Raw genomic sequence first — 244,829 nt, 5'->3', positions numbered from 1 at the left:
ACAAAAGTGTGCGGAGAGGACCACCCTGCCGCATCACATACCTCTTGAAGTGAAACGCCTGACAATAGGGCCATAGAAGCAGCCATACTCCTAGTCGAGTGGGCTCGGACCTTTAGTGGTGAAGGATGACCGGCCGACTCATATGCAAGCGAGATAGCCTCGACTATCCACTTACTTAAAGTCTGCTTAGATGCGGGCTTCCCTTTACTCGGGGACCCAAAACACACAAACAGTTGATCAGACTTGCGCCACAGGGCAGCTCTGTGGACATACGCATCTAAAGTAAGTTCACTAAAAAAGTAAGTTTAATTTCTCCTGGTCCTGGTCTTGAAACGGAGGCGGAGAAAAGGCCTGCAACATTATTGGACCTGCCACATTAGTGGGGACCTTAGGCACATAACCTTCCTTTGGAAACAGGAACGCTTTCACCATACCAGGCGCAAACTCAAGACACGAGGGAGCAACTGACAATACTTGTAAATCCCCGATCCTTTTAAGAGAAGAGATAAATAGAAGAAACAGAGTTTTTAATGTGAGAAACTTCTCTGGAACCTCTTCAATGGGCTCAAAGGGGGCTAGGGCTAGGCCTTCTAATACAATGGCCAAATCCCAAGTCGGCACCCTCGAGCGTGCCGCAGGCCTTAGCCTCAAAGTACCACGGAGGAAGCGAGTTACCCATGGGTGTCTCCCCACTGACGCACCCTCTAGAGGAACGTGATAGACAGATATAGCTGACACGTATACTTTCAAGGTGGAGGGGGACAACCCCGAAGAAAACTTTTCTTGAAGAACATCTCAAGCACTGAACCGACTGGGCAGTCAACTGGATTCACAGACTGGCCTGTACACCAGGCAACGAAAACTCTCCATTTTAGGGCATAGAGCCTCCTCGTGGAAGGAGCTCTGGATTGCAACATGGTCTCCACTACCTCAGTAGAAAGACCTGAGTCTATGAGCTGATCCCCCTCAGAGGCCAGGCCCACAGTCTCCATAGCTCCGGACGCGGGTGCAACACTGCCCGCCGCCTGGGAGAGAAGGTCCCTCCTTACCGTAATTTCCCACGGAGGACCCTCTAGGAGGGACACAATGTCTGACAGCCACACTCGGCCCGGCCAGAACGGGGCTATCAATAAGAGCCGAACCCCGTCCCGGCGAACTCTCTCCAGAACTCCTGGTAGTAATGCCAGGCGGGGAAAGGCATACAGACGTAGCCTCGGCCACGTCTGTACCATGGCATCCAACCCCAAGGGGGCTGGGTGCGTTAGGGAATAATATAGGGGACAGTGCATTGTCTCTCGAGACGCAAACAGATCCACCTGAGCTTGCCCGAATCAACTCCAAAGGAGCTCCACCACCTCGAGGTGGAGTCTCCATTCCCCCGGCACCACTCCCTGTCTCGACAGAGAGTCTGCCGTCTTGTTCATATAACCCGGAATATACAGTGCTCGAACTGATAGCAACTTCCCCTGGGCCCAAACCAGAACTCGATGTGCCAATTTCCAAAGTCTGCGAGATCGTAAACCCCCCCTGGCGATTTATATAGGAGACCACCGCTGTGTTGTCCGTGCGAACCAACACATGGTGGCCCCTGAGGTCTGGGAGAAAGTGTCTGAGTGCCAGAAACACGACCATCATCTCCAGCTGGTTTATGTGCCAGGAAAGCTGATGGTCGCTCCACAGACCCCGAGCCGAGCGACCACTCATGGTCGCCCCCCCAACCGGTGAGGGAAGCACCCACTTCGAACCCTCCTCAGAGGGTGCGAGCTTCCCCATGCCGCTACGTTTCCGGGCGGGCATGGAGATGAGTACTCGCTGAGGACCGCTGCGCCCTGAAACACCGGAGGTGGCAGAGTTGGCAACACGGCCCCCTGATGGCACCGAGAGGAAACGGGTGCCTCGACACACCGATTCCCCTCAGAGGGGACTGCCATCGAAATCCTGACACCCTTGGCGTCAGGACTTCTTCGCCGAGGTCTTCCTGGAGATAATCACAGTCCTCAGATCTGTTCTACCTCGAGAAGACCTTGGAGAACTTTTTTTCAGTAAGCTAGGCCCTGGCATGTGTTCAGTAAGCTTGTTTCAGTAAGCTATGTGTTTTCAAGGCTTTAAGGTTTTATTGAATGCTACCTCTGACTAAGAATGCATTACTATGCACTTGTATAGTCTTTTATTTTGGAATTTTAAGAGCAATAAACATATATGTTAAGAAATTCATGTTTTTTTTTTCATTCAGATATGTAAATTAACATGTATAAATTGCTATTAGTAAATTAATGGAGATAGGGGAGATAATCGATAATCGAATCGAATCGAATCGAAATTGAACCGGACTGGAAAAATGAATCGTTAGATTAATCGATGCATCGAAAAAATAATCGCTAGATTAATCGTTTAAAAAAGAATCGTTTATCCCAGCCCTACCCGTGTTGTTTTCTCCGAGGCAAGAGTAATGCAGCTGCTGCTTCTTCAAAAAACAACGATAAAACAGTCAACAGTAACTTAGCCTATAAGAAACCTCAGAGCAGCAATAATCACTATTAACTTAAGTGTCCAATAGCGACACCATTTGACAGCTTCAAAAGAGCTTCGTGCACAGTCCGTTTACATTAACCCATTACATTAACCCATACAATTTGTATTATGCATTTCCTGAACATGTAGCCTACTTGCTAAACAAACACTTTATATGAACAAACTACTACTCTATAAAACAAAATCAGTCTTACAACATTTTACTATTGTTTCAATTGATGTTGATATGCGCGAGGGAGAGAGCAATACAGCGCTCGGGTTGTTTGAAGGCGGTGAGAGTGCGCGCACGCGGCCGGGCCACATGCGCTCGTTCTTATATGCGCCCTGTCCACTGATCTAAATAATTCGTTGTTACGACGACTTATGTTCCCTCGTTTTAATAAATCGTGGACACGTTGAACTAATTCCTTCCCTCATTTTGATTTAACGAATTACAACGTAGCCACAATATAGTAAAACAAGGGACCAAACGTGCTGAGGTATTTTTAATTCGTGGCCACGAAACAATATTCACCTGAATATTCACCAATTCACAAAAATATTGGTCTATTTAATTTGGTCACTATTTAATTAATAGTATCAAACTGTTTTTCTTACCTGTGAAGCTCTTCAGTGAAGGCCGACTAGTGTTCTCGTACAGCTTTTTATTTCTTTTGCAAAGAAATTGTCGTTTTTTAATAAGCAGGAAAAATGTCCGACTTTAAACAAATACCCATTTAAATGTTTAGGATGTTTGCGTTGTGAGAATGTACAGGGAGAATTTAGATTTAAAAACTGTGTCTCGTTAGGCAATGTTTTTTCAGTCAAATCATACAATGTCCTATTGATTCAACAGAACGCGTGAGCTCACTAGGGAATACCAATATGGCGGCGCGGTGGCTTCCCTGTTTATGACGTCATGAGCTATCCAGTCATTCTATATAGATCAGTGATCACACCTCAGTCCAGTAGATGGCGGTAATGCACAATGATTGCAAGCTGCCAATAAAATTTACAGAAGAAGAAGAAGAAGAAGAAGAAGAAGAAGAACTACAGCAGCCGTCACATCAGCATTCTATCCAAGCTATATCATACTTCTTTTCAGGTAACTGAAACAAAATGCACATTACACACTTTGAGTATGAACACTGGTATACGTAATACTAATGGGCTGTATGTGTTGAAGGCAGTTCTTTTTACTTTATTAATAGTTTGTCATGAGTTCAGTGCGGCTGAGTAACGTTACTTGCATGCGTCCTCGCGGTTAGCGGTATTTGTAATAGATGGTCAAAATAGCGATGCAATTCGAATCAATAAAAGTTGATGTTGTTTCAGAGTTACGAATTATCTTCAACTTACATATTCGGTCATTTAACACCCCTGTGATGTCTGTTAACTGTGACGCTATACAACATAGTTCAAAACAAATCAATAATTAGTAATTTCTGAAAATTGACTCTCAGTCTTTATCCACCCTTTTCTCATGTTTTCTCAATAGAATTAATAAAAGTATAGAATATAATAGCATATGTCTAATAGGGGCTCTTTGTAACGCAGTGTGACAACCTGCCCCACTTGCACAACTGGGATTTAAATCCGGCTAGTGTCTTCTGCTGGTTAGTGAAGCATTAAAGAAATATATCAACTGTTAAATAACATATTGGAGATTAAAATAATATCAGATTTGTCTAATTTTAAATAAACACAAAAAAATGGAAATGAAAAATTAACTTAATAAATTTACTTTTGCTATCGTTTAATAAATATCTATGTATATCTTCCAATTTTTTTTTTTTATCATTTTGGCGCAATTTTTTCTCTATATGTGACCCTGGAACACAAAACCAGTCTTATGGGTAATTTTTTTTCAATTGAGATGTATAGTATACATTATCTGAAAGCTGAATACATAATCTTTCCATTGATGTATGGTTTGTTAGGATAGGACAATATTTGGCCGAGATACAACTATTTGAAAATCTGGAATCTGAGGGTGGAGAAAAATCGAAATATTGAGAAAATCGCCTTTAAAGTTGTTCATTTCTATTGGCGATAGTGCTGCATCCATTCACAAAAATAAATGTTTTATATATTTAAGGTGGGAAATTTACAAAATATCTTCATGGAACATGATCTTTACTTAATATCCTAATGATTTTTGGCATAAAAGAAAAATTAATAATTTTGACCCATACAATGTTTTGTTGGCTATTGACACAAATATACCCGTGCAACATAAGACTGGTTTTGTGATCCAGGGTCACATATAGTGTTGATATGGCAACTAGTAAATACACCAAGTTTCGCCATGCTAGCATGTGTGGAAGTATTTAAAACAAGTGTGTTACAACTAGCCCCTTGTTACGTTGTGCCCCGCACTCCCCTACAGCCGCGGATCAGTTGCGCACTGCAAACGCAGCATATAAAGCACTATAGCGCGTGCTGCTCCTGCACCGCATACGCACCGCAACACGTACCGCATACGCACTGCACATGGAGTATGTGTGAAACGGGCGTTAAGGCCTATTTATACTTCTGCGTCGAACTCACGCCGGAGCCTCTACGCTGTAGGCTACGCGTTGGTTTTCATTTATACTTCTGCGTCGTTGTCCGCATTGACGCGCAATTACACTTGCAGAGGGAGCATGTGAAACCCGAGGGAGTAGTCCTAGCAGACCAATCACAGCGTTTGCTTCCGCGTATAGTTGACGCGTTGTCACATTTTTGGAGAGGTGCACGTCAGGGTACGCCGAAGGGTACGCGCGCTACACACAGCCTACGACGTAGCTACACCGTGAGTTCGACGCAGAAGTATAAATAGGCCTTTAGAGTGATGCGTCTGTTAAAACAAGCATGCTTGACAATTTGTGAATGGATCACCTTGCAATTAAATTTTGATGAGGGATGTAGTTTTAAAAACATTTTCTTAGAAGAGTCCTCATACCCGTGTGTCAGTGATGTCGCAAGTGTTAGTCTATGTGGTGATGTCATTATGAATTTAGGCAAGGCAAATTAATTAGTTCCTAATATTAATTTAATAACAATACTAGCTTTATAATAAAAATAATGATAATTGAATACATTAATGGGAAAACGAGCCAATTATCGCATTGATATCGTCAAAGGCATCTGCCATCAGTGATATCTCTGACTATCGTTTATCAGCACAACCCAATGATGAATGCATTCATAAATTATGACAGAATTTTTATTTGTGGGTGAACTAACTAGGGGTGGGAATCTCTAGGCACCTCACGATTCGATTCGATTACGATTCAGAGGGTAACGATTAGGGTTGCAAAGGGGCGACATTTTTTTGGTAAATTTCCGGAAAGATTCCGGTAAATTTCCATGGGAATTTAAGCTGGGGAATTTTGGAAATTTTTCATTACCACGGCAACCGCTTGCGCGTCCACTCTGAAAGTAACTGTACACATAAGAGACGGATAGATACATTATTTAAGGTTATTTCTATTCGTTAGAATATTGATATATGAACTTGTTGTCAAGTAAGCCCCGTTGCGAGCATGTGCGTCTCTCTAGTCTAAACTTTCAGTGTGCTGCACTGCTCTAGTTGACTTCTGCGCCTTCTCCCCCCCGAAAATATCACGTTAATTTTGAAAACGTAATTCCTTTTGTGGATCCTCTTGGTCTTTCTTCATGTTTCTTTGACAAATATCAGTGTCTCAGTCTCACGCATGCTGCAAGTGAGTTAACCACGCCTACTTATTTACATGTCGCGGTATACACGGAATAAAAAAATCTGTTACGGTTTTCTGTTACGGAAAATGTTTGACATTTTCTTCCGCGGTAACGATATATACCGTCATACCGCCCAGCCCTACTTATGTGGTAAATAAAGTTATGCTAGCTTATTTAGCATCTAACTTATCAGCTTGCTATCTACTAGATGAATACATTTGTATGTGATATTTGCAATTTAAACATTTAATAAATATATTTCCCCATAATATCATCAACTTACTTCACTTTGTTTAGTCCACAGGCTCAAATGTGTGCACAGTGCCAGTAAGGGGTGTGGTCTCAATAGCCATGCAGTAAGCAGTGTGCTATGTGCATGTGATTTGAGGAATGGCATGGATATTCAAGTGTATTTGAATGGCATCTGTTTGTTTTAGTCAAGATTATGCTAAAATATACTTTCCTCAACTATATTTAAGTTCCCTATGAAGAGACAACCTTCAACTTTGAAAATTCCCAGTTTATTCCCGTTTATTCCCATAAATTCCCTTAAATTCCCATTAATTCCCATGGAAAGTTTCCATCTTTGAAAATTCCCAGAATTTTGCAACCCTAGTAACGATTATCAATGTATCTTTTTTTGTGTGTGTGACTGTGACTACTTGGTACTTTTAAAGCAGAGTATTTATGATGACCCATAACGAATTTACTTCCAATACTTCCTATATTCATTTTATTAATAAAACAAATGGAAGTGATTTGGCAAGTCAACTGTAAGGTTACATTTTCCAGCATATGCCCCAACATTGCAAAGAACCAACAGGAAAATAAATGTGTGCCTGTACTAGCAGCATACAGTAAATTAATACAAACTTCAGCATATTCTGAATCTCTAGCATTTAATAATAGACTTCTAACCAACATCCTCTTGTTATTTCCAATGAGCAAAATAATCCTTCAGACGAAAAAACATTTTGCTGTAGCAAAATCACAAACAGAAAATCGTTTTTTGACATTTGTGAATCAATTCAGAATCGTCCATGTCCTCATCGTGATGCATCTAAGAATCGATTTTTCCCCCACCCCTTAACAGCAGGCTCAAAGTACAGTAAAACTGCCTTATTGGAAACTTTAATTTTTTTGCAAGTAAAGGAGTTGGTCAACATGCTCTGGCAGAAGGCAACCACGTCAATTTTAAGTTTGCAACAGGGCAAGTTCAGTAGCATCTGTTTTTCTTTGTAATATTTGTTTGTGTTGTTAGTGCTCCTGTGAAAGAATGCCACTATAATGCGCTTTACTCAACCTAGCAACCAAGAGATGGCCGGAAGTTTCAGCGCAGCTTGCGATGTGTTTATTTAAAATGAGACAAATCTGAAATTATTTTAATATCCAATATGTTATTTAACAGTTGATCTGATTCTTTAATGCTTCGCTAACCAGCAGAAGACACTAGCCGAGTTTAAATCCCAGTTGTGCAGCTGGGGCATGTTGTCACACTACGTTACAATGAGCCCCTATTAGAACTATTTGATTCTGTCCTATACATTTATGAGTTCTAAACATTAGAAAATTTGAAATAAAGACTGAGAGTCAATGTTCCGAAATGATTAATTATTATTACTTTTTGAACTATGCTGTATTGCTGAGTTTTCCGGTGTGTTTGTTGTCAAACTCAAAAAAAAAATTATTTTTAATTATTAAAAAATTACATTTATTTTATATGAAAAAATGAATAATTGTATTTTATTGAGAAAATATTTTATTTTGTCTTTATATATATTTTTTATTAGATCAGATAACATTTTAAGCTGTCATATGGTTACAATTTGCTCCTCACATTTTACAACGGACCCCACACCTATGGGGCATGTTGTCACATTTCACTTCCATTCTTTCAGGGTATATCAAGAAAAAAGTATTAATAAAACATAACCACATAATTGTACTAGACATGTGGGAAATTAATGTGGGAAAAAATAAATACTCTAAACCCTCAGTAGAGCGTTACGTTGTCCACCGCTCTCGCTGGATTTTATTTCTGTTTCTAAATCATGAGTCTTTCTCCCGGGTGTCTGTTAGATCACACTGGAGTAGAGAGCACTGAATTGCTCTTCACGCACACAGTAACTGAATTTTAAAACTGTTAAAAGAAAAGGCTTAATAAACTGTTGCATAGATTTGATACACTAAGCATCAATATCTCTCTTCCCCTTGTTTTCTGAACTTTTCAATGCGAAAGTGCTGCGCGATGTGACTAGGGCTGTGACGGTATGGGATTTTTTCTTACCGCGGTGAAGAAGCAACAAATCTCGCGGTTTGGCGGTTAACCGACATGATAAAACGGACACGCCACGCAGCCAGTGTGTCGCCGACCTAAGGTAGGTGTGCTCCACTTAAGTCCAGCAAACGCCACAGGATGGTTAATTTTTCTAAGATGTGGTCTTTAGTGGTATTTCCTCGCGAGACGGATAGTTTTGTGCGACAAATACGGCATATTGCCTTGTCCAAATTCACCGGCTTCCCCTTAATTGTCACCTGCCTCAAAGGCGACACAGTATTCGGCTTAGACACTAGATTCGTGGCTATTTTTTTTTATCATTCGGCTAGCGCCGTCAACTGTTATTGCCTATACCACATAAGAGAGATCGCTACTTGCAATTAAAATCTAACTCCAACGGTTTACGTTATGCTTGTTTGTATTTAATTGAACATTATCTGTAAACATCACAAAACCTAGCAGTTAATTAATAATAATCAGAGTCAGACACACACAAAAAAATAAATCCCCCATATGTTTAACGGACTGTCCCTCCCTTGCGCAGGAAGCGTTTTTTTTTCTCCAGAAGCCCTTGAACATGGGACTTGCAGAATACAGTAAATTATAAGCAAATATTAATTTGTTTATAGTTCATATCACACACCATATGCACTCCTGTAACTTTCAGCAAAAAAAAAAAAAAAGTGCGGTGATGACCTCACACCGCGGTAGGCATCTCATTAACGCGATATTGCGGTGATGCGGTTATCGTCACACCCCTAGATGTGACTCAATGTTGCTTCGAGCGCATTACACACAGGATGCGCATTGGCGCTTTGCCGCTCTGTATTCAAGCAGAGCCCGTCTACGGAGAGCCTGCCCACTCCCTATTAAGTCCTATTGTACCGAATTTTGGTTGTAGTTCCACCAGAGTTCCACTGGGGGCGATCGCCCATGAGTACAAAATGAATGGGAGTCTATGGAGCTAGACGGCTAAATTTGTCGCTTTCACCCGATTGCCGTTGAGAAATCTCAGATTTGATTGTAGGTTTTGCAGGTTCAACATGGGTTATAGGTCGAAAGTTGAATGAACGAGTACTTATGACCTTTCGATTTCTTACAGGTTGAGTTGTTGTTGCCCATAACGCTAGCATTCTGCTAATGAACGCTGATTGGTCAGTGAAGGACTGATTACGACCAGAGATACCACTTGATGGCATCGTGGCATCCGAAGCAGGACCAGAAACAAACAAAACAAAAACTCTTCTAGCACGTGTATTTACCTGTGTCAGCTGTGTTGTCAATGCCTCTCGAGAAAAGAAAGTGCAGAGCGCGAAAGTACCAAAGTGACTGAAGGATTGCCGTAAAGCAGTATCTCTGGTCGTACGATGTGTATGACGTCATTGACACTTTAAAAGACTTTTTAAAGCAAATAAGTGACTCTAAAAAATCTAACACCCAGCAATGTGTAATTTCTTTGCATCTCCTTTCGAATACAACATTCAAATACTAGACAAAAAATTGTATCCTGAGAAAAGTGGATTTTGAGGGCCCGGGGTATAGCTGCATAGACCTCCATTCACCTGAGACCCGCAGTGACGGATTAATTGACAGCTGCTGTCAGACTCTAAAATGGAGAGTGACGCAAGTAGCTTTGCAACAGAGCTGTCATTTGAAGTCGAAGACTTTTCTCCCCCACCTTCACCTGAAGTGGAGGAGGGTGAATTGTTTGTGGACACAGGGACAGAGCCATATCAATTCGAGCCGCTGGCTCAAACTGCGCACTGGTCTTAACTCCCGCATCGCGATCAGCATCCGACGTTAAGTACATGCATCTGATGAGTTTTATCGAGTTGATGTCAATAGCGCTCACTCTCTGTAGGCATATTCATATTTTGCCGCTATGTGAAAAAATCCAGCAAAATGCACCGGCGCGTTTTGTCAACCCCAGAGGATTAACTTTAACCTAACCGTAAATTGTGATTTTTATATATATATATATATATATATATATATATATATATATATATATATATATATATATGATCACTCACATCAAGACGCTGCTGCGGTGGTGGAGTCCATGCAGGAGGAGCAGCGTTTGGTACTGCGTCGCTTTTCAGCGTGAGCTGTGTGGAGAAGCCCATTTCCACCTCTATTGCGTTACCATCCTGACCACTGTACTAAATGCTGAGAAATCTACGCTAACTTGAAGCTATCCTAACTGATGCAATACTATGCTACTAACTAACTATGCTTCTAACAATACTACACTAACAACTATGCTAATTTACTACCTAGGCTACACAAAATAATCTAAATAACTATATAAATGCTATGCTAAATAGTAGGGGTGTAAATCGGACAGTTCATCACGATACGATACGATATCGATTCTCTCAGCCAGCGATACGATATTTACCGATACTTCAAAAAATTCTACGATTCGATTCGATTCGATTCAGGGCTATATCGATCGATTAATCGATATTTAGATATTATGTTCACACAACCAGTTACGTTTTTATTAACTCACAAATACAACCAAAATATATAAGATGAATGTTTAATTAAACTCTTTTGAAAATTGCACACCCTCTCCCAATTGGGACATTTACAACAGAAGAGGTCATTTGCAAGTACTCCGTTCTTGTTCATTTTCATAAATCATGTTTTTTATTATTATTATTGTGCATTCCAAGTAATATCAATCAAACTGCAGCTGGGTTGTTTTGATTAATAATAATAATAACTTAAAAAATACAGGTAAATTACAAAATCAAAGTTAATTGAAAGTATGCTTTAATATGTTAATGTTTTTTTTTTTTTTTTTTTTGCTGAGCAGATTCACATTTCTCTGAGTCAAACAAAATCAAGTAATTGCTATGATAAATAATACAACACTCGGTTAATCTTCGTAACGTTAATCTCCTCAGCTGATATAGACGCCTGACAAACTTTGTTGTTGTGATAACGTACACGCAGTACAGAGAGCTTTTCTCTCACCACTAAACGAACTGCTTTAGTAAGGTTCTGTGAAAATGTTTCTGGTTTTATTTTCCTTTTACGCCCTGAAGAAGATATCACGAGTTCATTGAAATTATCCACCCTCGATCACTTAGTCAGCTTTGACGAAACTCCTCTTAGCCAGCGCGTCTTTTCAAAGTGACATCTGACCTGAATACTGTGCGTTGAGTAGCTAAAACTGACTTTTTGCGAGTGCTTGTCTCTGCTCTGTAAAACATGAACTCGCGATGCCTTGACAGCGGACAACCGGCTTTTGTGAAAAAACTTAGGGTTTAGTCAGTCTTGTCAGGCGATTTCAGATGAGGAGATTAACGTTATAAAGACACACCAGCAGGCGGTTGGTGAGTAAACGAAAATGTGCGCTTTGGCGGAAGGATATTACGTGAGAATGTGGAGTGTCAAAATAAAGGTTTATATCGATATTTTAAGAGTGGAATCGATGCATCGATATAACGTCTAACGATACGATGCATCGATCCATATCGATGTATCGTTACACCCCTACTAAATAGATGCTAAAATACTCTATCCTGCAATTCCAACTCCTGACTCGCTACAGTGGTTTTTGACGAAACAAGATGGTTTTTATACTGCCAAGGGCGTGGTAGCTCGTACCAAGGGCGTGGTGAGCTGGAACCTGCTTACCTCACGTGCCACCGCTTACATCACGTACCACGCAAACATCCAATAGGAAAATTCAACCTGAAGAGGGCAGCACATTTTTACACCATATATTGTAGAATTAAAACACTTAATACCCAAATGTCAAAAAAGTTACTTGAATCAATGAACAGCACTAATAAAGCCCCATTCTTACAGATCATTAACTAAAAAAAGTTGGTTTAGGGTTTAGTTACCCTTTAACATTTTACGTTTCATTTGTTCCAAACAAATTTTTTTCCCACTATAACAACATTTGCTGCTGAATTATCCACAAACCTCATTTATAATAGCATTTGAATTAAACGAGAGAGTGCGTCCAGGGCTGCGTCCAGAGTGCGTCCAATTGGTCGAATTTTGCAACCATTTTTCCTGCTGGTGCGACTAAATATTTATTTAGGTCGCACTGGCGCGACCACAATGTTGCCGAGCAGCGAATTCAAACAAAATGAAAGCGGAACGAAAATGCGCTACTCATTTATGCTTCACGGACCGTTTATTAGTTAGGACCAATAACAGTGCAGCGCCCCAAACTTGCCAGTCGCGGGCCGATCTCGATCACGCGACACTGTTACTAGGAGATCCAGTGAAGAAATCCATTGAATTCGCCTCAGAATTAATAACATCATCGCTGTGAGATCCAGTGAGAAACATTCCGATTCGACGCAGCGTTTCGTTATAAACCATAGATATCAGATCAAACAGCACTGATGTGGAAACCAGGAGAAACACTTATAGAAGACTATCAGTCCACAAATCAGCAACATTCACCATGGATTTAGGCTAATGAAATAACTCTAACCATAACTATGGTATTGTGACAGAAAAACGCTTACAGTACAAGTACACATCTTTTTCCAGCACTTCAAAACTATAATATCATATATAAATGTTATTTTTAATGTGATGACCAACACATTTTTGTTCATCCTTCAAAGATTGCCCTAAAACAAAAAAATTTAAGATGTAGGAAAACTTTTATTTAAACACTTATTTAAAAAAACAAAAAAACATTTGTAAACAGTAGGATGCTTATTGGCTATTTTCACTCCCTAATATCAATTTTTTCACTCGTTTTGCTTTTTAATTAATATTAAGACATTATGAATGATAATTAAAGTTAAATTCATCTACATCTTCATCTAATTTCATCTACACCTACATTAAGCTTAGTGCTTTATTGTCAGCCCCAGTGCTACCAGATATTTTCTGTAGAACTCAGTGGCTCCGGTGCCGCTACGTTCAGAGGTCAGTCTGAGCCTGTGAACTTAAAATAAAACTGTAACATCACTGTAATATCTGTACGTTAAGTCTATTTATTATTAAATAATTTGTGATAATTAAATAATTAAAAAAATAATTACAGATATTTGGGGGAAAATTTGAATAATTGCATTGCAAGCTGATTTAAGGTGTGCCCCTAAATTTTCTGCTTGCGCTCCTAAAATTTTCAGTCAGGGGCTACAGCGCTCCTAGTAAAAAAAGTTAGTCTGGACTGGAGCCCTGGCGTCCACGGTGATAGAAGAGATGTGCACTGTGTTATAATGCATTTTCATCTCATTTGAACAAAACCGTGATAATATTTATAATCGTGATAATTTTGGTCACTATAATCGCGATATGAAATTTTCATCACAGAAACATTACATCCCTAGTGTTAATCAATCCAGGGTGTTTTCCAGCCTATGGCGTATGACGAGTGGATAGTGCCTTTTCTAAGACTACACTGAAGAAGGCGAAGGAGCAGTCTACCCTTCCGTCGCCATCAGTCCGTGTCTATTTTTGAATGGGATTGATAGAGACGTCAAACGACAGACCGGCGGCGACGCCATGGCAACGTCACAGTAGTAACGTATACCTTATGGAGACGTGGCGACGGCGTACGTGAGAAATGTATAAAAATCATAACGTCTGAAACCGGCACGTCGCCTAATAAGACGCCTGATACACACGTCGTCCCTCAGTGCGTCGCCTAATAAGACGCCTGATACACACGTCGTCCCTCAGTACGTCGCCTAATAAGACGCCTGAGACACACGTCATCCCTCAGTACGTCGCCTAATAAGACGCCTGATACACACGTCGTCCCAATATTATAACGTTATTTTTCCCATGTTGATAATGAAAAGTGAATAGCATGAGTAAGATTGGATTTGCAATAGGCTATATCGGGAGACATGATTTTGACGACTTAAGTTTTGTTTTGCAGGAAGCCTTTCTTTAAAGTGAATTTTGTTTAATTGTATCTTAACTTTAAGCAATTTGTCATCAACCAATTGCATTGATTTAATAAAAAAGAAGCGAATATTCCATAAACAGGCTCTAACTTGTTGGTCTTTCTACAGCAGTGTTTCAATAAATGGTCTATCTTTTCTAGACAGAAAAGTTAACAATAAAAAATCTTTTATGTGCAAAATCTATCCCTGCCTCCAGATACAAATGGTTCCCCTTGTATGAAAATATTAATTGGAATAGAGCATGGAGTAACCCACATACATTTTTAATTACAAACAAAGTAAAATAAATATAATTTAAAATTCTTCACCATTATTACCCCTGTAACAAGATTATCTCTAAATTTATCCCGTAGACGAAAAATGCAGCTTTTGCTTTATGGAAACGGAAACGTTAGACCATTTATTCTATAGTTGTTCACATAGCTCTTCTCTGTGGAATGATATACAATGTTTCATTAATGGACAACTTGGCTCAAACATACATTTATCTAATTTTGATATCTTCTTTTACTTTTCTGACTCAAACTTCTCTGTACAGTATATAGTCAACTTAATAATTGTGCTTGGAAAATTCTTTATTCATAAATCGAAGTTTATGAAAAACCTACAGTGATGCATTGCTGCCACATACATATTTTTTTCCACTCAATTATGTCGTAATAGCGAGATCTTATGTCGTTTTAACTACATCTTTTTTCTCGTAATAACGAGATCTTATGTCGTTAAAACGACATATTTTCTTGGCCTTATAAGGACATGTGTAGTCATGTACAACATATGCCTTTATCCACATAAAAATGATAACCAATCATGTCTTTATCATACGTTCAAAAAGCTGAAGAAATAGCAGCCCCCAACGGACATTCATGTTTAAAGATCAAATTCTGTTCACACCTTATTAATAGCAGATGAGCCCAGAATACGAACATTGTGTTTAATTGCACATTAGGCTAAGCGTTTTCCTCCCATAGAAAACCCTTATAATAAAGAAAAAGCTTAATGTGGCTTAATAGGCTACTTCTGTGAATAATGATCAAATGCTGTACACACCTTATTAATAAACCATACTATCCTACAGAAAAGCAGATGAGCCCAGAATATGAACGCAATGCATTTAATTATACGTTAAGCGTTTTCCGATAGAAACCCTTTAAAGAAAATAAAGGTGGCTCTTAACGTGTCTTTCTATGGGAGGATGGCATTGTGGTGCACAGCAAATCCTTTAAATGGTATTCAATGCAAAACAAAAATGAAAAATAAAAGTAGCCAATAAAATAAACAAATTATTGTGGCATTAATTAGCCCACAAACAATATTTTATTTAAAGACTAAACGTATTTGTTTAAAGAAAAACACCAGCGTTGGGCGTTTATCTGTAGGCCTATAGGCGTTTCAGCCGCCCTTTTCAAACTGGCGCAATAAAATGCAACAGAATTAGATTTGTTAAACATGAAGAGGACCAATCAGTCTGGAATGGCCGCTCGCTCTAACGTTAACCTAGATAAATGTTCGCTATTATTAAGTGCATATCCGAGTGTTTGTGCGGAGTGTGGAGCGCGCACTGCATGACATGGACGCGCCGGTGCCATCACTCGCATTTTCCTATCAACAGTGGAAACAACTCAAAATACTCCATTTCTGGTCATACAGAAAAGAATAATACATCAGTCGCAACTACTTATTTGTGTAAACTCTCAACAACAAGAAAACGTTGTGCTTTTGTAAAATAAAAGAAAACGAACAGGGCGCGCTTTCATGAATTGGAGTGCGTCTCAAAAATGAACTGAAAAACAGTGTATATAGACAAGCCTCACAGACATGAGAAATATAACTATATAAAGTTTATTAAAAAAATGTCCACCAACGAAAAAAAAAATCCAATCGAAAGCAAATACGGTAGGCTACCATCTGATTATGTGATCAGTGATCCTGTCCGTATGAAAGGCGCATAGGCTACATTACAGCGGAGATGTATGGAGATATGTTTGCAGGCAGCCTACACTGATTTAGAAAAGACTATTCATTAATAAACAATTAAAATGCTTCATTATTTTTTTCAGACACATTTATTATATCATTGGCCTACTTTTGCCGGTGCTTTGCGGCAAGTTTTATGCATGCGCGGAATATAGGCTATAGCCATACACCCAGGATTGAATATAAACGTGTGATTAGTCCTAATTGCTGAAATGAATGACTACTAGTCTAGAAACATCCTTTAGTCTATGGCAACTCTAATCAATAGCCTACATTTAATATTTGACATTATTTAATTAGTAATTAGTATCCAGCTTTACATTAAATTAGTTGAGTTAGCATAATTAGTTAATGAACAAACAAAATAATAAAATAAAGTTTAAATTAAGATACTACCGGTAACCATATATTTCTATATAGCATTGCTTATTCCACCACACAAAGGACTGTTTATAAGGTAACACTCCGTTATACATGTGAAGATTGTATATGGCTGTATCTTGAAGATTTTTGTATTGTATCTTCTGTTATAAAGATGAAGATTGACATTTCGTTAATTAAACAAAATAAGAACACAATGTTGTAAAAAATAAACAACTTAGGCTATGTGTTCTGACTACTTTTTGTTTAATTATATCTCTAGGTAATGAAGATATAGTCTATTAACAAAAATAAATCTTAGGCTATATATAATATATTAGCCTATATATATATATAAAAAAAAAACTTATAGGCCTATATAAAATATATTTAAAAAAAGGGCCTCATTGATTAATTTAGCCTGATTGGGGGCTGCTACTATTTGCTTAAGCTTTTTGAACGTAGAAGTGTGATAAAGGCGCAATAGGCTGTCAATTTTATGTGGATAAATGACTACACATGTCCTTATAAAGGCAAAAAATGTCGTTTTAACGACATAGCATCTCGTTATTACGAGAAAAATATGTAGTTTTAACGACATAAGATCTCGTTATTACGGGAAAAGATGACGTTAAAACGACATAAGATCTCGTTATTACGACATAATTGAGGGTAAAAAAATATGTATGTGGCAGCAATGTGTCCCCGTACTGCTCTTGATGTAAAGTGTAACAATTATCGTCAACCCTCTTGCGCCCTCTGTTGGCATTTGTACATAATATACGTTCAGTGTTGTTAAATAAAATAAAATAATTACTTACTTTTAATAGCCTACTTTATTTGAACCAATTATATTGCCTCATTTGTAATATGTATTTATGTCATACTAAAGGCTATTGTTCACTTCAGATCTATCTTTATGACCAAAAAATATATAAATAAAATAGTCGACACTGACAGCCCTATTTTGAACATTTGAACATGAACCTACATTGTTTTGCATTTTGTGACTAAAAGACTATTTCCCTGTCTTATATTTTTTCATTGTTGATTTCTTGAAAATAATAGGCTATTAAAATACTTTCTTGTCACCTTCTCCTGTAAACAATATCGTAAATAGTTTCATATTGTGTATTCGCCCATTATGGTCAACTGTATTAATTAAAATTATTATTACCACCTTCAAAAGTAAAAACTCAGAATGACACATTCCAGAATATTATGTTTATAGATAATGAATTTATCTGTTCAACTTTAAAGTTGTTGTTAATAATTGTGCAAAAAGTTGTGACTTTGGTGGTGTATAATTTGCATAGTCCTCATATCCAGTATAAAATGAGTGAATTATAAAAAAAAAAAAATACTATGTTCGTAAACCATTCAGAGACGACATTAATGAGATACACAACTTTGTATACAATACAAAATTTGTATCAATGATATTTTCAATGTCATCAGAACACAAGAAAAGAATGATTGATTAGAAAGATAAAGGAAAGATAAGAAAAGCTAGGGGGGGAAATAGATATAAATTTATTGTGATACGACGTTGGAGTCACACGTTGGTGTCACGCGTCTGTGATGAGACGTGCCAACACTATCTCACGACCAATTCGTACGAATTCGTACGAATGATAAAAAGATGGCTAAATCGTACGAATTCGTACGACCTCACTCGTACGAATTTGTACGATTTGTCTAAACCCACGTGATGGGTAGGTTTAGGGGCGGGGTCAGGGATAGGTCATTCGTATGAATTCATACGAATTGGGCAATTCGTAAAATATGTACGATTTTGCAAAAATCGTACGAGTGAGGTCGTATGAATTCGTACAAATTAGCCACCTCGTAGAATTTGTACGTTTTCCCGTGAGATCGGGTTGGACGTGCTGTGGTGCGACGTTGGTGTCACGCGTCTGTGGTGCGCCGTACCCCTTCTGTCACGTAAAAGTACACGACTGTCGACTTCGGCAAGTTATCTGTGGCACTATCCACTCGTCATAATGGCGTGAGACGCTGATAGTCTCCAGGATCACTGTGACCCTACAAGCCATTTGGAGATGGATGTCAGATTAAGAAAAAAGCTTAAATAGTCCATCTGAAAAAAATATAAAATATTGATTATGGCATTTATTGGCCAAATGCATCAAAATAATAACTTTCTGATATTACATCATTGTTCACCTTTGTGTCTTTCCCTTTACATTTCTCTATTTTTTTTTATTTTTTTTTACTGAAAATGAACATTTCCTTACTTTAATTTTAGACCTGATGGAAGACAATGAAGAGAGGGAAGAACTGAGTGAAGCGGAGGAGAAACATCATCATGTCAAAACTGGTGAAAAGTCTTTGAGTCGCTCACAGACTGAAAGTAATTTATTGAAAAGAAGAGCCAAAAAATCTTTCACCTGTCCTCAGTGTGGAAAGAGTTACACATTAAAAGGAAACCTTAATGAACACATGAAAATCCACACTGGAGAGAAGCCGTACACATGTGATCAGTGTGGGAAGAGTTACACATTAAAAGGAAGCTTTAGGGATCACATGAAAATCCACACTGGAGAGAAGCCACACACATGTGATCAGTGTGGGAAGAGTTTCACATTTAAAGGAAGCCTTAATGTACACATGAAAATCCACACTGGAGAGAAGCCGCACACATGTGATCAGTGTGGGAAGAGTTACACATTAAAAGGAAGCCTTAGGGATCACATGAAAATCCACACTGGAGAGAAGCCACACACATGTGATCAGTGTGGGATTAGTTTCAGAATAAAAGGATCCCTTAATGATCACATGAAAATCCACACTGGAGAGAAGCCACACACCTGTGATCAGTGTGGGAAGAGTTTCAGAAAAGCATACACTTTTAAAAGACACATGCGTTGTCACTCTAGTGAAAGACTATTTACCTGTGATCAATGCAGTAAAAAATTCTCTAGGGCAGATACGCTGAAGGACCACATGAAAGTTCACACACAGGAGAAGCCTTACACATGCTCTTTGTGTGGAAATAGTTTTAGTCAGATGTCTGCTTTAAATTTACACCAGAAAAGACACAATGGTGTGAAGAATCACATGTGCTTTGATTGTGGGAAGACTTTTATTAGAGATGCTGAACTGAAGCTGCACCAAAGAACTCACACTGGAGAAAAACCTTACAAGTGTTCACACTGTGACGAGATTCAAAACTTCACAATATCTGAAAATACATGAGAGGATCCACACTGGAGAAAAACCTTACAAGTGTTCACACTGTGACAAGAGTTTCATTTACTCAGGATCTCTGAAATCACACGAGAGGATTCACACCGGAGAGAAACCGTATCACTGCCCTCCGTGTGGGAAGAGTTTCAGTCAATCATCATCTCTACTCAATCATACAAAAAAATGTTTGAAATCATGAAATCATTTCTGAATTAATCTTCGGATCCATCACATTCAAAATGCGACACTGTGTCCTCACCAAACAATAAAACTAAGCAATCAAATCTCTATCTCTTCTATATAAATCTGCCCAAACCAGACACAACAAGTGACAGGACAATGAAACATTCAAAGTTATTACAGTGAACAGAGGTAATCTTTCCGAGATCAACATGAGTTTCTCCTAAATCAACAATATCTAAGAAGTTCTTGTATAAATGTTTACTTTGTGATAAAATACCAAATCATGCTTTATTATGATTTTTGTATTTTGATTAATTTATATTTAAACATTTTATAATAGTGAACGGAGTGGATTCTTATGCTCTATCGCCTTCCTTTTGCCTTCTTATTATATCCTTTTACTCCATGTTTAATCAGCATTTATTCATCAGTATTATCTTTTATGCAGTGATTCAATGGAATGCAATGTTTGTAGAATGTGCTTCGCCGAGCTGTAAAATTGTTACGTGAATTGCTTGTTAACTGCAGATTACTGGTTACTACAGTGCACATAAAACCACGGTGGCGAGCAGGACGAGGCCGAGGGCCGTGATAGAGCAGCGCGAGGCCGGTGGCGGGATCACTGATGAGCGTCACCTGTGAGGCGCACCGGTCTCGTATCTCTCACGGAGGAGCGGAAGCTTAAAAGGAGGAGCGACGACAGTGAAGGATGAGAGAGGCCAGGCCTGGATTTTATTTGATGTTTTGTTTTTGTCTTTACTTTCGTTTTTGTATTTGTATTTTTTTTTTATTAAAATCATTGATTGTTCGCCGGTTCCCGCCTCCTTCTTGGCATAACATCTAATCTTGTTACAACCACATTTAAGATTAGATTTGGATCTTCATTTAAGACAGCTTTATTGGGTATACATAGCACTGATACAAGTTACTAAAAATGTAATTGTAATTTAATTGTAGAAATTTGGAAGCCATAGAAAGAGTACATTTATTACAAGCTTTATATTTTGTTTACTTTTGTTAATTTAAAAAGTGTTGTCATTATTAGGCATACACAGCAGTCATATATCATTAAAATTCAGGGCCCGTATCCCTAAAGAATTTTTGTGCAAAAAGTGGCTCCTAGCGGCCAAATTCTAAGAAAATTCTCAGAGTCATGACGTTTTCTTAGAATTTCCCCTAAAAGTGACACGAAAATCCCAGTTAATATAAAAGCTATTCCCCAAGATTCCTAGCGCTTAAAAGGGCTCCTAAGGCGAGATCTGCTAAGAGCAGGGAAGAGGACTTTTAGTGGCTTAGGAGTTCCCCTAAGCAGCTGCACAAAATGGCCAACAGAGGAGGCAGGAGAGATGTCCTGCAAACACTGGATGACAGGAAATTATTGAGACGCTACAGATTGGATCAGCCAGCAATCACAGACATTGATAAAAGCTGAGCCGTGTTACCCTCGTTAAGACCACACTGAGTTGTAACGTTGCAATTTCTACTTCATTAAGGACAGCCCCTTGAGATAGGCCATCTTGTTTTCAATGGGGTCCATATGGGAGTGAAAGTACAAAATATGCCAGCTAGGATATTAATATGAGCAAATAAGACATGAATCATTATTTGAACAGGGTGTAATGAGCTAAAGTTTTCACATATTTTAGATTCTAATGTTAGGCTTTAACCCCTACAGCTTACTATTCATTTTCCAGATATTTTCTTGAATGTGAAATATTATTTACAATTACAGTCTGCATAAGATTAGAGTGTATAATTATGTTTATTGATTTGAGGGTACATCCTTTGCTCATTATCACCAAAAGTTCATTTTCATCAAACTTGTAGGATCAACCAATCACGGCTTTTGAAATGATGACTCATACCTAGCAACGGGGTCAACCACACCTCCTCACTAAGATAGGATTTTCCATCCATTCCTTGCTCAGAGAGAGTTCACTGAAAATGTTCTGGAATCACTTCTAAGCTAAAACTCCTGGCAAGGAATTTTTATGTTAAGTTAGGAGCTCTCTGAGAGGATTCTCAGAATCTTTAGGGATACGGGCCCAGGTCTAATTTATTTGTTGAAACCTGGAAGCCACAGAGATCACACATCATTATTTTAAAAATGTTGTTATTAAATACTATATGTATATAATTAAATAATAAATTTTCTCTTTATTCATTAAGTTGCATTATATCAGCATAGTGCATGGCAGTCACAGTCATTCAAGTTTTATTATAATTGGTCAAACTTGAAAGCCAACATCAATATTGTTTATTTTCTTTACACAATATACAATATCACTCAATATTACACAAAGCCGCCTATTAAATACTATTACACATTTTCTGGTGGTAATTCTGTGGAGTACTACCTGTTGTGATATTCTCTACTCTGCCTTCTCTTAAAAATAGCGTTTTATCAAGGTAAAATCAACATATAGTTCCCAACGAAAGTTTTGCATCTCCTTCATTGATATCCATTAAAAAAAAAAAAAAAGCTTTTTTTGGCTAAAGGTTGCTGGCTTGCCTTCCAAGGGCTCTGGTATGGCTGTGTTCTCGTTGCATTTACAATTTTGACCAGCAGGTGTCGCTAGTGTACAGAAGATTTATCCTCTGCTTTACAGGGAAGGTGATTTATCCTCTGTGTATTCAGAGAAGTTTCCAGTGTTGGGGAGTAACGGAATACATGTACCGGCGTTACGTATTCAGAATACAAATTATGAGTAATTGTATTCCGTTACAGTTACCATTTAAATAGTTGGTATTTAGAATACAGTTACATTGTTGAAATCAATGGATTACATGACGATACTTCTCTGTTTCACGAGTTTATTCACTCTCTAAAAAAATTAAGGCAACTCCATGCATTTCCCAGAAGCCCCAATATGAAAAATAAAATAAAAAATGCGCGGTTTGCGTGATCAGTCACAATGGAGTCTGAAGAGGAGCAGCGGGAGCTAGAGGTAGAGATGGAGCCGGAACAACAGAGCAGGGCAAGAATGTGTTTTTATCTTGGAAATTCAAACAGCATTTCACATTAAAGAAAGAGAAGGGAGAACGAAATATAACTGTGCAGTGCAACCTCTGCTTGCCAGCAACCAACCTCCTTTCAGCGTCGTCCAAAGACTCCACCTCCAACCTGAAGAAGCATCTTAAAGTAGGCCTACGTTTTTTTTCCAAATACGTGCAGTCAAAACTTGAAATATAAATTCTCAGAAAATGCATTAATACCAATAGTGAAACGTCTGTATATATCCATACTCCCTGAATAAAGAAGTCCAGACATTAGAAAAATATCGGTCTACATGCGTTTTATATTTAATATGAGGGAAATAAAACATGCGTGACACAAAAAAATATTGAACTTTTAGGTGCCAATCTGTGAATTACACTGCGCAAACCAAAAGTAATACTAGGCCTATACTCACCGGATGAATAAGGGTTGGCTCTCCACAGAACATAAAATATTTATTTTATTTTATTTTATTTTTAGTATTCGCATTTATGAGGGAAAAAAAAAATGTTACGGTCGTGACAGTTCTCCGTTACTGACGTGAGCGCTCTGAAAGCGCGCGGCACTAAAAGACTGCTTTAAAACTTTCACAGAGACCTCAAACAGAAAGCACAAAGCCTTTCTTTAAAGTGAATTTCGTTTTGTATTAATTGTATCTTAATTTTAATCAATATTTCATCAACCAATTGCCTGGATTTAATAAGAAGTAAATATAGCAGACAATAATCACGGAGGCGCCAGCGCGTGAACTGCAGCTGGTCTCATAAATGAACGCCCGTTTCACACATAGCCTACTCTGTTTGCAGTGCGTATGCGGTGCGTATTTTTCTCTCCCGTACCCATGTTAACAGGTTAGAGCTTTCACACTGCACACGGATGCGGTCCGTTTATCCGTTCCTGGAGCGGTGCGTATATATACAGCAGTGCAGCGATCTTTCCGCACCGAGTCTACTTCTGCTGTGCTGCAAACGCTGAATTAAAATGGCAGCGCATGTTTCGTGGTCAAAATAAATACAGATTGAGCTGAAAATGTAGTAATTTCACCATAAATGCATTTAATTATATAAAATGTAGTGATACATAAATGAATTTAATTAAATAGCCCTACTGCTTTTTTTCCCTGGTCATCTTTTTATTTTTAGACCTGTGTAAAACAATGAAAACTAGGCCTACAGTTTACTTTAACAAGGCGAAATAATGAACAACACTCGTCTGATTCATGGAGGTTGAAAAACAAGTTATTTGTGGCATGCAAGATTTAGCCTATTGTATTAAAATTTAAATGCAAAAGAAAAAGCATGAGAGTCGGCTGTTTTTGTCAATTTTAAGTTTTAATTTAAAATGTTTGTGATTTTAATAGCCTACATGTTAAATATGTTACCACTTGCTTGAACAACTTAATCTATATAGAAGTAATGCATTGATTAATACGTTGTTTAAATTTGTTTAAATACGTCTATTAAATAGTGTATATGTGTAGGCTACAAAGAAAATTGCACCAGTGACAAAACTTTTTTGAAATAAAAGTTGCTGAAAACTTCTGGATTTGAAATACAAATATTGTGTATGTGTTTGTGGTATCAGTGGATCAGTTACGCACTGCAAACGCATCATATGTGAAAGCACTATAGCGCATGCTGCTCCTGTACCACATACGCACCGCAACACGCAGCGCATACGCACTGCACACGAGTATGTGTGAAACGGGCGCTCAGCGTATAAGGTAGTAGGCCCTGCTTGCCTCACAGACATGTCTACTTTTAAACAGAACAATTCAACACAAAGAACTGCTCTCTGCATATGCAATCCGGATGAAATGTGCATTTCTCTCTGGCGCGTTCACTAGGCTACTGCGAAGATCGCGAGTCAGCATCGTCAACTTCATCTTTGTAGCCGACACCGACAAAGAAAACACTTGTTTAATAAACAATTAAAATATCTCCTTTCTATTGACATATTCATAATTATTACTTTTGCCGGTTCTTTGTGACAGCTTTTAGGTGCTTTATTGGCATACGCGTCACCACCGCATCACCGCACCCCACCCCACAAGAATAGGCCTGTTTATTGGATGTGATGTCCGACACTTATAAAATGCAATTCAATGTGGAAGTAATCCAAGTATTCAGAATACGTTACTCAGATTGAGTAACGTAACGGAATACGTTACAAATGACATTTTTGGGCATGTATTCTGTATTCTGTAACGGAATACATTTTGAAAGTATCCTTCCCAACACTGAGTATGCATATACTCAATATATGCATACTCATATATATGCATTTTTCCCCTAGTCAATTGTATCTCTTAAAACTATTCTTTGATCATTAAAATTACATATATTTAAAGTTTTTTCATGTGAAGAGAGTATTTTCTTCATGCCTTAAATAGCTTGAATTACTCTGCACCCTTGCTTATTTTTGTAAATGAGGATTCATGAATATGCATATTAGTGCCTGCCTCCACTCAATCACACCAGTTCAGATTACTTAATCCACTGGGTCAACTAAACACTACACAATGGAGAGTGGAAATATTGGGTCTCATTCATGAAACATTCGTAAATATACGAGTAAATATGTGAGTGATTTGCGCGTAAAGAGACATTCCCGAAAATTCTTCTCCTGATTCACAAATACTTCGTAAACGTCATATTTGATAGTGAAATGTGTGTGTGGGTTGATGAATTCCAATCAGTCATAAATGGGACGCGCGCGTGCATGCTCATTCTCAATTACCATAAATCCCGCCCATTAAAACCGACTGACAACTATATATGGGCATCATGTTATGACACGAAACGAAAGATTTCAACGTCTTCTCAAAAGTACGGAAGCCCTAAGAGGCCATGGATTGTTATTTTTTTCTATCTTGTTTTCCCGTGATCACGACTTAATTTTCTCGTGATCTCGAGATAACAAAAGTGGTTTACTCGTGATCACGACTTAATTTTCTCGTGATCTCGAGATAACAAAAGTTGTTTTCTCGTGATCACGACTTAATTTCTAATGTATGATCTCGACATAAAACCGTTTTCTCAGTCACGAGTATCGCGATTCGCCTATGTGCGAGCTGGCGTCTTTGCCCGCAGAAGAGATGGATTTTATAACTGCTTTGAGAGAGAGAGGTGTCCCAGGGGAGAACCTGGCAAAAATGGAGGAAGATAAGGTAAGTTATGTCACTTGCTAAATGTGTGGTTTACTTGTGCTAAGTGGTCGCCTTGATAGCACCTGTTTTGAAAACGAATAGGCCATATGCCTTATAAGCGGGACGAATACACAACACGTATCCAGTAATGTCGGATTTGCAAATCAATAAGTTACTTCTTCATCTTTATTTATATGCAAGTCACGGCTGAGGGCGTTGTTAGATAACCCCTAGATAACCCTGCAATCCCTTCAGCCGTGACTTAGTTATTCACGATACAGCACTAGCCTAGTAGCCTACCTTATTTTTTTTTTAAAACGGTTATCTCACAATACAAATATTAAAGCTGAAAAAAATATGTATCTATGCAACTTTCATGAAGTAAAATCACTAAAAGCCTTCCTTCCGCTGGAACAAATAGTCCCTGACCGTAAACGGCAACAGAAGTTACATACATTATTTCTCGAATAGATGGCGGAAAAGTATGAGGCGCCACGTAGGATTTAAATCAAACTTCGCTTATCAATACATACATAACACACGTGCATATACACAAATCCGCCGCGATCTCTATGGGCGCCGCCATCTTGCCTGCCGCCATTACTGCGTGCCTGCGAAGTGACGGCGGTGTGACACTTGCCGGTGCCCTCTAATGACATTTCAATGAAAGCGGATCCTGGGGCTTAAATATTGTGATTGTCAAAACATTTTAGTAACTAAACTGAATTGTATTAGGTTAAGTGACAACAGGTTGCAATGTTTATAATATATGGTACAATTTCTGGTAAGCTACGTTTTTTTATTATTGCTTGAAACAAATTTCAGGATTTCAATTCAGTTCAATTCTTGTGATTTGATTTAATATTGACTAATTTGGATAAATATTAGGTACACAAGATGGGCGTTAATAAAAATAAAAAAAACACTGATTGATCGATATTATGTAGGCTATGATGAATATACATTTCGGTAAGTTGTACTGTTTCTTGGAACATTGTTCATTCATGTTTATTTACTATTAAGTTGAGATGATCGGTTCACGTGCCGCTAGGGATCCGTCACTCACATTTACAAACACCAAAACGGTATTTATTGTTTGAATTTCGTAATAAAATTGACAGAATCTGAGAGCTGAGCTTTTTTCCGTGTCCTTTCTGCCTCGCAATTTTTCTGTGCGTGAGAAAATGGATGTGTGGCGTGAGAGCGTGTGAAAAGCTGAAAAGTTGCGTGTGTCTCACGGTGAAGGCGTGAGAGTTGGCAGCTTACAGGTATTCAAGATTATTTTATTAATCATCTGGCATTCGAGCTTCAGAACCTAAACTACAGGGCACTGATTGAAGGTCAGAATTATATGAGCTCCGGATGGATTGGCCAGATACTGCATACCTTCGCAGATGAGCTCATCACATTAAAGGACAAGTTCGGTATTTTACACTTAAAGCCCTGTTTACAGATCGTTTCTGATGAAATAGAACGGTTAAGATTAAAATTCGGACACATGCTGATGGTGTCCCGAGAATTTCAGGTTTCTTTCGCTTCTCCCCCCCACCTACAGAATGGCTGCATATGGGCACTGGAACAATCCTTCCTAAAAACTTAAACATTAAACTTTCGTTTACAAAGACGTGAAACTCACCGTGTGGTCAGGGGTGTTCACTGATATGCTCACACAAAAATCGCTGCAAAAGATGCTTTCGAACAGGTTTTATAGTAGTTTTTGTAAAAAAAAAAAAAAAAAACTTGGGACAAAAACTACGATAAAACCTGTTCGAAAGCATCTTTTGCAGCGATTTTTGTGTGAGCATATCAGTGAACACCCCTGACCACACGGTGAGTTTCCCTATGTGAGTTTCACGTCTTTGTAAACGAAAGTTTAATGTTTAAGTTTTTAGGAAGGATTGTTCCAGTGCCTATATGCAGCCATTCTGTAGGTGGGGGGGAGAAGCGAAAGAAACCTGAAATTCTCGGGACACCAGCATGTGTCCGAATTTTAATCTTAACCGTTCTATTTCATCAGAAACGATCTGTAAACAGGGCTTTAAGTGTAAAATACCGAACTTGTCCTTTAAAAGGTGTCGTGAGGTTTTCACAGGCAGTGAACTCATACCATAATGTGTCAGTAACAATACACAGAGAAAACTGCAAAGTTCTCGAATTCAGTTTGTGACTGCATGGTCGACCGAGGGAAGTGTTGTAGCCATACAGCAGGGCTACTGTACAAAATTAAAGATGAATTGATAAAAATAACATTTATTCGTAAATCTGTACATTCGTATAGCTACATCTGCTACAGCCGCCTACGGGACCGACGCTACTTTCTTAGCAGCAAGGCACGCAGTAATGGCGGCGCTGCTTTACTTCCGTGTTTCACCGGATTTGTGTATACACCTATAAATCACTCGCATATACATGTATACTATTGGATGTTCAAAATACATGAAATACACGTGCACACTAATATGAAATCCATACCAATTATGTTAGTCATGAATGCATATACACTTGGGAATAACTCGCATACACATATAGGCCGCTGTCGGTAGCCTAAAAGAGGCCTAGAAATAGGGTTTCGTTCCGACAAACGGGGCACTAATTTTTCTTTTGCTCAATATGTTCAACGTTAATATCATCTGATAGCGGCGATCAAGCTCGATTAACACCCGTAAAGTGTATTCTTCATGTCGGAAAAGATGGTGGGAAAGGTCCGCACTCCGCAGCCCTTTACTGAAGTCCGATGGGAAAAAATCAAGCATAGGAATATCTCTCTCTCTCTCTCTCTCTCTCTCACACACACACACACACACACACACACACACACACACACACACACACACACACACACACACGACCCCTAAACCTACCCATCACACACAAGTCAAGCATCTATAAAACGCCGATAGCATGCCGGGTGAAACCCGTAGTTGTTGGGACATTAGAGACCGGTTTGTCCAGGAGGGCAACATGTTATAGCAATAGCTAACGTTAGCTCCGTAGTGTCCGACGTTTTGAGCCATTCCTATGCTTGATTTTTTTCCCATCGGACTTCAGTAAAGGGCTGCGGACCTTTCCCACCATCTTTTCCGACATGAAGAATACACTTTACGGGTGTTAATCGAGCTTGATCGCCGCTATCAGATGAAGATGCGCTGCTTACGTCCTCCTCCATGTTTACATGTGCGTAGTGATATTGGCTTGATTTCGGCTGTGACCTACTTACATTTTCGATGCTGATTGGTTGAAAATCTAGCTCAACAGTTTTACATGTCTCAATACGCAGTCAAGTGCGCCAATAAATTACAATTTCTCATTAACTGCAGGATAATGCATGGAGAACTTTTTGCTTGGATACCTTTTATTAACGTTGAACATATTGAGCAAAAGAAAAATTAGTGCCCCGTTTGTCGGAACGAAACTGAACGATACAGCTCACGCACAGCGGCCTAATAAACTTGACGCACGCATACACCTATAAATACTCGCACATACATATAAACTGAATGCATATACACCTATAAACACTCGCACATACATATAAACTTCCATGCATATACACCTATAAACACTCGCACATACACTCGCTGCACGCAGACACACCTATAAACACTCGCACATACTTATAAACTCGATGCGCGCATACACAAAATAAAACGTGGATGTGTGCTTTAGTTATGTATATGCGAGTGATTTCATATGTGGATGTGCGTGAACTTTTCAGTGCTACCGGAAGGCATTTCAGTGTAACCAGAAGACTTTTTAGTGTAAAAGTCATTTGTGTCATTTTGATAGTTTGTTTTCCAATTTGAAATGAAATAAGCATAAACGAGAAAACGGCCCCTTTATTCGTTTTTTCGGTTTTTTTTTCAAACGGATTTTTTTTTTTATTATGAATATAGGACTGACCTTCATTTATATCTTTTGCTGTAGTGTGTCAGCAAGAAATATTTCCAAACATTCCTTTTGCTATTAATTGTTATAATCCAGTGACATTTTTGTATGCACTAGGAGTGTTTTAAACACAAAGGCTGGTCACACCAAATATTTATTTCATTTAGTTAATAAGTTAATTGATAAATAAAATCGTACTCGGTTACTAACGTAACCTCTGTTCTCTCTAGAGAGGGAACGAGTATTGCGTAAGCTAGCTTACGCTGCGGGAAAGTCTCCTTTCTCGAGATACTGAAGCCAAAAATTATCCTTAATTTTTTTAAAACTTTGTCAACGCAGTGCGGCAGCCTGCAGACCTAGGGCAAGCGAATCGCGTGCCCATTGGCTGCTCTGCGGCAACTGCAGCAGCCTATGGCTGAGCCTTGCGCGTGACGTCACGTCCAATGAGCGCGCTTGGCGCGCTTAATGCGTCACAGCCCGTCATTAGGGGTGTGGCTTAGCGTATATAAGCAAGGAACAGAGGCTGCTTCACTGGTTTCTGTCGCATGAAGCGAAATGAGCTCGTGGCGAGAGCACGGCGGGTTACGCAATACTCGTTCCCTCTCTAGAGAGAACAGAGGTTACGTTGGTAACCGAGTACGTTCTCTTACGAGAGGTTCTCTCGTATTGCGTAAGCTAGCTTACGCTGCGGGAACACCCTTGTCAACGCCGTGCGCGCGCCCAGCATCCTGAATGAATCCCATGGGGGGGGGGGGCCCAGGGAACGCGAAGCGGAGCTGGGCGGCCAAGATACCACAGTACACAAGCACATAATATGGGGCAGGGAGCGGCACAGCCGGTCCAACTAACACTTCCCACATAGTGTAGCTCAACCAGTAGAGCTAAATCCGCAACATAGCCCGCGCACAGACAGTGGGCTGGCTTACGCGAGACTTAGACTGATAGCACTTTGGCCTGCAAAGCGGGGACTTCCAGGTTGTAAAACCTAACAAATGTGGAGGGGGAGGCCCAGCCTGCCGCCGCACAAATGTCATGAATGGGAATCCCACTGGACCACGCCCACGATGAGGCCATGCCTCTGGTGGAGTGTGCCCGAATGCCAAAAGGACACTGCAGGTTTTTTGATGCGTAAGCAGCTGCGATAGCATCAACTATCCATCTGGACAGGGTGTGTTTCGAGGCGGCGAGACCCTTGGTGCGCCCACCAAACGAAACAAAGAGCTGCTCTGAACGCCTGAAGGCGGCGGAGCGTGAAATATAGCTTTTTAGCGCTCTAACTGGGCAGAGGAGATTACTATCTGCCTCGCAGCCAGCATTTGGCAGGGCTGAAAGGGAAATGACCTGCGCTCTGAAGGGAGTGCCCAGAATTTTGGGGACGTACCCATGCCTCGGTCTGAGAATAACTTTAGAGTTATTGGGTCCGAACTCGAGGCACGCAGCGTTAGTGGATAACGCGTGAAGGTCTCCCACACGTTTTACTGAAGACAGAGCTATCAGAAAAACGGTTTTGAGCGTGAGGTATTTCATATCCACAGTTTCTAAAGGTTCAAAGGGATGTGCTTTCAGTGCGTCTAAGACCAGTGAAAGATCCCACATAGGAACCGAAGGGGGTCGCGGGGGGTTCATCCTCCTCGCTCCTCTAAGGAAGCGGATGACAAACTCGTTCCTTCCTAATGCGCGGCCCGGCTCTGAGACAGAGAGCGCTGAAATGGCCGCGACATAGACTTTGAGCGTGGAGGGGGACCTGCCCGCGTCCAGTAACTCTTGAAGGAAGCACAAAACGTGCGAGACCCCACATGTCTGTGGATTAAGCCCTCTGGTAGTGCATCATTTGTTAAACACCGACCATTTAGACGTGTAGAGCTGCCTCGTGGAGGGGGCTCTAGCTTGTATGATCGTGTTCATCACCCCTTCTGGTAGATCAGCATGTAATTGTTGAGGCTCCACGCATGCAGAGACCAGCGCTCTGGGTGGGGATGCCAAATCGAGCCGTGGGCTTGAGAGAGAAGGTCTCTCCGCACCGGAATCGGCCAGGGGGCTGAGTCTGCCAATTGTATGAGTTCCGGGAACCAAGCTTGGTTCTCCCAGAACGGGGCTATGAGGAGCACTGTGTGGCGCGCTTTCCTGACTCTCTCGATGACCTGAGGCAGCAGAGAGACCGGTGGAAACGCATATAGCGGGCCGCTGGGCCATGTCTGGGCCAGCGCGTCCTCGCTCTTTGAAAAGAACACTGGGCAGTGTGCGTTGTCTTTTGACGCAAAGAGGTCGACTTTCGCTCTGCCAAAGCGGCGCCACAGCGACTGGACTGTTTGGGGGTGTAGAGACCACTCCCCAGGGGGAACGTTGTCCCTGGACAGTCTGTCGGGGCCCTCGTTCAGATGGCCAGGCACATGCGATGCTCTCAGAGAGCGCAGAGAGTGCTGAGCCCATACGAGGAGGCGTTCCGTCAGGGCGCAGAGTTGCTTTGATCTGACACCGCCCTGGCGGTTCACATAGGCCACTACTGAAGTGTTGTCCGTGCGGACTAGAACATGGTGACCATGGAGGAATGGGAGGAAGTGCATGAGCGCTTTCTCGACCGCAAGCATCTCTAGACAGTTTATGTGTAGGAGATTCTCCTGGTCTGACCAGTGGCCATAGACCGGTCTGCCTTCGAAGAGCGCTCCCCAACCTAGGTTGGACGCGTCTGTTGAGACAACTTTCCGGTGTGAAACCACTCCCATAGTCACTCCAGTGTGATACCATTCGGCTGCTAGCCAGGGCTGCAGGGCTGAGACACAGACCTGAGTCACTCTGATTAGCGAGCCGCCGGTCGCCCAGGCTCGATGGGATACGCGCGCTTTCAGCCAGCGTTGAAGCGGGCGCATGCGCAGTAAACCCAGCTGAAGCACTGCTGCAGCTGAGGCCATATGCCCCAGAATGCGCTGAAATGCTTTCAGGGGAACCTGTGTGCCTTCTTTGAAGGATGCAGCGAGGCGCTGAATGCGGCGCGCGCGCTGCTCCGACAATCTGGCCGTCATTGCCACCGAGTCCAGTTCTATTCCGAGAAAGGAAATTGACTGCCGGGGCGAGAGCGAGCTCTTGGTCCAGTTGACCGCTAGACCCAGACCCTCCAGGTGGTCGAGTAGCGCTGTTCTGTGAGACACAAGTTCTGTCTCTGACTGCGCTAGAACGAGCCAATCGTCCAGATAGTTCAGAATTCGCATTCCCTGACTCCTCAGGGGAGCGAGAGCCGTGTCCATGCATTTCGTAAATGTACGGGGTGCTAAAGACAGGCCGAACGGCAGGACTGTGTATTGATAAGCTCGACCGTCGAAGGCGAATCTCAAGAATGGCCTGTGACGGGGAGTTATTTGGATCTGGAAATACGCGTCTTTCAGATCGAGAGAGATAAACCAGTCTCCTGGGCGAACTTGCGCAAGGATCTGTCTGGTTGTAATCATCCTGAACGGCCGTCTCATGAGAGCCTTGTTCAGATGTCTCAGATCTAAAATAGGTCTTAATGCTCCGTCCTTCTTGGGAACGAGGAAGTAACGGCTGTAAAAGCCTGACTCGCTCGAGGAAGGATGAACTTGTTCTATGGCCCCTTTTCGCAGCAGCTTTGCTATTTCTGCTTGAAGCAGATGCGCTGTTTCCAAACTCACTTTCGTTTCCGTCTGCGCTAGAAAGCGCGGAGGGCGACGAGCAAATTGGAGCGAATAGCCGTGTCTTATGGTGTTGAGCACCCATTCTGACGCGCCCTGAATAGCTTCCCATGCTTTTGCATGCATAGCTAGGGGTCGAATGGTCTCTGGGTTCAGATCGCCGCGTTGCGCGGGATGGGGAACCTGTACCAGAGAGGATGGAGCGGCGCGCGCGCCGCCGATGCTCGGACACGAGGGCAGAAGAACAGGGCTGGCCGACTGTGCAGATTTTAGAAGCTCGATCTCGGACGATGGAGCGTGAGCTGCTGCCAAATAACCCAGGCGCGAGAGCGGCGTGGGGATAATGGTGTCTGAAAGTGGGTGCGCGTGCTCGTGGGCTGGCGCGGGATTTGCACTTATGACACGGCCAGTGTTTGGGAGCTTTATGAGGTTTGCAACCTGTCTGGCAGAGCGGGTAGTGGGCAGGTGTGAGCACAATGCTGTGGGCACATTTTCTGCACTTGATGCTCGAGCGGAAAGTTTCCGCTTTAAGAGATAGCGCTCTGGACGCGTTGCCGTGGGAACCTGGTCTGTGTGAGGCAGTGAGCACACGGGCGTGGGCACTTTCCCTACACTTAATATCCCTGCGGCTTGAGCCGTAGCAACTTGAGGTAACTGAGTGACAGAGCGAGCAGCGAGTAGGTGTGGGCACGGAAGTGTGGGCACATTTCCTACATTTAGTACTCGAGCGGTGTGAGGCCGCTTTATGAGAGAGCGCTCTGGGCGCGTTACCATGGGGATTGTACATGTGTGAAGCAGTGAACACGTGGGTGTGGGCACATTTTCTACACTTAAAGGGACTGTGTGTAGGAATTTCTCCCATCTAGTGGTGAAATTGTATTTTGCATTCAAACGAATAATGCTCTCCAGCGCCTCACTTTTTCAAATGCGCGTTGCATCTACGGTTGCCGTTATGTACCAAAAAGCTATGACAGGATGTCTTATAATAGCACTTCGAGTTTTTCATTGGGTGAACAGGTTTGTTATTTAAAACAAACTGAAACTTGAAACAACGAAAAAAAGAATGTTACAGTTATCAATTACTGACTGTGAAAAACATTAACTATGGTAATTAGTAGTAATGCCGCCTTTACTCGTTATATTTTTTGAAGTAAAAAATCATTGTTAGATATCATTGTTAGATATCATCATCATCAGAGCCTTCTCTAACGTTCCTTTACTCAATAGCTGCTATTCATCAAAGAGCCTGTTTAACTTTTAACTATAAATGTTCGACTGTCTATATAATAAAGTACACAACCAAGCAATGAAAAAAAGCTTGTAATTAAGACCGTAACATTGACTTACCTGTCGAGAAGAAAGCAGGCAACTTCAGGGTCTCTTTTGAAAGCTTTTTCCTGCATTAGCTATCCCGACATTAACCCTTGTTTTTGTAATCTCCGGTCCCGTTTCCTTTTACGGTCTATTTTGGACTTTTTCGACGACAAGGACTCCTTATCCTGTGACTCAGCATATGTATGAATGAACGGTGTATAAATAATCGTGCAGTGCATCCTTTTAAACTTGCCGCGGCAGTGACAAGCGCCTCTCACTGCTCTGCGCCTCCGCTTCTGCTGGCTTCAGTCACGTGACGCTGGTTCTGAAAGAAAACGCGTTGTGGAAACGCCTTGGCCTAGTACTTTTTGTCCCTCTCTGTTATTATAGTTTTTCAAGATGATGGAACTACATGGAAGCCTCCGTGGACCTACCCGTCCTATGTATATAAAGATAATAAATTCTTCGTTTACGAGAATTAGTCTGATCATTGGCATAGGTATTTGTACACCATTGAGGGCATATTTATGAATAAAAATATTGATTTCAGATAATAAAATACCTAAAAAGCTACACATAGTCCCTTTAAAGCACTTATACTCTTTTTGAGATTTATCTGAGTCGCCGTGAAAACGGCGTTTGTGTGCAGGCGAGCGAGTGTCATTACTGGCTCGTTGGCTGTGGTGTGTGCTGCTGCAGTAGCCTGAACATAGGGGACTGACAGAGCTGTGCGTTTCGATGGCGGTCCGGCCGTAGCGGGACCCAACCATCTTTTCCTCCTTGCGGATGCTAGGAGGACTTCGCGGGCTCAGGCTTCAAAGCGATCTTGGGCCGCGGGCCCCGTGGGGGCGGCGGTCTGTGACGGCTGGTCGAGCGTGACCTGGGGCGACTGCCCTGGCGTCGCTGCGAAGCGCTGGGAGGCCTGGAAGAGCGCTGGTTAGAGCTGCGCACAGGAGGCTGAGTTTGAGGGCGGCCTGTGGCTGGGCTCGAACGGCGGGGCAGGAAGAGGTTCATCGCCTGTGACGCCTTCTGTACTTCGGAGAACCGATCCACAATTCCGCTGACCGCAGGGCCAAAGAGGCCGGTGGGCGAAAGTGGTGCGTTCAGGAAGACAGCGCGCTCTGAGTCACTCATGTCAGCGAGAGTCAGCCAGAGGTGTCTGTCGATGACGGTGAGCGCGGCCATGGATCTGCCGATGGCTTGAGCAGCGGTCTTGGTGGCGCGTAGCGCAAGATCCGTAGCGCTGCGCAGATCAGTTAAGGCGGACGGACCCGAGCCCTTCTCGTCCAGCTCACGGAGGAGGTCGGCTTGAAGGATCTGAAGGACGGCCATTGAGTGCAGGGCGGAAGCAGCCTGGCCGGAGGCGGCGAAAGCGCGGCCGGCGAGAGCTGAGGTGGGATAGCGTTATAGCCGTTCTCGGCGGCTCTGTCCACCTGGGAGAGAGCCGAGGAGACTGGCGAGCGGAGTCTGGTGGAGAACGGAGCGTTCCAGGATTTAGAGAGCTCGGTGTGGAGCTCAGGCAGGAAGGGTGCTGACCTAGAGGCAGGCGCAGGGCGGCGGCTAGGTAGAAAGCACCCGTAAAGGCGATTGGGCTCCGGCTCCTTAGGTGGGGACCAATCCAGTCCCATTCTCTCGACCGCTTGAGTGAGGAGGCGGAGAAGCTCCGCGTCAACACTGGCACGTGATCTGGTAGACTCCAAAGTCGAGGGGGCGGAGCGGTGAGAGCCCGACCAGTCCTCGCTGTCAGACGCGAGCAGAGAGCAGCTGTCAGCGGCATCATCTGCATCATCCCCCAGGACGACGGCAGTGCGGGCAGAGGCCGGCAGCTGCGCGTCGGTGAAGGGTGGGGGGGAAGGAGAGAGCGAGGCTCGCGGGAGAGGTTCCGGCGAGCGCTCAGCTGTAGCGTCCAGTTCCGGCGGCCTTTGGGAGCGACGTTTCTTCTTACGTGGCCCAGAAGAAGTGGCCGGAGAAGGTGGAGGTTCCTCGAATTTAGCGAGTCGAGCCCGTAGGGTCGACATCGGTAACTCCTCACACTGATCGCAGCCGCCCTCGGAGAGAGCGCGGGCTGCGTGGTCGAAGCCCAGGCAGAGAGTGCACAACACGTGGCAGTCTCCGTCGCTGAGCGCGGCTCTGCACGAGCCACAGGATGAGCGAGGCATTTGCAACAACGCCTCGCGCTCTTTTAGATGCAGGTGTGTCGCGGCGGACACACAAACACACAACACAGAGCAATGAAAGGATATATATGCCGGATGGCGTAGCAGGCAGGGAAGGCTGAAGGCGGCGAGCGGCTGGCGTCCTCAGGCTGAAATCCTCGGCGTGCTGGTCGCTTGATTCGACGGCGGCTTCCTCGAAGATCAGCGATGCGAAGAGCTTCGCTGAAGAGACAGAAATCAGTGAAGCAGCCTCTGTTCCTTGCTTATATACGCTAAGCCACACCCCTAATGACGGGCTGTGACGCATTAAGCGCGCCAAGCGCGCTCATTGGACGTGACGTCACGCGCAAGGCTCAGCCATAGGCTGCTGCAGTTGCCGCAGAGCAGCCAATGGGCACGCGATTCGCTTGCCCTAGGTCTGCAGGCTGCCGCACTGCGTTGACAAAGTTTTAAAAAAATTAAGGATAATTTTTGGCTTCAGTATCTCAAGAAAGGAGACTTTCCCGCAGCGTAAGCTAGCTTACGCAATACGAGAGAACCTCTCGTAAGAGAACTGTTTATGACATTATTTTTTAAAAGCATCCTCACTTTACAGCAGGTGTTAGAGCTCAATTGCTGAAAATGTTTCACTGTACTGTAGCTTCCTCTCAGTTTTTTCATGTAATCACAGACAGACTCGATGATGGTGAGATCAGATCATTACGGCTGCTGTCAGACTCCTTGTGCATACAACATTTTTGGGGGTCCAAATACAAATTTTATATATATATATATATATATATATATATATATATATATATAAAATATGAATATGCGGAATTGCGGCTCAGATAACTTCTTTAGTCCTTATTTTTGAAAACACTTTAACACCTAAAACTAAACGCATACTAAAAGCATATTATGATGATGTGTTTCAGATTGATCCTGCTGTTGCCAGACTTATGAATGAAGAGGAACTGTCTAAGTATATTCCTCGATATGGCGACAGGGTCTTTGCAAAGAACTGGATGCCGATAAATGCAGAGGATCATGGGAATGAAGACAGAAAACAGAAATTGATTAACCAAATAAGAGAAAAAATGAAACTTCCAGCAATTCAAAATCAGAAAAAAAAGTATGGAGTTGGCAATAAGAATGCTGAAAGCAAGACAAGGAAAATTGAGCTTGGCTGGATGAGCTACCAAGATGGCAGTTACAAACAAGTTAGAAGACCCAAAGGTGGTGGAACACGAGAAATTGTTGTTAAAAAAGAAGACACTGTGTCAAATGTTCTGGATATCGGGAGAAAACTTTTTTTCCCTGATGGTGAATCAGCAAAAGGGAATGCTGACGATTTCAACTTTATGGTTTGTGTCAGTGGGTCTGAAGAACCACTCAAAAAAGATCAGACAGTTGGCGGCTTGTACGAGGCAACACATTACAAAATTATTAGACTGTATGTGTGCACAAGACTGAAAGATCAGGATTCTGATCAGAGTGATGAAACTGACAGGAATCTGACTCTAAAGAGACCCCGGCTTACTTCCACGCCAGACGTAACTCCATGTACTTCAGGATGTAACAATCAGACCAGAATTCAAACTTTGCATTCCCCTCCTTCTATGCCTGTAAGCTCCAATGATGATGTACTCCCGTCTTCTGATGATGAAGTGGTGTTCCTGGGTAATGATGTGAACACATCTTTTGACATGGTTTCTGACACACTTGTGTATTCACCTGTACATGTTGATTATGTGGGGAACGAAATATTTGTTGAAACAATACTGGAAACAGTTCCATCTGAGTCAGATTCAGTCTTCATTCCAGGTAGCACATTCTATGAAGTTACAGATGCTGAAGGAATGGTGTCAGAAGTGCCACAAGATCCACCACAGACAATTGATTCCCAGGAGCCAACGAACAATGACTCGTTCTTTGAAAATCCGAGACATGTGACTGAAAGTGAAACAGTTATTATTCGCAGAGTTCACTGTGTAAGTGATATGATTCAAGCTTTCTCAGACAATAACATTCTGCTTGCAAATGTAAAATTTAAACGGGTACTCGAAAATGGGGAGGAGGAAGCTGGAATCGGCGATGGAGTGTTCCAGGACTGTCTTACTGAATTCTGGGACACATTTTTTGCAACAAGAACTTGTGGAACAACTTACAAGATACCTACTCTGCATCACAGTTACCAAGAAAGCGAGTGGGAAGCTGTTGCACGTATTTTTGCCATTGGATGGCTGCGCTTTGGTTACTTGCCCATTCAGCTGGCACCTCCTTTTCTAAAAGAAGCACTGTCCCTTCCTTCACCAGAAACCAGTCTAATGGAGGTGTTTTTCAATTACATTAGTCCAACAGAGAAGGATGTTTTAAGTGAAGCGCTCCAAGACTTCCAAAGTGCTGACATGGATGAAGTACTCAGTGTTCTCAGCAGTCACAGCTGCACAGTGCTACCTAATGAAAACAATCTCCAGAAAATACTGGAAGAAATTGCACATAAAGAGATGGTGCAACAACCAGCCTACATAATAAAATGCTGGAAACCCATTCTGCGATCTATTGGGGAAACCATGACTGCTGAAAATCTGGACAAGATAACTGAAAATCTCCAAATAAAGGCAAGAAATGTGGCAAAATCCATTAAGTTCCAACAATCAATGTCCCAGTCTGAAACAACCGTATCAAATCATCTCTTACGATTCATTAGGGAGAGAGACCAGAAGGAGCTTGGTCTTTTTCTCAGATACTGCACAGGGTCTGATTTATTTCTCTCTAAGACAATTGAAGTAACATTTAAAGAAATGAGTGAGTTTTCAAGAAGGCCCATTGCCCACACCTGTACACAGCACCTGGAACTGGCAAGCGACTACAGCACCTATGCAGAATTTAGGGCAGAGTTTTGCTCTGTGTTAAACAGTGGAGTGTGGGTAATGGATATGTCATAGACATATGAAGGTTAAAGTTGAAGTGCCTGCATAAAAGGAAAAGATGTCCATGAGTTGTTAAATTATCATTATAAACTCAAGGTAATGTTTACATGTTATATGCCATTCATGAAGTTGAAATAGGAGTACTTTTAAAAAGTACTGGGAATGAAAGAGTGGTTGTCAATTTAATATAAATTTAGTTAGTTTGAATGGGACAGTTTTATGTTCTCCTGTCAGGTTTTTATTCCATGTTTACACTTTTTCCCATTTATACATCCAACACTAAATCTAAATCTATGGTTGAAGCAATATTGTTGCACATGAATTGTTTTATTTGCATCAACTGATTCATATATTTTTGTAAACAATAGTGTACTACGTTATCATTATAAATTGAAAGTAATGTTTTCATATTATACATTATATCCAGTTCATGAAGTTAAAATGGGGGTCATTTTAAAAACTATTGTGAATAGAATAGAATGGTTGCCTATTGGTTTTACAATTTTACATTATTTTTTAATACAAGTTTAGTGGGCTGATTTATATGGGAGTTTTGTTTTCCCATTAGGTTTTTCTTCCATGATTATTTTATTTATAAATCCAACATTTAATCTAAATAATCTGTTGTTGAAGCAGGAGTTGCACTTAAATAGTTTTATTTGCATCAACTGATTCATTTATTTTTCTACACAGTTGTATGGATATTTCTATTGCTGTCATATTAAAACAAAGTTCTTTGACTCATCCTTTGATGTACTTCTGTTTCCATTAGGTGACAAAAAAAAACAAAAAAACAACAACATTAAATTCTGAAACTAAAGGGTATACAAATATAACCTGCAACCTAGAAAAAATGACATTTCATGTTTACGCACAATATTTTTTTACAATTATGGCATATTTTATAGATTGTGACATCTATAAACCTAAAAGTTCTCTAACCAGAGGCCGAATGTTTTTGTAGAGTCTTAGTGCCTCTGTGGCTGCTGCACTTGGCTGTAGATTATTCTCCTCCATAACAAGAATGCAGAGGTCATAGAAGTCATGATCACAGGGTATGTCTGATTTCCACAGGCAGACATTTTCATGGATAATCACATCCAATTTTTCAATATCTACAGGATTCAAGTAGTCTTTTGATTGATAAAGTTCTGGTAAGTTGTACATGAGGAAGGGTTTTCCATGTTGTAAGTCACGACCATTGCTACGTCGGATTCGGTGGTTATTCCACATGTTTACAACAGTGTCCAGTTCATCCTAAAAACAAACCATATTAGGGATTAATAAAAACTAATAATATTTGGGATTAATAAAATAATATTAGGGATTAATGAAGGGATATAATGACATGCAGTAAATTGAAAAGCAGCAGGGTTTACTGAAGCAGTAGAAAATGAACATCAACTGAACATAAAAAAAAAACTACAAATAAAGTCAGTATGTGAGGCTAAATAGATGTGTCTTAGTCTGAATTAGGTAAGATGTGTGCTTCCATTTCAGTTTCAGCAATCCCTTAACTCGATTGGGATGTTCTCTTTTGTTCTGGGCGGCAAGTGCAGTAACTGTAACATCGGGCATATTTTGTAGTATTAAACACAAATTTATACCGACTTCATCAGGCTCCGAAAATTCTTCACAAAATTCTTGTGCAACGCTTTGTCGGGGCTGAACGCAGCCCAGGATGCTGGCCACTCATGAGCCGGATTGAAAATCCTATTATTTACACATTTTATTAGCAAAGCAGTATCTGAGAATAATATATAATAACAACCAAATAACAATATGATAATAATATTATATAAGAATGATATGTAATTATGTGAATTCTGAAATGTGATCGCCGCAAATGTGATCACGAAATTCAGCACCACAGCAAACGAACAGCGACCGATCAACCGATTAATTCAACTCTCATATAGTAGGCTATATGGGTTACACAAAATCCTTTAGCATGTTTTACCTCAAAATATGTTATATGAACAAGCTAATACTATAGTCCTATCTATACTAAATAGTAATAGAAGATAATACCAACAGCAATAATAATAAAGGTCAACTGGACAGTTGGGCTATTGGCCTAAACTTGCCAAAAGATGTGCCCCGTTTAAATTGTTTTGGACAAATGGAAATGATCAAGATAAATTAATATCTTAGCAGATATTAATCTTATCTTAGCAGACTAAACAACAGTTACCTGAATTAATGAGAGAAAACAGAACCGTATGAGACATTTGTCAGTTGCATCGCCTGTGAAATCACCAGCTGACTGCAGTTCTTTGAACATATCCATCCAGTAATCTGCATTTTGTCGTCTGTAGATACCCCACCAGCTTTCTATTCTCTGATTTGCTGGGCTTGTTCCTTGAAAGACACACGGTCCATGCACAGTTCCTGTCGAGTCTTCACGAAGAAACTCTTGTAGCCTGTTGACGTGAACATTTTCGGTACCAAAATCGGATCTGATTATTTGAGGACAACCGACTCTTTCAGCAACAGCGCGGAAATAATAACCAGCAATTACTCTGGGATTATTATTGGTGAAGTAGGCTTGCATCCAGATGATGTGCCTCGAGAAACCATCAATGCAGCCGTTAACTGCTATGCCATACGGCTTCAATTTGTCGTAAGAATCCATATGCCATAGATAGTTAGGGCCTGGCACTCGGTAATGTCTTCTCCGCAACCTTCTCCCTCTTCTTTCCTCCACACCTGATGGATCCAGACTTAACTGAACCTCTCTGACCATTTCTCTGGTCAGCCGCAAACCATTTAATCTGCATCTTTCAAACATCATTCTGTAGCCATGCAGACGTCCCGGTCCCTGAAGTTGGCTGGCAATGAAACTGACTACACGTTCAGGGTCGCTATATTGTCTTCTACGATAAAGTTGCAGACCTGACAGCCTCCTTCTCAAGTGTCGAACACTAATGTGGAAGTCGTCAATCACTGACAGACATAGAGCTATTTCATTTTGAGTGAGCCCGTTATCAAAGTAAAAGCGAATGCGATCATCCATGATGCTTATTCTGCTTATGGTGCTTATACTGTTCTTGCCGACTACGCAGAAAAAACAAAATTAATTCGTGATCACGAGAAAACAACTTTTGTTATCTTGAGATCACGAGAAAATTAAGTCGTGATAACGAGAAAACAACTTTTGTTATCCCGAGATCACGAGAAAATTAAGTCGTGATAACGAGAAAAAAACTTTTGTTATCCCGAGATCACGAGAAAATTAAGTCGTGATAACGAGAAAAAAACTTTTGTTATCCCGAGATCACGAGAAAATTAAGTCGTGATAACGAGAAAACAACTTTTGTTATCCCGAGATCACAAGAAAATTAAGTCGTGATAACGAGAAAAAAACTTGTTATCTCGAGATCACGAGAAAATTAAGTCGTTATCACGAGAAAACAACATAGAAAAAAAATATAATCCATGGCCTCTTAGGGCTTCCGTACAAAAGCGAATGAAGAAGAGAAATTTCTCAGATGCAGAAATTGATTTATTTTCAGAAGTTCATTCAAAACGACACATTTTATTTTCAAGCGTACATAGTGGCGTATATCAGGTCCTAAAAAAAAGGATTTTTTAGATAATAATGCTTTTACCTAAATGCTTTAGGTAAAAATGCTTGGTAGCATATTACAGATATGCAGTTAATGGAGTTTCATCTGTTAATCGAACAGTCCCAGAAGTGAAAAGAAAATGGTTCGACATGAAGCTTGACTGCAACACTTGTGACTTGCGGAAAAAATAAATAAATGAATAAACAGCTTGAATATAAAAAAAATATAAAAAAATAAAAGACTTGCGGACGTGTGTTCCGTTTGCAGATGCTATTACTGGCTCTCGTAATAAAAGTAAAAAGAAAAAACGTATGTAATTACTATATATAATATTTTTTCAAAATGCTGTGTAAATATGTACCCGATTAAGCTGAATTAAAATGCAGCCTTATTAATGGGCAAAACGTTCGGATGTTAAACGCACTATTTACGCGTGGCTGGGAGCAGGTGTAGGTTTCTTTCGTACCAACTAACATTTGGAAAATACGAACATTTTAATGAATCCGAAAATTTACGCCAGAACCAATTTACACACGATTACACACATTGGGTTCTGGTAGCCCACTATTTCCTGTTGAGCAATGCACAAACACAAAGTGTTATCTGTGTTAATCAGAATTAACAGTGATGTGTGATTAATGCTGAAAAGCATTCAAATAAATGGTTTCCGGCCTGCCCATATTTCCATACAAACATGGATATCATCATAATGTACAGTTATGATATAAAAAGGAAACATATAAGGCCAAAATAAGAGGAAAGTGTGCTATTCTGACCCAGGATATCTGTACTCATACTGCCATCTGATGTTTTGGAGATCTAGGCTGAGAATGTAATGAATCTTTAACATCATTCATATATTTTGCATGAAGCATGAGGGCATTGATGCAACTGACATGTAAATCTTAAATTATGCAGAAAAAGAGAAAGAGGTTCAAAACTTTAAAATAAATAATTACATATACTGTAGTAACGTTTTCTACTCATACTTATTTGTAGGTCATGAGCCTGAGAACAGAAGTGGCCAAATGCCCAAATGCAGAAACACCAACCACATACATCCTATAATAGACAAGCTTTCATTTAACTGCTGTGCATTTACCAAAAACAAAACAAAACCACATGGGTTCAGTGCATGCGTAGACCCCTGTCCTAAATAAACCAGACCACAGAAGATTAGTGATGTGACATTTGAACAGAGGTGTCGGAGCTTGTGTCGAGACAAAATGGGCGTGCCAGATGAAGCCGCGATTCGAGGCTTGTGTTGTTAACGTGAAAATCACGTGACTAATGACAAACGAGGCCTCGGTTTGTGTGGATACGTCATCGGTTCGGTCTGAGTGTCGCTTTTGGAAAAAGGGGGTTCGAAACTCGCGCCACCTTGTGGGTGTTGTCAGCAGTGTTGGGCAAGTTACTTTTAAAAAGTAATTAGTTACAGTTACTAGTTACTTCTTCCAAAAAGTAACTAAATTAGTTACTCAGTTACAAATTTTAAAAGTAACTAGTTACTTAAGAAAGTAACTATTGCGTTACTTCCAAGTAAAATTAAATTTTAAATGCTCAATTGTGACCCCACCTCTACCCCTCTTTAACAGAACTTAAAATACATGTGCATGTTCAATTATTTATGATAAATCTGAATATTATAATGAAATGTACACTTAATACAATACATTATTAACAGAAACATGAAACATTGTACACACATCAAAAAAAAAAAAAAAATGTTGCTGTGGGACAAAGTGAGACTAGCCTTCAATCAAATGCCATGTATGTAGATATTATGTTTATATAGTGGATCAATGCAAATAACACAATAGATGTTTTGGAACGTTTGATACCTGTCTCTCGTTGACTGACTGGCTTGTGTTGTTCCTTGTGTGTCCTGTCCTGTCCGACTCTGCGTTATGATGGGTCGTTCGCAATTCATGAGCGTTAAGCCTGTTTTATGCTTCTGCGTCGAATCGACGGCGTACCCCCGCGGACCCCTCTGCGTCGACGCGAACCTCGACGCGACCCCTCCGCCGTAGCTCGACGTGCACCTCCAAAAAATTGTAACTACGCGTCGCGGTGACGCAGACCGCAGGGGCTGTGATTGGTCAGATTATACATCATTTCCGGAGTGTAGCTTTTCCGGTTTCCCCCTCCCGCTTTAAAGCCTCAAGTGTTCACAAGATGTTGTATGAGACTGAACATTTGCACCCTCATACTGATAATTATAATACACTTATAAAGACAGTAAATAAAGAATTAGTAAAACTAAAAATATGGATGGATATTAATAAATTATCTTTGAATTTAAATAAAACGAAGGTAATGATGTTTGGTAATTATAAAGAAAACGCAGAAATATTATTAAGTATTGATGGTGTTGCATTAGAAATAGTAGGGATACTCCACTTTAAAGTGAAAATTCTGTCATCATATACTCACCCTCATGTTGTTTCAAACCTGTATGAATTTCTTTCTTCTGCTGAACAGAAAGGAAGATATTTAGAAGAATGTCAGTAACCAGACAGTGTTTGGGTCCCATTGACTTCCATAGTAGGAAAAAATATAATATGGAAGTCAATGAGACCCAGAAACTGCCTGGTTACTGACATTCTTCTAAATATCTTCCTTTCTGTTCAGAAGAAGAAAGAAATTCATACAGGTTTGAAACAACATGAGGGTGAGAATATGATGACAGAATTTTCATTTTAAAGTGGAGTATCCCTTTAAGCTGGAAACCACACATCAGATACATACAAGGTAAAGTATCTAAAAGTATTTCTATAATTAATAAAGTGAAATGTCTTGGAATATAATATACTCATTGTATAGAAATGTGTGGCAATAATTATAAAAGTTCACTACATACCCTCTAAACATTTTTATACTGCTCAATTCTTGTATAAAGCCCACAAAAATATATGCATATGTATATGGGTGATAAACTGTTTTTTTTATTGTGTTATACACTACTGGTCAAAAGTTTTAGATCGGTAAGATTTTTAATGTTTTTAAAAGAAGTCTCTTCTGCTCACCAAGGCTGTGTTTAGTATATAAAAAACAATAAAACAAAACATATTTTATGACAATTTAAAATGACTGTTTTCTATTTTAATATATTTTAAAGTGTAATTTATTCCTGTGATCAAAGCTGAATTTTCAGCATCATTACTCCAGTCTTCAGTGTCACATGATCCTTCAGAAATCACTCTAATATGATGATTTGATGCTCAAGAAACATTTATGATTATTATCAATGTTGAAAACAGTTATTTACATTTCTATTTCATGATGCTATGATGAATAGAAAGTTTAAAAGAACAGCATTTATCTGAAACTGAAAGCTTTTGAAACATTAAACACTACCCTTCAAAAGTTTGGGGACAATAAGAATTTTAATTTTATTTAGGGGGGAAAGAAATAAATTAAATCAATACTTTTATTCATGAAGGATGAGTTAAACTGATCAAAAGTTACAGTAAAGACATTTATAATGTTAGAAAATATAGGAAAGAGATTCACGAACCACACCACCCCCCTAGCGTTCTGGCGGTGAAATGCACCGCGATGCAACGCAACCCGACGCAGAACCATAAAACAGTCACGACGCCGTTGGAGTGACGGCGTAGCTACGCCGTGGAGTTGACGCAGAAGCATAATGAGGCCTTTAGTGATGATGGATCGACTCGTTCGCGAATGAGCTTTTGATGGGTCGTTCGCGATTCGCGAATGAGCCGACTCTAAGAGCCGGCTCTTTTAGGTGAACGTCGGGAGCTGGCTCGCATATCTGAAGAGCCGACTCTATTTTTACAAATTTAGCCTATAGAAATTAAATAATTATGTAATAAAAATTTAAATATTATAGTCAAAGTCATTTAAAGAGCCATTGGTGAGCCAAAAGAGCCGGCTCTTTTCAGTGAGCTGAGTCAAAAGAGCCGAATGCCCATCATTACTATGCGTGCTTTCGAACACCCGCCCAACTCTACCTCTGATTGGCTTACAATGAAATTTTACTCTACCTTAGCCCAGAGCCATGGAGAGAGAGAGTTGCGACACTCTTTTACCCCTTTTCCACCAAGGCAGAGCTGGTGCTGGTTCGGAGCCAGAGCCTAGTTTCAAATCGGTTCTTTGGTTTTCCACCGCCAAAGCACCAGCTCCGAACCAGTAAAACTGGTTCTTAAGTAGCACCAAATCATTGCAGGGTCTAGAACGGAGCCAAGAAAGAACCGCTTGCGTCAGAGGCTGGGGGCGGGGTTACCGTGGCCAACAAGACTGAAGAGAAACTTGTGACCGCCATTTTTAAATAGCAGCTAGTCGAGCTAATAGCAGCTCGATTATAACATCCGTCTATGTAAGTTACGGCGAGCTGCACGAACGCGTTGGATTCGCCGTGTTTGGATGCCGATTTATTTTCGCAAACCCATGAGCATCCATAGTAACGCAACGTCTATTATTGTTGATGCCTTGTTCGAGATGCATCGGAGCAGCGTGGACCGATCAGAGCTGCGGGAGTGTTTGGAGATCATACGACTCCTTGTGCTTTTTGATCGCTTTCGCAGTGCTTTGATTTCATGTGCTGATCGTTCTGCGAGAAGCCGATGCAGATCACATCTCGAACAAGTCTGGTGTGTTTGTGTTTGGCGCTGCCGCATAGCGTTGCTGGGCAACATGATACGTATGCAGTGACGTAAGATATGGCTCTGTTGTGGCTCTCTGGCCGGTGGAAACGCAAACCGGTTCTTAGTAAGCTCGTCAGTCGAACCAACTCCGAACTGGCAATAGCTCTGGCTCTGAACCAGCACCCGGTTCTTGTTGGTGGAAAAGGGGTATTTTACCCCTTTTCCACCAAGGCAGAACTGGTGCTGGTTCGGAGCCAGAGCCTAGTTTCAAATCGGTTCTTTGTTTTTCCACCGCCAAAGCACCAGCTCCGAACCAGTAAAACTGGTTCTTAAGTAGCACCAAATCATTGCAGGGTCTAGATCGGAGCCAAGAAAGAACCGCTTGCGTCAGAGGCTGGGGGCGGGGTTACCGTGGCCAAACAAGACTGAAGAGAAACTTGTGACCGCCATTTTTAAATAGCAGCTAGTCGAGCTAATAGCAGCTCGATTATAATATCCGTCTATAAGTTACGGCGAGCTGCACGAACGCGTTGGATTCGCCGTGTTTGGATGCCGATTTATTTTCGCAAACCCATGAGCATCCATAGTAACGCAACGTCTATTATTGTTGATGCCTTGTTCGAGATGCATCGGAGCAGCGTGGACCGATCAGAGCTGCGGGAGTGTTTGGAGATCATACGACTCCTTGTGCTTTTTGATCGCTTTCGCAGTGCTTTGATTTCATGTGCTGATCGTTCTGCGAGATGCCGATGCATCTCGAACAAGTCTGGTGTGTTTGTGTTTGGCGCTGCCGGACTAGCGTTGCTGGGCAACATGATACGTATGCAGTGACGTAAGATATAGCTCTGTTGTGGCTCTCTGGCCGGTGGAAACGCAAACCGGTTCTTAGTCAGCTCGTCAGTCGAACCAACTCCGAACTGGCAATAGCTCTGGCTCTGAACCAGCACCCGGTTCTTGTTGGTGGAAAAGGGGTATTTGATGTCGCCGCTATGGCTGTCACGTGGTTCATGTAAGCCCCAATAGTTCCAAAACGTACGCTGGCTGTCATGTTCTTCTATGGGACAGACAGCAGCGATTGCATTATTGAACGGTAAATATAAAATAAAACACACACCCAAGTACTTTTTCAGCTGTTATTGCATTATTGCATTTTGTTAATGTCAGTTTTGCATTTGGAGATAAGTTTTAAGCTATATTTTTGGAGGGAAAAGCTTAGTGTTCATGTTCGCATGGGTAGTAGCACTGGCTTTAGCGGCTCTAACTTAACTTTTCCATATCATTCATCTGATGATGGACGTCTCATGATATTTATTTTAGCACAACTGGGCTGTATTAGGCTATTGATTCCCGTGATTTTGCTTATAAATTTAGATTCAGCCATTAGCCTACCTTTGTGATCACGCAAAGAGGTCTGCCGTGGCGGTCCGTTCAGAATTCGCTTAGAAGCTAGCTCACTTCTTCTGATGAAAGTGGCCACCCCCAGGACCACAACGTGAAACATGATCATGTTAAGACTAAGAATATTATTTTAAGATTAAGCCATACACATTATCAAAACTATAACAGATTAAAAACGAATTTAAGCATGGCTGATACAAATGAAGGTTTTCAAATAAAATATTTTTTATTAAACAATAACAGACAACAAAAATGTGTGCTTGTGTGTGTGAACAAGAAAAACAAAAACCAGGGGCAGGTGATCCATGAAACAGACAGGACTGGTGATGGCCATAACAATCCTAAAGGTCCAGCATTGTTCTCACAAGCCGCTTCACTCAAGACAATAATAACATAATGAAAAGTTAGTATATCCCAAAAAATTAAATTAAATAAAAGTTGCTATAAAGGTGGTAGCGATTCATTACCGAACTCTTAGCTGACGAAGTCGCGCTAGCTAACTAACGTTAGCTAGCAGGCAGTGCTTGAAAATTGGTTGAAACAACCAACATAAAATATAAATAATTACGCTGTGCATGTACAAATGAAGACCAGTATAAGCATCGCAAAGGGCCTCTGATACAATATAGACAGTTGACAATTCAAAAGAGGTCGACATTTCGGCAACTTAACTCTGGAACAACTCGACGCGCAGCAATGTAAGTGAATGGTGTCCAACGCCCAAATGACAGTGTTTGGAACTATTCCGATCTTCATATCCCGGAAGTAGGCGGTTAAAAGCGCCGCCATTATTTACAACGGAGGTCTATGGGAGTGTCGCAACTCTCTCTCTCTATGACTCTGCCTTAGCCAATCGTCAGCATTTATGCGCTTGTCTCGTGCTCTGTCCACTAACCAAGGAAGAACAGTAAGAAAAAGTATTTGCCTCTCGCTCAGAGATCTAGTTGGTCTAATGAAAAAAAAACAGCTTCATCAGTTGTTATAGTAACGCGCCGCATTTTTTGGCAGTAACGGTAACGGCGTTATTAAGATGAGAAGAGTAATCAATTAGATTACTCGTTACTGGAAAAAGTAATGCCGTTAGTAACGGCGTTATTTATAACGCCGTTATTCCCATCACTGGTTGTCAGGAGTGGTAGAAGCAGTTGTAGTAGTGTCAGAGTCAGAGAGTTAGATAACTATCATTGTCATTGTCGTTATTGTGTCATATATGTGTTAGGGCTGTATATTATTATTACATTATCAGGTTAGAATAGTTATAGTATATTGTTATTATTAATTAAAGTAGCTATATTATAGTCTTGTTGGATTGCTTTGGATTTTTGGATCTGGACTGGACTTCTTTTTTATTTGGATTGCCCTTTTGGATTTGTTTGCTTTTTGTGACCTCTTCCTTTTTCCTGGTAATGGAGCCAGCAAGAAAGAAGAAATCCTCCCCTGTCTGGGCTCAACAGAAGCATCAGTATAAAAATCGAGTGTCTGTAGTCCTCTCAGGGCTGCAATAAACACAGCTACTTATTTCCATTCGGAACGAATTAAATGATTGGCTGGGTGACTGTCACTCTCCCTCGCTACCATGGCTACCACCCCTGCTGCTACAGGAGCTCACCTCATCTCACCTCACCTCACCCCACCTCACCTCATCTCACCCCACCTCATCTCATCTCACCTCATCTCACCTCATCTCACCTCACCTCATCTCACCTCACCTCACCTCACCTCACCTCACCTCACCTCACCCCACCTCATCTCACCTCATCTCACCTCACCTCACCTCACCTCACCTCACCTCACCTCACCTCACCTCACCTCATCTCACCTCACCTCACCCCACCTCACCTCACCTCACCTCACCTCACCTCATCTCACCCCACCTCACCTCACCTCATCTCATCTCATCTCACCTCACCTCACCTCACCTCACCTCACCTCATCTCACATCACCTCACCTCACCTCATCTCACCCCCTCACCTCACCTCACCTCATCTCATCTCATCTCACCCCACCTCACCTCACCTCACCTCACCTCACCTCACCTCATCTCACATCACCTCACCTCATCTCACCCCCTAACCTCACCTCACCTCATCTCATCTCATCTCATCTCACCTCATCTCATCTCATCTCATCTCACCTCACCTCACCTCACCTCATCTCTCCTCATCTCACCTCATCTCATCTCACCTCACCTCACCTCACCGCACCTCACCGCACCTCACCTCATCTCTCCTCACCTCATCTCATCTCATCTCATCTCATCTCATCTCATCTCACCTCATCTCACCTCATCTCATCTCACCTCACCCCACCTCATCTCATCTCACTTCATCTCATCTCATCTCACCCCACCTCACCTCATCTCATCTCATCTCACATCACCTCACCTCACCTCACCTCATCTCACCTCATCTCATCTCATCTCATCTCACATCACCTCATCTCATCTCACCTCACCTCACCTCATCTCACCTCATCTCATCTCACCCCACCTCACCTCACCCCACCTCACCTCACCTCATCTCATCTCACCTCACCTCACCCCACCTCACCTCACATCACCTCATCTCATCTCACCTCACCTCACCTCACCTCACCTCACCTCACCTCACCTCACCTCACCTCACCTCACCTCATCTCATCTCATCTCACCCCACCTCACCTCACCTCACCTCACCTCACCTCACCTCACCTCACCTCACCTCACCTCACCTCACCTCACCTCATCTCATCTCATCCAGGGGCGGACTGGGACCAAAAAGTGGCCCTGGACTTTCTCCCACAGCAGCCCACCTCATCCCACATCATAATAACACATTGGCACATTAATGTGCAGAATAATTTTTAACACCACTTATAGCATAAAAATATAACACAATACAAAAATAAATGCTATTTAAACATGTATTTTAAGTAACAACATATATAAGGTCATATTTGTAAAACAAAACAAACAGAAGAACATTAAGACACACAACATTATTAATATAAAACTATCGAGACAGAATATCAGCTAGTCAGGGGGAGCTAGAGCCGTCAGAGCCTGCTGAACTGCTACTCTTCGCGCCAAATGCCTATAATATGTTAATTTGAAGCATTTCAGCATCTACCTCTAATGCTTTTTTTAACGCGTAACTTTTCAGCTCCACCTTTTCTTTTCTTCCCCTTTTCATCCATGGACAATTATAATAATTATATAAATTATTATAAAATAATTATCTGCTCAGAGAAATTCGATGTAACGGATCAATCTCTCTCTCATTTTAAGCCTGGAACACACCAAGCCGACGGTCGGTTGTTAGGTTCGGCCAAGGAGATGGAGTGTCAAAAAAATATATATATTTCACAGAAATGGGATGATTAAAGAAAATAAGCCAGCTGTTAGAAATTAAGAGTCCAACAAAAGTGCACTTCTCTCCGGTGTTTTATCCATTCTTTTGTCTAGCATATATAGGAAGAATATGAGGGAAGTCTTACAACTTCAACCAATAAGGCTATACATTATATCATGCGTATCATATACCATACGTTATACAACAAGTTAAACAACAAATCCATAAATGGGCAGTTTCCGGTTAGATCTCCACCTGTGCCTCTGCATCCAGAAAGCCCCTTCAATGTATAACATATGGCCCACATTAATGAATAACAGATGTGGCTAGTACATTCATACAGAACAAAGGAATCTCAGGTTACATGCTTACATGCTTTCAAACTTTATGCAGTGTTATGCTGAGACTTTAGGCTAGTAAAACTTCTAACACCGGCTTACTGACAAAACACAATAAACAACAAAATCAATCAACTTGCAGTTGTCAAAAGAGAGAATTACCACTTCCTTTAAGATAAATGTCCGCTAAAGTTGGTTATATTATCATTTTTTTCAGTCCTTTTGTTGTGTGTGGTATGTCTTTTAAGTCGTCTTTCCCTTTCCTTGAGGATAGCCTCTACACGTTTGTAAATTTCTTCTTCAAATTCATTATAAAATTGTTAAATGTTATTTTTCTAATACTACTAAATATAGTTTAATTTCTTATTTGTGCTTTATGTAAAAAAAAAAAAAAAGAATGTTAGTGAATTAGTTATTTTTATTCGGCATATCGGGGTCATGACGTCATTGCACTCCTCACTTGGGCGCGCGCGGCGCCTGTGTGTGCTTCTTCATACAGCAACGGGAATCGCCACATCAACATTCTATCCAAATATCATACTTCTTTTCAGGTAACTGAAACAAAATGCACATTACACACTTTGGGTATAAACACGGGTATACGTAATACTAATTGGCTGTATGTGTTGAAGGCAGTTCATTTTACTTTATAGTTTGTCATGAGTTCAGTGCGGCTGAGTAACGTTGTAGTGAGCATGGGTGCTCGCGGTTAGCGCGACAGACCGCTATATGTAATAGATGGTCAAAATAGCGATGCAATTCGAATCAATAAGAGTTGATGATATTGTTTCAGAGTTACGAATTATTTTCAACTTACACATTTGGTCATTTTACCCCCCTGATGTCTATTAACTGTGATAGGCACTGTGTTACATTTGGTTTAGTGAATTCTGTATGTGTCTTTAATGAATGAAATACATCCGACAGTGGACTGAGCATTATTCAACTGAATGTGTTTGGCGTATTGACTGCATTGTTACATCATCAATTTCATGTTACATCATCAATTTCATTTGGATTAAGGGTAGGCTACATATTAATGAAAATGTAATGTATTGTTTTATGTGTAGGCTACATTCTGGAAATCGTATTATTCTGTTCGTATAGAAAATGAGACTCGAGTGTCACTCTGCAAGTTGTAGTATAGCCTAAATGGTGCATATGTATTTTAGTTAACGGAACACATGAACTGTATAGAGATTGTTTGTTAAATAGGCTGTTGATTGTATATACCTATTGGTTATAAGACCTATAGGCAAACCAATCCAATCAAAAGGGGCTTTACATTTAAAGGCTCTCCTCCCACTTTCTTTGGATATATTTGGTACAGAAAAGAAAAGATGGTCAGTACTGGTACTTCTTTTCAGGAGTACTACACTATACCTATTTGTTAGATAAAATTGGATATCAGAATGAAGTCAATGATCAATGCAGAGCAGAGTAGAACACCAGATCTGGGGACCAAGAATGACACAAACACAGAAGTGCAGTTCACTCAAAGTCAGCTTTATTGTGCTCGTGCCATATTTGTATAGCAAGCCTAGGGTGTTGGCTGAAGCCAACATATAGAACAACAAGTCATCATAAAGAAAGGAGGCTGTCAGCAGAATCCAACTCAATTCATGATTATACCATATTCAACATTGCTCCTACTGGAAAGATCTGTTAATATGGCATTAATTGTTTTTGACATACAGAAATTATAAAGATTTAACTGTTTGTATTTGATTATTGGCAGTTAAAGGGTTAGGCCTAGTTCACCCAAAAAATTATTTTAACTCTTGCATGGAGATAGAGCAGTTATCGTTTTGTTTAATTACGGTTATACATTGTTATCTGTCTTTTCTGACATACTGTGGCATTTGTGTATCTTATTTCAATAAAGGTTAAAAGACAACTTCGAAAAAGTATATCACCTGACTATACAGTGCTTAAAAAATATACGTTTATGAATTATGCAGATGGTGAGCATTATCAGGATATAAATAACGACAAAACTTTGGTCTCTGGGACGTCAGAGATGAATTGTAACTTGAGCCACATTACATTAGCCGTTAGGGCTGGGTATCGATTCAAATGTTCTAATTCGGTTTCAACTATTTAGTTGATAGTTCACCCAAAAATAAAAATTCTGTTATTTATGAATGTATTCATCATATTACATTTTTCTGTTGAACACAAAAGTAGATATTTAGAAGAATATGGGTATCCAAACTGTTTTTGGTCTCCATTTACTTCCTTTTTTTCCCAATACAATGGAAGTCAATAGGGCCCATCAACTGTTTGGTTAACCGTATTCTTCAAAATATCTTCTTTTGTGTTCAGTAGAAGAAAGAAATTCATACATGATGAGTACATTCATAAATTATGACAGAATTTTTATTTTTGGGTGAGCTAACACTTTAACAGTAGGCTCAAAGTACAGTAACACTGTCTCATTGCTGTTATTTCTTTTGCAAGAAGAGCAGGTGGTCAACGTGCTCTGGCAGAAGGCAACTTCTTAGAGCTTTAATGATGTCTCTGGCTGTGGAGAAAATTCTTTCAGCTGGGACACTGGTCCCTAGAAAACAAAGGTAGCATTTTGCCTGGAGGGACAAAAGTGGGTACACTCCTTCATGCTTACACCACCACTCAAGTGGATCTTCTGAGAGAGGTATACTGCCCTACAAAGGCAAAACGCCGTAACATCATGTTTGGTCAAAAATGAGTTAGTGTCATTTTTGTGGTATTTGAGACCTCCTTTATCATGTGAATAAATATCGTGAGTCAATTTGATTGTTTTAACGAGAAAATAAAGGGCTATGACAACCGTAACTTCCAAAACCATACGAGAAACCACAGCAGAACGCCGTAACAGTTGTTACGGCTCTTTGCCTTTGTTCCAGCACGCTGAAGTTGAGTTAAGGTGTTCTGACTTTGTTTAGCCTGGCATCAAGAGAGATGTTACGGTGCCGCTGTGATGTTACTGTACTCTAGCTTTGTCATACTGTCAAAGTTTGCCGCTCTTTAATTGTCACCAAACCACGTAACATACACACAATACATCTTTGGCCAGACAAACTGCTCCAATTATGCAATCAGAAACAAAGCAAGGTGAACAAGCCATACTTAGATGGTATGCAAGCTAATAGGTTGTCATAAATGTTGTTATTTTCGTTCAGGGCAATGGTTCAGATCTGTCAATGTCAGTGACAGCCCGGAGCTAGCTAAATGTAATCTGTGTCACGTAAGTTAGCGCTAACGTTGACACTCACATCAGATGCCGAAAACCAATGATTAAATACACAGGCATCCTACCTTTCCATGCAATCCGATATAATCCATGGAAGATGCATAATCCATAATCCATAGCAATGCACGTCATCTGCTGTATCGGACCACAACAATCCATACGTGTTTGAGCCATATTTCCTTCTTGCAGGTGTTCATGTCAGATCTTACACAAATCCATATAGCACTAAGCTAGTTATCGCTAACGTCCGTAGGCTACAAAGTAGGCTAACCTAAATGGTAAAAGTAATTCCAAAGTTTTTTCGGTTGACTCTGTCTATATTATCTCAGAATTAAAAAGCAGTAATCCAAGTCGAGTTCGTTGACTGTGCATCTTGAGCAGTTTGGTGGCCCTTAACCCTTTAACTGTCACCGTCATTTTAATTCAACCTCTAATAAACGCATAAAAAGAGCGCATATGTGCGTTATAGCTGGCAGCCGCATCACAAATCGAGAATCCATAATATTTTTGTTTACATATTTTTTAAAAATCTGACTTTTTTTATTTTTTTAGATAATTTAATTGGTGTTATTTTTTGAACTCTTGGTATGAAAACAAACTGAGCTTTCTACCAATCTTTCATGATTTTTCATGTTTATTGCTATTTCAAAATAAAGTCCTAAAAACGCCTAATGAATATGAAATATTCTTGTTGCAGATTGATAAATTACTGCTCCTCTGTAATTTGTTTAAAAAACATTTCTATTCAATTATAATTAAATTATCTTTTTTTGTGGAAATATTTATTGCATGTATTCATACTGTACTGCAAAGTAACTTATCTGTTTACGTTTTACTTATCTGTTTATCTGTAACTGTCATACTGTTTAACTTTGTTAGTGCTGCTTGCCACCCTATCCTGATCATTATAGCACTAAATAGGAACAACCAAAGGTCTTCTATATAATTTAAAACACATACCATGATGACTAGATCTTGGTTAGGTGTTCTTATAATGGATGTAAGTATGGGGGACAGCAAGCAAATATTGATTATATGTCAGTTACTGCCTTTTGCCTTTGCACGACTCCTTATTTTTGGCATATTATACAAAGGCAGAGTACAGTAACAGCCAAACAAGGGTCAAAGGTCAAGTTTGAGCTCAAGATTTTTTGCATACAAACATTTCTTCATTATAGCAACTAGTTGTCAAATTTTGGGAGTCCTACCTATAATACTTTTGTCTGGACAAAACAGAAACTTTAAAGTCATTTTTCTCAGTTTCACACTCTAGCGAGTTAAGGTCTTTTGCCTTTGCAGGGCAGTATAGGTGTAAATTCTCTGTATTTGCCAACTTCTTCCCGTGCCCTTTCTGCAGCAATGGCACAGACTACAGTAGCCACTGGTGCATAGGCTGCCCCAAGCAAATCTAATAGCGCACAGGATTCTTTTGACCTCTTTGGTGGGGCTGGGGAGGGGTCACCTTCACCAAGGGATTTTTGCTCCTGTACAGGTGCACTGCCTCCATAACCACCACTATCAGATCCTTGCTGCTGATAGTTAGAAACAAGAAAAGTTTGTCAACACTTAAATTTTAAGTTTGCAACAGGGCAAGTTCAGTATGTCTTTCTTTGTAAACTTTGTTAGCGTTAGGTCTCCTGTGAAAGATTGTCACTATGCGCCTAATGCCGAGTTCACACTGAACGATTTTAGGCCCGATTTTCGACAAATGCCCAAAATCATAAGCAAATCGGTGGTCGTTTACGCGAGTGACAATCACGCAGTGTGAATTATCAAAGACGCGATCTGAGAATCGCAGACGAGTCGCCGACGCCCTTGACATATTTGGCATTCTAAATATCTGTACCTGTCGGCGATTCACAATCCTGCTGTGTGAATGTGTTTTGACTGAAAACGATGACCTACAGCCAATGAAAGAGCAAGAAACAGTTTAGGGAGGAGTTATAGAATATCTGTATTTTAATAGATATATTTACAATTATATCAAACAGAAACAAAGCACACACATTTTCTTGACCAGCAGCAACAGCAGCACATTACAAAATTATTTATTTACCCCCAGCTCACTTTGCAGAACATTCAATCCTTGCTCTCCCGAACCATTTCCTCCTGCATAAGCTGTTTTTCTTTTTCTCCTTTTCGCTGCAAATCAGCGCAAATACAATTTGGATCGCAAAGATCTCTCAGGCTGTCATTTTTAATAATTTCAGTCTCACCCATGCGTGATCTTGCGTTATTTTCTTATCAGTTCTCGCGTGTGTTTGGTTGAGAAATGTAGTTTGTGGACCAGACAGAAGTTGTCGCCGATTCTTTCTTTTGTAAAGTCATGCAGTGTGAAACCTCCTGTCACCGATCCATCATTCAGTGTGAACAGAATGTTACCCCAGATAGTCACGGAGTGTGAAAAGAACAGGGACCTGACTACTTTGGACCTCGGCATAACTCGGCCTAGCAACCGAGAGATGGCCAGAAGTTTCAGTGCAGCTTGCGATGCCAGATTTATTGTGTGAGCAAAGCAGCCAATATGGAGGAGCTCAATCCATCATCTCCGTGGCACTTATCATATTAGTAGCATTGTTGGTCACAATGATCGGGTCTTTCTTAGTATCTTCCAACGCATCTGAAAGCAATGCACATATATTTGCCCCTGTGTGACTAGCCTGCATAGCTCTGGACTGCAACACATTTGAAATGAGAACCCAGTTGTCTAAATAGTGGCAGGTAATTGTGACATAGGTGTCTTGATGTCTTGACGTCCAACCATCGCAAGGGAGGGCCACTCTGTCCGTTGACTGTAGGGACAGGGTAATGTTTCGCTTCACTTCATTGTACAGTCTTGGATTATCTCTTCGCTTATCCATTTGCGACTAGGAATAGATTAACTCCAGCACTTTCAACAAATCGATTCAGTGATCTTTTGGCTTGCGAATGCATTTGAAATCTTCGGTTGTGTGCTTGGCTGTGGGGGTGTTGGATCCTGCACATCGTACTGATGTCTCATCAAATGGTTCCGTAGATTTGTAGTATTATTACAGCATTTCACCTCAGCATTACAAATCATGCATATAGGTTTGTTCTTGTCCACACTATCGTCATTGTCGTCTTGCTTGCTAAATCTAAAATGTTCCATACCTCTGATTTTTTTACATTGCACAATTCTGAATAGACCACATTTTATAAAGCGATTAATCGAAAAGTGTTTTTTTTTTATTTATTTTTTTACCCATACTGGGTAAGTGTACCTATTATAGTGTATACTATATATAGATATTGACAGTTTATAAGAAAAATGATTTGTTAAAGTGCAAGATTTATCTCTCATTTGAAAATGTATTAGTTGATGTACATTTTAGAATATAAAATTAATATAATTTAGGAATAAAGTCAGAAGTCTTGCATGCTTAATTGGTACTTTGGCACAATTTAAGCCACACGTGTTCCAAATAAGCCCACATCAGCATTGATTCACAACATATACAAATGTATTGATTTTAATGAAGTAAAACATCAATGTATTTATTCAGTGACAGGGAAGTATTAAACAAATATTTTTGCTAATGTTTGATTAGAGCCCTGGTTGGGATATGTAGGTGTTAGTGGCCGGTGGTCTGGAGCCTGGAGTTGTAGCTGGAGTCAAGCTGGAAGTTTGACTGGGTGTAGGGAGCCAAGCCGAGTTGGGGCTCCATACTCTTAGGGGGCTTAGTAGTGGGTCCCACCACATTGGGAGTCTGGAGCCCTAAGTTGGCTTGGCTCCTGATTTATGCCTGGTCAAAGTTTGACAGGAAGTGACCATATCTTGGGAAGAAAGTAGAGTTAGGGCTCAATACTCTCGGCATAGGCGGCCCACTGGGTGACCCCTCCATGCCAGGAGTCCGGAGCCCCAACTCTGCTTGGGTCCCGGGTTATGCCTGGTCAAAGCTGGACAGGAAGTGGCGGTAACTCGGAGCCGGACTGTCCCAGGGGCTCAGGACTATGGGGAATGTAGGGTCCCTCTGGGACCTCTCAATGCCTGGAATCTCAAGCCTTAACTCAGCTTGGCTCCCAATTATGCCCGGTTAAACATAAAGGACTTTAAAACAAAACAGGCTCTATCTCATTTGAATGAATGTGTGTAATTTTAGGCCTATCTACATATAGTTGTAAATTAAGGTAGTAAATAAGGTAAGGTTAAAATGTTAGTACGTACGGTAAAAGCATACAAAGAAATGTTATCATTAAACACTTTCAGAAAATGTATCAAAGTTTGCAATTAGAGGGATTCCTCTTTGAAATACATAAGGTGGGCTTAAATGATTTCCCCAGGAATGGTAAAAAAAAAAGACAATGTTAAAGTAATGGAAATGTATCTCTGTCCTCAGTCATTCTCCATTTAGCATTCAAACAGTGCGTCATGTTCGGTTATGACAGTAACACGAGGAAACGTACTCGGTTACTAACGTAACCTCGGTTCTCTCTAGAAGAGGGAACGAGTACTGCGTAAGTATCTTACGCTAGGGGAAAATCCCTTTTCCGCGAGATATTGAAGCCAAAAAATTATCCTTAATTTTGTATTATTGTAAAACGCGTTGCGGCAGCATACAGACATAGGCAAGACGGCTCGTGTGCCTATTGGCTGTTCTGCGGCAACTGCAGCAGCCTATCGAGCGAGGCCTAGCGTGACGTCAGACCCAATGAAGGTGCTTTGCGCCCACTGCGTCACGTCCCGCTGAAACGGAAAATGAAAAGTTGCGATTTTCTAAGCCTATATGGCTAGGAACTACTCTCATTCCGGCGTAATAATCAAGGAACTGTGCGGCCGTACCATGAGTGCAGCAGGCGTAATGATATGACGCAGCGCCTGAAATTAGGTCTAATAGGTTAGACAAACTTAGTCCCGGTCACGTTGGAAGTTACTGAGCTGGGGACTATTTTCAGGCGCTGCGTCATATCATTACGCCTGCTGGACTCATGGTACGGCAGCAAAGTTTCTTGATTATTACGCAGGAATGAGAGTATAGTTCCTAGCCATATCAGCCTAGAAAATCGCAACTTTACATTTTCCGTTGGTCTTAGTACACGGTTTAACTACAGAAGAGTCAAGTTTTAAATAGGAAAAATATTGAAACTCTTTGGTCATTTTGAAAGAAATGCTACTGGACTCATCAGAATCAATGATCTATGCTAAAAGTGGTACCGTCAGACCCGGAGTTCGGCTGAATGGATTCTAAAACGGTAAAACTCAACTGTTTAACTCTGGGGGAGTTGTAAAATGAGCATATTTCCGAAAAAAGTGGAGTATCCCTTTAAACCTGTCTCCCTCAACGAAATTTAAAGGAAGCATATGTCCCAAAATCATTTAGCTATAAGACAAGTTATTATCTCATATCACTCTTCAGCGCTTCCCTGCAGTCGTGATGCAGTGATGGACAGCTGTCTGTCCTCATTCGACTGCTGTTTGGATTTCATGTGATTTGTCATGGTGGTGATAATATGATAACTCAGATTCATTCATTCATTTGATCAAAAGTAATTCCATTTTGTAAGATCGTAAGATCATTTTCATCTGAGTAGCCTAATTTCAAACTTCGTGAGGCAGACGACGACATGATCAAATACAAACTTGTTAAACACGCTCCACAGCGCCACCCAGTGCATTTAATTATAACTGTGAGTTAGTGCTTGAGATTTATCATGGATTCACTGCATTTACGGCCAGCAAGCAACGTAGTGAAATTCGAATAGTATTTTATTTTTCGAATAATTACAGTTCGAATATTCGTGCACATCCCTAGTATTTACTAGTTGCCATATCAACATATAGAGAAAATATTGCGCCAAAATTCAGAAATCTTTGGAAGATATCACTGAACATTTAATTAACCATAGCAAGTAAATTTCTTACAATATGTACATTTTTCATCTCTATTTTTTTGTGTTTATTTAAAATTAGACAAATCTGAAATAATTTTAATCTTCAATATGTTATTTAACAGTTGATCTGATTCTTTAATGCTTCACTAACTAGCAGAACACACTAGCCAGGTTTCGATCCCAGTTGTGCAGGTGGGGCATGTTGTCACAATACGTTACAATGAGCCCCAATTAGAACTATTCTATTCTGTTCTATACATTTATAAATTCTAAACAGTAGAAACATTTACTGACACTGAGATTGAGTGTCAATGTTCTGAAATTATTCATTATTATTATGTTTTGAACTATGCTGTATAGCTGTGTTTTCTGGTGTGTTTGTTGTCAAACTCAAACATTTGGTTATTTTTAATTATTAAAAAATGACATTTATTTTATATGAAAAAGTTAATAATTGTATTTTATTGAGAAAATATTTTAGTTTGTCTTGTATATATTTTTTTTATTAGATCAGATAACATTTTAGGCTGTCATATGGTTACAATTTGCCCCTCACATTTTACAATGTACCCCACCTATGGGGCATGTTGTCACATTTCATTTCCATTCTTTCGGGGTATATCAAGAAAAAAGTATTAATTAAAAAAAAAACACATAATTGTACTGGACGTGGTAAATTAATGTGGGAAAAAATAGTCTAAACCCTCAGTAGATTTACACAAACAGAAAGTCAAAGAGTGTTTTGTTGTGCACCGCTCTCTCTCTTGCTGGATTTTATTTCTGTTTCTATTCTAAATCATGAGTCTTTCTCCCGGGTGTCTGTTAGATCACACTGAATTGCTCTTCACGCGCACAGTAACTGAATTTTAAAACTTAAAAGAAAAGGCTTAATAAACTGTTGCATAGATTTGATACACTAAGCATCAATATCTCTTCCCTTTGTTTTCTGAACTTTTCAATGCGAAAGTGCTGTGCGATGTGACTCAATGTTGCTTCGAGCGCATCATTCTGCACACGGGATGCGCTTTGCCGCTCTGTATTCGAGCCTTAATACTTTTGCGCAATGAAAATTAAGATTATTAATGGTCTTTCTTGCGCTGTCCTATCTATCTTTTTTCCCCACTATAACAAATTTTGCTGCTGAATTATCCACAAACCTCATTTACAATAGCTTTTTAATGAAACGAGAGAGTGCGTCCACGGTGATAGAAGAGATGTGCGCTGTGTTATAATGCGCTTCTAATAACAACGCCATATAATGTGTATACTTAAAAAAAAAGTGCTTAGAGCTGCTAATTATATTTGTTGTTTGTTGATTTCCAAATATAAAACTTGTTCATGTTTTCAGCGTGCATATCTGTTCTTTTTGAACATTTTCATCTCATTTTAACAAAACCGTGATAATATTGATAATCGTGATAATTTTGGTCACTATAATCATGATATGAAATTTTCATTACAAAAACGTTTACATCCCTAATGTGAATCAATCCAGTGTGTTTTCCAGCCTATGGCGTGAGACGCTGATAGTCTCCAGGATCACTGTGACCCTACAAGTGATTTGGAGATGGATGTCAGATTAAGAAAAAAGCTTAAATAGATAAAAGTTAAAAATAAAAGAATATTGGTAGAGGCATTTATTGGCCGATCTCTTACATAAATGCATCAAAATAATAATTTTATAGCAGTTATATTCTTTCTGATATTACATCATGGTTCACCTTTGTGTCTTTCCCTTTACATTTCTCTATTTTTGTGTTTTACTGAAAATTAACCTTTCCTTACTTTATTTTTAGACCTGATGGAAGACAATGAGGAGAGTGAAGAACTGAGTGAAGCGGAGGAGAAACATCATCATGTCAAAACTGGTGAAAAGTCTTTGAGTCACTCACAGACTGAAAGTAAATTGAAAAGAAGAGCCAAAAAATCTTTCACCTGCCCTCAGTGTGGAAAGAGTTACACATTAAAAGGAAGCCTTAGGGATCACATGAAAATCCACACTGGAGAGAATCTGCACACATGTGATCAGTGTGGGAAGAGTTTCACATTAAAAGGAAGCCTTAATAATCACATGAGAATCCACACTGGAGAGAAGCCGCACACATGTGATCAATGTGGGAAGAGTTTCACATTAAAAGGAAGGCTTAATGAACACATGAGAATCCACACTGGAGAGAGGCCACACACATGTGATCAATGTGGGATTAGTTTCAGAATAAAAGGAAGCCTTAATGAACACATGACAATCCACACTGGAGAGAGGCCTCACACATGTGATCAGTGTGGGATGAGTTTCAGAAAAGCATACACTTTAAAAAGACACATGCGTTGTCACTCCAGAGAAAGACTGTTTACCTGTGATCAATGCAGTAAAACATTTTTTAGGGGAGATGCGCTGAAGGACCACATGAAAGTTCACACACAGGAGAAGCCTTACACATGCTCTTTGTGTGGAAATAGTTTTAGTCAGATGAGTACTTTAAATTTACACCAGAAAAGACACAATGGTGTGAAGAATCACATGTGCTTTGATTGTGGGAAGACTTTTATTAGAGATGCTGAACTGAAGCTGCACCAAAGAACTCACACTGGAGAAAAACCTTACAAGTGTTCACACTGTGACAAGAGATTCACAACTTCACAATATCTGAAAATACATGAGAGGATCCACACCGGAGAGAAACCGTATCACTGCCCTCCGTGTGGGAAGAGTTTCACTTATTCATCTTCTCTACTCAATCATACAAAAAACAAATGTTTGAAATCATGAAATCATGTCTGAATTCATCACGATGGACGATGATATCGAGAGCCACCATCGTGATGCCACGCCCCCCACTCTGTCAGACCAGCCCAGTCTCACGGCAGTTTAATCTATTATTAATATATTGATTCGTGTACACCAGTGGTTGGGAACCTTTGGCTCGCGAGCCATACCTGGCTCTTTGGCAAAAATCATGTGGCTTGCAAGGTCTCTCACCCTTTACCAACAAACGCTAAAAAAATTAAGATACATCAACAGAGATCAGCTCTCTGTAGAAAAAGCAGCCAATTACAATTCCCTTGTTGTAGAACCTACTGAAGTTAATGAAAAGTTTATGATAATAATTATATTCAAGTTGTACCAGAAAAAGTGCGTGTTCAGTGCTGTTCGCGAGTGTCACGAGTCACCACAGCAATCAACTAACCGCTTACTTTTCTGTGTTAAGTTGTAACCTACAGCTCCTGCACTGGGATTCAAGCAGCGGCAGCTTGTTTAAGGTAATGGAGAAAATCATTTAGAACAGCAGCGAAAATGTAAACGTAGATTATATAAACTTCAATATATAATTTTATTGAAACGGGTGCTTTGCTGTGCAAAGAGACATTTCGAAACATTTCACCCGCTGGTAGCCTACTTTCACTTTTGCCGCAGAGACCCTTTATGTCCTATAAATGTGTCGTATTTTTGATAATCCGCACAGATTTCAGTTGACGATTCTGTTTAAAGTTATTAATAACAAAACATGAATGAAAGAGAAAGAAAAGAGCAGGATGTGCTTTATATTGAAAATAAATATTAAAAGCGCGATAAGTCGCGAAAGAGAACGGAATTACACTGACAGGATTTGTCTTCGGTTGCGCGCCTAAATGACCAAATAAACTGAAATATTTCGAAATGCCAAGTAGAGTATTCCCGTAAACACAGTAGATGTAAGTCTCTCTCTCTTTCTCTCTCTCTCCCTTTTCGTGATGGTCAGCACGTTTCAGTAGCATTAAGAGATATCACGATATCATCGTCAATCGCAATGTTTTACTGTAAACTTCGTCAACTGCCAATTTAGGGGACAAAGCCCAACCTTCCTTGCCAAACAATAAAACTGAGTAATCAAATCTATCTCTTCTATATAAATCTGCCCAAACCAGCCACAACAAGTGACAGGACAATAAAACAAGTTATTACAGTGAACAGAGTTCCTCTTCAAGACCGAGATCAACATGAGTTTCATCCAAATCAACAATATCTAAGAAGTTCTTGTATAAATGTTTACTTCATAATATAATACCAAATCATGTTTTATTATGATTTTTGTATTTTGTTCAATTTATATTTAAACATTTTATAATAGTGAACGGGAGTGGATTCTTATGCTCCATCGCCTTCCCTTTGCCTTCTTATTATATCCTTTTACTCCATGTTTAATCAGCATTTATTCATCAGTATTATCTTTTATGCAGTGATTCAATAGACTGCGATGTTTGTAGAATGTGCTTCGCCGAGCTGTAAAATTGTTACGTGAATTGCTTGTTAACTGCAGATTACTGGTTACTACAGTGCACATAAAACCACGGTGGCGAGCAGGACGAGGCCGAGGGCCGTGAGAGAGCGGCGCGAGGCCGGTGGCGGGATCACTGATGAGCGTCACCTGTGAGGCGCACCGGTCTCGTATCTCTCACGGAGGAGCGGAAGCTTAAAAGGAGGAGCGACAACAGTGAAGGATGAGAGAGGCCAGGCCTGGATTTTATTTGATGTTTTGTTTTTGTCTTTACTTTCGTTTTTGTATTTGTATATTTTTTTTTTATTAAAATCATTGATTGTTCGCCGGTTCCCGCCTCCTCCTTGCCATAACATCTAACCTTGTTACAATCACATTTAAGATTAGATTTGGATCTTCATTTAAGACAGCTTTATTGGGTATACATAGCACTGATACAAGTTACTAAAAATGTAATTGTAATTTAATTGTAGAAATTTGGAAGCCATAGAAAGAATACATTTATTACAAGCTTTATATTTTGTTTACTTTTGTTAATTTAAAAAGTGTTGTCATTATTAGGCATACACAGCAGTCATATATCATTAAAATTCAGGTCTAATTTATTTGTTGAAACCTGGAAACCACAGAGATCACACATCATTATTTTATAAATTTTGTTATTAAATACTATGTATATAATTAAATTATTAATTTTTATCAGCATAGTGCATGGCAGTCACAGTCATTCAAGTTTTATTATAATTGGTCAAACTTGAAACCCAACATCAATATTGTTTATTTTCTTTAGACAATACAATATCACTCAATATTACACAAAGCCGCCTATTAAATACTATTACACATTTTCTGGTGGTAATTCTGTGGAGTACTACCTGTTGTGATATTCTCTACTCTGCCTTCTCTTAAAAATAGCGTTTTATCAAGGTAAAATCAACATATAGTTCCCAACGAAAGTTTTGCCTCTCCTTCATTGATATCCATAAAAATAAAAAAAGAAGCTTTTTTTGGCTAAAGGTTGCTGGCTTGCCTTCCAAGGGCTCTGGTATGGCTGTGTTCTCGTTGCATTTACAATTTTGACCAGCAGGTGTCGCTAGTGTACAGAAGATTTATCCTCTGCTTTTCAGGGAAGGTGATTTATCCTCTGTGTAGTCAGAGAAGTTTCTTCCTCTGTTCAACCAGAGAAGATTAGCATCATGTGCTAATATATTGTTATCCTTTGTTTCTGGCAGGGAAGATTAGCGTAAAGTGCTTGTAATTTGTGTTGTCCTTTGCTCTGGCAAGGAAGGTTAACAATAGTTGATCTGTGTTAACAAGTGTACCCTCTTTTGATCAGATAAGTTTTAGTGTTTTTGATTGTGTGGTAAAAAAGAAACTCACAAAATGTTAAGAAAAAATGCTAGACTGATCCCCACAACAGAAAAATTTCCTTTGCTATCCTTTGTGGTCAGATAGCGAATTCAAATCACAGTTAGGAGTACAAATGAACCTAATAGTCACTGAGAAAGTTAGTCAAGAACTAACACAGAAATATGAGATTCATCCAGACAAGACTTGGTCGGTAGATGAGTGTAAAAAGGTACTAGGAGCAAGTATTCGCAAGAACAATGTGAAAGGCATTATCTGCTGCCACAGAGAATCTGGTTTAGCACTAGCTACACAACAGTCTCAGCATAACTCAGAGCTAGAGAAACAGAACAAAGAGCTGCATGCTAAAGTATCCTCTTTGACTAAGAAATTAAACCGCAACAAAGTTGCAGAAAAAAATGATGTGGAAGAAGTTAGTCAGACTGACAACACTTATCATGACTTTGAAACAGATGTAGCCATCCAATCAGTAACTGATGAGCCTGTAGATTCAGTAAAGGTATGTGGCGCTAGGAGAAGATCTCAGGGAATTGAGGGAACTGAAAGTGTTCCTCCCAACTCTTCTGTTGTCCAAATACAAACTGTTGCCAAAGCGCTAGGACCTAAAGATATAGAGAGACTATCCCAGAGTGTACCCTCAGCATGCACACATTTTTCTGAATTTAGAAGAGCATTGATCAGCAAAATGCGTCTCTATGACATGTCATTGGCAGAAGTCACACAACTGATGTCACAAATTCGAACTGAATCTGAATTCAACAGTTTTGAGTCTGCTGTTACTTCTGAACTACAACATGCCAGTAAAGGTGATTTGAGAGAGGAAGTTTTAAGAGTGTTAAAGAACATTGTTGGACCAAAAGTGGACTGGTCAAAGATCACGAGTTGTGTACAGACGAAGGATGCAACTGTTAGTGAGTACACTGAAAGATTTTGTCAGTCAGCTGCAGCATACAGTGGGATAGCTGACACTTCAGAGAAAGTGCTAAATGATAATGGTCCCCTTGTTCGCACATGGTTTGATGGTCTTTTGTCAGAACATAGAAAGGCATTGCCTTAGACTTCACATGGTCCACTAGAACCCTGCAAAACAACTTGGAGAGGTTAGCTACTTGGGAAAGAGACTCTGATGTCAAGGCAAGAGTAAAAATTGCAGCAGCATCCTTTAAGGTCAACACAGAGAATCAACAGAAACGCAATTATCCTAAGAGAGAGAGGGCAGTTGTTATTACTGTGGTAAGCATGGACATTGGAGAAAAGAGTGTAGGAAAAACAAAAAGAACTTAAGAGAAGTTAACAGTGTTACTCAGCTTCTACTCAGTCTGCTTGTTACTCTGAAGCAGCCCCTCCCCTCATCATTAAACTCATGGGCAGCTTGTTGAGGTGTTAACCATTTTGGCTGGGAGTGCTTAATTTCCCCTGTGACTTACTTTTTTTTTCTTTTTAATAGAACCAAAGGAAAGTGACTGTCTCAGCCTTCCTTTTGGGGACACTGTTAAGTACACTGACAGCCTTAAATGTTATGCTACAGCACAAGCCATTCACTTATCCATCCTCTATGGGTTAAGATGTCTGCTATGACTGATGCACAAAACATTCAGCCAGTAAAAAAAGAAAACCTGTAGTATATATATATTGTATTTATCTATCTATATATCTATATCTATATATGAATGAATATATATATATATATATATATATATATATATATATATATATATATATATATATATATATATATTGTCTAATTTATCATTGTAGCCTTATTTAGGTTGATTTTCTGTATACTGTGTATTTATTTTTGGACTAATAGTGGTTAATAAAGTCCAATAATGGTATGAGAGAGTGTCAGTGGTAACATCATTGTGTTCTTGTCGGTCAGTGTTAGAGGATCTGTGTAACAACTGAGGCTTAGCCTGACAGTTAGCCTGCCCTGGACCAGGCTTGTTTCCCAGCATAAGTTGCCAGGGTAACTGAGTTTGAACTATTTTAAAGGAGCTGTATGTAATAAATGTATTTCAATGAAACATAAAATGGCCCTGATATGACACTAGACATTAAGAAATCATGTTCATTTCAAATACTTACATCACTGACAACAGTAGTCCGGCCAGAATATTGCCATTTAAAAGTGAAGTTGCAGCCCTCAACTGATGTTGATGTTGTCATGTTGTGTTTTGGCCTGATGCTCCACCCTCCACCTATCTACCAATCACGAAGTCAGTAGTGTTTCAGCATCGGGGTTGCCAGCTCTGCTCTAGTTACCACAGCTACATGTCAGCCTACGTTCCTGCTGGATCCTGCATCCTATCTGGCAACCTCAAGTCAGGGGGGAGGGGATACACCGCTCTACAGTAATTTGAAAGTGATTGCAGTACCAGTTTTGGCCACAATCTTACATACGGCTCCTTTAAGTTTGCTTTATGAAACAGAATTCACCGACAATAAGTCTGACTAACCAAAATAAGCCTGGCTTGAATTCTAATCTTGCTTTATGGAACAACCCTCTGCACTAGAGTTTCAGCTGCTTTTGATTGATTTTAATAGTTGAGAACAGCTGCATTTAGCAGTAAATATGAAGTGAAGCTCTTGGGGTTTGAACATGGTCACTGGAGACAGAGCTGCTCTATTCTGACAGGACCAGAATCACTAAACCTGCCAATGGAAATGAGATTTTCACCTTAAACTCAGTTTCATTATTGGTTCAGCGCTCTGAACTGGAACAGTTTCACTTCTTCTTATGAGAAATTAGTTATCAGTTCATTATCAGCTTGAAATTAAGTAGCTACTTGAAAAACTGCTCAAAAATATCTTTGTTACAGTGTACGGTGGGGACATGTTTGGTTCACTTGTGTGACACCTAATTCGTTACTCAGTTACTAAAGTAGCTCAATATTAATAATTTTGACCAGGATTGTTAGGTTCGGCCAAGGAGATGGAGTGTAAAAAAATGGAATGATTCACAGAAACGGGATGATTAAAGAAAATAAGCCGGCTTACTGACAAAACACAATAAACAATAAAATCAATCAACATGCAGTTGTCAAAAGAGAGAATACCACTTCCTTTAAGATAAATGACCGCTAAAGTTGGTTATACTCTCAAGTTTTTCAGTCCTGTTGTTGTGTGTGGTAGGCTACCTATGTATTTTAAGTCTTCTTTCCCTTTCATTGAGGAAGTTTGTACAATTCTTCAAATTCATTATAAAATTGATAATGTTATTTTTCTAATACTGCTTAATATTGTTTAATTTATTATTTGTGCTTTATATGAAAAAAAGAGTGATTTTAATTTGGCATATCGGCGTAATGACGTCATTGCACGCCTTAGATAGGTGCGCGCCTGTGTGTGCTTCTTCATTCGTATAAGCAACGAGGGGCGAAATGTTTTATTTGTAGAAAATAAAATGCAAAAAGCAGTGAATGAGGTGGAAAATTGGGCGTATAGTTGGGGTTTTCAGTTTTCTGTGGCAAAAACACAAGTAATATGTTTTTCAAAAAAGAAAAATAATCCAAGCTTGAATGTCAAAATATATGGTCATCAGCTGGACCGAGATTTTCGGATATGTGGATGGACTCTAAATGAATTTTTTTTTTAAATACATATTCAGAAAATGATAGAAAAATGCAAAAAAGGAATAAATGTATTAAGGTGCTTGTCAGGAGCTGAGTGGGGGGCAAACCTTCAGTCATTAAAATGTATTTATTGTGCTGTGGTTAGGTCAAACATAGATTATGTTAGTATAGTGAACAAAACATTACTTAAAAAGATAGAGGTAATACAAAATCAAGCTTTGCGCATCTGCTGTGGTGCATTTAGATCTTCTCTGGTGGCTTCATTACAAGTTGAAATGGGAGAATTGCCTCTAGAACAGTGTAGGTTTCAGTTGCGATTAAGGTACTGGTCTGGTGTAAAGGGACATATGGAAAACCATCCAGTTAGAATACTTCTGAAAGATTGTTGGGAATATGAATACAAAGAAATAACAAGCTTTGGTTGGGTAGTAAGGAAGGAGGCTAACAGTTTGGAGTTGAAAGGCCATGAAATTGCTCCTTCTGTTGTTATTCCAGAAATTTCCCCTTGGTTATTCCCTATGCCGCTAATAGACTTACAAATTCATGAAAGAATAAAAAAAACGGAGATTAATATGCCAACTGAATTAGTAGTTCAACAATATATGCAAGAGTATTATTCTGTGTTACAGGTATTTACAGATGGGTCTAAGGAACCAGAGTCTGGAAGAACAGCAGCAGCAGTATATATTCCTACTTTTAAAATAAAAATTGCAAAAAGATTATCAGATCATGTGTCAGTGTTTACTACTGAATTATTATCATACTCGCTCTACAGTGGATCGAAGAAGTTCAACCAGAAAGAACTGTGATATGTAGTGACTCAATGGTTGCTCACACCAGTCTACTAAGTGGTAGGCCTACATCTGAAGCTAGACAAGACTTAGCATTTGAGGTTTTACAAAGTTTAGAGGTAAATTTCCTCTGGGTGCCTCCACATGTGGGTGTGGATGGAAATGAGGAAGTAGACTTGCTAGCTAAGAAAGCATTAAATCATCCACAAATAGAAATTAAGTTAGCTCAAAGCTGAATTCAAGAGAGTGATAGCGTTTGAAGTAAGTAAGAAATGGAAAAAGTTATGGAATAATGGGTCTAAAGGAAGACATCTTTTTCAGATTCAGGAGTATGTTGGAAATGAGAGAAAAAGACTTGGAAATGGGAAGAAAGATGACATTATTTCAAGACTAAGAATTGGACATACAGCATTAAACCATAGTCTTTATAAAATAGGTAAGCATGAATCGGGAAAGTGTGACAAATGTGGAGAATTCGTGTGAGAACAGTGATATTCTTTTTGAGTGTCCTGCGTATGAAAGGGAGAGATTTCAGTTAATACAAGAATTAGGATGGTTGGGGGTTGATAACATTTCTTTCAAGAGTTCATGAAATATTATTTAAATACCTGAAAAATACAGCAACAATACATAGGATCTAGGAAGGAATGTGTTTTTTCTCTCTCTCTCTCTTCCAAATCCCTATGCATACTCCACACTCCAGATCGGTAGGTGGCGGTAATGCACCTTTTTCGTTGGTTTGCCAAACCGCCATAAAACACCAGAAGAAGAAGAAGAAGAAGAAATACAGCAACGGGAAGCCGTCACATCAGCATTCTATCCAAACTATATCATAGGCTACTTCTTTTCAGGTAACTGAAACAAAATGCACATTGCACACTTTGAGTATGAACACTGGTATACGTAATACTAATGGGCTGTATGTGTTGAAGGCAGTTCTTTTCACTTTATTAATAGTTTGTCATGAGTTCAGTGCGGCTGAGTAACGTTACATAGTGAGCATGGGTCCTCGTGGTTAGGGGTCTTTGTAATAGATGGTCAAAATAGCGATGCAATTCGAATCAATAAGAGTTGATGTTGTTTCAGAGTTACGAATTATCTTCAACTTACATATTCGGTAATTTAACCCCCCTGTGATGTCTGTTAACTGTGACGCTATACAACATAGTCCAAAACAAATCAATAATTAGTAATTTCTAAAAATTGACTCTGTCTTTATTCACCTTTTTTCTCATGTTTTCTCAATAGAATGAATAAAAGTATAGAATATAATAGCATATTTCTAATAGGGGCACATTGTAACACAGTGTGACAACATGCCCCACCTGCACAACTGGGATTTAAACCCGGTGTTACGGATCAACTGGGGATCATGTTAACTGGGGGAATGCCAGGGGGGCAGGGTTTTATATATTATTTTGAAGTAGCCCCGGGTGCCGCCATTGGCTAGCGGACCCCCACCTGCTGTTAGCATCCCATTGACTCCCATTCATTTTGGCGTCACTTTGACAGTGAATAACTTTACAACTGAGGCGTTTAAAGACTCCATTTGTCCATTATTTATTGCTAAAGAAACACGAAAATGTATAAAAGGCTCCATTACCTTGTAGCTTACGTTATGGCCCTGTAGAAGCAATTTTTGTAAAAATAGGCTAACGATTGCGTCATAACCACCCGACTCTCTGTCGCACAGTAGAGAATTACCGTATGGACAGGAGGAGAAGCTCGCGCGCAATCGGGGGGACGTGGAGGCAAAGTGACAAAATAATTAATCAGAATACATAGCAAAAGTTTCTCCTGCTCCTAGCTCATGGACACCTCCTACTCACACTCTCCGTCTCTGCAAGTTTCGGAAGGGAATGATTCAGATTTCTTTGGCACAGCTACTAGAAGACAGACAGGTTGCTCACGTCACATCTACGTCGTCAAGCTCAGTTTGAGTCTGCGCAGTACGCTCGACCATCAGGAAGTAAGAGTTTCTAATTGACTTCACTTTATCTCCGTTGAATCCAATGGGGTCGCTGTGTCCATTTCTTTTACTGTCTATGGGGAACGCGCATGCACGCAGATAGTTTTACCTGGATTTCCAGCAGATGTTAGACGGCTACAGATTCGTCGCAGCCATTTTTCACGGATCCATGATTAAAAACGTATTTTTCACCAGTTGTATACACACTGGTATGCATAATAAAGCGATTTGTTTTTGAAGTGTATATTCCTGCGTATTTGACGCAATTTCAAAGAAGTTTAACATGCTTTAGTGTCAAGCTCAGAAACCACTCCTATGTTAACATGGGGCATTCGGTCTCATTGGATGAACAGGACTTGTCAGCGCACTTCAGAAGACGTGTAAGAATCTTCTTCTCAACTTTAGTGTATCATATTTTCTGTAGTGTGTTGTCATGAGTTCTAATCACAAATAACAACAGATGTAGATTAAATTAAAGTAGCTAGGCTACCTAAAAGAAACATAAATTGCAAAGTCATTTCATTTTTTTCAACAAGTTGCATTTATTGATCAGCATATAGCCTAATTTTATAATGGATCTATTATTTTTTATATAAACACTTATCAGCTTATTTTACTCTGCTGATTATATTAAGATCTCTTTTCTGTACAACCAGCTCTGACACCTCTGTATCCTTTTCCCTGGACATAAAGCAGCTATGCTTATTGGGTCATGAAGTTAACTATCTCATGAACTTGTAACATTTTCAACAGATTTATAAAATAAAATAAAATAATTTTGACTCTTCTTCTTTCAGAACAATTCTATATAGCAAATATAGTAATATTAAATTGCACATTGTGTCGCTCCTGTAGCTCAAACAGTAGAACGTTGGCGCTTGCAACACCAAGGTCATGGGTTTGATTCCCATGGAAAGTAAGAACTAATAAGAATGTAAATGTGTACCTTGAAATGTGGTCAGAGTGTAGTGTGGTCAGATCTTCCACTGTTGGCAAATACAGCTGTCCTGCATGCATGCACATTTGCCTATTTTTTTTCTTCCTTTTTGTTATTGTTACTTTCATACCTGTTAGCTAATAAATATGTTTGTTGAACATTCCCCTGAGTAAATGCTGTGGGTAATTCATTGGAACCATAAGCTATGGCTTCTCAATTTCCAACACTCTTTAGGAACATTTATGGAGTGCACTGTATGCTTTATGCTTTAACTCATTCCTCAGTAACATTAAAATAAATACATTTTGGACATCCCTTTTACCACAGCAGTATTGCTGCTCAATTTAAATTAAGCCACAAATTGCCATCATAACAATAATCTGCAAATACACATACACTGCAAAGACACAATGTCAAAAGCATAATTTATTTAATCTACTTACAGTTGTCATCAGATATTCAATTTCATTGAAACGAATGTAACAAAATAATGTGAGCGTGGTCTGTGTGTCGTGAAATTAAAACACATAAAAACTTCCCTTAAATGCGTCTGAAACATTCAGCGGAGCAGCGACATTAGTGTCCTAATATGATACAAACATTTACCAATAACGTGGAAAGCTTTTAAATCTGCTCAGTGAAAGATTCGCTGTGACGAATCTGTCACCGTTCAACATCTGCTGGAAATCCAGGTAAAACTATCTGCGTGCACGCGCGCGTCCCCAGTTGATCCGTAACACCGGCTGTGTTCTGCTAGTTAGCGAAGCATTAAATAACTATCTCAACTGTTAAATAACATATTGGAGATTAAAATAATATCAGATTTGTCTAATTTTAAATACAAAAAAATAGAGATGAAAAATTAACTCCAGTAAGAAATTCAAGTAAGAATGTCTATGGATATCTTCCAATGTTAAAACAAGCACTCTTGATAATTTGTGAATGGATCACCTTGCAATTAAATTTTGATGTGGGATGTAGTTTTTTTTATTCTGTTTTAAAAACATTTTCTTAAAGGAGTCCTCATACGCATGTCAGTAATGTCACAAGTGTTAGTCTATGTGGTGATGCCGTTATGAATTTAAGCAAGGCAAATTAATTTAGTTCCTAATATTAATTTAATAACAATACTAGCTTTATAATAAAAATAATAATAATTTAATGGGAAAACGAGCCAATTATTGCATTGATATCGTCAAAGGCATCTGCCATCAGTGATATCTCTGACTATCGTCGATACACGATACTATCGTCTATCGGCACAACCCAATGATGAATGCATTCATAAATTATGACAGAATTTTTTTTGGGGGGGTGAACTAACTAGGGGTGGGAATCTCTAGGCACCTCACGATTCGATTCGATTACGATTCAGAGGGTAACGATTATCAATGTATCTTTTTTTGTGTGTGTGTGTGACTGTGACTACTTGATACTTTTAAAGCAAAGTATTTATGATGACACATAAAGAATTTACTTCCAATACTTCCTATATACATGTTATTAATAAAACAAATGGAAGTGATTTGGCAAGTCAACTGTAAGGTTACATTTGCCAGCATTTGTCCCAACATTGCAAAGAACCAACAGGAAAATAAATGTGTGCCTGTACTAGCAGCATATAGTAAATTAATACAAACTTCAGCTTATTCAGAATCTCTAGCATTTAATGATAGACTTCTAACCAACCTCCTCTTGTTATTTCCAATGAGCAATATAATCCTTCAGACAAAAAAAACATTTTGCTGTAGCAAAATCACAAACAGTTTTCGTTCAAAAATATAGAATTATGTACCAGCAGCTCTCATACAAACACAATGGTTGTGGACTTGCACATATTCGGAATAATTAGTAACATACACAAAGCCGCTCTTATACACAACTAAATAATAAAGAGTTATGACTTGAAATGTTTGCTGTATACCACAATCAAAAACAGCTTGTACAAAAAAAGTGAATGAACATCAGCAGAGAGCACAGTCAAAATGTAACTTTGTGACTGGCATTGCACTGATACATACTGTGACTGTGGAGGGCAGTATTACGTACGTATAACAGATCGGTTTACAGCATATTGATGTGAAAACTAAACAATACAGAAAGCAGCTCACATACAAAAAATACTAAATAGGTCACAATGAAATTGCCAATTTTCCATATGTTAGCTTTTAACGAAGAGGGTGCTCGGCCATCATGCGTCTCTGTTATGTGCACGCCACAGATTGTCCGAGCTGTTAGGGGTTAACAGTTTAGGACCCAAGGACCAGATGTTTGAAAGAAGACCCGGAGTCAGAATTATAAAAAATTGAAGAAAAGTTTTACTGAAGATAGTTTGCAGTTTCATCAGCAGAAGTCAGCTTACAGACTCTCACAGGAGTTTGTAGGCCGCCCTACAGTTACAAAGATCACAGCAGTTATACCATTTCCAAGGTCTAAGCTACGTTATTGCTTACAGTTTGAATGATTCTGATTGGCTAAGAAATAGATAAACATAGTAATTTTCCACACATATACAGATAGACTGAAGCATATCTCCATAGATTATGCAGCTGACACTCAGACCCTGAAGTCAGGCACGTCTTGACCTTCCAGGTCTCAGATTTGGGTTGCTGGGTGCCAGCATGTCTCAAACAACAACTCAGTCAATCTCCAACAATGCCAGCGGTTCCTTAATCTGTAAGCAAGAAGCTTAACTCTCTTAACTATATGCGTTCTTTCTCAAGGAGAGCTACATTTTAGTCTAAGTAAGGCTTTAACAAAGAAATGGCCCCTTAAATTATTGGTTTCATTCACCCCTATTTGTTTGAACACGTTGAAGACAAACACAAAACCAGTCCCTATTTAATTTCTGGAAGCCGGGATAAATAGGCAAGCACTGTTACTGCATTCAAATATAAACTACAGACATTAAAGAACACATGTAAAGAACATTTCAGTAATCACACTGGTAACTTCTATAACAAAGTAAAATCTCCAGAGAAGTCATTCAACTCATTTGATATTTAGAAGGAAAAATATTGATTAATACCTTGATTATAATCACTCATTACATATACATTGAAGCAGCAGTGGATTCCAATCCACCCCCTTCAGCGCACTGCACGTCCACTTTAGAGTTCCGCCTTTTCCGTTCCGTCAATATTACGTTATTAGAATTTATTTTAATTTTTTAGAAAATCGTCTTTTTGACATTTGTGAATCGATTCAGAATCGTACACATCTGCATTGCGATGCATCTAAGAATCGATTTTTTTCCCCCACCCCTTAACACTGGACTAACATGTAATTTTTTTGCAAGAAAAGGAGTTGGTCAACGTGCTTTGGCAGAAGGCAACCACGTCAATTTTAAGTTTGCGACAGGGCAAGTTAAGTATCATCTGTTTTTCTTTGTAAACTTTGTTAGCGTTAGTGCTCCTTTGAAAGAATGCCACTATGCGCTTTACTCTACCTAGCAACCAAGAGATGGCCAGAAGTTTCAGCGCAGTTTGCGATGCCAGATTTATTGTGTGAGCAAAGCAGCCAATATGGAGCAGCTCCATCCATCGTCTCCATGGCACGCATCATATTGGTAGCGTTGTTGGTCACAATGATCGGGTCTTTCTTTGTAAGCCCACACTCTTCCTTCCAACGCATCTGAAAGCAATGCACATATATTTGCCCCTGTGTGACTAGCCTGCATAGCTCTGGTCTGCAACACATTTGAAATGAGAACCGAGTCGTCTAAATAGTGGCAGGTAATTGTGACATAGACTTGATGTCTTGACGTCCAACCATCGCAAGTGAGGGCCACTCTGTCCGCTGACTGTAGGGACAGGATAATGTTTCGCTTCACTTCATTGTACAGTCTTGGGATTATCTCTTCGCTTATCCATTTGCGACTAGGAATAAAATAACAAGGCTCCAGCACATTCAACATATAACGAAATCCGAGGAATTTTGCTTGTGAATGCATTTGAAATCTTCGGGTGTGTGTGGGGGTGGGGGTGTTGGATCCTGCACATCTGGGTGAGGTCTCATGAAATGGTTCCGCAGATTTGTAGTATTATTACAGCATTTCACCTCAGCATTACAAATCACACATATAGGTTTGTTCTTGTCCACACTATCGTCATTGTCTTGCTTGCGAAATTTAAAATGCTTCCATACATCTGACTTTTTATGTGAAGGTGGCATTAAAGGGATAGTTCACTTTGAAATAAAAAGTGATTATCGTTGTTATCTCTTGAACACAGCCGCGTCCAAATGATCTGAGGGCGCGGGCGGGTATAGATATATCCACTAGATGTCGCTTTGGCTACGGTTTCGTTCCAATGAACTGCAGTAGCCAAGGCGACGTCTAGTGTATATATCTATACCCGCCCGCGCCCTCAGATCATTTGGACGCGGCTGTGTTCAAGAGATAACGATATAAATACTGTTAGTTTTCTCACACAAACCGCTCGTTTCGTGTCTTGGGCCATCAATGTGTACTTACGATGGGGAATTGTTTAATTTGGACGATGTGGAATTGTTTTAATTTGGACTCTGTGCTTGCTCTTTGAGGTGGTGACCATAGACCTGCATTATATGACTGACAGACAAGAACGGTTTGACCTAAAAATATCAAAATTGAAACTACTGCGGAAAAAAAGACACCTACATCTTGGATGCCCTTGAGGTAAGCTAAAACATACCAAAATTTTATTTCAAAGTGAACTATCCCTTTAATGTCGACAACGCACCTGAAACAGCGCACTTTTGCCTAGCCCTATTACCTGTACAGCATTCTAGAAAGCTCATTCAGAAAGTAAATTTGGAAACTTCACAAAATATGAAGTGCCAAACTGGGTAAGTGTACCTTTTAAGCCCACCAAAATCTAAGTCTAGGTTTTTTTCATAGATATTGACAAGATTTATCTCTCACTTGAAAATGTATTAATTAGTTGATGTAGCCTACATTTTAGATTATAAAGATTATGAAGATAATGAAGATAATTTAGGAATAAAGTCAGAAGTCTGGCATGGGCTTAATTGATACTTTGAATTGGTTCCAAATAAGCCCACATCAGCATTGATTCACAAAATATATTTTTTTTATTTTTATTTTATAGAAGTAAAACATCAATATATTTATTCAGTGACAGAAAAGTAAAAAAAAAAAATCCTTTTGCTAATATTTGATTAGAGCCCTGGGTGGGATGGTAGGTGTTAGTGGCCGGTGGTCTCTGGAGACTTAAGTCGGCTTGACTGGAGTTGTAGCTGGAGTCATGCTGGAAGTTTGACCAGGAGTATCTCTGGAGCCAAGCCGAGTTGGGCTCCGTACTCTGGGCTTAGGGGGGCCTCCTAGTAAGCCCCTGTTGAGGCAAAAACAAATAACTAACAAAACAGCATCAGGCATAAGAGACATCAAGATCAAATTGTCCTTAAAAGATATTTATTTCTTGCAAGAAATGTTCCCAGTCCATCCACAGACCAGCTGCAGGCGGAGTGAGACCCAGAGCAGAGGTTGGCCAGCATTTTTATAGTGTTATCTCTTTCAAAAGCTATCTCTTACAGCCCCCACTAAACAAAAGACACAGAGGAACCCCTGTGGCTCCCCTAACCCCCTAATCTTCTCACCTCTGGGACACACACCCACACCCTGCAGCTGTATCAACATCACAAAAGAAACTCAAAATACAGCCAAAGAACGCATGGCATTCGTTTGTTAAATCATTGAAAATAAAATACAAAGAAAAGATGAATTTTTTCCACAACACCCCCTACACCGGGAGTCTGGAGCCTTAAGACGGCCTGGCTCCCGAGTTATGCCTGGTCAAAGCTGGAAGTTTGACCGGGAGTATCTCGGGAGCTAAGCCGAGTTGGGACTCCAGACTCTGGGGTTTCGGGGGTTCTCCTAGTGGGGCCACCACACCGGGAGTCTGGAGCCTTAAGTTGGTTTGGCTCCCGAGTTATGCCTGGTCAAAGTTCCACAGGAAGTGACCATATCTCGGGAAGAAAGCCAGGTTAGGGCTCAATACTCCTGGCATAGGCAACCCACTGGGTGACCCCTCCATGGCTGAGTTATGCCTGGTCAAAGCTGGACAGGAAGTGGCGGTATCTCGGAGCCGGATGGTCCCAGGGGCTCAGGACTGAGGGGAATGTAGGGTCGCCTTACCTCGGCTTGGCTCCTGAATTATGCCCCTTTATACATAAGGGGCTTTAGGACAAAATGGACTCCATCTCATTTAAGGCGAGACACTAGGTGAATAGGGTAACATTTTTAACTAGCAGATATCACCATGAAACTTTCCCAGTTGATTACCTACATTAAGATGAGAAAAAAATGTATTACAAGTTTTCTGTAATTTAATGTTTAAATATGCAAATTAGGCAATATCTAATTAAATATGCGCTAATTTGTATATATTTAAAAAAACGAAATCTGAGTATTGGATAAAGCCACATTAAAAATATTTTTTCATTGTGTTCACATATTAGATGGGAAAAAAATTACAGAGGGATTTATGGATATTACTTTTGTTATCCTGTAAATCAGAATATACTGTCAATAGCCTTAAAAAAATGATTTTCGCCATGTTTTTTGGAATAAAATGTTATATAAATCAGGCTAGGAATAATATATTTACAAATCTCTTTGTAAATGTCTTCATAATATAACTAGGTACAATACTGGACAGTTTGGTGTATATAGGTGCTACTGAAGTGGAGATTTCGGACTTGGAGTATGAGAGAAAGGTCATTTTGAGAAAACGGGCTTTAAAGATTTATCATTAGCCAATGAGATTGCGCATTCTGCCCTTTTACTTTCGCGATTGGTTGCCGATAAAAAGGAAATTACCATATTTGGATCTGACAGCATTGTACAGTGAAGAGAGAGTTTTCCAGCGGTGCCTGTGATGACAGAGAGCAGACAGAGATCGCGGATCGGCGGGATGATTTACAACGACAACTTTTGTTGAATTTACGCGAAATCTACAGACGCAAACAGACAAAGTGTAGTAAAATAAAGACCTAAATGTGTATTTCTGACTTTTTTTCACCACAGTCTGAAAGAAGACAGGTTATTGAAGACAAATATCCAAAAATCAAAAAATTTACCAGTAAAAAAACAAACAATGTTTTTGCCTGCCGTGTCTCACCTTAAATGAATGTGTAATTTGTAGGCCTATCTACATATAGTTGTAAATTTAAGGTAGTAAGTAAGGTAAAATCACACAAAGAAATGTTATCATTAACCACTTTCAGAAAATGGATCAAAGTTTGCAATTAGAGGGATTCCTCATTGAAACACATAAGATGAGTGACAAATGTGATCAGACGTGAATTGTATCCCTTCCCAAAAAAAATAAAAAAAATAAAAATAAAAAAAACGCATAAGGTGGGCTTAAATGGTTCCACAGTGAGTAATGGTGAAAAAAGAAAATGTTAAAGTTAATGGAAATGTATCTCTGTCCTCAGTCATTCTCCATTCAGCATTCAAACAGTGCGTCCCGTTCGGTTACAACAGTAACACGAGGAAACTCACTCCGAGATCAATGTTACCATTCTTATATTTTATTTGTAGAAAAAGGACATAAAAGGGGAAGAGTGCGGGGCACAACCTAACGCGGGGCTAGTTGTAACACACTTGTTTAAATGCGTCCACACATGCCAGCATGATGAAACTTAGTGTATTTACCAAGCGGCAACATTCTAATCTGAAAAATGAAGCCTACCCGGAAGTGCGAAAAACTGCAATACATTGAAAATCCGCTAGAGGGAGGTCCCAAAAGGGAGCAAATGTCCATAGACCCCATGTTAAAATGTCCGTTTTCACAGCATAAATTCATGTTTTTACAGGTTGGTCCCATGGACTTTTATTGTATTTTTCGATAGGTTCCGAGTGCCTGACAACTGTGAGGGGGGTGAATTTTTTTCTAACTCGTTAGTTTAGATCGTATTTAGATATAAAATGTATGCCAAATAAGGGCGTGGTTAACTTTGATTGACAGCTGATAATGAGCATAGAAGATAGAAGAGATGTGCGCTGTGTTATAATGCGCTGCTAATGACAATGTCATATAATTTAATGTGTATATCATTTAATGTGTATACTTAAAAAAAGTGCATAGAGCTGCTAATTATATTTGTTGTTTGTTGATTTCCAAATATAAAACTTGTTGAAATGTTTTCAGTGTGCGTATCTGTTCTTTTAGAACATTTTCATCTCATTTTAACAAAACCGTGATAATATTGATAATCGTGATAATTTTGGTCACTTATTTGGTCATAATCGTGATATGAAATTTTCATTACAGAAACATTACATCCCTATAGTGTTAATCAATCCAGTGTGTTTTCCAGCCTATGACGTGAGACGCTGATAGTCTCCAGGATCACTGTGACCCTACAAGCGATTTGGAGATGGATGTCAGATTAAGAAAAAATCTTAAATAGACTATCTGAAAAAAATATAAAATATTGATTATGGAATTTATTGGCCGATCTCTAACATAAATGCATCAAAATAATAATTTTATAGCAGTTATATTCTTTCTGATGTTACATCATGTTTCACCTTTGTGTCTTTCCTTTTACATTTCTCTATTTTTTTGTTTTACTGAAAATGAACCTTTCCTTACTTTCATTTTAGACCTGATGGAAGACAATGAGGAGAGTGAAGAACTGAGTGAAGCGGAGGAGAAACATCATCATGTCAAAACTGGTGAAAAGTCTTTGAGTCGCTCACAGGCTGAAAGTAATTTATTGAAAAGAAGAGCCAAAAAATCTTTCACCTGCCCTCAGTGTGGAAAGAGTTACACATTAAAAGGAAGCCTTAGGGATCACATGAAAATCCACACTGGAGAGAATCTGCACACATGTGATCAGTGTGGGAAGAGTTTCACATTAAAAGGAAGCCTTAATAATCACATGAAAATCCACACTGGAGAGAAGCCACACACATGTGATCAGTGTGGGATTAGTTTCACATTAAAAGGAAGCCTTAATGAACACATGACAATCCACACTGGAGAGAGGCCTCACACATGTGATCAGTGTGGGATTAGTTTCAGAATGAAAGGATCACTTAAGGAACACATGACAATCCACACTGGAGAGAGGCCGCACACATGTGATCAGTGTGGGATGAGTTTCAGAAAAGCATACACTTTTAAAAGACACATGCGTTGTCACTCCAGAGAAAGACCGTTTAACTGTGATCAATGCAGTAAAACATTTTTTAGGTCAGATACGCTGAAGGACCACATGAAAGTTCACACACAGGAGAAGCCTTACACGTGCTCTTTGTGTGGATATAAATTTAGTCAGATGTGTTCTTTAAATTTACACAAGAAAAGACACAATGGTGTGAAGAATCACATGTGCTTTGATTGTGGGAAGACTTTTGTTAGAGATGCTGAACTGAAGCTGCACCAAATAACTCACACTGGAGAAAAACCTTACAAGTGTTCACACTGTGACAAGAGATTCAGAACTTCACAATATCTGAAAACACATGAGAAGATCCACACTGGAGAAACAACTTACAAGTGTTCACACTGTGACAAGAGATTCACAACTTCACAATATCTGAAAATACATGAGAGGATCCACACCGGAGAGAAACCGTATCACTGCCCTCCGTGTGGGAAGAGTTTCACTTATTCATCTTCTCTACTCAATCATACAAAAAACAAATGTTTGAAATCATGAAATCATGTCTGAATTCATCACGATGGACGATGATATCGAGAGCCACCATCGTGATGCCACGCCCCCCACTCTGTCAGACCAGCCCAGTCTCACGGCAGTTTAATCTATTATTTAATCTATTGATTCGTGTACACCAGTGGTTGGGAACCTTTGGCTCGCGAGCCATACCTGCCTCTTTGGCAAAAATCATGTGGCTCGCAAGGTCTCACCCTTTACCAACAAACGCTAAAAAAATTAAGATACATCAACAGAGATCGGCTCTCTGCAGAAAAAGCAGCCAATTACAATTCCCTTGTTGTAGAACCTACCGAAGTTAATGAAAAGTTTATGATAATGATTAAATTCAAGTTGTACCAGAAAAAGTGCGTGTTCAGTGCTGTTCACGAGTGTCACGAGTCACCACAGCAATCAACTAACCGCTTACTTTTCTGTGTTAAGTTGTAACCTACAGCTCCTGCACTGGGATTCAAGCAGCGGCAGCTTGTTTAAGGTAATGGAGAAAATCATTTAGAACAGAAGCGAAAATGTAAAAGTAGGTTATATAAACTTGAATATATCATTTTATTGAAACAGGTGCTTTGCTGTGCAAAGAGACATTTTGAAACATTTCAACCGCTGGCCGCTGGTAGCCTACTTTCACTTTTGCCACAGAGACCCTTTATGTCCTATAAATGTGTCGTATTTTTGATAATCCGCGCAGATTTCAGTTGACGATTCAGTTTAAAGTTATTAATAACAAAACATGAATGAAAGAGAACGAAAAGAGCAGGATGTGCTTTATACTGAAAAGAAATATTAAAAGCGCGATAAGTCGCGAAAGAGAACGGAATTACACTGACAGGATTTGTCTTCGGTTGCGCGCCTAAATGGCCAAATAAACCGAAATATTTCGAAATGCCAAGTACAGTATTCCCGTAAACACAGTAGATGTAAGTACTATGTGCATTCTCTCTCTCTCTCTCTCTCTCTCTCTCTCCCTTTTCGTGATGGTCAGCACGTTTCAGTAGCATTAAGAGATCTCACGATATCATCGTCCATCGCAATGTTTTACTGTAAACATCGTCAACTGCCAATTTAGGGGACATCCCCCAACCCTCTTTGCCAAACAATAAAACTAAGCAATCAATATCTCTTCTATATAAATCTGCCCAAACCAGCCACAACAGGACAATGAAACATTAACTGATATGCTCACACAAAAATCGCTGCAAAAGATGCTTTCCAACAGGTTTTATCGTAGTTTTTGTCCAACTCCATTGACTTGTATTGGATGTGCTGTGAGGTACGGTATTACTCCACCGCCGGAAACGGAAATGGGGTTGTTTGTATTCTTTCTGTAGTCTTATGCATAACTCAACGGAAGAATGTACGGGTGTGAGGCGTTTGGAAAAATAGGTCCACAGTTTTACAACGAATAGTAAAACACCTGTTGGAAAGCATCTTTTGCAGCGATTTTTGTGTGAGCATATCAGTGAACACCCCTGACCACTCGGTGAGTTTCACGTCTTTGTAAACAAAAGTTCAATGCGTTTTAGGAAGGATTGTTCCAGTGCACCTATGCAACCATTGTGGAGGTGGCGGGGTGCTACACAGAAACTGAAAATTCTCGGGCCAGCAGCATGTGTCCAAATTTCAATCTTAACCGTTCTATTTCATCAGAAACGAACATACCGAACTCGTCCTTTAAACTCTCCCCAAAAGTTCAAAGATTGAAGACGAAGTTGTATTAAATGCTATGGTAGGATAGAACTGTTTAAACATTCAGCTGTTGATGTTTTAATACATTAAAGTTGTCATGGTATTTTTTAAAGTTCACTATTTCAGAGTGCTGTTTTGAATGTTTAATGTATGCTTGATTTTTTAATTTTTTTTTAAATACATTTGTATGTTTAAAACGAGGGTTACAGTATAATTCTGAAGTTTTACTGAATGCACCTGTGTCAAGAGATGACTGTGAATGTCCATTTTTGTATGAAGAAAATTTTTTGATGACTGAAAAATAAATAAACTGTTTAATTGTATTTTAATTGTGTGATTTTTGAAAAATATAGAGAAAATGTTAATTTATTTATGTTCATGATTATTTATAAAAAAGAAATGAGCAATGTTTACATAATTTTAGGGAGTATTATAATTTCATAAAACTAAGTAAATGAAAACAAAAAACTTAAATAAAATCTACTTATTTACTTCATTAAATGGTAAGATTTACTTCATAATTTCATAAAAGCTTCCTAATTATAAATCAATAAATAAACTTTACTTAATTACTTTAAATAAATATAGCTTCTAAATGAAATGTACAGTGTGTGCAGAATTAGGCACGTTGATTTTCTGATAATATTTTATTCCCAGGCACATTTTGTCAATTACAAACCATTTTAATCTTAATAACTACTATTAATTTTGTATTTAATCATTTATAAGTGATATATAATTGTTCATAAAGGCTGGAAATGAAAAATGCCTTATATTCAGGTGTGCAGAATTATTAGGCACGTTTTCTTTTACAGATAAAATAAGCCAAAAAAGAGATTTAACAAAAACTGAAAAGTCAAAAATTATTAAATGCCCATGAGAAAGATACAATACTAATGTAATACTAGAGATTGCAGTTAAGGTATGAACATTGGACAGTGAAATGCTCATTGGGTCAGCAGGGTCAGACAAAAACAGGTGGAGAAGAAAAGACACGTTAACTGCAAAAGAATGAAGAATTAAGTGTGAAACCATCAGGAAGCCTTTAGTCTTCAGCACCACCATTTTCCAGAACTCCAACCTACCTGGAGTCTCCGGAAGAGCAAGGTGTCAGGGTCTCAGAGACTTAGGTTAGGTAAAGAATACTAAAAAATGACCCCCTCTTAATAAGAATCACAAGCTGAAGTGTAGTAAAATACATGAAGACTGTTTTTTATAGGCTTTATAGACAGACAGATTGAGAGTGACTCTTGAAGGACCAGCACCACATCCTCTTCTACCACTATTTGAAGAAATCATCTTCCAGAATACATTTTAATAAGTTTTGGGAATTTATTTTTAGTCCATCTCTGCAAAACGGACATCAGGGTAGGAGATGGACTAAAAATAAACTCCCAAAACTTATTTAAACGTATTCTAAAACGTATTAAAACTAATTTTGTAATCAAAGACTATATATATATATATATATATATATATATATCAAACCATCAAACATAGATTATGGTAGTGTAGTATACAGTTCTGCGACCAAAACATTTCTTAAAAAGATAGAGGTAATACAAAATCAAGCTTTGCACATCTGCTGTGGTGCATTTAGATCTTCTCCGGTGGCTTCATACAAGTTGAAATGGGAGAATTGCCTCTAGAACAGCGTAGGTTTCAGTTGTGATTAAGGTACTGGTCTGGTGTAAAGGGACATATGGAAAACCATCCAGTTAGAATACTTCTGAAAGATTGTTGGGAATATGAATACAAAGAAATAACAAGCTTTGGTTGGGTAGTAAGGAAGGAGGCTAACAGTTTGGAGTTGAAAGACCATGAAATTGCTCCTTCTGTTGTTATTCCAGAAATTTCCCCTTAGTTATTCCCTATGCCGCTAATAGACTTACAAATTCATGAAAGAATAAAAAAAAACGGAGATGAATATGCCAACTGAATTAGTAGTTCAACAATGCAAGAGTATTATTCTGTGTTACAGGTATTTACAGATGGGTCTAAGGAACCAGAGTCTGGAAGAACAGCAGCAGCAGTATATATTCCTACTTTTAAAATAAAAATTGCAAAAAGATTATCAGATCATGTGTCAGTTTTTACTACTGAATTATTATCATACTCGCTCTACAGTGGATCGAAGAAGTTCAACCAGAAAGAACTGTGATATGTAGTGACTCAATGGTTGCTCTCACCAGTCTACTAAGTGGTAGGCCTACATCTGAAGCTAGACAAGACTTAGCATTTGAGGATTTACAAAGTTTGTTTAGAATAAGACAGTTAAGGATAGAGGTAAATTTCCTCTGGGTGCCTCCACATGTGGGTGTGGATGGAAATGAGGAAGTAGACTTGCTAGCTAAGAAAGCATTAAATCATCCACAAATAGAAATTAAGTTAGCTCAAAGCTGAATTCAAGAGAGTGATAGCGTTTGAAGTAAGTTATGGAATAATGGGTCTAAAGGAACTTAAGGAAGACAACTTTTTCAGATTCAGGAGTATGTTGGAAATGAGAGAAAAAGACTTGGAAATAGAAAGAAAGATGACATTATTTCAAGACTAAGAATTGGACATACAGCATTAAACCATAGTCTTTATAAAATAGGTAAGCATGAATCGGGAAAGTGAGACAAATGTGGAGAATTCATGTGAGAACAGTGATGCATATTCTTTTTGAGTGTCCTGCGTATTTAAATACCTGAAAAACACAGCAACAATACATAGGATCTAGGAAGGAATGTGTTTCTCTCTCTCTCTCTCTCTCTCTCTCTCTCTCTCTCTCTCTCTCTCTCTCTCTCTCTCTCTCTCTCTCTCTCTCCCCCAAATTCCTATGCATACTCCACACTCCAGATCAGTAGGTGGCGGTAATGCACCTTTTTCGTTGGTTTGCCAAACCGCCATAAAACACCAGAAGAAGCAGAAGAAGAAATACAGCAACTGGAAGCCGTCACATCAACATTCTATCCAAACTATATCATACTTCTTTTCAGGTAACTGAAACAAAATGCACATTACAAACTTTGAGTATGAACACTGGTATACACGTAATACTAATGGGCTGTATGTGTTGAAGGCAGTTCTTTTAACGTTATTAATAGTTTGTCATGAGTTCAGTGCGGCTGAGTAACTTTAACGTTACATAGTTAGCATGGGTCCTCGCGGTTAACGGTATTTGTAATAGATGATGCAATTCGAATCAATAAGAGTTGATGTTGTTTCAGAGTTACGAATTATCTTCAACTTACAAATTCGGTAATTTAACCCCCTGTGATGTCTGTTAACTGTGACGTCCGTTTCACACTCCGTTTGCAGTGCGTATGCGGTGCGTATTTTTTTTCCCGCACCCATGTTAACAGGCTAGAGCTTTCACTGCACGCGGTTGCGGTCCGTCGATCCGTTCCAGGTGCGTGCGTATACAGCAGTGCAGCGATCGTTTCCACACGGAGTCTATTTCTGCTGTGCTGCAAGCGCTGAATTCAAGTGACAGCGCATGGTTCGTGGTCAAACTGAACACAGATTGAAATACAAATTTAGTAATTTCACCATAAATGCTTTTAATTAAATACAATGTAGTAATCTCACCATAAATTTATTTAATTAAATACTTTTTCCATCTTTTTAGGGGAGAGCGGGGCACAAAGTAACACTTTTTGACTTTCTCAGTTTGTGTATCTACTTATGGTTCAGAGTATTTATTTTTTCCCACATTCATTTCATACATGTCTAGAACTATTGGGTCTAGTGAAGACACCAAACCTCAATCCTTTTATCCAGTTTGTACAGTGTTACCATCTGTGATGTAAATGAAGTTACTGCTTTTGCACAGTTGTGGTCTTTTTAGTAATTAGGGGAGAGAGGGGCACAGCTTTACACTTTTTGCTTTTCTCTGTTTGTGTAATTCTACTTAGGGTTCAGAGTATTATTTATTTTTTTACCACATTAATTTCACACGTCTAGTACAATTATGTGGTTTTGTTTTATTTATACAGTATGTACTTCTTTCTTGATATACCCCGAAAGAATGGAAGTGAAATGTGACAACATGCCCCATAGGTGGGGCACATTGTAACATGACCATATGACAGCTTAAAAAAACAAAAACAAAAATATTTTCTAAATAAAATAAAATAATTAACATTTTCATATAAAATAATGGCTTTTTTAAAAATAATTAAATATAAACTCATTTTTGAGTTTTGACTACGAACACAAGAAAACATAGTTCAAAAGAAATAAATAATTAGTAATTTCTGAAAATTGACTGTCAGTCTTTATTCACCATGTTTTCTCAATAGAATGAATAAAAGTATAGAATATAATAGCATATTTGTAATAGGGGCTCATTGTAACGCAGTGTGACAACATACCCCACCTGCACAACTGGGATTTAAACCGGCTAGTGTCTTCTGCTGATTAGCGAAGCATTAAAGAACCATATCAACAATTAATTAACATATTGGAGATTCAAATAATATCAGATTTGTCTAATTTTAAATAAACACAAAAAATAAAGATGAAAAATGAACTTAAGAAATTTACTTTTGCTATGGTTTAATAAATGTCTATGGATATCTTCCAATTTTTTTTTTCATTTTGGTGCAATTGTTTCTCTATATAGTGTTGATATGGCAACTAGTAAATACACCAAGTTTAGTCATGCTATCATGTGTGGAAGAATTTAAAACAAGTGTGTTACAACGCGCTTACCCGCGTTACGTTGTGCCCCGCGCTCCCCTACAGCCGCGGATCAGTTGCGCACTGCAAACGCAGCATATGTGAAAGCACTATAGCGCGTGCTGCTCCTGCACCGCATACGCACTACACACGGAGTATGTGTGAAACGGGCGTTAGAATGATGCGTCTGTTAAAACAAGCACTCTTGACAATTTGTGAATGGATCAATGGATCACCTTGCAATTAAATTTTGATGTGGGATGTAGTTCTTTTTATTCTGTTTTAAAAACATTTTCTTAGAGGAGTCCTCATACGCATGTGTCAGTGATGTCGCAAGTGTTAGTCTATGTGGTTATGCCGTTATGAATTTAGGCAAGGCAAATTAATTAGTTCCTAATATTAATTTAATAAAATACTAGCTTTATATTAAAAATAATAATAATTTAATACATTAATGGGAAAACGAGCCAATTATCGCATTGATATCGTCAAAGGCATCTGCCATCAGTGATATCTCTGACTATCGTCGATACACAATACTATCGTCTATCGGCACAACCCAATGATGAATGCATTCATAAATTCTGACAGAATTTTTATTTTTGGTGAACTAACTAGGGGTGGCTGGTAATCTCTAGGCACCTCACAATAGGACTGTCGCGATAACCGCAATTTTGCAGTACTGACAAGCCAACCGCAGAGGAATGCAAGTAACCGCAGTAACCGTGATATTCGTGTGTTTTCTTTTTTCATAAAATAAATGTCTTTTCATTTTATAGTATATGTAAATAAATACATTTATTTGTTTTTCATCCATGTATTTTATAACAATAGAAAAAGCAGTGTTTAACATTTTACCTTTCATTCGATCCTAACAAATTTTTTTCTCACTATAACAATATCTGAATTATCCACAAACCACAAACACAATTTTAATGAAACGAGAGAGTGTGTCCGTGGTGATAGAAGAGATGTGCGCTGTGTTATAATGCGCTGCTAATGACAATGTCATATGTGTATACTTGTGTATACTTAAAAAAGTGCATAGAGCTGCTAATTATATTTGTTGTTTGTTGATTTCCAAATATAAAACTTGTTGAAATGTTTTCAGCGTGCGTATCTGTTCTTTTTGAACATTTTCACCTCATTTTAACAAAACCGTGATAATATTGATAATCGTGATACATTTGGTCACTATAATCGTGATATGAAATTTTCATTACAGAAACATTACATCCCTAGTGTGAATCAATCCAGTAGGGGTGTTGAAATTAATAGTTTCTACGATGCATCACGATGCAGACGAGGACGATTCGGTATCGGTTCAGTAATAAACCATAACTGATTATAATGTGCTGACGCTTTTCTGATGTCATTTGTTGCGGTAGCTAGGGCTGGGTATCGTTCAAAAAATTTCGATACCAATACCGATACCGATACCTTGATTTCGATACCGGTTCCTGAAAGATACTTTTTTCTATACCAATTTTATGAAATCCATTTTAACAATATTACATAACATATTACCTCAGAAAAACTTTGGTTTTATTTTTTCAGTTTGACTCATGCTCCTTACCAGTGCACAAAGGAACACATTTTTTTTATAAAGAGATCATGCTCACCAAAGCTGAATTTATTTGATCAAAATTACAGTAGAACTTGTAACATTGTGAAATAGTATTACAATTTAAAATCTTATTTGAATATATTTCAGAATGTAATTTATACCTGTGACGTCAAAGCTGAATTTTCAAAATCATTACTTCAGTGTCACATGATTCTTCAGAAATATGAAAACAGTTTGCTGCTTAATATTTTGGAAACTATGATACAGTTTTTTCATGATTCTTCGATGAATACAAATTTCAAAAGAACAGCATTTATTTGAAACAGAAATCTTTTGTAACATTACACATGTTTTAAGGTCATTTTTGATCACTTTAATGCATCCTTACTGAAAAAAAATTCTGACTAACCAACACATTTTTAAATGGCAGTGTACATTCAGTAGGTTATTGTTGCAATATAAACACTGTCAGAGTGATCAACAAGGTATCTCTTCATTTACCAGTCGAAGATGCAGCAACTTTCTGCTCTTATGTTTACTCCGTGCACTGTCAAGGTCTTCATCATATCTGTCGTGGTACCGGTCTTCGCAGCAATTATTTTACCGCAAATACTGCATCGCGCGCTGTTGACATCGAGCCTGGAGAAATGTAGCCACACTTTTGATCGACTTTTCCACATCTTTAGGGTATTGTGTGTGTGTGTGTGCTCGCGTCTCATATGAGTATGTGCGCGGAGAGTTTGTGTGTGTGTGCTCGCGTCTCATATGAGTATGTGCGCGAGTTTGTGTGTGTGTGTGCTCGCATCTCATATGAGTATGTGCGTGGACAGTTTGTGCGCGCACGCGTCTCATGAGTATGTGCGCGGAGAGTTCAGCGCATCTCGTGTGTGTAGAGTTTGCGTGTATGTGCGTGAGCGACTTTAGGTGTGTCGTTGTGCATTTCATATGTATTTGTTTGAGCACTGACGTTGACGAGTTAACCCCTTAGGTATCGAAATCTGGTACAGAAAAACAAGTCATTTTTATATACTCGATAGTATCGAGGCAATTCGGTCGGTACCTAAAAAGTATCGAACTCGGTACCCAGCCCTAGCGGTAGCATACAATGGCAGAGGGAGGTGAGACGCGAGTGCGAGAAAATAAAAAAATGCTCCAACTACTTTAAAAGCCTACATCTGGGCACATTTCGGCTTTTATGAACAACCTGGTTTAACCCTCCCTTGATTTAAGTATCCTCAACCGATGGTCAAATTACAATTATTCTGTGTTACGCGTGATTATAGGATCGTCACCTTCAACAGTGGACTCGGCGACTGTTGATGCGCGCATCTTTAATGGTAACAATACACTGATTAATGAGCGCTGCTTTTAAATGAACATTTCTTTAAAACAAAATTTATTTGACAGATTTTCCTTCTCTTAATGGCATAAACAAGCTTTACTCCCATGAAACTTAAACTGGAATGTTACTGTTTCTGTTACTGTTTCTGTCACTGCGACCTCCCGAACAGGCGAGCACATGCGCACACACATCACTTTTGAAGAAAAAATAAAAATTGAGGATGCAATGCATCGTGATGCATCGCGATATCTAATTGAACTGAATCGATGACATGATAATCGTAATCGAACCGAACCGTGAGACCAGTGTCGGTATATACCCCTACAATCCAGTGTGTTTTCCAGCCTATGGCGTGAGACCCTGATAGTCTCCAGGATCACTGTGACCCTACAAGTGATTTGGAGATGGATGTCAGATTAAGAAAAAAGATTAAATAGACTATCTGAAAAATATATATATATATTGATTATGGCATTTATTGGTCAATCTCTTACATAAATGCATCAAAATAATAATTTTATAGCGGTTATATTCTTTCTGATATTACATCATGTTTCACCTTTGTGTCTTTCCCTTTACATTTCTCTATTTTTTTGTTTTACTGAAAATGAACCTTTCCTTACTTTAATTTTAGACCTGATGGAAGACAATGAGGAGAGTGAAGAACTAAGTGAAGCGGAGGAGAAACATCATCATGTCAAAACTGGTGAAAAATCTTTGAGTCGCTCACAGGCTGAAAGTAAATTGAAAAGAAGAACCAAAACATCTTTCACCTGCCCTCAGTGTGGAAAGAGTTTCACACGAAAAAGAAACCTTAATGAACACATGAAAAGCCACACTGGAGAGAATCTGCACACATGTGATCAGTGTGGAAAGAGTTACATATTTAAAGGAAGCCTTAGGGATCACATGAAGATCCACACTGGAGAGAATCTGCACACATGTGATCAGTGTGGGAAGAGTTTCACATTAAAAGGAAGCCTTAATAATCACATGAGAATCCACACTGGAGAGAAGCCGCACAAATGTGATCAGTGTGGGATTAGTTTCACATTAAAAGGAAGCCTTAATGAACACATGACAATCCACACTGGAGAGAAGCCGCACACATGTGATCAGTGTGGGATTAGTTTCAGAATGAAAGGATCACTTAAGGAACACATGACAATCCACACTGGAGAGAGGCCGCACACATGTGATCAGTGTGGGAAGAGTTTCAGAAAAGCATGCAGTTTTAAAAGACACATGCGCTGTCACTCTGGAGAAAGACCGTTTACCTGTGATCAATGCAGTAAAACATTTTTTAGGGCAGATGCGCTGAAGGACCACATGAAAATTCACACACAGGAGAAGCCTTACACATGCTCGTTGTGTGGAAATAGTTTTAGTCAGATGGGTTCTTTAAATTTACACGAGAAAAGACACAATGGTGTGAAGAATCACATGTGCTTTGATTGTGGGAAGACTTTTACTACAGATGCTGAACTGAAGCTGCACCAAAGAACTCACACTGGAGAAAAACCTTACAAGTGTTCACACTGTGACAAGAGATTCACAACTTCACAATATCTGAAAATACACGAGAAGATCCACACTGGAGAAAAACCTTATAAGTGTTCACACTGTGACAAGAGTTTCATTGACTCAGGATCTCTGAAATCACACGAGAGGATTCACACCGGAGAGAAACCGTATCACTGCCCTCCGTGCGGGAAGAGTTTCAGACATTCATCTTCTCTACTCAATCATACAAAAAACAAATGTTTGAAATCATGAAATCATGTCTGAATTCATCTTCGGATCCATCACATTCAAATCCGACGCTGTGTCCTCACCAAACAATAAAACTAAGCAATCAAATCTATCTCTTCTATATAAATCTGCCCAAACCAGACACAACAAGTGACAGGACAATGAAACATTCAAAGTTATTACAGTGAACAGAGTTCCTCTTCAAGACCGAGATCAACATGAGTTTCTCCCAAATTAACAATATCTAAGAAGTTCTTGTATAAATGTTTACTTCACGATATAATACCAAATCATGCTTTATTATGATTTTTGTAGTTTGTTAAATTTATATTTAAACATTTTAGAATAATGAACGGGAGTGGATTCTTAAGCTCCATCGCCTTTCCTTTGCTTTCTTATTATATCCTTTTACTCCATGTTTAATCAGCATTTATTAATCAGTATTATCTTTTATGCAGTGATTCAGTAGACTGCAATGTTTGTAGAATGTGCTTCGCCGAGCTGTAAAATTGTTACGTGAATTGCTTGTTAACTGCAGATTATTGGTTACTACAGTGCGCATAAAACCACGGTGGCGAGCAGGACGAGGCCGAGGGCCGTGAGAGAGCGGCGCGAGGCCGGTGTCGGGATCACTGATGAGCGACACCTGTGAGGCGCACCGGTCTCGTATCTCTCACGGAGGAGCGGAAGCTTAAAAGGAGGAGCGACGACAGTGAAGGATGAGAGAGGCCAGGCCTGGATTTTATTTTATGTTTTGTTTTTGTCTTTACTTTCATTTTTGTATTTGTATATTTTTTATTAAAATTGTTGATTGTTCGCCGGTTCCCGCCTCCTTCTTGCCATAACATCTTCATTTAATACAGCTTTATTGGGTATACATATCACTGATACAAGCCACTAAAAATGTAATTGTAATTTAATTGTAGAAATCTGGAAGCCATAGAAAGAATACATTTATTACAAGCTTTATATTTCGTTTACCTTTCCAACCCCGTAAGACCTTCGTTCATCTTCGGAACACAAATTAAGATTTTTTTTATTAAATCTGAGAGCTGTCTCACTCCTCCATAGGCTTCTAAGACATTATAACTTGCTGGCCCAGAAAATGTATTAAAGACATCGTTAATATAGTCCAAGTGACGACAGTGGCTCAATCTTAAGTTTATAAAGCGACGAGAATACTTTTTGTGCGCAAAAAAACCAACAAAAATAACTACTTTATTACACTATACATTTCCTTCTCTCTGGGCCTCGAGTCTTTTCAGGTAGTATAACTGCACAGCGCTTCTGTGTTGTACGTCACACGCATCACACACATGACCAGCGTCGGCCAATAGTGAGCTTACGTGTGACCAGCGTGTGACGTACAACACAGAAGCGCTGCGCAGTTATACTACGTGAAAAGACTTGTCCCCTGACAAGATGGCCGCCGTCGAACCTGCGTCTGTTCCTGTTTCTGAGCTGGTGTCTGTTCCTGACCCTGTGTCTGTCCATGTTCCTAAGCCAGTGCCTGTTCCTGAGCAGGTGCCTGTTCCGTGGCCGCCCGAGGGGTCGTCTCCGCCGTGGCCGCCTGAGGGATCATCAACTCTCCGCTGGGGGGTTATTTCACAGTGTCTGGTTTGTGTTTCCCCAGGTGTCCACTAGAGGTCTCTCTTCCTTACTGTCACCATTCATTCTGGAACTGCATTTCCCCCGATCCTTTGTCTGTTCTCATCACTCATCATTGCACGCAGCTGTTTCCCATTACATTGTTTAGTTTCTGTGTATAAATACCCTGTCTGTTTCAGTCCATATCACGGAGTCGTTGTATATTGTCACCACACTTCTGAGGTCTGTTTCTAGTCTGTTCTTGTTTTGTTTCTTGTTCATTTGTGTTTGGATTGATTATATGGACTTTGACCCCTGCCTGGATGACTACGATTTTGGATTACGCTTTAATTAACCACTACTGCCATACTGGATCTACCTACTTTCCTGTGTGTCCCCGTGACAATTACAGTGAGCTGCATATTTATTATTAACATTAAATTGGCTGAATATGACAGGGTTTTCTTCCAAACTGTTTCCCTTACAGTATCTATGATTACAGTAAGGTTAGAAGTATTTTTATATTTGCATGCAGCATTGCTTCCATCTGAACAATATTTGGGTCTTGAGCTTCTAGTTGAGAAACACTGCTCTAGTAATTTTAGTAAAAAAAATTTTGCTTCTTAGGTCATAACACTTGATTATACTATGTCATCATCTTCCTTGCGTTTCTGTAAGAAAACACACAAGTAAAATCAGGAACAGTGTTGATGAAAAGATGCAAAACTGGAGAAAGAGGTTAATCTTTCAGATGTTTTATGGTGTGTACTTTACTCTACACCGTTTACCTATTTATTTATTATTCTCAGGTAAGGTAAAGAAAGTCTAATCTGACCTAAACCATAAGCATTCAAAAGGTACTTACAATTTGGTCAGAAGACTCCTCTGTGGCATGTTCTCGTTAAAAGTCTTCCAGCATCCAGGGCTGGACTGGGACAGAAAATCGGCCCTGGCATTTTGGCCCAGACTGGCCCACTACATATGATCATAAACGCCACCCATCTTTGCACGCCCTTGAATATGTTTTTGTTCAACTCCTATTCATTAAAACCACTAATGCCATGTAATGAGTGAGTATAAACGAGTGAGAGTTAACAGATGAAATAAGTACAAAATTGTAATTTATTAATACAATTGAACTATACTCCACAGTGATGCATCCAAAAAACAAGCTATAAGCTGCATTGGCATAGCAATACCAGTGTTTCTCTCAGGGTTTTTGGTAAAACTGTGGTGGGTGGATCTCAGTCCTTCTAGGGGGGTTTGGGGGCAGGCTCCCCCTAAGAAAATTTTGTGCATTTTAATGTTATATTCATAAATCTGGTGCAGTTTGAGGGTTCAAAATTAAAAGCTCCAACCCATATTCAGTGTGCAAATTAAACAAAGAAAAAATCTAACTTCTTTTAGTAACAGTGTCTGTCTATATTACACTACTACATAATAATAATTATTATATTAATCTCATGACAGTAGCCTAATAGTCAAGTCAAGTCAAGTTTATTTGTATAGCGCTTTTCACAATACAGATTGCATCAAAGCAGCTTCACAGTATTAAATTAAAATAATACAACAAAGTTTGTTTCAAGAGGAATTTATTGATTGATAAAATTAAATTAAATATCCCCAAAATATCCCCAACTGAGCAAGCCAAATATATTTTGACATGGATAATAGCCATATATTGTAAAACAAATGCACTGAAAAATAAAGAAAACTTTCATAATTAGTTTTGAACTAATTTCTAAACTTGAAAGAGATAAGCACATGATCTTTTATTTTGACGGAAACTGCATCAAGCTTTTATTTTGGCGGAAAACATGGATAAAAACGCGTCTCTTTAAACTTCTAGTAAATTTCTGTAATCGTCAACTATGCAGATGTGGAAATAAAGCGTAACTGGGTAATGGGTTCCTACACTCATAGCCAAAGTGTTTTGAACGTAGTTCTGCTTACCGCAGACTCTACCCTTTCTCATCTCTCTCCTGATCCTCCTCACTATCCTCCTCATCAGCAACGGGAGCTGATGAAGGTCCTGCTGCTGCAGAAAACATATATTTTGACACATTTTACAGCGTCTGCTTGAAGGGCCTGTATCTATTTTTCACGCTATTTCTCTGCACATTCCTTGCGTTTCTACTCCATGTCTCAGACTATTTTGACAGATACACACTGACATTGCACGCTCACTCAAAGCCCAAAGGGGGAGGTGTTTAAAGATGTTATTGGGCCAGCCCAGTGTCAATCAAGAAAACAACCAATGCTGATCTACGCGTTTCATGGGCCGGTCTGTCAGTGGAGAAAAAACTAACGCTTACTTTTTTTTGACCAATGCATTACACCGGCACTAACCCAGCGCCGTCAATTAAACAAAACAAAACGAATGGGCCGCCGATGTATGAGTTCTCTTACGAGAGGTTCTCTCGTATTACGTAAGTAGCTTACGCTGCGGGAAAAGTCATCTTTCTCGAGATATGAAGCCAAAAAAATATCCTTAATTTTTATAATCTTGTCAACGCAGTGCAGCAGCACGCAGACCTAGAGCAGGCTAACTAGCGTGCTCATTGGCTGCCCTGCCGCAACTGCAGCAGCCTACCAGTGAGCCTGGCGTGACGTCACGCCCAATGGGAGCGCTCAGCGCCCCCACGCGTCACGGCCCATAAGAGGGGCGTGTCTTAGCTTATAAAAGGAGGCTCGGAGGCTGCTTTCTCAGATTTTTGTCTCTTCAGCGAAGCTCTCCACATCGCTGAACTCTGAGGAAGCCGCCGTCGAATCTAGCGACCTGCAAGCCGAGGATTCGCCTGAGGAAGCCGGCCGTCTTCGCCGCCTTCAGCATCCATGCCTGTTTTCGCTATCCGGCGATTATATCCTTTCATTGCATACTGTAAAATGCCTTGCATTTCATGTAAAGCTCCGCTCAGCGACAGAGACCGCCACGTTATCTGCGCTCTCTGCCTGGGTCCGGACCACGCAGCCATCGCCCTCTCTTCGGGCGGCTGCGAACTGTGCGAAGAACTGCCGATGTCGACCCTGCGCCTTGTTCGACGCCCCCGCTGTCTCTCCGTCTGCCTCCACCGGGCCGCGTAAGAAGAAACGCCGCTCTCAGAGGCCACCGGAACCTGCAGCAGTAGCTGAGCGCTCGCCGGAGCCCCTCCCGCGAGCCTCGCTATCCCCTTCTCCTCCTCTCCTTCCCGACGCGCAGCGGCCGGCCTTTTCCCGCACTGCCGTCGCCTCAGAGGATGAAGCGGACCACGCTGCTATCGCAGACAGCTGCTCTATCCTTGCCTCGGACAGCGAGGAGTGGTCGGGTTCTCACCGCTCCTCATCCTCAACACAGGAGTCTAGCCGGTCCAGCTCCAGTGTCGACGCGGAACTCCTCCGCCTCCTCACCAAAGCGGTCGACCAATTGGGACTCGACTGGTCCCCACCGAAGGCGCCCGCGCCCAACAGGCTCGACGGGTGTTTTCTGCCTAGCCGCCGCCAAACGCCTGCCTCTAGGTCAGCACCCTTCCTGCCCGAGCTCCACGCTGAGCTCTCCAAGTCGTAGAACGCCCCGTTCTCCGCTAGACTCCGCTCTCCGGCCTCTTCGACTCTCTCCCAAGTGGACGGAGCCGCCGAGAAGGGATACACACAAATTCCCCCGGTTGAGGAAGCTGTGGCAACGCACCTTTGCCCGCCATCCGCCAGATGGCGCTCAAAGTCTGCCCTGCCGTCCAAGGCCTGCAGGACCACTTCAGCCCTCGTCGGCCGCGCCTTCGCTGCCGCCGGCCAGGCCGCTTCCGCCCTGCACTCCATGGCTGTGCTTCAGATCCTCCAGGCCGATCTCCTCCGCGAGCTGGACGAGAAAGGCCCGGATCCAGATGCATTGACGGAACTGCGCAGCGCAACGGACCTCTCGCTTCGCGCCACTAAGTCCGCTGCACAAGCCATCGGAAGATCTATGGCCTCGCTCACCGTCACCGAAAGGCACCTTTGGTTGACGCTGGCGGATATGAGCGAATCCGAGCACTCCGTTTTCCTCAACGCCCCGCTCTCTCCCTCCGGTCTTTTTGGCCCAGCGGTCAGCGGGATCGTGGAGCGTTTCTCGGAGGTACAGATGGCGTCGCAGGCTATGAATCTCTTCCTGCCCCGCCGCTTGAGCTCCTCTGCAGGCCGCTCTCAGCAGCCTCCTGCACGCAGCTCGTCACAGCGCTCTGCTCAGCCTCGGTCCTCGCAGCGACGACAGGGCGGCCGCCCTAGATCGCGCTCAGCCAGCCGCCACAGACCGCCTCCCCCCCGGGGACCCCGGCCCAAGATAGCGCTGAAACCTAAGCCCGCGAAGTCCTCCTAGCAGCCGCAAGGAGGAAAAGATGGCTGAGTCCCGCCGCGGCCGGACCGCCATCAAAGCGCCCAGCTCTGTCAGTCCCCTTAGAAAAGGCTACTGCAGCAGCTTACATCGCAGCCAATGAGCCAGTAACACAACTCGCTCGCCTGCACACAAACGCCGTTTTCACGGCGACCCAGAGAAATCTCAGAAAGAGTATCGTTTCGGGTTTCCCGGCTCACGCCGAAGGTGTCATGAGTGTAGAATATGTGCCCACACCCCTGTGTTCACCACTACACACAAACACGATCTCCCCGGTAACGCTCACAGAGCGCACTCTCATAAAGCGGGCACGCGCCGCTCGAGTGCTAAGTGTAGAGAATGTGCCCACAATTCTGTGCCCACACCTACCCACTGCCCGCTCTGTCACACAGTTATCCCGGGACGCGGATCCTCTAAAGCTCCCAAACACTGGCCGTGTTGCGAATGTCAAGTCAAGTCAAGTTTATTTGTATAGCGCTTTTCACAATACAGATTGTATCAAAGCAGCTTCACAGTATTAAATTAAAATAATACAACAAAGTTTTTTTCAAGAGGAATTTATTGATTGATAAAATTAAATTAAATATCCCCAAAATATCCCCAACTGAGCAAGCCAAAGGCAACAGTGGCAAGGAACCGAAAAACTCCATCAAGTGACCTAATGGTGTCCTAAAACTCCATCAGGTGACCTAATGGAGAAAAAAAACCTTGGGAGAACCCAGGCTCTGTGTGTAAGCTCTGTGCCCGCTCACGAACGCGCGCGCTTACTAACAAACACATTTACCCCCATGCCGCTCTCGCGCCACGGGTTTCTAGCAACAAAATGTGCTCCGTCCACAGCGACCGAGCTGTTGCGTGCTGTATAGCCGGTCACCACTGTCTGCGAGCCCCCGTATTCGAGCACCGGCGGCGCGTGCGCCGCCCCATCTTCTCTGATACAGGTTCCCCATCCCGCGCAGTGCGGCGATCTGAACCCGGAGACCATTCGACCCCTAGCAATGCGTGCGAAAGCATGGCAGGCTATCCAGGGCGTGTCAGAATGGGTGCTGAGTACTATAATGCACGGCTATTCGCTTCAATTCGCTCGCAGTCCACCGCGCTTTTTAGCACGGACCGAGACGAGAGTGAACAAAGAAGTGGCGCATCTGCTTCAGGCAGAAATAGCAAAGCTGCTGCACAAGGGGGCTATAGAACAGGTGCATCCTTCTCTGAGCGAGTCGGGCTTTTACAGCCGTTATTTCCTCGTACCCAAGAAGGACGGAGCGCTAAGACCTATTTTAGATCTGAGACATTTGAACAAAGCTCTCATGAGACGGCCGTTCAAAATGATTACAACCAAGCAAATTCTCGCGCAAATTCGCCCGGGAGACTGGTTTATCTCTCTCGATCTGAAGGACGCATATTTTCAGATCCAGATAACACCCCGTCACAGGCCATTCTTGAGATTCGCTTTCGACGGTCGGGTTTATCAGTACACCGTCCTGCCGTTCGGTCTATCTTTGGCACCCCGTACATTTACGAAGTGCATGGACGCGGCTCTCTCTCCCCTGAGAAGACAGGGGATGCGGATACTGAACTATCTGGACGATTGGCTAATTCTGGCGCAGTCAGAGACAGAGCTTTTGTCTCACAGAACAGCGCTTCTCAGCCATCTGGAAAGCTTGGGTCTCTCAGTCAACTGGACCAAGAGCTCATTACTGCCCCGTCAGTCAATTTCCTTTCTCGGGATAGAACTGGACTCGGTGGCTATGACGGCCAGATTGTCAGAGCAGCGCGCGCGCCGCATTCAACATCTCGCCGCGTCTTTCCAGACGGGCAGTCAGGCTCCGCTGAGGACATTCCAGCGAATCCTGGGGCATATGGCTTCAGCTGCAGCGGTGCTCCAGCTGGGCTTACTGCGCATGCGCCCGCTCCAACGCTGGCTGAAAGCGCGAGTGCCTCACCGAGTCTGGACTGCCGGCAGCTTACGAGTCAGGGTGAATCAGGGCTGTGTTTCAGCCCTCCAGCCCTGGCTGGCGGCCGAATGGTATCGCACAGGAGTGACGATGGGTGCTGTCTCACACCGGAAAGTTGTCTCGACAGACGCGTCCAACCGAGGTTGGGGAGCGCTCTTCGAGGGCAGACCGGTCTTTGGCCATTGGTCAGACCAGGAGAGTCGCCTTCATATAAACTGTCTAGAGATGCTGGTGGTCGAGAACGCGCTCAAGCACTTCCTCCCATACCTACAGGGTCACCATGTACTAGTCCGTACGGACAACACGTCAGTGGTGGCCTATGTGAACCGTCAAGGCGGTGTCAGATCCAAAAGGCTCTGCACCCTGGCGGAACGCCTCCTTGTGTGGGCTCAGCACTCACTGCGCTCGCTGAGAGCCGCGCACGTGCCGGGTCGCCTGAACGAGGGTCCAGACAGACTGTCCAGGGACAACGTTCCCCTGGGGGAATGGTCTTTGCATCCCCAATCAGTCCAGTCACTGTGGCGCCGTTTCGGCAGAGCGAAAGTCGACCTCTTTGCGTCAATAGACAACGCGCACTGCCCAAGCTTCTTTTCAAAGAGCGAGGACGCGCTGGCCCAAGCCTGGCCCAGCGGCCCGCTATACGCTTTTCCCCCGGTCTCTCTGTTGCCACAAGTCATCAGGAGAATCAGGGAAGCGCGCCACACGGTGCTCCTCATAGCCCCGTATTGGGAGAATCAGACATGGTTCCTGGATTTAATACGGCTGGCAGACACAGCTCCCTGGCCGATACCGGTGAGAAGAGACCTTCTCTCTCAAGCCCGCGGCTCGATCTTGCATCCTCATCCAGAGCGTTGGTCTCTGCATGCATGGACTCTCAACGGATACCCGTTGACTTGCCAACAGGGGTTGTGAACACGATCACACAGTCTAGAGCTCCCTCTACGAGGCGGCTCTACGCGTCTAAATGGTCTGTGTTTAATAAATGGTGCACCGCCAAGCATGTGGGGTGTCGCGTGTGCTTTGTTTCCTCCAAGAGCTGCTGGATTTGGGCAGGTCCCCATCTACGCTCAAAGTATATGTTGCGGCCATCTCAGCTTTCGCCGACTCGGCGCTGGGCTGCGCATTAGGGAGAAACGAATACATCATCCACTTCCTGAGAGGAGCTAGGAGGATGAACCCCCGCGACCCCCTTCGGTTCCTATTTGGGATCTTTCCCTGGTCTTAGAGGCCATGAAAGCGCATCCCTTTGAACCCATGGAAACTGTGGATATGAAATACCTCACGCTCAAAACCGTTTTTCTGATAGCTTTGTCTTCAGTCAAACGTGTGGGTGACCTTCATGCGTTATCAGTTAACGCCTCATGCCTGGAGTTCGGACCTAATGACTCTAAAGTCATTCTCAGACCAAGGCATGGTTACGTCCCCAAAGTTTTGGACACACCCTTCAGAGCACAGGTCATTTCTCTCTCAGCTTTGCCGGCAACCGGCAGCGAGGTTGACTGTAACCTCCTTTGCCCTGTCAGAGCACTGAGATATTACATTACGCGCTCCGCCGCAGCCAGGCGCTCGGAGCAGCTTTTCGTTTCGTTTGGTGGGCGCACTAAGGGTCTCGCCGCCTCGAAACACAGTCTGTCCAGATGGATAGTGGACGCTATCGCAGCTGCTTATGCGTCTAAAGACCTGCAGTGCCCCCTGGGCATCAGAGCCCACTCTACCAGAGGCATGGCCTCGTCGTGGGCTTGGTCTAGTGGAATTTCCATTCATTACATTTGTATGGCGGCGGGCTGGGCCTCCCCCTCTACATTTGTTAGATTTTACAATCTGGAAGTTCCCGCCCTGCAGGCTAAACTTTTATCAGTCTAAATCTCGCGTAGGCCGGCCCACTTCTGTGCGCGGGCTACTGCTGTTGATTTAGCTCTCCTGGTTGAGCTGTACCATACAAGGGTTTGTCAGTCAGACCGGCCGCGCCGCTCTGTATGCCCTATTGTGTGCTTGTGTACTCGCGCTAGCCATCATATTGGCCGCCTGGCTCACACTATTTGTGTTCCCCGGACTTCCCTGGGACTCATTCAGTGGATGCTGGGCGCGCACGGCGTTGACAAGGGAGTTCCCGCAGCGTTAGCTACTTACGCAATACGAGAGAACCTCTCGTAAGAGAATGTATCGGTTACCTAACGTAACCTCTGTTCTCTCTAGAAGAGGGAACGAGTATTGCGTAACCTGCCGTGCTCGCGCCACGAGCTCTTTCGCTTCAAGCGACAAAAACCAGAGAAAGCAGCCTCCGAGCCTCCTTTTATAAGCTAAGACACGCCCCTCTTACAGGCCGTGACGCGTGGGGGCGCTGAGCGCTCCCATTGGGCGTGACGTCACGCCAGGCTCACTGGTAGGCTGCTGCAGTTGCGGCAGGGCAGCCAATGAGCACGCTAGTTAGCCTGCTCTAGGTCTGCGTGCTGCTGCACTGCGTTGACAAGATTATAAAAATTAAGGATAATTTTTTGGCTTCATATCTCGAGAAAGATGACTTTTCCCGCAGCGTAAGCTACTTACGCAATACTCGTTCCCTCTTCTAGAGAGAACAGAGGTTACGTTAGGTAACCGATACGTTTTATGGCCCAAAAAAAAAAACAAAAAAAAAAAGTATGAGATGTATCGGCCCAAAAAGCACGTCGGCCCACCGGGCATTTGCCCGGTATGCCAGATTACCAGTCCAGCCCTGCAAGCATCATAAATCTAAGTCTCAGTAGGCAAATTTTGTAATCAATTACATTTATTTTAATTGGTTACTTTTCTTTTTATAATAAATAAAAATATAAAGGCACTGGCATATCAGTATCCCCTGAGGCAATCAGTTCATCAGTCTTTTATACTCCTGTTGTTTACAACAGGCGTTAGGTTGGCACTCCTTCAAAGTTTCCCAGATCCTTCTCCAGGCAGGTGCAAGCGGTCCACCTCTTCATGTCCTTGAACTCCAGTAAACTCAACTAAGATGGCTGAGTTCATTTAAAGTTCTAGGAGTCCTCTAGCGCTCACACATAATCACACTTTTCTGCTCCTCTCAACAGGGGTTAGCACAGTCACATATACATACATAACCAATTACTGTACATCTATGCCAAAACAATATAAGCCATCTTTTACAAACAAAATAAATAACAACATTGAATGCAATGCATTATATCCAATACATTGGCTAAATATCTGTAATAAAAAGGCATCTACAATAAACAAGGAGGCAGGTAATTGCATTCTCTTGATATTATACAACACCCCCTTCATGCAATTATCCTGACTCTTTATCCTTCATTCTCATAATTGTAGCACAAACTTTGTTCACTTCATCAAACTTTACCAAAATAACATGGACATTTGTCCATCATTCTTAAATAGATTGGTTTGTTACAGTTCATGCAATATTTCACCCAGTGTTGTTTTCTGGTTCCCATAACAGAAATAATCAATTATATTTCTTTTGTAATTGTATTAAAATTATTTATTTATCAAGGGGCAAAACTTTGTGCTCTGTTTGTTTATCATGTATTAGGCCAATTTGGATCTCAAAAAGAATCCATTACTTCAAGCACCCGGTCTTCCCCTTAGAGCCGCGGCTCCTCCCCCGGCTCAGCATCAGACAAGGTATGCAGAAGCCCAGCTAGGGGATTAGCTTCCAAGTGAAGTACCTTGGAAACGTGCCGCTGACATCTCCTCGGATCTTTAGGGCACAAAGTTAGTATCTGGGGTATGATGGGTTTTCTTGCCCCAACTACAAGTTTAAACATCCCCCTAGGTTTGAACCAGTCTTGAAACTTCTTCAATGTTCAAACAGTGCACAAGGTTTCTTTTTTATTATTGCTTGTAAACGTCCAGTTCCAAACCTCTGGGTCAAATATTTTCAAGCAACTCATTTTCTCATTCAAATATCTTACACTAAATCCAGTAATCATTTTTAAGCATTAACAGATTCTCAGATATCATAATTGTATAATCAAATATAACAACCCCTTTTGTAGTAATTGTTGCATAAACATATCACATCCTACAATTATTTATATGGTAAATTATGGTTACATTTCATACATTTACTATAATCAGAACAATCCAGTAATTTAACCTTCGTATCCAGAGTAATCCTTCTAATGTTTCCCTTAATTTCTGAGAACACTATATATGTTCAAACATAAATTATATAAGTCAATAAATCAATTTGTTCCCATCGTAAAGTTTGTAAACAATCTCTCAAGTTAATAATGTCTATCTTTAAACCTTTTATATTTTAAATTAAATTTACGAGTTCATCTTTTAACATGCCCTATACGGTCACAAGAGTTTCTTCTTCAATTAGCATAGCATATATTTTAATTTCCTTAATATATTATATACATTCAAAGTCCACTGAAGCCAATGAATTCTTTAATTCATAAAGATTTAAGAATATTTCAAAAGCAAAAACAACAACATTATTTTCAATAATTTCTTACTATAAATTATCTTTACATCCCCATTATAAGGTTCACACTTTGTTACATCAGTATTTGGTGGCATCACACACATTTTAAATCTTCAAGAATTAACCCAATAATTAAATCGTCTTATCAGGAGTTCTCACCCTAAACGTCTCCTTAGTTAAATCTAAAAGGTATAATCTTTTCTAACCCCAGATTTGTTTGTTACTATAGTATAATACCTTTTTACATAATACAATTAAAATATTATTTATTCATTTACAATAATATATTTCGTTTTCTTAAATCAGCATGTATTTATCAGTCAGTAAAAACCATAAATACTTGGCATTATAGATGACATAAAATTATTAGATTTTATCATAAGTACATTCGTGTTTACAATATCAAACACCCACTTCATAATAGTCCTTTTAGTTCTACGGTTTTTATTTTATTTATTTTTTATAAATTCTTCAAATAATAAAGTAATAATATTTACCAGGATTTCCCAAAAGGTTTAACTGGCCCCAGCTAAGGTCTCAGTGCTGGTGGATGCAGAGCGGCCGTTTCTTGCTATTACAGTCTATCTTGTTTTACAGTCTATTTCCGCCCCCTTCTTTGGAAGGGTTCCAGATTCAGTCAAGGCCATTTGGTGCTCTTGCATGGATCATAATGAGAGCTTGTTTGTCCTCATCTGCTCTCTTGCTGTTCTCAAACACCTGTATGATAAGCCTGCATCCAGGAGTGGCAATCAGGTCAACATTACAATGTCTACTAGCACCTATTATTTATAATGAGCTAATTTTCAATTATTCATTTCTTTTTGTTTGTTATGGAAACATACTAAATTAACTGTAAGTTGTTTTCTCCACTCTTCTACAAGTTGATTGACCATCCTTGTCCAGTTTCTCTCCCAATTTTCTAGTCTTTCTAGTCTTCCTTCTGCATATTCGAATACTTTAAAATAACAGATACTGCAATATTTTCCATAATCCTAATCTATTTTATGTAACTCTCATTAAATATTATTGGCCTTACATGCTCCATATGCTATCATCATGTATTCGTGATTTAATATCACTCTTCGTTTCTAAAAAGAAATACTGTCTATTTTCATTTTTTATTTTATCATGATATTTAGGATGATGTTTAAAAATAACCCATGTTTCATATAATTTTTCATTTCTCACTCTTAGTACAAGTAGGAGGTATAGCCTCCTATCCATGTATTATTTTATCTTATATTACCATTATCTCTTGGTTATTTTTCCTTTCTAGCCAATGCTAGAATATTCTTCACATTATTTAATAGTTTTCAAAACATTAGTTTCATTATCACCAAATAAGTCTCCATAACTGTATTAAGACTTTTAGGATTTGCTTCTATGCCATTTTCTAAATTACATTCTTACACAATTCATATTTAATTTGTCCATGAATGTTCTTCTTAAACTTTGCTAAGACTGACTATACTGTTGCAGTGTTTACAGATGTCTTTTCATTTTCCCCAAATATTCCAGTTCTAACCAAATGTATACTTTTCTCTCTTATCGACAAAATCTTAATTTCCAATGTTCCTTTAGGGTAGATTCACCTTACAGTGAATAATCTTCGTTTACCTTCCTATTAAATATTTCTTTCAGGACATTCACTTTAAAACATCTTGTTCTTCCCGTTTGTAATACTAATAACATTGTTTTTTTTTTATTTTCTCAAATTTTCAACCCTAATTTACATCACCTATCTTCTAGTGCTTTATACGGTGGATTCATCAGGCAAGATTATGCAGATATGAGAATCCCCAGTAGTTCCATAGTGCACTATTCAAATGTTCTTCCTTTATGTACTATTAAATATATGTTTCCACTTTCTATCTTTTATACTTGTAGATTTTCCACATTAGCTTTATAGCACAACTTCCTGCTTTCTTTTGCTCCCAAAAAGCTTTAGTTCACTTAAATCGCTTGTACAGTTAGCCTATAGTAAAATCAACAAAATGCCAAATTGCTGCTACATTCATAATAATTTAAACAATCAATAATTATCATTTACCCACAGCAAATGATTTATATTAGCAGGATTTTTCTATATTTCAGCATTATTCTTCCCTCTTTTTGGACTATTTACTTTAATTGTTTTTGATAAGTAAATTCCAAAGTATCACTCTACCCACATCAAAAACTTTTAATATTTTACTGTTTTGTTAATCTTGTGCCAGCTCTTTCTCTTGGCACAGGCAATCGAGGTGCTTTGCTGGTGGTCTTGTTCAGTATTTCCTTGAAGACCAGCCTGTCCAACGCTATCTCACGACCAATTCGTACGAATTCGTACGAATGATAAAAAGTTGGCTAATTCGTACGACCTCACTCATACGAATTTGTACGATTTGTCTAAACCCACGTGATGGGTAGGTTTAGGGGCGGGGTCAGGGGTAGGTCATTCGTATGAATTCATACGAATTGGCCAATTCGTAAAATATGTACGATTTTGCAAAAATCAGAGTCTGAATTCGTACGAATAAGCCACTTCGTAGAATTTTTACGTTTTCCCGTGAGATCGGGCTGGCCTGTCGTGCTGTGTGAACCTCTGCTAGCAGGCTCTCCCCCTTCCAGAAGTTCACTGGCACACAGGATCAGCTCTGCCTTTCAATCATGTCATTTGGACTTTTTCCATTAACCATTCTCACTTTGGTTGGAATATTTTGCCTTCTTCAAAGCAAGATTTTAGGCTCTCTAGTTTTCTCCCAAGTCTCCTGGGACAAAACCAGCAGCCACTTGCTTTGTACGTCATTTGTATTTATGTCAATACATTATGACCATATTTACGACGCTAGAAATACCCAGCTGTTTCCAAGTCAGATTCCTTTGTTCGGTAATTTTGCCTTAAATGGTTAAATCACCAAAGGTTGTGGCAAATTCAAAGTTCTTTTTGGTTCAGGTCTCAAAGAAGTTTCTCAGAGTCGAGGTTCCAGGTCAGAAGAATTAACTTTATTGACAAGCAACAAAGTGAGAAGCCGGCTGGCCATCCAGACATCTGATCTTACAATGGTCTGCACTCTGGTCTTATACATTATTCTTATCTCTTGGTGTCCAGTTAGCGTTAGTGTAGTTATCTTTTTCTTTTGGCTCCACCTTGGCACTTCGCCACGATTAGAAACACCTGCATCGATGTTTAATTTCTATTGGTGGCCATATTTCACGCATGCGCTTTTTTGACAATGACTTTGCATATGGTTTTTGGGTACTTTTCCATCTCTAGTCTCATTCAACCTTTCACCCAGTTTTTCTGTCTTGTCCTCACACGACTCTTTCCCAGTTTTTATCCTCACATACACTTTTGACATGTTCTGTGTTTCCCATCATTTTGTCCCCTTTTGACTTGTTCTCTCTGCTTCCCATAATTTTAGGCCTCCCACATCTTAGGCCTAGTTCCTTTAATATTTATATCATGCATTTGGACTCATGTATGAGACAGATGAAATTCTCCAAAATTCCATGCCCCAAATTCTATGCCTATTGCCTACCATATATACCAGCAAATTACTTTGGTTAATGTCTTTCAAACATTCATCGTATTTAGTCCACTGCAACCCTGTTACATAAACAGTATGCATCCATGTGCTCGCCGATAGTCACTGTGTCATTCATTATTACTTTGAGGATAACTCATCCTACATTCCTGGCAGACAACACCACATTAGGTTCTTTCATTGTTTGTTGACAATCGTCTTTTTCAATTTATCATTAAATTAACCCCAGTCCTGATAATACCTCTCTAGTTATCTCTAACTTAAGACGCTTTTCTTTATCTTAATCATACTTTTATTGTTAAATTTCATTTGTCACCTTGTTTTTTATAGCAATGCTCAAATTCCTTTTAAATCAGAGGAAATGTTCTAATAACTCCAAGTTTCTTAGTCAACTATCCTCTCTTTTATTATTATTTTTACATCTGTAAATGGCTAATCTCCATGTAAGCTTATTCAGACATTTCTTAGTCACTTTGTATGCAGTACTTGTTGATTTTCAGTTTGTTAAATAGCTGTAAAATGAAAAATATTAATTTAATTTATCACATCTTGCCTGCAACTTTTATTAGTAGGCTATTAACAGCTGTTCTTGCATTTTGATCACTCTGCTGCATATCTTAATACTTTATATTAAAACCAATTTCAAGTAATCAATATTCAAACCTTGTCTTTGTTCTAAATATCCTAAAACTATGTGGTCAGTCTAAAGCAGTCACTATCTCTTCCACTGTAGTAATAATTATACATTTACTTTTGTTATGTACGTTATTATTTTATCATTATTATTATTTATTTTTCTAAATTCATTCCGACGATCCATCCACTTTCTCTCTCTATGTTTCTTCCGGCTTCTCCCGTTATAGGGGTCACCACAGTGGATCATCCACATATCTGTTTGGCATTGGGGTTAAAGTTAAAGTTAAATTCTCATTAAGGTGTTAAATTTGGTCCAATATCTGTTATATATTATACATTCTGTTTCCGTTTCTCTACTTTTCTTCAAGTCAAGCTAGCTTATCAGCTGTATTAATATCATATCTCTGTGTTTTCTTTAAAATTGTCTGGTTGGGCTAAAAGGTTCAGAAAAAGGTTTAGTCTATACAAGAGATTAAGTCCCCCCAACATTTTTTAAAGCTTTAGAGCTAAATCAGTTTGTTTACCTGGCAGTCTATTTTCCTGTTTTTCAAAACAGTTTAAATCAAACCCTGTTTCTCCATGTATTGCTGGGTTTGTCTGGTAAAACTCCTGTCGAGCGACCTTGAGATACTCCCGTGAGCTCTGCCTGCTAGGCTGTACCAGAAGAAAAATGACTCCCCCTCTCATGCTTATTTTTCTGACTTCAAACTGAAATCTTCAGTCTTCAGTGCACATAGTTTCACAAACAAGTGTACTTTTTTTAAGAAACCTCTTTCCTTTTTTATGACTTTTTATCTGGCTATTAATAGTTGTTACAACATAAGATATCAATCGTCCTTTTATTATAATGTTTTGCTTTTATTTTTATTTTTATTTTATTTTTCTTCCTCACTGCAGTGTTTCCACATTTGAGGCTCTCTACCTCGGAACTTGGAATATCTTTTGCACAGAACTGCTAAACTTTTTCTCAGAAGCAAGGTATGTTTTTATTTTTATTTTATTAATTGATATCATATTGTATCAATATCAATATTCAAATGTCCTAATGTTTTTGTCTCATTAGTCTAGTTATAATCGCACTACATACTTAGGGTAAAGTTACTGACAATACAACAGCAAGCAACACTTTAGTGACTTAAATCTCTTCTTAAAACATTTTATTTTAGGATTTACATGATTGTCCATTTTATTTGTTTATATTTGTATTTAAAATGTGTAGTTTTCCTTCTTGTGTTTGCCTGTAAAGCGCTTTGAGAAAGCAACTTTTAAAGGTGCTATATAAAATAAATGTATTATTAATACTTGGGTAAAGCTGGTTTTATATTCGCACATTCGGCACAAACTACAACACATTTATTTATTTTTTTCCCCTATAGAACTCGACGTCTTTCACATGGCTGCTTTAATTGCACTAACATTTCAGCTTATTCCTGTTTAGTTTAATCAGAAAATGTTTTCTATGTAATATGCTTCATTATTTGCTAGCAATAACATGTTTTAATGTAACCCATTAAGCTATGTATTTTATGCGTATAAACCACTTCATATTCCAAAATCTAAAACTCTTAAACTCAAACTTGTTAAACATTAATAATCTTTTATACTTATTAAATCCTCAAACTTGACTTCCTAGGCAATTTTAACACAACTTCTACAGCTTTTAAACAGTTTTATTTTATTGAGTCCTCAATCAAATTATTAAATTTAAATTTCACTGTCCAGGGTGTTTCCTTGGCTATCTTGAGCGGCTGGAATGATAGGCATTTCAAATCCTTAAAAACCTTACCATTAGTATAATAGTATAAAAAAAATAAAATAAAAATGTGTGTATATATATATATATATATACACACACACACACACACACACACACACACACACACACACAAATATATGTATAGACCTCTCTTATATAAACGTATTTATTAGATCAATTTTCCATCTGTTATTCTTAGTTTCTCAGATGTTAATAAAACATCTAGCAGTCTTTTTCCTCCAGTCCAAAACATTGTATCTTGTCACTAACTTAAACATTCCATTTAATAATTCTCTTTGAATTTATTATTTTTAACAGCTCTCCTAATCTAAGAAGTTTACAATATAAGTTTTTGTATACATTTCTGTATAAAAATCCATACTTCATGTATAGTTATAATTAACTTTTTTACTAATTATAGCTCATCCTTCTTGCTTATCTGTTCGTCCGACTGTTTATACTATATTTTATTTTATGTAATTTTTGAACTGTAATATTTATTCTTATTTATTTTGATTATTTTATTTTCTTCTATGCACTTTGAATTACCATTGTGTATGAAATGTGCTATATAAATAAACTTGCTTTGCCTTGCCTTATCTTGTTATTTTAATAAATGAATTAATTTCTTGCTGCTAGCCCTTAATTCCATATTTTTAAATAAAATATATTTTCTTATCTTAGAGTAGCAAAGTTTTCCTGTAGAAAACCCATTATAGTTCAGTCTCAGTCACATCTCCATTTTTTAACCTTTATCGGTGTACCAAGCCCTGTTCTAAGTTATTTAGCATCTTCTCTGAGTCATTATTTAAAATTTTGTTCAAGACTAAAGTAGCCAATAAAATATGAAATATTCTATTTATGTTTGTTTGTTTGTCCACTTATGTAATTTACATATTTATTTATTACTTCGTATTATTCATATTATTTAGTTATTACTATCTTTCATTTTTTGACCTAGGAATATCTCTCTCAGTAATCGGTCATTATATTTGTCTTTATATCTAAGACAGATACACGTTTGTCTTGTAGCGAAATCTCTGCTCACCTTTATGCATTTTCTAATGCTTTAACCTCCTGTCAGCATAGGCACTATATGGTTAAGTCATTTTTAACTCCTACCTGTTTACTTATGTTTGCAGTACGACTTGACATGATTTATAAGTCTAATATTCCTGCTTATAAACTATTCTTCATTGAATTTTGGGTTAAAAGTCAGACTAGCATAGTCAAAGTCCCAGTGTCTTTTTCCATCTCTTCTTCTGGACTCTGAAACTTCTCTTTACCAATATTAACGCTCTCTTGTCTTTTAAAGTTCTTACTGACTTCGTACGGTACCTAAGTCTCGCTTCAGAAACTAATTTTTGTTTTTAATGACACTAGTACTTGTTCAAAAATTTTAGCCACTTTTCTACTTAAAGGGTGTAATGGAATTTTTTGATTTTCATTGATTGCAGTATGAATCTCCTAATGCACCTTTTTCGTTGGTTTGCCAAACCGCCATAAAACACCAGAAGAAGAAGAAGAAGAAATACAGCAACTGGACGCCGTCACATCAGCATTCTATCCAAACTATATCATACTTCTTTTCAGGTAACTGAAACAAAATGCACATTACACACTTTGAGTATGAACACTGGTATACGTAATACTAATGGGCTGTATGTGTTGAAGGCAGTTCTTTTCACTTTATTAATAGTTTGTCATGAGTGCGGCTGAGTAACATTACAAGTTAGCATGGGTCCTCGTGGTTAGGGGTCTTTGTAGGCTAATAGATGGTCAAAATAGCGATGCAATTCGAATCAATAAGAGTTGTTTCAGAGTTACGAGTTATCTTCAACTTAAGCCGCGTTTCCACCGAAATTACCCGTAACAATTTGTCCCAGGAACCTTTTTTGCCCCAGACCGGTTGCTTTCTGCTTTTACACCGCGGTCTAAAGTACCGGGAAGGTAAACTACGCGCAACTGCTCCTCCCAGTCTGCGACGGACAGTATCAGTTTTGAGCGCCACATTTATAATAAGTATGGAGGAGATTCAAACTGCTGCAGTTATGTATTGGTTTACTAACGAGGTAATTAACAAAACAAAATAGACGAGCACTGATACTAAAGCGTGTTCAGAAAGCTCGTATGCGTATAAAATTAGACAACGTATGTTATCAGTTATTGTGAGATAGATGCCTGGGACGAACTTCACAAATACGCTTAAAAAAAGCCTGAACCCCGTCTATCAATCATAAATAGTGACAGTCTTGTAAATAGTTGTTTGTTACTAACCTCAAAGCGCTATTTCAATCCTGTTATAGTAAATTTGTAACATGGTTTGGAGTGCCTTGCAATAGATGACAATGTGTAAACATAATGACTTAATAATAAAAGCTGTGGCAGAAAAGAGACGAGCACTGATAAAGCGTTCAGTAAGCTCGTAATGCTAACGTTAGATATAAAATTTGTATGTTAGCAGTTTTGCGGACATTGACCGTGAGATGGCTGGGACGAACGCGCAGAAAGTTTCCTCTTCCACAAATACCCTTAATAAAGCCTGAAACTCGTCGCCAGTCCACCAGTTTTTTTATTAAATTCCAAATTTGCAGACAGACAACTCTTCCCAGCAAACATTTGGACGTTTAATGACCGTTGAAAAGACGTCCGTCCGAGACGTCCCGTCATGGTTGAAAAATAGTTCCAAAATGGAAGTTGAACCGACGTCATTTCTGGCCGTGAATTCCACGTCTTTTCTGGCCGTGAATTCCACGTCTCTTCTGCGCGTCCCTGGACGTCTAAATGCGTCGTCATATGTGTTTAAATGTGTTGCTGCATAATTTAAGTGTATATATAAGCCTGCATATAAAATAATCACACACCTATTGTGTAACATCGTGAAAGACAATCAAGTCTTGAGGTTTAGCCTACACATCTTGACAAAGGTTCTAAAAAGGTCCAAAATTGGTCCAGTCAGACCTGAACGTCAATAAAACGTTTTAATCACGTGTACATCAAAAACAATAACACATTTTTTGTGGACATAAGCAAAAAAGAAGCATGTTCTGATTAAGCACAACATTTTATTGATATTGAACAGCCAAAATTTCTCTTTATTTTTTTCAATGTTTAACATTTCGTGAGCTTAGAATTTTAAGGTTCTATCTCCACTTTTGGTTGAAATTGAGTTTTTGACAATCTGATCCATTAGGTGTTTATTAATGCCTGTGTGGTGTTATTTTTGTAAAAAAAAAAAAAAAATTGTTAGTAGTTATTAATAAAATAAAAGGTTCCATCTCACAAAACATAAACCGAGTTTAAAAACTTTGATGCTTTATAAACTACAATAAACGGAGATAGAACCTTATAATTCTAAGCTCTCGATTTGTTAACCAAACTAAAATACCAATTGCAAAATACTGAATTATTATATAAAGATAGTTCACCCAAAAATGAAAATTATGTAATTTACTCACCAAATTCCAAACCTGTATGAGTTTCTTTCTTCTGCTGAACACAAAAGAAGATATTTTGAAGAATGTTTGTAACCAAGCAAATAGAGCATCCACTGACTACCATTATTGGAGAAAAAATGATTATTAATGGGAAGCGACATCTGCTTGGTTACAAACATTCTTCTAAACATCTTTGTGTTTAGCATAGAAAGGTATACAGGTTTGAAACATGAGGTTGAGTAAATGATGACAATTTTCATTTTTGGGTGAACTATCCCTTAAACACATTGTTTGGCTCATTTTTTGTATCCACCACCCCCAGCTCTTCCTGGAGTGTGTTTCAGGTGTTCTGCCATTGCTGCATCAATTTCAGTGTCTGTAGCATGTGGGCTCCACCTCTTCACAGCATCTAAGGGAAGAGAATATATTTCTTTTTAAAATAAATGAAAATTAAAAATTTGAGGTAAATGACATGCACTTATTTTCAAAATATTTGTATGGTCTTCAGCTAAATTCAAAACAGCATTTGTCCCCTGCCTCTTCAATACCACTGTGGTGCCCTTGAGAAAGACCCTTAACTAGGTGTGTAAAAGTGAGAAAGTGAATAGGACATTTCTGATAAAGACAGGTGGGCTGTGATGTCCCCTGAATAGACATGTTTAGCAATTCTAAAATTACAAAATTTTTAAAGCAGTTACTGAAAACATACATGTTCAAATCCAGCTAAACATTTCATTCTACTTCAGATAATTTACTTTCTGAAAGAAACTCTCAAAAGGCTACATTAATAATTTACAGTAATAACTTTGACTGTATCATTAAACATACTTTATACTATGGTATACCGTTGTATAAGTTCAAAGCAACTTTTAGCCTACTAGCTAATTTTAGCCAAACTCAGTTAGCCAATTTCAGTTGACAATGTGGGCATCATTTCTTTCGGTTCATTCATGTCAAACAAGTAAAACTCTAGCACGTGAATCTAATAATACAAAATGTACGTACCCAACAGTAGATTTTTAATAATATGGGCCTCAATTCCTCCTCTCTTCGTGGTTGTTCAAACTTCAGTGTTCCGGAGTGAGTCTATGGGGAAAACGCGTTAACATCTCGTGAGATAATCTAACCTATCGCGGGATTTGGTAATGTCGGGAGATCTTTTGTTACATCTTGGCAGCACAGTTTTGGCAATTACATCCAACTCAGACATAAATGGTGACCAGATATATTTCTGTTTTACATGCATACATTCCATAAAAAAAACAACAAAAAAAACACAACATTACCGAAAAGGTATGCTAAGGTTGAAATAATGACTAAAATGCAGAGGCTTTGCATTAACTTAACCACACTGGGAACTGTGTGATTATAATTTATTTAAACAAGATAAAGTAAATATATTTACTTTGTATACAATTCGTGTATTTCATAAAGATAATTCCTGGGGGGGGTTTTTCTGTCTTGCTTGACTAGATGTGTAAAGGACGTCAGTGGACGTGTATTCACAGCCTTGACGTGTAAAGGACGTCAGTGGACGTCTTCACAACCTCTTAAAAACTACTTGGGCAATTAAATGAATTTTTGCAGTATTAACCATGCAAGGATTAAGCACAGCTTTTGCATATTTCACAAGGATTCCATGATGGAGGGTCATGATGGACTATAAATGCACGTGTAAAAGACGTCGCCAGGTGACGTCCTCTCACCCGATACTATAGACGTGTAAAGGACGTCAGTGGACGTATTCACACAACTTATTAAAACTTTAATTTAATAAAAAATTTAATTAATTATTGCAGTATTAACCACACAAGGATTAAGCACAGCTTTATCACAATTGATTTCATAGAGGGTCATGATGGACTATAAATGCACGTGTAAAAGACGTCGCCATGGTGACGTCCTCTCTCACCCGAAACACAACATGGTATATATTGAACTACACGTAGCTAAAAGTCAAAATAACAATTATACATGCAACCTCAGATAACTGTAGACATGCACACATGTATCTGAATGCATTTTTAGGAAATGTTCTGTGTTACATATTTTTACCGATTTATGCCGTCATACCGCGACTATTTTTGGCCAGGGACACGACGTTGCCGTCGGACCAATGTTTGCTGGGTTACTGCATGAAGCCACGACACGAACCGCAATAGATTTTTTTAAAAGGGAGGTTAAAAATAAATAAAATGCTGCGTGGAGTCGCACAAGTCCAGTAGGGGTTCAGCGAAAAATCGGCAGCTGGCAGCAGGAAGTAGCTGCCACTGGCAGCTGACGTCAGCTGCCGCTAATAACCAGAAGTCGGAGGTGGATGCCGCTTTTAGCAAGGCAAATAAATTATTATATCAATGTATATATATCATTTTAGTACTTATTTAAATAAATTACTTAAATTTGTAATTATTTTGTAATTGGTTTAAAAAGGTTTATCAAATATAAATTAAGTAACGAAGATCATAGACAGTACAAAAAACAAACATTAAGCTACACTTGAAATTATGAATTTGTACGTGTATAAATATAATTTGTGTACATGTTTGTCAAATAATGAAATATATACATAAATGAATGCCTATATAATATTGTATATTTATTAAACGCACATAAACATTCATTAAACAAATAATGAAAGTCATGTCTAAAAGAAGAAAAAAAACATTTTCTCAATGACCTTTATTTAAAAATCATATTTTGCTATCATTTAAGTTCAGTTTTACATTTGTAGTATTTCAATACATTCTTGTCTTTGTTTTATAAAACAGCTGTAACTTTGAAAACAGGCTTGATATTTGTTGTTCTGAAATCAGAATGAACAATTCTGAACTAGATGTTAAAGTTCATAAAAAACTAAGTTGGCTTGAAAAAGAAAGTTTGAAAACGTTTTACAATGTTCTAGCATGGTTTAACATGATTTACAATGTTTCTAGTGTTAGGGGATAACAGCTTAAAGACCCAGGACCAGATATGATGAAAGAAGACCAGGAGTCGTGAGGTTCAATCAAATAAGTAAAAATTTACTGAAGAATAGTTTCATCGGTAGAGCCAGGCGTCAAAGTCTCACGGGGTCGCAAGCCAGAGACTCTACTGTACACAAAATCTCACACCAGTTATACCATTTCCAAGGGCATGATTGACATCAGTAAATACAGATTGGCTACTTCTCATTGGCAAAAGAACAAAGTTAAAACAATTCTACACTTATGGATAGATAGGAGGGTAAGTCGACATTGTCATCCGAGTCCAAGATGGTCCGGTGATGACCTCGGAGGTCGTAGAAAGGCGTCTTGGGGTCAGCTGCTGCATATCACAAGACCTGCACAGAGCATTCAACACACACACACAAAAACACAATGGAATCGCAGTTCCTCCAAAAGTAGTACAGATAATGTTCACTTTAAAGAAATACACATAAAAGTACAATTCTGTGAATCAGATCACATAGTGTTTAACCCCTGTAACCTTAAGATTAGTAAGAAAGACAGATGTTAGAAAAAGATAGATAAGTTAGAAAGAAAGAAAAGAAATAAAAGAAATACAGACAGACGTTAGAAAAAGAAAGAAAATAAAGAAAGACAGATGTTAGAAAAAGAAAGAAAGAAACTTTAGAGTAATGTTGCTGTCAGAGCATAAACAATATCTGCAATATGAATAAGTTACGACGATAAAAGTTCAAAGCAAAGGGAGACTTTTTTTTATTTATTTTTTACAGAAATCACTTTAAGGACTACAACAAACAACTGGTGGGGACTACACAAGCTTCCTCCTGGGCTAGTGACATCACTAACCTTAACACACACACACACCTGAAAAACAAAATTCATTGGGATCAGCCTGATGATAATTATTATGGATGTTGGGTTATCCGTAAAATAAATGTTATGGGGAAACATAACCACCGTAATAACTTACCATTAGCATGAATACACTGCAGTCCACAGATCCCAACTGAGCTGGAACATCCTGGGAAAAAAAAATCTAAATGGAAAAACTAACATTTTATTTATACACTAAAGATAGTAAAGAAATCAAAATTGTTGTAACATGAAATCAATACCTTATTTTTAACAAGCTTCCAAGATCCCGGATCCATCTTTATTGCAATTGAGCTTAAAAAGAAGGGGGAAAAAGTTAGTTATTTTATACACATGAGAGAAAGAGAGAGATGAACTCCGTGTTGAACCACTTAGCCATGTTGCAGCAGTAGACAGTAGCATACCTGAACTAGGGAGCAGGTGTAATTTATTTTTTAAATGCCACTGTCTATGCCTATCTAAAGCCAGAGAACAAAGCGTTGAACTGAACCACTGGACTAATATGTAAAACTTTGAAGCCCGGTTTCACAGATAGGGTTTAGATTATGCCAGGATTAGGCCTTAGTGCAATTAGGACTTTTATAAATATGCCTTAGAAAAAACATTACTGTTGTGAATCTTAAAAGAAACAATGGCACTGATATTTTAAGATACACAAGTGTAATTTGCTTTCAGTTAAACATGCATTTTAGTCTGGGACTAGTTTGAGCCTTGTCTGTGAAACTGGGGGTGAAAGTTATATGGAAAAAGTGAACAGTTCCAGTATATTTTGAATAGATATATATATAAAATAATTATATATATATATATATATATATATATATATATATATATATATATATTCTGGTCTCATCTGGTGATTGGGTCCCCATCCAAAACATGATAAAACTAAGAAAATAAACAGACACTGAAATGTCAAATTTTAGATACAATCTAGAATTTGAATAAAAAGATAAAAAACAGAATGCCTTTTGCCTGCTTTGATCAAGACAGGATATAATACATTTGAACATTATGTGAAAACATACCAGTGAGTTTGGTTGGTTTTGCAACTGGAAATCTGGGGTTTCCTTCCTGGCACATATGTTTGTCCATCCCCAGCAATCTGTGACAGGCTGTGGTGAACTTGGTGAAACTACAAAAAAACAGAAGTTTAGAATATGGTGAAGTAATGTTGATTAAAATGGTGTTTTGTATTACATAAGTTAGATCATTTGGGATATGTTTTGTTAGCGTTGCACGTGTATCATCAAGGCTGAGCTTGTCAATTCCAATAAATCAGCATGAGCTTTATTCTAATCAATAGATTAAGTTAACATGTTAACAAACGCTAATATTTAATGATAATGGTAACGTAAGTTAGTATTTGAAGTTAATGATAGCCCCTCACAAACCAGGAGCACACGGTGCACAAGCTGCGTTTCTACAAATGATTAAATTAACCAATTCAACTTAAGTAGTCACAGATACACTGTCTCTAACATAAAAGGTAAACTCCAACGTACAGAGCAACAATTATTTATAAATCTGATAATATACGAACTTACCGAGCCAAATACCGCCGCCATTACTGAAGATTCGCCGGCGCCACCATTGGCTGCTCTCGCTTGACTTCCAGGTAAATGTGATTGGTTGCTACTACGTTGGACGATACTGATTGGCTGCCACGAAATGGCAGGTCCCTCCTAATATGGCAGGGCTTCCGGCTGTCAACGGCAGCTACTTCCTGCTGCCAGTGGCAGCTACTTCCTGCTGCCAGCTGCCGATTTTTCGCTGAACCCCCTCTCCACAAGTCCCACCCCTGAAAGTTCCTGAACTTTGAAAAAGTACTACCTCATGAGCAGGGACTATCGGAGGGGGAAATATTTACCCGGAACTTCATTTAGACCCTGGTTCCTGCGGTGTAAACACATCGAGTACCAGCCCAAAGTTCCTAGTTCCTGGGGAAAGTTCCTGCGGTGGAAACGCGGCTTTACAAATTCGGTCATTTTACCCCCCTGTGATGTCTGTTAACTGTGACGCTATACAACATAGTTCAAAATAAATAAATAATTAGTAATTTCTGAAAATTCACTCTCAGTCTTTATTCACCTTTATTCACCTCATGTTTTCTCAATAGAATTAATAAAACTATAGAATATAATAGCATATTTCTAATAGGGGCTCATTGTAACGCAGTGTGACAACATGCCCCACCTGCACAGCTGGGATTTAAACCCGGCTAGTGTCTTCTGCTGGTTAGCGAAGCATTAAAGAACCATATCAACTGTTAAATAACATATTGGAGATTAAAATAATATCAAATTTGTCTAATTTTAAATAAACAAAAAAAAAAAAGAGATGAAAAATTAACTCAAGTAAGAAATTTACTTTTGCTATGGTTTAATAAATGTCTATGGATATCTTCCAATGTTAAAACAAGCACTCTTGATAATTTGTGAATGGATCGCCTTGCAATTAAATTTTGATGTGGAATGTAGTTTTTTTTTATTATTCTGTTTTAAAAACATTTTCTTAGAGGAGTCCTCATACGCGTGTGTCAGTGATTGTCGCAAGTGTTAGTCTATGTGGTGATGTCGTGATGAATTTAGGCAAGGCAAATTAATTTAGTTCCTAATATTAATTTAATAACAATACTAGCTTTATAATAAAAAATAATAATAATTTAATTCATTAATGGGAAAACGAGCCAATTATTGCATTGATATCGTCAAAGGCATCTGCCATCAGTGATATCTCTGACTATCGTCTATCAGCACAACCCAATGATGAATGCATTCATAAATGATGACAGAATTTTTATTTTTGGGTGAACTAACTAGGGGTGGGAATCTCTAGGCACCTCACGATTCGATTCGATTACGATTCAGAGGGTAATGATTATCAATGTATCTTTTTTTGTGTGTGTGACTACTTGGTACTTTTAAAGCAAAGTATTTATGATGACCCATAAAGAATTTACTTCCAATACTTCCTATATTCATTTTATTAATAAAACAAATGGAAGTGATTTGGCAAGTCAACTGTAAGGTTACATTTTCCAGCATATGCCCCAACATTGCAAAGAACCAACAGGAAAATAAATGTGTGCCTGTACTAGCAGCATACAGTAAATTAATACAAACTTCAGCATATTCAGAATCTCTAGCATTTAATAATAGACTTCTAACCAACATCCTCTTGTTATTTCCAATGAGCAATATAATTCTTCAGACAAAAAAACATTTTGCTGTAGCAAAATCACAAACAGTTTTCGTTCAAAAATATAGAATTATGTACCAGCAGCTCTCATACAAACACAATGGTTGTGGACTTGCACATATTCGGGAATAATTAGTAACATACACAAAGCCGCTCTTATACACAACTAAATAATAAAGAGTTATGACTTGAAATGTTTGCTGTATACCACAATCAAAAACTGCTTGTACAAAAAAAGTGAATGAACATCAGCAGAGAGCACAGTCAAAATGTAACTTTGTGACTGGCATTGCACTGATACATACTGTGACTGTGGAGGGCAGTATAACGTACGTATAACAGATCGGTTTACAGCATATTGATGTGAAAACTAAACAATACAGAAAGCAGCTCTCATACAAAAAATACTAAATAGGTCACAATGAAATTGCCAATTTTCCATATGTTAGCTTTTAACGAAGTGGGTGCTCGGCCATCATGCGTCTCTGTTATGTGCACACCACAGATTGTCCGAGCTGTTAGGGGTTAACAGTTTAGGACCCAAGGACCAGATGTTTGAAAGAAGACCCGGAGTCAGAATTATAAAAAATTGAAGAAAAGTTTTTACTGAAGATAGTTTGCAGTTTCATCAGCAGAAGTCAGCTTCAAGACTCACACAGGAGTTCGTAGGCCGCCCCGCTTACAGTTACAAAGATCACAGCAGTTATACCATTTCCAAGGTCTAAGCTACGTCATTGCTTACAGTTTGAATGATTCTGATTAGCTAAGAAATAGATAAACATAGTAATTTTTCACACATATACAGATAGACGGAAGCATATCTCCATAGATTATGCAGCTGACACTCGGACCCTGAAGTCAGGCACGTCGTGACCTTCCAGGTCGCAGATTTGGGTTGCTGGGTGCCAGCATGTCTCAAACAACAACTCAGTCAATCTCCAATAATGCCAGTGGTTCCTTAACCTGTAAGCAAGAAGACTAACACCGACACACAGCTTTTCCAAGGTTGGATTTGGCCAGGCTCTAACTATAAACAGGAGAGTATTCTCAAAACATCAAGATAATGCATTCTTTCTCAAGGAGAGCTACATTTTAGTCTAAGTAAGGCTTTAACAAAGAAATGGTCCCTTAAACTATAGACTTCAATGGCCCCTATGTGTTTTAACATGTTGAAGACCTTTCTCAAACACAAAACCAGTCCCTATTTAATTTCTGGAAGCCGGGATAAATAGACAAGCAATGTTACTGCATTCAAATATCAACTACAGACATTAAAGAAAACATGTAAAGAACATTTCAGTAATCACACTGGTAACTTCTATAACAAAGTAAAATCTCCAGAGAAGTAATTTAACTCATTTGATATTTAGAAGGAAAAATATTGATTAATACCTTGATTATAATCACTCATTACATATACATTGAAGCAGCAGTGGATTCCAATCCACACCCTTCAGCGCACTGCACGTCCACTTTAGAGTTCCGCCTTTTGCGTTCCGTCAATATTACGTTATTAGAATTAATTTTTTTTAGCGATTTAGAATCGTTTTTTGACATTTGTGAATTGATTCAGAATCGTACACATCCGCATTGCGATGCATCTAAGAATCGATTTTTTCCCCCCACCCCTTAACTAGTGGTCGACCGATATTGGTTTTTTGATGGCCGATGCCGATATCTTGGAGAGCAGGATGGCCGATATAAAGTCGATATTTTTATATATATTTATTTTAATCAATATTTAATACATTTTAAAAATCTTTAAAATAAACATGCTTTTGTACTTTAGATGGCAACTTCTTGAATCTGCAATCCTATTACAGTATTTTTCACAAAGTAATTGTTTAGAAATATATGACTATGTGAATAAAAGAAGGTAAACACTGTAACAGGGCACTCAGTAATCTGGTAATTTAGTGCTGGTAATCATATTTTTTCAAATAAAGACAAGGTAACGCTAATTTTACATACAGCACAGTAAAAACGATATGAATATGACACAGTTGGCAACTGGATATATCACAGATATGAATATGACACAGTTGGCAACTGGCTATATATCAGCATATTTTAAAATGAAGGATTTAAAGTTTTTCGATCGTGTCTCCTGTGAAGCTGATCTTCTGTTCGCATTCACTCACTTCGCACGGACCGACCGTCACTCGCAGACAGTAATGCACCCTTCACAAGATATCACAGCTGGATTCGATTAAATCTGCAAGGTTTGTGAAATGAAATGTTTATTAGATATTCAGAGATTTGTTTAAATGACGTAGATGCGCATTTGCTGAATGTTGACGGCAAATGAGAAAGTATTTTAGCCTGATTGTTTGCCTTTTCTGTTACAAATAATATAAAAGCAAAAGCTTTACTTTACTTACTTCGCATACCATTTACTTTCTTTGTTTACCAGTTCTGTCTAACAAAGTATTAGATATGACTGACAGAGATCGTAAATTAATGAAGACGGAGAATGTGAGTGAGCGCTGTGTGATCTCTGAGGAGCTGCCGTTCTCTTCTGGCGCTGGTGTTCTCAGCGCCGCCCGTCAAAATAAAAGTCCCGCTTCCAACACATCGGCCAATCAGAAAAACATATCGGCCGATGCCGATATTTCAAAAATGCCAAATATCGGCCGATATATCGGCCTTGGCGACATATCGGTCGACCACTACCCTTAACACTGGACTAACATTAGGCTCAAAGTACGGTATAACTGCCTTATTGGAAACTGTAATTTTTTTGCAAGAAAAGGAGTTGGTCAACGTGCTTTGGCAGAAGGCAACCACGTCAATTTTAAGTTTGCGACAGGGCAAGTTCAGTATCATCTGTTTTTCTTTGTAAACTTTGTTAGCGTTAGTGCTCCTTTGAAAGAATGCCACTATGCGCTTTACTCTACCTAGCAACTAAGAGATGGCCGGAAGTTTCAGCGCAGTTTGCGATGCCAGATTTATTGTGTGAGCAAAGCAGCCAATATGGAGCAGCTCCATCCATCGTCTCCATGGCACGCATCATATTGGTAGCGTTGTCGGTCACAATGATCGGGTCTTTCTTAGTAAGCCCACACTCTTCCTTCCAACGCATCTGTACATATATTTGCCCCTGTGTGACTAGCCTGCATAGCTCTGGTCTGCAACACATTTGATATGAGAACCCAGTCGTCTAAATAGTGGCAGGTAATTGTGACATAGGTGTCTTGATGTCTTGACGTCCAACCATCGCAAGTGAGGGCCACTCTGTCCGCTGACTGTAGGGACAGGATAATGTTTCGCTTCACTTCATTGTACAGTCTTGGATTATCTCTTCGCTTATCCGTTTGCGACTAGGAATAAAATAAGGCTCCAGCACATTCAACATATAACGAATTCCGGCATTTTCGACTACGCTGTATGGCCTTATATCTTAGCAAATCTTTTGTGCACGAGGTGAATTGTGAGGAATTTTGCTTGTGAATGCATTTGAAATCTTCGGATGTGTGTGGGTGTGGGGGTGTTGGATCCTGCACATCTGGGTGAGGTCTCATGAAATGGTTCCGCAGATTTGTAGTATTATTACAGCATTTCACCTCAGCATTACAAATCACACATATAGGTTTGTTCTTGTCCACACTAACGTCGTCGTCTTGCTTGCGAAATCTAAAATGCTTCCATACCTCTGACTTTTTAAGGTGGCATTAATGTCGACAACGCACCTGAAACAGCGCACTTTTGCCCAGCCCTATTACCTGTACAGCATTCTAGAAAGCTCATTCAGAAAGTAAATTTGCCAAACTGGGTAAGTGTACCTTTTAAGCCCACCAAAATCTAAGTCTAGGTTTTTTTCATAGATATTGACAAGATTTATCTCTCACTTGAAAATGTATTAATTAGTTGATGTTGCCTACATTTTAGATTATAAAATGAAGATAATTTAGGAATAAAGTCAGAAGTCTGGCATGGGCTTTATTGATACTTTGAATTGGTTCCAAATAAGCCCACATCAGCATTGATTCACAAAATATATATATTTTTTTTTATTTTAAAGAAGTAAAACATCAATATATTTATTCAGTGACAGGGAAGTATTAAAAATTTCCTTTTGCTAATGTTTGGTTAGAGCCCTGGGTGGGATGGTAGGTGTTAGTGGCCGGTGGTCTCTGAAGACTCAAGTCGGCTTGACTGGAGTTGTAGCTGGAGTCATGCTGGAAGTTTGACCGGGAGTATCTCGGGAGCCAAGCCGAGTTGGGACTCCGTACTCTGGGCTTAGGGGGGCCTCCTAGTAAGCCCCCCACACCGGGAGTCTGGAGCCTTAAGGCGGCCTGGCTCCCGAGTTATGCCTGGTCAAAGCTGGAAGTTTGACCAGGAGTATCTCGGGAGCCAAGCCGAGTTGGGACTCCAGACTCTGGTGTTTCGGGGGGTCTCCTAGTGGGGCCCCCACACTGGGAGTCTGGAGCCTTAAGTTGGTTTGGCTTCCGAGTTATGCCTGGTCAAAGTTCCACAGGAAGTGACCATATCTCGGGAAGAAAGCCGAGTTGGGGCTCAATACTCCTGGCATAGGCGGCCCACTGGGTGACCCCTCCATGGCTGAGTTATGCCTGGTCAAAGCTGGACAGGAAGTGGCGCTATCTCGGAGCCGGACGGTCCCAGGGGCTCAGGACTGAGGGGAATTTAGGGTCACCTTACCTTGGCTTGGCTCCTGAATTATGCCCCTTTATACATAAGGGGCTTTAGGACAAAATGGACTCCATCTCATTTGAATGAATGTGTGTAATTTGTAGGCCTATCTACATATAGTTTTAAATTTAAGGTAGTAGGTAAGGTAAAAGCACACAAAGAAATGTTATCATTTACCACTTTCAGAAAATGTATCAAAGTTTGCAATTAGAGGGATTCCTCATTGAAACACATAAGATGAGTGACAAATGTGATCAGACGTGAATTGTATCCCTTCCCAATAAAAAAAATAAAAAAGGAAACGCATAAGGTGGGCTTAAATGGTTCCACAGTGAGTAACAGTGAAAAAAGACAATGTTAATGGAAATGTATCTCTGTCCTCAGTCATTCTCCATTCAGCATTCAAATTTGGTTATGACAGTAACTCGAGGAAACTCACACCGAGATCAATGTTCCCTATATTATACTTTATTTGTAGAAAAAGGTCTGAGGTTTTACATAAAAGGGGAAGAGCGGGGCACAACCTAACGCAGGGCTAGTTGTAACACACTTGTTTTAAATATGTTCACACATGCCAGCGTGATGAAACTTGGTGTATTTACTAGTTGCCATATCAATATAGCTAAATATGGTATAGAATTGCTCTTCATGCGCACAGTAACTGAATTTTAAAACTTTTAAAAGAAAAGGCTTAATAAACTGTTACATAGATTTGATACACTAAGCATCAATATCTCTTCCCCTTGTTTTCTGAACTTTTCAATGCGAAAGTGCTGTGCGATGTGACTCAATGTTGCTTCGAGCGCATCATTCTGCACACGGGATGCGCTTTGCCGCTCTGTATTCGAGCCTTAATACTTTTGCGCAATGAAAATTAAGATTATTAATGGTCTTTCTTGCGCTGTCCTATCTATATTTTTTCCCACTAAAACAACATTTGCTGCTGAATTATCCACAAACCTCATTTATAATAGCATTTTAATGAAACGAGAGAGTGCGTCCGCGGTGATAGAAGAGATGTGCGCTGTGTTATAATGCGCTTCTAATAACAATGTCATATAATTGAATGTGTATACTTTAAAAAAAAGTGCATAGAGCTGCTAATTATATTTTTTGTTTGTTGATTTCCAAATATAAAACTTGTTGAAATGTTTTCAGTGTGCGTATCTGTTCTTTTTGAACATTTTCATCTCATTTAAACAAAACCGTGGTAATATTGATGATCTAGATAATTTTGGTCACTATAATCGTGATATGAAATTTTCATTACAGAAACATTTCATCCCTAGTGTGAATCAATCCAGTGTGTTTTTCCAGCCTAAGATGTGAGACGCTGATAGTCTCCAGGATCACTGTGACCCTACAAGCCATTTGGAGATGGATGTCAGATTAAGAAAAAAGCTTAAAAAGACTATCTGAAAAAAATTCAAAATATATTGATTATGGCATTTGTTGGCCAATCTCTTACATAAATGCATCAAAATAATAATTTTATAGCAGTTATAATTGTTTCTGATATTACATCACCTTTGTGTCTTTCCCTTTACATTTCTCTATTTTTTTGTTTTACTGAAAATTAACCTTTCCTTACTTTCATTTTAGACCTGATGGAAGACAATGAGGAGAGGGAAGAGCTGAGTGAAGTGGAGGAGAAACATCATCATGTCAAAACTGGTGAAAAGTCTTTGAGTCGCTCACAGACTGAAAGTAATTTATTGAAAAGAGCCAAAAAATCTTTCACCTGCCCTCAGTGTGGAAAGAGTTACACATTAAAAGGAAACCTTAATGAACACATGAAAATCCACACTGGAGAGAAGCCGTACACATGTGATCAGTGTGGAAAGAGTTACACATTAAAAGGAAGCCTTAGGGATCACATGAAAATCCACACTGGAGAGAATCTGCACACATGTGATCAGTGTGGGAAGAGTTTCACACATAAAGGAAGCCTTAGGGATCACATGAAAATCCACACTGGCGAGAAGACGCACAAATGTGATCAGTGTGGGAAGAGTTTCACATTAAAAGGAACCCTTAATGTACACATGAAAATCCACACTGGAGAGAAGCCACACACATGTGATCAGTGTGGGAAGAGTTTCACATTAAAAGGAACCCTTAATGTACACATGAAAATCCACACTGGAGAGAGGCCGCACACCTGTGATCAGTGTGGGATGAGTTTCAGAAAAGCATACACTTTTAAAAGACACATGCGTTGTCACTCTAGTGAAAGACTGTTTACCTGTGATCAATGCAGTAAAAAATTCTCTAGGGCAGATGTGCTGAAGGACCACATGAAAGTTCACACACAGGAGAAGCCTTACACATGCTCTTTGTGTGGATATAAATTTAGTCAGATGTGTTCTTTAAATTTACACGAGAAAAGACACAATGGTGTGAAGAATCACATGTGCTTTGATTGTGGGAAGACTTTTATTAGAGATGCTGAACTGAAGCTGCACCAAAGAACTCACACTGGAGAAAAACCTTACAAGTGTTCACACTGTGACAAGAGATTCACAACTTCACAATATCTGAAAATACACGAGAAGATCCACACTGGAGAAAAACCTTATAAGTGTTCACACTGTGACAAGAGTTTCATTGACTCAGGATCTCTGAAATCACACGAGAGGATTCACACCGGAGAGAAACTGTATCACTGCCCTCCGTGCGGGAAGAGTTTCAGACATTCATCTTCTCTACTCAATCATACAAAAAAATGTTTGAAATCATGTCTGAATTAATCTTCGGATCCATCACATTCAAAATGTGACACTGTGTCCTCACCAAACAATAAAACTAAGCAATCAAATCTATCTCTTCTATATAAATCTGCCCAAACCAGACACAAGTGACAGGACAATAAAACATTAAAAGTTATTACAGTGAACAGAGTTCATCTTCAAGACCGAGATCAACATGAGTTTCTCCCAAATCAACAATATCTAAGAAGTTCTTGTATAAATGTTTACTTCATGATATAATACCAAATCATGCTTTATTATGATTTTTATATTTTGTTCAATTTATATTTAAACATTTTATAATAGTGAACGGAGTGGATTCTTATGCTCCATCGCCTTCCCTTTGCCTTATTATATCCTTTTACTCCATGTTTAATCAGCATTTATTCATCAGCATTATCTTTTATGCAGTGATTCAATAGACAGCAATGTTTGTAGAATGTGCTTCGCCGAGCTGTAAAATTGTTACGCGAATAGCTTGTTAAAGGTGCATTGCGCAAGTCTCTGAGTTTTTGCAGAACTATGCCCCCTCTGGCGGCAAGCGAAACTGCAACCAGAGTGTCTTTTGTCACTAGACTAAAGTTTTCTTTTTTTTATCTTACGTGGAGTTTGCGTTGGTGTTTGAAATGAACTACAAGCCGGTCTCTTAGAATCCATCTTCTACGGAGAATGGCGGCGAATACACAAACCTACCATAGCCAGGTGAGCGTGAACGCGCATGACGTCACGCCCAGTCTCAAATTCCGACCCGAATCCCTCTTATTTATTTTACTGTACAGGATTATAGAGACAATCGCAGTGATCAGAGAAGGGCTCATTCAGCCCATCAGGCAATTGTTTAAGCATGTATGGGTTAGAAAACGGGTATTTTTAACATGGAAAGTTGCGCAATGCACCTTTAACTGTAGATTACTGGTTACTACAGTGCGTATAAAACCACGGTGGCGAGCAGGACGAGGCCGGTGGTGGGATCATTGATGAGCGACACCTGTGAGGCGCACCGGTCTCGTATCTCACGGAGGAGTGAAGACAGTGAAGGAGAGGCTAGGCCTGGATTTTATTTGATGTTTTGTTTTTGTCTTTACTTTCGTTTTTGTATTTGTTTATTTTTTATTAAAATCATTGATTGTTCGCCGGTTCCCGCCTCCTCCTTGCCATAACATCTAACCTTGTTACAACCACATTTAAGATTAGATTTGGATCTTCATTTAAGACAGCTTTATTGGGTATACATAGCACTGATACAAGTCACTAAAAACGTAATTGTAATTTAAGTGTAGAAATTTGGAAGCCATAGAAAGAATACATTTATTACAAGCTTTATATTTTGTTTAACTTCGTTCATTTAAAAAGTGTTGTCATTATTAGGCATACACAGCAGTCATATATCATTAAAATTCAGGTCTAATTTATTTGTTGAAACCTGGAAGCCACAGAGATCACACATCATTAATTTATACATTTTGTAATTAAAGACTATATGTATATAATTAAATCATTAATTTTCTCTTTATTCATTAAGTTGCATTATATCAGCATAGTGCATGGCAGTCACAGTCATTCAAGTTTTATTATAATTGGTCAAAGTTGAAAGCCAACATCAATATTGTTTATTTTCTTTAGACAGTATACAATATCACTCAATATTACACAACGCCGCCTATTAAATACTATTACACATTTGCTAGTGGTAATGCTGTTGAGTCGTACCTGTTTTATCAAGATAAAATCAGCATATAGTTCCCAACAAAAGTATTGCCTCTCCTTCATTGATATTCATTAAAAAAAAAACTTTTTTTTTTTGGCTAAAGGTTGCTGGCTTGCCTTCCAATGGCTCTGTTATGGCTGTGTTCTCGTTGCATTTACAATTTTGACCAGCAGGTGTCGCTAGTGTACAGTGTTTCGGGCTCTTTCAATCAACTTCTTTTCTACCATCACTATTATGCTGGGTGTTTTTATTGTTCTGAATGATGGATTGGTTTTGCTATGACATTTACTGGTGTGTAACTCATTTGTTCTGTGACTACAACAATGCATCTCTGTGAAATAGTGATTCTACTCTAAACTAGACCAAAAGAACACAATAGAAAAATATATGTAAATCATAATCCTGCGAGTTTCACAAATATTATTCTGTACAGTTCTACAGCATGAAAAGCAGGGAATGCCAAGAATATACTGTATCGCTGACACTTCAAGTGGGAGGAGCCTGTGCCTCAAGTTAGTGGGGGTAAATTTAGACGTGTGGTTGGGTATGGACCATTTATACAACCCGTTTGAACATGTGGTGCCAAATGAGGTCCAGCTCTACCTTTGTGGATGTAATAGGTGGAGGAAGTTTTGGGTAGGATTAGCATGTGGTTTGGACCATCACTCCACCTTTATTCCCATTTTACCAGTATATCCAGAGAGGGGGAGCTGGACTTTACACTCCACCCATGGCTACGTGCTGCAGTAATACCTGTATAATGAGGGTGGAAAACATTCCAGTGTTCCCGCCTTGGAGAAGAGCCAAACCTGTGGAAACATGTCCTATCACGCAGGAAAACTGCTTTAACTGCTCAAGTGATATTTAGATTAAAGCAAACTAGTTTTAATGTTAACTGGATGGAAGAACTCAATTCATTATTTTTTTTTTGTGTAATTTAGTGTTTGTTATGTTAAAAGCTATCAGGGACTAGATTGTTTTAGGTTTGAGAAAATAGTATAAGAAAAGTGATTTAATAATAAACGCTTCTTAAAGTGAAATGAAATTGTTTATTCTGTTGCATTCCATTCAGTACAACGTTCATGAAATAATGCTGAAATATGGGAAAATACACAAACGCTGACAGTTGTTTTTAAGACAGCTGAAGCACAAGCTCAAGAATCATTTCAGGTCTAGACAGGTTTTCACGCTTCATAGGCAGTTCTTGTAGGATTATGAAGCTGTTATTCAATCCACTTTTTTACAGGTCATAACTGACAATAACACAATAAGATGGCAGTGTGCAAATAAATAACAAAAAAAAAAAAAAAATTTCCATTCTGCTTCAGTAATTCTAAACTGTTTTAATTTCCAGGCCCAGATTTTACATTAGAAATTGTTAATAATACTAAAGTGAAATTAGTAATACTAGAAATACTTGTACTGGTTACGTTATAGTATTACAGTGAGCTTCATATTTATTATTAACATTAAATTTGCTGAATATGACAGGGTTTTCTTCCAAACTGTTTCCCTTACAGTATCTATGATTACAGTAAGGTTAGAAATATTTTTACACTTGCATGCAGCATTGCTTCCCTCTGAACAATATTTGGGTCATGAGCTTCTAGTTGAGAAACACTGCTCTAGTAATTTTAGTAAAAAAAGTAATTTTGCTCATTAGGTCATAATACTTGAGTACACTACTTCATCATCTTCTTTGCATTTCTGTAAGAAAACACAAAAGTAAAATCAGGAACAGTGTTGATGAACAGATGCAAAACTGGAAAAAGAGGTTAATCTTTCAGAGAATAACAAATTACAAGAAATCCATCAAAAACATTGGTCTATCATGATTAATAAAGTTGAAAGTAAGATGCTCTGCACCCAAACTGTAATTTTGCCTGAAATTTCTCTTTCAAGAACAGTGGCATCCGCTCTATAAACCCAAACAAGATGTTCATCCATTCCTGTAAATCTTCCTCAGTGCAACTTTTGATTACACTCTGTAAATCTACTTTAATGCATTCTTTTGTGTGACACAAATGCAGAAGTTCAGAACTTGACTGTTTTTGTGGCTCAGTGTGAATGAATAGTCGTTTTATACTGGAGAGGAAGTTCTGAAAGAGATATTGTGCCTAACAATTGTGTTTCCTATCAAATCAGAATCCAAATCCCTGAATGAGATGGTTCATCATCAAAACTGACAATGACAAAAGAAAAAATGGTAGCAGAACATCTTACAACTGAGATGTCTATGAAAACCAAGTTTTCATGCATCTAGTCAATCTAGAACATACATGACATGATCTGCACACAGAGATATGTGATCATGCAAGTATATGCACACTACGAACATTCAAAGAAACTCACAAATCACAAGATTTTAGATATGATACAGTAAAGCAGCAAAAGACAACAGCAATAAAGTCTTCCTCTGGATGTTCAATCAAAGGGCGTATAACAACATCATTAAAGATACGTATATGATATCAATATCAATTAAGCTTGATAATATTATATTTATGTTAGATAATAGTGATTAGAATAATTGTGTCCTTTCAGATCTTCACTAAACATCTATTTGCAAGTAAATATAAACAGCAAAGGAAACAAAAATTTGTCACCATTCTGTGTCTTTGTTTGGCAAGTGCGAACAGGTGTTTGATGGAACATCCCTTCATAGTAACTTACAGGGACATTTACAACAATGCAAAAACCTATTGACTAACTGCATGATTTTTCAAAACAGATTGTTTTCTTTCTTTTTTGGGCTGATTTGTTAAAGGATAATTCCAGTATTTAGCACTTTGAGTTTCTTTGCTGGTTTGTTTTGGATGAACTAGAGTGGTGGACACAGAAAGTTTGACGATAGGTCCTGTCTCGACTTTTTGACTCGTTTAGAATCGCCTTTGACCGCTTCAGAGTGGCTGGCTACGGGCATGCACAAACGTGTCCTTAAAACAACCCTTAACGTTCGTTTTCAAAACTGTGCAACTCACCAAGTGGTTAGTGGTGTTCGTTGATGTTCCAAAACAAGTAGCGTAGCGAAATATGGCTACATACTTTAGCATTTTGTAAAATCCCATTGATTTCTGTTGGAGGACTCATTGCTCGTTGATATTACTGCGCTTCAGACTCAAATATCGAGCGGAAGTTTATACGCGGTTGTGAGGTATCTGAAAAAAATTGTTCCACTATAGCAAATAACACGGATTGAAATCATACATTGCGCCGATATATTTGTTTTTAATCATCAACGAACATCACTAACCACTCGGTGAGTTGCACAGTTTTGAAAACGAACGTTAAGGGTTGTTTTATGTTTGTGCATGCCCGTAGCCAGCCACTCTGAAGCGGTCAAAGGCGATTCTAAACGAGTCAAAAAGTCGAGACAGGACCCATCGTCAAAATTTCTGTGTCCATAGTTCATCCACAACAAACCAGAAAAGAGTCTCAAAAGTGCTAAATACCGGATCCTTTAATCACAGGTAGAACAGGATCCTTTAATCACAGGTAGAACAGGTTTCTTAACTGTTCAACTGCCGTCTTTTCAGTATGTTGCTTTTGAACAATTTGTCATTCTAATCTATTTCTTTCCAGTCAGATTTGTGAAGATTTGCGGAACTGTAATACAATAGGTGTAACTGAAATAGCCAAACCCTTTTAAGCAGAAAGCGGTGTACTGATTCAGATGAAGTCTTTAAATGAATCACGAGCATTAAATCCAAAATCATCTATAATTCATCTTAACATAGAGCAGAATCTTTGCTTAGGCTATGATAAGAAAGCAAGCACAGACAGGCACTGAGATTTGATTTGTGAATGATCATGAATGATCCATCAATGCACTGGTGTGGAGCTTTACTGCAGGCAGCGAGACACAACGCACACAGCAACACTGTATCTTACCGTATTCTGTACATGACGTGCACAGAATGTTGTTGTAGCATAATGTATTTCTTCAGTTTCAACTGTTTTGATAATAATCACATTTTAACTATCAAAATTATTCATGAAACTGAAATGGTGATTCACAAAAGACTAATTTCAACTTCAGTAATACTTACCACTTGGTGTTGCTTGTTTACGGTTCTTGATGTACCAGAACACACAGAACCCTCCAGAAACTGCAATGGCCAGCAATAACGATAAAACTACCACTGGGATATATGAATGGTGACTCTGTTCTGTAATGAACAAACAGAAAACAGTATGTAGTTTACATTAGTCCTGCCAAACTGAGACACAAAACAGCAGATCAGGGAGATAATTTAATATATTACACAACTGGAGAAACTCTTAAAAATAGTTTAGCTTGACATGATGGTGACCAGTCTTTGTTCAGAGAGTTTTAACACCAGAGGCCAGTTGCATAAACCGTTAAGACTAGTTTTACAAGTAAGCCTGATTTAAGTCCGATCTGCGGGTGATCCACGCTCGCCAATCTTTATGTGTGAAATACTAAACGATGCATCAAAAACACTCGCTGGCCTTTGGTGTCAAGTGTCGCGACGAGCAACAGCCAATGATCAGCTTGTTATCACATTACACAAGCCTTTTGTATTTGTAACCATCGTTGCCAAACCACAATTTTCATTAACATGTTTTACTCACCTACAACTCTCTCTGTAGCACAGACAATCCCAGCTGCCCACGTGTGCTTATCCATCCTTTCACCCATATTATTTTTTTATTTTATTTTTTCGGGGTTCTACACAGATCATTGTGCAAACAACGTGCACCGGCAATTTTGTCCCACCATCGATTTTCAAATAGACAACTACTATTTTGCGTCATTTTCCATTCCACTTCTCGTGTGTGTTTTCGTGACAAAACGTGGTTTGGGGACCGGATAGAGTCGTTGGGTGACAGAGTTGTTGTCAGCTGGTGTAGTGTGTAACCCCCTGTTGCAGATCATTTACGTAGTGTCACGTAGTGTGAACACCACAACGACTTCCAGACTCCAGAGCAAGGCATGTTGTCTAAACAGCACAGCGATCTGCCAACGTTTAAAGTTGTGTAGTGTGAACTAGGCATTCTTCATTAAATTGTTTTCTTTAAGACTGTTCATAACTTTTTTAAGTATGTTAAAAACGTAGATTGGCCAAAATTGATGGCAGAAAGTAAGATTGTCTGCCCCTTGACTAACTCCAAGTGTGGGTCATCCAGACACTGTCTTAACATGATATGTTTATGCAACTGGCCCCAGGCGTTTTAAGTATAATGTAAAACCCAATAGGCAAACAAAAGGTACAGTTTAAAAAAAATACTTGAATATACTGAAATTGTGTTGAGGTTATAGCTCACAAAGATGAACCGACAAAATATTACAATCAATACAGGTCAGAAGAACATAATCTCAGCGTTGACGTACCTTCACATGTGTGACAGTGTTCACTGATATCCAGATGCATGGTCTGCTTGCTGATGGGATTGTTGATCACACAGCTGTAAGTGTTTTTATCCTGATATTCCACCTCCAGAGGTAGAGAGAGACTGATGCTGAGATCAGACACACTGATGCTGGACAATACACTGATTCCTTTGTACCAGGAGAGAGTCACATCACTCACATTCAACACTGAACACACCAGTGAACATCTGGACACTAATGATCTTGATGATGATGATGATGATGATGATGAACAGTTTGAAGAGTTACTGGCAATTACAAGAATGGGTAGAGGAGCTGGAAAACATGAAAATAACATGAAGTCAAGTCAAGTCACCTTCATTTATATTGCGCTTTTAACAATATAGATTGTTTCAAAGCAGCTTTACAGTGATAGGAAATTAAAGTAACAGAGATTGTTTTGGCTTTACAGCAGCTCTAGAATAAAGTTATTGTCCAGCTAAAGTTAGTTATGATTGATTCACTCTCATTGTAAAGATCATTAGTTATTAACTTAGGGCTGCTAACACAACACCGTTTTTCCCGAAAACAGAAAACGTTTAATGTGTTCTGGCTGTTCACTTCACGACAGCAGTGTTTGGTGGCTCGAGAACACACACTGTGAAATAGGTTCCAAGGTGCAAGTTTTGAAAGATTTTGAAAAACGTTATGAAGGCTTTATATCAGAATTATTATCAAAAATCAACAACAAAATAACATGATGCAGATGTTTTCTTGCAAGTCTAATCAAAAAGAAACCAAAAATGTGAATTAAAGGCTGAAAAAAGAGAAATGCCTGCATCTAAACTAAAATACCATTGATCATTTGAACAATTATCGTGCATATCATATCTTATTCATTATTTAAACAATTTGCAAGTAATTTTGGCTGCAATTTTGGGCATTTGAATTATCATTTATCATATCAGAAATGATAGCATTTGTGATATGATTCATACCGTTTACTCACCATAGACAGTAACATTGAATCTCTTGAATGAAGTTCTTCTGCTTGTGATGATCTGTAGTTTATAAAGTCCAGAGTGTTCAGATCTGATGTTTCTGATGGTCAGAGATCCAGTTTGATTGTCCATCTGGAGTTTGTCTCTGAATATTCCATCATTACTGACAGATACAAAGTTTATCTGGTCCCTTTTAAAGATTTCAGCTATTCGAGTGTCTTGAGGTCCAAACATCCACAGTATCTGATCATCTCTCTGTACTTGAACATCAGTGTTTAGAAAGACAGAATCTCCCTCAGTCACTGACACTGACTTCACTTCATCTGAATCACCAAACACACCTGAAACTGATTCAAACAAATGAATGTTCTTTATCATAACAAACAAACAAATAAATAAAGTAGGAAGGCATGTATTATGTTTTATTAAATGAAGTTGAAAAGTTAAATTTGGTGTTTCTACCTGAAACCAAAAAAAAAAAAAGAAAAAAAAAAAAGTTGAATAACAACCCATTTAGAAAGTAGAAATGTATTTATGCGGATTTATAGATTTGTTGTTGGGCTGTTCCAGTCGTGACCGCGCTTTGCATGAGATTAAATCCGACTTACCATTTGTGATCAAAATGTATAGACAGATGAAATCAGTGTTTAAAATCATATTCCTCAAAACATGTCCAAACGATTTCTGATAAACAAAGTCCTCATAGCGCCGTTGAAACAGTTTTTTTAAGCAAAGCACTGTTCAAAACTTCGTGTTTCTCTGAATGTGTCTGTCTGCTGCTCGTGCTCACAGAGGAAGACGAGATGACGTATCATTGCCTGCAGCTGTAGGCTACAGCGCTTATAGAGATTCTGAATTATTTGATCTTAATTTAAAACTATTTAATTTCACCATAAAATTACATGTGTTGAAAAAGCATCTTTGATTATTAAACAATACGGTATATCTAAAATCTAAGAATCTAAAAATCTAGTCAAATGAACAGTTAAATGTTTTTATTTTTATTTTATTTTTTTTATGCAAAAAAAATAGCGTTAAAAAACGTATATTTCAGGCTGGAACGGCTAATGTACGGTCCTAAGCGACTGTTTCTATGGCAACAGAGCTTCTAACGGCAGCAAATTGGCGATTGGCTCTTTTAGAAAGCGGGACTTATTCCGCGATATTTCGCGGTGCACTTATCTAAAGTTTTTGAGTATGCACTTGTTTATTTAAAGTCCCCCTATAGTCAATTTTATCTCTTAAAACTCATCTTTGATAACCAAAATTACATATTTAAAAAATGTTCATGTGACGAGAATATTTTTTTCATGCCTTAAATAGCTTGAATTACTCTACACCCTAGCTTGTTTTAGTAAATGAGGATTCATTAATATACAAATGAGTCCCTGCCTCCACAGTTCAGATTACCTGATCCACTGGGTCAACTAATCTCTACACAATGGAGAGTGGAAATATTGATTTAATTCATATAGCCTAGCCTATAGGCCTATGCTTGAACCAGAAACTGATTCAGAATAAGAAGAGGAAGAGCATTATGAAATTTCACATGGGTTGTCTTAAAGCAGATTAAAACAGCATAAACATATAAACAACATCAAAAAAGTCCCCAAAAAAAAAAAAATTGTAAAAAAAAAAAAAAAAAAGATGTAATCAATATTGACACCTCTATTCATTATTCACACCTCTAGAGATTTTTTGACACATTGGGTTCTGGTAGCCCACTATTTCCTGTTGAGCAATGTACAAACACAAAGTGTTATCTGTATTCATCAGAATTAACAGTGGTGTGTGATTAATGCTGAATATCATTACAATAAATGGTTTCCGGCCTGCCCAAATTTCCATGCAAACATGGATATCATCATAATGTACAGTTATGATATAAAAAAGGAAACAGAAGGTCAAAATAAGAGGAAAGTGTATTATTCTGACCCAGGATATCTGTGTACTCACACTGCCACCTGATGTTTTGGAGATCTAGGCTGAGCATGTAATGAATCTTTAACATCATTCATAGCCTATATTTTGCATGAAGCAAGAGGACATTGATACAATTGACCTGAAAATCTTAAATTATGCAGAAAAAGAGAGAGAGGTTCAAAACTTAAAAATAAATAATTACATATAGTAACGTTTTCAACTCAAACTTATTTGTAGGTCATGAGCTTGAGAACAGAAGTGGCCAAATGCCCAAATGCAGAAACACCAACCACATACATCCCATTATAGACAAGCTTTCATTTAACTGGTGTACATTTACCAAAAACAAAACAAAACCACATGGGTTCAGTGCATGCGAAGACCCCTGTCCTATATAAACCAGACCACAGAAGATCTCGCTCTGACTCTGACACTGAGTGTGTCACAGTGCATGAAGAGCCTCATGTCGATTCCACTCAGAGTTAAAATAGACCATCTGAGGCCTTGAGCGAGTCACTGCAACTGCAGATTATCCTTATATCTCACTGAAAGCGCATGTTTCTCCAGTTGTAAGAACAATGAACTTTAAATGCGTATCGTGGGAATAATTAGAAAAGGTGGCGAGGCAAATCAATTATTTCGGGAACATTCAAATTTCATTCAGCCCTTGAGAAATCTTCTGTTAAAAAACTGTCTTTTACTATCAGCAATTTGATTACAAAATGATCTCGAGTGAATCAAGCTCAAGGACAGTTACTGCATTTCAGCAGCAAAATTACTGTGTTTTTAGTCATAACATTACTTCAAAGTCCTCCTGTCTTAAACTAGTTTTCAGATTAAAAAGTTGTGGGAATAATATTCAAAACATGGATTAAAATCGTTTACTGGATGGCCTGGAGTAAATATGCATGACTATTTACTGTAAATTAAACTCCAAACTGTTAAGTCAGCTTCCGATAATAGCAGGTTACCATGTGGGCTTGTGCATCAACTATGTCAGGTTTTTTTTTTTTTTTTTTTTTTTTGTCTTTTCCATTGACACATGGTTATTTGAACTCTCTATGTCTTTTTTTTTTCTTTTTTTTTTTTACACTGCCTTTGTACACCACAACTTTCAAAACGACATATTAACCATTTTATCATGATGAAAAAGCAGTTCTCTTTTTTCTCTCTCTGTCTTTCCCGTAATGCATTAGCTTGATAGCAGCTCTTATTTCACTCAGATGATTCTCTAATGCTCTTCACAGATGATCACAGGGCTTCATTACTTCCTGCTGACTGGACTTCTCGTCTCTGAACATGATATGAAGTTCCCCGTTTTTGATTTGAGTTCTCTAAAATCCTAAGTTCGCTAAAATCTTTTCATGACTGTGACAGTTTGAATAAAAACCACAGCGTACTCTTCAGGAGTTGTTAAATCAAAGAAATGGCTTCATTTGTTAAAATGAATGAGAAAGCATGTTTAGGCCTATATCAAATTCTAGTTAGTCAAACAAACAGAAAAACTCTGCAACTTCAGCTCTGAGAAATTCATGTACTCCCTCCCTCTATTTCAGTTTCTACATCTCTCCATCTCTCACTCACAAACCACATCCTGACCACACTGTCAAGAGAAACAGAATCAGCACGTGACTATAAAAATGATATATAATTCAAATGAAAACCCACAGTTTAAATGTTACATACAATATTTGAATGTAATTAAAAAATATATATATATTTTATGCAATATTTTGTCATATTTACCTAACCCATACTTTAACTCAGACATATAAATAGACAAGTAAGACATGTTGGATTAACATACTTTGTTGATCCTGGAATAACATTCCTATCCAAAAATAAGTCCTAAATCATAAAACATAAGACTAAACTTGTCATAAACTGCATGTAAACTTGTCCCTCAAATCTGATAGATTGATTGATTGATTGATTGATTGATTGATCCAGCAACATGCTATACTTGGTGAAATGACGTTCACTGAATTGGCACACACCCAAAAGAAGACAAACAAAAGACATTATGAGCAGTCACAGGTGAAGCAAATATTGTTTATCATCTCCTAACAAGGCTACATATTAAGATCTGGGTAGATTAGATAGTAAGCAAACAATCAGAACTTGTAATCAACCTTTTGGATGCAAGAGAAAATGGCATGAAATAAAGATCTGAGCAACTGTGATCAATCCTCTGATCATCTGTGGGATGTCCTGGACCAGCAAGTTTGATCCACGGTGGCTCCACCCCACAACAGGACTTTGAGGATCTGCTGTTAACGTCATGGTGCCAGAAACCACAGGACACCTTCAGGGCTCTTGTAGAGTCCATGCCTCGGCGGGTCGGCGCTGTTCTGGCAGCACGTGGAGGAATAACAGCATATTAGGTGGGCGTATGTTTTGGCTCATCTGTGTATATATCAAGTCAAGTCACCTTTATTTATATAGTGCTTTTTACAATAAAGATTGTTTCAAAGCAGCTTTACAGTGATAACAGGAAAATAATGCAACAAAGTTTGTTTCTATAGGAAAATAGCGTCATAGTTCAGCTTAAGTAAGTTCAGTGATGGTTCATTTTTGTTGTAAAAAGTTATTAATTTTGTTCATTTATATTTATAGCCACTCTTGAGAAAACGGTGATGTCATCGTCCAGCTCAGTTCAGTTCTCATATACAATGGTGTCAATAATATTGTTGAATATTTAATGTCCCCAACTAAGCGAGCCAACAGCCAAAGGCGACAGTGGCAAGGAACCAAAACTCCATCATGTGACAGAATGGAGAAAAAAATCCTTGTGAGAAACCATATCCGGCCAACGAACAAACAACCAACAATGTATGATTATGAATGAGGCAGCATTACAGCTCAGAAGTCAGATTGGATCAGAACATTCAGAATATTTATATATCAGCCTTCTTCCTATACCCATGATGCTTTATGCAAATTATGGGTGTAACTTCCGTTAAACTGTAAACTGCAATCATGAAAGATTTGCTATTTTTTCATATTGTTACAGTTACGCCATAGGCTTGTTAGCAAAAAGGTGGATAGAAATTCAGTTTGGTGAGAAGTTAATCCAGTCTCATTTATCTGCTTCCTATCCTCCCACAAGGGCGAGGCCTGTGTATTATTTCTGTCAAATGAATATTTTATGAGAGATTAAATAACATCATCTCATTGTGCCTGCATTGAATCACCCTTGTCGTGTTTCTTCCCACAGGACAAACCATCAGGTCGGAAAAGTGATATGTGCACACCTGGGCCCGTATTCATAAAGATTCTAAGAATCCTCTAAGAAAACTCTTAATTTAGCTTAAAAACTTTTACGTAGGAGTCTTAGCTTAAAAGCGATTCGGGACCGATCTGAGAGCAACTCTGAGTAAGGAAAAGACAAAAACTTTCATCTTAGTGAGGAGGCGGGGTTGACCCCGTTGCTATGTATGACACAATCTTTTGAAGACTGTGATTGGTTGGTTGTCCAAGAAGAAAAAAAAAAAGTGATTTTAAGCCTTCACTTTGAAATTACATGCGTATTTTTTTCCTATTTGACCGTTCTCACACACACATTATACATTATATATATTTTTATTTACCATGCAGTTAATTTCCTATAAGGTATTTGATTGGAAAGAGGGAACAATTTTTATCATTCTAAGCCAATTACACTGATTGCTGGCATGTCTATTTAAGTGGTGGTTTTAATGTTGGTTTGAATGTTGGTTTTAATGTATCAAACATGGAATTTTCCCAGTTGCCAAATATCGTAATGTAGTGATTACTTTCATTTCTGGCGCTATGGCATTTCTGTGCTGTGTCGGAGATGTTAGCGTGTCTCTAATAAGATCAGTCACAAACATGATCCCTGCACGATCTAATCTATAGCGTCTTATTAACTCACTGTTATTCATTGTCTGCAACACATTTCTTCTCCCTCTTCGTCTTTCTGCCATTTTCTCCTCTGCTAAAGAAACTCTTAAGCCTCTTAAAAGTCCTCGTCCGTGCTCCTAACAATTTTGACCTTAAGACCTCTTTTAAGGGTTAAGATGCTTTCAGAATTACTTTTTTCTTTACTAGGATTTTTTGTTTAATTTTAAGAGTAAACGCCCACATTTCTAAGAATTTTCTTAGAATTTTGTCACTAGGAGCTACTCTTTGCATTAAGATTCTTTATGAATACGGGCCCTGGAGTTTATATACTAGCTGGAATCCATCCACACACACATCAAACATCACCATCTGCTCATGATGATATATAATCAACAGAACGAGAATGAAGAGGGGGAGGGGGGGCTTTATTTCCAAAACATCGCACTAACTGAATCTATGATAAAGAACAAAGTCCAAAGGTATAGCAGCTGCCATGCAACTCAATGGAGCTTTTGATTGGAGGTTTTAGATTGGGGGGAAAAACAGGTGTGAATGCTGGGAAGCACCTAACTCTATTCGGCATTATTTAATTAAACTCTAAACCTCTACAGGTGCAAAATGATCACATCCAATACTCAGGTCATCTTACAATGATTATTGTTCATCTTGATGATCTTCTCTATTGATAGTTCACAGCTGTCACTGTTCTGTCCACACTCAGTAAGGATATCTATAAAGAAACATTCACCATTACAAACAGATAACCTTCTGTGCTGAAGAAAGTAGGCCTTCAGACCTTCATCTATTCATGAATGTGAAGTATTTAAAGTAAAATTAGTGTTTGCTGACCTGTGGCAGATCTCTTATCTGAAGACAGTAGATGATCTGTGTGTATTCTGACATGCTCTGCTGTTCTGTGATTGTCAGGTCTGCAAACACAAACACATGAACGGAAATTACCGTTGAGTAATAAAAACACCATCATCTCCGTGTCGCTTTTACAACATTTCAGATCCCTCAGTTCTCATCATCTCCAAAAAGCCAAGCATTGATCCTGGGTTTATTACGAGCTCTGTCAGCTTCTCTATTTGCCAACAGACTCTCATGTTCGTGTTCGTTTAAAACGGGTGATTCCCCAGAGGTTTGGGATTTAGCGGCTCAATGTCAACCTTTCTCGCTCATTGTGACAACTAACCTCTTCCACTCCCACACCATACACACGTCAAAGTATCCCGAGAAACTTTTCTCGATTCACAGATTTGATGAGACGAGTGACGTATGTATGCAGTTTCCTGTGAAAACCATCCTGACAGGTCTATAATATAAACACTTAATAACCTACCAGAGTAATACAAAACACATTAAGAAAAAAAAGAAAAGTTAAATAGTGCAGCTTTAACATCAGTATGTTCTGTGGTTTCCTGCCATCTAGTGGAACATGACGACATGACAATAGACATGTTATTTATTTAAACACTTTTAAATAATATATAAACAAAACATGTATAAATATGATATTAATATAATGCCATATGGCGAACTTTGTCAGTTGTTGGTAATACTTGCCTTTTTGTTGCGCTCGACTGAATTTCCTGGAGCAACATATGAGTATAACAGCAGACGTGAACACCAACAGACACACACTGATTATTATCGGAATAAAATATGAACGATGATGGCTCTGTTCTGTAATGAATAGAGAGAAAAACGTTCAGTCTTTCCGTTATGAATTCAGACACAAAAAGTCTATAAATAGAAAATATCAGTCCAACAAACAGAACAGAAATGCCATCGCTGACGTACCTGCACATGTGTGACAGAGTTCACTGATGTCCAGATGTTTGGTCTGGTTTGTGATGGGATTGTTGATCACACAGCTGTAAGTGTTGTTATCCTGATATTCCACCTCCAGAGGTAGAGAGAGACTGATGCTGAGATCAGACACACTGATGCTGGACAATACACTGATTCCTCTGTACCAGGAGAGAGTCACATCACTCACATTCAACACTGAACACACCAGTGAACATCTGGACACTGACGATCCAGATGATGATGATGATGATGAACAGTTTGAAGAGTAACTGGAAATGACAAGAATGGGTAGAGGAGCTGGAAAACATGAAAGAACATGAAGTCAAGTCACCTTCATTTATACAGTGCTTTTAACAATATTGTTTCAAAGCAGCTTTACAGTGATAACAGAAAATTTAAGTAACAGAGATTGTTTGACTTTACAGCAGCTCTAGAATACATTTACATTTAGTCATTTAGCAGACGCCCTTATCCAAAGCGACTTACAAATTAGGACTAAGTTCAGCGAGTCATCATAAAGAGGCAAAAGCAACAACAACGCAGGAAGTGCTCAAAATACGAAGTTCAGGTATTATTCAGAGTAGCATAAGCCTGATAAGTGATGTTTCAAAGGGAAAGGATTTTTTTTCTTTTTTTTTTTTTTCTTTTTTTTTCTATAAGGTTAAGTGCTCACGGAAGAGATTGGTTTTCAGCTGTTTTTTGAATGTTGTCAGGGATTCTGCATTCCGGATGAGGGTGGGGAGAGCGTTCCACCAGCATGGAACTGTAAATGAGAATGTTCTGGAAAGTGATTTTGTGGCTTTCTGTGATGGAACCACGAGACGTCGCTCGTTGACCGATCGTAGGTGTCTGGTAGGGATGTAGACTCGTAGGAGTGAGTGAAAGTAGGAGGGAGCTGAGCCTGTGATAGTTCTGTAAGCAAGCGTCAGTGCCTTGAACTTGATGCGAGCAGCTAGAGGTAGCGAATAAAGTTATTGTCCAGCTAAAGTTAGTTTTGATTGATTCACTTCCATTGTAAAGATAGTTATTAACTTAGGGCTGCTAACACAACACCGTTTTTCCCGAAAACTTTGAATGTGTTCTGGCTGTTCACTTCACGACAGCAGTGTTTGGTGGCTCGAGAACACAAACTGTGAAATAGGTTCCAAGGTAAAAGTTTTGAATTTTTTTGAAAAACGTTATGAAGGCTTTATATCAGTATTATTATCAAAAATCAATAAAAAAAATAACATGATGCAGATGTTTTCTTGCAAGGCTAATCAAAAGAAACCAAAAATGTGAACCAAAGGCTGCAATTTTGGGCATTTGAATGATCATTTATCATATCAGAAAATATAGCATTTGTGATATAATTCATACCGTTTACTCACCATAGACAGTAACATTGAATCTCTTGAATGAAGTTCCTCTGCTTGTGATGATCTGTAGTTTATAAAGTCCAGAGTGTTCAGATCTGATGTTACTGATGGTCAGAGATCCAGTTTGATTGTCCATCTGGAGTTTGTCTCTGAATCTTCCATCATTACTGACAGATACAAAGTTTATCTGGTCCCTTTTAAAGATTTCAGCTATTCGAGAGTTTTGAGGTCCAAACGTCCACAGTATATGATCATCTCTCTGTACTTGAACATCAGTGTTTAGAGTGACAGAATCTCCCTCAGTCACTGACACTGACTTCACTTCATCAGTTTCACCAAACACACCTGAAACAGGAAAAAGTATCTAAAGAGTGCAGTTTGAATTAAAATAGTTTAACTCAAATTAAACAAATCAAACACATAATTGAATATAGTTGAACTCAATTAATACATGAAATTAAATGAAATTCACTTACAATTTGTGACACACTGCACACACAGACAGAAGACGGCAGCGTTTGACATCATATTCAAAATGTCTCTGAAAGCAACACACTCCTCATAGTGCTGTGCTGTGATGAACAACAGAAATTCAGGAAATATCCAACTACACACTCCACTTTCTAAAACTCTCAAAGGAAATTGTAAAATCCTTCTAAATCCTGAACAAAGCAGAACACACTGAACAACTGCAAACGTCTAATAAGACACACGGTTTGTGGAGTAAAAGGTTAAACTGACCTAAAAAACAGACCAAAGGTTTTACCGCAGCTGTGAGCGTCAGAGCATGAAACCTGAAGTGAAAAAAAACAGACAAGACAACAGATACTTTTCTGATTTTAGAAGTTTAGTTTAAAATAATAAATAATATAATGTGTATTTTAATACAGAAGCGATCTCAAGGATCTTCAGTGTGTTTCTGCTTTTCTTGCATAAAAAAAAAAAAAAAACCTTCCCGTGAAATCAACAGATCTTTAACCCACTGTAGAGTTAACATAGAAGCAACAGGATCACACAACCGAAAATAATGTCTGATGCTGGGATTCATAAAAACAATTAAATACAATTACCTTGAATAGTCTTACATGCACTATATGAAGGACACTGTGTTACCCATCTCATCTCATCTCATCTCATCTCATCTCATCTCATCTCACCTCATCTCATCTCATCTCATCTCATCTCACCTCACCTCACCTCACCTCACCTCACCTCACCTCACCTCACCTCACCTCACCTCATCTCATCTCATCTCATCTCACCTCACCTCACCTCACCTCACCTCACCTCACCTCACCTCACCTCACCTCATCTCATCTCATCTCATCTCATCTCACCTCACCTCACCTCACCTCATCTCATCTCATCTCATCTCATCTCATCTCACCTCACCTCACCTCACCTCACCTCACCTCACCTCACCTCACCTCACCTCACCTCATCTCATCTCATCTCATCTCATCTCATCTCATCTCATCTCATCTCACCCCACCTCACATCACATCACATCACCTCATCTCACCCCACCTCATCTCACCTCACCTCACCTCACCTCACCTCACCTCATCTCATCTCATCTCACCTCACCTCACCTCACCTCACCTCACCTCACCTCACCTCACCTCACCTCACCTCACCTCACCTCACCTCACCTCATCTCATCTCACCTCACCTCACCTCACCTCACCTCACATCACCTCACCTCACCTCACCTCACCTCACCTCACCTCACCTCATCTCACCTCACTCACCTCACCTCACCTCACCTCATCTCATCTCATCTCATCTCATCTCATCTCATCTTATCTCATCTCATCTCATCTCATCTCACCTCACCTCACCTCACCTCATCTCATCTCATCTCATCTCATCTCAGTGTGTCCAACTTCATACTTATAAGTTTAGTGGAGACAAACACAATCAGTGCAGAGTGAAAGTTTAGAAATGTTTATTTCACAGCAAATATGCAAAACACAGCATAATGATTACAACACTGTTATAAAGTACAGTACTGTACACTGAAAACTTTTGTAAAAAACAAACAAAAAAACACTTTAGCATGACATTACATCAGCCCAATATTTAACATCACTTAATGGCATGGAAGCATTCAGTAAAGAATGTCTCTTTGCAAAATCTTCTTCCTGGTGATTACATTACAACGTTTAATGTGTAAATAACCACACAGTGTGTGTCATATACACTGACATGACAGTAATAAAGATATTCTCAGATTACCATTATAAGATATTTTCTTGTCATTAATGGAGAAATAAGCTTTTGCTCTCAGGTTGTGCAGTTACAGTAATGTACAGTACCAGCAGAGACTAACTTGACCTTGATCCATGATAACCAGCCAAATCCAGTGTGTGATATTCTTGTAAGTCTCACTCACAGTCAGCAGAGGGAGCTATTGGCTAATACACATATTCAACAGGCTACTAAATGCATGTTACTCTCCTTACACATACTTTCTAAACGAAATCTTGATGGTTGCATCTACTTTTCTGAGTTTACTTATTTCTCTTTATCCGTTTTTGTCCTGACTCTTGGAATAGGACAGTATTCTGACCTTTGAATAGTCAGATGAGTCAGAAGACGAACACAAATTCTTCACAGTGATCAGGATGGCAGCATTATATCCGCTTTGAGGCGAGTGGAATCAACGGACAAGTTGGACAATGATATTTGTGGATAAAGGAATAACAGTTTTATTAAATTATTAATTGGTGAAGCAAATACAAAAAGCATATGGGTAAGTGAAGTACAAGAGTAATGTCATTCTAAGTTTAGCATCCACACGTGTTTTCTACGTCACAACAAGCGTTATAGGATTACTGCAAGATAACAAACAAGTTAAATAGTTGTTTGTTTGTTTTTTCGCCCTGTTTCAGTCATCTAGAAATACTTTTACACCTCCACAAAACAAGAAAATAATTAAATCAAGGGTGATGCATAAACATCTGATATGAAGCTGACACTAGCTGAAACATCAATAGGCAATCAAACATCATAATAATTATAATGGAAATACAAAATTATAAACACACTGAATTATATAAAAAGAGGGTATTTAATGCATAACAAAATACCTGTTTTGTATTTTTTATAATCTCTTTTAATTTAGTCAAATGTAAAAAATCTTTAAATCATATTTTAATCAACATAAACAGTAACATTAAATCTCTTGTATGAAGTTCCTTTGCTTCTGATGATCTGTAGTTTATAAAGTCCAGTGTGTTCAGATCTGATGTTTCTGATGGCCAGAGATCCAGTTTGTCTCTCCATGTTCATGTCTGTTTTTGAATTTCACATTACTGTTATGAATATTAATGATCTGAGAGATGATCAGTGACTGGTGTCAGATCTGAAGACGGTAGATGATCTCTGTGTATTCTGACATGCTTTCCTGATCTACAAACACAAACACATGGAGATTTTCAGTGTTTTTAACATTAATATATGATATTCCATCAGATGACATTTCACACTGATATATTTTATATTCTATAATAAGCATAATTTTCACTTTAGAACTATTACAAATGTTCAACATTCAATTTAGGCTCTTAGTTGTAAAACTAATTTGCATAAAAAGAGCGTTTTTTTAGTCTTGTAAGTTAGTAATATAGTAATACTTGCCCTGTGGTTTTTCTCGGTTGCATTTCTTGCAGCAACAGTAAAACACACACACAGAAATGAACAGCAGAAGCAGCGGCAGCATCAGTGCACAAACTACTGTTGTAATGGGTATAAACTGAGCTGGAGTCTGTGTCGTTTCTGTAATAAAGAAAGAGAAAATGGTCAATCCTTTCAGTTGGACTTTGTATAGGCACAGTATGAACTGCACATTTATAAATAAAATATGTTGAAAATGTTGCTGCTGCCGTACCTACACATGTGTGACAGAGTCGACTGATATCCAGATGTGTGGTCTGGTGTGTGATGGGATTGTAGATCACACAGCTGTAAGTGTTGTTATCCTGATATTCCACCTCCAGAGGTAGAGAGAGACTGATGCTGAGATCAGACACACTGATGCTGGACAATAAACTGATTCCTTTGTACCAGGAGAGAGTCACATGACTCATATTCAACACTGAACACACCAGTGAACATCTGGGGCCTCATTTATAAACGTTGTGTACGCACAAAATAAGGCGTACGCCGCTCTCTATGCAATAATTGGTATTTATAAAAAGCAAACTTGATGGGAAAATGTGCGGTCCTTCACGCAAACTCTGACCCAGGCGTACGCACAAAAACGGGTGAAATGAGAAATGGCGACACCGTCGGCAGATGGAAGAAACACGTGAAAGTGTGTGAAACTGTAGACCATTGTGTAAAAGAAATGGCAATACTGCCTCTCATAAATAACATGAAGACTTCACAAAGCAAGTCTTACAATTAACAGCCTACACGAACACCCGTTTGATCGATCTGCAGTGTAAAGCAAACAAAATCAAACGAAGATTACAACAGAAATGCAAATGAACACATACAGTGGGTACGGAAAGTATTCAGACCCCCTTAAATTTTTCACTCTTTGTTATATTGCAGCCATTTGCTAAAATCATTTAAGTTCATTTTTTTCCCTCATTATTGTACACACAGCACCCCATATTGACAGAAAAACACAGATTTTTTGACATTTTTGCACATTTATTAAAAAAGAAAAACTGAAATATCACATGGTCCTAAGTATTCAGACCCTTTGCTGTGACACTCATATATTTAACTCAGGTGCTGTCCATTTCTTCTGATCATCCTTGAGATGGTTCTACACCTTCATTTGAGTCCATCTGTGTTTGATTATACTGATTGGACTTGATTAGGAAAGCCACACACCTGTCTATATAAGACCTTACAGCTCACAGTGCATGTCAGAGCAAATGAGAATCATAGATAGATAGATAGATTTCTTTATTGTCATTGTACAAACATACAATGACATTTTTATACTTTCCAACGTACACAGTAAAGAGTAGTTAAATTCATATTGCAAATTGCCCATTATTAAATAAAGTGCTTAGTGTTATTTCACGTAATTGTCTAACATGTCAAAAATGTCTTGTGCTAATAATTTGAGGATGTAGTTTCAGTTCATGGATCATTATCCTGATGGCATTGGGATAAAAACTGTTCATGAGTCTGGTTGTGCGTGTTTTGATCGATCTAAAGCGTTTTCCAGATGGCAACAGTTCAAAAAGCTGATGGGCTGGGTGATTCGGGTCCGTCACAATGTTATGTGTTTTCTGCAGGCAGCGGGAGTTAAAAATGTCATCCAGAGCAGGTAGCTGTTGGTTTGTGATGTTCTGTGCGGTTTTTATAACTCTCTGCAAGGCCTTTTTATCACCAGCCGAGCTGCCTCCATACCACACCAGCATATTATATGTGAGGACACTTTCAATAGAACAGCGGTAGAATGACACCAGGAGCCGCCCTGACAGGTTTATTTTCCTAAGCATTCTGAGAAAATACATCCGCTGTTGCGCCTTCTTGACTGATGCTGTGATGTTTGTTGTCCATGAAAGGTCCTCAGAAATGTGTGTGCCCAGAAATTTAAAGCTTGATACTCTCTCCACTATCTCCCCGTTGATATGCAGTGGTGTGTGAACAATCAGTTTCTTCCTGAAATCAATAATGAGTTCTTTCGTTTTCTTGATGTTTAGGGTAAGATTATTCTCTGTGCACCACGTCGTCATCCTCTGTACCTCCTCTCTGTAGGCATACTCATCTCCTCTGGTGATCAGCCCCAGCATAGTCGTGTCATCCGCAAATTTAATTATGATGTTGTTGTCATTAGATGGTACGCAATCATGAGTATACATGGAGTAAAGAAAAGGACTTAGCACACAGCCTTGTGGGGCTCCCGTGCTGTTTAGCGTAGTTGTGGAATGATGTGAGCCCATCCTCACTGACTGTGGCCTCTTTGTTAGGAAGTCTTTAATCCACAGGCAGATGTTATGCTGTATGCCTAGGTCAGACATCTTGTAAAACAGTCTGTTTGGTAAGATGGTATTAAAAGCAGAACTGTAGTCAATGAACAGAAGCCGTGCATACGTCCCTTGATGTTCCAGGTGGCGCAGTACAGTGTGGAGTGCAGTGTTGATGGCATCATCTGTCGACCTGTTGGCCCTATATGCGTACTGGTGGGGGTCCATGGTGGGTAGCAGAGCAGACTTGATATGATATAAAACCAGCCTCTCCATGCATTTCATAATTATAGATGTTAGTGCAATAGGCCTATAGTCATTGAGGGATGTTATAGCTGCCTGCTTTGGCACCGGCACTATTGTAGACGTCTTCAGGCAGGTTGGAACAGTGCACTGCAACAGAGACAAGTTGAAGATGTTTGTGAGTACCTCACCCAACTCATGAGGTCAAAGGAACTGCCTGAAGAGCTCAGAGACAGAATTGTGGCAAGGCACAGATCTGCAAAGTACAGATCTGCACTTAAGGTTCCTAAGAGCACAGTGGCCTCCATAATCCTTAAATGGAAGACGTTTGGGACGACCAGAACCCTTCCTAGAGCTGGCCGTCCGGCCAAACTGAGCTATCGGGGGAGAAGAGCTTTGGAGAGAGAGGTAAAGACGAACCCAAAGATCACTGTGGTTGAGCTCCAGAGATGCAGTCGGGAGATGTGAGAAAGTTGTAGTAAGTCAACCATCACTGCAGCCATCCACCAGTCGGGGCTTTATGGCAGAGTGGCCCGACAGAAGCCTCTCCTCAGTGCAAGACACATGAAAGCACACCTGAAGGACTCCAAGATGGTGATAAATAAGATTCTCTGGACTGATGAGACCAAGATAGAACTTTTTGGCCTTAATTCTAAGCGGTATGTATGGAGAAAACCAGGCACTGCTCATCACCTGTCCAATACAGTCTCAACAGTGAAGCATGGTGGTGGCAGCATCATGCTGTGGGGGTGTTTTTCAGCTGCAGGGACAGGACGACTGGTTGCAATCGAGGGAAAGATGAATGTGGCCAAGTACAGGGATATCCTGGATGAAAACCTTCTCCAGAGTGCTCTGGACCTCAGACTGGGCCGAAGGTTCACCTTCCAACAAGACAATGACCCTAAGCACACAGCTAAAATAACGAAGGAGTGGCTTCACAACAACTCCGTGACTGTTCTTGAATGGCCCAGCCAGAGCCCTGACTTAAACCCAATTGAGCATCTCTGGAGAGACCTGAAAATGGCTGTCCACCAACGTTTACCATCCAACCTGACAGAACTGGAGAGGATCTGCAAGGAGGAATGGCAGAGGATACCCAAATCCAGGTGTGAAAAACTTGTTGCATCTTTCCCAAAAAGACTCATGGTTGTATTAGATCAAAAGGGTGCTTCTACTAAATACTGAGCAAAGGGTCTGAATACTTAGGACCATGTGATATTTCAGTTTTTCTTTTTTAATAAATGTGCAAAAACGTCAACAATTCTGTGTTTTTCTGTCAATATGGGGTGCTGTGTGTACAATAATGAGGGGGGAAAAAATGAACTTAAATGATTTTAGCAAATGGCTGCAATATAACAAAGAGTGAAAAATGTAAGGGGGTCTGAATAATTTCCGTATGTGCAAAAAGAAAAGTGAAATATGTTCTGCAATAATATTGGCATTTTATGCAATTCATCCTCATAACACATCTGTAGCTTGTCAGATGCAATCAAATGGATGGTAATAAAATGCCATGATGCCATCACAATGCGTAATGACGCACAATGTCTGATCTTGCGCTCTTAGAAGATGTGGCAAATGGAAGGATTCGGAGTGAACGCATCTTCAGACAGCAAGAAGACTTGCTGGCAAACGAGGACGAGTGGCTTTTTTGCATCGACTTTGATGTCCGACCATTTCTTTTTTATTTCGGCCACGGTCCGAGGTTGTGAGGCTGCAGCATTAACGGCGTCTGCAACCTTTTGCCACTCAAGTGCCTTTTTGGCATTAGTAATGCCCACACTGTGCCCTCCAAACAACATTTTACTCCTCTTTCCACCTCGCCAACGATAATTTCTACTTCACATTGAGTGAAGTTACGTTTCTTGGTTTTCCTCTCTGTGTTTGCCATGATTTCGCAATCGATGAATATTAACTAGTGGGCGTTTCACGGACTATTTATGGGCAACTATGCGCGTGACATGAAGCCGCAAAAGCTGCGCTACATTTAGAATTGATTGTGATTTATTAAGGGAAAACTGCGTAGGATGTGCGTGCTCACGGTTTTATAAATCCGAATATTTCTGTGTGTACGCACATCTTATGTTTCATTCGTACGCCACTTCTGACGCAAATCCTACGCAAAGTTTTATAAATGAGGCCCCTGGACTCTGATGATCTTGATGATGATGATGATGATGATGATGAACAGTTTGTAGAGTTACTGGAAATGATAGGAATGGGTAGAGGAGCTGGAAAACACGAAAGAACATGAAGTCAAGTCAAGTCACCTTCATTCATATAGTGCTTTTAACAATATAGATTGTTTCAAAGCAGCTTTACAGTGATAACAGAACATTAAAGTAACAGAGGATGTTTGGCTTTACAGCAGCTTTAGAATAAAGTTATTGTCCAGCTAAAGTAAGTTTGGATTGATTTACTTCCATTGTAAAGATCATTAGTTATTAACTTAGGGCCACTAACACAACACTGTGTTTCCCTAAAACAGAAAACGTTTAATGTGTTCTGGCCATTCACTTCACGACAGCAGTGTTTGGTGGCTCGAGAACACAAACTGTGAAATAGGTTCCAAGGTGCAAGTTTTGATTTTTTTTGAAAAACGTTATGAAGGCTTTATATCAGAATTATCAAAAAAATAACATGACACAGATGTTTTCTTGCAAGGCTAATCAAAAAGAAACCAAAAATGTAAATTAAAGGCTGAAAAAAGAGAGAAATGCCTGCATCTAAACTAAAATATATGGTAATATATATATATACTAAAATACAGGGTAATCTTATTAATTATTTCAACAATTGTTAGGTAATTTTTGCTGCAATTTTGGGCATTTGAATGATCATTTATCATATCAGAAAATATAGCATTGGTGATATGATTCATACCGTTTACTCACCATAGACAGTAACACTAAATCTCTTCAGTGTTTTTCTACTGCTGATGACGGTCAGTTCATAAAGTCCAGAGTGTTCAGATCTGATGTTTCTGATGGTCAGAGATCCAGTTTGATCGCATTTATAGATTTGTTGTTGGGCTGTTCCAGTCGAGACTGCGCTTTGCATGAGATTAAATCCAACTTACCATTTGTGATCAGAATGCATAGACAGATGAAATCAGTGTTTAAAATCATATTCCTCAAAAGATGTCCGGGCGATTTCTGATTAATAAAGTCCTCATAGCCCTGTTAAAAACGTTTTTTAAGCAAAGGTACAAAACTTTGTGTTTCTCTGAATGTGTCTGTCTGCTGCTCGTGCTCACAGAGGAAGACGAGATGACGTATGACTCACAGCGCTAGAGATTGTGAATTATTTGTTGTTATTTTAGAACTATTTCATTTCACCATAAAATTACATGTGTTGAAAAAGCATCTTTGATTATCAAACAATACGGTATATCTAAAATCAAAGAATCTAAAAATCTAGTCAAATGAACAGTTACAATAAATGTGTTTTTGTTACAAAAAAAAACATTTTTTGAATGCAAAAAAATAGCGTTAAAAAGCGTATATTTCAGCCTGGACCAGCTAATGTGCGGTCCGAAGCGACTGTTTCTATGGCAACGGAGCTCCTAACTGCAGCAAATTGGCGATTGGCTTTTTTATTTAGAAAGCGAGACTTATTCCGCAATATTTCGCGTTGCACTTTCTCGAGTAGGCCTACAACGTATTGGTAGGCTATATCTAAAGTTTTTGAGTATGCACTTGTTTATTTAAAGTCCGCCTATAGTCAATTTTATCTCTTAAAACTCATCTTTGATAATCAAATTTACATATTTAAAAACATAAAATAATAATAATATTGATAAAAAAAAAAAAAAGTAATCAATATCGATAGGGGTGGTGGCGCAATGGATAAGACACATGCCTTTGGCGTGAGAGACCCGGGTTCGAATCCACTGTGAGACACCAATGTGTCCCTGAGCAAGACACTTAACCCCTAGTTGCTCCAGAGGCGTGCGACCTCTGACATATATAGCAATTGTAAGTCGCTTTGTATAAAAGCGTCAGCTAAATGAATAAATGTAAATGTAAATGTAAATATTGACACCTCTATTCACTATTCACACCTCTAGAGATTTCTTGACACATTGGGTTCTGGTAGCCCACTATTTCCTTTTGAGCAATGTACAAACACAGTGTTATTGTGTTAATCAGAATTAACAGTGGTGTGTGATTAAGGCTGAATATCATTAAAATAAATGGTTTCCGGCCTGCCCATATTTCCATGCAAACATGAATATCATCATAATGTACAGTTATGATATAAAAAGGAAACATAGAAGGTCAAAATAAGAGGAAAGTGTGCTATTCTGACCCAGGATATCTGTACTCATATTACTGATGTTTTGGAGATCTAGGCTGAGCATGTAATGAATCTTTAACATCATTCATATATTTTGCATGAAGCAAGAGGACATTGATACAACTGACCTGAAAATCTTAAATTATGCAGAAAAAGAGGTTCAAAAATGTAAAATAAATAATTACATATACTATTGTTTTCTACTCAAACTAGTGTGGCCAACTGCCCAAATGCAGAAGCACCAACCATGCACATCCTATAATAGACAATCTTTCAATTAACTGGTGTGCATTTACCAAAAACAGAACAAAACCACATGGGTTCAGTGCATGCATAGACCCCTGTCCTAAATAAACCAGACCACAGAAGATCTCGCTCTGACACTGAGTGTGTCACAGTGCATGAAGAACTTCATGTCGATTCCACTCAGAGTTAAAATAGACCATCTGAGGCCTTGAGCGAGTCACTGCAACTGCAGACTATCCTTATATCTCACTGAAAGCACATGTTTCTCCAGTTGTAAGAGCAATGAACTTTAAATGCGTATCGTGGGAATGATTAGAAAAGGTGGCGAGGCAAATCAATCCTTTCGGGAACATTCAAATTTCATTCAGCCCTTGAGAAATCTTCAGTTAAAAAACTGTTTTTTAGTATCAGCAATTTTATTACAAAATGAAACATCTCGAGTGAATCAAGCTCAAGGACAGTTACTGCATTTCAGCAGCAAAATTACTGTGTTTTTAGTCATACCATTACTTCAAAGTCCTCCTGTCATAGACCTCCATGTTCAGATTAAAACGTTGTGGGAATAATGTATTCAAAACATGGATTAAAATCGTTAACTGGCTGGCCTGCACTGTAAAAAATTTGCTGTAGTTATGCAGCTGCTTGCCAGTAACTTACTGTAGATTTAAATTTATGTTATTTACTGGCAACAGTTTGTTCAAAGTTAAATGAACATTAAACATTAACAAGTCTTTGTCTTTACAGAATAAAATAATAAAATAACAATCTAATGCAAAGCATTCTGGGAACCAGAAATCTTCATCAACCTTTTTCTGTTTTTTTCCTTCAGGTTTTGGTTCCCAGAATGCTTTGCATGAGGCTGTTATTTTAGTTTTATTATGTAAAGATAAAGACTTGTTAATGTTTAATGTTCATTTAATTTTGAACAAATTGTTGCCAGTAAATAACATCAATTTAAATCTACAGTAAGTTACTGGCAAGTAGCTGCCAGTAATACTGTAATTTCTACAGTTTTTTCTAACAGTGTGGAGTAAATATTCATGACTATTTACTGTAAATTAAACTCCAAACTGTTAAGTCAGCTTCCGAAAATAGCAGGTTACCATGTGTGTGTGTGTGTGTGTGTGTGTGTGTGTGTGTGTGTGTGTGTGTGTTTACTGCCTTTGCACACCACAAATTTCAAAACAACATATTAACCATTTTATCATGATGAAATAGCAGTTATCTTTTTTCTCTCTGTGTCTTTCCCGTAATGCATTAGCTTGATAGCAGCTCTTATTTCACTCAGATGATTCTCTAATGCTCTTCACAGACGATCACAGGGCTTCATTACTTCCTGCTGACTGGACTTCTCGTCTCTGAACATGATATGAAGTTCCCCCTTTTCGATTTGAGTTCTCTAAAATCCTAAGTTCGCTAAAATCTTTTCATGACTGACAGTTTGAATAAAAACCACGGCGTACTCTTCAGGAGTTGTTAAATCAGAGAAATGGCTTCATTTGTTAAAATGAATGAGAAAGCATGTTTAGGCCTATATCAAATTCTAGTTTGTCAAACAAACAGAAAAACTCTGCAACTTCAGCTCTGAGAAATTCATGTACTCCCTCCCTCTATTTCAGTTTCTACATCTCTCCATCTCTCACTCACAAACCACATCCTGACCACACTGTCAAGAGAAAATCAGCACGTGAATATAAAAAATGATATATCATTCAAATGAAAACCCACATTTTATATATTACATACAATATTTTATGCAATTTTTTGTCATATTTACCTAACCCATACTTTAACTCAGACATTTAAGTAGAGCAGTAAGACATGTTGGATGAACATACTTTGTTGATCCTGGAATAACATTCCTGTCCAAAAATAAGTCCTAACCCTATCCCAATATCTTACCCTATACCCCAATAACTTATCCCTAAAATCATAAAACTCAGATGAACACTGATGTAGAAGCAGCGAACCCTGATTGTAAGCCTAAAATTGTCATAAACTGCATGCAAACTTGTCCCTCAAATCTGATTGATTGATTGATTGATTGGAATGTTGATCCAGCAACATGCTATACTTGGTGAAATCACGTTCACTGAATTGGCACACACCCAAAAGAAGACAAACAAAAGACATTATGAGTAGTCATGGGTGAAGCAAATATTGTTTATCATCTCCTAACAAGGCCACAGATAGTAGACTTAGACTTAGAGCAAACAATCAGATCTCTTAATCAATGTTTTGGATGCAGGAGAAAATAACAGAAATAAAGATCTGAGCAACTTTGACTATTCCTCTGATCATCTGTGGGATGTCCTGGACCAGTAAGTTTGATCCACGGTGGCTCCACCACGCAACCTACAGGACTTTGAGGATCTGCTGTTAACGTCATGGTGCCAGAAACCACAGGACACCTTCAGTGCTCTTGTAGAGTCCGCGGGTCGGCACTGTTCTGGCAGCACGTGGAGGAATAACAGCATACTAGGCTGGTGGTCATAATGTTTTGGCTCATCTGTGTATATATCAAGTCAAGTCACCTTTATTTATATAGTGCTTTTTACAATACAGATTGTTTCAAAGCAGCTTTACAGTGATAACAGGAAAATAATGCAACCAAGTTTGTTTCTATGAAAAAAGCGTCATAGTTCAGCTTAAGTAAGTTCAGTGATGGCTCATTTTTGTTGTAAAAAAGTTATTAATTTAGTTCATTTATATTTATAGCCGCTCTTGAGAAAACTGTGATGTCATCGTCCAGCTCGTTCAGTTCTCATAGAATGGCAATAATATTGTTGAATATTAAATATCCCCAACTAAGCTTGCCAAAACCCAAAGGCGACAGTGGCAAGGAACCAAAACTCCATCATGTGACAGAATAAAAAAATAAATAAAAAAAACGTGGGAGAAACCATTCGCAGAGCCAGTTCTCCTCTGGCCAATGAACAATGGATGAATATGATTGTATGAATGTATGAATCAGGCAGCATTACAGGTCAGAAGTCAGACTGGATCAGAACATACAGAATATTTATCCAATATTAGCCTTCTTCCTACACCCCATGATGCTTTATGCAAATTATGGGTGTAACTTCCATTAAACTGTAAATAATTAGTGAAAGATTCAATCTTTTTTCATATTGTTACAGTTATGCCGTAGGTGCGTTAGGAAAAAAAGACAGGTGGATATCGTTTCAGGTCCTCCATAGGTGCATGTTTTAAAGAAATTAAGTTTAGTGAGCAGTGACAAGTCCAGACTCATTTATCTCCTTCCTATCCTCCCACGAGGCTTGTGTATTATTTCTGTCAAATTAATATTCTATGAGAGATTAAATAACATCATCTCATTGTGCCTGCATTGAATCACCCTTGTTGTGTTTCTTCCTCCAGGACTAACCCTCACGTCAGAAAAGTGATATGTGCACACCTGGGGCCTCATGTACAAAGACTTGCGTTGAATTCATACTAAAACATTGCGTACGGACAAAGCTGTAAATGTGCGTACGCACAAAAAAACCCAGATGTATGAATCTCTGCGTACGAAGGATCCCACGCATATTCTCTTTGTACATCCCAGTTAACGTAAAATTGAGCGCACATGCACGAGCACAACGCCCCACCCAGTCTCCTCCCTTAATTTAATTAATTTAAATATGGTAATGAGTCCACTTTGGCAAAAGAAAGCAGTAAGAAAATGGCGGCAAGAAACGAAACTTTACAGAGAGTGAATTGGAGGTGCTACTATCGGAGGTAGAAACAAAAAAAAACAAAAAAAAAGTGGAAATTTGTCCTCCGGAATTAATAACAAAAGGAAAAAATATGAGTGGGAGAGTTTGGCTGATGCTGAAAGTCGCACTGTAGAGTAGACTGAGTACAGTTGAGACACTTTTTGCGTTTTGATTTTTTCACACAAAAATAGACACTGAAAAGAAGTGAATTTCCACATGACATGCCACATGACATTTCATTACCTTGTAGACTAAGATATTATCAATCAATAATACCCACAAGTAGTTTATATTTTCCACAATTAGCTCATAAAAATAAGGTGCTTTTTGTCTCAACTTTGTCTCAACTGTACCCATATCATGTGGTACAGTTGAGACAGTGCATGGTACAGTTGAGACACCCCATTTTTAATGATGTAAAGGTAACTAACCATTCATTGTAAATAAATAAAAAAATAAAGACAAATAAAGAAAATAACAATTGGGCAACATTTTTGTTTATTCATCCATTTATATTCATTCATTTTATTTAAATTAGCACTGGTTAAAATGTATAAAGCAGGAACAAGATTATGTAACAATACACAGTTTAAATATCACAAATATCAAATTTTATTTTCATTTGCATCCTATGCTGGCTAATTACGGCGTTTAAACTGTTATCATAACACTGAACAACTAAACAATGTGTTTCCTAATAGAACTCTATCGGGGGTACAGTAGATATGTGTCTCAACTGTCCCCCGCTGGCCACCTCGCACATTTCTCTAGATTTTGCAATTACCTTGCATGACACAATACCATGAAATACAGAATAACGTTTGTGGAGATACCAGTTACGTTTAACAGTCACATAAGGATAATAAGCTATTCATTGTGGAGAGTGCATGGTGAAGTGAACGTCATAAAAAAAAATCTTTCCCCGATATCTTCGGATCGGAGATGCGTCCGTTGTTCAAATTTCCCACGATCAAAGAGGACACTAATACGCACGTGCACAGTAAAAATCACAACTTGTGCTTGCTGCGAACGCAAGTTAAGGTGTCTCAACTGTACACATGTCTCAACTGTACACAGTCTACCCTAAATGACCTTAAAAAGAAATGGTCTGATATAAAGGTGGACATTACACCAAAGCTGCCATTGCCATAGACTAAGGGTTGTATCAATTTGCATATGCTTTTATATGTTCTTACTTAATTGCAAAATTGATAGAATATTCCCATAAGGCTCGACAATATATGTCAATTATTTTATAAATTGCAAATTAATAGTAATGCTTCCCACAGGTGGTGGTGCGATAGACTTGTAGAACAATTCGTTGTGTAATGTTTGTAACTTCACTTCATTGCCTGTAAGAGTCGCCAACGGACAAAAACAATGAGAAATGTACGTACGCCAGACATTAAATTGGCGTGGAGGAACGCACATTCTCGCGTTAATTTCACTGTTAGTACATACGACCGTGAGCGTGAAAGCTGGCGTACGCAACGTTTTTGTGCGTACGCAAGATTGATACATGAGGCCCCTGGAGTTTATATACTAGCTGGAATCCATCCACACACACATCAAACATCACCATCTGCTCATGATGATATATAATCAGCAGAACGAGAATGAGAGGAGGGGGAGGGCTTTATTTCCAAAACATCGCACTAACTGAATCTACAATAAGGAACAAAGTCCAAAGGGCAGAGCAGCTGCCAAGCAACTCAATGGAGCTTTTGATTGGAGGTTTTAGCTTCCATGATGATATATAATCAGCAGAACGAGAATGAGAGGAGGGGGAGGGCTTTATTTCCAAAACATCGCACTAACTGAATCTACAATAAGGAACAAAGTCCAAAGGGCAGAGCAGCTGCCAAGCAACTCAATGGAGCTTTTGATTGGAGGTTTTAGCTTCCCCCCCCCCCCCCAAAAAAAAACCCCGTGAGACTAGTGGAAAGCACCTAACTCTATTTGCCATTATTTCACTCAACTCTAAACCTCTTCAGGTGAAAAATGATCACATCCAATACTCAGGTCATCTTACAATGATTATTGTTCGTTTTGATGTCCTTCTATCCTCCTGTTCTCCTGAGATGTTCAGTTCATCATAAATTGAGTTTCACTGATGTCTATTGATAGTTCACAGATGTCACTGTTCTGTCTACACTCAGTAAGGATATCTATAAGGAAGAAACATTCACCGTCACAAACAGATAACCTTCTGTGCTGAAGAAAGTAGGCCTTCAAACCTTGTTAACCCAGAGTAACCCAGCGAGTTTACTCTGGCGTCGAGTAATGATGTTCATTAAATATGCCCTTGTATCCGAGCTGCACCAATCACATCGGGTTATCTGATATAGGCGGGCCAGAGGCGAGATGACGATAGCGCTGTGACGTCGAAGTCATTAGTAAAAATTGCAAGATGGCTATGGACACCAGTTGTTTAAAACGGCTTTGGACGCTTCAATTAGCGAGTTAGACTTGGCTTTTTATCTAAAGGAAGACGGCGCTCGAAACGTTCCTTTGCAAGAAGGGCGTTTTTGCTGTTTTGCCGACCGGATATGGCAAGAGTCTAATCTACCAGTTAGCTCCACTGGTAGCTAAGCTAAGGATACGTCACCCCGTGTATTGTTGTGATTGGTCGTAGTGTTATCCAATTGCGTGCAGTACATTTTTTCAAATGCATGCTTGGTGCCGCCCCTCGAGTTTGGCTATTTTCATTACTCAATGCCAGACCCTTAATTTTTCAGATTTCGGTCTGGATATCCAGGCTAACATATAGTGCAGCTTTAACATCGGTATGTTCTGTGGTTTCCTGCCAACTAGTGGAACATGACAATAGACAATAGAGTTCACATGACAGTGATGAATGTGCAGATATTGAGAACTTGTAATAAAGTTTTCTGTTTTCCCACCAAAAATACAAGAATGTCCATTTATATAAACAAACCATTTTAAGAATTCAATTAAATGTTTTATATGATTTAATGTTATTTGTGTAATCATTTTAATATATAAACAAAACATATATTAATATGATATTAATATAATGCCATATGGTGAACTTTGTCAGTTGTTGGTAATACTTGCCTTTTTGTTGCGCTCGACTGAATTTCCTGGAGCAACATATGAGTAACAGCAGACGTGAACACCAACAGACACATTATCGTAATAAAATATGAACGATGGCTCTGTTCTGTAATGATCATAGAGAGAAAAACTTTCAGTCTTTCCGTTATGAACTGTTGTTTTACAAATTTATTAAATGTTTAATTTAGGTTTCCAATACAATAGTATATAAACTGAGAAAGTTTAGTAGACTGAATTTAGCATTTGAGGCATAGATGATGATATTCAAAGAAGATTAAGTCAAGCAATCCAGGTGTCTGACATTAACCTTTTGTCTTTATGCACCTCCTGAACCCATTGTCCCAAGTTAAGCTATGATAATGTGAAGGTATGGGTGATACTGATTGGATTAGCATCTCATGTGAATGACACTGTTATGCTGATGAGATCAGGACATCTCTGTAAACGAGCTGACTCATAGGCTACTTCATTTACATGCTTTGTTCAACCTCAATGTAAATCCCTCCCCCTAAATGTATATAAATTGCAAGGCAACGTTCCTTAGTCAGACTTGAGTTGGATGACTACAGCAACGCACAGCGAAGTCCTCAATACAGAATAACTTCTGCTTGAAAGATATCCCAACGTCTCCTGGTCTCTGCTTTAACGAAGGAAAAGTTTCCAACAGAATTCAGACAAAAAAAGGCTATAAGTAAAAAAATATCAGTCCTACAAACAGATCAGTAATATGACCGCTGACATACCTTCACATTTTTATGACGATTATTGATAATGCAAAAGGGAATGGGAAAAAAATTTGGCAAAGCATTAACAAATTAATTGGTAAAGAGAATAAACAAGATAAATTAACTGAACTTAAAATCAATAATGTACTAGTGAAAGATCCACTCAATCTTGCATCTGAGTTAAACTCGTTTTTTAAAAACTCTGTCCAAGAAATATCGCAATTATTTATCCCATCTGAAATTGTCCATTCAGCTGTTAACTATATACAGCCTATATTTGTGATAAAATAAATTACGGAACCAGATGTGGCTACCATTATTGATGAATTAAATAACTCCAAGGCCAAAGATGAATTTGGATTGGATACAAATTTCATTAAGTTACATAAAGAGTTTTTAATATGCCCTATTACACATATGATTAATCAATCAATTAAACAGTCTATTGTTCCACCAGAATGGAAGATGGCCAAAATTACACCAATCTTTAAATCAGGGAGTAGATTAGATATTAATAATTATAGACCAATCAGTATTTTGCCTGTTATATCAAAAATTATTGAAAAATGGATAGCAAAACAATTAATAAAGCATTTAAATATATGTGGCTCTCCTCTGCATCCTATGCAATTTGGCTTCCGTGCTCATCATTCAACCGAAACAGCTGTGAATGTCTTTATGGAAAAGGTTAAACTTTCGTTAGACACACATCCAGTTGTTGGTGCTGTTTTCCTAGATTTGAAAAGGGCATTTGATACCGTCAATCACCAAATACTCTTGTCTAGATTGACAAAATTAAATTTTTCCAAACAGGCCATCAGCTGGATGGACTCATACTTAACAAATAGAATGCATTGTGTCTTGGTTGATAATATTAAATCTTCTTATCTTGAATGTCCAGTAGGAGTCCCTCAAGGCTCCGTACTTGCACCGATTTTATTTTCCTTATACATAAATTATTTGCCTACAGTATGCCAAAACACAAATATCTTGATGTATGCAGATGATGCAGTAATTTTCACACATGAAAAAACTGTTAAAGACGTATCTCAATTGCTTACATCTGAACTGAATCGGGTACAGGAGTGGCTTACAAACTCATGTCTACTATTGAATCCTAAAAAAAACTGTCTGTATCATGTTCTCTAAACGGCAGATTGAATTGACACGTTCAAATGTATTTTTAAAACAAGAAGAACTACAGATTGTAAATGAATTAAAATACCTTGGCGTTGTACTAGATCCCACACTGTCTTTTAAAAATCATATCAAAAGTCTTTCAAAAACTGTGAAATTCAATCTTGCCAATTTTAGATATATCAGACCGTCACTCTCATGTAAAGCAGCCAGAATTTTTCTACATTCTATGATTTTCTCTCATATTGAATATTGCTTTACAAACTGGTCACTCACAAATGCTACAACGCTCAAACCAATGGTGTCACTTTTTAAACGAGCTTTAAAAATATTTGATAAAAAAACGCTTTCATATCATTATTGTCTAATATTACAGAAATATAATCTACTGAGTTTTGAAAATTTCTTAAAGTTTAAATATTCTTGTGCGATATATAAGGTCATACATGGACTTGCCCCACCCCCACTAAGTGAATATATTAAATTGAAAACAATGGGAGAAGGGAGAACTGTAACCAGGGCTTCCACCAGAGGTGACTGTATGGTGCCCTACAGACGTACAACATCTGGACAACATGTTTTGTCAATTAAGGGGTCAGAGATATGGAATACGTTACCGGTTGCTGTTAGAGAATGTTCAACATATCCTAGGTTTAAGAATCAACTTAAACAATGGTTCAAAACACATCAAGTTTGTGCTCACTAACTGTATTTATTGTAATGTGGTCACTTGGGTATTTTTTTGTGGTACTGTTTAAGTATATGTATGTATATCAAACTAAACCCAGCACTTATTGTATTTATTAGAATTTTATCATAAATTACTTAAAGCGTATAGAATAGCACTTTACTGGTTATATAAATATGTATGTGTATCTTGTATCTTGTATTTTGTATTAGATGCCCTGTCTGAAAACTGTGGTATCTCGTATAATATGTTTGTTGAATTTTATGGCGTCTTGTAATTATGTTGTACTATATTTAGTGTCTAGTCTTGTTATTTGATACTGTGATGACCTGACGGGGGACTACAGATGTAAAGTAGCCCTATGGGCTAACTCTGGCATATTTACTCTGCTGAAAAGCTAAGATGTTCATTAATATGCATTGTCCCTCTTAAATAAACAAATAAATAAATAAATAAATAAATAAACATGTGTGACAGAGTCGACTGATGTCCAGATGTGTGGTCTGGTTGCTGATGGGATTGTAGATCACACAGCTGTAAGTGTTGTTATCCTGATATTCCACCTCCAGAGGTAGAGAGAGACTGATGCTGAGATCAGACACACTGATGCTGGACAATACACTGATTCCTTTGTACCAGGAGAGAGTCACATCACTCACATTCAACACTGAACACACCAGCGAACATCTGGACACTGATGATCTTCCTGATGGTCAGTGTTGTGCCTGAACGTGTTACACCCCTGAAAAAGGGGAGAAATAATCACAAGAGTGATATGGGTGTTTCCTCACTGAAAACTTTAGTGTTATGGGTGTTTCCTCACTGAAAACTTTAGTGTTATCTTTGCAACAATAATACATTTTACAAATCAACAGATCTACAGCAAATAGTAGTTTTGTAGGGTATATGGCTTATTCAAGTCACAACAGCATACTCTATAATTCACTGGAACATATACTCATTTTGTCAATATAACTTTGGCTGTCAATCAAGCACAAAGTAGCTTTAGCTCAATAAACAGTAACTACATTTACCAAACATATCAATAAAGTGCTTGAAAGACATTATACAAATAACACAGCAAAATGGATTATTAACTGCGTATCTGTTCATTCACAATTGACATAAAATGGCGGCTGCTCTCGTTATGAAGCTATTTTTCTCTGTAACCGAGCGGGGGCTCCGCTCACACACGCACATTTTAAACTCTGCAAACTTAACTCTCACTTACTCAAAATGTTACTAAAACACACCTTCAACACTCTTGACATGTGAACTCATTATTACATTTACTCAACTCAGTTTTATATCTACAACGTACCTGAAAAAGGGGAGAAATAATCACAAGAGTGATATGGGTGTTTCCTCACTGAAAACTTTAGTGTTATGAGGAAAAGACCGCGATTTCCCCGGAGAAAAGGATTGGAAGACAAAAGCAATCAATCACGGGCGCATAGATTAAGATCAATTTGGCGATCACAGATTAACACTTTTTACCCGTAAATTAGACACTACAAAATGAAGTAATCAATATAACGTTTACATATTCCTCTTATGATTGTTACCCTTTGTACACATGTCAGATTTTAACTTTAACACAATTATATGCATTGTAAAAAAAACCTTATTACTAGTACTGAACGCATGAGCTTTTTAACCTTAAATATTTTAAGATACTCACATCCTATTAATTTAATAAAACCTTTTAACCCATAACAGTACAGTAAGTATTTAATAATACAAATAATAATAATAATACGTCCCGACATTACCAACATTCATCTTAAACAGTCTCTTATGCGCTGGACCTAGAAAATCATCTTCTGTGGGCCAGTACTTGAGCCCAACCTTGAGGTCAAAGGTCACAGCTCAAATAAAGTCAACGCATTATCCACAGTCCAATTCTGTTGACCAACAGTTCAGATAAAGTCAACTCATTATCCACAGTCATTATCTGTTGACCAGCTGTATAAACAGTCCATAAGCAGTCCTTTCTCATTGAGGACTCATTTCTCTATTGATCAACAGTCCATCAGGCTCAATGATCTGTATGCCTTTGGCTTGCTCAGTTGGGGATATTTTGGGGATATTTAATTTAATTTTATCAATCAATAAATTCCTCTTGAAACAAACTTTGTTGTATTATTTTAATTTAATACTGTGAAGCTGCTTTGATACAATCTGTATTGTGAAAAGCGCTATACAAATAAACTTGACTTGACTTGACTATGCATAGTCTGCAAATTGTCTCTTGCAACAGTCTGTAAAATCAGTCAAACCTGTCATCTCTATAGCATTATACTTGCTGGAGTCCATACATGCAGGGTGGCTGAAGGTAATATTGGTGTGGTGATGGCAACCACGGAACCAGTCCTGGTGCAGGGTAGACAGAGAACAACTGCGGTTGTGGCTGGATACTGTACAAGGAAGGGCTACCAAGCTGATCATAGGTGATACGCCTTGGAGGGTGTCTTTCTCTTTGTGGCTGCTGGTAGGCTGGGTCCTCAGGTTCAGCAACAGTAGTTAATGAAGGAAAGGCCCTTGGTGGACGATCATCAGGCAGATTTTCATCAGGCAAGTTCATTTCCTCAGCAGGCAAGTTCATTTCCTCAGCAGGCAAGTTCATTTCCTCAGCAGGCAAGTTCATCTCTTCAGCAGGTAAGTCTTTAACGGTTGTTGTTCCTTCCAACTGTTTCTCAACAAGGAGCTGTGCTGGTAGCATATCAGGAACTGGTACTACAAGTGTCTCTTTCAGTGGTGGAGGCCTGTGTTCCGACTCTCTCGCTGATTCAATGTATGTGGGGACTTGTAGCGGCTCATGATGAAGGTCATATTCATCCCCGCTGTCTTCATCAGAGTCAAGAGACTGTGATGCAGGCTGATGTCTCCTTTTTTTCTTACTTTTGTCCTCGTTAGTCATTTCTGGTTGTGTCTCAAAAGGTAAGTGGTCACAGGACATGAGCAGATTTCTGTGCAGAACTCTGGAGCGTCCCCTACCCTTTTCTGGTCTCACTTCATAAATCGGCAGGTCTGAACCCATTTGTCTCACTACTGTGTGAATTGTATCTTCCCAATAGTTACGGAGTTTACCGGGTCCTCATCTTGGTGTAAGGTTTTTAATCAGAACTCGCTCGCCAGGCTGTAGCACTGCACTCCTAACTTTGGTGTCATAGTACTTCTTACTTCTTTCAGCATTTTTCTGAGCATTTTCATTTGCAATGGCGTATGCTTCCTCCATCCCTTGTTTCCATTTCTCCACGTAGTCTCGCTGGTTACTGGGACCTGCCTCTGTGCACAATCCAAAGAGCATATCAACTGGAAGCCTGGGTTATCTCCCAAACAGAAGATAAAAGGGTGAATAGCCAGTCACTTCGCAACGGGTGCAGTTATATGCATAAACTAGTTTGTGCAGAGACTCTTTCCAATTTGACTTTTGTGTCTCAGTTAGTGTCTTTAACATTTGCAACAAGGTTCTGTTCATACGTTCCACTTGACCGTTACCCATCGGGTGATAGGGTGTTGTTCTGGACCCCGCCATGCCACTGAGTTTCTTTAACTGATGGAACAACTGATTTTCGAATTCTCCCCCTTGGTCATGGTGGATGCGGACGGGGAACCCAAACTTCAGGGCAAAGTCATTGAAGATGAGATTTGCAGCAGTTTTTCCTGACTTTGACGTGGTGGCATAGGCTTGCGTGAAACGTGTAAAATGATCAACAATAACGAGGATGTACTCATATCCGCCTTTGCATCTGTCAAGATGGAGGAAGTCTATGCATACCAGTTCAAATGGCTGTGTTGTCACAATGTTTGTCAGAGGAGCTCTTATTTCATGGCTTGGCTTTTTCTGTTTGACACAGCTACAAGTTTTAGTCACATAGTGCTCAATGTCAGATTGCATATATGGCCAGAAGAAGCGGTCACGGACTAGTGATACAGTGCGGTCAGTACCTTGGTGTCCCATGTTATTGTGTAACTCTTTCATCACTTTACCTTTGTACTGCTCTGGTAGAACTAACTGCTTGCGGGCTGTAGTGATTCTGTACAGAATGCCATCACTGTCTATTGTCAATTTGTCCCATTCTCGGAATAAGCATTTTATCTTTGGGCTGAATTCTTTTTGCTCCTTAACTGGTGGTTTGGAACCAGAAAGTTTGAAATCGAGCACAGGACGGATGACCGGATCAGATTTTTGTGCTTCTCTTATCTCATCTTTTGGAATCGAGCTGATGGATGCAGCGGTTGTCTCACCTTCAACTGATACTGACATATATGCAGCTGAGAGTGACCAAGTTGCGACATACTCTTTCTGTACCTCAACTGCTTGTATTGTGGCAGTAATAGTGTCTGGTGGAAGCTCTTCAGAACATTCTCTCATCAGTGACTCTACATCCAGTGGCATCCTTGACAAAGCATCTGCATCACTGTTCTCTCTGCCCGGCCTGTACTTGATTGTAAAGTGGAAATCAGCTAATTCTGCAACCCACCTGGAAGTGGTTGCGTTCAGTTTTGCAGTAGACAGTATGTAGCTGAGCGGATTGTTATCGCTGTACACAGTAAATGTCGGAGCATAGTATAAATAATCACGGAACTTATCAGTGATTGCCCATTTTAGAGCTAGAAATTCTAGCTTGCCAGAGTGATAGTGATAGTTCTTCTCAGCTGCTGTTAATGTTCGAGAGCCATAAGCAATGACCCTAAGCTTCCCATCTTGCTTTTGATAGAGAACTGCTCCCAAGCCTTGGTGTGACGCATCAGTGAGTGAAATTAGGGAAACCTAAGACTGGTGGGTGAAGCAAACATTCAATCAGCTGTTCAAGTGACTGTTGGTGCTGGTCACTCCACAGGATTGGCTTGTTTGAGGGCACAACGTGACTTATTTATTTTATCTTTGCTTTAGTTTTTCGTGGGTGGTCAGGTACTTTCTCTGCTTTCAGGAGGTCATACAGACAGCTGGCCTTCCTAGAAAAGTCTTTGATGTACTGTCTGTAGTAAGTGAGTAAACCAAGCATTTTCCTGAGCTGGCCCACCGTCTCTGGTCTGATTTCTTTCAATGCTCTTACTGCTTCAAAATCGGCTGGGTCAACTTTGCTGCCCTCTGCAGACACTATTCTTCCCAAATAACGGACCTGGGGTTTACAGAGGTCACACTTACTTGGCTTGAGTTTGATGCCATACTCTCTGAGGCGCTGCAAAACTTTACGCACATCATTCACATGGCTGTCGAAAGTTTTACTGAAAACTAGTGTGTCGTCAAGATAAGGAATGCAGATGTTATCCCGGAGCCCTTCCAGACATTCCTCCATACAACGCTGAAAAGCTGCAGGAGCGTTCATGAGACCGAATGGCATGCGTATCCACTCATAGAGTCCCCACGGGGTCACAAATGCTGTCAGTGGTCTGCTTTCTTCATAGATAAACCCCTGGTGATATGCTTTTCCCTGATCTAAGAGGGAGAACCAGGAATTACCACCTAAGCTGTCCAGGATGTCTTGGACCCGAGGGATTGGCTGGCGGTCGGGATGCGTCTTTCGGTTCAGCTCTCTGTAATCTATACACAACCGGAGGGTCCCGTCCTTTTTCCGAACGCACACAACAGGTGAAGAGTATGAAGAGTTTGATTTTCTAACCCAGCCCTGAGCTATGAGGTCATGAAGGTAACCTTTCATCTCCTGATACAGTGGCCTGGGCACTGACATGTATGTGCGATTGACCTGTTCTGAGTCCTTTAGAGCAGTGGTTCTCAACTCCAGTCCTCGGGACCCGCTGCTCTGCACATTTTGTATGTCTCTCTTATCTGACACACTCAAATCAGTTCATGGAGTCTCTCCTGACGAGCTGATGATCTGGTTCAGGTGTGTTAAATAAGGGAGACATACAAAATGTGCAGAGCAGCGGGTCCCGAGGACTGGAGTTGAGAACCACTGCTTTAGAGAGATAGTCATTTCCAACCGTTCAATGCAGCCAATGTCATTGTCTGATCTGGAGAAGGAGTGACACTCTTCTCTAAGCATTTGCCTAACTACCTCTCTCTGCCCTTTGGTTAGGTGACTTAACTCTACTGGTGGATCCCACAGTTCACTAAAATAACATTGGGTTCGAATGCTGGTATGATTCACTGTGGCTGAGGTGACAGCTTTTTCAACGACTTGGGCAGGTAACACAGTCATAATGGTTTGTACTGTACCGATTATTGTGCGTCCTAACAGGGCAATGTCGTGGCCAGTGGGGTTAGAGACATCAAGCATAATGACTGGACAAACACCTTTCCTGACTCTGACTAATGTATCAAAAAACTCAAGTCCATCTGGCCACTGAGGGTTCAGGTCTGGCTGAAAAAGCATTGTTGTGTCCTCTTTGAAAGGCGGGGAAGCTACACGGCACTCAATCTGAATACTACTGTGTTTTGGTACAGCAGCCTTCTTTTCCTTTATTTTCACCCCGTATTCATCTGTCTGTTCTGCGCTAACAGCCTGTATAAAAGCGCTCACCTTGTTTCTTTTAAGGCTTGGAAAAGCTTTTCTCACTGTACTGTACCGTTTAGTCTTTTCGGTCATTGCCAGGATGTGCTCGATAACATTGAAACCTATGATGGGATGAGATAGGTGACAGCCTTTCATTACCAGCACTGGGATGATCAGTTCTTTTGTTTGGTCAGTTTCAGAGGCGAAAAGTTGTCTCAATCCATCCCAGGTACGGCATTTCAGTCCCATTTGCTGCTGTCAATCTTAGATCATCAGGTGAGTCCAGGATTTCTGAAACATCCCTCAGCCTTGCGTTTGGGAGGAATTCCTCTTTCCATCGTTCATCAATGACTGAAACCTGGGAGCCTGTGTCCCATAGAGCTTGGAGGTGATGGTGATTCAGGTGACACTCAACAAGACACTGTCTCCCGACTAACGAGGTGACCTTATGGGGGTGGCAAACCTGTGCTAGAGATGGCAAAGAGTGGGCATTTTCCTCTGTGCAGAAAAGCTTTTCACTGGTAGAGTCAATTTTCAGGTGAGTGCATTTTTCCTTATGTTTGGTCCAATGCTGGTTTTGACATGTTTTGGAACAATACAGTGTCTCTTTACATGATGAACATTGTTTCAGGTTCTCAATTAAATCTTCTCTGGCACAATTTGCACATTTCTGGGACTTTTCGATAGCTATGGTTAACACTCGTCCCTCAGCAGTAACCCTTTCCCGTTTAAAGGGGCCTCTCTTGATGGTCTGACTCCCCGGATTTTACATCCAGCTTGAAAATGTTCTCCACTCCCACATCGGAAGCAGTGTGTGCAGCGTTCATCGGTTCTGGCCTGCTGGCAGATAAAACACCTCCTTGTAGCTTGAACAGAGCGGTTTGTATACCAGTTAGGTGCATATTGATGCTGTGCAGGGTCAGGTGGTGCTTGGGGCTGACTGTAGTTGCTGTAATACTGCTGCTGGGGAAGAGGTGGCTGGGGTTCCCTATCTGGCCTCCTAACTGGAGGTGGGGCATAAGCATAAGGCTGTGACTGAAACATAGGCTGCTGTAATGTCTCCTTAATCTGAGCTATCTCTGCACTGAGACCTTTTAGAGAAGCTACACCCGTCTTAAGTTCAGCTAACTCTGTTAATAGTTCTGCGGGTATCTTCGCTTTGACTTCCTTCACAGAACACTTTGCAGATTGCGTATCTTCTGACTGGACTACACTGACAGTTGTAGCAGGCTGTGTGGCATTAAACCGTTTTTTGTTTCGTCTTTCTATTTCATTAGCACAAGCAATGTTAACCCTCTGGAGTCTGAGCGTTTTTTTGGGCCCTGGGGGTGTTCTGACATGCTCTGACATTTGTGCTTTTTTCAGTTGCTTATAAAAATATTAATGGCAAAGGTGTAAATTCACTCTATATAGCACAAACAGGACTACAATAATATGTGAGCCACATGTATGTACATGTTTTCATTTTTGAGAGAATAATGTTTATGCGTGGTTATCGAAAAAACTAAAAATTAAAGTTTTTGAAATAAGGCCACAAAACACATACTAAATATGTGGCAATAAGACTTTTGACTAATGGATGTCGTCGCCTATAGTTTTTTCTTCAAAATTATGTGAAAATAGTCTTGCTTTATCGTTCACATAAAACCATACATTGATTTAAATTGATGTAAAACAGGTTTTGCTTGGAAAGCCAATATGCGAGGGGGCGTGAACGAGGAGTGGTTTACACCTTAGAATACACCCACTCTGCATAATTAGCCATTCATTCAGGTGTGACACTGACTGAGCCACAATGCAAGGACAAAATATATATTTAGAAGAAGACTTATATTGACCATTTAAGATTTTGCTTACATCTATCTTGTAAATATGTTTTGCTATTTTATTAAAACGGTTACAATTACAACAATAATTACAATTTCAACAATATTTCAAGTGTACTCTTTCTTTGTAAAAAAAATTATTATAGGCCTACATTTTATCTATGTATTCATTAGTTTGAATATAACCAACATTGGAACAGCTAACATCTTAGTTGATGACTTTATTTTTGACAAAAATAGTATTTTATATATAGAAATTGCTAAACAAAAGCTTATTTGATGTGGCAGTATATTCTACAGTAAAAACTGTACCCAAATCTAGTCAACAAAATGTTGTCTTTCATATTTCGCCTGACTGTAACGTTGTTTTCATGAAATATTAGGGCATATTGTTAATTTGCAGTTTAATACGTTGCTTATACAAATAGCCTACATTTTATTTCAACATTCAGTCGATGTTTACTTATCTCAGTATAGCAATGCAGTTTGCTAAAACATCATCATTCATTCACACACGCGATTTAAATTTAAACTGTCTTTGTCAGCTGTGGTAAACAGCGCGCATCTCTGCCGTTTATTCAATCATAAACAGAAACCCACGTGAAGAAATTCACGTGAGAAGGAAAAAACTTACTAGTATTCCTCAGCTCGCTCCTCGATATACCCGCACTTCTGAGGGACATTTTCCATTAGTATTATTCCTCACAGCGCTGCAAGACGGTGTAAACAATGATCTAAATAAACTTGTGTGTTTTCTCGAGCTGATGGGGGCGTTCACAGGATTGCCTCAGCCATTTGCGTTTGAATAGCGCGCGCTCTCCGTGGGCGGAGTCACATTACATCTGAATCAGCTGTAATGAGGTCGACTGGAATCGCTCTCTTTTAATACAGATTTCACAAGATGAGAATATTTGTTTTTTATATAAATAACTTCATTTAAAAGAAGAGAATTCAAGCGTCATGCCTGTGTGTCTGTATGCCTGTTTGACTGAGTATTCGCTGAGTTATTGTTCATTTTCGGACGCGTTTCAGAATGGACTACACTGGCAGAGAGAAGGCAGAACTCGCTTCGTGTTTATTTTTCTTTATTTGGCAAAAAGCACAACACTTTGTTTTTATTGTGAGTATACACAAAAATAATACACATTTAACAGAATCGATTGATGTATGAAACTCCTATGGAAAATCAAATTCAACAGAGTATTTATGAGTTTCTTTTACACTAATAAAAAAAAAGCGAGCTGGTATCGCCGGCGATACCGTAGACCTCAGGGGGTTAAGCTTCTCTAGCAAAACCTCATCTGATGTTTCACTATCTAGCAGGAGAGGCTGCATGTCTATCCTGATACTGTCACTCTGGAGACCCGTAAGGACTGTGTGTAAACACATACGCTGGACCAGCGCCGGGTCATACTTAAGTCCTGATTCTGACTCCTGGGACGCAAACAGTACTTTCTGCCTCAAATCGAAGACGCGCATCAGGAAGCTTTGAGGGGTCTCCTTGCAATGCTGTGATTCTGAAGTTAGCTGTTTGTAAAGCTCTGTTGCGCTCTTCTCTTGAAAGTGGGAACGCAGGATGCATCTAAGTGTGGGAAGAGTTAGCTGGGGTTTACCCTCCAAGTAGCTGCGGAGCTGTGAGCCTGGAGAAATAGCCCTGATTACTGCATCTACAATCTCTACCTCAGGATAACCTCTGTTAAGTCCATTCTCAATCTGATGGGCAAGGCTGGAAAAAATCAGTTTCTCTTTCTGGCCCGGTTCACCTATCTGCCCAGAAATTTTAAACTCTTTGCGCCAGTACTGACTGGGCTGTGGCTGAGCGCTGGGTGAGGGCTGCATGCTCACCTGAGGATGGACAGGGGTTTGGGGCTGGCGCAGAGAATCACTGATCATTTCATTGACTGCAGTAACCTGCTCAGTTTTCACTCCTTGTTGTGAGGTTACAGCTCTCGGTTCCTCTGTTCTGCGATGTGTTCCTGTTGTTTCCATATCATGTTCAGTTTGCTCTGTTTTGTTATCCATGCCACTGATCATCTCCGCCATTTTGTCTTTAAGTAGTAACAATTCCGACATGCCGTCATCTTCTAACTCTGCCAATTCCTCTCTTTCAATGAACATCATGATAAGAGTCATCAATGATATGCGGGATTTGTCTTGGACATTTCTTCTCTGTTCACCTGATATGCCAAGAAAATCACATATCTCTAGTAACTCGTCTTTAGTCAGGGTGTGCAATTTCCCTACTAACTCTCCCTGTAGCTCTTCCAAGGTGGTTGTCATGTTGACAGGACAGGAGAAACGTTTACCGTGCAGGACTTGAACCAGATGGTCTTTACTGTCTCTGATGATCTCTTAATGGCCTCAGTTGACACGTGCTTAACCACCAGGATCCAGGTCCCTTCGAACAGCAACACTTTCCTCCCTGCCCGGGTTGTTATGGGGGGGATTTAGCTGGCTCGGAATTTAGCGACCAGTATGTGGCCACTGGACATCTGAACAGCAATCCCAGCGGGGCCTCCAAAATGTTACACCCCTGAAAAAGGGGAGAAATAATCACAAGAGTGATATGGGTGTTTCCTCACTGAAAACTTTAGTGTTATGGGTGTTTCCTCACTGAAAACTTTAGTGTTATCTTTGCAACAATAATACATTTTACAAATCAACAGATCTACAGCAAATAGTAGTTTTGTAGGGTATATGGCTTATTCAAGTCACAACAGCATACTCTATAATTCACTGGAACATATACTCATTTTGTCAATATAACTTTGGCTGTCAATCAAGCACAAAGTAGCTTTAGCTCAATAAACAGTAACTACATTTACCAAACATATCAATAAAGTGCTTGAAAGACATACAAATAACACAGCAAAATGGATTATTAACTGCGTATCTGTTCATTCACAATTGACATAAAATGGCGGCTTCTCTCGTTATGAAGCTATTTTTCTCTGTAACCGAGCGGGGGCTCCGCTCACACACGCACATTTTAAACTGTGCAAACTTAACTCTCACTTACTCAAAATGTTACTAAAACACACCTTCAACACTCTTGACATGTGAACTCATTATTACATTTACTCAACTCAGTTTTATATCTACAACGTACCTGAAAAAGGGGAGAAATAATCACAAGAGTGATATGGGTGTTTCCTCACTGAAAACTTTAGTGTTATGAGGAAAAGACCGCGATTTCCCCGGAGAAAAGGATTGGAAGACAAAAGCAATCAATCACGGGCGCATAGATTAAGATCAATTTGGCGATCACAGATTAACACTTTTTACCCGTAAATTAGACACTACAAAATGAAGTAATCAATATAACGTTTACATATTCCTCTTATGATTGTTACCCTTTGTACACATGTCAGATTTTAACTTTAACACAATTATATGCATTGTAAAAAAAAACGTATTACTAGTACACGCATGAGCTTTTTAACCTTAAATATTTTAAGATACTCACATCCTATTAATTTAATAAAACCTTTTAACCCATAACAGTACAGTAAGTATTTCCTTTAACCTGTCACAAACGCGTTCATTGAACGATAGTTCATGAACTCGTTCATATTTTGGGCGAACGTGAACTGAACGTACTCTATTACTGCCTGATGAACGTTACTGTGAACTCGTTCATTCTGGTGTCTGTGAACGGCACGCTCTCTCAGTTTAACTTCGTTCAAAAGGGTGCAAGATTTCTATAGAAATGTATTTGTCCCGTTCGGAATCTCCGTTGTCCCGTTTATTGACACTGATCTAACCACTGATGTGTGACTGAATCTGATACAACAGCAACACGGCACTTGATCACGACACCGGTCATCATCCAATCACAGTCCACACTCACGCGCATCAGACCATACGAATAACAAACTCTAAATTGAGAATTAATTATTATTTTGGGACAAATCATTGTTTGATTTGCTCACAGAATCCTCCGCTGTCTGGTCGCTTCGATCCGGACTCGCGCTAACGGCAAATCCCTTTCACTGTCCGACTGGGTTTTGATTTCGGCAAATCAGTTTTAACGAATTCAAACAACGTGATTATTGTGAGTCCAACATACATCCAGCCACGCAAGAAAGCATGAAATCGTCCTGAGGGAATAATACTGATGTGATTTGCTGCCCAAGAAACATTTATGATTGTTATTAATGTAAAAATAAATTTTTTTTTTTTTAAATCTGGATTCTTTGATGAATAAAAGGTTCAAAGTAAATTTATCCAAAATAAAAAAAAAACCGTAACATTATAAATGTACTTGCTGAATAAAAATAGGCTATTCATTTCTTTAATTTCTTTAAAAGTATGTAGGCCTATAATTACAAAAGCTTTCTATTTCAGATAAATTCTATTATTTTGAACTATATGGTTTGTGTGTAATATGACTTTAATCAAAACAAATGTGTTGTCTGAAAACCTTTTAAACGCATACGAACCTGAAATGACATATAGGCCTACTGTTATGTTGGCCTAGCCTATAGCCTACAAATATTTTGAGTGTCCCTCATTTTCCTGTAAAGAACCATGCACGATTGTCCCGCATTTGTTTAGTTGGCAGCCCTACCCTCAATGCTATGAACCCTGGTTGGATAAGGATTTTAAAATTGGATATGAAGATGAAAGTGTTAAAACTGATAACATAATTGCTGTCTGTGGTTTTATATGGGCTGTGGCAATAATTGTGAAAAATAATAGCTCGCAGCAACTTATGGAAAAAAGAACTGAACTAGTTCATTTTTTGGAACTGTGAACTTTAGTTCAAAATTTTGAAGTTTGAACTATGAACTGAACTAGTTCATTTTAAAATTTGTGAACTGAACTTTGAACTAGTTCATGTAGAAAGTGAACTTTCCCAACACTGCTGATGGTGATGATGATGATGATGAAGAGCACTGTGAAGAGTTACTGGTGATGACAGGAATGGGCAGATAAGCTGGAAAACATACAGAAAAACAATGAATGTCAAAACAACTCAAATGAAAATAATGCAAAGCATTGTCTGAATTGTTTTTTTTTTAAAGTAAGTCAAGAACATAGAACGTATTATAATTAATAATAACGCTAATTACATTAACGACTGAACAGTTTACTCACCACCATAGACAGTACATTGAATCTCTTCTGTGTTATTCTACTGCTGACGATGGTCAGTTCATAAAGTCCAGTGTGTTCAGTTCTGATGTTACTGATGGTCAGAGATCCAGTTTGATTGTCCATCTGGACTTTGTCTCTGAATCTTCCATCATTAGTTTATTTGGTCTCTTCTAATGATTTTTAGCTATTAGAGTGTTTTGAGGTCCAAACGTCAACAGTTTCAGATCATCTCTCTGTCACAGTGTCTGTTGTGTTTCCACTGGGTGTCCACTAGAGGTCCCTTCCTTCCTTTCTGTCTCCATTCATCCTGGAACCACATTTCCCATAATCCTTGTTTGTTCCCATCACTTGTGATTACACCCAGCTGTTCCCATTTATGTTGTTAGTGTCTGTGCATAAATACCCTGTTTGTGTTAGTTCATGTTATGGAGTCATTATTGTATGTCACTCGTCAATGCTAAGGTCTGTTTTCGTTGTTGTTCTTGCTTGTTTTGTGTTATTGTTTATTGGACTGATTAAATGGATTTCGACCCTGGCATGGATGACTACGATTCTAATTACTTTGATTTTGACCTTTGCATGGATGACGACGAGTTGGATTGCCCTGATTACCATGTTGCTGCGTTTGGATCCACCCATTTCTCTGCTAGCGATCGTGACAGAATGACTCCGTCACACAAAGGATCCAGCAGCATGAACATTTTTCAGGGCCTGGCTTTTTGGGCCCGCCAGACTGAGGAGGCCATGGCGCTGATTTCCCCTAAGCACCCTTCACCACTGATTCCGCCCAGCTCAGAACCTGCACATTGCCATTTGAGACAGAGGAGGAGAAGGAAGACCTCCTCCGTGACTGTTCCGGTGGTTCCAGTGCCGGTGGTCCCAGTGCCGGTGGTCCAGAGTTCGGTGGCTCCAAAACACAGGAGGAGGAGAAAGGCTCCCTCTGTAACTGTCCCGGTGGTCCCGAGTCAGGTGGTCCCAGTTCCGGTGGTCCCGAGTCTGGTGGTCCTAGTTCCGGTGATCCTGAGTCCGGTGGTCCCAGTTCCGGTGGTCTTGAGTCTGGTGGTCCGGAGGAGGAAGACTTCCTGCCTCCCCAATGGCCTGGAGGTCGTCCCCGAACAGCCCGCTGTCTCCCTGGAGGTCGTCCCCGAACAGCCCGCTGTCTCCCTGGAGGTCGTCCCCGAACAGCCTGCTGTCTTCCCGGAGGATGTCCCAGAACTCCCCATCATCAGTCCTGCCATGGCCAGGAAGGCTGTGTTCCTTTTTTATGTAGTGGCAGTTCTGCAGGCATGGAGGAAGCAGATGAGTTCTGCTGATCCTGAGACTGTTCATGTCACGCCTGTTGACCCAGAGACTGTTCAGTCCATGTCTGCCGATTCAGAGACTGTGGTCACGTCTGTCGAGCCTTTTCACGTCACGTCTGCCGAGCCTGTGTCTTCGGACAAGATGGCCGCCACAGAGATTGTTCACGTCACGTCTGCCGAGCCTGTATCTTCGGAGAAGATGACCGCCGTCGAACCTGTGTCTTCAGACAAGATGGCCGCCGCCGAGCCAGTGGTGTCTGTTCCAGTTCCTGAGCCGGTGGTGTCTGTTCCAGTTCCTGAGCCGGTGGTGTCTGTTCCAGTTCCTGAGCCGGTGGTGTCTGTTCCAGTTCCTGAGCCGGTGGTGTCTGTTCCTCCGCCGTGGCCGCCCGAGGGGGTCGTCTCCGCCGTGGCCGCCCGATGGACTACCTGTTCCACCCTGGCCACCTGAAGGGTCGTCACCGCCCGAGGGACTATCTGTTCCGCCCTGGTCGCCTAAAGGGTCGTCGCCGCCCGATGAACTGTCATCCCCTGTGTCCATTCCCTCCCATGGTCCTGCCCCCCCCCCCGATCCCCCACAGTTCAACCTCCCTCCTGGACTTTTGTCGAGTTTTGTTTGCTGTCGTGGAGCGTCTGGTAGCCGCTCCGTAGAGGGGGGGTTATGTCACAGTGTCTGTTGTGTTTCCACTGGGTGTCCACTAGAGGTCCCTTCCTTCCTTTCTGTCTCCATTCATCCTGGAACCACATTTCCCATAATCCTTGTTTGTTCCCATCACTTGTGATTACACCCAGCTGTTCCCATTTATGTTGTTAGTGTCTGTGCATAAATACCCTCTTTGTGTTAGTTCATGTTACGGAGTCATTATTGTATTATTGTATGTCACTCGTCAATGCTAAGGTCTGTTCTCGTTGTTGTTCTTGCTTGTTTTGTGTTATTGTTTATTGGACTGATTAAATGGATTTCGACCCTGGCATGGATGACTACGATTCTAATTACTTTGATTTTGACCTTTGCATGGATGATGACGAGTCGGATTGCCCTGATTACCATGTTGCTGCGTTTGGATCCACCCATTTCTCTGCTAGCGATCGTGACACTCTCTGTACTTGAACATCAGAGTTTAGAGTGACAGAATCTCCCTCAGTCACTGACACTGACTTCACTTCATCTGAATCACTAAACACACCTAAATACATTCAAACAAATTAATTTTACCAGCTATACCAGCACCAAACACACCTGAATATATATATATAAAGAGTGCAGTTTGAATTAAAATAGTTTAACTCAAATTAAACAAGTCAAACACATCCATAAATACATCAAATTAAATGAAATCCACTTACAAATTGAGACACACACTGACACACATATACAGAAGACGGCAGCGTTTGACATCATTTTCAAAATGTCTCTGAAAGCAACAAACTCCTCATAGTGCTGTGATGTGATGAACAACAGAAGTTCAGGAAATATACAACTACACACTCCACTTTCTAAAACTCTCAAAGGAAATTGTAAAATCCTTCTAAATCCTGAACAAAGTAGAACACACTGAAAACTGCACATGTCTAATAAGACACACAAAGGTTTGTCGAGTAAAAGGTTAAACTGACCTAAAAAACAGACCAAAGGTTTTACCACAGCTATTAGTGTCAGAGCATGAAACCTGAAGTAAAAAAAAAAAAACAGACAATAGATACTTTTCTGATTTTAGTGGTTTAAAATAATAAATAATATAATGTGTATTTTAATACAGAAGCTATCTCAAGGATCTTCAGTGTGTTTCTGCTTCTCTTGCATACTAAAAAAAACCTTCCTGTGAAATCAACAGATCTTTAACCCACTGTAGAGTTAACAGAAACAACAGGATCACACAACCAAAAATAATGTCTGATGCTGGGATTCATAAAAAAAAAATTAAATACAATGACCTTGAATAGTCTTGCATGCACTATATTAAGGTCACTGCTTTACCCATCTCATCTCATCTCAGTGTGTCCAACTTCATACTTATAAGTTTAGTGGAGACAAACACAATCAGTACAGAGTGAAAGTTGAAGAAATGTTTATTTCACAGCAAATACACAAAACACAGAATATTGATTACAAAACTGTTATAAAGTACAGTACTGTACACTGAAAACGTTTGTAAAAAAAACACACAAAAAAAAAACACTTTAGCATCACATTACATCAACCCACTATTTAACATCACTTAATGACACGGAAGTATTCAGTAGAGAATGTCTCTTTGCAAAATCTTCTTGCCTGGTGATTACATTACAACGTTTAATGTGTAAATACACACACAGTGTGTACCGTATACACTGAGTGACATGACAATAATAAAGATAATCTCAGATTACCATTATGAGATATTTTCCTCAGATCTTCCATCTTGTCATCAATGGAGAAATAAGCTTTCGCTCCTCATGTGCAGTTACAGTTACAGTATGTAGAGTACCAACAAAGACTAAGTTGACCTTTATCCATGATAACCAGCCAAATCCAGTGTCAGCAGAGGGAGCCCTTGGCTAATACACATATTCAACAGGCTACTAAATGCATGTTGCTCTGATTACACATACTTCCTAAGTGAAATCTTGATGGTTGTATGATCTACTTTTCTGAGTTTACTTCTTTCTCTTTGTCCCTTTTTGTCCTGACTCATGGAATAGGATATCATGCTGTATAATAATACTAACAACTAAGCACGCAAACCAGCTCTACTCTCGTCTAGACATGACTGAGTAATGAAGCATTGCTCCAACATGCTCTGTCTGTACAATAACAGACTGTGTGCTCATCATCTCAAAACAACTGTTGAATACTCTGTCTGATCCCGGCTATTTGTCTCCTGTAAGAAAAGAAAGAAAAGAAAGGAAGTCGAGAGAGAGCTAATACTACTATTCATGCTTAATGCAGAAAGATGAAAGAGCAAATTCACAAAATAATATCAGTTATAAAGAAAATGTAGCACAAATGTTCCACAAAGGCTGTTAAAATGGGGAATTAAATATATTAGAGAATTCAATGCATCACTATCAATAGAATCCTACATCTAGTCAAATGAGAGCTTCACTATCATGTAAGAACATGCACAGAATCCACAGAGGAACTGGAACGCGTAATGCACAACCATCAGCAAATCATGAGGTTGATGTGTGAACGCAAACCGTGTTTAAATATGGTAAAAAAAAATGTTTTAATTACCTAGGCCACATGCATCAACAAAATAAGAACAATTATTCATGACGTCTGAGTGTTAAATTATGCAACATCATGCATATAAAAAGCAGCCACAAGCAGATACGCAAACAAACAATACTGACTCAGTGTTTTGCTAACAGCAGACACAAAGATTTAGGTAAATAACAAACGTATCTTACCGTATCTGAAGCTCTGTGTGTGGTAAATGTCGCATCAGTATAACTGACCTCTTCCTCGGTTTTCTGAGCTGTTTAGTAATCAATTTAGAAATTTAGAAATTTGTTGACACTACTTCTGCAAAAATCATACATTGCAACAAGTCGCTAATACTTGCCTTCTTCTTTCGCTCGTTTGCAGTTTTTACAGCAACAATAGATCAACACAGCCCCCGCTATGACCACTACCAGCAATACAACAATTATTAGCGTGAGAAATGAATCACTTGTTCCTGCAACAACAACAACAACAGCCATTACTGTAAAAACAAGGGGGACAAGCAACTCAAATGGATACAGGTGAAAACAATGGGTAACTATGGAAACAAATCAGCACTAGACACCATGGAAACAAATAAACATAACTAAAACACAGGAAACTCTAACTCAGAAATGACAGAAATAAAAAAAATAAAAAAATCTCAGAGCAGAAAGGCAATAAGACTATAGAATATATCCATCAAATGTATGTTGTAATGAGGAAAATGCCAATCAAATGCCTGGTGTGATTAGTAAAATGCTTGAATGTGTACATTGCATTTGAATGTGAGATCAAGTAAAAGATGCAGAGCTTGTTGAATGTTGATGACACACCTGGACACGTCCGACAGATATCAGTGATGTTGAGGTGTTTAGTCTGGTTGATGAATGAATAAGACACGACACAGCTGTATGAATCATCCAGACACTGAATCTCCAGAGGTAGAGAGAGACTGATGCTGAGATCAGACACACTGATGCTGGACAATAAACTGATTCCTTTGTACCAGGAGAGAGTCACATGACTCACATTCAACACTGAACACACCAGTGAACAATTCTGACTAGATGATCTTTCTGACACTGAAGGCTTTTGTGGAGAATCACTGATGACAGGAACAGTTAAAAGCGCTAAAAAAATAAAGACATTTGTTTTAGGAAGAATAAGTCATTAAGATGTCTCTAAAGATTCTCAATATAAAAATACCAATGCATCTTAATATGCTCTAAAACTAATATAATAAGGCATGAACAATGGCAACTTGACAGAAGTTTTTCGATATACGAAATAAGAATAAGAATAATGCAGACACTAACAGCCTTCAATCATCCACATACTAGACCAAAATAAAGAATTTATGATTTACTCACCATAGACAGCAATATTGAAACTCCTGTGTTTGACGGCTCTACTGATGACCTGTAGTTTATAAAGTCCAGAGTGTAATTTGTTGATGTTTGTGATGGTCAGAGATCCTGTCTTCTCATCTATCTTTAATGTGCCGCTGAATCTCTCATTCTCACCACTATCATATATAGAGATGATCCGTTTATAGATTTCAGCAATACGAATTTCTGAATTTTTAAGTCTAAATGTCCACAGTATCTGTTCATCTTTCTGTATTTCAGTAACACCAGTGTTTAAAGTGACAGAATCTCCCTCCATCACTGATATCGTCTCAGTTTCATCTGTATAAACACCAGACACACCTGGAACAAAACAGTCAACACAACATAGTCACAGATTATTAGATATCTTTCAGAGTTTATTTGGAGAGAGACAGAATAAAACATATTTCTTAAACCTAAGATTTTAAACAAAGTATATAAAAGCTAAAGATACAACAACAAAAAAGCATAAAGCTTCATCTGGACATTACGGTCTACACCAATAAGCTGCACCCTAATGAAATAAGATCATCTTAGATCGTCTTACCATTTGCGTTTGCTGAGCTGGTAACAGTATTTGAATGTAGTTGTTGTGTCAGCTTTAAAACTGCAAAATACTTTAACAGTTTAATGAAACAGCTAAAAAATTGCATAAATAATATGATGATACACTGTAACCCCTAATAAGTTGATACTACTCAAATGATTTGAGAAAAGTGATTCCCAGTTGAACTGAGTAATGGGGAAATTGACAACTCTATTTTCAAGAATTTTACATTATATATTATTAAATGTTTTAAAGGACCTCTTAGATCGCACAAGGCCATACCAGGCAGTTTGGAATTCAAATATATTATATTTGTAAGGAAAAGAGTTATAATTATCTAAATATTTGCAATTTTGGATGATTTTGTTATGCCCTTATAAGATTAGTAATTCACCTTACATATCTGCACATGATCTGCACATTTTCTATAATATTTCTGAAAATGTTTATTGATATTGTTATAGTGTCCCATTTTAAGCAGGAAAAACAGCACAAATATTTTTTTCCCCATTTATATTATATTGCGTAGGCATACCATAGAAGATTAAAAGTGTAATTGACCATATCAGAACAATTAAAAGCACACTGTAAAGAACAACAGATACGTTTGTCATGTAGGCTACAAACTTATCTTTCACCCTTTGTCTAATCTACAAGAACTATGAAACAAGACCATTCAAGAACTAAAGACATAAACAAAAATGCATAACTTACCTTCTAAAAGTAAAGAGCAATAAAATAAAGATGTGTAAACCATCTTCTTTAACAGCTCAAACAGTTTGTAGCCTAAGCATAAAACGCAACATTGTGCAACACTATTGTAGTTGTCTACGTCTTTTCTATAGACGGTAAGAAAAGAGATTCGCTTTTCTGATGGAAAAGAAAAAAGAAGCAGGCTAATTATACTTCGAGGGACTCAATTGTGTGCAAATTAAATATTTCAGAGCTGAATAAATTCCGCTGAAAACCGTTGTTTATTTCGTGGCAAAGAGCGCTCATTTACATGATTACGGACCCTGTATTTTGGCAGACAATTCTTAGGGAACCTTTAGGACAGAGTTAGACTCCATTCAGCGTAAGATCCGAATAGCAGGCTCGTTTGAGAAGCGCTTTGCCTGAAATGCAGGCGAGAGTTTGCAGCGAGGGGAGGAGTGAAACCTCCATCAAAGGCGGTCAGATATCACTGCTAGCCTGCTAATATCGTGTTGCTAATACACTGGATGTAATTTAGGTTCTGTTGCTTTTATAAATATGACGAACAAGACAGCAAAAGTATTTAATTACATTCGAAAGACATGTTTGCATATATATTTTTAGAAATATGACAACTATAACTTAACACTGCCAGAGAGTTTAAAAATATTCACACATCATTTAAACACATAAAACAGGATATCAGACATTTTAAAATCAAACATTTTAAAAGAGATCAATAAATATATTTATTTTTTATTTTTTACCAAAGCATTAAGTTTTGTCACCAGAAAGTCGTTTCTCATCCTGCTTTAAAGCCGGTGCACACTGTACGATTTTGGCCATGATTTAGCCATCTGAGACAAATTTAGCAAATCCTAATTCTTCTGATCCTAGGCTAAAATCAGTTGTGTGCCATTTGCATCAGACGTTCAGTCTGAGACTGAGACTATGCGTACCCTGATATCAGCAACGGTTTGACTTTCAGAGTTGCCAATTCCATGTATTATGCAAGACTTTGGGCTAATTTTTTCAAGAAGTTGCTTAGAAATTAATTGAGATAATTAAAATTGGTCAAATTGTAAATCAATCAAATATTTGATATTCTTAAAGGTAGGTTGACAATTTTGGTTAGATACCCAGGACCAGATGTGATGAATGAAGACCCGGAGCCATAATTATAACAAATTGAAGAAAAAGTTTACTGAAGAATAGTTTGCAGTTTCATCAGCAGAATCCAGCTTCAGGTCTCTCAAGGAGTTCATAGGCCGTCTGCATACATTCCATTTACATCCACAATTATACCTTAAGTAGTCACTACAGGTTAAATAATTGGCTAGAGTAGTTAAACAGTGAATTTCCACACATGAACAGATAGTCAGGAGCACATCGGCATCGAGTATATGCTGACACCAAAGCCTCTGACTTAGGCTTGAAGTGAACTTCCAGGTCACCGGACTGACATCCTAGATGCCAGATTGTCGAGCACAACAAGTCATCTCATCTCCCCAAGGTGCAAGGTGTTCACCTCAGAAGTCCAGAATCTGTAACGCACACACAAAGATACACAGGATGAACAGCTTCTCTAAGGTTGAAGTTGGTTAAGCGAGAGCTCTAATCAAACACTATCCCCAAAACAGACAGATAAGTTGTACTTTTCTCTCAGTGAGAAGTACAGACTTGTGTGCTCTCAAAAAAATATGGAGAGCGCACATTTCATTAAAGGGGTCATATAATGCCATTTTTGTACAAGCTAATATGATTCTTTAGGGTCTAAATTAAAAGTTTGTAATATACTTTAATTAAAAATTCTCATTAGTATTGTAAGAAAACACTCATTTTACCTGGTCAAAAACAGCTCTGTTTTCAGCACGCCGTTTAAGTGCATGTGTCTTTAAATGATAATGAGCTTTGCTCACCCCGCCCCTCTGTTCTGTACGTACACCGTTTATAACACAATAACCATAACGCGTTGTTCATTATAAACGTGGGATTATGAATTATATTGAGAACGTCGTACATAGAAAACATGCCGTAATGTACCCTGAGTGTAAACCTTAGCCGCATTCATCGTGAAGCGTGCTTGCAAAGATTAATATAAAGATTAATATAAAGGTTAATAAAACGTTACACTCACTTCTTCTGGAGGTGCAGCAGGAACACGAATAGTTGGTACCAATCCTTTTTTCAGGAGCAGCTTCTTAGCAAAAACAGCTTTACTGACCCTCGTTTATAAAGCAGTCTGGTGTGTGAAATGATTTGCGCAAACATGAAAGCATTGACGTTGATCGTGGGGAATATTCCCTTCGAAAACAAAACTCAGCCACTGCGTCTTCAGCGGTTCGGATTTAGGAACATCAAAAAGACTGCTGTGTTCCTTATTACACCCAAGAAGAGAACACCACAATCACTTAGACACCATTCTGCTCATAGACAGTGCTCCAGCGTATCAACAATGACGCGCAGACTATGATTGACACGCTGCTGTCAATCAACAATCGTGGGAGGGGCGTCGATTTTGTGACGTCACAAAATCGAACGGCTTGATTTGAGACAGGGGAAAACATATAAGAGGATTAAAAAAAAAAAAAACACTGGATGGATTTATATAATTTTATGATGGTTGTGTACAGGCACTGCCAACACACATTTCAGTATAATAAACTTGTAAAAGTGCATGTACCATTATATGACCCCTTTAAGCAGACTACATAAAATCTCATAAACTTGAAGTCATTCAAATAATTTAATATTTAGACAGATAAAAATTGATTAATAACTTACTAACAACCACTCAAAAGATATACATTGAAGCGGCAGTGCGGCAATCCAACTCTTCACAAGTTAGCAATACATATGCATGAGATCCCACCTTCCCTTCAAAACATCTCCAAAGCCACGTCATCTTCAGAACACATGAACTCACACCGCAGTGTCACAAGGTTAAATTACCTCATGTCTCAAACAACATAACATTACAATAATAATGGGTGCACGGAGGTAATGAAATACATATGTTGACAGACAGGTAGGACATCCTATCATTGCATTTTTTGGTCCTGAGATTTCTACAAAAAATATATGTACATGTTTTTATATTTAGACGACTTCTATTATTGATTGCTATCAGGAGTTTCAACCAGTATAACAAAAAGTGTTTATAATAGATTGCCCTCCCACTACCTCTATTGCTGCTATGATGGTCTCCATTACGTTCGGCCCAGTTTGTTGTTAGGATGACAGTCTAAAAAATTACATTTTAGCCTGGTTTACCAATCACAAAATGATGGCCAACCAAAACCAATAGAAATGGCGGGCTTACTGTTCACAGGGAGTTTCCCAATTTTGCGGCGTTTTTCAACCTCTTTGGCTGCTTGGCTAAAATCGAGTGGGAGATTCAGAAAAGCACTGAGAGAGATTGCCTACATATGAATGCAAGGGATTTGCTGTAAACTAGCAGTTATTTAACGTTTCATTTGTGTGAACTGAATTCTGAAAGCGATTCCAGTGCTATCGTTCCTCTGTGTTATCATCATACAGTGGTTGTAGTGTTTGGGCTAATCTTTTCCATTTAGAAGGATTTTTTCAAACTACATTTTTATAGTTATCCTTATAGTTATCATCCTTGATGTGAACGGGCCTTTGGTGTTTATAGTACGAAATGCAGTGAGCTTAATGAAAGCAGTTCACACAGAATGCTTTTTTAATCTTAGAAACACGAGACGCAGTGCAATGAATGGAATGAAAAAACGTGCAGTTCAGTCCACGTGAAAGATGAAGATCATGACCGGCAAAGCCGATTTGGCTCTTATAAACATTGTTGTATTTATATTTTCAACATTAGTTTGCAGTTAGGCTGTTTAGTGTTTGCTCTGTTGTTAAAGTTGAGGGACAATCCGTCCTGTTCTTTAACCCACCAAACCACTCACCCATCCACCCACACACACACACTCTACGGATGTACCCTATACAATCAGTAGCCTTAGGTAAGACCACAGAACATCTCACTTTGACTCAGTAACTTAGTTGGAAAGTGCCACTGTGCATGAAAAGCATCTTTATTTTGATCGCTGCAAACAAAGAAAAAAAATGTACAGTGTTCAAGAAATGTGCAACACAAAATGCACAAAACTGAGAAATTGCATTGCATACTGAAACTGACTTTACATTTGCACACTGAATTTAAGTATATTTATTCCATTTGTGATGTACAGCTGTTTTTGTCCATACATAGAAAGTAAATGGGATCCAAAACTTTAACCACTTTTGACTTTAATTGTATGATTGTCATTTATGTAAATATCTTCTGATTAAGAATATTACGATTCTTATTAAGATTACATGAAAGTAATGTTCATTTTTGAGTGAAATGTACCTGTAAGAGAATGGAAAAAAATTGTCTGTGTTGCGAGACTGGCATTTCCTCCATCTCTCACTTTCAAACCACATCCTGTGAGACTCATGTGAAGTCATGTAATGAAAAACCAAGAAAAAGCATCAGATTCTCAAAAAAAATTGTATTTACAAAAACATAGGCTATACAACAATAAATTATACCTTAGTTTTTATAGGCTACTTGCATTAAACAAAATCAAAACAATGAAAAAATAAGTAAAATACAAAAATAGTCAATTTTATAGTGTAGAAGAAAGAGAACCTCTTGTTTTACATGCATTGGACATTTGAATATTGAAATAATAAATGATATAAACCGTTTCGTATTAAAAACAGGTTAGGTTATATAATAATGCCTTGGGAAATATGTTTTGATATATTTTGAGTAAGACAGAACAAGCAATAAAATAAGCTGAAAATAACAAAAATAAAATCAAGGTATTTTATTTGGGCATTTTTATGGAAATAGCTATTATTTGTTGGTAGCCTATATGCTAAACTCAAAAACATGTTTTTAAATTTCCACAAATTAGCTTTATGTCAAATACTGAATAGACACCATGAATTGATAACTAGACATAAATGGAAACGGCCCAAGGTCAATCCATACTATACATGCTGAGTTTAGAGTCAAGAAACCCCTGCTTTGCTGTCACTAAAAATGTGCCAAAAAACATGTTTATCAGTCAGTTATTACAGTTATTAAACAAACTGTTGGAGTGGAGTTAACACAAGGTCAAGTAAACACTTCAGCTATATCAAATAAAAAATATGCAAATTCAACGACTTTTATGATCTACCTAACATGCAAATACAACGACTTTTATGATCTACCTAAAATTCTGGTTATGAATGACGTTTATGCAAAACAACCATAAAAAAATAAATAAAATAAAAATAAATAAAAAATTGCATGTCATAAAATCTAAATCTACAATCTAAACTTATTCCAAATGCAAATTCTCACCAAAAAAAGTGACTAACTTTTAACTTTTTTATTATTATTTTTTATTCATAATGACAAAGGCAATGTGAATGCATGAATATTTCTTCCTCACTCACACTCTGGACTACATTTCCCACGTTCCCAGACATTAAATGTTCAGTTTTCAGATAATAAAATTCACATATTAAAGTGAATTAAATGTAATAATAATAATTATAATAATAATAATAATTATAATAATAAGTAGTAGTAAATGGTGGTCTAATTATTTTATGGTTTTATACTGCTTATATGGCAGAAAATATGGTCATGCAATATATGTTATTAGATGGACTTGAACTTCCATAAACCAGTCGAGTAGTGGTCTGGGTTCAAACATTCCGACATGCAAAGTGCAGCATTGACATGACGTGACGTGACGTGACTGGAAAGAAAGCGAGGCTTCATTGATCACGTGTTTCTGAAAACAATACTCATGAGAAATAGCTCTGCGTCTCGATAAGCACGCTTCGAAGCTTCAGTGTCACATGTAACATCACTATCTTCAGCGTCTCCAGTTCGTCTACCTGTGTGTATTATAAGATTACCTTACCGCCATCAAGTCGAGGTATGTGTATCCTTGGTCATCTCCCTCCCCATCAACATCCCCGATCTCCACCATCAAACTGCAAAAAGAGTAGGCTAACCAAACGGCAACAGAACAGAAGCGCCTCAGTTGCAACAATTGGGAACAATTCTAATCTGTTAATTATTTTCATTAAAAAATTACTCTTCCGTAGTGATTAAAAGTTCAAGAGGAGCATATAATCTAATCGTGCCAAGTTCAATTGATTCAGTTTCAAAAGCTTAGTTTATCTTGAAGAGTTCAGGAACAGCACATAACGGAATTAAAGTCCAACTGAAATCAAAATTGACCCTATTTACTTTGTTAGTGCATATTAGTCTTGTGGTGAAAAATTATCTGTGCAAGTTAATACATAATGGAATGGCGTTCCTTCTCTGATGATGTAGGTTTGACGGCTTGGGTTGGGAAACGCTTAACCACTCCCCTCAAACCGTTACGCCCGTTTCACACATACTCCGTGTGCAGTGCGTATGCGGTGCGTATTTTTTTACGTACCCATGTTAACAGGTTAGAGCTTTCACACTGCACGCGGATGCGGTCCGTCGATCCGTTCCAGGTGCGGTGCGTATACAGCAGTGCAGAGATCGTTTCCGCACAGAGTCTATTTTTGCTGTGCTGCACGCTGAAATAAAGTGATCAAAATGAACACAGATTGACCTGAAAATGTAGTAATTTCACCATAAATGCGATTAATTAAATAAAATGTAGTAATCTCACCATAAATGTTTTTAATTAAATACTACTTTTTTCACTTTAAGATCGGGGTAAAGCAAGGACAGCTACAATTTACCTCAACAAGGCGACATAATGAGCAACACTTGTCTCATTCGTGGAGGTGGAAAAACAAGTTCTTTGTGACATGCAAGATTTACTGTATTAAAATTTAAATGAAAAAGAAAAGGCATGAGAGTCGGCTGTTTTTGTCAATTTTAAGTTTTAATTTAAAATGTTTGCGATTTAATATAAGTAGGCTACATGGTTAAATATTTGACCACTTGCTTGAGCAACTTAATATAAGTAGAAGTAATGCATTGAATAATAGGCTGACGTGCATACGTCTATTATAGAGTGTATATGTGTACAAAGAGCATCGCAATGCTGAGACGTTAAGACCGGCGCAAATCAAGGGAAAATACAATTTACTTCAACAAGTCAACATAATGAACACACTCGTCTCATTCGTGGAGGTGGAAAAACAAGTTGTGACATGCAAGATTTATTGTATAAAGATTTAAATTATGCAAAAGAAAGGGTAAGTCTGCTGTTTTTGTCAATTTTAAGTTTTAATTTAAATGTAGGCTATGCGATTTTAATATAAGTAGCCTACATGGTAAAATATTTTACCACTTGCTTGAGCAACTTAATATATAATTATAGAAGTAATGCATTTAATAATATGTTGTTTAAATTGTGTTTAAACGTGAATACGTCTATTAAAGAGTGTATATGTGTACAAAGAGAATCGCAATGCTGACAAAAAAAATATTTTTAAATAAAAGTTGCTGATAACTTCTGGATTTGAAATACAAATAGTGAGTAGGCTATGTATTGTGGTATAGCCTACAGCAGCGGATCAGTTACGCACTGCAAACGCAGCATATGTGAAAGCACTATTGCGCGTGCTGCTCCTGCACTGTATACGCACTGCAACACGCACCGCATACGCACTGCACACGGAGTATGTGTGAAACGGGCGTTAGTCTGCTATGAGCGCGAGAGGAGGAGGGCTAAAGTAAAACCCTGCCCTCTGTTCAATATTCCGTTTCACTGGGAAATACGTCACAACATTGGAGAAAAGTCGTTTGCAACTTCCGGTTCACGCGGACTTTAAAATGATTCACTGTGGCTCGAAACCAGGGGGGCAGCGTTCCGGAAAACATTGAAGCTTCCCCGGGCGCCGCCATTGATTAGCAGACCATCACCTGCTGTTAGCAACCCATTCATTTTGGCGTCACTTTGACAGCGAATAACTTTACATCCGAGGCGTTTAAAGACTCAATTTGTCCATTTTTTATTTCTAAAGAAACACGAAAATGTATAAAAGGCTCCATTACCTTGTATCTTACGTTATTGCCCCGTAGAAGCCGTTTATGTAAAAATAGGCTAACGATTGCGTCATAACCACGCGACTCTCTGTCGCACAGTAGAGAATTACCGTATGGACAGGAGGAGAAGCTCGCGGGCAATCGGGGGGACGTGGAGGCAAAATGACAAAGTAATTAATCAGAATACTTAGCAAAAGTTGCTCCTGCTCCTAGCTCATGGACACCTCCTACTCACGCTCTCCGTCTCTGCAAGTTTCGAAAGGGAATGATTCAGATTTCTCTTGGCACAGCTACTAGAAGACAGACAGGTTGCTAACGTCACATCTGTAGCAGCCCGGTTGAATAAAAGAAATTTGCTCTCTCACTGATGTTGTCGGTTTATTGTCCATAATGCCTTCACAATGCCATCAGAACACCTTCACAACACCTTCACAACACCGTAAGAGCTAAAACAGATAAATTAACATTATTGGAATTTGTAAATAATTCACGTACATATAGATGAAACAAAACAGTAGTCGATATAGCAACAAAATTACGAAATTAGTACTAACATTTACCATAAACAACTTAAATTACTCATAAATCAAACAAAACATATAAAAACATTCTTAAAGACAGGATATGCTATGTAACATTATACAAATGCATAAATATACATGATGTATACCTTGTACTCCTTTCCAACCAGGTGCTAAACAACAGACACAAAAATAAAATAAAATAAAATAAAACCAAACAGCGACTAGATGCCTAAATTCACTTAAAGGTGACCCTAAAACTAGAATTCAGATCCGTGAATCCGTGACCGCATGGTTCCGTGTCTCCGTCCGTCAGCAATCTGAATGTGTGCGCACTCTCTGTGCGCAAGCGATCTGTTAGCCTTTCCGGCAAGCCGCCTTTCAAAATAAAGGTCTCTATAGGTTAAATAAATAAGAGTGCAAAGTAAACTTCCAAAATATAATAAACACAATATTAAGAATATTAAACTAATATTAAGAAATATAGTATTACGATAATATCAGAATAATATATTAATACCCAAAACTAAATCAAATAACTGAGGGTTATTTACACTCCCACCAAATCATGAGTGACTACAAATCTCAAACTTTAATCATGAATGATTTCTAAAATGAATTACCCATGTTTAAGGCTAGATGTAAAAGAAAAACAAACATATTCTACTATGAACTGCATAAATCAAAGGATATGTCATGAAGTTCAGGCTGCTTCTAGCAGCAGGACCAGCTTCTGCACTGGGCGATCAACTATTGAAGGCTTGTTCAGACGTTTACCATCCTTCCCCAGTTTTTTGTCTCCAAAACGTATCTTCACTCTTCTTACCAAGCCATCCTTGCCAACTACAGTCTCAATAACTTCTGCCAAGCGCCACTCATTCCTGGGCAGATCGTCTGCCTTCTCCAAGACTATATCTCCAACTTGCATGTTCCTTCTTGGTGTAAGCCAGCATTGTCTGGTTGCAATTTTAGACACATACTCCTTCTGCCAACGGCCCCAAAATTGCTCCGCTAAGTATTGGACATGGCGCCATCTCTTGCGAGCATATACGTCTTCTCTAACAAACTTGCCAGGGGGTGGTAGAGCTTGGGTAGTTTTCAAAGTGAGCAAGTGATTTGGGGTAAGGGGCTCAGGACTTTTAGGATCATTCAGATTCTCTACTGTGAGTGGTCGGCTATTTACAAGGGCCATAGCCTCATAAAAGAAGGTCCGAAGGGAAGAATCATCAAGCCTTCCAGAAGATAAAGACAGAGTGGCATGAAGAACACTTCTCACAGTTCTAATCTGTCTCTCCCAAACTCCTCCTGTGTGACTTGAATGGGGTGCGTTGAAGACAAAGTCACATTGTTTTTCTGCTAAGAACGCTACCAGATGATTGGTGTCAATCTCTTTCATGGCCTTAGCAAACTCATTCTTAGCTCCAATGAAATTACTGCCTTGGTCGCACCTTATTTGACGAACTGCTCCTCTGATAGCGATGAAACAACGCAGGCCGTTGATAAAGGCGTCCGTGGACATGTCATCCAGCATCTCAACATGGACGGCTCTGCAACAGAAACAGGTAAAGAGAAGTCCATACCTCTTGTACGATTTACGGCCTTGTCTGGTGATGAATGGACCAAAAACATCCATTCCGCAATACGTGAATGGAGGGGATGGATCTATACGCTCTGAGGGCAGGCTGGCCATTTTTTGCTCTTCTGTGGGTCTGCGAAGTTTACGACATCTCACACACCGTCGTACAAAGGAGGCTACAGTCCTATTTACTCCCGTCATCCAAAATCCTCTTGATCTGATCTCATTTATAGTTAAGCCTTTTCCTTGATGTTCAGTTTTTTCATGACAATCAGCGATCAGAAGTTTTGTAAGATGGTGTTCCTTTGGAATTATTACTGGATATTTAATGGAGTTAGGGACAGAAGAATTACAAAGCCTTCCTCCCACCTTGAGCAATCCGTCGTGGTCGACAAAGGCGTCTAGATTGCATAGCCTGTTGTTGCGTGGGAGTTGCTTGCCCTTACGGAGTAAGGCTATCTCTTCTGCATACATCTGACTCTGTAAGTCCTTGATGATGATGCACTTAGCATCCTCACGTTCTGCCACTGTACTGTGGTCACTTGACTTGTCCTTCCTGACTCTACGAAGTAGACGTGCAACTGCTTGGATGACTTTGGATCATGAGGACAACTTTGTGAGACGGTTGGATAAGCAGGAATACTGTACCGTTTGCGTGTTTAGTGACTGAGCCTTCTTGACCTCTGGGTCTCCAATTGGAAGTTGTGTGTTAACATCCACAGGGGGAGCCATTTGCCTTTCCCACAAGACATTCGGTCCTCTGAACCAGCTGGAAGTGACAAGATCATTGACACTCATACCTCGTGATGCATAGTCGGCTGGATTTTCATCTGAGGGAATGTATCGCCACTGTTGAGGAGTTGTACTGTGATGAATTCTCTGAACTCGATTTGCGACGAACGTGTGGAAGCGGCGAGCTTCGTTGTTTATATAGCCTAACACCACCTGAGAGTCAGTCCAGAAATATGCCTCTGCATCTGCAAGGTTCATTTCTTCCTTTAACAAATCATTCACTGCAACTGACACAACCGCAGCGGTCAACTCTAACCGAGGGATTGTAGTGACCTTAAGTGGGGCTACTCTAGATTTTGCCATGAGCAAAGCACAATGGACGTCACCTTGTTCGTTCTCAAGCCTAAGGTATGAGCACTGGCCATATCCTCTTGTGCTGGCGTCTGAGAAGTGATGAATTTCTCTCTTTGTGATTCTCTGAAATCCAGCAGGCACAATACAACGAGGCACCTTGATCTTCTCTAAGTTTTCTAGATCGGCCTTCCAATGCTCCCACCTTGGTCGCAAACTATCAGGTAAAGGATCATCCCAGCCCACGCCATTTCTGCACATTTCTTGCAGAACAGCCTTTCCTTTGAGCAAGAATGGTGCAAGAAACCCTAGGGGGTCGAACAATGAGGCCACTATAGACAGTATGCCTCTACGGGTTGCTGGCTGGTCCCTTAGGTTGACACGAAATCTGAAGTTATCATGTTCCAGTTGCCAGTAAATGCCCAAGGCTCTTTCCAAAGGCTGGTCAGTGAGGGACAGATCGACAGCTGTAACATCCACAGCACACTCAGAGGGTGGTATGCTCTCCAAAACTGCCTTGTTGTTGGACACAAACTTATGCAATCTTAAACCTCCTAGTGCGCAAACCTGGCGAGCTTCTCGCGCCGACTGGATGGCCTTCTCTACACATTCAACACTGGAGACTCCATCATCCATGTAGAAATCTCGCATAATGAATTGTGAACCTAGGGGGTACAGATGTTCACCTTCTCTTGCAAGATGTTTCAGTCCGTAGTTAGCGCAACCAGGGGACGACGAGGCACCGAATAGATGTACTCTCATGCGAAATGTTTGAGGCTGTGAGTCGAAATCTCCATTTCTCCACCATAGAAATCGTAAGTAATCTCGATCTGCTTCGTCAACATGGAACTGGTGAAACATCCTCTCAATATCACACGTCAAGGCCACTGGATACCGTCTGAACCGCAAAAGAATTCCAATCAGGTTGTTCATCAGGTCAGGGCCTGTAAGTAGATGATCGTTCAAGCTGGACCCCTTGTATCTGGCAGAGCAGTCGAAGACTACGCGTAATTTCCCAGTTACAGAAGGGATCTCCTTAATAGATACTCTGTGACACATGCTAACACCGCTTTGTGACTCATAATGTGTCAAGGAAGGGCCCACGATGCTCCATCCGAGATCCGTGCGAACAGCATATGGCTCATTGTCAGCTCCAAGAATCACTTCCCTGGGTGCTAAAGCTCTGGGACAATTATATCCCAATAATAGACCAACTTCACAGTCTTGAAGCAGGGGAATTCTGTCTGCCAGAGGAGCAAGATGTTTCCAACACCTGGCAGTCTCACTGGTAGGGATATGGGCGCGATCCACAGGGATACATTCCTTAGTGTATGCAGGGGGAAGTTCTAGAATTACCGTAGAATTAAAACCTCTGACTCGAAGACCGGAAACTCTTTCACTTGATATCAACGAATCTCTTCCAACCATGGTAGTGAGCCTAAGTGTCACTGGGCATGAGTCAACCTTTAGACAAGAGTGCAAAGTAAACTTCCAAAATATAATAAACACAATATTAAGAATATTAAACTAATATTAAGAAATATAGTATTACGATAATATCAGAATAATATATTAATACCCAAAACTAAATCAAATAACTGAGGGTTATTTACAACATCTACGTCGTCAAGCTCAGTTTGAGTCTGCGCAGTACGCTCGACCATCAGGAAGTGAGTGCTTCTAATTGACTTCACTTTTCTCCGTTGAAACCTATGGGGTCGCTGTGTCCAGTTTATATACTGTTTATGCTCGAAACGCCACACGCTGGTGACCTCTACTGGACAAACAGTGTAAATGCAACGAAAACTCAGCCAAAACATCCATTACAACTTTTACAAACCAATTGCAAATGTTTTATTTAAAGTGTAATATATTACATGTAACTTACAAATCACTTAATAAAATGAAATGTCTGTATAGTAGGTGTTATAGATATAACCATTGACATTTGTAACGGAGAGCAGATCACCAGTCTGCATGGTGATTTAATTAGATTAATTAATGCAGGCTAAATCTACAAAAACCCCTGTCTCGCTCTGACTCAAGCTATTCTCACATTCCAACGCACTCTCATTTACGACACCTCTGTTGTTTTGAGATTGCTCAGCGCAAGACGTGCAGCCCAAACGGCGCCGAAAAATGGTGTAAATCACCATTTTCCCTCTCACTCTACATGATCTCTTACGTCTAAACCAACAGAGACCGTCTGTTTATGGCCGGGAGAGCCTAACGCTGACCAATGAGAGCGATCCCGAAAGCAGTTTGTTGACCTGTAATCACTCTGTGGTGCCCACAATCACAAGAAATTCTGTACCTCCTTGATTTTAGATCTTAGAACTGTCATTCGCGGTATTGCCGTGTTCCACAGACCCCAACGATGCTGAATCTTTAACACAAAATATCAGAGAATGCATTGTTTGTTAAATACCAGTGTTACTAAGTTATGGACGAATTCATCGTTTCAAAACCCCGCGGAAAGGGGGGCGTATAGACCTCGAAACGTCAGGAGGTGGGCCCATACGTTGTTAAAGACGATTGGCCCACGTACGTGAGGGAGGCGTGAGTTTAGCCCTTTAAAATTTCGCGCCCCTCTCCTCTCGATGCAGTCCGCCAGAGAGAGAAAGACGACACGCCTCCTTCCCTCAAGGAAGCTTCGCTCGCTTTTATTTTCCTTTTTATTTCCAAGTCTTTTCTTAGAACTACTATTACTAAGTGATAGTCTGCTGAAACCAACCCACGAACTGACTTAAGGCTAAGATAATCTTTGCTGAGTTTTCGCTCGCTTCAAGTCGCCATAGCAACCAGAACGCTGTGACCACGTGATCCAGGGGCCTTTATCCAACACACACACCGAAGGCCGATCTTCCAAACAGAGTAACGTAGATCTTTTAAATTTGCAATCTGAAGGAAATGCTGTTTAAAGTTGTCTAAATATTACTAAGAAACGTTGGGGTTTTGTGGTGAATGACTAAAACTGTTTCTATCTCTCTCTCTAAATTCTCTTTCACACACACAAACATACACGTTCACACACACACATACTCTCACCCACGTGTGCCGAGATAAACACACTGCCACGTGCTCACGGAGCCGTCGGCAAACCCCTCTCAACATCTCACACGCTGTTTCTCTCTCTCTCTCTCTCTCTCTCTCTCTCTCTCTCTCTCTCTCTCTCTCTCTCTCTCTCTCCAATCTCTCTCCCTTCCTCTCTCTCAAACCATTTTATTTTGTTGTATTTCTGTATTACGATCGTTATATTGCCTGTTTTGTTTATGCATTTTTACTCCTGCGTGATTTAAAATAATTGTGTAATCGCTAGCTTGTTTAAATAAACTTTGTTAAATCATTTTAATTAAGTTTGCCTGTTTTGTTTCAAATTTTGAGTCCCTGAGTAGTGCATATTTTACCTTATAAGCTCTACGATTGGTTTTATTCTTAAAAGAAACCTAAATTTGTCTAAAACACGAAGATAATTATCTTCTTTGTGGCCACAAGAAAGTGTTATCTATCAGTGTTAAAGACGCCCGATTTCTGTTCCTAAATCATACATTCGGTCCGCTGGACCGGACCGGGCTGTATGATAAAAGAACCTTCTTCAACTTCTACCTCAAATTCCCCCAAATTGAGTAAATTCTACCCGTCTCTATCAGTGATTATTACAAGTAATTGTGTGATCGCTGATACAAGCCGAGGTTTTGACCTATTCCCTATTTTGAATAAATTAATTTATGGAAGCAACAGATGCATATTCACATTGATGAATATTACCGCTAATTTGAGCTGATTAATTCCCCAACACAAAGTCATTGTTGTTACATAAATATTGGGTTTTTGAATGCGGGCACTCTCATACTCAGTTTTGATACAAATTGTGCAATTTGATATTCATGTGTGATTTTTGAAAGTTTAACGTTTTTATGCGCGTTTGAATCTTGTAACGTTACTGAATAAGTCGACTCGAAAAACTGATCAAAGGGCAAAAAGCCTTAACCCACCAGTTAAGTCTGGTCGTGGAGAAAAACGTCTCGGGTGACGTATGTAACCCTCGTTCCCTGAGTAGGGAACGAGACGCTGCATCGATACTCGATACTTTGGGGAATGCCCTCGGCATGACGCGTCTGAAGTCTGTAATGGAACTATTCCAATCTTGATTGGTGCTTGTCACTCGTGACGTTGCATGTGACGGTGATCCGGAAGCTATAAAAGGGCAACGGAACATAGCCGTATCAGCTTTTAAAGGGTCGAAGCAAGTCGTTCTCAGGAGCACGAAAAGTGTGGCCGAGAGATGCAGCGTCTCGTTCCCTACTCAGGGAACGAGGGTTACATACGTAACCCGAGACGTTCCCTTTCGTAAAGGGAACTCCCGCTGCATCGATACTCGATACTTTGGGGAACGAATACCCACGCCGCCACACTGAGAGACCCTGCCCTGGTGTGAAGCAATCTGGCACACTCAAGACATGAGAACTTGTGAACCTGGTGTAGAGGACAGATCCAGACTGTAATGTTTGATGAAGGTGTGTGGGGAGGCCCAGCCAGCGGCATCACAGACCTCTTGAAGAGAAACCCCTGCTAGCAAGGCTCTAGAGGATGCCACTCCTCTGGTTGAGTGAGCTTTTATCAGGAGAGGTGAAGGCAGATTGCGCACCTCGTAAGCTGAAGAAATAGCCTCTACTATCCACTTGCTAATAGTCTGCTTGGAGACCGGGGAGCCCTTCTTGGATAACCCAAAACACACAAACAGCTGGTCCGACTTCCTCCAGCCCGAGGTCCTATGTACATAGGCCTCAAGAGCTCGGACCGGGCATAACAAGTGTAACTTAGCTTGATCAGCCGACACATGCGGTGGAGGATGAAAGGCCGGAAGGATTATAGACCGTGCCACATTTGTGGGCACCTTAGGCACGTAGCCAGGTCTAGGGTGGAGAATGGCTCTCACTCTGCCAGGAGAGAACTCGAGGCAAGAGGGAGCCACAGATAGCGCCTGCAGGTCGCCAACTCGTTTCAGGGAAGTAATAGCGAGCAGGAAGGCTACCTTAAAGGATAAAAATTTCTCAGACACCTTATCCAGGGGTTCGAAGGGTGCCAGGGATAAACCTTCGAGGACCACTGCCAGGTCCCACGTGGGGACCCTAGGCTGGATAGCAGGCCTCATCCTCCTGGCTCCACGAAGGAAACGAATTATGAGTGGGTGTGTCCCCAGCGTGCCCACCCCTAAAGGCGTGTGGAAGGCTGATATAGCCGCCACATAGACCTTAAGCGTGGACGGGGAGAGCCCGTCAGAGAAACGATTCTGGAGGAACTCCAGTACTGAAGCCACTGGGCAGTTAACTGGGTCCAACTGATGTTCTCTGCACCATAAAATAAAGATTTTCCATTTAAATGCATAAAGTTTCCTCGTGGAGGGGGCTCTAGAGTTTACAATGGTCTCAACAACCTCGGTTGAGAGACCAGAATTTATGAATTGGTCCCCCTCAGGGGCCAATCCAGTAGCTTCCTGGGCTACCGCCAAGGGTGAAATATCATGACCTTGGGCTGAAGAGGGAGGACCATCCTGATCCGGATTCACCGCGGAAGGCCTGCCAGAAGGGCCCAGATGTTTGGAAGCCATATTTGGGCCTGTCAGTACAGGGCCACTAAGAGTAAGCTGATCCCGTACTGCTGAACCCTCTTGTACTCTAGAACCCCCGGGGGCAGAACAATCGGGGAAAGTATACACAGACATGGCCTCAACCATGTCTGTATCATGATATCCAAACCCAGCAGAGCTGGAAGAGCATGGGAGAGGTGGCGCAGAAGGTGGCCGTCCACATAAAGGGGAAACAGGAGCACCTCTGACAAACCGACCTCCATCCCGGCTAAAGCCAACTTGGGGTGGAGTTCGAAATCCCCGGGCTGCAGCCCCTGCCTCGACAGGATGACTGCCCCCTCTTTGATCAGAGAGACCATCGACATAGTGTCTGTCAAAAATAGAACCTAATGGTCTCTCTGAAGTTTCCTCAGACCCTGTGTTTCCAACACAGGTACTAGGAGCAGGAACCATAACTTCCTCCCCATGATCAGAAAACGAGGGCATGTGCGCGTAACTCTGGTCATGCGGAGTGGGTTCCCTCTCGGGGAAAACCCATTGGTCCTGAGCCACTACTACAGGGCCCCCATGTACAGCAGGCCAAAGAATAGTATGTTGAACACTGCTGCCAGCGAGCCCACTCTTTAATAAGGTCACGTAGTGGTGGCCTGGCCTAGCTTGATATTCATGACTATGGTAAGGAAGATGAGTGTCTGAGCTGGAGACAATTGTGCCTGCATCATGACTATAACCTACACCGCCCCCAGGAATCGGTTTCTCTGAAGAGGCACTGGTGATTTTTCCTAGACTCTGAGCCATATTCCCTAGCACCTCACGAGACTCGAAACAACACCTCGGTGTTGAACCGTGTGCTCTAGTAGTCAATGGACAGGAATGAGGATGCCCTGAAGACTCCATGGAGCTAGGACAGTGACCATGCATTCCGAGGAGGTGCGGGGATACAATACTAGGCCGAATGGAAGAATCCGGAACTGATGTGCTTTTCCCCCAAAAGCAGATCTCGGAAACTTCCCGTGATGGGGTTAGAAGGGAATGAGGAGTTAAGGGCCTTGTGGATCTATCACGACAGACCAGTCCTCGGAGCTGGTCTGACTGACAGTCGGAATCTTGAATCTGAACCCCCTCGGAGGTTGATCCATTACCCTGAGATCCGAAACAAGGCCTTACTCCCCTTCCCTCACAGGAACTATGAAGTACCGGCTGTAGAACCCGGGCTCCCGAAACCGAGGAAGAGCTCACCTTGAGGTTTCCTTTGTTAAGAGAGACTTGACTTCCTGTTCCAAGAACCAACCCTGCTCGGGGCTGGCAGACATGTGAACCACCCTTAGTAGATAATATTTTTATATTAGCTCCGCTGTAAGCAGGACCCTCCAGGCTATATTTTGAAGACCCCTCGGGGTGTCTAAATATGCTATTATGGGGACCAGTCCCTCGAGACTGGCCTTGGCTAAAAATGTTCAAATGGTTTCGGTGACCTGAAGCAGCTAACTGGCAGGAACTAACCGAAATATGCTCTCTACAGACCTCCTGAGAGGCGGCGAACTCGACAGGGCCGCAACGTTTCCGGGCAGATACTGCGATTTGTGTTCGCTGGAAGCCGATGTGTCCCGAAGCGCCATCGGCGGCGGGAAGTAAACATCGATTTCCTAAGGGCTGTATAAGGGGGCGAGACTCCTGTACTCGCTCTCCTGGGGGAACGGCCATAAGGGTCTGCGTGTTACGACAAGACCTCTTAGTTGAAGCCATCTTAGCCCGAGAGACAGTCCTCAGACCTGTCCTCGATATAGAGGGCTTCATACGAGAATGTCTCTTCTGGCCCCAAGCCTTATACGGGGGGGCACGAGAGGAAACCTTCTCAAAATATGTTGAACTGGCGGCTGTCCCCTGAGGCTGCCCCCTGGCAGCAACCCCATGAGACCTAGATTGACAACTGGGGATAGCTGATTGTCGCTCTGCCTCCTGAAACCTTTCGACAACGGTTCTCGCCGCGTCGCCAAAGAGGCCAGAAGGTGAAAGGGGGGCATCGAGAAGGAAAGCCCTGTCCTTCTCCTCGATCCCCAAGCGATTAAGCCATAAATGTATCTCTGTGACGACTATTGCTGCCATAGAACGGCCAATAGCACGAGCCGTCTCCTTAATAATACGGAGAGATAAGTCAGCTACTCTACGAAATTCAGTAATACCGTTGAGTGAGACCTCCCAGTTATCATCCACCTCTTTGAGGAGGTCAGCCTGGTATGCCTGTAATAACCCCATCGTGTGTAGGCATGCACCGGCTCGACCCACCGCCATATAAGCTTTCCCTAACAAATTCGATGTACGAGATTTGGAGGGAAGTGTCTGAGCTATCAGGGGTGACGCAACGTCAGGGAGAAAATATTTCGCAAAATATTCCTCAACCCGAGGCATCACCCCATAACCATTCTCATTAGATTCCCTAATAGATGAGTAAATATATACATGGGGGGAAAATAATTGAGATGAACATGGATTTTCCCACGATCTCGATACCTCAGTATGAAGATCAGTGAAAAAGGGAAGGCTCTGACACAAAGATTGTGACTGGGTCTGCAGGAAGCGCTCATCCATTTTATTTTTCTTAGTCGCTTCCTGCTTATTATATGGCCATTCAACGTTTAATTTAACCACTGCCCTGGTCACAACCTCCAGCAATTCCTCAATAACGGGAATATGGGGTGGCGAATCCCCATATTTATGTGATTCAGTGTTGATAATATCTAACCCCTCGGAGCCAGATAAATCAAACGCTGTGTCTTTAACACGGTCGGAAGAAGCCGCAGCGCGGGCTTCCGAACCGTGCGCGAGACCAGTGGAGCTGGTTAATAAACACTGAGAAAGGGTCGCAACCGTCTCAGTGTTATCTGCCAGCTCCACGTGCGAATCCCATGCATACAAGCGGCGCGCTGCCTCAACAGACGCGGGGCCTGATGCACTGGAAACGCGAGCCTGATCTGATTGATCGAACAAGCTCAAACGGGAGCGGAGCTCTCTCATAGATAGCTGAAAACAGTTTGCACAGACAGCGCCCTCGAGCACTGCCCGTGCATGCTCCACTCCCAGACAAACAACACAAAACGAGTGCGTGTCACCCTCGCTCAAAGAGTCGTTTCTCTATATTCGCCATATATATATTGAGATAGACAAACAACACCAAATAAGACAATACAGTCACACAGAACGCTTGCTGAAGACAGAAAGCTGATACGGCTATGTTCCGTTGCCCTTTTATAGCTTCCGGATCACCGTCACATGCAACGTCACGAGTGACAAGCACCAATCAAGATTGGAATAGTTCCATTACAGACTTCAGACGCGTCATGCCGAGGGCATTCCCCAAAGTATCGAGTATCGATGCAGCGGGAGTTCCCTTTACGAAAGGGAACTGCAGTTAAGTTTACAGTATTGTTGCGAGTCCAAAACTAGAGGAAAAGAAACATCTCTTTTGCTTGACCGTACATGTAATTCTGTTTTAATACCTGTGTTGGAACAAAGGAGTCCATCAGGCATTGTTACCGGTATTTCTGTAAACCCCGAGAGCAAAGTAAGCTACTCCGGTCAGGAAGAATATTCTATTGTATGTCGCTAGCAACGACACGTTACGGGTTAAACCACTGGCTTCGCTAACCAGCAAAGAAACCCGCGTTATAGTTTCTGCACAGAACAGAAACAAAAGATCCGCCGTGATCTCTCAAGAATTTATTTGCAGTGTGATTTTTGTGTTTGCAAAAGGTCTGCGTGACCTTTTTAAAGAATTTATTTGCAGTGTGATTTTTGTGTTTGCAAAAGGTCTGCGTGACCTTTTTAAAGAATTTATTTGCAGTGTGATTTTTGTGTTTGTAAAAGGCCTGCACGCGTGAAATTGCGATTGCTGAAGTCAATCTTACAGGCGTGTATTGTTCTCATGTTTTAAATTTACCACCTCGTGTCTTTGTTCCGCGTAAGCGCAACACTGCCACCGCGTGGTCGACGACGGGGTAAACACCCGTCGGCCATTTCCTTCCGCCTTGATTTTTGGTGATTCAAAAAAAATTCGCAGTCGTGTATCTAAGAAGCTGTTTAAACACATATTTGCAGTTACAGCTCGCTAAGTTCGTTTAAAACAACCCTTGTATTTTGGACTGAGACATTTTATTGTGAATTTAAATTCCCAGAAAGGAAACCGGAAATTATAGAGTGTCTCAATCCAAAAGCACTGATAGTTCACCCGGAAGAGGACAGCGCCCCACGTGGCCACACCCCTCCAGGTCAACTATCCCTCTTCTCCTCAGGGTCACTATACCCTGCTGTGTTTTCCACTTTTAAATCTACATTGATGATTCTGTTTGGGTTTATTCCCATTTTTAAATAATCATTTAATAACAACTTCAATGTTATAGTGATTATTTTATTTTGTTGTTGAAATCCTTCCATTTCTAAAAAAAAAAGATTTTTTTTTTTTTTTTTGTCATTTCCAATCATCATACCCCTGAGAAAGACAGAGCCCCCTAGTGGAAGCTCCCTGTCCAAGTCAGCTTTCTACAAATTTACTCTGTTGAATTTCATTCCATAGATGCTGATTTCGAATGATTAGTTTGTAATCATTACAAAATAACTTAAGTGTTGTTTGATTGTTATAAATAACCATTCGAATTCTCTGTTAACCTGTTAAGCTGCAACGCCACTTTTGAAAAATCCCCAGAAATGACATACCCAAACTGAAACACATACAGTTCATGAACCCTTTGCACTAAAAGCACAAGTATGATCTCATTTGAAAGCTGACACCTGGTAGTTTATTGTAAATGTAGAATTAATTATTGTCATAATGAAAAAACATTTTTTAAATAGCTTCAAAGTTTTGTAAAGTTATTAGAAATTTGTTTTTATTAAACATATTCATGAAAATAAAATTGAAGTGGGCCCTGGAGCAATCTAGAAATGCACTGCAGCTAAAGCCATATGTGTGACCATGTTATATTTAAAATCTGAAAATGATAAGTCTAAAACTCTGTATTTAGTTAAATGTTTTTCAAGATCATGTCAAATTACTTTATTTTGGGCCTAGCTAGCATGTTAGCTTAGCACACCATCAATACACGACCATTTATGAGATTAAAACCATGTTTGTGCTACAAACGTACTTTATAACGCAAGTGGAGTGTTTTAAATAATCTTCTGTGATCTAATTTGGCTTCAGATAAAAAAAAAAATCAGACAGAAAATATATTTATAGAATTATGCACAATGATAAAGTCTATATCGATTAGCAATACATTATAAATATAATATATTATAAAAATACCTGGCATTGCTTGAAGAACACAGGCAAATCACATATCATTGCAATTATGTTTATTGTTTTCAAAACGTCTGTATCTGCATATTACAGCGATCTCTGTGTTAGCTTTGTGTGTAGCTGCTGCTATCAGTGACGTCCTTGAAGGTCACATGATTATGGCTCTTCTTCATGTTCCATATATGGAGTATTTTTGTGCATATAGCGCCCTCAGGCTATTGGTATGAATTGAAAACACAGCACGTCTCAGTAAGAAGCGCTCATAATGATTACATCGACGCATTTGGGTATAAATTCAATAAATATTATTCCTGTCTATAGAAATATGATGTGAATCTATGAGAATATATCAATATTTCTCCAAGTCTGCACATTTTTGAGCTAAAAGTCCTGAGGAACGTTGTTTTGTATAGCACTGTCATGACAACAGCACGGAGTTTTTTTTTCTGAATGGACCAGCTGACGCTCATAATTCATATTAAAGGGATCGATGCATTTTTTCATTTCATAACTCCTGACACAAATTAAGACATAACTGTCACTATAAGTTTCTCAGAATACAATAGTGGTCAAATACTGAAACTTGAGTCTTATATCTTTTTAATGATGTATAGTTTGTCAAAGTATAACATTTAATCTGATAGTAACTTTGAACTAAATAAATAAAAAAACGCTTCAGTGCGCCGACGCACTGGTGAGGGTTAACAGGTTAAGGTACCCCAGGATTATTTAGATTTGATTTTAAGCCAATTTTGAATTAAAAGTTTAAGTGTGTCCAACAGTTAAGGCGAATCGACGAGAGGAAGAGCACCCCCTAGAGGCTCTATTAAAACACTACAGTGGTCTACCGCACCGCTTCTCCTGTTTCCACCTACATCGAGAAACCGCTAACCTTCTTCTGTTTCACCTTTAACTGACAAGACCATACACCCTTTTTATTCGGTTTTTCCGTTTCAAGGTTGGTTTAATTTTACTTTGTGTTTTTTTTCTCTGCGAAGTTTTATTTTGTTATTATTGTTTTACCACATAACCCATTTGGTGTAAGCAAGAAATCTTAATTCACTTTAGAGTCCCTTGTTTCACTCCATGTTGTGGCTCTTATAGGCAAGAATCTCAGCACTTGCAGTGGACTAGAGGAGTCCCGGTTCGACCTCTGTGGGTGAGTCTCCCGACTGACGTTTCCGACACTGACCGTGCGGTGACCCTTGAGTTTCTCTTACCTCTGCCACGGGCGGCGGCACGCAGTGCGTGACCTCAGCAATCCGGTGCTTTGGAGTGTCAGCCATAAAAACCGACGCAAGAGTCAATTGTTGGGACCGCTGCGCAAACACTAGGCAGCCCCTGCCATCGTTCTGTGACGCACCCACCTTTGCATTGCGTTTGGTTGGTTGATATCTCCGGAACTACTAGGATTGTGTTAAAAGTCACCCTGTTTGAGGGGTCGTGTCCGTGAGCAGAGTAACGGAGAATCCAAGGTCACGGCGGGTAGGTGTTCGGGGCGCCAGGAAGGTTGACCGCGCTCAGAGAGGGCCGGCCGGGGCGACCTCCGTCCATTTCAGGTAAGACTAAATCATTTGAAAAAAAAAAAGAAAACTCTGCCTCCCACTATAAGCCACATAATCTTAAATATCTCCCCCAAGGCACATCCTTTGTGCTATTAGTGTCCAAATTACAGCTCAGATCAAATCACTGATATTTTTGTTTTTGTTTTTGTGTTCAATTTCTGTTTCTTCCTTCCCTTTAAATCCTCGCCTACTCGTGCCTTGCATGTTCTGTGGTAACTTGTTTTTCAGTGCACCAACGAGACCCCAAAAAGCTAAGTAATAGAGGGACAACTGAACAGTCCCTATTCCGGGTCCTATACTGACCCGCCTAACTGTCTAAAGTCAGTTAGCCCAAAAGTTCTATAGACGGCATACCGCCCTATAGTTCATTAGCTTCACGACACGATTGCATTGGCCCTTCTTGTGTGTGTGTGTGTTGTGTTTCCTCTCGCCTACAGTGAGTCAACATGTCGCGCTCATCCAGCCCTGCAGCTCACTGGAGTAGCCTGGAGGCGTGGTTGTCCGCCATGACTACCGGCTGCCTATCCAAAGACTTCGGTGACCCAAAACTCCTGACCCAACAGGAACTGGACGCCAACGTGGACCAGATCATGTCCCAGGACCCCACGCAGGCCTACAGTTCAAAAGAATGGAGTCGCCTCATCGGGAGTCTCTCTCACTACCTGGTGTCCCAGGCACGTCTGCTGGAGGAGGACAAAGCCCAGCTGGAAAAGGACACCGCTGGACTAAAGACTCAGCTAAAGGAGGCCTGCAAACAAAAGGAGCTGGCACAACAACAACGGGACGAGCTACTTCTGGGAACTGAGGAGGAAACACACCCGGAACTACAACAGGAAGTGGAAAGGCTACAACAGGAAGTGGAAAGACTACAACAGGAAGTGGAAAGGCTACAGCAGGCCCTGGAGGACCTGCGTCTGGACACGGACAGGACAGTGGAGGCGGAGAAACAGACCACGGCTGCCCTCAATTCCAAGCTGCTACGTGGAGAAGATCTGCTAGCAAGAGCACACACAGAATTAAAGGACAGAGACGCTAGAGTCAAAGTTTGTGAAACATTTTTGCAGAAAGCCCAAGCTGAAATTGACGAGCTCATCCAACAAAGACATGATCTTAAGGACGAGCTGGACACGGTCCACCGTGAACTCAAACATGTGTACGACCTACAAGATAAGCGGGAGGGGGAGACACACATCACCCCGTCTCTCCTTACCCGCGAACCTGCACTTCACAGCCGAACTCTTAAAGCTAAAGAAGAAGAGGAAAGCCCACGTCCTGACACTATCTCACCTGCCAGCCCCGTCCCGGAAAGACGAGCCACCAGTCATCGCACAGCCTCTAAAGAACTGGACAAGCTGGCAAGAAACATCCCTACATTCAACCCAAATCCAGCAGGTGGCAACGACGTGCACTCTTATTTAACCGATATTGAATTTCACTTGCAAACTGTGGACAATGTCACGACTTGGGACAAGTTATATCTCCTTCGGATCACTTCTGGGCGCATCGTGAGAAGTTTCCTAGATCGCCAGCCAGAATCTGTTAAAACGAATTATCCACAATTACGACAAGCCCTGATCCGTGAATTCTCTGATCCAGAGTCGGACCAAGGCATCCTGGCGGCGATGGACCTTAAACAAGCTCGTTTGGAAACGCCGCAAGCCTACTACGAACGTCTGCGGCTCGCCTACTTCGGACCGAGGAATGAGGCACACATGGAAGAGGACGTGAGTTTCAAAACGCTTTTTCTGCGGAATCTCCACCCAAGTCAAAGTGCGCACCTGGGCGTTCTAGTCTGTCCACGGACCCTGTCAATTCAACAGTTACGTGACCTGGCCCACAAAGCGTACGTAAAACAAAAGACTGTGTCTGAAAAACCTGTAAAATACCCCACAGTGTGCGTCGTCTCTGGGCCCAGTCCAGAACTTGCCCTGGAAGGTGCACAGCCTACCAACTACGAACCCAGCAACAAACAGTCCCGACCGTTCCAAGCCGGCAGAGGACAGCGAAACCGGGGTGGTGTCCGCCCAAGGCCGCAAAATGATCGTTTCGGGGGATCCTGGGACCGGCATCGCTTCCCCCACAACCAAAAGGGCGGAGGCAGCTGGGAGGCCGACCAACACCCCAGAAAGGGCCGACCCCGATCTCCCCGAAACACAAGCCCAGATAAACGGCCAAGGGACCCCCCTCGACATGACGACGGTAAACCCAAAGTGGAGCCCACATCCGACAGAAACAGTACAGCCACGCCCGAAGAAGCAGAACTCCTCAGAGCCCTGATAAAGCTCGTCCAAAGGAAACCTCACAAGGAAGACAAAGATAAACCGGACACCGCATGACTAACCCACAGGCCTGGAACCAATGCTCCTCACGCTGACAGCCCACCTGACACTGTTGTTAAACCCCAGACTATTGAACTCGCTGTCACATCAACAAGTGACAGCTCCACTCACTCCCTCAAGCTGACATCCCCTCAAAACACTGCTGTCAAACCACAGACTAGCACACCAGCTGTCACATTACCAAATGACAGCTCCACTCACTCCCTCAAGCTGACAGCCCCTCAAAACACCGCTGTCAAACCACAGACTAGCACACCAGCTGTCACATTACCAAATGACAGCTCCACTCACTCCCTCAAGCTGACAGCCCCTCAAAACACTGCTGTCAAACCACAGACTATCACACCAGCTGTCACATTACCAAATGACAGCTCCACTCACTCCCTCAAGCTGACAGCCCCGCAAAACACTGCTGTCAAACCAAAGACTATCAAACTCGCTGCTGCATCACCAAATGACAGCTCAACTCACTCCCTCCAGCTGACAAAAACACTTCCTGCAAAAGACTGCAGCAGCTCTCACAACAAATTGCCAGACAGCGCCGTCCTAGTGATCTGCACCAACAACGAGACACTAGAGACCTACCCTCACTGCTTGTCAATCAACACACAAGAACCCATGCCACAACTCCTGGGCAACCTCATTGAGAGAGGAGTGGCACGAAAACTGTACTTATCCATCACCTTAGAAAAGGAAATGCAGCTCGAAGCCCTGGTGGACACAGGCTCTGATCTCACGCTAATTTCTGCTCAACTATTTCAAAAACTCAAGTTTGAAGCGCAAAGACAAAACCGAACTCTTAAATTCCACACTTGTGAGCTGAACGTGCAGTCATACAGTCAGAACGACATCCAGCTAAGGAACTTAGCTCCCATTCACCTGGCAATCGGTCCTATGAGCATAGTCCACCCTGTCTATATTTCCCCTATGAACACTTATCAATTTCTCATAGGCAAGGACCTGCTGGAACGCTTTGAACCCTTGTTGGATTTCAAGCATCTACAGATTTGGGCTCAGGTGCGCGAACCCCTCCCCCTCCAGCCGCACAAATCCATTGAGCCAGAATGCCAGGCCACAGGGATCGTGGAAATTCCCTCAGCCAGACATGAGGATGAAATCCCCACAGCTGTTCAGGGTTCAAGTTCGCTACTCTGCACGTTCAGAACAACGCCAGACTCCGATAATTACTGCCCCCAGGTTAAAACTCCCCTGCAGCTGCAGGACGTAACCGCAACAGACATTATCCTGGCACTATGGGCAGACAACTCGGCTATGAGCTTGTCACTCTTCAATGCAATTCTTGAAAAGACTCCAGACCTGCCCTACACCTGTAAACGCACCCGTTTCCCTTTGAACCCCGAACCAACCTCATTGACATCTGCCAAAGGAATCTGTGCCTTGAACTTGACATGGAATCACCGGCACTTGACCCATTACTTCCTGATCCTGGAAGACCCAGCTCACGACGTCTACATTGGAGCAGACATCTTGATTCGCCTCAAGGCTCATGTGGACATGTTTAATGAGGTTGTATGGGCTCCATTGATTTCACAGCCACCTGTTCCCATCAGTCATGACAATCTACTGTCAGGTCAGACCATCCCTGAAGTCTGCACCCTCATCAATGAACAAGGAACAATCGTACCTGCTTACACGAAAGGAGTCGCCGTGCGGCTCAACCTGCGACAGGGCCAAACCCTAAACCACACACTGGCTTTCTTCCAACCTTCACCTGAATGTATAGAACTCGGACTCACCCTCGAAGCCACACCCCTCACTGAAGTGTCATCTCGGGTAGTCTACATTCTGTTCAACAACTGCACAGCAGCTGACATCAGCATCCCCAAAGCCTACCGACTGGGATGGCTAGTCAGTAGTGACTTTCATGACTTTGAACTGATACTACCCGTAATAGGGCCCATTCCACCTGCACTGATACCTGAGGGACATACTGACAATACCTTGTTCACAGCACCCTTCCAATTCATTGCCATCACATCTGTCATGTCGGTAGCCAAACACCGTGTGTGCAGAACAGAGCTGACAGAGGATCAACACCTCACAGTGTACACAGTCTCCCACCAGCCCGTCAGTGAAGCTGACGCACCTGCCATGCCGGTTGAAACCAACCCGACTGATGACAAACCAACAGAGGAACCATACCAAGGTTTCGAATTGCAAGTGCAACAAATTCTACAAGATGCTGATGCCCTCCAGGATGATGCAGACCGCCAAAGACTAAAACAAGTCCTGTACAAGTTCAAAGAATCATTTGCGAAAGACTCTTTAGACTGTGGTCTGACGGACCTCCACACAGTGCGTATCCCCACGCACCCTGAGGCTCCGCCCACCTTTGTCAAGCAATACAAGATTCCCATCGCCTCACACGAACCGGTGCGGGAAATCATCGAATCAATGCTTGAGAAAAATGTCATTCGAGCCTGCAATAGCACCTACTCTGCGCCACTATGGCCTGTTCTCAAGCCTAATGGAAAATGGAGACCAACCATTGACTATCGCAAACTAAATCAACAGGTGCCATTGTCACGATGGCCCATGACTCAGCTGGAACAGGAAATCCCACAAATCAGAGGAGCCACCATCTTCTCTACACTCGATGTGGCCTCTGGATTCTGGACCATTCCAGTACACCCTGATGACCAACACAAGCTGGCATTCACGTTTGGCAACCGACAGTACACCTTCAACAGGTGTCCGTTCGGGTATGCCAACTCACCAGCTGAGTTCAACATCTTCCTAAACAAAGCCTGCCCAGACGCCAGGATGAGAGGTAACCTGATTTACGTCGACGATGTGCTTATGAAAAGCACGACGGTGGCAGACCACCTAAAAGAAATTGACTATGTTTTAAACCAGTTATCTGCTGCCGGCGCCAAGATAGCCCTCCACAAGGGGCAATGGTGTAAAAGCAAGGTCAATTACGTTGGCTTGCTCATTGGACCACATGGCATTGAACCACAATCAAACCGTATTCATGCCATTCAAAACATCAAGCCTCCCACTAACGTCTCAGAACTTCGAAGCTTTCTAGGAGTTTGCAACTACTCCCGACAGTTCATCGAAAACTACTCAGACATCGCCAGGCCTCTAACGACTTTATTGAAAAAGAACTGCCCTTTCGTCGGGTCAGATGCTCAAGAACACGCTATGGTAGAACTTAAAAGACATTTATGCACAGCTCCATGCCTTGCTTACCCTGATCCACATAAAGAATTCCACCTGGAAGCTGGGTTTTCAAACCAATGTCTCAGTGCTGGCCTATACCAACAACATGACCAGGACAAAAAGGTAGTCGCATATGCCAGCAAGACACTTCTCCCTCCAGAATGTAAATTCTCAGACTGCGAGAAAGCGTTACTCTGTACAGTGTGGGCTATTCAGCGCTTCTCCAACTACATTGGTGCACAGAAAGTCATCATAGAAACATGCCACCAGCCCGTCATGTTCCTCAATAGCCAGCGAATCTGCGACGGCGTTGTCACCAATTCACGCATTGCTACATGGCTAATGGCTCTCCAAGGATGAAACGTCGAGGCAAGATATGCACAAAACCACAAATCCGCTCTAGGTAACGGCCTGGCGGCCTGTCAAAACTGCTCTGACAACTCTCCTGCTGCAACGCTGAATACACCTGAGCCCCAACAACCACCACTGACCTGCCACAGGTACTTTGACAAGAATGCGTGCGAAAGCATGCCCACAGCTTATGTTGACGGATGCTCCTACAACAGCGAGGGCATCCTAAAAGCAGGTGCAGGGGTACTGTGGGTAAACGACCACCCATGCCCACCACAACACTTCAAGCTAGGCCCCAAGTCGTCACAGTATGCAGAAATAGCAGCAATTCTCATAACTCTGCAAATCGCAGCATCAAACAACATCAAAGAACTTCTCATCTGCACAGACTCTAACTATGCCAGACTCAGTTTTGTATGCCATCTCCAGACCTGGAAACAGAATGGTTTCAAAACTGCTAACAACAAGCCTGTCAAGCACCAACACCTGTTCCAGGAATGTGATAACATCACAACGACACACGATCTCGCCGTGTACTGGAAAAAGGTAAAAGGACACTCCAAACTCCCAGGCCAAGACAAAGACTTTAATGACCACACTGACGCCCTCGCCAAAGCGGGCGCCCTACACGGTGAACCGTGGAATTCCCCGAAACCCTCACCCACCCCCGATGTAGCAGTGCTAACCAGAAGCAAGAAACCATCACCTGCTACTGCACCTGCTTCGCAGATGCTGTCACTGACCCCACAAATTTCCAATAACGACCTTGCAGAAATGCAAGCCTCAGACACTGCCATAAAGACTATGATTCTCCACCTCAAAGACCCCTCCCCCAACCCAATCGCCCCATCTGACATCACTGATAACACAGATCTCAGACACCTACACAACAGCAGACACATGCTGCGTGTGCGGGACGACATTTTATGGTTTGTCACCGATGACACCACTTCGCCCAAGCTCGTTGTGCCCCGATGTCAAAGGGGGGAGATGATAAACCACGCCCACAACGCACCATACGCGGGGCACCACGGTACCAGAGCCACGTATGAGACACTTAGACAAGTGGCATACTGGCCAGGTATGCAGCAGGATGTGGCAGAGTATGTGAGAGAATGCCTGGTCTGTTGTCAGTTTCACCCTACAAACCTGACTCACAGAGCCCCGTTGCAACGCAGAGGAATCACATTTCCCTGGTCAGATCTCCAAATTGATTGGGTGGGACCGCTGCCCAGAACGAGCAGAGGTAACAAATACTTTCTCACGGTGGTATGCCAGTTTACCAAATGGGTAGAGTGTCTGCCAGCACCTAACGACACTGCCCAAACAACGGCATATCTCCTGATGAACCACATCTTCTCCCGATTTGGCCTACCGCTCAGAGTCAATTCTGACCGAGGAACTCATTTCACCGCAGATATCATGCAAAAGATCTGGAGAATTCTAGGGGTACAAGCTAAACTTCACATCAGTCACCATCCGATCTCATCCGGACAGGTAGAAAGGTCTAACCGAACGGTGGTCGCCATGTTGAGAAAATATGTGTCGGCTAACCAGAAAGACTGGGATGCGAAACTTCCCCTGGTGCTGATGGCTATCCGAGCCACACCGCAGGAATCCACCAGAGTGGCTCCATTTGAACTCATGACTGGGAGGCAGATGACTCTGCCCTTACACCTGTTGTACCAACCAGGAGACAACAACCTCGTCACCGCCTATACTACGTCCCAATATCTGGACGAGCTCCATAGACACTTGAAAACAACTTTCGCTTTCGCTCAGCAACACCTGAAGACTAGCGCTGAAGGCCAGAAAGCCTTTTACGACAAAAAGGCATCACACCAAGAACTCAGTGTGGGCGACAAAGTCCTGTACTACAGTTTCGCCTTGCCACCCAAGCAACTGTCAAAAAAGTTTCTGCCTCACTGGACTGGACCACATGAAATTGTGAACAAACTCTCTCCTGTAGCATACCAGATCCAGCTTAAACGGGGACCAAGAGAACCCGTTCTCAAATGGGTCCACCGAAATCAAATTAGAAGATATGTGGCCCGTAGTAGGGACAGACAAGAAGAGGCCAATACAAACTAAACTCAACCGCCGTCCTTACAGGAAAAGAAGACTGTTCCATCCCCCGGGACAACCCTTGCTGATCTGTGCCTTCTTTCTTTCCCCTTTTCATCCACACCTCTCTCTCTCTTGCCTGTAACAGGATGCTGCTGTGGATTGCCATCATGTGCCTTCAGTCGACCAGAGGCCAGCCACCACCCGATGTCATCTCACCAGGGCCAGCCTCGGGAATTGTGTTGAGAGAGCAGCCTGGACTGCTTATCACAAATTGCCGAACCCACACACAGAAAGTGTACGTGCGACTCGACCCTCGAAACGTCTACCGTGCGCACTACCCGAGATCCGCCACCCACTACAGTTGGGCGGGGGCCAGATGGACAGAAACCGCCCTCGACCATGCTGAAGCTGACATCGTACACATGTTGAACCAACTTGAAAAGGTGACTCTCACCCAGGCCGAACTGAGTGGACACAACAGACGGTCCAAAAGGTTCCTCGGAGCCCTACTCGGAGCAGCTGCCGCTGTGGGCACGCTGTTCAACATCGGGATGTCTAGCGTCAACGCCGTGAACATCGCCACGGTACGAAGACATGTGACAGAAATCCAGACGGAACTCCCACAGCTGAAAGACCAACTCACCACGCAAAGCGCATCCCTAACCACCATAGGCAAAACCCTGAGAGGTACCGTCACCATCCTTAACACACATAGCGTCATGTTGAACCAAACTTTGAACTCAATGAGACAGATGTTCACAGTCTTCCAGAATGACTTTGCCCAAACTCAGTTGGTCACCGCATTGATGTCCGACATGCTCAGAGAAGTGAGCTCCTCCATGGACAACCTAGCCATGGGAAGGATCCCGCCTTACCTAATACCCCTGAGTCTCGTACAAACCGTGCTGGCTTCCGCCACCACCGCACCCACGGATCCGATACAAACCCATCTTGCCTACTCTTTAGGTAGCGCCATTCCACTGTACGTTGACCCGGCACAGCGGGAGGTGGGCTTCCTCCTCAATCTGCCAATCATCGAATCAAGCCGAATCTACCGTCTTAAAGACATTGTCAACATCGGATTCTGGCAACGGGACACTCAGTTTAAAGTACGGACTCCCGACGTGGTAGCGTACCATGACAGCGACCCACAACTGTACCTAGCACCTAACCTACACATGTGCACCCGCACGAAAGACATTCACTATCTCTGTCCCAGCAAACCTTTCCTCAGAGATAACACCGATGGGATCTGCGGCCTCCAACAACTAGCCAACGACGCACGTTGTCCGGCCGATGCGAAACCTCGCAACCAGGTCACCGAGACGCAAGCTGAGATCGTAGGAAACCGATGGCTCGTGAACACTCCAGTACGGTCAGCGACACTGACCTATGACCAACACGACACTGCTACACGTGTCAACCTGCTCAACCAAAGCATGTGGATTCAAGTCCCACGAGGAGCCATCCTCCACCTAGATGACCTGGCCTTGTACCACCTCCCAAGTGAAGAGTACCAAGCCGAGCTAGAAATTCCGTCTTTCTTCAAGAACCGCAATTTCACTCTAGATCCCGAACTGGAAGATTGGATTGAAAAAGGAGGGCCACAAGTCATCGACATAGCTCCCCTGGACTCAGCCCTCCAAGCATTGTCTCGACTACCCATCCTGAACACTTCACCTGTGGTGCAAACATGGACAGCCGCCGATACCGCACTATGCATTACCAGCATCCTCGGACACGCCCTAGCTTTGGGTTTGGCCTATATCCTGTACAGAAGGATCAACGCAATTCGAACCTCCACAGCCAAGCTCACAGAGGCAGTCTCCATCGGCTTCAGGAGAAACCTCCGGAAGGATGACTCCCCACTAGAGCAAGCTGAAGACCTCATCGAGCTCACGCTGCAGTCCTAAGCAACACCCGTGTGCAGCCTCCTCCCATCCATGCACCTGCCATCTGACCGTTGTTACCGTGATGACTCGACTAGGCCCATACACGCCCTGTCGACTCATCAAAAGGGGGACTGTAACGGAGAGCAGATCACCAGTCTGCATGGTGATTTAATTAGATTAATTAATGCAGGCTAAATCTACAAAAAACCCTGTCTCGCTCTGACTCAAGCTATTCTCACATTCCAAAGCACTCTCATTTACGACACCTCTGTTGTTTTGAGATTGCTCAGCGCAAGACGTGCAGCCCAAACGGCGCCGAAAAATGGTGTAAATCACCATTTTCCCTCTCACTCTACATGATCTCTTACGTCTAAACCAACAGAGACCGTCTGTTTATGGCCGGGAGAGCCTAACGCTGACCAATGAGAGCGATCCCGAAAGCACTCCCCCCTAGGGAGTCCCTCGGACACTGATTTACACATAGACACTAATTAACTCTTCACAACAATAAAACAGTGTTGTAGAGACCAGATGCCCAAAACATGTGGTCTCTGCCGAGTACATCAATCCAAAAAGCCGAACGCACGCACACACATAAGACTCACCCGCAGCGCCGGGGACAAGAGTTCAGCGGGCGGGTATGAACTTTCAAGACGCACTCACATACACACACACAGAAACACACGCAGGTCCCACCACGTGGGACTAAAATCCTTGTATGAAATATTTTAAATGTATTTTCTTGATGTGTGTCTGACCCCCTTGTCCCAAATATTATGCCTATGTAGTTTGTTGACCTGTAATCACTCTGTGGTGCCCACAATCACAAGAAATTCTGTACCTCCTTGATTTTAGATCTTAGAACTGTCATTCGCGGTATTGCCGTGTTCCACAGACCCCAACGATGCTGAATCTTTAACACAAAATATCAGAGAATGCATTGTTTGTTAAATACCAGTGTTACTAAGTTATGGACGAATTCATCGTTTCAAAACCCCGCGGAAAGGGGGGCGTATAGACCTCGAAACGTCAGGAGGTGGGCCCATACGTTGTTAAAGACGATTGGCCCACGTACGTGAGGGAGGCGTGAGTTTAGCCCTTTAAAATTTCGCGCCCCTCTCCTCTCGATGCAGTCCGCCAGAGAGAGAAAGACGACACGCCTCCTTCCCTCAAGGAAGCTTCGCTCGCTTTTATTTTCCTTTTTATTTCCAAGTCTTTTCTTAGAACTACTATTACTAAGTGATAGTCTGCTGAAACCAACCCACGAACTGACTTAAGGCTAAGATAATCTTTGCTGAGTTTTCGCTCGCTTCAAGTCGCCATAGCAACCAGAACGCTGTGACCACGTGATCCAGGGGCCTTTATCCAACACACACACCGAAGGCCGATCTTCCAAACAGAGTAACGTAGATCTTTTAAATTTGCAATCTGAAGGAAATGCTGTTTAAAGTTGTCTAAATATTACTAAGAAACGTTGGGGTTTTGTGGTGAATGACTAAAACTGTTTCTATCTCTCTCTCTAAATTCTCTTTCACACACACAAACATACACGTTCACACACACACATACTCTCACCCACGTGTGCCGAGATAAACACACTGCCACGTGCTCACGGAGCCGTCGGCAAACCCCTCTCAACATCTCACACGCTGTTTCTCTCTCTCTCTCTCTCTCTCTCTCTCTCTCTCTCCCAATCTCTCTCCCTTCCTCTCTCTCAAACCATTTTATTTTGTTGTATTTCTGTATTACGATCGTTATATTGCCTGTTTTGTTTATGCATTTTTACTCCTGCGTGATTTAAAATAATTGTGTAATCGCTAGCTTGTTTAAATAAACTTTGTTAAATCATTTGAATTAAGTTTGCCTGTTTTGTTTCAAATTCTGAGTCCCTGAGTAGTGCAGATTTTACCTTATAAGCTCTACGATTGGTTTTATTCTTAAAAGAAACCTAAATTTGTCTAAAACACGAAGATAATTATCTTCTTTGTGGCCACAAGAAAGTGTTATCTATCAGTGTTAAAGACGCCCGATTTCTGTTCCTAAATCATACATTCGGTCCGCTGGACCGGACCGGGCTGTATGATAAAAGAACCTTCTTCAACTTCTACCTCAAATTCCCCCAAATTGAGTAAATTCTACCCGTCTCTATCAGTGATTATTACAAGTAATTGTGTGATCGCTGATACAAGCCGAGGTTTTGACCTATTCCCTATTTTGAATAAATTAATTTATGGAAGCAACAGATGCATATTCACATTGATGAATATTACCGCTAATTTGAGCTGATTAATTCCCCAACACAAAGTCATTGTTGTTACACATTTCAGCACGAAATCAACATTTCAGTTAATTTTTATTAACTGAAATCACGTAGCCAATCTTTTGCAGTTTATTAATACACGTCGAAATCACTGGTTAGAAACAAATGATTCGCAAACGTTTCGATGCTTTAGTAAGTATTGGCGTTTCGAAAGTGCCAATTTGATAGGCTAGTTGTTATTAGAGGTATTTTTGTAACGTGACTCACATTCAAAACTGAACACAGCAGCACACATTTAGAGACGGATTCTCTTAATAATGATGAACAACACTGTGAAGAGTCTCTGCTGAACAGTGGCGGAGCCAGAGGGGGGTCCGGGGTGGCACTGGACACCCCTGACATGCGATTGGCCACCCCAACATTTTATTTGCTACTGGCAGTTGCTGATGCTGATTTTAAAAATAAATTAATTACGTTCGCCGGCAGCCCGTTTTCAAACAGACGAGCAGAGGACGAGAGATGGTTGCCAGATACCGAACTTCACTGAATAAGAAAACATCATATTTGAAGTAAGTTTTTAAGGTTTAGCATCAGGGTGGTTTGCTCCGAATAGCCTACATTAGGCCTAATACACGCATATACAGTACCTTGCCGTGTGTACGTTACAGTATACAAATGTTCTAGCTAATGTGAGGATAGGAGATCAAAACGCAGGCAAAGAAGAGCAGAAACAAGCGATATCATGATGCGATCACTATAGGACTCGAAGCTTTATGGGTGTAGGGTGTTGATGGACTCGATCTACTGTGTTTTGATCATCATTATGAATCTGATCTAGATGTAGTCTTTGATAAAAATGCGATTTTCTCAGCTTTTTGCTCATGTTGCTTTTTATGAAACTTGCCAACATTCAAGTGTTGATAAAAAAAAAGACGCACGAAGCTAGAATAAAACATTATTTTTTTGTTTTTGTTTTAAAGCACAGGGTCATTTCTTTCTTTTGGTATGTTCAGGTATTCATACAACAAAATATTCAGGTATCCTCATTATGTCCTGAGTAAGGAAAAAAAGTCCAGAAGAATCCCATTAGGGGAAAGTTTCGAAAACTGTTTCTGGGGATTCACTTTTTATTTTACCTGCCTTTAGTCTTCTGCATTCTTCTTACCATTGTCTCCTGTTCTTCCCTCAGACTCATCACCCAGAAACAGTCCCACGGGCCCAGCCCCAAACCCCATCTCTTAAAAATTAATAAAGGCTGGTTTAAAGTACTTCTTCCTGCCTCTATGTATTAATACTCATGGGTAGCCGTAATGGGTTCCATTCAGACCTTAACATTAAGTATTTTACTGTTATGTGTCAACAAGCTTCAACAAGACATGTTCACCTGGCTAGACCCAATGTTTAGATCTGTTGTGGTATTTATGCAAATTAGCACATACATAATTATATTATGCACCGTTTGTCCATCTTAACAAACAATTAAAAAAAACTTGGAATACATTTTTTGTTTGTCTTGATGTAAGTAATCAACTCAGTAATTTTCACGGTGATATCTAAAGGTTAAAACTTTTACCCCATTCACGTGAGAGAAAGAATGAATAGGCGTATGAATAGGCTATATTTGGGTCTTTTTCGAAACTTTCCCCTAATGGGATTCTTTGGGATTTTTTTTCCTTACTCAGGACATATTGAGGATACAAAATCAGTTGAGTTTGCTTCTGTTGCAATTTGTTCAAGGTTGACCCCCATTTTGTCTTAAAATGACTGGACTAACAGGCCGATCAGGTGCAAACAGACCCCAGCCCTTGCATCACCACTGGCTATAGTCAGTGTGGTCAGACTTCAGGACCAGGAACAGGTCAGAGCATCTACCAGACACAGGCAGTCAATCACATACCCAAGGAATTTAAGTTGAGATGATTTTGCCAGATTAAAAGGATAGTTCACCCAAAAATGAACACAAAAAAATTATTATAAATTAAATAATTATAATTAGAAAGAATTATTATAAATTATTATAAAGAAAGAATTATGTTGTATTAAATCTTCCTAAGATAAGATTTTATATTGATGGGCAATAAAATTGTTTACATTTTTCAAGGACAGGTCTGCTTGATGCCTGCTATATCTAATTAAAAACAACAAAACATTTTTGTAAATGTGAGGGTTTTTTTTGTAAATAAACGCAGCAGTTCATAACAGACATGCGGTATCTTATCTCCTTGGTGCTTCAGCTTTGTTTTCTGCAAATATTTTGGATGTTCAACACTTATAGACAAACAGAGTGACACAATTCCTTCCACAAGCTTTTCCACTGTGCGTGTGTGTACTGTGTACTAGAGGTCTTCTCGGGTCCTAAAAACTGTAAGGGAGCGCGGGGCACAACCTAAAGCCTTGTTTATACTCGACGCAGCCGCAAGATCGCGAGGCGCGCGCGGCAAAAATGACGTCATTGCGGAGTGGGCGGTCTCGCGCGTTGGGTTCGCAAGACCCAATTTCGCCTGGCGGTGTGCACGGCACTTTTTGTAACATCGCGCGCGGCGCCGCATCCGAAGATGAACGATTTCGAGGCGACTTTGTCCGAGCTGGTACGTCTGTACCAGCATGTTTATGATCCTTCCATGCGGGACCATAGAGACAGTCAGATGGCACAGAATTCCTGGAGGGAAATTGCGAAGATGTTGGGGAAGGAAGACGTATTTTGTCGAAAAGTTTGGAAAAATCTTCGAGACAAATTTGTCAAAGCCAAGTTTTAGCTGACATGCTTGCAAAAGTGGACCCAAGGAAGAAGCTTGATGTAAAGTTCAAGCTGAATCAGGTCCTTTTTGATGCACTGAGGGACAACGATGCATAGACTTTGTTTGCCATTACACACATTACAAAGTACTTAGAATTTTAAATAATACACAATAGATAATTTTTTTTTAATTCATTTACAAAAGAGATTTGTATTTATAGTTTGCTGTGAAATAAAAACAAAAACTAAAGATTTTATTTTGTGTTTGCATTTATAAATGTCTTCATAAATAAAAGTGAGGCAGTACACTGATGGTAACAGACAGTGATTAACCTCATTCTTTTGTCTCTATACACATAGAAACATTTACATTGATGGCGACCAATAAAAGCCTCTCATTTTGTGAATAGAAACACATTTCTATTAAGCACCCAGTTTGCACTTGTCTAAAGTAACTGCTTACAGTAGCAGAAGTTTGCCCTGCTGATAAAATTAAAGTTTAAACACTCTTCAATAAGGCTTCAGCTTGTAGTTTTGTATTACAAACTCAGTTACTGTAAATGCTATATTAACAAAAAATAAAAACGTATATTTTTATTAACATTGCCAAAGAGTAAAAAGGTAACGCATGTTTTTATGTTAGTTAATGCCACATGACTACATTAGTCAACATTTTAAGTGGATCTTAAAAGTTTATCAAAGTTGTCTTAAGACAGCAACAGGTATCATTCAAAAATAATTGTAGAATTTTGATGAAAGGTTTTGATCCACGCAAACTACTTCTTCACTGCTGTTTCCCGGTGGTTTAGAGGTAAATTACTCCGAGTCGCCCCCTGTCGTTTCAAAGAATAACACAACGGCGCGCGCGTCAAGTATAAATGCCTCGTCCGTCTGGAGAGGTGCGCGCGCGGTCTGCGGTGACTCGCGCTCTTGCGGCTGCGTCGAGTATAAACAAGGCTAGTTGTAACACGCTTGTTTTAAATACTTCCGCACATGCTTGGATGACGAAACTTTGTGTATTTACTAGTTGCCATATCAACACTATATAGAAAAAAAAATTCCGCCAAAATTTTTTTTTTTTTTGGAAGATATCCATAGACATTTATTAAACCATAGCAAAAGTAAATTTCTTACTTAAGTTAATTTTTCATCTCTATTTTTTGTGTTTATTTAAAATAAGACAAATCTGATATTATTTTAATCTCCAAGATGTTATTTAACAGTTGAGATAGTTCTTTAATGCTTAGCTAACTAGCAGAAGACACTAGCAGGGTTTAAATCCCAGTTGCGCAGGCGGGGGCATGTTGTAACACTGCGTTACAATGTGCCCCTATTAGAAATATGCTATTATATTCTATACTTTTATTCATTTTATTGGGAAAACGTGAGAAAAAGGTGAATAAAGACTGAGAGTCAATGTTCAGAAATGACTAATTATTTATTTGTTTTGAACTATGTTGTAAAGCTTTGTTTTCATGTGTTCGTAGTCAAAACTCAAAAATGTGTTTATATTTAATTATAAAAAATTGCCATTATTTTATATGAAAAAGTTTTTTAATTGTATTTTATTTAGAAAATATTTTAGTTTGTTTTGAATATATTTTTTATTAGATCAGATAACATTTTAAGCTGTCATATGTTATGTTACAATGTGCCCCACCTATGGGGCATGTTGTCACATTTCACTTCCATTCTTTCGGGGTATGTCAAGAAAAAAGCAGCCTATATACTGTATTAATAAAACAAAACCACATAATTGTACATGTGGGAAATTAATGTGGGAAAAAATAAATACTCTGAACCATAAGTAGATTTACACAAACTGAGAAAGTCAAAAAGCGTTAGGTTGTGCCCCGCTCTCCCCTACCCGACCCGGATCGACCCGAATCACTACTTACCCGAACCCGACGTGCATAAATTAATTTTTTTTCAAGAAAAACCCGACCCGAGACAGACCCGATAAAATTAGACCCGAGTCCGACCCGACCTGACGCCATATCCTTTAGAACCCGACTGGACCCGAACGTAAACGGCATTTACATTGTGCACAGCCTGCAGCCCTGCGTTTCTTAAAAATGCACTTAACATAGACGCGCAAGTAGGCCTACGCGCCGAAGTGATAAAATGTCAATCACACATCACGGTAACCCATTACATCCTATAAAATTTGACATAATGTTAGGCCTATTTACCGGACCATACGATGATTAACATTAGAACCACCACAGGGTAAAATTTACCGATGGCTGTTTTTCAAATGTAGCCTATAACAGATTTTCAATAAAATATCCAAAGTCTCCCAGTCATTGACTTTTACTAAAATTGTGTTATTTAGCCTACAATCCCGTTGTTAAAAAGTTGTTTAGATAAAACCAGATTAAAAACAAGGCATTAGAACCGCCATAGCAGGTCAAATTTACCATGTAGGCATGTCTTTATTTTTGCAACTTTTCTTTATTTGAGCAACGTGTCTGCTTACTGTAAACAGTCACACAACGCACGTTCAAAATAAGATGTTTTAGCCTAGGCTACTCATAAATGTTCAAACTTTGGATTAATTATTAAAACAATTTTTGCAATGTTTATCGTTTATTGTTTGCTGCTATTTATTCAAGTCTGCCAGTTTCCTGAAGAAAATTCCGATCTATGATGTAGCCTAATGAATACTTTTTTTTTCTGATTTCCCCAAGGGGTTGTTCTGTTATTCAAATTATAAATTATATAACTAAGCAAATTAATAACTGAGTAAATAAATGCGGAGGCAACCGTGCTTATAGCCCATTGCACGTAGAAGCGCGGATTCGCTCTCTCACTTAGAAAAAGTGAGAGAACGGTGTCATAGAGTTGTTTTAAATAATGCAATTTTGTTAAATGCCCAACATAGTTTGGGTCTTCTCGGGTCCATTTGGAAAAAGCATATTTATTTTAAATTAGCCGAGACCCGAGGCCACTATACCGAACCCGACCCGTGTCCGAGACATTCGTCTGAGTTTTGGACCCGAAACCGCTCGGGTTTTCGGATCCAAGTGGACTGGTGAAGACCTCTACTGTGTACCCCCGAAAGTAGCAGTGGCCACCCCCTGGCCACCCCCTGTATAAAACTCTACCCGCCACTGCTGCTGAAGGCGGCAACAGGCAGACAAAAACATGAGGAAAACCAATAACCTGTTTATTAAAGTCAACCTATTAGGCTATTGATACTACATTTTTTAAAGATTGTTGATCATTGAAGTCCAATAAATGTACAAACATATATTTAGCACGTTTTATAAAACGGTTATTTCCAATCCTTGATTCTGATTGGTCAATAGCTGCACTACACAACACCCCAAGCAACCACTCTTAGCAATTTATGTTTGATCTCATTGATATTGTTCATTGAAGCTAGAGAAGAGTGTGAGAGATCGAGTAAGCGAGTGTACCTGCATTTACAGTAGATATGGCATTTTCCTTCAGATCAGTCCTATATTCATAATAAAAAAAATCCGTTTGAATGTCCGCTGCGATATCTTGTCCTTTTAACAGTTAAGGGGTTGTCCCGTGCCCTAGGCATTTGCAGAGAATGTCTAATATGGCGAGAAGTTTCACTCTCACTACACTTCCGGCTTCTGAACTGGTTGCAGTTCCACTCTGATTCCATATGAGGGCGCTCACAGGACGAGTGCAGAATGAATGGAGGTCAATGGCGGTATACCCCTCAAAATCCACTTTTCTCAGGATATAATTTTTTGTCTAGTCATTTGAATGTTGTATTCGAAAGGAGATGCAAAGAAATTACACATTGCTGGGTGTTAGATTTTTTAGAGTCACTTATTTGATTTAAAAAAGTCTTTCAAAATGTCAATGACGTCAGAATGCTGACGTCATTAGCAGAATGCTAGCGTGTTATGGGCAACAACAACTCAACCTGTAAGAAATCAAAACGACATAAGTACTCGTTCATTCAACTTTCGACCTAAAACCCATGTTGAACTTGCAAAATCTACAATCACATCTGAGATTTCTCAACGGCAATCGGGTGAAAGAGACAAATTTAGCCGTCTAGCCCCATTGACTCCCATTCATTTTGCACTCATGGCGAGCGCCCCCAGTGGAACTCTGGTGGTACTACAACCAAAATTCGGTACAATAGGGCTTAATAGGGAGTGGACAGGCTCTCCGTAGACGGGCTCTGGCATTTGTTAGTTGCGTCTTGCTTTTCCGTGTTCACAAGTTTGGGTCCTTTCAATGTAAAAGTCTTCTCTACTGGCAGACTCACTCATAAACAGTTTTTGCCGCCATCTAATGGCGAAATAATGTATGTAACGTCTGTTGATGTTTTTCAACACTATTTTTTTTTTTTTCAGCGGAAGGAAGGCTTTTAGTGATTTTACTTCATGAAAGTTGCATAGATAGGCTACATATTTTTTGGCTTTAATATTTGTATTGTGTGGTGGTAACTGTTTTATAAAAGCAATAAGGTACAGCACAGCCTCTTGTACCTTATTGCTTACATAATAATGTTTGCATGTGTGTGAATAATTGTAACTGGACAATAATGGTCCTGGGCAGGCCTTTGAATAGTCAGATGAGTCAGAAGATGAACACTCGTTTATATCCGTTTTGAGGCGAGTAGAATCAGCAGACAATGCAAGTTGGACAATGATATTTGTGGATAAAGGAATAACAATTTTATTAAATTATTAATTGATGAAACAAATACAAAAAGCATAAGGATGAGTGAATGACAAGTGTAACGTCATTCTAAGTTTAGCATCTGCACGTGGTTTCATCATAAGTGTAATTGAGAGTAGGCCTATACTGCAAGATAACAAACAAACAAGTTAAAGATAGATATGGGCCTTTCTTGAAAGAAAGTCAAGTGTGTGAAGCTTGTTTGTGGTTACACAAGTTTCTTTGCCCTGTTTCAGTCATCTAGAAATACTTTTACACCTCCACAAATCAAGAAAATATGCTAATTGATGCATAAACATCTGATATGAAGCAGACTAGTTGAAACATAATGCAATAATCAAAAGGCAATCAAACATGATATGTATGATAATGGAAATTAAAAATTATAAGCACACTAAATTATATAAAAGAGGGTATTAAATGCATAAAAAAAATAACAATACTTGTTTTGTATTTTCCAATTAATTTAATCTCTTTTAATTCAGTAAATGTAAAAAAAAAAACTTTATATCATATTTTAATCAACATAGACAGTAACACTGAATCTCTTGTATGAAGTTCCTCGATGTTGCTGATGATCTGTAGTTTATAAAGTCCGGTGTGTTCAGATCGTCTCGGTTACATATGGTAACCCTCGTTCCCTGAGGGAGGGAACGGAGACGTACGTCATGGTGAACGACGAATAGGAATCTCGCTAGAGAGGCCAATCTACTTCGAGTGAAACTAAAACAAGCCAATACACATTGGCGTGCAATCATTTGCATCAGCTGCGCAGCCTCACAGCGCGGGTATTTAACGAGCAGCTGGTGCGATTGCACTTGAGTTGTTTTTGCTGAGGAGCCAAGCCTGAAAAGCTGGTCACCCCGGCGGGTAGCAGCAGATGTGGCGACGGGACGTATGTCTCCGTTCCCTCCCTCAGGGAACGAGGGTTACCATATGTAACCGAGAGCCCCGAGCGCCACAGCTGCTGCACCCCATCCAGCGCCCTGTGTAAGCCTCCACACCTTCTTGCCTGGAAGGACGATAGGAGAGGGCTTACATCGAGAGTATCCGTCACTGTTGTTCCGTGATAACCCATACAGTGAGATATTGGATAACACTGGGAAAGCGTGCCCGAACTGAGGGAGGGGAACGCTGCGGGAGCCACATTCTTAAGGAGATTTATGTGGGAATGGACATATGGACTAACCCGAGGGTTGTACTGCATATGAGTAATGGGTGACTTAGCCCTAGGGAAAGACACGGGCTTCCATTTAGGAGCAGCCGTGGAGAATATACACATATGGGATCCCCGTAGGGTCACACATATGGGACCCAGCCTAGACCCGGTTCTCAAGGATTCAGCGGATAAAGGCCTGGCACCGGACACTCCGCCATGTCCGGGCCCGAGGGTGTTTGGAGGACTAAACAGGTTTTGACTCTGGAGTAATAAGGGTGCACAGTAGGATGCAGCAAGTCGACAGAGCCGGTACTCACAGTGCTTCTACCCGTTTAGGGTGAGAACACGGAAGGACACGGGCTCTACCCGTAGGCTATAGAACCTAGCGAACGTGTTAGGTGTCGCCCAGCCCGCAGCTCTACAGATATCTGTTAGCGAGGAGCCATGTGCCAGCGCCCAGGAGGATGCAACGCCTCTCGTGGAGTGTGCATGCAACCTGAGCGGGCAGGGCACGCCTTGAGCTTGGTAAGCCAAGGCGATGGCATCGACTATCCAGTGGGCCATCCTCTGCTTGGAGACAGCCTTTCCCTTCTGCTGGCCTCCGAAACAGACAAAGAGCTGGTCTGAGGTCCTGATGCTTTGAGTTCTGTCCACGTACATACGCAGAGCGCGAACGGGACAGAGCAAAGCCAGGGCTGGGTCTGCCTCCTCCAGGGGCAGCGCTTGCAGGTTCACTACCTGATCTCTAAAGGGAGTGGTAGGAACCTTGGGCACATAGCCAGGCCGGGGTCTCAGTACAACATGGTTGTCACCCGGCCCGAACTCTAGGCACGATTCGTAGACCGAAAATGCTTGCAGGTCCCCTACCCTCTTGATCGAGGCCAGTGCAATCAGCAGCAAAGTCTTCAAGGAGAGAAGCTTTAAGTCTGCTGACTGCAAAGGCTCAAAGGGAGCATCCTGAAGTGCTCGAAGCACCAGGGAAAGGTCCCAAGAGGGTATGGAGGGAGGACGAGGAGGATTTAATCGTCTCGCCCCCCTAAGGAACCTGACGCCCAGGTCGTGCTTTCCTACTGTTTTGCCATCTATGTGGTCATGAAATGCTGAAATAGCAGCAGCATGTACTTTAAGGGTGGAGGGAGACAGCCTTCGCTCCAGCCCTTGCTGCAAGAAGGAAAGCACTGACCCTATCGAACATCTTCGGGGGTCCTCTCTACGGGAGGAACACCAATCGACTAACAGGTTCCACTTCAAGGCGTACGCATGTCTCGTAGACGGCGCTCGCGCAGAAGTGATGGTGTTAAGTACCTCTGGGGGTAAGTCACCTAGAACCTCCACGTCCCGTCCAGGGACCAGACATGGAGTTTCCAGAGGTCCGGACGCGGGTGCCATAGGGTGCCCGTCTCTGAGTCAGAAGATCCTTCCTCAGAGGAATGGGCCAGGGAGGGACTGTCACGAGGAGCATGAGTTCTGGGAACCAAGTCCGGGTGGGCCAATAGGGAGCCACCAGAAGGACCTGCTCCTCGTCCTCCCTGACTTTGCACAGGGTCTGTGCAAGTAGGCTCACTGGGGGAAATGCATATTTGCGGAGGCCCCGGGGCCAGCTGTGTGCCAGTGCACCCGTGCCGAGTGTTCCCTCGGTCAGGGAGTAAAACAACTGGCACTGGGAGGTCTCTGAGGAGGCAAACAGGTCTACCTGAGCCTCTCAGAACTCTCTCCAGATCAGCTGAACCGCCTGCCACACGGTTGAGCACACCAGGGACATACATGGCTCGAAGTGACCTCAGATGCTTCTGACTCCAAAGGAGGAGATGGCCGGCGAGTTGCGACATGCGACGGGAGCGTAGACCACCTTGACGGTTGATGTACGCAACGGTCGCAGTGTTGTCCGTACGGACCAGCACGTCTCTGCCCTGATGCGGCCTTTTTAAGCGGCTCAGAGCGAGACATACTGCAAGCAACTCGAGGCAGTTGATGTGCCAATGCAGTTGGGGGCCCGTCCACACCCCTGATACTGCATACGTGGCACCCCAGCCGGTGGCAGAGGCATCTGTGAACACCACAGCATGCCTGGACACCTGTTCCAAGGGGACTCCTGCCCGAAGGAACGAGGGGTCTGACCACGGACTGAAGGTCTGGTGGCACTCCGGTGTGATTGCCACCTGGTGAGTGCCGTGATGCCACGCCCATCTCGTGACTCGGCCGTGAAGCCAGTGCTGAAGCGGTCTCATATGAAGCAGCCCGAGCGGAGCTACCGCTGCTGCCGCTGCCATATGCCCCAGGAGCCTCTGAAAGAATTTCAGTGGGACCGCCGTCCTACCTTTGAACGTGTTCAAGCAGTTCAGCACCGACTGAGCGCGTTGCTCTGTGAGGCACGCTGTCTGTGCGACCGAATCCAACTCCATACCGAGAAAAGAGATCCTCTGCACGGGGGCGAGTTTGCTCTTTTCCCAGTTGACCTGAAGGCCCAGCTGGCTGAGGTGCCTGAGCACGAGGTCCCTGTGTTCGCATAACTGATCTTGAGAGTGTGCTAGTATGAGCCAGTCGTCGAGATAGTTGAGAATGCGAACGCCCTGTTCTCTCATGGGAACAAGGGCCCCCTCCGTGACTTTCGTGAAGACACGGGGAGACAGGGCCAGCCCGAAGAGCAGGACCTTGTACTGATATGCTCGACCCTCGAACGCAAAGCGCAGAAACGGCCTGTGTCGAGGAAGAATCGAGACATGAAAGTACGCGTCCTTCAAGTCGATCGCTGCAAACCAATCTTGGGGACGGATGCATTCAAAAATGCGTTTCTGCGTGAGCATTTTGAATGGTAGCTTGTGAAGGCTCCGATTCAAAACTCGCAGGTCCAAGATCGGTCGCAACCCACCACCATTTCTTGGGTACAATGAAGTAGGGACTGTAGTGCCCTGACCTCATATCGGCTGGAGGGACCGGCTCTATCGCGTCCTTCGCCAGTAGGACTGCGATCTCCGCGCGCAAGACATGGGCATCAGCTGCTCTCACTGTAGTGGAGTGGATGGCCCGAAACTTGGGGGGACGCCGGGCGAACTGAATCGCATAGCCGAGCCTGATGGTCCGAATGAGCCAGCGAGACGGACTGGGGAGCGCTAGCCAGTCCTAGGGCCGCTTGTTTCTGGCTTTGCCGCCCTTCTTAGCGGGGTCCTGGATGGGCGGGGCGGCCCGCCTGTGACTGGCTCCACGGCGCCGTTTAGGAGGCTGCTGCGGCGGCGCGGGAGCAGGGGCAGACGCAGGAGGCCACCCTCTGCGACGAGCAGACTGAGGGGCCGCAGGCGGTGGGGTGGAGGCAGCAGCTGGCCGCCGCGGCAGGATATGTTTGATGGCCTCATTCTGCTTTTGTACAGCCGAGAACTGCTGGGCGAAGTTCTCGACCGCGTCGCCGAAGAGGCCGGTCTGGGACACGGGGGAGTTAAGGAACCGGAGCTTGTCGGTCTCCCTCATGTCGACCAGACACAGCCAGAGATGGCGTTCTTGGACCACCAAGGTGGACATCGCATGACCCACCGACCACGCGGTCACCTTCGTCGCACGAAGCGTGAGGTCCGTCGCGATGCGAAGTTCCTGATGAACTTGGGGATCGTGACCACCCTCGTGCAGGTCCTTCAGTGCCTTGGCCTGATGGACCTGCAGCAACGCCATAGCGTGCATGGCAGAGGCAGCTTCCCCACAGGCCTTGTAAGCCTTGCCGGTTAAATCCGACGAGTACTTACAGGCCCGGGAAGGAAGACACAGTTCTCCACGCCAAGTGGAGTTAGGGCACAGTTGCATAGCAACGGCCCGTTCCACTGGCGGGATACGCGTGTATCCCTTGGCCGCCCCGCCATCAAGGGTGGTGAGGGAGGAGGAGCCACCGGGACGGTTTCTGGCAGTGAAAGGTGCCGTCCATGTCCCCGTAAGCTCCTCATGCACTTCCGGGAAGAAAGGCACTGGGGTGGGTTGCTGACTACCAGCACGCGCCACCCCGAGATACCAATCGTCCAACCTCGAGGGTTCAGGACACGGTGGAGGATTCCACACAAGCCCGACCCCGTTGGCGGCCCGGGAAAGCATGGCCATCATCTCCGGGTCCGTCTCAGGCACCGCTGGCATACCCAAAGGAGGCAGCAGTGCCGAGTCGTCATCCGCAGAGAAGTCTGACCCACCATCCGATGCAGCGATCGACATCTGATCTTCACAGGGAGCCCCAAAAGAGACAACCGGTACACACCGCGAGGATGGTCCAGCTTTCTCCAATGGGGGCTCAACTGGCTGCGGAGCGAGAGAGGGGTGAGGGCTCCTAGGGGGTTGGTTCCCCGATATCCTCAGGTCACCCATGTCACTGCCCGAAGCAACCCTCTGAGGAGGATTGGGTCGAGGCAGAGGCACGGGGACTCCGCCCCTTTGCAGGAACGTGAGTCTCGACCGCAGCTCCGCGATGGTCATCTTCCCACAATGGGTACATGACTCATCCACAAACGCCGCCTCAGCGTGTTTAATGCCCAGACACACGAGGCAACGTTTGTGACCATCCCGTGAACCCAGGTAACGACCGCATCCAGAAACACACAGATAGAAAGTCATCTTTAAAAAGACGCTCTCTATCTGTGTAAGCTCTTTTAGGGACTGCTCTCACTGGTACTGAAACACGCAGGGGAACAGTCACTGCGAACACAGACAGGAATGTGCACCTGTCTGTACGCTGTCTCTCTCTCTTGCTGGCTCTTACCAGCTGTAAGAACAGCTTTTGAGCGCTCTAATGGCGCACCTTACCAGCTGTTATAACAGCTTTTTTGTTTGCTCGGTATGTAAAACAAAACAAAAAAGACAGAGAAAAAGAAGAGAGAAAGAAAGAAGACTGCTCGCGCTGCCGTGCTGTAACGCCCGCACCGGGAAGGAGAGGTCCGAAAAAGGCTTGTCTTTGAAGTCACTCTGTGTAGAACGCATCGAAGTGCTTGGCTCCGAAGCAAAAAGCTGAAGTGCAATCGCACCAGCTGCTCGTTAAAAACCCGCGCTGCGAGGCTGCGCAGCTGATGCAAATGATTGCACACCAATGTGTATTGGCTTGTTTTAGTTTCACTCGAAGTAGATTGGCCTCTCTAGCGAGATTCCTATTCGTCGTTCACCACGAAGTACGTCGTAGTGACCGGACGATAGGGACCTGATGTTTCTGATGGTCAGAGATTCAGTATGACTGTCTATCTGGAGTCTGTTTTTGAATTTCACATTACTGTTATGAATATTAATGATCTGAGAGATGATCAGTGACTGGTGTCAGATCTGAAGAAGGTAGATGATCTCTGTGTATTCTGACATGCTTTCCTGATCTAAAACACACACACATGGAGATTTTCAGTGTTTTTAACATTAATATATGATATTTCATCAGGTAACATTTCACACTGATATATTTTCTATTCTATATTAAGCATAATTTTCATTTTAGAACTATTACAATTTTTCAAAATTAAATTTAGGCTCTAAGTTGTAAAACTAATTTGCATAAAAATAGTGTTTTTTTTTCTTTCTTGTCAGTTAATATAGTGATACTTGCCCTCTGTTTTTTCTCAATTTGCATTTCTTGCAGCAACAGTAAAACACACACGCAGAAATGAACAGCAGAAGCGCACAAACTACTGTTATAATGAATATCGAATGAGATGAAGTCGGTTCTGTATTAAAGAAAGAGAAAATGGTCAATCCTTTCAATCAGACTTCATATAGACACAATATGAACTGCACATTTATAAAGAAAATATGTTGAAAACGTACCTACACATGTGTGACAGAGTTGACTGATGTCCAGATGTGTGGTCTGGTTTCTGATGGGATTGTAGATCACACAGCTGTAGGTGTTTTTATCCTGATATTCCACCTCCAGAGGTAGAGAGAGACTGATGCTGAGATCAGACACACTGATGCTGGACAATACACTGATTCCTTTGTACCAGGAGAGAGTCACATGACTCGCATTCAACACTAAACACACCAGTGAACATCTGGACACTGATGAACGTTCAGATGATGATGATGATGGACAGTTTGAAGAGTTACTGGTGATGACAGGAGTCTGTAGAGGAGCTGGAAAACATGGAAATGTTTCAGGTCAGGAGCAGCATGTTCATTTAATAATCATCCCAGCAATCACAAAACATAAACATCTGTATATCTCCAACCCTCAATCACCCTACACCAGCCCACTATCTTGATTTCTTGATCAACACTTAATTTTACTCACCATACACAGTAACACTGAAACTTTTGTGTGTGATACTTTTGCTGAAGATGCTCAGTTTATAAAGTCCAGAGTCTGTGGTTCTGATGTTTCTGATGGTCAGAGATCCAGTTTGACTGTCTATCTGGAGTCTGTCTCCAAATGTCACATTACTGTTAAACATATCAATGATCCGCTTATGGATTTCAGCTATACGTATCTCTGAACTGTCATGTCTATAAGCCCACAGTATCTGATCTCTCTGTACTTTAATATCAGTGTTTAGAGTGACAGAATCTCCCTCAGTCACTGACACTGACTTCACTTCATCTGAACCAGCGCCAAACACACCTAAACAAGATATAAAAAATATATAATTATCAGACAGAGACTTTATATAATCTCATTTCCTGTTTAATCATTTAGCCTACTTCTAAAAGGTAAAAAAAAATTCTCTCTTGTAAAAATGTATTTGTGTTTAAATAAATGATCTAGACTACTGCTGATTAAAAGTGTTAAGAGTTTCTCACCACTCAGAACAAACAGGATCAGAACACACAGATGAGAAGACATCGTGACAGAAACAAACGTCCAGCCGAGTGTCTCTTCAGACACAGAAGAGCAACTTCCTGATTAAAAAGTTCAGCTACTTCCAAAGTCTAAACTGCTAAATCAAAAGCAAGCTGGTTTTAGTAGTCTCTCGCTCTCCAGATAAAGTTCAATGTATTCATTTTCTTCCTCTTAATATTTCAGAAACTCTCACTGTTTATTTCATAAACAAATGTTCCATCATCACAACATCATTCTGGATTCCTCTTCATCAGAAAACTCTCATTTCATGTTTCTAAGTCCAAGAGGTTCTCAGAAGGTTTGTTTGTGGTTGTGAGAATAAACTGCATGTCTCACACTCTCATGAACACAAACACACATTAACTGAACATCCGGCCAGTACATTAAACCACAAGCCTTCAGTTCAAACACATTTACTGACCTAAATAACACAAGAGCTGACTCTAAAACATGTGCTGGATCACACACACAATATAATGATGAATGTCTTTCAAACGTTTCAAATAAGTGATTGAAATACTGATTGGCTGAACGTTAAATATTAAATTAAATAATGATATATATATATATATATATATATATATATATATATATATATATATATATATATATTATAAACACATACACATGAGAAATCAAAGGTTTATTGATTTAATTTAGTGTCTATGACACATTTTTAGTACAATTATAGTAGGCAGATTCATCTGTTGGCACCAAATTACATGATGAACACATTTCATTTCATTTCATTATATCAAATGCATTTGACATTTTTATGTTAATTCATTCATCTTGTAACCTGAAGACCTTGTTAAACTGCATGATGGTTTTGGTGAAATGAGTGTTGAATGAGGAATTATGATCAGTGACTGGTGTTAGATCTGAGATTATCTGTGTGTTTTCTGACAGGCTCTTCTGATCTACACACACACATACACACAGATTTTCAGTTTATTTGACATCAGATGCTGCTTTCTGCCATTTCACTCTGATATCATATATTTTAGATTATATAATGAGCATATTTCAATTTCAAAATTAAAATAGTTCAAAATAACATTTTGGTTCTTAATTAAATTTTTTTTTTTTGGGATATAAGAGTTATTTTAATGTCCTGTCACATGCAGAAATGAGCAGCGGCACACAAACAACTGTTATAATGAAATATGAATCCTGTAACATTTCTGTAATAAAGAGAAAACACCAGTGAACATCTGGACTCTGAAGATCTCCCTGATGATGATGATGATGATGATGATGAAGAGTCTGAATAGTTATTTTAGCATCAGAGTTAGAGTGACAGAATCTCCATCACTGACACTGACTTCACTTCATCTGTATCACAAAACACACATGAAGAACATATAAAAGTTTTCCAGACACATAATTATATACAGAGATGATCTATTAAACAAAATCTGTCAGTAAACATTCCACATATACTAATAAACAGTGTAGAAGTGATTTCTATTTACTCACGGCACAGGTCGAACAGCTTTACTCAACTTCAACAGAAAACTCAGAGCCGATCTTTCACACACACTGATGTTCTCATTATGAGGTTATATGTGGTTGAGAAAACAAACACCACATTTCACACACACACACACACACACACACACACACACACACACACACACACACACACACACACACACACACACACACACACACACACACACACACACACACACACACACACACACACACACACCTTTAACTACACATCTACACAAGAGAATAAACCACATTCATTGAGCTCAGAGAGCAAGAACGGCAAAAGACATTTGAAGACTGATGGTCATTCATCGCTGTTGTGACACTGACCTCTGCTGGTGGAAATGAGTTATTGGATGTGACAAGTTCTCAATAGATTTCAACATAGATTTCTAGTGGCTTCAACAAGAGCTAATCATATTCACTAAATAATTTTCAGCTCTTTATTACTCTTCGCTCCAACATAAGATTGGAAAATAACAATAACGTAATCAGTACAGAGAAAATGTTTCAGAATAAGAGTTTATTTCCCGTCAAATATATAAACATACCTAGCCTGGATGCCAGGCGAACTATACATTAATTCACCTGAACTGGGTTTGCCATATTAAAATTACTCGTAAACTGGAGATATTTATTCAGATATTAGTGGCGTTTATCATATTTTATTTTAAGGATATTGTCTTTTGTAAAGCTCAGGAGTAAAATTATTCAGTCAAAGGCCCTCTTTTTAAAACTCGTGAAAAATGTTGTTTTGTCCCAGAGACAGTTGAATCTCTTCAATGAAGTTCTTTAACCACAGTTTTTTCACCCCCACGGCTTGTTCATAAAGTCCAGTGTTACGGCCCTGTCTTCTACTTTCTACCTGTTGGGGGCAGTATGACATCGGAATGTGTTTTTTAATTATTTTTTTATTTTTATAAAAAATCTCTGGAATACATCACTTAAAGGGATACTTCACCTCTGGAAAGATGAATGTGTATTTAAAATAGGTCATTTACAGTGAGGAAAATAAGTATTTGAACACCCTGCTATTTTGCAAGTTCTCCCACTTAGAAATCATGGAGGTAACTTTAGGAGACATTGAATACAAAATATCGCTTTATGCTGATGACATATTACTGTTGACTCTAATATCACCAAACCAGAGAATTCTATACCCGTTTTGGTAGCAATAATTATATGTCAATTTGGTCAAATTTCAGGGTACAAAATTAACTATGACAAGTCAGAGGCCCTGCCACTGGGTGACTTTGGAGACCGTGCAACCCTTGTCAATTTTCCATTTAGATGGTCGAGTGCTGGCTTTGTTTACCTGGGCGTCAGGGTATCAGCTAAGGTTGAAGAATTGTATAAATTGAATTTTAAGCCAACTTTGACAGCAGTTAAATGTGATCTTAAAAGATGGTTTGATCTCCCTCTGTCATGGATGGGCAGGATCAGCCTGATAAAGATGAACGTGCTTCCCAGAATATTATATCCAATGCAAATGCTACCACTTAGGATCACTAGAAGGGCATTTTTAGGTATAGAAAGAGCTCTCTCAAATTTCATATGGCACGGAAAGAGACCTAGATTAAAGATGAAGACTTTACAATTACCCGTTAACAGAGGGGGTCAAGCCCTTCCCAATTTTTTGTATTAACTGGGCCTGTCATGCACGCATAATGTCAGGCTGGCTCAATCATTTTCTCCACCAGGAGGGAACCCTGGTGGATGCCTGGTGCTGTGCCCCTTTCTCCCCCATCAGTCTTATTTCAATTGACAAAGGTGAAACCATGGCAGAGGTTAAAAATAACCCCATCATGCTTAACACTCTAGAGACTTGGCGTGATATCACTAAACATGTTGGTCAGAGAGGCTTTTCATTAGCATTACAACCTATAACCCAAAATAAAGCTTTTCCTCCTGGTGTGGGGAAAAGTATTTTCAATGTTTGGTACTCAAAGGGGCTAAGATTTGTGGGTAATTTATTTGAAAACGGTAATTTTATGTCATTTTCACAACTTCAGAATAAATACCAAATACCACACAGCCACTTTTTTGGTTTTCTTCAGGTTAGACATTTTGTACAGTCCAATCTTGTACTTCCAACAGAACAATCAATAGAGAATCCAATTGAGGGCCTCCTCCTTACTCTTAATTCAATCGCTTCCAATAACAGAAAATTTATTTCACTCTTTTATGAAAAACTGTATTCTCTTAATTGTGCCAATGTTAACAAAAACAGGGAGTCATGGGAAAAGGATTTGGAGATTGATCTTGATACTGATATCTGGTCAGATGCATTTGAATCTGTTAAGAAACTGTTTACGTGTAATAGACTTAGAGAGAGTCAGTACAGGATATTGCATAGATTGCAGCGCACTCCTCATTTTCTGAACAAGATTAACCCCCAAGTCTCTCCCCTCTGTAGGAAGTGTAAGAAAGAAGTAGGGACCTACTATCATTGTATTTGGC

General features: G+C 40.3%; 9 protein-coding genes and 3 long non-coding RNA genes across 26 annotated transcripts; 5 read left to right on the top strand and 7 right to left on the bottom strand.

Annotated features, from left to right (window-relative positions):
* The first annotated feature begins 3,534 nt into the window (after positions 1–3,534).
* LOC309475637 (uncharacterized protein) lies at positions 3,535–20,217 on the top strand. Its single transcript, XM_082138516.1, has 2 exons — positions 3,535–3,616; positions 18,998–20,217. Exon 2 carries the CDS (start codon positions 19,003–19,005, stop codon positions 19,945–19,947), a length of 945 nt encoding a protein of 314 aa, XP_081994642.1. The 5' UTR covers positions 3,535–3,616; positions 18,998–19,002; the 3' UTR covers positions 19,948–20,217.
* Positions 20,218–25,956: 5,739 nt separating this feature from the next.
* On the top strand, positions 25,957–40,926 carry LOC309475602 (uncharacterized protein). The gene is made up of 2 exons (XM_082138441.1): positions 25,957–26,288; positions 38,184–40,926. The coding sequence occupies exons 1-2, from the start codon at positions 26,184–26,186 to the stop codon at positions 40,194–40,196; spliced, it is 2,118 nt and encodes a 705-aa protein (XP_081994567.1). The 5' UTR covers positions 25,957–26,183; the 3' UTR covers positions 40,197–40,926.
* On the bottom strand, positions 40,835–43,633 carry LOC309475618 (uncharacterized protein). Its single transcript, XM_082138471.1, has 2 exons — positions 42,376–43,633; positions 40,835–41,438 (listed from the first exon to the last, which is right to left on the bottom strand). The coding sequence occupies exons 1-2, from the start codon at positions 43,195–43,197 to the stop codon at positions 41,100–41,102; spliced, it is 1,161 nt and encodes a 386-aa protein (XP_081994597.1). The 5' UTR covers positions 43,198–43,633; the 3' UTR covers positions 40,835–41,099.
* A 29,598-nt stretch (positions 43,634–73,231) lies between these two features.
* LOC309475695 lies at positions 73,232–87,097 on the top strand. Its single transcript, XR_014197781.1, has 2 exons — positions 73,232–73,346; positions 84,016–87,097. It is a non-coding gene; the product is annotated as an uncharacterized lncRNA (long non-coding RNA).
* Positions 87,098–89,573: 2,476 nt separating this feature from the next.
* LOC309475613 (uncharacterized protein) lies at positions 89,574–96,916 on the top strand. Its single transcript, XM_082138466.1, has 2 exons — positions 89,574–89,755; positions 94,983–96,916. The coding sequence occupies exons 1-2, from the start codon at positions 89,596–89,598 to the stop codon at positions 96,122–96,124; spliced, it is 1,302 nt and encodes a 433-aa protein (XP_081994592.1). The 5' UTR covers positions 89,574–89,595; the 3' UTR covers positions 96,125–96,916.
* A 16,601-nt stretch (positions 96,917–113,517) lies between these two features.
* Positions 113,518–132,339, top strand: LOC309475619 (uncharacterized protein). The gene is made up of 3 exons (XM_082138472.1): positions 113,518–113,569; positions 115,805–115,940; positions 131,056–132,339. The coding sequence occupies exon 3, from the start codon at positions 131,061–131,063 to the stop codon at positions 132,201–132,203; it is 1,143 nt and encodes a 380-aa protein (XP_081994598.1). The 5' UTR covers positions 113,518–113,569; positions 115,805–115,940; positions 131,056–131,060; the 3' UTR covers positions 132,204–132,339.
* Positions 117,393–119,897, bottom strand: LOC309475428. Of its 2 annotated transcripts, XR_014197648.1 has the most exons (3): positions 119,840–119,897; positions 118,790–118,870; positions 117,393–118,193 (listed from the first exon to the last, which is right to left on the bottom strand). It is a non-coding gene; the product is annotated as an uncharacterized lncRNA (long non-coding RNA). The 2 variants fall into 2 exon arrangements; XR_014197649.1 differs by lacking the exon at positions 119,840–119,897 and having other exon boundaries at positions 118,790–119,057.
* A 1,067-nt stretch (positions 132,340–133,406) lies between the features above and the next one.
* On the bottom strand, positions 133,407–137,796 carry LOC309475683. The gene is made up of 2 exons (XR_014197755.1): positions 137,389–137,796; positions 133,407–136,664 (listed from the first exon to the last, which is right to left on the bottom strand). It is a non-coding gene; the product is annotated as an uncharacterized lncRNA (long non-coding RNA).
* Positions 137,797–138,086: 290 nt separating this feature from the next.
* Positions 138,087–141,250, bottom strand: LOC309475668 (uncharacterized protein). Of its 2 annotated transcripts, none has more exons than XM_082138576.1 (3): positions 140,856–141,250; positions 140,256–140,594; positions 138,087–139,582 (listed from the first exon to the last, which is right to left on the bottom strand). In XM_082138576.1, exons 1-3 carry the CDS (start codon positions 140,902–140,904, stop codon positions 139,227–139,229), a joined length of 744 nt encoding a protein of 247 aa, XP_081994702.1. In that variant the 5' UTR covers positions 140,905–141,250; the 3' UTR covers positions 138,087–139,226. The 2 variants fall into 2 exon arrangements, with proteins under 2 accessions (XP_081994702.1, XP_081994703.1); XM_082138577.1 differs by having other exon boundaries at positions 140,256–140,588; positions 140,856–141,244.
* A 2,549-nt stretch (positions 141,251–143,799) lies between these two features.
* On the bottom strand, positions 143,800–241,179 carry LOC309475638 (CD48 antigen-like). Of its 9 annotated transcripts, XM_082138520.1 has the most exons (8): positions 240,833–241,179; positions 240,327–240,653; positions 239,861–240,169; positions 166,827–166,834; positions 147,601–147,709; positions 146,884–146,963; positions 146,684–146,764; positions 143,800–144,521 (listed from the first exon to the last, which is right to left on the bottom strand). In XM_082138520.1, exons 1-7 carry the CDS (start codon positions 240,873–240,875, stop codon positions 146,714–146,716), a joined length of 927 nt encoding a protein of 308 aa, XP_081994646.1. In that variant the 5' UTR covers positions 240,876–241,179; the 3' UTR covers positions 143,800–144,521; positions 146,684–146,713. The 9 variants fall into 9 exon arrangements, with proteins under 9 accessions (XP_081994646.1, XP_081994645.1, XP_081994643.1 ...); XM_082138519.1 differs by lacking the exons at positions 166,827–166,834; positions 239,861–240,169; positions 240,327–240,653; positions 240,833–241,179 and adding exons at positions 147,834–148,146; positions 149,220–149,552; positions 158,466–158,644 and having other exon boundaries at positions 147,601–147,713; XM_082138517.1 differs by lacking the exons at positions 166,827–166,834; positions 239,861–240,169; positions 240,327–240,653; positions 240,833–241,179 and adding exons at positions 147,838–148,146; positions 149,220–149,552; positions 158,466–158,644 and having other exon boundaries at positions 147,601–147,720.
* Positions 151,139–231,790, bottom strand: LOC309475633 (uncharacterized protein). 5 transcript variants are annotated; one of them, XR_014197741.1, is made up of 7 exons: positions 189,092–190,193; positions 188,527–188,865; positions 187,990–188,286; positions 187,515–187,628; positions 187,360–187,427; positions 186,530–186,827; positions 151,139–151,648 (listed from the first exon to the last, which is right to left on the bottom strand). XR_014197741.1 is itself a non-coding variant. In XM_082138506.1 (7 exons), the coding sequence occupies exons 1-7, from the start codon at positions 189,846–189,848 to the stop codon at positions 186,777–186,779; spliced, it is 972 nt and encodes a 323-aa protein (XP_081994632.1). In that variant the 5' UTR covers positions 189,849–190,192; the 3' UTR covers positions 186,019–186,776. The 5 variants fall into 5 exon arrangements, 4 of the variants coding, with proteins under 4 accessions (XP_081994632.1, XP_081994634.1, XP_081994631.1 ...); XM_082138506.1 differs by lacking the exon at positions 151,139–151,648 and having other exon boundaries at positions 186,019–186,827; positions 189,092–189,151; positions 189,806–190,192; XM_082138508.1 differs by lacking the exons at positions 151,139–151,648; positions 189,092–190,193 and adding an exon at positions 231,681–231,790 and having other exon boundaries at positions 186,019–186,827.
* On the bottom strand, positions 205,161–209,673 carry LOC309475589 (uncharacterized protein). The gene is made up of 2 exons (XM_082138407.1): positions 208,672–209,673; positions 205,161–208,605 (listed from the first exon to the last, which is right to left on the bottom strand). The coding sequence occupies exons 1-2, from the start codon at positions 209,578–209,580 to the stop codon at positions 205,429–205,431; spliced, it is 4,086 nt and encodes a 1,361-aa protein (XP_081994533.1). The 5' UTR covers positions 209,581–209,673; the 3' UTR covers positions 205,161–205,428.
* Positions 241,180–244,829: the final 3,650 nt, after the last annotated feature.

Source organism: Leuciscus leuciscus (genome assembly GCF_965113295.1).
Source record: "Leuciscus leuciscus genome assembly, chromosome: 15".
NCBI lineage: Eukaryota > Metazoa > Chordata > Actinopteri > Cypriniformes > Leuciscidae > Leuciscus > Leuciscus leuciscus.
This window is presented reverse-complemented; position numbering and strand designations above follow the sequence as displayed.

Coding starts and splice junctions, on each gene's coding strand:
- LOC309475638 (XM_082138517.1), bottom strand. CDS start 158,514: ATGATTTTAAACACTGATTTCATCTGTCTATGCATTCTGATCACAAAT. Junction 148,147..149,219: donor ATTCAATGTTACTGTCTATG/GTGAGTAAACGG, acceptor CATGTTTTCCAG/CTCCTCTACCCATTCTTGTC. Junction 147,721..147,837: donor ACTCTGTCACACATGTGCAG/GTACGTCAGCGA, acceptor TATTCATTACAG/AACAGAGCCATCATCGTTCA.
- LOC309475637 (XM_082138516.1), top strand. CDS start 19,003: ATGGAAGACAATGAAGAGAGGGAAGAACTGAGTGAAGCGGAGGAGAAA.
- LOC309475589 (XM_082138407.1), bottom strand. CDS start 209,580: ATGAGAGAGCTCCGCTCCCGTTTGAGCTTGTTCGATCAATCAGATCAG. Junction 208,606..208,671: donor CTCGTGCTATTGGCCGTTCT/ATGGCAGCAATA, acceptor GAGGAGAAGGAC/AGGGCTTTCCTTCTCGATGC.
- LOC309475633 (XM_082138505.1), bottom strand. CDS start 189,197: ATGCAATTTTTTAGCTGTTTCATTAAACTGTTAAAGTATTTTGCAGTT. Junction 188,866..189,091: donor CAGCTCAGCAAACGCAAATG/GTAAGACGATCT, acceptor GTTTTGTTCCAG/GTGTGTCTGGTGTTTATACA. Junction 186,828..187,359: donor CACACAGAGCTTCAGATACG/GTAAGATACGTT, acceptor CTTTTCTTACAG/GAGACAAATAGCCGGGATCA.
- LOC309475613 (XM_082138466.1), top strand. CDS start 89,596: ATGCATACTCCACACTCCAGATCAGTAGGTGGCGGTAATGCACCTTTT. Junction 89,756..94,982: donor TATATCATACTTCTTTTCAG/GTAACTGAAACA, acceptor CTTTAATTTTAG/ACCTGATGGAAGACAATGAG.
- LOC309475602 (XM_082138441.1), top strand. CDS start 26,184: ATGTGCGAGCTGGCGTCTTTGCCCGCAGAAGAGATGGATTTTATAACT. Junction 26,289..38,183: donor CAAAAATGGAGGAAGATAAG/GTAAGTTATGTC, acceptor GATGTGTTTCAG/ATTGATCCTGCTGTTGCCAG.
- LOC309475668 (XM_082138576.1), bottom strand. CDS start 140,904: ATGATTTTAAACACTGATTTCATCTGTCTATACATTTTGATCACAAAT. Junction 140,595..140,855: donor ATACATTTTGATCACAAATG/GTAAGTCGGATT, acceptor TGTTTGAATCAG/TTTCAGGTGTGTTTGGTGAT. Junction 139,583..140,255: donor ATTCAATGTTACTGTCTATG/GTGAGTAAACGG, acceptor CATGTTTTCCAG/CTCCTCTACCCATTCTTGTA.
- LOC309475618 (XM_082138471.1), bottom strand. CDS start 43,197: ATGGATGATCGCATTCGCTTTTACTTTGATAACGGGCTCACTCAAAAT. Junction 41,439..42,375: donor GTTTTCTCTCATTAATTCAG/GTAACTGTTGTT, acceptor GTTTGTTTTTAG/GATGAACTGGACACTGTTGT.
- LOC309475619 (XM_082138472.1), top strand. CDS start 131,061: ATGGAAGACAATGAGGAGAGGGAAGAGCTGAGTGAAGTGGAGGAGAAA.